Source organism: Cetorhinus maximus, chromosome 9 (genome assembly GCF_964194155.1).
Source record: "Cetorhinus maximus chromosome 9, sCetMax3.hap1.1, whole genome shotgun sequence".
Classification (NCBI taxonomy): domain Eukaryota; kingdom Metazoa; phylum Chordata; class Chondrichthyes; order Lamniformes; family Cetorhinidae; genus Cetorhinus; species Cetorhinus maximus.
The window spans coordinates 47,797,056-48,085,413 of record NC_135887.1 but is presented as its reverse complement, the minus strand read 5'-3'; the positions used below and the strand labels follow the sequence as shown (position 1 = coordinate 48,085,413).

The window sequence follows — 288,358 nt, the reverse complement described above, 5'->3', positions numbered from 1 at the left end:
TGAATAGTTCCTATTACCATACTAAGCTATTTTGTTCAGTATTCCGAAGTACCAATTCTGATCAGAACGGTTGGCCAATTGAGGGCCTCCCAGTTTCCAGCGCCTCTCTGTGCCCAGCTGCTAGGGAGGTACCTGATGTTTTCGTCAACTCATCACCACCAAATGCTTTGGCCCCGAGGGCACTTACCCCTCTCTTGCCCCCTTTCCCCACCTAGTACCTGCCCTAAATCAAAATCAATGGTCAGGAGTGCTGGGCTCCCCTCACACTTCCATTGCCACTATTACTGGACAAGAATGAAATGGCCTGTAACAGTTCTGCTCATAGAACCTAAGTTCCTAAACATTCTAATTCATATTTCAAAAGCTTCAATTATCACATTGCTTTTTGTGGAAGCTTAATGTGTACAAATTGGTTGCCATGCTACCTCTAACAAAACACTTCAAAAGTAGTTCAAAGCTATGTTCCATACTAGCACTACTGACATGGCTTCCTATTTCCTCATCTGAGGGTTCCTGACAGGGCCTTCGAATGCATCCATCCTCTTTCCCTCTGCATTCACCCTTTCCCTCCTCTCACAGGTCCCCTTATCCTCACCTTACACCCTACCAACCTCCACATTCAACAATCATCCTCTGCCATTTCCACCATCTCCAGCGTGATGCCATCACCAAACACATCTTCCCGATCCTCCCTCCCCTTTCAGCATTCCAAAGGGTCTGTTCCCTCCATGACCCCCTGGTCCACTCCTCAATCATCCACAGCACTCTCTCCCCATCCTACAGCACCTTCCCATACAAGCAGAATAGATACAACACCTGCCCTTTCACCTCCTCTCTACATATCGATGGCATTGTCTGGGAAGAGTGTCCTCTGCAGTCACCGTGGCCGTGAAGCAGTTTGGGAAGAGCATCCTCTGCAGTCACCGTCGCTGTGAAGCAGTCTGGGAAGAGTGTCCTCTGCAGCCACCATCGCTGTGAAGCAGTCTGGGAAGAGTGTCCTCTGCAGTCACTGTTGCCAAGTGAAAAAAAACAAAGAGTGACATCACAGGAAAACTCTAAGTTCATTGGTTGGTAAGTAACTGCTAGTTTGAACTACCTATTCTAAGTTGATTTCAGATTAAAGGTGACTACTGGGGCCCAGGATCGGAGGCCGAATACTTCAGCTTCAACTCAGCAGAGAGAGTGAGTTCCAGTTGATTTTAAAAAGTGTATTTTGAATCTCTATTCTAACTTGCTTTCAGGTTAAAGGCAAATAGAGGAAATATTTTACATATTGATAAACTAAAGCCCAGTGGGAAATTTAAAAACAAATTGAAGAACTAATTAAATAAAATAGGGATGCAGGGCCAGGCGATGTGTTGTAGCTGCATGATGGGGGAGCTGGTGGACCCCATTGCGGTTCCCAGTGACCACATCTGCAGCAAGTGTTGTCTGCTCGAGGAACTCCGGCTCAGAGTTGATGAGCTGGAGTCTGAGCTTCAGACACTGTGACACATCAAGGAGGGGGAGAGTTACCTGGACGCTGTGTTTCAGGGGGCAGTCACACCCCTTAGATTAACTACCTTAACTTTGGCCAGTGGCCAGGGACAGGAGGGTGTGACTGTGAGTGAGGCAGGTAGAGGGATCCAGGAAGTAGCACTGCAGGAGCCTCAGCCCTTGCCCTTATCCAACAGGTTCGAGATTCTTGCTCCCTGTGTGGACGAGAGCAGGGACTGTAGGGAGGATGAGCAAACTGACCATAGCACCATGGTACAGGGAGCCATTCAAGTGGGAGGAGAAAAGAGAAATGTAGTTGTAATCGGGGATAGTATAGTTAGGGTAATAGTTACTGTTCTCTGTAGCCAGGATCGAGAGTCCCAAAGACTGTGTTGCCTACCTGGTGCCAGGGTTAAGGATATCTCAGCTGGGCTGCAGAAGAACTTGGAGTGAGAGGGGAAAGACCCAATCGTCGTGGTCTACGTAGGTACCAACGATATGGGTGGAACAAGGAAAGAGGTTCTGCTGAGGGAATACGAGCAGCTAGGTACTAATTTAAAAAGAAGAACCAAAAAGGTAATAATCTCCGAATTACTACCTGAGCCACGAGCTAATTCGCACAGGGTCAATAAAATTAAAGAGGTAAATGCGTGGCTCAAAGATTGGTGTGGGAGAAATGAGTTTGAATTCTTGGGACATTGGCATCAGTACTGGGGAAAGAGGGAGCTATTCCGTCTGGACGGGCTCCACTTGAATCATGCTGGGACCAGTGTCCTGGCGAATTGCATAACTAGGGTTGTAGATAGGGCTTTAAACTAAATAGTGGGGGGAGGGTTCAATTCCATGGAAATATAAAAAATCAAAGTTTAAGGAGAGGGTCAGAGTGCAGGTTAGTGACGAGGCTGATTGTTACCAAAAAGTGAAAGGAAGGGACAGAGTGTGTGAACACCATATTGCACCAAAGAATCATATAAGAGTAGGGAAAATTGACAATAGGGCAAACTTAAAGGCTTTGTATCTGAATGCACGTAGCATTCAGAATAAAACTAATGAGTTAACAGCGCAAATAGAGATAAATAGGTATGATTTGGTGGCGATTACTGAGACGTGGTTATAGGGAGAACAGGTTTGGGAGTTGAATATCCAAGGGTACTCAGTGTTTCGGAAGGATAGGCAGGAAGGAAAAGGAGGTGGTGTAGCTTTGTTAATAAAGGAAGAGATCAGTGCTACAGTGAGGAATGATATAGGCACTGGAGAACAAGACATAGAGTCAGTCTTGGTAGAAATAAGAAATAGCAAGGGAAAGAAGTCCCTGGTGGGAGTAATCTATTGGTCCCCAAACAGTAGTTCAGCAGTAGGACACAGTATAAGCCAAGAAATACTGAGAGCATCTAAGAAAGGCACGGCAATAATCATGGGTGATTTTAATATGCATAAACTGGGCTAATCAAATTGGCAAGGGTAGCCTTGAGGGAGATTTCATAGAGTGTATTAGAGATCGTTTCTTGGAGCAATATGTTGTGGAACCAACTAGGGAGCAGGCTATCCTGGTTTTGTGTAATAAGATGGGATTAATTAATGATCTCATAGTAAAGGATCCTCTAGGGAAGAAAGATAGAATTTCAGGTTCAGTTTGAGAGTGAGAGTCACACACTAGTGTTCTGGAGTTAAACAAAGGTAACTACATAGGCATGAGGGCAGATTTGGCTCGAGTGGACTGGGCAGGAAGACTACAAGGTAGGACAGTTGATGAACAGTGGTAGATATTTAAGGAGATATTCAATTCCTCCCAAGTAAAATATATTCCAAAGAGGAAGAAAGATGGTAAGAGGGGGAAAAAGCATCCATGGCTAAGCAAGGAAGTTAAGATAACATAAAGGCAAAATCTAAGGCATACCAAATTGCAAAGGTCAGTGGCAGGCTGGAAGATTGGGAAGCTTTTAAAGATCAACAAAGGGTTACTAAAAAATAATAAAAAGAGCAAAGGTAAATTATGAAAGAAAACTAACGCAAAATGTAAAAACTGATAGCAAAAGCTTCTACAAGTATATAAAAGGAAAGGAAGGAGAGTAGCTAAAGTGAATGTTGGTCCCTTGGAGGACGATACTGGGGAGTTAATAGTGGGAAACGCAGAAATAGCAGAGATGCTTAATCAATATTTTGCCTCAGTTTTCACGGTGGAGGACACTAGTACCACCCCAATAGTAACAGGTAGTGCAGAGGGTATAGAGAAGGAGGAACATAGAACGAGCACCATCACTAGAGAAAAAGTACTGAGCAAACTATTGGGATTAAAGGGTGACAAGTCCCCAGGACCTGATGGCCACATCCCAGGGTCTTAAAGGAAGTAACAGCGGTGATAGTGGATGCATTGGCTATAATATTCCAAAATTCCCTGGATTCTGGAAAGGTTCTAGTGGATTGGAAAAATGCTAATATAACGCTCTTATTCAAAAAGGGGGGAGGCAGAAAGTAGGAAACTATAGACCAGTTAGTTCAACGTCTGTGGTTGGGGAATTGTTGGAATCCATTATTCAGGAAATAGCAATGGGGCATTTGGAAAGTCAAAATGCAATCCAACAGAGTCAGCATGGTTTTATGAAGAGTAAATCATGTTTGATTAATTTGCTAGAATTCTTTGAAGATGTGACAAGCAAAGTGGATAATGGGGATCCTGTAGATGTAATATATCTGGACTTCCAGAAGACCTTTGATAAGGTGCCGCACAAAAGATTAATTCACAAGATAAGATCACACAGAATTAGAGGTAATATATTAGCTTGGGTAGAGGATTGGCTAACCAACAGAAAGCAGAGAGTTGGGGATAAATGGGTCTTTTTCTGGATGGCAAGCTGTAACTAGTGGGTGCCACAGGGCTTGGTCCTTGGGCCCCAACTATTTACAAACTGTATTATTGACTTGAATTCAGGGATCAAAGGTACTATAGCTAAATTTGCAGATGACACCAAAATAGGTGGGAAAGTAAGTTGTAATGAAGAAATAAGAAATTTACAAATGGATATGGACAGGTTAGGTGAATGGGCCAAAATTTGGCAGATGGAGTTTAACGTGGATAAGTGTGAGGTTATCCATTTTGATCGGAAGAATAAAAAGGCGACTTATTATTTAAATGGAGAGAACCTTCAGAATGCTTCAGTGCAGAGGGGTCTGGGTGTCCTCATGCATGAATCGCCAAAAGCTATTATGCAGGTACAGCAGGTAATAAGGAAGGCAAATAGAATTTTGGCATTTATTGCTAAAGGAATAGAGCATAAAAATAGGGAAGTGTTGTTGCAAGTGTACAAGACATTAGTGAGACCACACCTGGAGTACTGTGCAGTTTTGGTCCCCTTACTTGAGGAAGGATGTAATTGCATTGGAGGCGGTTCAGAGGAGGTTCACTGGATTGATTCCAGAGATGCGGGGCTTGTCTTATGAGGAGAGATTGAGCAATTTAGGCCTATACTCGCTAGAGTTTAGAAGGATGAGAGGAGAACTAATTGAGGTGTATAAGATGCTAAAAGGGATAAACAAAGTAGACATGGAGTGGATGTTTCTCCTGTGGGGCATTCTAGAACGAGAGGCCATAGTTTTAGGCTAAGGGGTGGTGGATTTAAATCAGAGATGAGGAGGAATTACTTTTCTCAAAGGGTCATGAATCTGTGGAATTCACTACCTCAGAGTGCAGTGGGTGCCGGGATGCTGAATAAATTTAAGGAGGAGATAGACAGATTTTTAATTAGTAACAGGTTGAAAGGTTATAAGGAGAGGGCGGGAAATTGGAGTTGAGGCCGAAATGTGATCAGCCATGATCGTATTGGATGGCAGAGCAGGTTCGAGGGGCTAAATTGTCTCCTCCTGCTTCTAGTTCTTATGTTCTTATGTTCTTATAGTGGTATTGTCACTGGACTGGTATTCCAGAGATGCAGGGTAATGATCTGGGGATCCAGGTTCAAATCCCACCATGGCAGATGGTGAAATTTGAATTCAATAAAAAATCTGGAATTAAAAATCTAATGATGACAGTGAAACAATTGTCGTAAAAACCCACCTGGTTCACTATTGTCCTTTAGGAAAGGAAATCTGCCACCCTTACCTGGTCTGGTTGACCCACAGCAATGTGATTGACTCTTAGAATGCCCTCTGAACAAGGGCAATTAGGGATGGGCAATAAATGCTGGCCTAGCTAGCGACATCCTCATCCCGTGAATGAATAAATTAAAATTAAATCCTCCATGGCTTCTTCCAGTGAAACAGTGAATTACTTATACCACTTTCAATTCACCAGATTGTATTCACTGATCACCGTGTGGTCTGCTCTACACTGGGGAGACCAAGCCAGGCAGTGTGATCACTTAGATGGACCCCTCTGTTCTTTCTCAAGTGTGACTTTAAAGACCATCTGTCTTTAGAAAGGAAGAAAATGCTACCCAGGCCGAGGTGAGAGAGGAAGTAACTGGCACACTCAAAGAATTTACAATTGAGAAGGAGGAGGTGTTAGAAAGGCTATCTTTACTTAAAATAGTTAAGGTACCAGGACCAGATGGGATGCATCCAAGGGCACTGAGAGCAGGGAGAGTGGAAATTGCAGACTGAAGTAACCTTCCAGTCTTCCTTAGACACAGGGGTGGTGCCGGAGGCTGGAGAACTGCGAATGTTACACCCTTGTGTTCAAAAAGGGGTGCAAGGATAAAGCTGGCAACTATAGGCCAGTCAGTTTGACCTCAGTGGTAGGGAAACGTCTGAAAACTATAGTTTGGGACAAAATCAATGGTCACTTAGACAAGTGCAGGATAATTAAGGAAAGCCAGCATGGATTCATTAAGGGAAAGTCATGTTTAACTAACTTGCTGGAGTTTTTTGAGGAGGTAACAGAGAAGGTTGATAAGGGCAATGCTGTTGATGTGGTATATATGGATTTTCAAAAGGCATTTGATACAGTGTTACACAACAGACTTGTGAGCAAAATTCTAGCTCATGAATAAAAGGGAAAGTAGGTACTTGGATAAGAAATTGACTGAGTGACAGGAAACAGAGCAATGATAAATGTTTTTTTATCAGATTGGAGGAAGGTTTGTAGTGGAGTTCCCCAGCGGTCAATGTTGGAACCCTTGCTCTTCCTGATATATATTAATGACCTTGATTTGGTGTTCAGGGCATGATTTCAAAATTTGCAGATGATACAAAGATTGGAAACATTGTCAACTGTGATGAGGACAGTGTTGAACTTCAAAAGGACCTAGACATGTTGGTGGATTGGGCAGGCAAATGGCAGATGAAGTTCAATGCAGAGAAGTGTGAGGTGCTTCATTTTGGCAGGAAAGATATAGTGCGACAGCATAAAATAAAGGGAGAAACTCTAAAGGAAGTGCAGGAATAGAGTGACCTTGGTGTATATGTACATAAGCCATTGAAGGTGGCAATGCATGTTGAGAAATCAGTTAATAAAACATATAGTATCTTAGGTTTTATTAATAGGGGCATTGAGTACAAGAGTAAGGAGGTCATGTTGAACTTGTATAAGACACTAGTTAGGCCTCATCTGGTGTTCTGCATCCAGTCCTGGGCACCATGCTTGAGGAAGGATGTGAAGGCATTGGAGAGAGTACAGAGGAGATTCACAAGAATGATTCCAGGGATAAAGAACTGTAGCTATGAGGATAGATTGGAAAGGTTGGGACTCTTTTCCTTGGGGAAAAGAAGGCTAAGAGGAGACTTGATTCAGGATCCTGAGGTGTATGGACAGGGTAAATGGTGAGAAACTGTTCCCATTCAAGAGAGCGTCAAAAACTAGAGGGCACAGGTTCCAAATAATTGGCAAAAGGAGTAGAAGTGATGTGAGGAAAAATGTTTTAAGTCAGAGGATGGTTGAAGTATGGAACGAACTTCCTGAGAGGGCGGTAGAGGCAGGTTCGATTGGAATATTCAAAAGGGAATTGGATTGCTATTGGAAAAGAGAGAATATGCAAGGTTACGTGGATAAGGCAGGGGAGTGAGACTAGGTGAGATGCTCTTTCATAGAGCCAGTACAGAATTGATGGGCCGAATAGCCTCTTTTTGCACTGTAAAGATTCTGTGACCCTGAGCTTCCAGTCACTGTCATGTTAATTCTCTGCCTCACTCCCACTCTGACCTCTCTGTCCTCGGCCTCCTCCACTGCTCTAATGAAGCTCAATGTAAGCTCGAGGAACAGCAGCTCATCTTTCAATTAAGCACTTTACAGCCTTCCAGGCTCAACATTGAGTTCAACAATTTTGGATTGCAACTTCTCCCTCTCCCAGCAGGCGCTGGTGATGATTCAGCTTTTGTCATTTTCCGTTCCTCTAGACTCACCTTTTGCCCCTTTTATGGCCTCATTGTCATTTCCTTGGGCCTTGAACCTTCATGGGCCATTTAATCTCTCCTGGCTTCACCTTTTTACAGAACTCTCCTTTTATTATTTCTCCCTCTCCCTTTTCCCTACCTCTGTACTTGTTTAAAACCTGGTATATCTCTACTTTGTTCCAGTTCTGATGGAAGGTCATTGGGTTAAATTTTCACCTCTAGGCAGAGGAGGGTTTGGAGGCGGGCATACTGGCAATTTTGTGCCACTCGTGGGCGTGCTGATCTGCCAGCACATTCCTGCTTCCAGTTTCTTTTTAGGAAGGTGGCTTCTGGAGGGGGAGTGGGGGGCTGGGGGTGGGGGGGAGGGGGTGCAGCTAGTGAGGGCTGCCTGCCTGCCAATGGAAGGTAGCCAATGAGGCTATCAAAGTGCTAATTGAGGGTACTCTTCACTCATCATTTGGATTTTCCAGATGGCAGATGGGCCCCAAGATGTGGCTACACCCTGTAGATGGCATGGTGGAAGCCTCCCAGCAATAGGCCAGCGTTTGGTTGGGGGGGCTTGGGGACAGCAGGTCAGGGGGTCAACATGGATCCAGTAGGCTGTGAGGGCCCTGTCTGCAGCTGCGGACTATCCTGTGGTGGGGTACCACCTCCACAGTGAGGGTCTGGCAGCTATGACTGTAGTTTTTTTTGTACTATTTATAAGTTTTCAGAGGGTAACTCCATCTTGAGACACCCTCCCAGTCTCCCATCCACAGCAGCAAGCCCACCTCTCCCAATGGGGCTGCCAGCTGACCAGAGCCTCGGGTGCTCCCATTGGCCTTCCCAGCTGCGGAGCAAGCTTGCCGCCCTTAATTGGATGAGGCTCCTGGAGGCAGCCTTTTAATTGGTTGCCTCCTCGAAAATCTCTGCCAGGGTCCCACTGCGGCCACTTCCAGCTTCCCTATCTGGAATTCAGCTCGGCATCAGGATCAGGATCTTGGAATAATATTCAGCCCATTAACTCTGTCTCTCTCTCCACAGACACTGCCTCTGTGCCTGAATATTTCCAGCATTTACTGTTTAATCTTCAAATTCACTTCACTGGTTCTGGAGCATGTTGGGATGTCCTGAGGTTCTAAAAGGTGCTGAAGAAATGAAAGTATTATTTTTTTTCCTGTTGAATGTGTTGATGCAGCTTCCTACAGAGGAACATACACAGCAAAAGATCAACTGGTCCATCAAGCCTGTTCCACTCTCACAATACCTCAGGCAGTATGACTGGAAACTTCCCAAGGTCAGACACCCAACCCCTACTCTCCAACACACCTCCCAACCTCTCTGCTGTATCTGTGCACTCAGATTGCTTATTCCAAATGAACATCAATTTCCTCCAACTAAACATTAGGAAGGTCAAAGCCAACACCTTCAACGGTAATAAAAGCAGAATGCTGCGGATGCAGAAAATGCTGGAAAAGTTCAGCAGGTCTGGCAGCATCTGTGGAGAGAGAAACAGAGTTAATGGCCAGAATTTTTCGCTGAGCCGGTGGGCACGCACTCGAGCGTAGAATAGCACATGATGACGTTGGGCGAGCGTCCCGACGTCATTGTGCACTCGTGCGATATTTCGGTCTGCAGGTGCACACTAAATTCGGAAGCACACCCACCGACTGTTAAGAGGGCTATTAAGCCCATTAATGGCACAATTAACTGGGATTTTTCGCTGCCCGTCCAACAATACAGTTGGCGGGTGGACGAATTGGCCAGGCGGCCTTTGCACTTTTCAGGAGACCTCATCCAAGGGCGGAATGAGGTTTCCAATATTAAATCTTTAAAAAATTAAAAATCTACGCACATAATTTTTACAATGTCTATGATCAGGTGACTGCTTGTATTGCGTGGACATCTTTTTCCAGATTTAAAAATCTTAATTTGATACTTTTGAAGTCTTCAGCTCCCTGAGGCAGCTCTCTGCTTTCAGGGAGCTTTCTGTGAATGTTCCCCTGTGCCTGCACTGACTTCAGCGCTCGCACTCCTCCCCCCCCCAACCCATATCAGCGCGTGCTTCACTCTGACTGACCGTTAATAGGCCCGCCAGTGTGAAATCACAGTCGGGGGTCAATCACGGGCAGCAGTCCGTTCCTCAGCCGCTCCCAGGCTCGCCGATTGCACCCAGCACGCCATCCTAAAAATCCTGTCCAATGTTTCGGACTCAAAACACTAACTCTGTTTCTCTCTGCAAAAATGCTGCCAGACCTGCTGAGGCTTTTCAACATTTTCTGTTTTCATTCCAAAACCTTCAATCCCTACCATCAACTCCATACCCAGATGGGCAGATATCCTCAGATGCTATTCAAATGAGGAATATACATCAAAAGATGAATTTCTTGTCATTTGCTTCCTAGCAACACTGGTCACAAGGAATCCCTGTGCATCACTGGCATCCACTGCTTTTAAAGGCTGCATAAAGGACATAAACAGCAGCAACATCTTGCAGTGATATAGCACCTATAATGCTGTAAAAACTCCCAAGATGCTTCTCATCAAAATTTAACACTAAGCCACATAAGGAAACTTTAGAAAAGGTGAGGGAATGCTCAGTCAAAGACAGGTGGGTTTCAAGGAGGGTCTTAAAAGAGAAGAGAGATAGAGAGGCAGAGAGATTTTGGGATGGGTTTCCAGACCTTAAGGCTAAGATATCTGAACTCATGGCTTCCATCTGAGGAGCAATGAAAATCGGGGATGTGCAAGAAGCCCGAATTGGCAGAGTGCAGAGGTCACGGAGGGTTAGAGGAGGTTGCAGGGATGGAAAAGTCACCGATTACAGAATGCTTGACTGTCTTTTGGAGCTGGCTTAATCTGACACAAAGATAAAACTTTTTAAAGCCTGTTCGCAGCCTAGTATGATGCAACAAAATCTTCCCACTCTCCCCTCTTGGTTGGAGTCTGGGCTATGCTCTAAGGAAGAAGATTGCCAACCTGCAATAAAGGCACCCTGATCCCATACCATTTCCCTGAGGGTAGAAATACCAACACGTTTCAGGTCATCCCCAAAACTGCACCACCTCCCCAGCTCCTTGTCCCCCCTGCTGGCTCCCTGTCCCACATTCACCCCCACCTCCCTGTCCCCACCCCCCCTGGCTCCCTGTCCCCCACCCCCGGCTCCCTATTCCCCTCCCGCTCCCTGTCTCCCCCCTCGCTCCCTGTCTCCCCCCTCCCCCCTGCTCCCTGTCTCCACCCCCCCACCCCCCCTCCGCTCCCTGTCTCCCCCCTCCCCCTCCACTCCCTGTCTCCCCCCTCCCCCTCCACTCCCTGTCTCCCCCCTCCCCCTCCACTCCCTGTCTCCCCCCTGCCCCCTCCACCCCATCCCCCCTCTCCCGGCTCCCTGGCCACCCCCCTCCCCCACCCCCGCTGCAATTTCTGAGCTAAGACATTTTTGCTGTTGTGCTTTGAATTAACTTGGGGAAAGTTGTCTGGGGTTAGGTAGGGAGCTGCTTGTGAAAGGGACCTTAAGACGACTGAGAAAAAGCCAATTATATGTGTGTAACTCAGAGAGTCAGGTACTGTCTCAAAGCGGAAGCTTCATTCGACGTCAACGAGGAAGGGGGTCAGTTCACAGAGAGAGTTACAAAATGTACCAACCATGGTTATCAATGCAACAGGGTCACCTTGCTGTTTTAAGGGGAGTTTCTCTGTTGAAAGTGGAGAAATCCCATTTTACTCGACTTTGTTTTTAACTTGTTAACTACTGGCAGGGGGTTAAAAGGACAATAGGGTGAGCAAAAGCTTACTCATGCAGACAACCCAAGCATTCCCATTGCACTGGGCTGGTTCATATCTCCTCTCTGGAGCCCCAGTCAAGGTACTCAATAACCAGATCCTCCCACCTCCATTAGTTAACACGTCTGTGAGCTTGTCTGGGCTGAGAGTCCTGTCTCTTTGTTGGCAGCTGTCTGATTTTCAAATACAGATCACATGAGGCCTTCTGGGAAAACTAGTCCATAATAATTGTGACGGTGAGACTGAACAATAGATTTCCAACCCACACCCACTGCCAGCCTCAGGGGAATGTAAAGGTAGCTTTAGACTTTGAAGGGAAACAGAATTATATTAAAGGGTTGCAATGATCAATTACCAAAGCCTTTCACTAAACTCAGGCACTCTGATACACCACAAGGGCAAACCTGTGTGTTTGTGGAACCTCCGTTAACTCTTTGATTGCTGCCTTACACCTTTATTCTATAATAATATATCTGTTAGAAGAATGTTGGCCCTTCCTTGATTCCTTCACTGCTATATTTGTCACATTGGTTGTCTGATATCCAATTTTGGATGAGCCACCATTTTCTCCAGTTAAACATTGGAAGGATTGAAGCTATCATCTTTATCCACAGCCACCAATTCCATACCCTTGCCATTGACTCCATCTCATCCCCAGCCATTAACTCAGACTGAAATAGACTGATACATCCAATTTCAGCTCCTGATGTAGTCATCAACACAAAGACCTTTACCTCCGTAACATCATCCACCTCTGCCCTATGTCAGCCAATCTGTTGTTAAAACTCTCCTCTACCCCCTGGTCAGCTTCAGATTCAATTATTCCAGTGCATTTTGCACTCCTCTCACAAGTCACCCCCATTTCTGTCCTCACTGCTCTACATTTGCCCCTGGTGCCCCCCCACCTCAAATTCAAAATGTTCATTCACATATTGAAATCTCTTCATGACCTCACCCAGCCTCATCTTCATAATGTCTTCCAGCCTTATGAACCCTCCAGAACTCTCTGTTCCTTTAACGCTGGCCTGCTTACATTTCTCCTCCCTAGAGGAGAAACTCCTTGGCAGTTGTTTGGACCCTGGTATACCCTGAAATTTCCTTCGCTTCTCTCCCCTCCCTCCCTCCATCTCAGCTCCCCCTTAAATACACCTCTTTAAGCAAGCTTTTTGCTTCCCTCCCTCCGAATATCTCATCATTGGCATTACTCAAAGTTGACAGGACACCCAGTTTAAATAGCATGCTTCTTAGCTTTCTGAGGGAAGCTAGGGTGGAGATGGCTGAAGCTCTGGCCACAATATTTCAAACTTCCTTGGATATAGGAGTGGTGCCAGAGGCCTGCAAATGTTAACATGTTAACCTGCCATTCCCATTAGACACACTGGTGAAATGGGAAGATACATGGCAGATAGATTTTAATGTGGACTGTGAAATGATGTACTTTGGCAGCAACTTCGGAAAGACAATGGAATCTAAATAGCACTGTTTTGAAGGTGGGGCGGGGGGTGGGGTGTGTAAGAGCAGATGGACCTATTTGCAAACCTTTGAAGGTGGCAGGACAAGTTGCTAAGGTGATTAAGAAAGCCTATTGGGATACTTGTCTTTATAAAGAGGGACACTGAATACAAAACAAGGAAGCCATACTAAACCTTTACAAACCACTGGTTAACAATCAGCATTATGTACGGGGATGAGCATCAGACCTTAGGAAGGCTGTCAAGGCTTCATGAGGGTACTGAGGAGGTTTACCAGAATGAGGGACTTCAGTAGAGGTTGTAGAAGCTGCAGGTGTCTCATTTGAGTAGAGAAGGGGAAGACCTAATAAAGTTATTCAAAATTATAAGGTGTTTTGCTGCAGCAAGTAGAGAGAAACTGCTTCCTCTGGCAAGTGGATTGGTAATCACTGGTCCTACACTTAAAATAATTGGCAAAAGAACTAGAGGGAAAATGCAGAGACATTTTTTTCACACAGAGGGTCTGGAACACACTACCAGAAAGGGTGATGACTGGAGCTTTCAAAAGACATGTACCTGCATGAGGACGAAGTTGGGCTGTAGGACTAACTTGGATAACTCCTTCAAAGAGTGGGTATGGGTATAATGGGACTAAATTGTCTCTTTCTATGCTGTAAGATTTGGGCCCCACTGAGGATGGGAATAGAGGCAGACGACGCCAGAAAATACTGGAACTAGCCAGCGTGCTGGTTTCTCAACCCAGTCCCTGGCATCGGCCATTTTGAAGGCAGGCAGTCAGTTGGGCTCATTAACAGTCTTGTTAAAGGTTCGTTAAGGAGACAACTGGGATTTTCCACATGGTCTCCAGTTTCTTGCTGTGATGGGGGCAGAACAATTCCCTGCTGCGGACTCCTAGCAGCAGACTGGGATACCGGTGATCCAGACAGGCCTACAGACCCTCCCTATCTGCTTGGGTGGAGGTGCAGCCAAAGGTAGAGGGGTGCACCCCCACCTTCAATCCCCCACACTGGCAGCCTTGCCGCTTTCTCTATTTTTAATTGGATGTTTTTTTTTTAAATGGTGAGAGGCACCTTGAGCGCCCTCTCAGTTACTTAAAATTTACCTTGGCCAGATGTTCCATAGAAGCTGGAAAGTATCTGATTGGCCTTCAGCTTCAAGGGCCTGCCTGCCATTCTTAATTGGACAGGGGACCTGTCTCCATGCCAACTAACGGGACTTCATGGTTAAAATTCCAATGAGTGACTGTTTCCCCAGAAGATGGGTTTGGCATACTGAAACAGTCTTGACTCCTGTTACCTGCCCCCAAAACAAAGATTTCGCCCCACAATTCCACCTCCTTTGGCTTGGCGTCCAATTCTGTCTATGGAACCGTGAAGAACCTTGGGATGCTTTTCCACATTAAGGATGCTACGTAAATCCAAGTTAAATAATATATGACTGAGGTGAGGCCAAACCTGATAAGTACATAAATAACTTGCCCTTAATACGTGCCTCTTTACACATTGAATGGAATGGGCAACGATACAATGAAATGTATTGGTTGCAACAGAGGCTGGAGCTCAGTCTGTTTATCCAGCCTCCACTGCAGTGTGCTGTGAAAAGTAATTATTGTGTGGATTAAAGAGAATCTTTTGTCCGCCCCAAGCACCTTTTGTATAAAGGACCACAAATTGGCAAATTCTGAAAGTTAGACTGGATGGGACTGGGATTAGTCCGTCAGATCACACAAATCCTTCACTGATCGGTCACAGGGCAGAATCGTCCCAGATTTGTACAAAGTGCGGCAGTGGGCATGAAAAAAGTCATTTTACCCGCCAGCCTCAATGGTGGGTTTTCACGCCATATCGTCCCATTCCTGGTGCGTCCCACCTCATTCATGATGCATTCCCGGGAAACACGCTGGATCATTGGCAGGGGCAGCCTCTCATTCACCTGCCCTGCCATCACCTCAAGCCTTCAGTAATCCAGGCACCATATTTAAAGAGTGCCCTGCACAGAGCTAGCACTCTTGAAGGTATCAAAAGCTACTGCAAAGTCATGGCTGCCAAAGGGAGAAAACATGCTGGCCCCAAATTTACTGACACCTCCCTCGGGCACCTACTGAATGTGGTGAAGGCCGCCACGTAGTTAATCCTCATACTCCTGCTCTGGGCGAAGACCAGCATGCAAGGACACCAATCCAGCATGGGAGGTGGTGGCAGGGGGTGGTCAGTGCCAACGTCCTGCAAAACAGGACAGCCACCCAGTGACAAAGGAGGATGAATGATCTTCTCTGTTCTGCCATCTTCACTCTCAACTCAGACACTCATAAACCCATCTCACACCCACAGGAATCTCACTCACTGCCAGTTCAAGGGACATCACCATTCACTCTCTCACACACACCTTCATCTGCCCTGCGGATCGTGTCCTCATCCTGTCCATGGCACCACTCGCCACCCACACATGCCAGGCAACCTTCTCATCTGGCCTGGCTGCTTACACTCTCTCCATCTGTCTTCATGCAGGACAAGCTGGCACACAACAAAAGGGAGAGGTCGCAGACTGGTGGAGGAATGCCTGACATCAAGGTCCTCACAGACTTTGATAATAGAGTCATCCAGTTGGCCGTCGATGATCTGGAGCATTTCTGTGCTGACGGTGAAGTCATTGGTGATTAAGCAAGTAAGGATCCAGCAGTGCAATGTCCATCAGCCAACCATGCTGTGAGTCAGTTCCCCTGTTCTGCAGTCTCCTGCACTATGCACTAATTATCTCTCCTGCTTTTGCAGGCACATCTGGGGAGCAGCCAAGGGGGTCCACGACCCAAGTCCTCCACTCAAGCCCCAAAGACACCTTGGAAGAAGAACCTGATGACACCTTCATTGAAGACCCGTCACAGTGCTCAACCACACCCTCCACCAGCGCACATACACACACTTGGTGGGACCTAGTTCTAGAGCAGCCTCAGGGTCACAATCTGGTGAGCACATCACACTGTCTGATCCACAGCAGGAGGAGGCAGGGACTTCCCAGGTTTCCAGCACTCAGAGGACTACTGGAAGTCAGAAACCTGCTGAATCTGAGTCAGATGAGGAGCCTCTGGACTCCATCGTACCTCAGTTGCTGGAGCTGCAAAGGCAAACTCGGGAACATCAGGAAGGGATATCCACTCCGCTCCTTGGATTGCAAGGCACGATGGAGGAGTCTGTCTGTCTTCAGGCTGAGGTGATGGCACCGGCATGCCAACGCACCGAGGTCAACACTGGCAGGATGGCAGCTGCCATGGAAGCCTTGGTCCAGGACATCGCTCCTCAACTGCTGCACACTGATGCCATAGTTGGCCTCCAACAGTGTTAATGTGAGAGGGGTGTGGGGCAGCCCAATCTCACTCCAGCTTCTCCTTCTCCTCAGGGAGTCAACAAGGGACCCTCGAACATTCGTAGGGGGAGGATCAGCAGGTGTACACTCTGGAGCCATCCACCCGGGTGACTCTGGGAATGTCCGGCCCATCAGAATCCCTTCTTACTTTGACTCCAGCAGCTCCAGCTCCACAGGCCGAGGAGGGTGCCACACAGCAGGACCCTGAAAGCAGGCCGGGGCCCTCTAGGTCTTGGCCCTCCAGAGGATGCCTGCCAAGGTCCTCACAGTCAGGGCATAGCAGTCAGCAGGCTGCCCCCACCTCCGCTGTGGATGTCCGGAGAGCGCTAAGATGTAGTGACAGGATTAGGAAAATTAAGAAGGTGTAACTCTTTTAAGTCAACCAAGTAAACTAAATTAACAAAATTAGTGGCAAAGTAAAAAGCAGCCCCTTAAAGGGAAACTGCAAAAGCAAAGACAAAATTTGAAGGAAACTTGTAAACATTAAACCAAAATGTGATTAAAGGGTCAATAAAACACCCCAGTCTCCGTGGTGCCCACCAAGCATGGAAGGCCTTGACAGTGCCGGCAGACACCGCGTGCTCCCTCCCCAGGGACATCCGGCCGTGAACATAGCCGCAGAAGAGGGGCAGATGGTTGGGTCAGATGACCCTCTCGATCATCCACTGCCTGGACCTGTTAATGGCCAACTTGGCCAGGCCCAGGAGCAGGTTCACAAGGAGGTCCCCATCCCTCCCGGCCCCCTGCTGCACTGGGTGCCCCTTAGATCAGGAGCGTGGAACTGAAGTGCAAACAAGACAACAGTAAAAGATTTTTTAAATAACTGATAAAGGGGTGCAGCCTACAACAATTAACATAGACATGGTTCACGAACTCCACGAGGCTGCAAAAGATGCAGGTATCTTGGGAGTCCATGAACCAACGCATCCCATGGTTGTATGGGACTGCTGCATGCAACACCCTCCACCCCAGGTCCCCAATGGAAAGTGGGTGGACACCCCTGCAGAGAGCCCCCCACTGGGGACCTCTGCCGCCGGACGGCAGCAAGGCACACCAGGGCGTGTCTGGGCGGCGGGCGAGGGCAAGGAATTGAAGGGCATGCAGCAGCAGCCCATACCTGAAACCCCTCCGCACTGTGCTAAAGGACACAGAGGGCATTTCCACGAGGCAACTCAGGCTGCGGGGCACTGGCTCCCAAGGGAGGGTTCGGGGCTTGGTGCCAATGTTGAACAGGAGTGCGCTCAGACGGAAGACCACCGTGCACCTGCGCCACTTCGAGGCCTAGAATGACGTCGGGGCCGAGCACAACCGTCCTGAGGTCTTGAATGGCATTGGCCGCGAGCCCAACGTCCACGGACGCACGATGCACCAACTCCTGTGGCAGCATGCAGCCCACTCCTCCGCCACCCAACATGTCCCCAATCCTGCTCACCCTGGCAAATGGCATCCTGCATCTGTGGAAAACCCGAGATCTGCACAAACCCCAGCGCTCTTGCTTCTTGGCTTTCCTGATCCCAGGCGAGATGCACAAAGTTCTGTTTCTTCGCAAAGGTGGCATCTGTGACCTCCTGGATACACTTGTGAGTGGAGGCTTGTGAGATCCCATGCAGGTCACCTGTGTCCCCCTGTAAGGAGCCACTGGCATAAAAATTGAATGCCAGGGTCACTTTCACAGCCACTGACAGTGGATGCCCTCCATGTCCTCGTGGCGCCAAATCCTGCAGCAAGTGGCATATGTGACTGACCAGTTCCCGAGACATGCGCAGTCTTCAGCGACACTGGTTCTCAGTCATCTGCAGGAATGACAAGCACTGTCTATAGACCCTGGGTCTAGTGAGGCGCCTATGAGCGACGGCTCTCTGTGGATCTTCAGCTGTGTGTGCAGGAGGCCCTGTCGCCCCTCCATCTTGAGGGAGGTGCTCCTCCCTTTGCCAAGCCAGGTGCCTCCACCGCACTCTTCTTCTTCTCTGTTCCCTGTAAGCCATGAGGCTAAATCACCAGGCTGCATGATCCTGATGTTCGCCTCCTGAAGGATCAAAGAGAGGGACGTTTGGGTAGCATGGGTGTGCTAAGAACCTCTCCTGGTTAAGTCCGAAGGTCCCTTCATGCATGCTGGACAGTGCTGGCCACCACTTAGATGGCTAATGTGCAGTGTGCTCATTGGCTGTCTGAAACCCCAACAATTTACGCCTCACTCTATTTGACCGATTGGCAGCAGCTTTGGCGGCTGGACTGTACAGTGTGCTCTCAGTTCAGACACAGGCATTCTCCTAACCGCCCTGCTGTTAGCTTGAACCATGATTGATACTGGTCCGCACCTTAATAAAAACAATGCAAGGAGCTGGGAGTGCCTTCATCTTTCGCAAGGGGATTCTACAACTTTCCCAGTCACCCAGCTGTTCTGCTGGACCCTAAATTGCACATTAATTTGCAGTCTGCACCCAAGTGGTGTAAAGTTCTGGGCAGTTTGGTGGAATTTATGCTTTTACGTTGCTTGAGTGGGTGGAAAAGCTTCAGAGGCCCGTCTCCAAGCATGTCAATGGAGCTGCAGCTGAACAGTCTCAGCTGCCAAAGAATGCTCACTTTTGGCAAGCTTTTCCAAGTGCATGACCACTTCCCCCACACCCCACTCTGCACCCACCCCCTCCCACCACATCATCCTAGGGTCTTAAAAGAAGTGTCTAGTGAGATAGTTGATGTATTGGATTTAATTTTCCAAAACTCCCTAGATTCAGGGAAGGTCCCAATAGATTTGAAGATAGCAAATGTAACTCCATTATTCAAAAAGGGAGGGAGACAGAAAGCAGGAAGCTACAGGTCAGTTAGCTTAACATCTGTCATAGGGAAAATGTTAGAAGCTATTAATAAAGAAGTTATCGCAGGGCACTTGGGTAAGCTCAAGAACATCAGGCAGAGTCAACATGGTTTTGTGAAAGGGAAATCACGTTTGACCAACTTATTGGAGTTCTTTGAGGAAGTAACATGTGGTGTGGATAAAGGGGAACCGGTGGATGTACTGTACTTAGATTTCCAGAAGGCACTTGATAAAGTGCCACATCAAAGGTTATTACTGAAAATAAAAGCCCATGGTACAGGGGGTAACATATTGGCATGGATAGAAAATTGGCTGTCTAACAGGAAGCAGAGAGTAGGCATAAATGGGCTTTTTCAGGTTGGCAAGATATAATGAGTGGTGTGCCGCAGGGATCAGTGCTGGAACCTCAACTGTTTACAATTTATATAAATGACCTGGATGAAGGAAGGGATTGAAGGGATAGTTGCCAAATTTGATGATGACACAAGGATAGGTGGGAAAGTAAATTGTGAAGAGGACTAAGGAGATATAGATAGGTTAAGTGAGTGGGCAAAGATCTGGCAGATGGAGTTTAATGTGATGATTATGGTTGCTGCTACCCAGGGGTACCTTCACTATGAGATCATTAATTACTCCCATCTCATTGCACAACACCAGGTCTAGTGTAGCCTGCTCTCTAGTTGGCTCCAGAACATGCTGTTCCAAGAAACTATCCCGAAAACATTCTATGTACTCCTCATCTAGGCTATCTTTGCCCATCTGACTTTTCCAGTCTATATGTAAATTAAAATCTCCCATGAATATCGCTGTGCCTTTCTGACAAGCTCCAATTATTCCTTCCTTTATGCTCAATCCTACCATGTGGTTACTGTTAGGGCACCTGTATGTAACTTCCACAAGTGAATCTTTGCCTTTACCATTACTCATCTCTACCCAAAACCATTCCCAAATCCTGACTTCCTAAACTTAGGTCATCCCTCTCCATTGTGCCAATACTATCATTAACTAACAGAGCCGCCCTCCACCTTTTTCTTGCTTCTTGTCCTTCCTAAATATCCTGTACCCTTCAATATTCAGGTTCCAATCCATGTCCTCCTGCAGCCATGTCTCTGTAATGGCTATCAAATCGTACTTATTTATTTCTATGTGCACTCTCAATGCATCTGTTTTGATTCGAATGCTACGTACATTCATATACAGAAGTTTTAGATTTATCCTTTTATTCTTTTCATAACATCTAGTTTCATCTGTTGATTTACTGTTAGACTCTCTGTTCCTTCCTGTCACAGTCTGTTTCTCATTTCCCATAACGATACCTTTCTCTTTTGTCTTGTCTCTACTCTTTGATTTACCACATCTTCCCAAATTTGATCCCTTGACCCACTATTTAGTTTAAAACCCTCTCTACTTCCCTAGTTATGCAGCTTACAAGAACACCGGTCCCAGCACGGTTTGAGTGTAGACCGTCCCAACGGTACAGATCCCACTTTCCCCAGTACTGGTGCCAGTGCCCCACGAAACGGAAACCACTTCTCCCACACCAGCCTTTGAGCCACACATTCAGCTGCCTAATCTAATTTGTCCTATGCCAATTTGCATGTGGCTCATGTAATAATCCAGAGATTATGACCTTTGAGGTTCTACTTCTTAATTTGCTGCCTAGGTCATCATACTGACTATGCGGGACCTCCATCTTTGTCCTGCCTTTGTTATTGTTACCTACATGGACCACAATGACTAGGTCCTCCCCCTCCCATTGCAAGTTCCTCTCCCCGAGCATATGCACCGAACCTCAGCACCAAACAGGCAACACAGCCGTCTGGACTCACGCTCTTTGCTGAAGAGAACAGTGTCAATCCCTCTGACTATACTGTCCCCTACTACTACTACATTCTTTTTTGCTCCCTCCAATTTGATGGCTTCCTGTACCATGATGCCATGGTCAGTTAGCTCATCCACCCTGCAGCCCCCACTCTCATCCAAACAAGCTGAAAAAACCTCAAACCTGTTGGACAATTGCAGAGGCTCACGTTCCTGTGCTCCTGCTGTCCGAGTCCCCTTACCTGCCTCACTCGCAGTCACACTCTCCTGTTCCTGACCACTGACCATATCAGAAGACCCTGTCCTAAGAGGTGTGACTGCCTCCTGGTACAACGAATCCAGGTAATTGTCCCCTCCCTGATGCAGTGCAGTGTCTGTAGCTCAGCCTAAAGTTCATAAACTCTGAACTGAAGCTGCTCAAACCTTAAACACTTGCTGCAGACATGTTTGCCCTGGATCAAACTGGCATCCAGGAGCTCCCACATGCTGCAGCTGTGACACATCACCTGTCCTGATATCCTTAATATGTTCTATTTATTTAATTATTTCATTCAATTATATATTTTACTTTTGTTTTTATATATTTATTAACCTTACCACCAGTTGCTAGACTATTTTGAACTTAGGAAGAGAATAAACCTTAGTCGCTTACCAGATACTCATCACATGACTAGCTTCTTCTCCTGTAGCAGAGTATGACCACTTTCTGAAGGCTGAGAAAGTTAGAAAGCAGAAAGCAAAAGAGCATCTCTTTCCCTTCCTTCCCTAACTCCCTTAATTACCCAACTCCCAGCACTCTATTCTAAGTCGTACTTCTTGCAGTAAACCTTACCTAAAGCTCCTCTTTCCCCCTATTCACTGAATTCCCACTTGAACCAAATTCGCAAATATACCCACATGGTCTCTGTCTCACTCAGACTGAAGTCTCCACTCATTGATCCTGCGCCTCTTACTCTTTCAATAAGGTCACCTCTCATTCTTCTAAACTCCAATGGATACAGACCCAGACCATCCAATCTTTCTTCATAAGATAACCCCTTCATCCCAGGTATCAGTTGAGTGAACCTTCTCTGAACTGCTAATGCATTTATATCCTTTGCTAAATAAGGAGACCAAAACTGTACACAGTACTCCAAATATGGTCTCACCAACACCAACAACTGTAGCAAAACATCCCTACTTTTATATTCCATTCCCCTTGCAATAAGCAACAACATTCCATTTGCCTTCCTAATCACTTGCTGCACCTGCATACTAACTTTTCCTGATTTATGCACCAGGACACCCAGATCCCTCTGTACCTCAGAGTTCTACAATCTTTCTCCATTTAAAAGCAAGGTTGGGAAATCCTTTATTTTCACATGTACATGAGGGTTTCAGCTGCAGTTTCAGTGAAATAACGCCAGCGGATGGCACACTTCGTGACATTCTAAGATCATGAGCGGTGCTATATAAATGCAAATTATTTCATCATTGATAGGTGATATACTGGGGTAAACCCATTGCTGACAATTCAATAACCCCTGCTGGGCAAAACATAATTGGATTGTGATGCCTTTCACGGTCAGATAGACTCCTGACGCTTATGGCAGCCTGTAAAAGATTATTAAGTAGAAATAAGTACTGAAGTGAAACCAATGGCAGTGGAAGTATCGGTGAGGAGCCAGTGTCTTCAGGTTCTGTAGCACAGCATCCATGAGTTAATTTACTGAACCATTGTACATGGTGATTAATGGATCGCCTTATAAAACACCTTGGGATGTCTTATTACATTAAAGGCGGGATAGAAGTGCAGCTACTTGGATAGAAATAGTTATCTGGGAGAGACAAACAAGCTCAGATACCTGGGATGGTGAATAACGGACATCTGAAATGAAGTGATTTTTGAGATTGAGGGATTTGGGATTATAGGGCGATTTGGAATTAGAAATAGATTTAAAAATATATATGGATTCCGGGATATGGAAGCATTTACGATTACAGAAACATTTTGGGAATACAGGGAGATTACCAGGTTGCATGGAGACAGGTGACCGAGGCACATCTGTGGACAGCTTTGGACGCATAGCACTCCAGTCATTCCACACTCCACAGCTGTCATTAAAGTGACAGGTCTACAGTTACCTGTGTAGGCAGAAATAGATCACGTACAAATAAGCCAAGTAAAGAGGTTGCAACTAACAAAGGAAAGTGTTTGTACTGAGTGGTGAATTTATACATTGTTCTAACACATTATTAAATAGTTTTCAATTAACTAAATACAACATTGGATTGGTATCAGATACCTCACTATGATGTCATTTCCTATGCTTTATTTGATGTAACTGAAAGGCAAATTGGTCAGAATTACATGATGCGTTTCCTGTACTGGATGGCCTTTGACTGGAGCGCTATATGCCTCATTCTCTCTGTTTTCTGGTAATCTCCTTCTGATCCCAGAAGGCCTCTAGACCCCTGGAGGAGTCCGTCTTTCATATTTATGTAAAGTGTGAGAGGTTGCAGCCCCTCTTCCATCATCTGGAGGGGCTGCTCCTCAATTCTGGTTCTACTTCAGCTCCTGATCTTTACCCACCAGATGCGGGGGTGGTGGTTGGTGGCGGGGTGGGGGGCATTGTGGGGGGGTGGTGGTGATGTTGGCAGGGGTGTGGGGTGGTGGGAGCTGGCAGGTTAGAGGAGCTCCTTGTTCGACTGTTCCTGGGCCTGGCCAAGGTGGCTGATAACAGGTCCAGGCAGCAGATTGCCTGCCTCTCTTCCACGGTCATGTCCACGCCTGGATGTCCCTGGAAAGGGAGCACATGGTGTCCGCCGGTTCGCCTGAGGCCTTCTGCAACCAGTGGGTGCTGGCGTGGGGGTGGGGGGGCGGTTACTGGTGTGCATTATCAACCTAAACAATGACGTTTTAATTTAAGTTATCAAGTTTCCTTTAAAGTTTCCTTTGGTTTGTTTTTCCTTTGTTTGTTTCTGTTACAGTGGATCAGTGGGATCTCGTTCAACTTTTACATTTTTGCGTTCGTGGGATGTAAGCGGTACTGGCTAGGCCAGCATTTGTTTCCCACCCCGAATTGCCCTTGAAAAGGTGGGGGTGAGCCGCCTTCTTCAACCATTGCAGATCTAAGTGTTGTAGATACACCCACAGTGCTGTTAGTGAGGGAGTTCCAGGATGTTGACCCAGTGAAGTGATATAGTTCCAATTCAGGATGGTGTGATACTCAGAGGGGGACGTGCAGGGGGTGGTGTTCCCATGCATCTGTGCCCATAGGGGGCACTTAATTGGTAATGGGTTTACAAAAGAAGTATAACCCTGAATCTATCTATAATTTAAAATGTATTTATAATCCCAAATCTCCCAATAATCTCAAATCCCTCAGTGGTTTAAGTAACTCCATTTCAGGATCTGTCATTAGGGACAAGGGTTGCCAACTGTAACTAAATGTATTCCTGGAAGTTTCATCATAACACTCGCCCAGCCCTCCAGTCATTAGTCGGCCTTCTGACACATGCCTTCCTACAGCAATTGGAAAGCCAAAAGACTCATTATCCACTTGAATGATGCTTGACTGTCAGCCAAACAGTCTTTTTGCCCCATTTTCAATGTTTTTATATCCGGTAAAGAGAAATTTTCAAAGAAAATGACATAAAAACACCATCTTTTTTACTGTCCTGATGATATTTCTCTAGTGTTGCACACAGCAGTGTCCTGAAGATTGATCTTCAATTCCTGGAGACTCCAGGCCAATCCTGGAGGGTTGGCAACCCTATTAGAGACAGAGTAAGTGAGCACTTTAATAAATATGAAGTGATGAGAGAGAGCCCAACATGGCTTTGTTGAAGGTAAATCTGACCAATTTAGTGGATGATTTGAGAAGGTCAGCAACAAGGTACATAAATGATGTTACCTCTATGTGGACCTCTGAAAGTTCCACACCGAAGATTATTAGCAAAAATGTGAGCACGGAGAGCTGGAAATAGCCTTTTGAATTGTGTTGGGAGTTGGTTGGGAGTTGGGAGACAGCAGGGATAAAGGGTAAGCACGCTGATTGGCAGGATGTAACAAGCAGTGTTCCCCAGGGATCTGTTCTGGGGCCTCAACTTTTCATCATATTTATAAATGACTTGGATAAAGGAATGAAGGGTGTTACATATCCAAGTTCACAGGTGACCCAAAATCAGATGGGACAGTAAGTAGTGTAGGCAGGAGCAGGAAGCTGCAACAGGACAGAGACGGAATAAGTGAATGATCAAACCTATGAAAAATGGGTGGAGAGGCTAACATCCACATTGTCACCATATTCTCAGGTCCTCTCCTATATTCCTGCACTGCAGGGTAGCTTAGGTAAACTCCAGGTTAATGAGGATGGAAGTCTGGTCCAGAGATTCCTAGTTCTCAGGGAAATTCCCTATAGGAATTGCAGAATCCAAATGGCTTTTATGAAAAGGACTGCCTGAGTTCTGATAAACTCCGACTTCTGCTCAGTTACTGCTGAAGCCAACTGTAACCATGCGAGTGAAAGGATAATTTTCTTCATTGGCTTTTTCACTTGTGTTTGTATTCTGATTCAGTCTCACAGCTAATCAATGGCAGCCATAAATTTGCCCCCTGTATATGGCACACAGATACTGCAGCAACCCGATTGTTATTCATTGCACTAGCGTGCGACAACCACTGCAAGATTTGACAAATAGAGCAATTAGTGGTTTGTTCGTACCTCTCAACACTAACAGTGTAGCAAAACTAGCAGAACCTTCCAGAAACAAGCATAGTGCAGTACCTTCTTCATTTGTGGTTATCTGAGGCTAAGCATTTGATAGGGTTGGTTTTCTGGATCGCGATGCACAATTACGCTGCGCCCAATCGAGGTGATGCAGTCAGCAGGCAGCCTACTCATCACACCATGATCATGTGTGCAGCCCAGCACCAAACCCATTGCTGACTGGTTGCACATTCACAGGCGGGCCCAAGCTTATGCCAGACTAACATGAGTTACTACTTACCCAGGGCGACCCGCTGTCTCGCATTTTAAGGGGTTGTCCCTTATTTTGAGTGTTTGCCCATGTCCCTTTAAGGGCCTTTTGCCTTGTATTTTTAGGACAGCCTGTGGGAGACTGATCCTCGGAGTCTTCAGGGTGAGTTTGAGTGATTCGAGTGGGGCTGCTAGTGAGTGAGTTAGCCAGCAGAGGAATGATAATACTGTGACTCAACAAGATAAGTTGTAAATTTTAGTTGATTTTAACCACCTCCCCACCCCCGCCCCCACATATTATGATCTCAAGGACCCTCGACCCCAACCCCACTCATGTTGAAAAACTCCTTACCAACCCACCCACCCGTGCTCCCACTGCCCCTGCTCACCGTCACTAACACCTCCTCTCTCACAGTCCCCAGCACTCCCTCAGCACCCTGGTCCCATTGTCAAAGTGTTCCTTAATTTATTTCGTAATAGTTGATCACCCTGACCTGCGCTTCCTAAAGCAGCTGCTGCAACTGTTTCCAAAAGGGTTTCTGTGAAGGGATAAAGATTACCAATGGGACAACAGTCCAGAGAGGGCACTCCCAGGTTCTCTCATGTTGTGCAGGAGGTAGAAAGAAAGAAAGATGCATGTTTCCACAGGGTACCGGGAGGCCCTCAAGGCAGACACTGCAAAGGGAATGGGAGCTGGTAACTACTGAGGTAACCATGGAGATCAATCCAAGGAGTCTGGCCCCAAGGGCATGGCTGCACTGCCACACAAAATTTAGTAATCTCAAGGAGTGGTCAAGGTTAGTGAATGCATCTTCCGATGCCATATCCTACCCACCCCACCACATCCTCATCATTCACTGTCAGCAATCTCTGGCCATCAGGACTCATCCCGAACATTCACATGCTCCACCTCACCCTCACACACTTAGCACTGCTGCAAAGACTCACAGCCAGATCTCACAACTTCCACATACTGCCAGCTCTTCAGCTCTGACAGGCATATCATCCAAACACATTGCAACCCACTCACTGACATTCTCCCCTTAGAGGGCAAGGTCGCACATAGCCACAGGGAGGAGCAGACAACTGGCGGGAGACAGGCACAGTCACAACTCCAGAGCCCCCGGGAAGAAGAGATGCTCTGGCTTATTGGGCCTTTTCTGTCTGCATTGCCAACACCATCCAGGGTGATGGTCTGTCATCAGGGGCAGGATACAGAGGTCGGGACTGATTCCAGATCCCGAACCCACCCCTGGGGTGGGGGGAAACAGCCACTCATTGGGATTTTCATGGGGATGGCCCCTAAATTGGCTTGGAGGCAGGTTCTCCACCCAATTATGCCTCTCAAAGCTGAAGGGCCAATCAGAGGCCTTCCAACTTGACCATAGCAGCATGGAATGTAAGTAAGCGAGAGGGCGCTTCAACATGGAGGCACGTTCTCGCCAATATTTTTACATCTTTAGTTAGTAAACAGATTCAGCAGTCAGGCCACCACTGTGGGGTTGGAACCTGTCTAAAGGGTGACCCAGTGTTGGTTGCAACCAAGCCAGCAAGAAAGGCACCTAGGCTGGTCTGCAGGGCTGGCACTGGGGTGCTACCCCCAGGCATCTAACCTGTCCTCTGCTGCCTGAAGGAATCTAGAGACCGACACAACCTCCTTTAATTTGACTTCATGGGGAGAATTTTCTCCCTGTCGGGTGGGGGGGGCGCTGAGCGGGAGCAGGCGTGGGCCGCCTGTGATCGGCTGCGCGCTGCCATTTTGCGTGGGTGGGCCAATTAAGACCCGCCCAGCATGACGCACATCCAGAAGCGCTGAGCGCTCCCTGTGCGGGCGGGGGGAGGAGGTGAGTTGGGGCTTGCGCTCTTTCGCACATGCACGCAGAAGAGCGCAGAAATCTCGCTGAGGCACAGAGCTGCCTCAGGGAGTTTAATTTCATTATCAAAAAGTGAATTAAAGATTTTTAAAAATTATTCGGACATGTCCCCTCATGTGACAGTGTCACATGAGCTAGGACATGTCTATGGATTTTATTAAAAATTTTTATTAAAGTTTAAAAACCTTCATGAAACCTCATCCTGCCCGTGGATGAGGTTCCATGAAAAATGCGAAGGCCGCCTGGGCTCTTCGCCTGCCCGCCAACCTTAAGGTTGGACGGGCAGCCCTGTCAATTGTTTTAATTGCTATTTAAATGGCCTTAATCGGCCTTTGACAGTTCGGCGGGCGCTCAGCTGTCTCCGGTGCGCGCCCGCCGAACTCAAGATCTGAATGATGCGCGGTGATGTTGGGATGCACGCCCAACGTCACCGCGCATCATCTACGCATCAGCAAGCAGGGCCCAGCCCCCGCTTGCCAACCAGAAGATTCAGGCCCATAAGATTCTTAATGACCCTGATTGGCTACCCGCCAGGGACAGACAGGTTGCTCTGCGGCCCCGATCCTGCCTCAACCAGAATGCCAGCCGGCGGGGCTATTTTTCAGCTCCACCCACCTCTGATCCTGGCCCTGACAGGAGCTAAAATTCCAGCCCAGGAAATGAGTTACTCACCAAAGGATTCCCAGCCTCTGAGCTGCTCTTGTAGTCACAGTATTTATATGGCTGGTCCAGTTTAGCTTTTGGTTAATGGTAACCCCCAGGATGTTGATGGTGGAGGCAGGGGTGGGGTGAGGGTGGAGTTGGGGTGGGGCATAGTTTGACAATGGTTAAACCATTGAATGTCAAAGTGAGGTGTTTAGACTTTCTCTTGTTGGAGATGGTCATTGCCTCGAACTTGTGCGACACAAATGCTACTTGGTACTGGAGTTCAGGCTATTCCTAGGGATGGTGCTGTAATGGGGTGGAAGTGAGGGGGGGATTAATTTCAAAATTCCAGAAAACAAACACATTGCAACACTTAACTCAAAGTTTCATGGCAATTTGGAGGTTGCCAAAATATGTGAATAACCCAAGGCTGGAAGATTGTGCAGTGCCTGCGTTTCATCAGAGATGACCCTTTAAATTCAACTAAAGGGGAAAACTGAGGTTTAACTTCGAGGGGCTGTGAAACTTTCCTAAGAAACCTAGAAAAATTGGGCCTCACTGTACAACAATAGACAGCCATGGGGAGCAAGACCGTAAATCCATTTACCTTTGCTTCTGTTGTATCCATTGCTCCTCTAGTCCTACTGAGAACTCTGTGTTTCTCCAATTCTGGCATCATGTGCCTTCGCCTTCCTTCAACCTTCAACTTCCCGGAGATCCTAAGCTCTGGAATTCTCTCTGTAAACATCTCCACTTCTCTCTCTCTCCTCCTTTAGGATAACCCTTAAAACCTACCTCTTTCACCAAGCATTTAGTTACCTGTCCTAATAGCTTCTGATGTGGCTTGCTCCAATTTAGTCTGATTGCATTCCTGTCAAGTGCCTCGGAATATCGTACAATATTAAAGAGCTATATAAATGCACGTTGCTGTTGTATGGGAATGAATAAATGAAAATGGAAATGCTGGCCCTGCGGCCTTCAGTCCTTTGTCAATCAGCTCTCTTTATCCTGCTACAGAGCACATCTTTACAGAGCTGGGCCCTATTTCACCGATGATGTCAAGTCCAAATGAGTCACATTTGAATAATTCCCATCCATTATGAAGTCATTATAATAATGGTAAAACTAAAGCATTCAGAACATCGGAAGTCACCCCACAGCTCCCTGGGAACTCTGGAATTATAGATTACAGATTGTTGGAGTGGAAGAGACTGACTTCATCAGACAAAATTCATTATTGTGCAGTGCTTCCCTTTCCTAACAGTCAATGCCACTGTACAATGATGTGATAGAATGCAGGACAGATGTGTCTTTGTTAACTGTCTTTATGGTGTGAGATCAGATTGATTCCCACTTTGAGCTAAATCACCCGATTGAAGACCTCCTGTTAAAGTAATTATGTGAAGGAGAAATGACATTAGTTTTAGTAAAACATCTTTCCCTTTTTCTATCACAAGGGCTCTCCAACCTCTCCAGTTAATGGAAGCCCCTCAGCCCTGGTACCGTATTGGTAAATCTCCTCCATACCCTCTGAAAGGCTTTGACAGTCTTGCTAAATTGCGATGTCTGGAATTTGACACGATACAGCTTTATCAACTTGTCCTGCCAGCTTCAAAGAAGCAGTTTCATTCTTTGGGCAGGCATTTGTCCTCTGTCTATGACTCAGAATGAATGTATGTAGAGAACACTGAATATATCATAATTGTATTGAAGCACTTCAGAGTGCAACCTGAAGTATGTAGATAACTCCAATACCATTGCATTGTCTGACTGTCTGTAATGACCATACTGAAATGACTGTAATATTCATTGATTGTATTGAAGCACCTAGTGATCCATGTGTAAAAGTTGAATCTGATTGCACTTTTTGTGATGGCCATTTAGAAATGTTTTGTAATGCTCTTTCAGATATTTTATCAATAAGGTATATTTTTCCAAAAAAAAATAATTTGTCCTCTGTCTCTCTCTTCTCCTGAAGGAATTAGCCAAGGGTTAAGACCGCACCACTCTTTTGAACTTATATACATTTAAGAACATAAGACCTAAAAAGAACAAGAGGAAGCCATTCTGCTCCTCAAGCCTGCTGTACCATTCAATTAGATCATGGCTCATCTGTATCTTATTTACCTGCTTTGGTTCTATATCTCTTAATATCCTTGCCTAACAAAGATCTACTAATCTCACTTTTGAAATTTTCAATTGCCCCGACCGTCTCCCAATCCCCCACCCCAGCCTCAACAGCTTCTGGAGATTTTCATTAATCTAATGTGACGAGGTGCATCTGAATGACCTGGCTCTATTTAAAACTTATTCTTCTTGTTCTGGATGCCCCCCACTAGAGGAAATAGTTTCTCTCCATCCAGCCGATCAAGCCCTCTAATTATAGAATTGTTATGGAACAGAAGACCATGTTTGAAAAATCCTTTATTGAGATGTGAACATCCTGGCAAGACCAGCATTTGTTGCCCATCCCTAACTGCCCTTGAGAAGCCCCGTCGAGTCCATGCAGCTCTTGGTAGAGCAACCCAGTCAGCCCCATTCTCCCACATTATCCCTGAAGCCCTGCAAGTTTCTTTCCTTCAAGTGTCCATCCAATTTCCTTTTGAAATCATTGATTGTCTCCACTTCCACCATCATCATAGGCATCGAGTCCCAGGTCATTACCACTTGCTGTGTAAAAATGTTCTCCCTCACATTCCCCCTGCATCACCTGCCCAAAGCCTTAAATCTGTGTCCCCTCATCCTTGTACCATCAGCTAAGCGGAACAGCATTTCTGTCATAATCTTGTACACCTCTATCAAATCTCCCCTCAATCTCCTTTACTCCAAGGAGAACACCCTCTCAAGGACACACATCCTTCCTAAAATGTGGTGACCAGAACTGGAGGCAATACTCCAGCTGTGACCTGACCAGAGCTTTCGAAAGGCTCAGTGTAGTGTCCCTGCTTTTGTACTCAATGCCTCTATTTATGAAGCCCAAGATCCCATATGCTTTGTGAACCACTCTCTCAATATGTTCTTCCACCTTCAAAGATCTAGGCACATGATCCCCAGGCCCCTTATTCCCTGCACACTCTTTAGAACTGTGCCATTAAGTCTAAATTGCCTCTCATTATCCCTTCTGCCAAATTGAATCACCTCACACTTCTCTTCCATAAATTCCATCTGCCACTACCTGTCCTGCTAGCCTATCTGTGTCATGTTGCAATCAATTGGTATCATCCTCACTGTTTGTCACACCTGCGAGTTTGGTATCATTGGCAAATGTTGCAATTTTACTCTCTATTGCAATATCCAAGTCATTTATATATATATCAAAAAAGCAGCTGTCCTAGCTCTGATCCTTGGGGAACAGCACTGTCTACCATCCTTCAGTATGAGAAATAGCCATTTATCAATGGCTCACTCTTTCTGTCCTTAAATCATGTTTTTATCCAGGCTGACACTGACCTTTCTATTCCCTGAGCTCTATTTTGTTAATTGGTTAATCATTTGTTAATCATTTTAAACAGTCCAAAGTGTCACATGCTGCCAGAATTGAGGAAGTGTGGCTTTCATACCTGAACAAAATGCTGCCTGGTTGGTCACCCTTGGAACGTGCATCACAGGGGGTACATGCCCCTCCCCCACTTTTTGTAATGTGGCCCCTGCTCAGAAGGCATGGAGATCACTAAGTGCTGCATTAGTGTCTGCAACAAGCTGCGCTCAGCTCTAACAATGTGCCTGCATTGTATCGGGGCTAGTGTGAGTGTGGGAAATCAGGCTGAGTGACCTGAGTTCTGCGTTCAGTGTGTCGACAGTGCCTTAGGGGGATAATCTTTAAAGAAGCATTTCGAGCCAGGCTGCCACAGGTCACATAGTTAACCCTTACCCCTCTCGCCCCCAATTACTGCAATGTCAGAAGGTATTCCCCTACATTGGAAACAGAGATACCCCTCACCCTTGTCCCACTCAGAGAGCTCAGAGCTCACAGACAGGTCAGCTCTAGCTTGCAGCAATTCTCAGCCGAGGCTTTTTCAAAGAATGTTCAGCATCATTATGCCAAGCACAGACTTGCACTGTGGACTGTAAAAAGGCATGTGTATAACCAGGGCATAGAGCAAATGCCAAGCATAAACAATAGGAGAAACCTGGTTGGCAAGCGTGTGTTATGCCTGTGATCAAGCTGTGCCCAAATTTCCTCACTTTTAACCCTATTTCCTGCACCCAGGCAAATCTAAGCTGTTCATAATAGATCTGTTCCCAAGCTACAATTTCCTACAATAACTTACACTGGTCTAAACATGGGTAAAATTAAGCCCAGGGGGAAATTTTCCTTGACACATTAGCTGCCAAAGAGCCTCAGGAGTGACCAAGATGGTGACTTGAGAGGTAATGTTGGTTTAGCCCATGTTTGTCGCAAGAGGCTATCTTGGTAAAGTTGTTGAAGCCGGTACTCGAAATGGCTGCCCAGATGATTGTTAAGGGGCTGACTGATGAGTAATTTGCCTGCTAGCGCTCACTAAAGAGGCTGCGCAATGTTTTTTTGGGGAGCACTTTAGCTAACACCTCCTACTAACAGCAGCCAGGTGAACAGGAGGAAGCAAGTCATTGTGAGAATTTGGAACGCATCTTAAAGCTATGCTCAGCTTCCACTGTTCACTCACTGTGGGAGGTTTGGAGAGGATTCGGTCCCTGAACTATTCTGAAACCTGTCACTGTGAGTCAGTCACAGTTTCAGTGCAAGTGAGACTGAAACTCCATGAAAATTGCATCAAATCTATGCTTGAGTGCTAAACCTGCAGGTCTGCTTTACCCACTCCAGACAAGTTTAAATGCTGATCATTGGCAATTGGGACCAAAATTGTACACTGAAGCCAGACTGTGTCTTCTTAGCACATGTACCCATTAGCACCTGCGTCCACACTCCACCAAAATAGCCCTCAATTTCTTTTACTTAAAGAAGGAATATATCCCACAATTTCCTTGGGATCTAACTGTTGACGCCCTTTTCCAAATTCCAGCGTATACTAATCTGATTGACAGAAAATGTGAGTGTAAATAAACATTGGAAGAATGGGCACACAACTGGCATATGGGTGTAACCTCCTGATTTACAGCCCCCACAGGAAATTCCATCAACTCCCCATCATATTGAGAGGAAGTTGGGGGTACCGATTCATACTGATGGAAAAAGTCAATAAGTCAAGTTCCATCTTATTGAACAGAAATTCTGGGATATCTATCAATGTTTTGGTGAGGAATTCTTGCCATTCTCTGCAGATTTACAGCTTACATTTTTACAGATTCACATTTTTATCTAACTAATGGTGGGGTAGCATTGAGGGGCTGAATGGCCAACTCCTGTTCCAATTGAGGTTGGTTACCAAGGTCTTCCATCTCACTCCGAGGGAGCTCCATCGTCCATCTACAGCCTTCAGGCTGGGCCTGTGATCTGCAGGGTTCCCAAAGGAGCCTCCGGACTGGGCACATCACCAGTCCCCGCCTCCCAGCTCTGCCTCCTTCTTCCCTGGTCAGCTAAACCTCGAGTGTGGGTACAATGTCCAGATCATCACCTGAAATCCTACGTATAGTCTAACCTTGGCAAATTGGGTGCAAACAGCCCGCTTCCATTTTGAACCTGCCTGCAGTCCGTTATTCAGGGACGGTTGCCAACCCTCCCTGATTGTCGTGGAGTCTCCAGGAATTCAAGTTTAATCTCCTGGACACTGCTGCGAGCAAACCCGGAAGAAAATTGTGTGTATTTTTTACTTCCCTTTAATATTGGAAAAGGATTCAAAAAATAAGTTCTTTGACAAGGCGGGGCAGCTGGAGACAGGGGTTCATGTGGTGAAACCTCCAGGAATACGTAGTTGACAACACCACATATCGGTCTGAACTGCACTCGTGTTGAAAAATCTGCAGGTGTTTTTTTTTTCTCTGGATTTTCCTGGGACGATTTGGCAGTGAGCTCCTGAAACGTGCTCTGCCTGTTACCGGAATTTTCCCAAAATCTGCCCAGGGACCGTCGGTGTAGCGTAGAGGACGGACATCAGTCATGGAGTCACACTATTGGTAAAAGGACAGGAGGTTCAGGGGCTTCAGAGGCCTTAAAGACAGCAATACTTTTAAGGGATCGGGTACAGTAAAAACTTCATCCCAAAAATAATTGTGTTTGAATGTTTATGGGAGTTAGATTTTAATCCTTCCCATTGTTTAACAGATAATGTCACCACCCATTATTACTCCCAAACTCAAAAGTTTAAAGGTCTCTGCTGCTTCCAATCATTATTACAGGCCCACCCTTGGACTGCATTTGTACTGCTGTGCTTTAGGCTGAAGTGTTAGTAGCAGCCCAAGCAAGGGGCTTAGTGCCTCTGCAGTCTGTCTCAAAGGGAGCTGGGAAGAGGGTGGCACTGTGGTGCCATGCAGTAGGTGTATTAATAACACAACTGGACTTTGGATGTCTTTGATAGAAGAGAGCTGGAAACCATGCTGTTGCAAACTAGTGAACATTTGTTGATTATTAACTTACAGGGACAGACTTTAGCAGAACTCTGTTAAAACCTTCTTGCCTCAGGCTCCAGTTACATGTAATTTGACACCACTGATGATATACTCTAGCTATTAGCATAATGGCTATTAACCCTTTATACTTCACCTGCCCCCCAAGTCTTTTGCCCTCCCTATTAACATTAACGATATACTTCCTAATTCCCCTTCATAGCCCCTGCCCCCAACCAACCCCCCCCACCACCCACAGTTTCTTGTGTCAGTGGCGTTAATCTTCGACTGTGTTCTTTGCTTTCTTGAGGATGTGTAGGGTGTTTGCTCTCCAGAATCTTCTCCTTGGATGGCACTGACCTCGTCAGTGAGAGATTTGTGCTTCTGGCCCAAAGTATAAAGGCAATGAACAGAGATTGTCATTTTCTTCTCTTCTTTTTTTCCCTTTTTCTTGGCACTTTGGGAAAAGGTTAGACTGCTGGCTCCTCTTACTTGAACGATTGAAGCTCATTCAGCTCTGTGAAGATTTGTACAGTTGTAGAGGGTCTACAAACTTCTACTGCTGCAACGAAGGAAGTATTATGTAAAGCCTCATCCACAAACCAATCAGACGGACGAAGCAAAGGACAAAGAATATTCTGTAGAAAAAATTATGATTGTCTGGCTAATAATGTAGGAATTTCATTTTCTGTAGGAAGTGGTTCAACTCTTCGATGTGAGTTTGCTCCTCAGCGAGCTCTCTGGAACTTCATCAGACAGTATACTGTCACCAGTATCAGCAGCGAAAGAAACGTACAGAGGCAGAGAAATTACACTTTCCTGCACACCTATGATGTTAGTATGATCTTAGTAAACACCTTTGTAGTTTTTTGATCTACAGATTTAACTTCAGATTCAATGATAGCAGAGATTTGTTCTGTAACGGTACAGAGGCAATAGTAAGGACTTCTGGTCTCAGTTCCTCATTCTACAAAAGAGTGCTGCTTCAGCTTGTTGGTGTTTGTCATTGGTGTCTTCAGCAGGAATGACCAGATGGATTTGCATCTTTATCACATTCTTCAATAACCTGCTGAACTCCTCAGCTGAGGTATCTGTGCTGTCATTGTCATCATCTACACTGTCCTCAAAAAGTAAAGCAAGGTTCAGAATCTCCTCCTGCGACAATCATCAAGTTCAGTGTCATCTTGGTTATCATCCTCTTCCACTCTTTCCCAAAAGAGCAAATTAAGATCTAGAATGTCATCTTGTGGCTGGTCACCCAAATCCTTGGTGCCCCTGTCTCCCGCTTCACCTAGCCTCTCCTCGACGAGAAATGAAAGATCTACGATGTCCTCCTGTGGTCGTAGGGGTGGAGTTTTGTCTATGAAGACTGATTCACAGCATTCTGAGTCAACTTGAATTTCTTCTGCAACTGGTGAATAAAGAAGATGTAAAGTTATACAAGCTTCTCTGCTCAACAAGGAACATTGTTGATCAGGAATGAGATCTAGAGTATCAGTAAGCTCTAAACCATTATAACGAAATGTAGCAGTCATCTCTCCTCACACCTTGAGTGGAATACCTCCTGCATCATGAAGCTGAATGGTAGATGGCTGGGGAAATTCGGTCAGCCACGATGTGGTATCAGAAAGAATGGACACACCTACTTCCGCTTAAAGTTTGTCTTCTGGCCATTGACTATGACTCTTGTGGCTCTGCCACTTCATCTATGAAGACTCCACCCTGTTCTTCAGTATCCTCTATTTCTTGGACACTTGCAGATTGGAATGGTGGGCCCTTAAATTTGGACCTGAAAATGGAAATTTCCTGCTGCTGCGACAAGCTGTTTTAAATGCCCTGCTATTTATAGAGACAGACTTTAGCAGGACTCCATTATAAACTTCTTCCCTCAGGTTTCAGTTACATGTGATCTGACATCATCTGACATCATTGATAATGGACTCTAGCTATTAGTGTAATAGCTATTAACCCTTTACACTACATAACAGAAAATATGAGGGACAGGTTTGGCCAACTGTGGGTGGTGGGGAGGATTGTTGAACTTGAGATTTGGCCAAGGAGACAGAGCTGGGAATTAGGAATGGCAACTTACCCAGTCTGAAAACTGTGCCAGGAATTGTACAGATTCTCAGACCCAACTTGGAGGCAGAACATGGGTGGCAGGGGTTCCTTGGAGTGAGATTATGTCATTGGTTGAGTTCAAAATGATTGGGGTAGGGGTCATAAACTCTGCCCACCCCTCCCCCTCCTCACTGCAGGAGGCTATGAGATTACGAAGGAAATGCTTTCTTGGCTGTGAGATATCTGGGAGATGAATTAGTCATGTGGCTAGGATGAGGGAGTAATTCTTGCTAAGTCAGAGAGAAGCAATTACTTTAGCACTTTTCACAACCTCAATATGTTTCAAAACCCTTTATAGCCAATGAAGTACTTTTAAAGTATAAATATTGGCTACGATTTCAAAATAGCTCTGTAGAATATTTTGCATCCAATTGTGAGGATAGTCTGGGCCTCGACTTAATATTTCATCCAAAAAAACAGCACCTCCGTCAATGCAGCACCCAATATCAGTCTTCATTTTGTGCTCAAGTCCCTGGAGTAGGCCCATAACCTTTGACCTGAGATGAGAGAACTGTGCAAAATGCCATCCATGCAATCTCCCTCTGTGGGCACAGCTCCAGGCTGCGATGGTGCTCCCATTCCCTCACCATCATAGCTCCACCATACTAGCACTGCCGGGGAAAGTGAAGAACCATACACACGGTTGACTTTATCCTTTGTGCCATTTTTTAATTGGGATGCTGCCCTGTTCTTCTGTCAATCTAACCTACTTCAGCAATGAGATTAATCCCAGATGATCTCATACTGGTGATGCAATTGACTAGTAACTAGCTGTTGATTGTTTTTATTTATCTCTTCATGGGATGTGGCCATCGCTGTCTAGGCCAGCATTTATTGTCCATCCCTAGTTGCCCTTGAGAAGGTGGAAGCGAGTTGCCTTCTTGACCCGCTGCAGTCCATGTGCTTTAGGCACACCCAGAGTGCTGTTAGGGAGGGAAATTACTACATGTACTTGCATCTCCCCTGGACAAAGGCTGAAGGGAAATCTACAATGGTGACATTTTTTTTCCAAGTAAGCCAATTAATTGATTAGTCAATTGGGAGAGTTGTCTCACAGGCTGGTCAAGCAACAGCCTGACATAGCCATACTCAGAGAATCACACCTTACAGATAATGTGCCAGACTCCACCATTACCATCCCTGGGCATGTCCTGTCCCACCAGCAGGACAGACCCAGCAGAGGTGACAATACAGTGGTATACAGTCGGAAGGGAGTTGCCCTGGGAGTCCTCAACATTAACTCTGGACTCCTTGAAGTCTTATGGCATCAGGCCAAACGTGGGCAAGGAAACCTCCTGCTGATTACCACGTACCGCCCTCCCTCAACTGATGAATCAGTGCTCCTCCATGTTGAACACCACTTGGAGGAAGCACTGAAGATGGCAAGGGCACAGAATGTACTCTGGGTGGGTGGCTTCAATGTCCATCAACAAGAGTGGCTCAGTAGCACCACCACGTGATATCAAGAAACGGTTGAAGGTACAGGATACTGCAAAGGCTATGGGCCCTGACAATAATCCGGCAATATTACTGAGACTTGTGCTCCAGAACTTGTCGCGCCCCTAGCCAAGCTCTTCCAGTACAGTTACAAAATTGGCATCTACCCGGCTATGTGGAAAATTGCCCAGGTATGTTCTGTACACAAAAAGCAGGACAAATCTAACCCAGCCAATTACCGCCCCATCGGTCTACTCCCGATCATCAGTAAAGTAATGGAAGGGGCCATCAGCAATGCTAACAAGCGGCACTTGCTTTGCAATAACCAGCTCATTGATGACCAGTTTGGTTTCCGCCAGGGCCACTCAGCTCCTGACCTCAGTACAGCCTTGGTTCAAACATGGACAAAAGAGCTGAACTCCCGAGGTGAGGTGAATGTGACTGTCCTTGACATCAAGGCCACATTTGACCGAGTGTGGCATCAAGGAGCCTTAGCAAAACTGGAGTCAATGGGAATCAGGGGAAACAAGCCACTGATTGGAGTCATATCTAGCACAAAGGAAGATGGTTGTGGTGGTTGAAGGTTAGTCATCTCAGCTCCAGGGCATCACTGCAGGAGTTCCTCAGGGTAGTGTCCTTGGCCCAACCATCTTCAGCTGCTTCATCAATGACCTTCCTTCCATCATAAGGTCAGAAGTGGGGATGTTTGCTGATGATTATACAATGTTCATCACCATTCGCAACTCCTCAGATACTGAAACAGTCCATGTCCAAATGCAGTAAAACATGGATAATACCCAGGCTTGGGCTGACAAGTGGCAAGTAACATTCGCGCCACACAAGTTCCAGGCAATGATCATCTCCAACAAGAGAGAATCTAACCATTGCCCCTTGATATTCAATGGCATTACCATCACTGAATCCCCCACTATCAACATCCTGGGGGTTACCATTGACCAGAACCTGAACTGGACTAGCCATATAAATACTGTGGCTACAAGAGTAGGTCAGAGGCCGTGAATCCTGCGGCGAGTAACCCACATCCTGACTCCCAGAACCTGTCCACCATCTACAAGGCACAAGTCAGGAGTGTGATGGAATACTCCCCAGTTGCCTGGATGAGTGCAGCTCCAACAACATTCAAGAAGCTTGACACTGTCCAGGACAAAGTAGTCCGCTTAATTGGCACCACATCCACAAAGAGTCACTCCCTCCACCACCGACGCACAGTAGCAGCAGTGTGTACCATCTACAAGATGCACTGCAGGAACTCACCAAGGCTGCTTAGACAGCACCTTCCAAACCCATGGCGATTACCATCTAGAAGGACAAGGACAGCAGATAGACGGGAACAACATCACCTGGAACTTCCCCTCCAAGCCACTCACCATCCTGACTTGGAAATATATCGCCATTCCTTCACTGTCACTGGGTCAAAATCCCGGAACTCCCTTCCTAACAGCACTGTGGGTGTACCTACACCACAGGGAGTGCAGCAGTTCAAGAAGGCAGCTCACCGCCACCTTCTCAAGGGCAACTAGGGATGGTCACTAAATGCTGGCCCAGCCAGCGAAGGCCACACCTAATCAATGAATAAAAAGGAAACAGTGCACTAATTTAAAATCAGGTTAGGTAACTAAAAGATAAATCACTTAATTTTTCAGGTAAGTAAGATGAGATAGTGAGACAAACCAGAGAAGACAAACACATAATTCCAGGGCCCTGGTTTCAAGGGGACGTAATCTGAAAATTAGAATGGCGCTGTTGAGGAGTGAAATCAGGAAGCACTCGTTCACACAAAGGGTGGTGGAAACCTGGAACTCTCCCCCACAAAAGGATGTGGATGTTGAGGGATCATTGATGCTTTCAAGATTGAGATCAATAGATTTTTGTTAGACATGGCTATTAAGAGCGGTGGAGCCGAAGTGGCTAAGTGGGACTGAGGTGAAGGTGAGTCGTGCTTTAATTGAATGTGGGAACAGGCTCAAAGGGTTGAATGGCCCAGCCCTGTTCCCATGTTCTCATCCTATGGTTCATGGATCTGATCTTATGTAACCCAATCCAATCACCCCCTCTTGTGGATTTCCTACCATACTACAACTATGGAAAATCCAGTAAGAAATGTGTTTATTCTAGAATTAAAAAAAAATGTTCCAAGTTAATATTGATATATTCACATGAAAATTATTGGTTTTTGGGATTAAATATATATAAATAAACTGTTGTATTGGCCCATTCTCAATTCTGTTGACTACTTTTGCCAAAATACCTCCAATTTTCCCATTTCTGATGTATGAACAACGTAAACAATGCAAAAAAATGCAGAGGTCGATCTCTGCCTCAAAGAAACTCTTCTCATCTTTTCTTTGCTTTTCACCTCATATGGGTTATCTTGGAATTTTTCTCCCCTCAATTTTCTCCCTCAGCTGCTGACTCTGGCTGGTTTCCACGTATTGTAAGCTCTGTCAGCCCCGCTGTGTGGCATCCATGAGGTGTGTCACAGCCAGGGCGATGCCATCTTCCGCCGTCAACTGGACTGGCAGGACCACCAGCAGAAATGAAATCCTGAGCTAAGCTATCCTCTTCAGTGCCTGGATGAGTTGAAGCAGATGTTATTAGCATGATTCAATCTCAAGCCTAGCTCATTGGCTGAGGGAAGCTATGGGCCATTCTGAGAATGTGATAAGCTGTTGTATAATTCCGGGTTCTTTTTTTGTCTAAAACAAAGGCTTATCCCATGACAGACGTGGCTCTGTTGGCAGCGCCATCTGTGAATCAGAAGGTTCCATGTTCAAGCGCCACTCCAGAGATCGAGCACAAAAGACTAACACCGCAGTGCAGTACTGAGAGGGTGCTTTACTGCTGGAGGTGCTGTCTTTCAGATGAGACGTTAAACTGACACCCCAGGCTAGATTTTCTTGTTGCGCTTGGGAAATGCAAGCCGGGCTATTTCCCGAATTTGGAAACCCAAGTCTGTCACTGCTGTTCATACCTGGCATATTTTCATCCCCCAGAGATGTGGGCAGGCAGGGTTTGGGTTTTCTGAGTCCCGCGGCAGCATTGGAGGAGTGTGGGTGCCAAGATGGGCTGGTAAATGGCTTGCCACTGTTCACTGTGACATCAACCCAGCTCTCCAACATAGTTTTTATGCGCCCTAACCCTCACTCAGCCAAGCATTCATAATAAGCCCAGCTATCAAAACAAACACTGGAAAATGTCAGCAATGCAGTCCACTGAAACTGAAACACGAGATGGCTTTTTTTGGAGTTGTACATGGTGTTCATTTCTATTTCAAAGCAGATTGTCAATCAATGGAGTGTAACAAACTCAGGAGCAGGAGTAGGCCCTTTGGCCCATCAGGTCTACTCTGCCATTCAAACAGATCATGGCTGATCATCTACCTCTTACGCCATTTTTCCCACTATCCCCATATCCCTTGATGTCATTGGTGCCCAGAAATCTACCAATTTCTGTCTTGAACATGCTCAATGATTGTGCTTCCATAGCCCTCTGAGGCAGAGAATTCCAAAGATTCACCACCCTCTGAGTGAAGAACATGGAATTATAGTTTTCTTTTACTTTCAACAACAGAGCCATGTTTCTCAAAGTTCAAAATCACTGGACATTGAAGTCCCAGCCCAAAACAAATTGGCTGCGCTCTCTTTTCTACATTACAACAGTGACTACATTTCAAGAAGTACTTAATTCACTGTAAGTTGTTTTTGAATGTCCAAAGGGGGTGAATGGTGCTATAGAAATGTATGGTTTCTGTGATGTAAAGTGTGGTTTCCTGTACGTACATAAGTCTAGTCACCTTTGCAGGGTTTACTTGGCTCTAGGCTGTTGGTTACTGACTTGTGGAGCTCTCATCTCTGGGTCTGTAACTCCTTTTGTTTAACTGGTATTTTTAATAAAATGTGGATCTGTAATGAAAATCTGGCCTCACCTACTTTTTTAAAAAGTGTCAACAGTACCTACTGTGCCCAGACAAAAGAAATATTGGGGACCTCCTGGACCAAACACAAGGGACATAAGGGCATTTTAAAAAATTCTTTCATGGAATGTAGATATCGCTGGCAAGGCCAGTATTTGTTGCCCATCCCTAATTGCCCTTGAACTGAGTGACTTGCTAGACCATTGCAAAGGGCAGCTAAAAGTCAACCACATTGTATTGAGTCTGGAATCACATACGGATATACGAATGAAGAGCAGAAATAGGCCACTCGGCCCTTCGAGCCTGCTCCGCCATTCAATAAGATCATGGCTGATCTGATTTTAATCTGGTTAAGGATGAGAGATTTCCTTCCCCAAAGGACATTAGTGAACCAGATGGGTTTTTAAGACAATCGATGATAGTTTCATGATCACCATTACTGAGACTAGCTTTACATTCCAGATTTATTAATTGAATTTAAATTCCACCAGCTACCATCTGAAACCATGACCCCAGAGGATTCAGCTGGATCTTTGAATTACTAGTCCAGTAACATTGCCACTATGCCATTGTCTCCCCTCCTCCAGGGACCTACTGTATCCAGACACAACCACTTCACCTTATTCAGGCTTTAAATCCGGTGCCTCAGGTGCTGATGCCGCATAATTTGAATTGACTCTTTGAGAATGTTGCGAAATGTTCAGAAAAAAAGCAGCTTTTCAGAAGTTCATTCAGTTAAGGAGATAAGAAAACAATGAGTCAATTCACTGCAGCCATCCTGAGAAAGTAAAGGCCTGACTTTCCAGGGAGTGAGCTGATAAGGTGCTGAGTGACAAGAGGAAGTGGAGAGGTGTTGATAGCTGACCCTTCAACAGACAAACATTATCGGCTCCTGATTGAGGCCCTGTCTATGACAAGTCTCTCTCGCATAGTCAACAATAATCACACATCATTGGAATGAAAGTAAAGCTTTCAACATTATGATGAGCTCAGTCTAAATGAGTTGGCTTCTGATTACTCTCTCATTCCCCTTTCTTTGCTATGTTTATACAGTCATTAAGCTGTTTCTTTTAAATGGGTTTGATGCAGAGTCATTTCTTCCGAATGTCCTAACAGCTCTAATACAATCACTGCTGACGGTCAATTCAAGCTTATACATGCGTATTTTCTCATGCTGCGTTTAAAGTTATATATACCGTGTGCAAAATGAAGAAGGATTACAACCCCCCCCCAAACCAGCTTATATTTTACCCCTTTCCTATTTTTACTTAGTTCTGTTGAAGGGTCATGAGGACTCGAAACGTCAACTGTGCTCTCCTCCGCCGATGCTGCCAGACCCGCTGAGTTTTTCCAGGTATTTCTGTTTCGGTTTTTGTTAAGGATTGTTTCTATTTTGCAGAAATGTATTCTACGATTATGTGAAATGCTATCATTCATCAAGTGGTGAGATGCAAAGAATGAACACGGAGACAGGAGAAAATTTGTTCACTGCTGGTTAACGTCAGGAATGTTCTTGCTGAAAGGTCGGACAATGTTGGCACAGGAATCGATCCGGAACGGGTTGGCACGGGGCCCACCTGATGTTGATCCACAATCCTCATTTATCAAGCCCGTGAGTTGAGGAGGCCTGTCAGGCAGCCCTGCAAAGTCCTCCTCACTAACATGTGGGAACCCGTGCCAAAATTGGGAGATCCATTCCATGAATGTTACTTGCCAAATAACAGCCTAAACTTGACTATTGTCCAGGTCTTGATGCATTTGGACATGGACTGTTTCAGTATCTGAGGAGTCGCGAATGGTGCTGAACATTGTGCAATCATCACCGAACATCCCCACTTCTGACCTCATGATGAAGGGAAGGTCATAGGAACATAAGAACTTGGAGCAGGAGTAGGCCATTCGGCCCACCAGACCTGCTCTGCCATTCAAACAGATCATGGCTGATCATCTACCCCTTACACCATTTTTCCCACTGTCCCCATATTCCTTGATGTCATTAGTGCCCCGAAATCTACCAATTTCTGTCTTGTCAATGATTGAACTTCCACAGCCGTCTGGGGCAGAGAATTCCAAAGATTCGCCACCCTCTAAGTGAAGAAATTCCTCCTCATATCAGTCTTAAATGGCCTGCCTCTTATTCTGATACTGTGTCCCCTGGTTCTAGGCTCACCAGCCAGGGGAAGCATCCGATCCACATCTACCCTATAATGCCCCAAGAGAATTCTGTACTGTTTAATGAGGTCAACTTGGAGGCTAAGATGGATCATCCACTCGGCACTTCTAACTGAAGATGGTTGCAAATGCATCTGCCTTGTCTTTTGCATTGATGTGCTGGGCTCCCCCATCATTGAGGATGGGGATATTTGTGGAACATTCTCCTCCTGTTAGTTGTTTAATTGTTCACCACTTTTCACAACTGGGTGTTGCAGGACTGCCGAGTTTATATCTGATCCGTTGGTTGTGGAATCACTTAGCTCTATCGCATGCTGCTCCTGCTGTTTACCAAGCAAATAGTCCTGTGTTATAGCTTCGCCTGGTTGGCACCTCACTTTTAGCCTGGTGCTGCTACTGAACCAGGGTTGACCCCTGGCTTGATGGTAATGGTAGAGTGAGAGATATGCTGGGCCAAGAGGTTACAGATTGTGATTGATCCCAGTTCTGCTCTACTGATGGCCCACAGCGCCTCATGGATACCTAATCTTGAGCTGCTAGATCTGTTTGAAATCTATCCCATTTAGCACGGTGGTAGTGCCACACAACACAATGGAGGGTATCCTCAATGTGAAGGCGGGACTTCATCTCCACAAAGACTGTGTGGTGGTCACTCCTAACGATACTGTCATGGACAAATGCATCTGCGGCAGGCAGGTTGGTGAGGATGAGGTCAAATATATTTCTCCCTCTTGTTGGTTCCCTCACCACCTGCTGCAGACCAAGTCTAGCAGCTATGTCCTTTAGGACTCAGCCAGTTCAGTCAGTATTGGTGCTACCAAGCCACCCTTGGTGATAGACATTGAAGTCCCCCACCCAGAATACATTCTGTGCCCTTGCCACCCTCAGTGCTTCCTCCAAGTCATGTTCAACATGGAGGAGCACTGATTCATCAGCTGAGAGGGGTGGTGGATGGGGTGGATGGGGGAGGGTGGGCAGTAGGTAGTAATCAACAGGAGGTTTCCTTGTCCATATTTGACCTGATGCCATGAGATTTCATGGTGTCCGGAGTCGATGTTGAGGACTCCCAGGGCAGCTCCCTCCTGACTGTATACCACTGTGCCACCACCCAAGACATACCCAGGGATGGTGATGGTGGTGTCTGGGACATTTTCTGCAAGTTATCATTTGGTGAGTATGACAATGTCGGCTGAGTGATTGATTCATGGATTGAACAGCTCTGGTGCTCATGGATTGGAGGGTTGCTCCACTGTTTAAGAAAGGTAAGAAATAGCACTCTTAAAAGAAGACTTTGGTTTAATTACAGCTCAAAATGATTAACGTAAATATACAGACTCTTCAAAATGTTGGTTGAGTAAAAATACCACATGACTAAAGCAGCATTGCAGTACATGCCCTAGGGTTGCCAACTCTCCAGATTGTCCTGTAGTCTCCTGGAATTAACAATTCATCTCCAGAACGCTGCTGTGAGCAAACCTGGAAAAAAATCCTCAGGGCAATTTTAAAAATTGTGCTTTTTTTCTCCATTTTTTGAACACTTTTGCTTATCAGTATTTGCTGATCCACGCAGCTAACAAAGAGGCTGTTTGCTCTCTAATTGGCTGATGGAAGGCAATGCCCTGTGAGGATAGGTGCGCTCAGCGACCAATGGCAGGAGCGTGGGGGGGGTTGGGGCAGTGAGAGCAGAAGGTCATGTGATGAAAATGCCAGAAAAACATCCAACCAGGTTTGAGATCTCTCCGGCAACACAGAGAGGGTAACGTTCATAGTGTGGACAAGTAAGGAATGATTTTGTGAATAACACGGGGTTTTGTTGGCAAGCTCAGAAGATTACTGTTAAACTGTTATACAAATAAAAACAGGATAGGTTGCAAATAAAAGACGGTTTAAAAGACCACCAATGATAGGATGCAGGGATAATTCATTTCAAACAATTATCAATAAGGCCAAAGAAAATGCAACTTTCATTTTCCCATCCTTTCCCTAGGGATTTCTAAAAACAATTTGATCCAGAAGGATTTAAGAATTACAAGAACAGCTGACATTCTTGCAGCTTTATCTCTTGGCCCAAAACATGTTTATATTCACACAGATCACTGCAGCCATTCCAGCCCCCGACATAGTAACTGATACCTGGGATGGGGGGAGTTATCTTGCGAGGAAAGATTGGACAGACTGGGCCTGTATCCATTGGAGTTTAGAAGATTGAGAAACGATCTTATTGAAACATAAGATCCTATGGGGACTTGACAGGGTGGATGCTAAAAGGATGTTTCCCCTTGTGGAGTGACTAGAACTAGGGGACACAGTTTAAAAATAAGGGGTCTCCCATCAAAGATGGAGATAAGAAGACATTTTTTCTCTCAAAGGGTTGTGAGTCTTTGGAGCTCTCTTCTACGGAGAGCAGTGGAGGCAGGGTCATTGAACACTTTTAAGGCAGGGGTAAATAGATTCTTGACTAACAAGGGAGTCAAAGGTTAGGTGTAATGTGGAGTTGAGGTTAAAATCAGATCAGCCATGGTCTTATTGAATGGCGGAGCAGGCCCAAGGGGCTGAATGGCCTGCTTCTGCTCCTAATTTATTTGTTTGTGTATGGCACATTAAGCATAAATTTTACATGGAGTTGAGGTTACAATCAGATCAGCCATGATCTTATTGAAAGGTGGAGCAGGTTCGAGGGGCTGCGTGGCCTACTCATGCTCCTAAACTTGAGAATTGCTGCATGAAAGGTTATGTTTGTGGTGTTCTGGGAGCTTTCAACTATAAGGTAAAGTTTTTTTTTAAGAACAAGATCTCGATATTCTTCAATCATTCATCAAGATGAAAGATATCAGTGAATGGAACAATTTTTCACCTTTCACACTCAGTACTCCAATCTCAAGCACTAATATGGATCTTTGCAGTGCCCCAACAATGTACTGAATTTCAATCTCTGAAAAGCACCACAATGGGCTAGAAATTGCTGGGAAGTTGTGACATTGGAATGATGCTTTAATGGCACTCACCATTATTAATTTGTTAAAGAAAAACACAGCCATTTGCAGAGTGAGATATGCCATGAGTTCCAATCCTCTGCAAATGACTGACTGATTCACATATCTCCTACATTAGCTTCACCAAAGCTGATAGAAGTCTCCCATGAGGCTTCCAACGTTACTTCATTTCATGGCAATGGTGAAATGGTTTGACTTACAATATTATTTGGAATTTTTCCCAGGGGCAGCAATTTAGGTTTGGTAATTCATATTGTAGAAAGCCCTGGTAACAATGCGATTTAAGATTGTCACATGACACCCGATCCAGGAGGCAAAAAGAAACCAATGAGACTGTAGGGTCTCACTCCAACACAAAGTGAATTATTTCTAGAGGGTTTTAAAACTTTTTATGTGTCTAGGCAGTTGGATGGAGCCAGCCCTACAACCAACAGTCCTGTTAGGCAATAACTTTGGAAGCTAATAACTTCAGGACACAAAGTTGTTCAACATTCAGAAAAGTGCTTGGGATACTGCATTACATCACCCTGTGTTTGGGCTCCTGTCCATTTTATAACAGGGTTTTGAGTACAATATACACTAGTGCTGTGTTCTGGATAAAGTATAATTCCTAGCTGCCTTTGAGGTAACATATCTAATTGTTGTGAATGGGGTATTCTATACTCGTATCATTATGAATTGGGTATTCTATACTCTTATCATTGTGGATGGGGTACTCTATATTCATCATTGTGAATGTGGTACTCTATATGCATCATGTATGGGGTACTCTATACTCATCATTGTGTATGATGTACTCTATACTCATCATTGAGTATGGGGTGATCAATACTCATCATTGAGTATGGGGTAATCTATACTCATCATCGAGTATGGGGTATTCTATACTCATCATTGAGTATGGGGTAATCTATACTCATCATTGCCTATGGGGGAATCTATACTCTTGTCATTGTGAATGGGGTACTCTATACTCATCATTGTGTATGGGGTAATCTATACTCATTATTGAGTAGGGGGTAATCTATACTCGTCATTGCCTATGGGGGATTCTATGCTCTTATCATTGTGAATGGAGTACTGTATACTCATCATTGTGTAGGGGATACCCTATACTCATCATTGTGTATAGGGGTGCTCTATACTCTTATCATTGTGAATGGAGTACTCTATACTCATCATTGTGTAATGGGGACTCTATACTCTTATCATTGTGAATGGGGTATTCTCTACTCATCATCGTATATGGGGTACTCTATACTCATCATTGTGTATGGGGTACTTTATACCCTTATCATTGTGTATGGGGTATTCTATACTCATCATTGTGTATGGGGTAATCTATACTCATCATTGCGTATGGGGTACTCTGTGCTCATCATTGTGAATGGGGGAATCTATACTCATTATTGTGAATGGGGAATCTATACTCTACCATTAGTTCTGCCACTGAAATTGGGCGGGGGTAATGTTTTTGCCTCTGTTAGTTTGTTTGTCTGTAAACATTATATCTCAAAAACTAATGGTCAGATTTCAACAAAACCTGGTACACAGCTAGGATATGGCCCAAGGAAGAACTGATTAGTTTTTGACGAAGATGCAGATCCAGATCCCAAAATACCTTAAAGGATCCATTAACATTGAGTCTTGATAAGCTGGGGAGTGAAAAATTATCGAGGGCAGGCAGGAATGTGGACCTGAGGTTACAATCAGATCAATCAGATCTTATTGAATGATGGAACAGACTCGAGGGCCGAGTGACCTACAGCTGCTCCTAATTTGTATGTTTATTGAGAGATAAGGCGAATTGACTGTTTTTTTAAGAATGCTATGGGTTGTTTGATTTAGAATGTTGTAGATTGTTTTGGAATATTGTGGATTGTCTCAGCCGTAGTGTTGGAATTTGTCACAACTCTCAAAATGTGAGCAGAGTTTTCAGAGCAGGTTGTTGGATGTGGATTGGGCTGAAGCCTCCTCAGTGAGATCAAAGATCTCACTAAAAAGATTTCTTTCTTCGGCCTTGTAGCTACAGAGCATCAACCAGGCAGGGAAAAGCCACAGGTAAGTGCTGTGTAATTGTAATATCATTGAGTTAACAAGTGTGGTGGAGTTATGCACTCTTCACTTGTTCCGTATGGGGTACGTTATACCCTATCATTGTGCAAAGGGTACTGTCCATTTAATGCCTGCTTTTGAATACTGTACACTATTCCTGAGTTAGGGAAATCAGATATCTTACCATTGTGTTTTGGGTTACTTTATACACTGTCTATATGACTGAGGCACTTAATCCACTATCTCTGTTTCAGATACTATAAACCTTATCCTTGTGTTTGGTATTTCTCTATACCCTCTCCCTGTTTTTGTTCTCTCTCTGCATCGAGAGCTGTGAGCTTCAGACACCAATTTTCATAAGAAGACTGGGCGGGAAACTTCATTTCTCTGAGTGAGAACAGGAAGGAATTCAGACGAGAATTGCACTTTAATTTCCAAGTTCTGATGAGCTTGTGCTGCTCAGGTCACGTCTGCAGATGTCCATTGTCTGTACTGTTCCTGCAACAACAGCCAGTCCATTCCAGCTCCTCTGCCCATTTGCCCTGGTGCAGCACCTTCAGTTTGCTATTGTCAAATTTCCAAAAATTCTCATCTTTGAAGAAATAGGTCCACTTCTCATTCCAGGTGAAGACTCCATTGATACCAATCGGGACATTTTTCCAATCGCTGAGCATTCTAGGGTAGTACTGCTCCACTTGCATCAGGTCTTCATTTAAAACATAGTATTTTGACCCTTTGAAAATCACCACATGACTCAATGGGCGGAAGTAGAAGGCTGCATCTGGGTGGCGAGGCAGGCCCATGTCCTTAACTTTCATCGGGAAGCCCTTGTCCAGCCGATTTTCTGTGTATCTCCAGCAACGGCCCCCTGGTTTAACAAAAAGAGATTCATTAGATTGGTCTTACCCGTTACAAACAGCAGGGGACAACAAGGTGCAAGAATTTGCTTACAGACAGAGACTGTTGCAATGCTCTCCCAGCCAGCCTCACATCTTTCACCCACCTTAATCCATCCAAAATTCTGCTGCCTGTACTCTGACTCGCGTTCACCCATCACCCCGTGCTCACAGGCACTAATAGATTCTTTTGACAGTGTCAACATGACTGATCAAATTGGTTGTGGCGAGGAGGACTGCTGGAGGAGGAGGGGAGGACATCTGGGAGGAGATGGAAGAACAGAGCAGGAGGAGGATAATGTGGTCAATCGTATCGATAATGCCCAAGAGAATGTGCTAGTATCAGTGCCCAGGAGTTCATGTCCCTACTGTAGAAGACGGTAGGTAGGGACTGTTTTTTCCTTTATTCTTTCATTGGATGTGGGCATCGCTTTGTTGCTAATCCCTAATTGCCCCTGAATTGAGTGGCTTGCTAGGCCATTTCAGGGGGCAGTTAAGAGTCAACCACATTGCTGTGGGTCTGGAGTCACACGTAGGCCAGACTGGATAAGGACAGCAGATTTCCTTCCCTAAAAGGCATTAGTGAACTTGATGGGTTTTTACGACAATCAATGATACTTTCATGGTCATGAGACTAATTTTATATTCCAGATTTATTAATTGAATTTAAATTCCACCAGCTGCTGTGGTGAGATTTGAACCCATGTCCCAAGAGAATTAGCCCGGGCCTCTGGATTCTCTCTCTCTCTCTCTCTCTCTCCTCCCTCTCCCGCACCCCCGGCTGCTTAATAAGATAGGTTGAGTCATGTCAAAATTAGGACTGTTTGCACTAACTGTGATCACGTGACCTCTACCAATAACTCAGAAATCAAATATCACTCCAGGATGATTTAACAACACGTAATTAACTGTGTTTAATTGTATTGGAATCGTTTTACCTCTGAAAAAGTAGAATTTCCCTCCCTTGTCCGACACCGCTGCTGCCTCAATAGCTGGGGGCAGGTCTGGCCAGCTCTTCTGCAGTGACAGAGGTCCTTTTCTAGTCCCATCTTTTGAGAGTTTCCAGTAATCAGCTCCCCGGAATATGTAAATATTTTGTTTTAAATCTGCGCAGGGGAAAAACAGAAGCAGATTGAGAATACTGCGGCTCAAAAGAGTCTTTGTAGTTTGCATTTGCAGTTCTTTCACAGAATCAGAGTATCTTTACAGTGCAGAAGGAGGCCATTTGGTCCATCAAGTCTGCACTAGCTCACTGAAAGAGCACTCCACCTAGTACCACTCCCCTGCCTTACCCGCGTAACCTTTCACGTTCTCTCTTCTCAGATAGCAATCCAATTCCGTTTTGAATACTTCGATTGAACCTGCCTCCACCCTATCAGGAAGTTTGTTCCAGATTCCAACCACCCTCTGGCTGAAAAAACTTTTCCTCACATCACATTTACTCCTTTTGCCAATTATTTTGAATCTATGCCCTCTAATTCTTGATGCTCCCTTGAGCGGGAACAGTTTCTCACTATTTACCCTGTCCATATACCTCAGGATCTTGAATACCTCTATCAAGTCTCCTCTCAGCTGCCTTTTCGCCAAGGAAAACAGTCCCAGCCTCTCCAATATATCCTCATAGCTACAGTTCTTCATCCCAGGAATCATTCTTGTGAATCTCCTCTACTCTCTCCAATGCCTTCACATCCTTCCTCAAGTATGGTGCCCAGAACTGGACGCAGTACTCCAGATGAGGCCTAACTAGTGTCTTATACAAGTTCAACATGACCTCCTTACCCTGTAGTCAATGCCCCTATTAATAAAGCCTAAGATACTATATGCTTTATTAACTGATCTCTCAACATGCCCTGCCATCTTCAGTGACCGATGTACATATACACCAAGGTCTCTCTGCTCCTGCACCTCCTTTAGAGTTTCTCCCTTTATTTTATACTGTCTCACCATATCTCTCCTGCCAAAACGAATCACCTCACACTTCTCTGCATTGAACTTCATCTGCTACTTGTCTGACCAATCCACCAACATGTCTATGTCCTCTTGAAGTTCAAGGCTATCCTCATCACAGTTGACAATGTTTCCAATCTTCGTATCATCTGAAAATTTTGAAATCATGCCCTGAACACCAAATCTAGGTCATTAATATATATCAGGAAGAACAAGGGTCCCAACACTAACCCCTGAGAAACTCCACTACAAACCTTCCTCCAATCTGAAAAACAACCATTTATCACTACTCTCTGTTTCCTGTCACTCAGTCAATTTTTTATCCAAGTGCCTACTTTCCATGAGCTAGAATTTTGGTCACAAGTCTATTGTGTGGCACTATATCAAATGCCTTTTGAAAATCCATATACACCACATCAACAGCATTGCCCTTATCAACCTTCTCTGTTACCTCCTCAAAAAACTCCAGCAAGTTAGTTAAACATGATTTTCCCTTGATGAATCCATGCTGGCTTTCCTTAATTATCCTGCACTTGTCTAAGTGACTATCGATTTTATCCCGTACTATAATTTCCAGAGGTTTCTCTACAACTGAGGTCAAACTGACTGGCCTGTAGTTGCTGGCTTTATCCTTGCACCCCTTTTTGAACAAGGGTGTAACATTCGCCATTCTCCAGTCCTCTAGCACCTCCCCTGTGTCTAAGGAAGACTGGAAGATTATCATTAGTGCCTCTGCAATTTCCACTCTCACTACCCTCAGTACCCTTGGGTGCATCTCATCCATTCCTGGTACCTGATCTTTTTTAAGTAAAGATAGCCTTTCCAACACCTTCTCCTTCTCAGTTGTAAATTCTTGTAGTGCACCAGTTACCTCCTCTCCCACCTCGGCCTGGGTAGTAAGCTCTTCCCTTGTAAAGATAGATGCAAAGTACTTGTTCAACCCCTCCGCCATTTCCCCAGCCTCCATGTGCAAGTCCCCTTTTCTGTCCCTAATCGGGCCTACTCTTTCCTTTACCACCCTTTTACTTTTTACATGTTGTGTGTGTATCCCAAGGAGCTCCAGTTTACGGAGCAGTCATTTTGAGGACTGCTATAGGCTTATTCACCAATGACAGGTTTCGAGACCTGTTATGGACAGGATTTGACTGGATTTGCCAATGGGAGATTAGCGGCAAGAAAGCAAAGGTCAAGCTTGCATTTCTACAGCACTTATCACAACCTCAGGACGTCCCAAAACACTTTTACAACCAATTACGTACTCTTGAAGTGCAGTCACTAATTTGTGCACAGCAAGCTCCCATAATATCAGCAATGTGACAATAACCAGATTATTTGCTTTTAGGTCTTGGTTGAGGGATAAATATTGGCTAGAACTCTAATTTGAGTAGTGCCATGGGATCTTTTGCGTTCATTCGGGAAGGCAGATGGAGCCTCGGTTAAACAGTTCATGTGAAAGACAGCACCACCTACAACAGTGCAGCACTCCCTCAATACAAGTACTGGAGTGTTCACCTAGGTTCAGTGCTCAGGTGCCTGGAGTGGGACATGAACCCACAGCTTTCTGACTCAGGGAAAGAGTGATACCAGCTGAGCCAAGGGGTGAATGGCACAGAGCCCCAGGCAAACAATGTAAAGTGGTAAAATGGTTATTTATGCCATTGCACCAGTGTTTCCACTGAGGTAATGATGGGAGATCACTGGGGAAACTCAACACCTTTCAGTTTAGACCCAATCTACTTTGCCAGACTCTGTGTGTATGTATGTATGTGTGTATGTGTGTGTGACTCTGTGCTTCATCTTCTACCAGCCTCATTAACTATTCACACACACACTTTCTCTTCTCTCTTTATACTCCCTGTAGTCTCATTCCAATATCGCTTCTGCAATTTCTCCTGTTTCCACTAGATGGCGATTGAATTTCTTTTTATATACGTGTGCCTGTGTGTGTGTGTACGTATGCATACATCTGTTGGCAGTGTACATGTGTGTGTTTGTGCCTACAGTGTGTGAATTAGTGTGACTTTATGTGTGTGTGAGAGAGAGAGACTGTGTGTGTGTGCGCGCGCTTGTGTGTGTGTGTGACTGTGTATGTATGTGTGTGTGTGTGTGACTGTGTGTGTATGTGTGTGTGTGTGTGACTCTGTGTGTAAGTATGTGTGTGTATGTGTGACTGTGTGTATGTATGTGTGTGTGTATGACTGTGTGTATGTATGTGTGTGTGTGTGTGACTCTGTGTGTAAGTATGTGTGTGTATGTGTGACTGTGTGTATGTATGTGTGTGTGTGTGTGTGACTCTGTGTATGTATGTGTGTGTGTGTCTGTGTGTATGTATGTGTGTGTGTGTGTGACTGTGTGTGTAAGTATGTGTGTGTGTGTGTGACTGTGTGTATGTATGTGTGTGTGTGTGTGTGACTCTGTGTATGTATGTGTGTGTGTGTCTGTGTGTATGTATGTGTGTGTGTGTGTGTGACTGTGTGTGTATGTATGTGTGTGTGTGTCATGTGTGTGGCAGTTCATGGAGGCCTGTCTCCTCGCCTTGTGCCACGTTTGCGGAGTGGTGCCCCTCAAGCTATATATAACCACTTGTCTCTCACTGCTGGGCAGAGATGTCCATTGTCCTTTGTGGATTACGGTTAATTATCAAAATTACCGCATCCTTTTATTTGGTCCATTTAAATACTGTTGGAGTGTACCACCTTCTGTTCTCTGCATGGGTACTATCTGACCCGCTGGGGGTCTCCAGCATTTTCCATGTCTGTATCTGTATAAATAAGTTCCTTTCTTTCCCATAACTGCTGTTACCACAGGAGACAATGTGAGAGAGGGTTGAGGGGGGGGAGAGGTGGTCATGGTGGGGGAGGGAAACATTTCTCTTATCAAAGTGAAAACTTTTGATATCTAGTTATGGATTTAAGAAATATTCAGTCAACCTGTGGGGAACCCAAGTGGCTGACGGAGCGGATTCTGAGCCCCATTAAAAGGTGAACTCTTACCCTTGGTGAGGGTGTCGAAATGGGTCTGGCAGTACGAAGGCGGCAGACGGCTGTCTGATGGGATTCCACGGTTAGCGTGTTCCGCTGGGATCTGAAAGGACGTCAACAATTCTGCTGGCAGCTGCAACATGGGCACATGGAGCGGTTCCCCTGGAACAGAGAGAGAGAGAGGGAGGAAAGATCTCATGAGGCTTTTCATTCCACACTCGGCTCAGGGGAGTTCTAGGCTGTGTTTCTGTGAACTGAGCATGAACGAAGGCAGTGACTGGAACACCTCATTATCCCACACCAACCGTGACAAAGTCTGCTTAACATAAACGGCTTGGTGAGAAAACTTGTCAACTGGTGCTTTAACCCCTGGAGTACCACAGGAATCTTAGAAAATATCTCACTCCCACCACCCAGAATGAAGCTCTTTGTCATTGAAGCTGGATAACCCTGAGAGACAGCTCCAAGTGCCATTTCTCCCTCTAATACCACGCCAATGTCATGGTTGTTCAGTGCAGATTCTGAGAGTCAGCAAGCTATTCAGGTCTGGTGGCCCTTTGAGCCCGTGACTGATTTTCAGTATTCCTGTTTGCTTTTTGCAGCCAAGGGACAGACTGATAGGCACAGACTGTTTCCTATGATAGACAGGTCCAGAAGAAGATAGATAGAAGATTAAATCTAATAGATTGAGGACAGAGACAAATGTATGATGTTGTATGTGCCTGCATGCCATTGTAATGTAGAGATGCTCAACAGAGCAAGGGTTAACGTGGGACTGGAGAATAGCATCACCCACCATATGATGTATGGAATGACATGTTAATAGTCTAGAGAGAACCCTCTAGAAGCAGCTTACCTGTACAGCAGTACCACCATGCATGACATTAACTGAGATCTGTACAAAATTAAAGATTAGTAATAAATAGTTCATGTTTAAACATACAAGTCTCAGGACTTCTCCATGAAACACCAAACCAACCCTTACAGCATGGCGATCAGCGGTGGCACACAATATGGTAATCAGCAGTGGTACATAACATGGTTTGGAAGGTGGCATTTTAAATGATGAACCCAGAACAGCATCGCAAGGTATAAGAAACTAAAGCAGCTGAATCTAAACCAGAGAGATGCCTGCCTAAGAGGAAACAGTTGAAAAAGATTTGCTACAGACTTAGAAGTTAAGGAATCCACAGGGTGAGTGGAAGTCCAGTGCAAGACCCCTGAGTGATCCAGAGTAAAAAAGAAGAAAAAAACTGGTCAGATCATAAAGATGGGTGAGGAAAAATACAATAATTGCAAGAGCCTGAGTGATGCAGTGTGAAAAATACTGGTCAGTTCACAAGGCGGTGAGCAAAATGACAGAAAATCGCAAGACCCCGAGTGACGCAGAGTCAAAGAACCTGGACTGTTCTCAAGATGATGAGCAAAACTACAAAAATGAAGCTGTACTTACATTGTAGAATAGATGGCAGTCCCAGCCAGCACCATGTAACAGGAGGTGGCCGAGCTGAAGTGAAAAAAGAGAATGGCTGCTGTTCTAAAAAAAATTTTTAAATCCCTTTCACGGCAAGAACAGCAAACAGAAAGAAGTGCTATAGCTTTAAGTTCAAAAAAAGGGCAGATCACCAAATGGCTGAGAAGTCTCCCAGAGTGCGGGACACTCAAACAAAAAATGTCCCTGCAGAGTTGACAGCTCACAACTTTAAAAAAGTGCATCTGCCAAAACTCCCAAAGTGCAAAGTTCCAAGGACCTGCAGTAAAATAAGAAAGAATCACCCTTGAAAGAAATGCTGCTATTTTGAAGTTTTAAGAAGTTTTTTTTAAAAAGGCCCACAGTTGCTGGGGAGCCCATCATAATCAGAAAAGTGCAGGAAACTCACAGGGAGCAAAGCAACAGGCTGCAGACAGCCTGAAGTGAAAAAAATGGTTACTGCACAGATAGCCTTAAAGGGGCAACAACATTTAAAGCAGTGACTAGAGAAAAAAAACAGCCATGGACAGAAAATTAGAAGATAATCCAGTCAGAGGGCAACTCCCATTAAAGTGCTGAGGGCAACAAGAGACCCCAGAGAGAGGGAGCCAAAAGACCCCAGAGCAAGGGAGACAAATGATCCCAGAGCAAAGGAGCCAAAAGACCTCAAGCAAGGGAGACAATATTCAAGTAAACCACAAGATGGTTGCCAACCATGGCAATGCAATGAAATGCACGAGCCGAAAAGTTTAGTACAGAAGAAAGAAATGGCTAAGAGCCGAAAGACTTAAAAATAGAGCTTTTTGAAAGCGAAGCTGTTCTACAGGAAAATGTTCGCATCAGAGCTTAACTGGAAGGTTTGAAGTGCAAGATTCAAGCTGAGTATATACCTTTGAAAACACATGATAAACTGAAGTCTTCAATGAACCAAGCTATTCAAGATCTGAACAAACAAATTTCAGAGATGACACAAAGATACCAGGAAATAATAGGCACCCTCAATTCTATAGTTGACAAATCAAAGCAGGAGTTGGGAAACTTAACCAGATGTACAATCAGGTAAAATAGCAGACAGAAAAGGCACGCTAAGAAGTTGCGACCGTGAAAGACTCCTTGAAGTATCAATATGTAGCCATGGAAAAACACGAAGTGCTATAAAAGACATTGAATATTCCTTCAGAAAAAGCTGCATTTGAACTATCAGTTATAATGAAACAATGCACTGAAGTTCAGAGTAATTTGGCAAGAGGTGAACAAGAGTAGAGCAAGGATTAGCTTGGGGCTGGAGAATAGCACTTCCCACGGTATGATATATAGAGCCACATGGTAATAGTCTAGAGAGAACCCTCTGGAAGCAGCCTACCTGCATGGTAGCAGCATTATGCATGACCTTAACTGGGACCTGTATATTGTTAAAGATTAACAGTAAATGGTTCATGTTTAAACATACAAGTCTCAAGATCTCATCATTGAAACATCAAACGAACTAATAACACAACAATGACCAGGGGATTTTTCCTTTTACACAGAGAGTTGTGAGGCTGTGGAATGCTGTTAGTGATTGAAGCAGAGGCCAGGTCCACATTGAAGCATAAATTAGTTAGGTGGATTAAGGAAAGAGAGAGAGAAGGGGATTTGGAAATAGAGCAGACATGAGAGAATAATACTGACAGGGTCTGGTTGGATAGAACAGCCTCCGAATCATAATTCCTATCTAGTTCTATGATGGTGATAGAACCAAGAATGATGGCTGATTTAACCTTCCTTAGTCCAAAGGCCTGGGAGTCCTTCCTTCCAAGAATCCAATTTTAACCCTACTGAGGACCAGCTCTCTCAGCACAGACAGGAGTTAAACCTGCCTCTCTCTGCTTGAAAGGATGATCCTCCAGAGGTATTGCACATGCCAACTGGGATCTTTCTGACTTATGTGATTTGATTTTAAGCATTGTTTCTTATAAGTGACGTACAGAAGTAAGTATAAAAATTAAAATAACAAGTCGAATAGCTCCACTAAATCGTGATGCCAACCCATAGTCAGAATGAAAAGAAATAAAGGTGCTGCATTTATATAGCACCTTGCACAACCCCATTATGTCCTGCAGCACTTAACAGCCAATGAGGTACTTTTGAGGGGCAGTCAGTGTGTTAATGGAGGAAAGGGACAGCCAACTTGCACACAGCAAGTTCCCATGAACAGCAAAGTGGTAATGATCAGATAATCTGTTGTAGTGATGTGGTTAAGGGATAAATATTGGCCAGGTCACTGGTGAGAACTGCTCTGCTCTTCTTGGAGTAGTGTCATATGATCCTGTACCTCAGAGAGCAGACAGGTCCTTGGTTTAATGTCTCATCTGAAATATGGTACCTCTGACAGTACTGCACTCCCTCAGTACTGCACTGGAATGTCAGCCTAGATTTTGTGCTCAACGCTCTGGATCGGGAATTGACGCAACAGCTTTCTGACTCCGCCAAGTGATGATCCATGGGGCAAATGTTATGAGCCAGCCCTGTCACTGCAGGGATCCACGCAATGGGAAGGTACTAGTGATCATCTTGTTCCATTCGTGAATCTCAAGTTGTACATGCTGACCTCTGTCCCTAGATCCCTAATGTGCACTCAAGTCATGAAGAACTCCTGCATCAGGAGTGTTCAACAGTCAGATTTAGCAGACATATTTAACATCTGAAATGAAGCCAGGCCAAGCTAGAGGAATTTGGCCGGGGGGGGGGGGGGGGGGGGGGGGGGGTTGGGGGAACGGTGATGGGGTTGTGGGGGAGGTGTTGCGAGGTGGGGGATGGGTCAGGGATCCTAGTGCCCCGGAGACCCAGCCATGAATTCCCAACCCCCGTCAGAGTTAGAGTTGACAACTTAGAAGAGCTTTGGGCTGTGAATTTTCTCAGGGATGATCCTGGTCCATCACCATAGCCTCATGGGAGGTAGGGTTACCAATCCTGGTTAGATATATTCCTGACAGCTCCATCCCTTACATCCCACTTCCAGTACCAGCCTCTGCTCTCCTGCTGTTTGACAAGGCAGCACAATTAAACTGACCAGACTTCAAGTGGTGAGTTTGTACAGAACAAGAAGCACAGAATTAAAAACACTTGCATTTATTTACTACAGGTCATGCCACCACTGGAACTATCACAGAGTGTTTGGAAAGGACAGACATTGTCTCAGATGACATTTCTAAAGCGTCTCCTCGTGGTTTAGGAATGTGACCTCCCCGACAACCCTCCTCCTCCTGAAATTCTTCAAAGGTCTCTTAACTCTATATGGCCATCTGTTGTGTCAGTTTTTAAGGTGCTGATGGTTTTTTTCAGAGATCTACAGGCGGTGGTTAGCCCAATATTTTACTAAACTGCCCCTCTCCATCTCTGCTTTACTGCACAACCATCAGAGTCAGGCAATACATGGAATAAACTGGTTTGAAGACTGACCTTTAGCCTTTTTGGATCTCAACTCTTTTATCATGTTCAAAAATGGGTATATTTAAAAAAGGAGTAATATTTGAACTCTGTCTATATGCTGCAGCTAATGTAACATCATCATAGATATACTGATGTGTGCGTGTGCGAGTGTGTGTTTGTGTATATATAGTTGTGAGGGGTGTATTTGTGTATGCATCTGTCAGGGTGTGTGTCACATGCTCACTTTCACATTCACTATTTAATGCTGTGTACTACAGAAACTTTATTTTGGTTTAAGAAAAGAAAAATTACGGAGGACAAGCTTAAAATGATACCGAGGGTAAAGTGCAGTAAATAAGAAAGGCAAAAGGCAGCAAAAGATTTGCACAGCAAGAGAAGAAGAGAGGTTGAGAGAGACACAGAGACAGAGACATAGGAAGACAGATGCGGAGAGAGAAAGAGAGAGAGACAGCAAAGGAGAAGCAGAAATTTGGACAGAGGCAGAAAGTGAGACACAGCAAGAGGGATTGAGAGGAGTAGAAAGTCTGAAGCAGGTAAATATACTCACATACACAGAGACATGAAGAAAGAGATGTTCAGATGATAGAGACAGACTCAGGCAAAGAGCAGTGGAGGTAGGGAGAGGGAGTACATGTGTAAACAAGAGAAAGTCAGTAGATTACAGTTAAACTAAGTGCGAAAAAGTAAATCCAACTTGTTGCTTATCAAGAGGCCACTCTACAATTACTGTTTGCATGTCCATTTGGGCCTATCTTACGATATTGCCCATTCTCCTTTATCCAAACGGTCACGTAGTTAAAGAATTTCCAATGTATCCCAATTTAATATTTTAGTTCACAACTGTTTATCCAAACTTTCACTGAACCAGAACGTGTTGGTGTCCCGAGTCCTGTTTGGATAATGGTGATTGGGCTGTGTTAACAATAACAGCCCAAGACCCCACAGCACATTCCCAAACGGAAAGAGGCTGACAGGCGCCAGGACCCCTGGCCTTCGACTAGATTGCATCAGTGACGCTAGAAAATGCCACAAATTTCCCGTCAGGATGTTTATGGTTTAACTCTTCCTAATTTTACCAGAAAATCTTCTCCACGAGATGGAAGTTACTTCTGTCAACCTCTTTGCTAACATTGAGTTAAATAAAATATACTCCAGTCAGCTTTGCCTTAAATTTGCAATATTCCTTCTCTGTCTAAGACACTGCAGAGCTCAAGGTGACAGTTGAAAATCTGAAGTCAAAGGGATTTCTCGAGAAGTCAAGCAGTGGAAGAGCGGGATGGGGGCCATCCACCAGAACTCACACCTCCAACTACCTCCATGACTGTTTCTGCTGCATTTACCACCAGCTAAAGCAAGTGCAAACAGCAACAGCAATGTGCATTTATATAGCACCGTTAGGACAAAAGAAAATCCCAGGCCACTTCATAAAACGGTGCAATAGAAATAGACGCTGAGCAGGAAGAGACTACAGGAAGAGTGGCTGAAGGCAAAGTTGAAAGCATGGCAAGGTTGACAACGTTTCTTCTAAAGGTGGAGAAAGTGAGTGGGAGAGATAATATCCAATCAAACACCCCAATAGCTAGCTGCTTTTGTTACCAGATCCTCTACCATATTCCCTCAAAGAATAACAATACAAGGGGTTCCTCAGAGCATAAATGTTACAATGGGTTTACTCCCATCAACAGGCCATCTGGTGTTCAGTTAACAATATGCACGTACCATGCTGGAAAGGGGAAAAGGAGGGGTGTCCACAGGAGACCCGAGGAATGAAGGATTTGATGGAGGAGGTGGGTAAGGTACAGGGGATTACAGAGTTAGGCTAGGGTGATCCCAAGGTCTTGTAGATGACAGCAAGGATTGTGAAATAATTGTAAGATCATAAGAAATAGGAGAAGGAGTAGGCAACCAAGCCCCTTGAGCCTGCTCCACCATTCAATAAGATCATGGCTGATCTGATTGGTGCCACAATGTGGCTTTATTTCCACTTTCTTGTCTGTCCCCCACAAACCCCAACTCCCATGTTGATCAAAAATCTGTCTAACTCAACCTTGAATATATTCAATGACCCAGCCTCCACTGCTCTCTGGGGTACAGAATTCAAAGACTAACAACCCTCTGAGAGAAGAAATTCCTCCTCACCTCTGTCTGAAATGGGCGACCCCTTACTTTTAAACTGAGCCCCATAGTTCTAAATCCCCCCACAAGGGGAAAATCCTCCCAGCATCCATCCTGTCAAACCCCCTCAGAATCTCATATGTTTCAAAAGATCACCTCTCATTCTTCTTGTAGTGGAGCACAGGGCGCTAGCGTAGATCAACAAGGAGGAGGTTGATAGACAATCATGAACTGAGTGGCTTGTTAGGCCATTTCAGAGGTCAGTTAAGAGTCAACCACATTGCCTCAGATCTGGAGTCACATGAAGGCCGGACTAGGTAAAGATGGCAGATTTCTTTCCTTAAAGGGCATTAGTGAACCAGATGGGTTTTTACAACAATCAGTGATAGCTTCATGGACCATTACTGAGACTAGCTTCTATTTCCAGGTTTTTATTAATTGAATTTAAATTCCACTGTGGTGGAATTTGAACCCATGTGCCCAGAACATTAGCCTGGGTCTCTGGATGACTAGTCCAGTGACATTACCACTAAGCCACCATCTCCCCCATTGTAATGTAGGAAATGAGGCACAAAATTGTGCACAGCAAGCTTCCACAAACACCAATGGGATAAAATAAGCAGATCATTTGTCTTGGATGAAAGGTAAATATTTCCCAGGACACCAGGAAGAACTCTTCCATTCTTCTTCGAATACTGCCCGAGGATCTCTTCTCTTACCTGAGAGGGCGGACTGGGGCCTCAGTTCAACATTTCATCCAAATGATAGCACTCAGCTGACAGTGAAGCAGCCCCTCAGTATTACACTGGAGTGCCAGAGTAGATTCATGTCCCTGGGGTGTGGGTTGAACCCATGACCTCCTGACTCAGTGGAGAGAGAGTGCTAGCACTGATCCACAGTTGACAGTGAAAGGTGCACAACTGCGTGTTGCATTGACACTGCTGCCAACCAACACTTCCTGACAGTGCTAAGGATTGGGAAATTAAGCAGATGGAGATTTGTGTCAAACTGTCACAGAGTGCACAGGGTCTCCACAGGATCCCAAACAGACCTCTTGAGAATGTGACAAACACAAGGGTAAATATACAAATGACCAGCCTAATTTTAGTATACCTAATTTTTAACAGTTCCTATTTCTTTGAGAAGCTTTAGGCAGAAGGCCTGTTAACCTAGGGCTAATGCGTAGATCATTAGCAAGTAGACTTCATGAATTTGCAGCACTGAGCTGCCTTATCAGAAACTCAGTCTAATCTGCCATCTCACTCAGTCATACAGAAGCAATTTAACTCTAATCTCCTGGAATGTGGCTAAGATCAGGAATTCCTGAAGAGACAGTAACCCATTCACAGGGGCCAATCCAGATGGTGCCTTGCAGTTTTTTTTAAGATAATTGTTCCATAAATATCGTTGGTAATTTATGTGGAGATTTTCCACTCTGGTGCACATGCCAAGGATATGAATTGGGAAGTTTCATATCCCCCCCACTACCCGCCCCCTCAGTATGTGATTACCCTCTCCTCCCAACACCCTATAGATTAAATACCCCCTCAGTATGCGATTACCCTCTCCTCCCAACACCCTATAGATTAAATATCACAGGCTGGCAGTGCCCAGGTTTTCCCATTATGTGATCTTTCATTGCCACAGAAGTTTCTTTTACCAGCCAGCCAAGGATGTTCCAGTGGTGGAATTAAACTTGTGGAGAATTCTGCTTCTCACCAATGCTGGTGTTTTAGCCTTTCCCTCTCAGGTGAGCTCCTGCCCCTTCACAGATACCCTCAAAATTGTCTTCAGGGAACTGGCTGGAGGGGAAGGCAAAGGGGGAAGCTTTAGGAATCTTTACAGATTTGACCAGTGCTACTTTATTGTTGACAGTGGGTATGAATGGCACAAAGCAGCCATGCCGGGGTTTAAAGCCCACTTGTTGACCTACTTCAAATTTCTGCTGTGCCTTTTCAAAAATTGGATGCTGTATTCCGTGCACGGGTTGGCTGAAATAGCCTACATGGTATTAGCACTTCCACCCTCTTCTGCAAATTTGCACCGCTTCACATTGCTTGCTCTTCCTCAGCAAGAGGCTTTTCCCTCCAATCTGTCTTGTGTCCTTTTTATCGTTAATCCAGCCAATACTGGCAAAACATACCCACTAGAGATGGGCTTGAGGCCTGGATGTTGTAGCATTTTGAAAATTGCATTGTATATTTTGTCCTCTTGAGGCTACCATACACACTTGCACCAGCAGAGGGAGTCTGCTAGGAAGAGAATAGTAAATAATGAAGGATCCATGTTTAACAGCTCGTGCAGTTCTAATTCTAAATGTCTCTGTCTGAATATATAACCAGTTCTGTCCCAAGAACTTTACAGTTATCAGTTTAACACTCTAGTGTTGTGCACAGATCGAAATGTAATTATCAGCTGCATTACAGATGTTTCTCAGGCTGTTTTGGAAATCTTATCAGCTACAACCATTGGAGCACCAGTGGGAAAGAACCCCTTCCCCTACCTGGTCTGATATTTTTGTTATGTGAAGGAACCAGAGAAAGTCTGTCATACACAAACCACTTGAGGGAGTGCTCCATGAGATGAGGAAATACTGAAGAAATCCGGGGTAGAATTTCCTTGGTTTTCCAATCTCTCAGTGTAATGTTGCAGAAACCCTAGAGAAAAGGCAAACATGGGCACTGATGTCATTTCTCTGGGGCTTCTGCTACTGACCATCTGAGAAAGGTTCAGTGGGAGGTGAAGCCAATTCTTGGAGCAATTCCAAATGTTAGCTGTTCAACCTGGGAAGAACTGGGCTGAGAGGTGAATTTATACAAATTGGTTACCTACATTACAACAGTGAATACACTTCAAAAGCACTTCATTGGCTGAAAATTACTTTGGGACATCATGGAGTCAATAAAGGTGCTATATAAATGCGAGTTCTTTCTTTATTTATGGAATAGGAAAAGGGAAAATCCAGATTGTTATTTCCAATTAAATTATGAGGGTAGGACAAGGGATGTCAGTTAAAGCTAGTAAAGGTAAATTTAGGCCTAATCTCAGGTTGTTTTTCATACACACACAGAGCGATCTATGTATAGAATGGACTTCCAGATAGTGGAGTGGACCAAAAATCCTGGAATCACATACGAGCTAATTGTATGCTGCAATAAGGGGTGGGAGCCATTGTGGATGGATGAATTAGGCCAGGCCGAATTATATCTACATCTGTAAAGATAATGTGATCAAAGGAAGCAAGTTAAACGTCATTGGGCTTCAATTTGAACCACTTGGAGCGTGCACGGCAGTACTGGGGACTATTACTGATTCTTTATCTAATGCAAAGCTAATTTAGTTTAGTTGAAAATGGGAGTAGTTTGTCTCAGGCTGGCCCAGGTATGATTTACAAACCATTCATATCTTTAGGGTTTAGGTTACTGAGATCCTGGTTAAATTAGTGCCTGATGGGAGAGATGGTGGCCTAGTGGTAATGTCAATGAACTAGTAATTCAGAGGCCCAAGCTAATGCTCTGGGGACGTGAGTTCAAATCCCACAACAGCAGCTGCTGGAATTTAAACTCAGTTAATAAATCTGGAATATAAAATTAGCTAATGGTCACCATGACCCTATTGATTGCTGTAAATTCCCATCTGGTTCACTAACATCCTTTAGGGAGGGAATCTGCTATCCTTACCTAGTCTGGCCTACATGTGACTCTGGATCCATAGCAATGTGGTTGACTCTTAACTGTCCCATGAAATGTTCAGTTCAAGGGCAAAAAATATTGGTTTTGCCAGCGATGTCCACATCCCATGAAAGAATAAAGGGGAAAAAAATTACAACTCTCTCTCTCTCTGGTATTCAGGATCAGTTTATGACAGTATTGTGAATATCACAGTGAACAAAAAACACAGAATCAGATGGACAACTCCCCTCTCATGTGTGAAGCCGGCCAGCAGCCTGCCACCTCATTGTCAGGGATTTAAACAGGTGGGAATCGATAATGATTTCCACTGCCCTGCCCCCAGTCCTGTGTGTAATTTGTAGAATCTATGGTAACTCAAATTGCTTCTGAAGTAACTAAAAACATGAAGGATTTTTGAGGTGACTGACAGGAAATCTATCTTCTGTTCAGCAAAGACCTGTGGGAAAGGTCAAGAGCACACTCCCTTCAGTTTACTCAAACAGGCTGAACTAACACAACTCAATGCTGTTCACTATTTGCTTTGCTGTGAATCTCAGATCCCAGCAGGACTGCCTCATTAACCTTCACCCATAAATCCAATAATTACCTCCTTGTCCCCATCTCTGTTCTCTGACTCACCACCATTACCAATCAGTAGCAGACTAGCATTGGCTCCAAGTCCATTGTGTTGTGGGGATAACAAAACAGTTCTAAGAGGAGCTTCTAAGCTCCAATTTTCAATAATCCTCCCACAATCCATTGACCTTTCCCATCCCTGGGTGGCACAGAGGATTTCACTGAAAAGCCTTGGAATTTGAACTTTGGCCTTTAACATATAGGGCCAAACTTCTACTTTCCAATTTTCTCTTAATTCTAGCTTCCAACCTCCTTTTTTTCATTGCATCCCTCGTCGTCTTTCTATTTCTTGACACTGCTGTGGACATTACTCCTCTGAGCTTTTCTCTCTAGTTCCTACTGAGCTCCAAATTTTCCAGCCTAGACCCTAGAGGGTTCTTCCCCTTCCAATTGCCAAAAACACAGGTCATTGTACAACTCTGGCCATCCTTTCCTAACCCTTCGAACTGTGGAATCTCACTTCAGTCAATCTTCCGTTCTTCCTCCAATCTGTAATTTGTAGCTTGGTGTCATCATCTGACCATGGCTTTCTGACTTGGCTTACCTCGCTCCTACATGTTAGTGGTAACACTACTAGACTAATAATCCAGAAGCCTGGACTAATGCTCCAGTAACAAGTTCAAATCCCACCAAAGCTGCTGTTAGAGTTAAATTCAATTAATTAATAAATTTGGAATAAATTGCTGGTCTCATTAATGATGATCATGAAATTATTGGATCATTGCAAAAACCCATCTGGTTCACTAATGTCCTTCAGGCAATGAATTCCGCAATCTTTACCTGGCCTAGCCTACGTGTGACTCCAGACACACAGTAATGTGGTTAACTCTTAAATGCCCTCTGAGATGGCCTAGCAAGCCACTCAGTTGTATCAAACTACAGAAGTAGCACTGTGGGCGTACCCACACCACATGGACTGCAGTAGTTCAGGAAGGCGGCTCACCACCACCTTCTCAAGGGCTATTAGGGATAGGCAATAAATGCTGGCCCAGCCAGCGGCACTCCTGTCCTAAGAATGAATTTTAAAAAGAACATTGCAACCATGTTGGCACCTTCTATTATGGATCTCACCCCTTCACCTAGGTTTTTAACTGAAGCCAAACACTAGGGTTTCCTGACTGCCTCTTGTTGGATAGTTTTAAAGATGAAATGAGACAGAACAAAAGTAGGTACATCATCTGCATCCCAGGCTTACCATACAATTTCTGAATGGCCATCTTGTCATCCCAGCTTAGGATGAAGTCTCGGCCTAGCTTTTTGTAAAATGGAGACATCAAGGCATTTTTAACAGGAGAGTGCTCGAGGCCCAGGGTGTGGCCAATCTCATGTGCTGTGACAATGAACAGATTCCTCCCTTTGCCACGGTTTAGAGACCACCTCTCAGCATTGTCAAAATGGGCTTCTCCTCTTCGGGGGAAGAAAGCGTGGGCCAAGGCTCCTCCTGCAACAGATATGGAGAGAAACCTAAGGACAGAGAAGAATTGCTAGGAACCCAAACACTGTCATAAAAATGTTAAATAAGATGACGTAAGGAATTAATTCATACAGTGCCCAATGGTACCCATAATATGAATGGTAATTCATACAGTACTCAGTACAGTCAGGATGCTGTCTGACCCTAAACTATGGTTACATAAATCCCAGGTAGAAAATGAAACCCTGTATCATTTTATCACTGCAATCAGGAGGTCTAAAAAAAATGGCCACCCCTCTGTTGAAGGGTCATTGGACTTGAAACGTCAACTCTTTTCTTCTCCACCATGCTGCCAGACCTGCTGAGTTTTTCCAGGTAATTCTGTTTTTGTTTTTGCCTCGGTTTTACATCTTTTTGTGTTCCTCAATTCTACCCAGAGCTCTGATGCCCACTGAACAATGATGCCTCTAAACCGCACAAAAGTCCCTATACAGGCTGCACGCAAGAGTTTCTCTTTAAAACACTATGCGGGCACTGCCATGCAAAAAATATTTAAAGGGAATGTGCACTTAAATAAATCACCTACACACTCCACAAAGTAATTACAGGGAACTTCACTGCTGACCCTTACATATACCCCTCTCTCATCTGCTGGAGGTCAGGTCAGTTCTCTCAGTGTTGGATGGAGAGACGGGGTCAGTTTTCTAAGGGATGGTTGGCAGGATTGGGTCAGTTTTCTAAGAGATGGATGGCGGGATGGGGTCAGGTTTCTAAGGGATGGATGGAGGGATCGGGTCAGGTTTCTAAGGGATGGATGGAAGGATCGGGTCAGTTTTCTAAGGGATGGATAGAGGGATCGGGTCAGTTTTCTAAGGGATGGATGGAGGGATCGGGTCAGTTTTCGAAGGGATGGATGGCAGGATCAGGTCAGTTTTCTAAGGGATGGATGGAGGGTTTGGGTCAGTTTTCTAAGGGATGGATGGAGGGATCGGGTCAGTTTTCTAAAGGATGGATGGAGGGATCGGGTCAGTTTTCTAAGGGATGGATGGAGGGTTTGGGTCAGTTTTCTAAGGGATGGATGGAGGGATCGGGTCAGTTTTCTAAGGGATGGATGGAGGGATCGGGTCAGTTTTCTAAGGGATGGATAGAGGGATCGGGTCAGTTTTCTAAGGGATGGATGGAGGGATCGGGTCAGTTTTCTAAGGGATGGATGGAGGGATCGGGTCAGTTTTCTAAGGGATGGATGGAGGGATCGGGTCAGTTTTCTAAGGGATGGATAGAGGGATCGGGTCAGTTCTCTAAGAGATGGATGGAGGATTGGGTCAGTCAGATCAGCATCTGGCATTCTAAGCATTAAGGCAGAGATGTTGTTCAAAACCAGTTTGAAGCTCTATGTCAGGGGCTGCCTGTAAACAGAGTTTGAGCGCACTTATGGTGATGTTCTGATGGCAGGACCAGATTCAAGGGGACTCACAATTATGATTAGAGAGGTGAATGTTAGGAATAACTGTGGCTAACTTCACTACATCAGCAGAGGAGCAATTAATCAAAGGGAATGCAGGTTGGAGAATTGTCATGACATGAAATGCCCATGTAGCTGAACTCTTCAATAGGAATCTGAACAAATAATTATCCTGGGTCAGGAGATTAGATCTTGGACAAAGATTTACAGAAACTGCGCAACACCACACCTTAGGTTCACAGTCCATTGAATCTAATACACCATGGGATAAGAAACCATATTTAAGCCAATAGGAGCAGGAGAAGGCCATTCAGCCCCTGAAATCTGCCCCCCCAACCCCCAGCCGGCCCACCCCCCCATCATCGTACCCCTACCACCAGAGGAAATGGTTTCTCTCTCTCACCACCCAATCAAATCCTTAAAATACCTGATCTTATTTAGATGTCCTCTTATTTTACTATACTCAGGGGATCCTAGTCTATTCAACCTGTCCTCATAATTTAACCCTCCTGACCCAATGTGCTTTAATGTTGTGCCCACACAGAAACTGGTCATTCGGCCTAATCCGTCCATTTCGCTGTTTATCCTCCACATGAGCCACTAGTTCTGATATTACTCACTTGCCCTGTTTGCACACTCCTGCATCTTTTGGTCCACCCACCCATTCAACTGTTGGACGTTGATATAGGGGGTTGATTCCATCCCAGCATCTGCCATTTCCCAGCTGGAACCTCAGTAAAAGCTCCTTTTATTATTTTATATCAAATCTGCCTCTCATCTGCATTGTTCCAATGAAAACTGCCCAATTTTTCAAGACTTCGTGTCTCTATTTCTTCATGCCAGGTAGCCTCCTAATGAACCTGCACAGTACACTCTCGAAAGCCTCAATATTTGTCCTATTGTGTGAAGCCCAAAACTGCAGACAGTAGCCTAACTAAGGCCTCAGTAAGTTTTCATATAAGCTTCACATTTCTTCCTGGCTTCTTAAACAATCTTCTTAATATCACCTCAAACCCATCTTACCCGCAGTTTTAGTGATAACGGTAAGGGGTAAACAGAATTTCACAACCACAGGGTTGCATTGTATCCCAGTGGCTAAAATATTAAAAAGATACACTTAGACTTTTGCCCAGTTTGGTTCCAGCCTTTACATTCATCCGATAAAGGCCTGAATAGATGTTTTACCCAATTCCCCTCTGACCTCAGCTGAAGGAACATGCTTTTGTTCAGGTACAAGTACTGGTAGCCATTTTATACCTCACCCCCAAATTCATCTGTTGACCTAGACAGTGAGTGTAGGCAAGCTGTTTGACTGTGAAGGGCATCAAAGATGAGTCTCCTCTCCTGACATTGACACACGAGCTTTCAGAGGGTTACTAGATAGCAAACAGAGGAATCTCTTTTCCGGGAAACACTGAGGTCAACTTCTTCAAACAGTCCCGGAGAACCACTTTGTTTAGGGTTGAGACAGCAATAGAGTGAGTCTAATGAATCAGCTCATAGAATCAGACAGCACAACAGGAAGGCCATTTGGCCTAAAGAGCTATCCAATTAGCCCCACTCCTCCCTACTCTTTCCCCACAGCCCAGCATTTTATTTTTCTTTTCAAGTATATATCCAATCGCTACCTTGAAAGTTACTATTGAAGTTGCTTCCACCGCCCTTCAAGCAGTGCATTCCAGATCATAGAAACTCTGCATGAAAACTTTCTCCGCCTCTCCCTGCTGGTTGTGGTTCCTGGCCGGAACCCGGACACTAAGTAAGATTGCATGTTAAATAAAAATCTTACGATGAGACAGCAGTCAGCACCTGGTCCATCGAAAGCGTTGCCAATTCCATCATTGTGCTCGCCATGGTAGAATGCCAAGCGGATATCCGCAGGGCCGTCCATCACCTCCCAGAAGGTCAGGGGTGATACGTTGCTCCACAGCTGGAAAGCTGTTTTCACTGCCATCTTCATCCGGTTTTGTTCCAGGTACCTGGGCCAGTTTATGATCTTGTACGTCAAGTGGTGCTTGTACCATTTCTCTCCTAAAGGGGAGCAGGCAAAACCGGAGACATTCAGTGTGAGGTTACTCAGAGCATCAGCAGCTAGTTACCACATCAATTACTTAAAATGCTCCAGAATGTGCGCCTGGATTGAAGGACACCTCCAGGCCTTCATTGAATAGAAAGACTTGCATTTCTATAGCACCTTCCATAACCCCAGGTTGTCCCAAAGCACATTACAGCCAATTAAAAACTTGAAGTGCAATCGCTGTTGTAATGTAGGAAAAGCACAGCCAATTTGTGCACAGCACAAACAGTAGTGTGGTAAGGGCTACATATTTGTTCAGTTAGCTGAGGGATAAAATGGGGCAGGAATCCTATAGGAACTGCCCTGCTCTTCATCAAAATAGCCCCACAAGATCTCACACTTTCTATAAGACATACACTTGAAATAGCAGATAGGACTCTCAATGTAACATTTCATTTGAAAGACAGCACCTCCAACAGTGCAGCACTCGCTCAGTACTGCACTGGAATTTCAGCCTAGATTAGGTGCTCACACCTTGCGAGTTAATGCTATGATCTTCCGACTCAGAGGTGATGGCGCTACCACTGGGCCACATCTGACACTATTTCAGAATGGACATGGGCAATTCTTGTCCATTAAACCTGGAGAAGAACAAACAAAATTTACACTGAGCCAAAGAGTGTGATATTAGGGTGCGTGACTAAAAGCTTGGACAAAGAGTTAGTATTTAAGGAATGCCTTAAAGGGGATGGGAGAAATAGAGAAGTTTAGAGGGGGAATGCAGAAGCTTAAGGTAGGCAAGGGAGTCAAGGGTTATGGGGTCAGATAGTAAAGTGCAGCTGAGACCACAACTAGATCAGCTATGATCTTGTTGAATGGTGGAGCAGGCTTGAAGGGCTGAAGGGCTTACTCCTTTCTAAGTCTTATGTTCCTAAGATCTGGGCAGCTGAAGACATAGCTACCAATGGTGCTGTGAAGAAAATCAGTGCTGCACAAGAGGCCAATGTTGGACAAGCACAGAATTCCCAGAGGGTTGTGGAGCTGGAGGAGGTTACAGCTATAGGGAGGGGCGAGGCCATGGAAGAATTTGAACACAAGGGTGAGAACTTAGAAGTCGAGGTGTTGGCGGATAAGGATCCAATATAGGTCAGTGAGAATAGGGGTGATGGGTGAACGGGACTTGATGCGAGTTAGGATGTGGGCAGCAGTGATATAGAAAGTGAAAGATGGGTAGCTGGCAAAAAGAGCATTGGAATAGTCAAGTTTAGAGGTAACAAAGGCACGGTTGTGAGTTTTTGCAGCAGATGAGCTGAGGCAGAGCAAGAGATGCTTAATCCCAGATTCATGCAGAAACACCATCCCACCAAACCTCAGAGATCTGCTGAGATAAAAGCAAAATACTGCGGATGCTGGAAATCTGAAATGGAAGCAGAAAATGCGGGGAAAACTCAGCAGGTCTGACAGCATCTGTGGAGAGAGAAACAAGGTTAACGTTTTGTTAGGACCCAGACAGACTTGAAACGTTAACTCTGTATTCCTCTCCACAGATGCTGCCAGACCTGCTGAGTTTTTCCAGCATTTTCTGCTTCTATCTCAGAGATCTGCTCCTCTGCTAGGGATCCTCACATGGTGAATTCTTAACCTAAGCCTGAAAAGGCATGAAGTGAAGGGCACAATGTGGAGAATATGGTCATGAAGAGGACAGTTAGGAAGTAGAAATGGCGTGACTCTGGTCAGAGGTGTATGGGTGATGCCGGGTGTATTTGTATGAGGGCAAGGACAAGCATAAGGAAATGAGAAGGACAGCCAAGTTCTTTGTTAGTGATAAAGCATTTGCAATACATTTAGATTTTTATCTTCATAGCCCCCAGTGGCATAGCTAGGAATGGAAATTTGGCCTGGCTTATGGTGGATGGGCAATGACCAAAGATTAGAGCTTTATTCTCAACCATATTGTTGTTTTTTGGTGGCTTTAACCTTCCCTATTTAACTGGAGAGCAGCAACAGAAAAATCAGGCCAAAGACAGCTTCATAAAGCTTCAACATCCAGCACGACACAGCACTTAGCAGATGTATAACCACAGACATCAAATGCTTGAAGGATACAACCTGAAATATCACTCCAGCTATGCAGCTCATTCCATCTCACACATCCTTACCTTAGAGGTCCCCTGGGGCTAACATTGAAACACTCATGAGTACAATTTGGGGGAGATGGTGGCTTAGTGGTAATGCCACCAGGCTAGTAATCCAGAGGCCCAAGCTCATACATTGGGGACATGGGTTCAAACCCCACCACAGCAGCTGCTGGAATTTAAATTCAACTAATAAATCTGGAATATAAAGTTAGCCTTAGTGATGGTGATTATGAAGCTATCATCAATTGCTGTAAAAACCATCTGGTCCACTTTCCTGCCACCCTCACCGGGTCTGGCCTACATGTGACTCCAGACCCACAGCAATGCAGTTGACTCTTAAGTGCCCTCTGAAATAGCCTAGGAAGCCACTCAGTTCAAGGGCAATTAGTGATGGGAAACAAATGCTGGCCTTGCCAGTGATACCCACATCACATCGGAGAATATTAAAAAAAACAAACACTGGGCCTAATGAGCATTCTTCAAATATTCACAGTTCATATCTCATGCTGACTGGGTCTGGCTTTTGGAGAGTAATTCCATTGCAATGTAACACAACAAGGTCTTTCGCATAATCACTCTGTGGCCCTGAGTTCAGTAGTAATTGGGATGAAACGCTAGGTTAATAGCTTGGCCCGCTCCCTGTGTCAATCACTAACTCTGGTAGTTGGTGCCACAGCCTCACTACCCTCAGTGTAATGAAGTTTTCTTATTCTGTTTTAAACCTCTTTCATTTGATCACATACCTTCTCCTCAATCACTGCAAATGACCTGTTTCTAACTACTCTTTCAGCTTTGCGTATTTGAACATGATCATCTTTATTCACAGGCCTTTTGATAAAGTGCAAAGTTTTCAGAATACTTCTAGCTCAATAACTCAATTCAGCCTCTGGAATTGATACTTGAAAATAAACGTTCCTTTTTGTCCCACCCAATATTCAGGTGGGGTGGTGGTGGGGGTGCAGAGAAAATGGGGTGGGATCCAGTTAAACTAGATTCCAACCCAGTGAAGTTTCTGATGTCGACTGTAAGGAAGTTCCCTCTGTTATAAGAATGTATTCCCTTTGAAGTTGAAGCTCGTTCCTTGAAGATGGTATCAAGCACCAGCTTCCACTGAATTAGGCATCAGAGCAAGTGTCTTCTTCCTTGATATTGACATCGACCTCAAACCACACTTTATAATGACGTCAATAGATAGGAATCAAATCACAGTCCCTGGGATAGCCAAGAAATTACATGTCTGTCAAGCCTTATACCCTTAACATCAGGTGGAATCCCAGGTTAACTTTCTTCCCCACAAATTAAGTGTCTGCATCTCCCAATTTGGATCCAAAGAGAAGGCAACCTCCCATTTAAACCTAGTTATTTTAAAATCACATCCAATAAAGACATAACTTGTACTTTTCACTGCTGCCCCTCCTCCCCCCACCCCCCTCACTTTGAAGGGAGCCAGGCTGTCCAATGGAAGGAAGTAAGGCTTGACCGATCACAAAGAACTGAACGTTGGAATGTACAGCAATTTCTGCAAGATAATCACTACAAAGTGACAGGAAGTCCTCTTTTGATTTGGGAGATGACAGATCCAGTTGTACTTCTTGGGCAATACAGAAGGATGGAAGTTTGGAGGTTTTATTTATTGGCTGAGTTTTTTTATAGCGTACCACTTCAGCCAATTTAAGTATGAGCAAAAGATTAAATGTCAACCACCGCGCTGTCTGAAAGATCAGCATGGAATGGTTCCCAGTTGGAATAATCACAGCTCTCCAGAAGATAAGGCAGTTCCTGCACTTTTACTGGAAGCTAAGTAAACAATGAGTTTGGTGCAAAATTCTAAACCGTACAGATTCCCAGAGAAACAGCAAGTAAAGCACTGAGTTTATGTTTATCCAGACTCCCCACCCGCCCCCGCCTCCACAAACACAGAATCAGTAATAGTTTCAGATCTTGAGTTGTTAATGTGTAAATTTTTGTGTGAAGGGTGCTGCTGCTGAGGGCAAGAACCCATTGCCACTCATCAAGCACCATTAGCTCCGGTTCAAAGTATGTTTCAGGTAGTATAAAGCTCCCTCGACACTGCCTCTGCCTCAGATGAACCCCTCCCCCACACTGGGCCAGGGTGAAATTTCCATTCACAATGTGGCTGATCCTTGTGCTCTTTCTTAGTGCTGCTTCATGGACAAGTGAGCTGCAGGAACTGTGAAACTTTCTAAACTCACTCATTTTATTTCTGCCCCTTTCAACCATCAAAAATGGGAGTCCTTCAGGCAATTTGTGCAAAATTGAGCCCAAGGCATGTATCCTGGTAGATCGCTCAGCCACTGCACTGCCCAACCACCAACTGACATTTTCTTTTTAGGCAATTGTTTGGACACCTCAGTAACCAAAGTGAGATGTGTTTCTATGGTTTGACACTAAAAATAAGAAAACTGCTTTACTTCCCTTCCCTGATGTCGTTTACTCTTTGTATCAAGACAGTTTTTTGGGCAGTCACACCTCTTGGATACTTTTGTACCAGGGCCTCTGGCAACAGGTGGCAATGTTGGGGTGTGCACTGAGTAGGGGAACTGGTTGGCCCCTGTGGGCCCTTCCCTGCAGAGAGCGATGTCTTTAACAAGCTGATGGGCAGAGCCAGACGCCATGAGATGAGAGAAAAAGCAGCCAGGACTTGTGAGTGGCAGTGTGCAGGAATCTAGGGCAGCTTGAAGCCCCTGAGAGAGTGGCTGAAGAGCCAGGAATGGGAATAGGGACCTAGTCAGACCAACTGGCAGCACCCCAGAGTCTGAGAAGCCTCAAAGAGAGGGGAGGAGGACTGCAGCCAGGAGCTGGGCAGTAGGACAAGCCTGAACAAGCCTGGTGAGCACTGAGGAGCCAAGGCCTAACTAGGACAGAGATCTGGAACATCAGCAGTGAATATTTTCTGTAAATAGTTGTTCCTTGGAGTTACACTTTCTCTTGACAGTTTACACAGTTTTTTTTATTCTACTAGAATAAAGGAACCATGTTTTTTTCAACCTACATGCAGTCTGTGTGCTTAAACCATTTGCTACACTTTGCTCAATTGGCCATTATTCAGATGTGAACCTCAACTATTTAATCTTGGGAGAAATCACTGTCAATATCTGATGTCACACACAACAAACCCAGAAATCCCGTACAATCATACCTGACTTTACCTCTCTCTAACCCTGTGGATCATCTATAATGGTTTTTCTGCAACTCTGCTGTCAGTCAGACCAGCAATTGCACCTGAAACCTTCCTAAACTGAGCGACTTACTCAGAGAATCAATATTCTTTGACGTCGAGAGGAGGTGGTTGAGGAAGGTTCTTCCAACAATCGTCCCTGTACAGACAGCAGGGAGACTCCTCTGTCACTAATGCAATCGGACTTCTCTCCTTTCTTGAATATAATCACGATCACAGCCTCCCCAAGATCCCCCAGCCTGCAATCTTCTTCCCAGATGAGGGAAATGAGGTTGTACAGCCGTACCAGGAATGTATCTCCATCATGTTTCAAGATTTCAGCTGTGATTCCAGGGGCTTTGTGGTTTTCAGCTGTCAGATGGCTTTGTCGACTTCGTTCCAGACTCAGGTAATGATGAGACTGAGCCAGACGGGATATTGAGGAATGGAGTTGAGGACATTCGAGTCATAGGAGGTTCACTAAATTGATACCTGGAATGAGTCTGTTGTCTTATGAGGAAAGGTTGGACAGACCGGGTTTGTTTCCACTGGAGTTTAGAAGAGTGAGGGGTGACTTGATTGAAGTATATAAGATCTGAACGGTATTGACAAGGTGGACATGGAAAGGATGTTTCCTCTGGTCGGTGATTCCAGAACTAGGGGGCATTGTTTTAAAATGAGGGGTTGCCCTTTTAGCACAGAGATGAGCAGAATGTTTTTCCTTCAGAGGGTTGTGCAACTCTGGAACTCTCTGCCTCAGAATGCAGTAGAGGTGGGGTCATTGAATATTTTTAAGGCAGAGGTAGATCGATTCAGCTCTGAAGAAGAGCCATACGGACTTGAAATGTTAACTCTGTCATTCTCTCCACGGATGCTGTCAAACCTGCTGAGTTTTTCCAGCATTTTTTGTTTTTGTTTCAGATTTCCAGCATCCGCCGTATTTTGCCTTTATTGTAGATCGATTCTTGTTAGACAAGGAAATTAAAGGTTATCAGGGGTAGATGGGAATGTGGAATTTGAAACAAAAACTGATCAAACATGATCTTAATGAATGGCAGAGCAGGCTCGAGGGGCCGAACAGCCTACTTCTGCTCCTATTTCATATGTTTATATGTTCAAAGACAGAATCTCGATTGAGGAGTTCTTCAAAATGTTCTTTCTGATGAGCACTGACTGCCCCTCCTGTCTTTGGTGGGCTCCCCTCCATGCTTCGTTCTCAACAGGATCCTTGGCTGCTAGAGCCATGAATGGTCTTGACAGTGCTGAAGAAACCGAGCATGTCATTGGTGTCCATCAGCTGTTGGATCTTGAGTGCTCTTTCTACCCACCATTTGTTCTTTATGTCACTGGTTTTATGCTGTGCTGCTGCCTTCAGACACCTGTAGGGCAGCTGTTTTTCTCTTGTGCTGTAGTGAAGTTTCCAGTCTATGAAAGCACTGCGCTTATGCTCAGTAAGGCCCGATATCTCTTGGTCATTTTCATCAAGCCAGTCACGATATTCCTTAGTCCAAGAACCTCTTCACGGGTGCTTATTATGGTGGTCTCTGTGGGCACGCTGTAGCTCTTGGTGACTGGAGGTTGAGAGGTTGGCAGTGAGGTGCCGGCTGAGATGCCAACGATTGCCTTGATGGGATCTTTAAGGCCCTCGATGTTAATTTTCTTGCAGCATAGTTTCTGTTGCCCGAGTTGTTTGGGGGTTCCACTGATTGAGATGATAGATCAGATAAGGCGGATTTTGCCCATCGAGAGGCACCACAGACATGATATTCACTGCACGACAAATCCAAGAAAAAAGCAATGAACAGCACCAACCTCTACATATGGCCTTGCTCGGCTTCATAAAAGCTGTAGATGTCAACCTGAAGGCTTATGGAGCATCCTCCGCAAATGGAGTATCCTCCTCTGGCTGCCATCAGAAATTTGTCACCATCCCTCGCCTACTCAATGATGACATGCAAGCCATGATCCTCACCAATGAAACCACCACAAGCCCTATCTCAGTAAAAACTCGGGTAAGACAAGGCTGTGTCATTGTACCAACCCTTTTCTCCATTTTACTCACTGCAATACTGCACCTCACCTCCAGCAAATTCCCCACAGACCTGGACGTAATCTACAGGACAGATGGGGAAACTGTTCAACCTACACAGCCTGCAATCCAAAACCAAAACCATTCCAACCTCAGTCATTGTGTAGCCTTCAGTGTGTGGATGACGATTGTGTGTGTGCTCGCTCAGAAACTGAGCTCCAGGTCACTGTCGACTCCTTCTCTGAAGAATATGAGAAAATGGGCCTTTCACCAAACACCTAGTAAACTAAGGTCCTCTTCCAACCAGCTCCAACATCAATACCTCCCCCCCTCAATTAACACCAACAGCAAGATCCTGGAAAACATGTGCCGCTTTCCCTGTCTTGGGAGCCTCCTGTTTACAAAGGCTGACATAGACGACAAAATTCATCATCACCTCCAAGGTGCCAGCTCAGCCTTTGGCCGACTGAGAAAAAGAGTATTTGAGGACCAGGATCTCAAAACCGAGACTGAGGATGTGGTTTACCAGGCAGCAGTGATCCCCGCACTCCTATATGCTTCAGTGACTTGGATGACCTAGGCAGGTACCTTAAAGCACTGGAGAAGTACAATCAGCAGTGCCTTCATAAGATCCTCCAAATCTGGTGGCAAGAAAGGCAATCCAACGGCAGCGTCCTCTCCCAAACCAACTCGCCCATCATCGAGGTGCTTATCACTCAAAACCAGCTCCACTGGGCGGCACACATTGTCCATATGCCTGACAGCAGATTCCCTAAACAACTGCAGGCGACTCCCAGGAGGGCAATGGAAATGCTTTAGGGATGTCCTCAAATTTCCCTGAAGAGATAAAACATCTCCCGTCGACTCGCGGGAGACCCCAGCTTGTGACCGACCAAACTGGAGAAGGCTTATTCAGGAAGGCACTGAGCAGATTGGGTGGCTTCAGCGGGAAGGTGCAGAGGCAAAGTTGAGCTGTCAGAGGGAGCACAAAAACATCCCAACAACTCGTCTACCCAGCCCTTCAAGCACCACATGTCTTGCATGTGTCACATCCGCAGATCACACGCTGGACCCGTCAGCCATCTCAGAACCCATATAACTGAGTGGAAGCAAGTCATCCTCGATCCTGAGGGGCTGCCTAAGAAAAAGAAGGATTAATACACTGAGCCATTGGGAGAATGAAGAGAATCACTGTAAGCAGCTGTAGTGATATGAAAAAGAAAGGACTTCTGGATGGGGAATGTCACGTTAAGACTCCTGAACAACACTGGCTTCTGACTTTCTTGTGTGTTACAGGGCTGCCCCACTCCTGGCAAGTCAAAGATTTTAAATCACACCACCAAGTCTTTTAAAAATAAGACCTCACCTCTGAAGTTTGAATTTCTAACCTTTCAAACTCCGGCCTCATTGTTACTAATTACGCATGCACCATTCCACCAAAAAACAATTAACTTCAAAGCATCTAAAAGCAAGCTCAAAGAATAAAAACCTTTGTCTGGGCCAAAAGTGTTTATCTCAGCACAATAATGAAAAAAAAGCACCCCCTGACTTTAATTCCAGGCTCCTTCTGACAGTCATTTCCACTAAGGAGCCAGGCAGATAACCTCCATTAGCTTCTGAACTGCGTGCAAAGGGACAAGCAGTCAGTGACTTGAACTCTTGGAATAATGACACATGTTCTGTGGCTCAATAACTACAGAGGAAACTGAGGAAGAAGGCAGATGACAGCAGGAAGGCGACTCAGAGTTATCACACTCCATAGGCCTGCAGTCCCTCTTATTGAGCCACCTAGGTTAGATTGTTCCAAAACAATATAAATCCACTTGACAGGATCATCCTGGCAGTTGCCTGACATGCATGAAAAGACTATGAGCCTCGGGCTCTGCTGGGACCTAGATGGGGTTTCCGATCCTCCATGATTAATTAATTAATTAATTAATTAATTAAACATTAACCCCCTGGACTATACTTTCAGTAACTAGAGAAAAATTAATTATTTTTCATTTTATTTGAACACTTTTGTTTATTACTTCTAAAAATATGAGAGATGTTTGGCGTTGAGGAACACTGACTGGCAGTCAAGAATCATCCAATCGAGCCTAAACATGAAGATGGTTGTGTTGGTGACCAATGGTCAGAGCGCGGGGTTGGGGCAGTTGGAGACGGGTGTTCGTGTGGTGACACCTCCAGGAATATGTCCAACCGGAGTTGATAACCCCAGAGCTAGACTTTTCCTCAAAACTCTGTCATCAACACAACACCATGCGAGAGTGACAAAGAGGTCCTTGACAGAAAGCTCGAGATCTCCACTCCAACGGGCCACATCAAACAAGGTGTCACAACCATGATGGGCCCCTGAACGGGTGCAATAATTAGAGAAACTGGAAACTAGATGAAGAATGAACCAGAGTCAGGTTTAGCTAAGCTTCCCGGGATAATACAGTGCCTAGTAAAGCAGGGATATATTAGGTTCATCTCATATCTCTCACTCCCAGCGAAGGAGGTGCCCTCAATGGGAGCATGTGTCAAGGACAGTCATGACATTGTATCGCCAATACTCCAACCCACGCTTGCCTTGTTGCAGAGGGAACTAAGGGAAAGAGGAATAGAAAACTTACTGTATAATGAATGATCCACATGTACACTCAGATAAACTGGTTACAAATGAATCCCCAGATGATGATAATAAAGTGATGCTTATGCTCTTTCAAAATGAGGCAGGATGTATGACATCTGCATTGCTCATGAATAGTGAGTTTTCATATTCTTCAAGAGGACAGACATCACGAGAATCAGTTCAAAGGCAAATATATTTCTCATGTTCATTGGCTGGTTGAAGTGGCCAAGTGATCCAGTGCTCACCTCTCTAACTCTAGTGTTTTCCAGGGCAGGCTGGCACTGTTAGTCAGATGTGTCTGCCATGGACGTGCCAGTTATCTTTGGGGGGAATTTTCCATCCTCGTTGGCGTCGGGCTTCATGGTGGGTGTGAGCGGATAATATGGCGGGAAGGCCAAAATCAGTTTCATAATGTCGTGAAGCCAATTTGCGATCATCTGCTCCGCCCGTCAACGATGGGCTGCGTTTCCCGCCACCAGACGCGGGAACGTAATTTTAATACATCTGCAACTAATTATAAGCCCTGCTCACCGGAATCATCCCCCCCCCGCGTCAAATTTACCGCCCATGTTGGCAGGAAAACAGGATAGTGTTGATGTGTGACGTGCAGAAGTCGGGATTCACTGTCAGGGCCTTGCTCACGCTGCGGACATCCGAGGAGCAGAAGATGCTGGAGCCTGGCAGCTCGCGGATCCTGGAGGATCATGTGCACCGTATGCTGGGTGGATCCTGATGGACCTAGCTCCACCGGGAAGCAGCTCACAGAAGGTGGAAGGCCACCACTGATGTCTGGGATCTGCTTCGGGACATCAGTGTCTTGGCCATGGTCTGCTACAGGTGATTGCCGAGGTAGTGGAGGGGAAGGTCCAGGTGTGACTGGGAGAGGAAGGTGTATCGGGGGGAGTTGAGGTTGGGAGTGGGGGAACGAAGGTGTCGGGGGTGGGGGGGTGGCGAAGTTGTGGGGGGTAGGGAGTATGGGGGGAGGAGGATGTAACGGGGCGGAATGCAGTGACTGAGGAGATAGGTGTAAGGGGGAGGAAGGTGTAAGGGAAGGGTTCGGAGGGAGGAAGGAGTTCAGAGGGGTGAAGGAGTTTTGGAAGAGGCAAAAGTCCAAGGGGAGGAAGGAGTTCAGAAGGAGGAAGGACTTCAGGTGGAGGAAGGAGTTCGGAGGGGGAAAGGAGTCCCGGGGGAGGAGGGAATCTGGGTGGAGGAAGGAGTCCGCAGTGGGGAGGGAGTCCAGAGGGAGGAAGGAGTTTGCATGTGGAAGGAGTAAGGGTGGAGGAAGGAGTAAGGAAGGTGGGGGGGATGTGCAGGTGAACATGCAAGGGAGGGGTCTGTGGGGTTGATGACTGTTTCCTGGTGAGCGAAATGAAGGTGGGAATGGTAGGAGGGAATGGTGAGAATGGGAGAAGGCAGAGTGAGGTGGTAGGCTGAGGGTGCGGCTGTAGAGGAAGAAGGAGCAGCAAGAGTGGTTGGTGGCAATTTGGAAGCAGACACAAACCCTGGGGGTGGTGGGAAGGAGGAGGTCAGGGAGATCAATGTGGATGGAGGTGGGATTCTCAGGAAGGTAGGGAATGTGCACGTTCACCTGGACATCCTGGAAAGAAAAGGGTTCTGGCTGGTAGGTGATGATGTAGAGGTGGAAGGTGATGCCAGGGGGCTCGGCAGTGATGGGGAAAAGAACATGGGTGACTGGGCGAGGGGAAATGATGGGGGAGCTGAAGACAAACTTTACCAGCACCATGCTTCTAATATCGAAAGTGAGCAGAGCCTCGTGTCAGACGGGCACAGGCGCTGCATAGAAGTGTGATCAGTGGCCGGGCGGAGATGCAGGTCAGCTCAGATAGACAACTGAAAGTGAACCTCAGCAGGCAGCACTGAAAATGTTCAGGACATTGAGATGAGTGTGATGTGGGAAGGATCCACGTGCGTGGGAGAGTGATTGCACGAGGCTCCGAAAGGCCCTGCCACACACACACTGCTCCCTCCAGAATCACTCATGGTCCGGCTTCATGCTGCTGAAATGTTAGTGGTTTGGGAGGGGGGGGTGCGGGTGCAGAATGCAAGGGAAAGGACTCGTGAACCTGTAAAAGAAGCTGAAAGTCACCATTACACATTATTCAGTGAAAGTGAATATAATTTCAAATTATAAAATGACAAAATGTGTTCACCCGTACAACCACTTGTGATCGGAAATTCTTAACTTTTCTAGGCCTACCACTTCTAGGTGCTGCCCTGACATCCGCAGCAGGGGTGGAGACAGCTTGTGCGATGGTTGACCCCATTGCCTCTGATGACTTCGGCTTGAGTCCTCTGGAGAGCTGAGGCCTTGAGGGCCCCAGATGCTTTGACTGTCCTCCTGTGGGCAGCAGTTCCCTCTGTGGTGACAGAGGACGAGATTGAAGGGGTCACAGGCAAAGGGGGCTCAGAGGGAAAGCACAGCCTGAGATTCCTGAGTGGATGGCCCAGGGGTGTCCAGCTGCTGCTCCTCCTCCTTTCAAAGGCCTGGGCCTGACCCCTTGAGGGGAAGGAGCAACTGGGGAGATGTTAAGGTGCCCCTTTTGCCTCTCACATTGCCACTGCAGGAACTCACCCATGGCTACTGCAGTGGAGTGCAGGTCTGCGCACATCTCCGGTTCTGCTGAACCAAGGTCTCCATGGTATCCATCATCCTTCCCATGGAGACCTCCATATGCGCACATATGGACACTACTTCATCAGAGAGCAGACGAATACAGTCTTCCAACTCACATGCCACTCTGTCGAGGGCTTTCAACAGCTCTGCTGACTCTCCACGATAAGTTGGAAGGCTGAATCCAGGGGCTCGTCATGTGGCTCAAACCTCGCAGGTGCCTGATCCCCAGCAGTCCTCCGAGTGCTGGGGAGCTCAGTTGAACCTGCCTCCTCCTGCTGCGGACACACGTCCGTGCGGTGACCTCCTAACTCTCTTCAACTCTGCAACTTGCTCTCTCCCATTGAAACTCTCCTTAAAATCCACCCTTCAACTACTTAATCCTTTATCAAAACAAACAGACTTGTATCAATAACCCTATATCAAAGACAACTAATCTATTAATCACCTCTTTGAGTTATCAATCAAATTGTGAACTCACAACACCCCATCCCCTCCCACTGTGTTAATGATTGGTTGTAGAAAGCAGCCAAGGGTTAATAATGCTCCAATGATAGCACTCAGGGTTATGTCAACAAAAGGCTATTGAAACTGCTAGAACAGATTTTATTCAACTCTCACAGACACAAACAGGCCGTTTTTTTTCTCCATTTTTAAAGGGCTGGACATTTAAATAACTTGACAGCTTGACAGTTCTGCAGACTTTATCTTTCAAGAGCATTTATGACTTCTCTAAAGATTGTTCACTCCCACATTACGGGATAAGGACCTTGCTCAAGCAAAAACGGGGTCTGTATGAATGCAGCGCGGAGTTCAAATGGCCCTGCTGAGTTCGGGATTCCCACAGGCGGGAGCCACTCCCGCCCCCATTCCCTGATCTTTGGTGAAAATAGGGATGTGTCAGAAATGGGGGGGAGGGGTCGGTGGGGGAACTTCCAGATCCAGCTCCCGCCTGCCTTCAGGAAGGTCCCTGGAGTCTCCATGACTCCACCGTGCCAGCAGAGACATGGGGGAGGGGGGAGGTGGCAGGGTTTGTTGGGGGGGGGGGTTGTTGGGGGGAGGGGGGCGGTGGTTTTGGGTGGAGGGGGGGCGGCGAAGCAGGCAGGTGCAATTGAATCTGGTACTTTGTTACTCCATAGGGTTCAGAAGTTTCCAGACATACAATGTTAGAAATATGAGGGAATTTCTGACCACAGTACTGATGGGGTCAGCTAAGTATCATTTTCAAATAAGGCCTCAATTGTGCGACTACAGTACATGATTCTTGTGGAAGGTTTCGGTTCTTGCAGTTTTCTCCTGGGTTAGGAAATGGGTTGCTTACACAGAGATTCCTGTGCTGTTCCTAATCAGTGACCACAAACATCCTTTCCAAAAATTCCCAGGGATGCTTGGACACCTAGATTCCTGACTGCAATTCCCAAAGCTCCAGAATTAATCAGTTTTGACAATTTTTTTTTCAGCAGCGTGGTTTCCATCAGTTGTAAGGGCCTGCTTACTCCCACGGGCCTAGCAGCTGCTGAAGTAATCTCCGGCAGCCTGTGAGACCAGAGGCGGAATTTAACGGAGCCTGCCAGAGCGGGCATGCTAATGGCGGAGGGTGGGGGGGTGGGGGGGTGTGCAGGGAGAATCAGGGAGGAGCACCCGCATCGGATTCCCGGTCAGGAAAACTGTCCCCACATAAATTGAGGGCAGGAAGGGCTTGACGCAGGGATCCCACATGCTGGCAGCGGGTTGTCATTTAGGCTCATTAATGAACCACTTGAGAGCGATTACCCCTGAGCCCACCAGAATTTAGTGGTGCCTCAGGTATTTAATGGGACTCACATGGCTTCCCTGTGCCTCCTGAAGGCCGCCCAACATACCCAGCTGGATTTGCCTGGGGCCTTCTAGTGGGGTCCCTCATTGTCAATGACCAATCGAGAGACCCCACACATTGGGAAGGGGCTCGCCGCTGAAAACCGCCCTTGCCCCTGAACCCCCTGTACCCCAACCCCCGCCCCAACCCACCCCCCCGAGCAGGGGTGCATCACAGGCAGTAGCCACCACTAGCCTGAAGACAATTAAATAGCAACGGGCCTCACCCACAGAAGTGACCCAGGGCTCCCACCGATTCTCTAACTTTTTGGGTTTGGTGGGGTGGGGGTGGGAACCCGTTGCTAACGCTAAATGCAGGCCCAGGACTCGGGCGAACAGTTAGTCAGGTTGTAAAGATTCAGATAGAGCCAGTGGCAGAGGTTCAAACTGCAGTTCATCAAAGCAATACCAATAATGAATCTGAGGCTCGGCAAAGAAGAGGGAAGGGAGACGGGCAGACAGACAGAGTCAATCAGTCTCCCACCGTTCTCCCATTCATACATCATAAAAATGCTGTCCCCAGGTATTGCTTTTTATTTTATTTCCTAATGGATGAGATTTCATTAAAAATGTGAAGCCCGCCTGGCCGATTGGCCCATCCACCAACCGTAAGATTGGACAGGCCACAAAAAAAATCACTTCAATTGCTCCATTAATGAGCTTAATTGCCCACTTAATTGTTGGCGGGTGCACTTTCGACTGCCGCGCACATCCGTCGTGCGAAATATCGCACGAGTGCACGATGACGTCAGGACGCTCACCCGACGCCATCTCGCGCGATTTTATGCCCGATCGGGTCAGGCGGGTGCCCGCCCGCGGAACGTAAAATTCTGCCCAAGGGGCAGCACCTTCCTGGGAAGCAGAGCTGGGAAAGATTGCTGGAGGAAGAGGAAGACAGCATAGCCAGCCAGGTCAGCCGTCTCAACCCTAAGTCAGCCCTGGATCAGTGGTAAAATTCTCAACTGCCAATTTGAAGCTGGCAGGTCCAAACTCAATTTGAATTTTGAGTGCAAAATCTGGGTTGACATTCCTGTGCAGTACTGAGGGAGTGCTGCACAGCTGGAGGTGCCGACCTTCAGATGAGAAGTTAAACCAAAGTCCCATCTGTCCTCTCAGGTGGATGTAAAAAAAAGAAATCCCATTTTTGTGCTATCACGATAAAATGTAGGGGAGTTATCCCTCAAATCAACATCAGAATAACAGATTATCGGGCCATGCACCACATTGCTGTTTGTGAGGAGCTTGCTCGTAGTCATGCTTGCCTGCACTACAGCACTGACTGCACTTTCAAACTGGCGATGTGTGGTGCTTTGGAATATTCTGAGGACTTGAAAGGCCCTATATAAATGCATATTCTCCTTTTTTCTTCAAAGGGAGTGGGGGGTGGGGGAGGAAAAGTTTGGCATGTGGCAGGTTAAATAACAGGAGTTAATGCAATGCAAAATATAGCAATGTTCCTTTGGGGATGACTGAATGGACTGTTTATCTGCAGTGTTGGAATAATATTGGGTCAATTCTCTGAAAGTTTAATTGACAGCTGAATAGCCAGCAGATAAAAACTGTCAACCCTGGTTCTTGCTCCGAGGAGATGAAATGACAGGTTATTTTAAATGAACAGGATGATTTTTGACAGACTCTGCATTCTTTCAATGATGAATTTCCAAGGCACACTGAGGGCAAACAAGACTTCATTTCATCATCCGACACCTTACAATGCAGCAAATAATCCATCAGAAATCCAACTGAAAACATGGTGCAACAGCCAAACTCACTTATTTTGGCCAAAAACTAACATTATCTCCTCCTCCAGAATCAGGAATTTATTCTCAAACTGACACAGCTTTTACACTAATCAAATTTCATTGGATTTTAACTCTAACCTGTATTGAAAGAACAGCAGAGTGGGTCAGGAAGTGCTGTAATGTCAAAGGTGCCAACTTTCAGGTGAGATGTTAAACCAAGGCCCCATCTGGCCTCTCAGCTGGATATAAAAGATCCTAACCACATTGGTTCTCCTCAGTGCCCAGGTCAATATTTATCCTCCAACTAACAACAGATTATCTAGGCGTTTATCAAATTTCCATATGTGGGATCTTGCTGTGTGCAAATTGGCCGCTGTGCCTCCTGCATTACAACAGGAACTACACTTCAAGAAGTATGTCATTAGTCATGTGAAGTGCTTTGGAACATCCGGAGGCGCTCAAAGGCACTATACAAATGCAAGTTCTTTCTTTATTTTAACCTAACCCACCAACAAGAAACTTCCCACGTTGATTCAGCCGCCCAATTTTATTTGATTTCACCCACCATTTTGATCTAGGTAGTTTCCTGATGGGAAAGTTTGGTTAAAATTAACACCCAGGCTGAACCTGCAGGATGTTCCAAAGCATTTCACTCCCAAGGAATTTGCAGAAGTGCAATCATTATTAATGTTTTTTCAATTCTGTGATATGACGTGGGCGACATCAGCAAGGCTAATATTTGCTGCCAATGCTTTATTGCCTTGAACTGAGTGGCAGTTAAGTGTCAACCACATTGCTGTGGGTTTGGAGTCACACGTAGGCCAGGCCAGGTAAGAACGATTTCCTTCCCTAAAGGACATTAGTGAACCAGGTGGGTCTTTACCACAATCGATGATGGCTTCACCATTGCTGAGACTAGCTTTATATTCCAGACTTTATTTATTGAATTTTAAATTCCACCAGCTGCCCCTGTGGTATTTGAACACATGCACCCAGAACATTAGCCTGGGTCTCTGGATTACTAGCCCAATTACATTACCCCTACGTCACTGACTCCCCATTATTATAAAAGCAGATAGGCAGCCAGTTTGCACAAAGCAAGATCCCACAATTGGTAAACAGTGTGAATGATTGGCTAATCTGTTTCTGGTTGGTTGAGGAGGAATGTTGGCCAGGATACCAGAGGAACTCCCTGCATTTCATTTAATAGTGTCATGGGTTCTTTTACATTCACTCCAGAAGGTAGACCATTCAACTTCTCATCGGAAAGATTACACCTCCTACAATTCAGCAATCTCTCAAACACTACAGGGAAGCTTCAATGGAGATTCAACTTGTATCCTAGAGTGAGGCTTGGAGCGCTATCAACTGAACCAAGCTAATGATACGAAGGAAGGAAAGGGAATGTCAATAAAACACAGGATCCTTAGACAGACCATGGGCCAGATTTTCAGTTGTGGGTGGGGTCAGGACCCGTCACGGTAGGGCATTGAAAATCACGGTCCCAGGGATCGTTTTGGGATTCCGACAACTCCAGGACAGTTTCAGATTTTCAAAGGGATTGTGGGATGAGGGAGTGGGGATGGTGCCTCACATCAATTAATGGCTCCTTAAGTTCCTTGGGGAACTTCCTACGGAGGCCGATGCAAAGCAGAATGGGATTTTGAAAACTTTTTCTGATGAGCCTGACCATTCTTGTGCCTGTTGGTGCTCAGCTGTCGGTTTCCCTGCTGGCCCAAATAACTTAATTTGCAGCGGTGGAATTTTCAACAAATCTGCAGGGCCCACCAGCACAGCGATGGTCCTATACCCTGTTGTGCAAGTCCGTGTCCACCTCCTTCCACTTCCCACGAGCTGCCTGCTCAAATCAGAAAGCCAGCAGCAGCAGCCCCAACATGGCTGCCACTTGCTTTTGCCACCAGTGCCAGACAGGCAGCTCCTTCCTCCTGGAGGGGGAAGTTGGTGCCTCTAATTGGGCACTGAGATTGCCTGGCCAATTAGACTATTTAAATTTTTAAAAAGTGCACAATAGCGACGCAGCTCAGGCACAGATCGAGTCCCAGAATTCAACTGGGTATTGGGTTCCTGACCCGGCATTGACAATCTGGCCCACCCAACACAAACGAGGGACTGGGAATGTTAATATAACACAGGAACTATAGCTAGATCTTGACTCAAAGGAAGGAGTGGGAATGACAAAGGCAGGCTGATATTCTGCGCTTGACATGGAGCCTGTGTGTTCCCCCCTATTCTCTGGCTGACACTTAACATTTTTGTTGAGAAACGAATTTCATTCAGGTGAAAAGGTGAAGAATGCAAAGATGCCTGCAGGAAAGGAGCTCTATATCCTGATGATCCAATATAAAACAGAGCTTGATCCACAAGCATAGACACTTCAGGGATGAACAGGCTATAACAGGTCTGGAGGATGTGCAGTGGCAGGACATGCGATCAATGGAATCCACACCAGTTGAGGATTAAGGAACTCTCTCGGGTGGGACATTCATTAAATTTTCACCAGATATCGAAAAGCTGATGTGAACCCATCAGGTCTGCATGGTCTGGTCTACAGGCACGCAAGCAGACCTGAAACTCCTTTAGGAGATTAAAAATCCATATTACGAAAACTCATCCTGATGGAACAGTTTCGTAACCTATGGGCCAAGATAGATCCAACAACGTATAAAGAGGTCTTTCCTATGTCTTTTTGGTCCTGTTGACCATTTCCAGCAGTGATGGCAAGGTCAACATTGCTCAGTGTCATGTTCAGAACCATCAAAGTCAAGTCGGGTATTTTACCAGATAATTTCACAGGATACAGTATGGCATTGTAGCGTAGTGATTATGTTGCTGAACTCGTAATCCAGAGGCCTGGATTAGTAATCCAAAGAGTTTAAAATCCCACCGTAGTAGTTTTAGGATTTTAATTCAGTTAAAAAAAACTACGGGTTTACTAAGGGGAAGGAAACCTGGTGTCCTCACCCTGCCTGGGCATATACGTGACTCAAGTCCCACTCTAATATGGTTGGCTCGAAAATGGTCTAGCAAACCACCCAGTTGTACAAAGCCGCAGTCAGGTGGCCCTCCACCATTCTCAGAGTGACTAAGGCTAGGCAATAAATAGCAGTCTTCCCAGCAACACCCACATCCCCATAATGAACCAAGTGTCGCAGGCCAAGAATTATAGTCAAACTCATTGTGCAAATATGGAGCTTGAGTGAACCAAATGGGATGGGGTTATATTTTAAAACCACCCCCACATTCCTCCTGATCAAGGGTCCTAAAAGCAAGGTAGCAACTCCACTGATGCTCTGATTGATATCTGATAATTCAGCTATAATCTGCAATTGAGACTTGCACTGTCCTGACACATGCAGAACTCACCACAATAGCAGGCAGCAAATTTAACCAAAATGGTGCTTTTCCTCTCGAGCTCAGTAGGTCACAATGGAGAACATAAGAACATACGAATTAGGAGCAGGGGTAAGCTATTTGGCCCCTCGAGCCTGGCTGTCCATTCAGTAAAATCATGACATCTGATTGTGGCCTCAGCTCCACTTTCCTGCCTGCCCCCCACCCCCCACCATAACCCTTGACTCTCTTGTAGATCAAAAATCTGAATATATTCAAGGCTGAGTGAGACAATGACTCAGCCTCCGCTGCTCTCTGGAGTAGAGAATTCCAAAGACTAGCCACCCTCTGAGAAAAGAAATTCCTCTTCACCTCTGACTTAGCCCCTTATTTTGAAACTGTGCCCCCTGGTTCTAGATTCCCCCATTAGGGAGAAACATCCTCTCAGCATTGACCCTGCCAAGCCCCCTCAGAATCTTATACGCTGCAATAAAATCACTGCTAATTCTTCTAAACTCCAATGAGTATAGGTCCAATGTGTTCAACCTTCCCTCATAAGACAATACCTTCATCCCAGGAAGTAATATCCTTTGCACTTTTAATACCCTTGTTCTGCTGATAAATTATCCAAGGAAACAAAGCAATTGCCAAATAAATTCCTATGACTGAATTAACCTTTTGCCTCTCAGGACATGGAGTCTGTCTCACTTCATTCACCAGACCAGCTTTCCTCCTCATGACCCAAGCTCTCCTTTCGAATTATTATTCACACCTGTCATCATCAGTTAGTGAATGGGTGTGTAAACGAGGTGCATGGAAGACATTTCACAAAGGTTTGAGATGGAAGATGGTTTGAGAGCAAGTTGATGCAGCAAGACTGGAATCTAGTCAGCATGTTCAGACAGAGAAACAAGTGCCAGCAAAGAAAGCTTTCATAAAAATGCTTTTTAAAATATGTTTACATTGTCACATGATTTTAAACTAATTCTCCCTCATGCTGATTTGTGTTCCAGATTGGATTTGATTAAACTGACAAGGGGGTAGCTAAGTCCTGTCCTGCAGAGAATGACATGGTGCTGCTGAGTATTTAGAGAACTCATCACCTGCAGCAAGCAATCAAAAATCCAATTACTCTACAAGCAACTGGTTCCTCTTAAAGGACTTGTTCATAGCACCCTCGCCTTTGAATCAGAGGGTTGTGGGTTCATGTCCCACTCCCGGAAAACCAAGAACTGTGATTGTACTCGAAAGAGTTGCAATCTGTGACTGTTGATAACTCAAAAGAATTAAAGGACTTGTGATACTCCACATGACTGCATCATTCAGTGAAGGATCCAGAAATAAGATCTGCACTAACTGAACAAATAAAACCTCAAAGTGTCACAATTCTGTCATTCTGTTTTGCCTAATTTTAAGCAGCTGTTTGAAATGCAATACCCAGTGTTCACAATACCAGCAACAAGTATATTAATCCGTACACTTGCCCTGGCTTTCTCTCTTCCCATCGCCCCTACCCCTCACTCTCACACTCCTTCCCCCTCCCTCACTCTCTCACTCCTTCCCCCCCTCACTCTCACATTCCTTTCCCATTTTCCTCCTCCCTCACTCACACACTCCTTTCCCTCTCCCTCATCTCTCACTCCTTTCCCCTCCCTCACTCTCTCACCCCTTTCCCCCGCCTCACTCTCTCACTCCTTCCCCCCTCACTCTCACATTCCTTTCCTTTCCTCCTCCCCCTCTCCCTCATCTCTCACTCCTTTCCCCTCCCTCACTCTCTCACTCCCTCATTCTCTCACTCCTTTCCCCCTCCCCTCACTCTCACTCCTTTCACTTTCCCCCTCCCTTACTCTCTCACTCCTTTCCCCCTCCCTCACTCACACACTCCTTTCCCTCTCCCTCATCTCTCATTCCTTTCCCCCTCTCTCACTCCTTTCCTTTTCCCCCCTCCCTCACTCTCACACTCCTTTCCCCCTGCCTCACTTTCTCACTCCTTTCCCCTTTTCCCCTCCCTCACTCTCACACTCCTTTCCCCTCCTTCACTCTCTCACTCCTTTCCCCCTCCCTCGCTCACACACTCCTTTCCCTCTCCCTCATCTCTCATTCCTTTCCCCCTCACTCACTCCTTTCCCTTTCCCCCCCTCCCTCACTCTCACACTCCTTTCCCTCCCCTCACTCTCTCACTCCTTTCACTTTCCCCCTCCCTCACACTCTCATTCCTTTCACTTTCCCCCTCCCTCACTCTCTCACTCCTTTCCCCCCTCCCTCGCTCACACACTCCTTTCCCTCTCCCTCATCTCTCACTCCTTTCACTTTCCCCCTCCCTCACTCTCTCACTCCTTTCCCCCCTCCCTCGCTCACACACTCCTTTCCCTCTCCCTCATCTCTCACTCCTTTCACTTTCCCCCTCCCTCACTCTCTCACTCCTTTCCCTCTCCTTCACACTCTCACTCCTTTCTCTTTCCCCCTCCCTCACTCTCTCACTCCTTTCACTTTCCCCCTCCCTCACTCTCAAACTCCTTTCCCTTCTTTCCCCCTCCCTCAGTCTCACACTCCTTTCCCTTTCCCCCTCCCTCACTCTCTCACTCCTTTCCCTTTCCCCCTCCCTCACTCTCTCACTCCTTTCACTTTCCCCCTCCCTCACTCTCAAACTCCTTTCCCTTCTTTCCCCCTCCCCCAGTCTCAAACACTCCTTTCCCTTTCCCCCTCCCTCACTCTCTCACTCCTTTCCCTTTCCCCCTCCCTCACTCTCTCACTCCTTTCACTTTCCCCCTCCCTCACTCTTCACTCTTTTCCCTTTTTCCCCCTCCCTCACTCTCTCACTCCTTTCCCTTTATCCCCTTCCCTCACTCTTGCTCCTTTCCCTTTTCCCCCTCCCTCACTCTCACACTCCTTTCCCTCTCCCTCATCTCTCACTCCTTTCCTCCTCTCTCACTCCTTTCCCCCTCCCTCACTCTCACACTCCTTTCCCCCTCCCTCACTCTCACACTTTCCCCCTCCCTCACTCTCTCACTCCTTTCCCCCTCCCTCACTCTCTCACTCCTTTCCCCCTCCCTCACTCTCTCACTCTTTTCCCTTCTTTCCCCCTCCCTCACTCTCTCACTCTGTTCCCTTCTTTCCCCTTCCCTTACTCTCACACATCTTTTCCTTTTTCCCCCTCCTTCACTCTCACACTCCTTTCCCTTTTTCCCCCTCCCTCACTCTCTCGCTCCTTTCCCCCTCCCTCACTCTCACACTCCTTTCCCCTTCCCTCACTCTCACACTCCTTCCCCCTCCCTCACTCTCACACTCCTTCCCCCTCCCTTACTCACACTCCTTTCTTCTCCCCTCTCACACTTTCTTTTACTTCCCATCTTCGCTCCTGACCCTTTCTCTCCTTTCCTTCCTTTCTCTCTTCCCTCATCAATCATCCCATCACGCTCAGACAGATGATCTAATCCAGGAGCCACACAGGGGATTATTTCCACAGTTATATAACAGTGAGCCTATTAAAACTACCGAGCTACAGAAGAATCGCCATCCAAGATCACTGTAACATCTATCTGGGAGAAAGTTCATGAAGTAATTCTCCATTAATTACAGTTCAAAAACATGACCACATCTTACTGGTAAAGTTTAGTGTTATCAAGTATAGGAGGACTCTTCCTTACAGTTAGAAGAGTTTGTTTGATGGAAAAAAAGAAGAAAGTACAGTCTTAAGACTTTGCAAAGTGCGTTACAGCCAAGAAAGTAATGTTTAAGTATAGTCACTGGTGTAATGTGGGAAATGCAGCAGTGAATTTGTGCACAGCAAGCTCCCGCAAACAGCAATGAGATAAATGATCAGATAATCTGTTTTTAACGATGTTGGTTACGAGAGAAATATTGGCCAGGACTGTGAAGAGCTCTGAAATTGTTCTTCAAAATAGTGTTGTGGGATCTTTTTAATCCACCTGAGAGGGCAGACAGACACTCGATTTAACATCACATCCCAAATGAGGACACCCCTGACAGTGCGGCACTTCATCAGTCCTGGACTAAGTGTAGCAGCTCATCAGTCCTGGACGGAATGTCAGCCTTGAGTAAGTGCTCAGGTCTCTGGAGTGGGACTTTGGGAAGTGTGGTGGGGTCAGGGGGCTGGGGGGCGGTTGCGGAGAGAGGAAAAAGGAAGTAATGACAATGGATGAATGTTGCACATTAATCTCTGTAAATTTACTGTGCACAAGGCCAAAGTAATTGGATTATCAGCAGTACACAGAGTACCTATTGGTATTGTTTACCTTGTTGCAAGTAACGCTTTGCCCGCCTTGGTTTGCTGGCTCGTCCCAAGAAAAGACTTTCCACACGTTCTTCCCAGGTGTTATGGCTCCCTACATCCTTCACTCCGCAGCGCGGCTCAGCCATCTGCCGGACTGTGGGTTCATCCAGGGCGCCACTGACAGGGAGATGAGAAATCCATTGGAATTCCCTGCAAAAGGCCATCACAGAGAGAAACAATGAGCACACAGCAAGGCCATTCAGCTCAAAACAGCAGCTTCAGAGGGGATCGCAAATCAATCAGCATATGCAAGGAGCAACCACAGGTAACAAGATGCTCACCCAAATCTTAATATCTCATTTAATATATTTTGCTGACTGGGATTTTACGGACCCCCAGGGAGCATGGTATGAGGGGGTGAGGGTGCTTAAAATCAGGTGGGATGGTGCAGGGTGGCATGCCAGTCACTTTCTCGCCACCCTGGCATTTTACCAGTGGCAGGGAAAGTGGCAATAGCCCTCCTTCCCTATTGCCCTTTACCTACCCTGGTTAATTGAGGCCCTTAAGTACCAACTGAGGGGAAAAAAAGGCCCTTTCCCATTGCCGCTGGTTTTCTACCAGCAGCAGGTAAACACCACTACATACCTGACTGCCTCACTCCAGGCTCGGGGTGGGGTAGCCGCTGGCTCTCCTAATCTGGTAGCCTGTGGCCGATAGAAGCCCCCCCACCGGTGGCAAAAACCGCCCCTAGTGAAAGGCCCTCCCTCCCTCATGAACAACCCATTCACCCTCGCTGGAGTCATTCAGGCAGGCCCCAGATACCCCACTTAGCTCCATGTCGGGGCATCCTCCATCGCTGCTGGTCCTACCTGTTTGCAGTCCCGGCAGTAGCCACCACTCCTGGTGGCGTTGCTGGGACTGAAGAGTTGCTGACCCTCTGATTGACCAGCAGTCTTAAGGGTGGGACATCATCCCTTAAAGGGACAGAAGCCCCGATTGCAGGCAGTTAAGTGCCTGCAGTGCATAAAATGCAGTCAGGCTTCCACGAACGGGCCGAGGGAGTGTTATCCCTGATTTACCGGCTTGTGGACAGGGTCACAACTGCCCTCTAAAACACCCAGAGCAAAAACGCAAATGTGATTTTGTGAGGGGAAGAAGCCATTTTCTTCAGATTATAGTTTATATGAGAATAGGTTACTTATACATTCTAGTAAAATTATAACTTAGTATTGGTTTTAGGCAGGGGAAGACATCTGGTCCATTTAGTCTATCTGTCCACAGTATTCCTTGCTGCAATTCCTAAATCCTGCCTCTTAAATCCTGAGGCAGTTCATGAATATAAGAGCAGGAGGGGCTATTAGGTTGGGAATGGAGAGTAAAACATGGATAACTGTCCCTGGAAATGGTTGGGCCTCTTTGGGTGGATGAATCAGCACATCTGAATTCCTGAGGAATGCTAGTACAGAGCCATTGAAATGCTGGAGCTATTTTTAGTGGTGATTACCTTAGTAGATATCATGTTTATTGGCTCTATGTCGCTCTATATCACTGATGGGATAAAGCGGGTAGGTGTATTCTGCCCCTCAGAGAGAGTTAGAAACCAAGCAAAAGTGTGTACAAACTAGAGCTCTAGCGAATGAAGAATCCAATGTCAGCTGTGGCTCAGTGGCAGCATTCACACCCCTGAATCATCAGGTTGTAGGCTCAAGTCTCATGCCAGAGATTTAAGCACATAATCTAGGCTGACACTCTAAATGCTGTGCCGATCGAAGGAAATCTTTCCTTTGAGACTTCAAATCAAGGCCTCGTCTACCCCTCTTAGGTGGATGTAAACGATCCCACAGCGCTTTTCAAAGAAGAGCAGCGGAGTTCTGACAATGTTCTGACCAATATTTATTCCTCAACAAATATCACTAGAGAGAAAAAAAAAATCTGTTCTTTAACACATTGCTGTTTGTGGGACAGTGCCATGATTCCTAATTGCAACAGCGGCTACACTTCAAAAACAAATCACTTCATTGTAAAGTGTTATATAAATGCAGACCTTCTCTTTATATTTCTATTCAACTGCATAGGGGAAACTCCTACCAGCTGTTACCAAATAATGGGCAGACACTTGTTGAGGCATCGGGAGACCCTCGCTGCCTCTTTTCGGGAAGGCCCATCGAACCACAAGCCAACCAGACAGTGGAAAGGCCACCTGCAGGCCTTCCCCTGGAATCACAAACCTGAGGGTGGAAGTCTCACTTACCGAGACCGGCAATTAGAGACCGGCAGCTCTTGTGTTCAGCAGCACCAGAGGGGAGGTTTGGCTGCTGCCAGGTAGGACAGGGTGACAGGGCCGCCTGCAGCTGGGTTAATACCAGCAGTGGAGGGCTGAGGACCATAAGTGATCATTAATTGGCAGTTTAAGGGCCTCAATTGGTGGTGGGGTGGAAGGCCCACGGTCAACCTTCCCACTCAGAACTTAATTTGGGCGGGGTGCAAAGGTGGCCAGGAGTGGGGGTTCGAGTATGTCACCATCACGTCTAAGTACATGCCCTTCCTATTTCCAAGCTCGCCACCAGCGAGAGCAGGAGGTTCTGTCCTTTGAGTGACTTCAAGAGGCCGCAGGTTATGCTGCATAGAATTTACAGCTCAAAAACAGGCCTTTCGGCCCAACTGATCTATGCTGATGTTTATAACCCACATGGCCTTGTTCCTACCCAACTTGATCTCAGTCTATCAGTAAATCCTTTTATTCCTTACTCCCTCATGTATATATCTAGTTGCCCCTTAAATGGTCTATGCTGTTTACTTCAACCACCCCATGTTGAGCCGATAGATGTCAGATAAAACTTACAAGAGACAGTATACACCACACAATATAGTAGAAGCACTTAAGGATTCAGACAGACAAATCCTTAAAGGTACAAGGTGATAGAAAAAAACATGAAATCCAAGGTTTTACAAATAGTGTCACAAAGTGCAAAAGCAAACCTCTACTGCTGATTGTTTAGGCTGCAGTTAGAATATTGTGCCCAATTTTGAGCGGTTTAGTTTATAGGGGATGTCAAGGTCTTGAAGAGGATGCAGAATGATCCCAGGGATGAGGGGTTTTGGTTGAGTACAGACTAGAGAAGCTGGGACTCTTTTCCTGGAATAAGGAAGGTTATAAAGGTGATCAAATTTCTAAAGGTGCCTTGATAAGGGTAAAATTTGGAAAAAAAACATGATTTCACTGATTGATGAGTTGGTAACAGTGGCTGCTGCCTGCACCTTGGAAGTAACTAAGAGCATCAATGGAGCTAAGAATTAGGAAAAATGTTTTTCTACAGCGAGTTGCTCGGTCATTGAAGTGTGTGGGAAACAGAATCCACAATCACTTTTAAAGTGAAGTGGAAAAGTAACATTTCAGAGGATATGAGGTAAGGATAAGGGGATGTGACTAAATCTCAATGGGTTTGGAGAAAGGAAAAAGGAATGTGTCTAAATGTAAATGGTTATGGAGTGTGAAGAACAGAGAATAGGGTAAGTGGACAGCTCTTCTACAAAGCTGGCAATGGCACAGTGGGCCAAGTCTGGTGACCAACTCTCACGGAGAAAATTAAAGGACGCACTGGCATGGAGGTCCATTTGAGCAGGGGTGGCGGGTACTGCCAGAGCGGTGAGAACCGTGGAGGGCGGGGCGGTGGAGTATGGGGGTTCTGCTGCCAGAGCGGTGAGAACCATGGGGGTGGGGCGGGGGGTTGGGAGTGGGGGGTGGGGAGTGGGATGCAGCCAGAGCTGTGCAATACCAACAAGACAGTGGGTACTGCACAGATACGGGTACTGTGTAAGATTTAAAAAAACAACTTGCAGGAAAACAAACATCCTTTATTTTGGTTCATTCATGGGATGTGGGTTTCATTGGCTGGGCCAGCATTTATTGCCCATCCCTAGTTGCCCTTGAGAAGGTGGTGGTGAGCTGCCTTCTTGAACTGCTTCAGTCCATGTGGTATGGGTACATCCATGGTGCTGTTAAGAACACTGTTCCAGGATTTTGACTCAGCGACAGTGAAGGAACGGCGATATATTTCCAAGTCAGGATGGTGAGTGACTTGCAGGGGGACTTCCAGGCAGCATTCAAACTGGGATACAGGACATTGACCTCAAATATGGGACAATCACAAGATAAGGGCCAGTTGGTCACACTGGGCCAAGTGACCCCTGCTATGCACTAACGTTCCACAATTGTATATGAACAGAGTTGAACTGTAGGGTAGATAGATAGCTAAGCCGATGAAAAAATAACTTCTTCCAAAACCAAATCTTGTTCACTAAAATAAAGTACAGATTTGTTTGGGTTGACCAAATTAAAAAGTCTGCTTTGTGTTGTAAAAACTGCATTCAGAAAATCTCTCCGACTGTTTAAATTCAGAGGTAGTTTGCTTGCATTTGTAATTGCCCATTACAATGAACCTAGGCCAGTTAATGCCAAGTAACTGTGAGCAGAATTATAAGCTAAAAACTTCAACATGAACTTCAATGTGGTTCACACATTGGGGGTATATGAACATACAAATTAGGAGCAGGAGTAGGCCATTCGGCCCCTCGAGTCTGCTCCACCTTTCAATAAGATAATGGCTGATATAAAATATTTTACCCGCTTCTCCCGCCCTAGACCAGATTCACCTCTCAAGTTTACATGACTTGGCAGCTTTAAAAAAAAGAACCTTATTCATTTGGCTCAGTGATAAATCTCACAGCTTTCAGTCAGAAGGTTGTGACTTCCAGCCCCACTCCAGAGACTTGAGCGCATAATCTCGGCTGACACTCCAGGGCAGTATTGAGGGGGTGCTGCACTGTCGGAGGTGTCATCTTTCAGATCAAACATTGAAATGGGGCCCTGCCTTCCTGTGTAAAAATCCCACGGCACTATTTCAGAGAATGGGAAATCTCCCCGGCCAATAATAATCCCTCAACCAACATCCGATCATTAAAATATCTTATCCAATGAAATGTTAACTCTTTCTTTCTCCACAGATGCTACCTGACCTGCTGAATATTGAAGGACATAGAACATAAGAAATAGGAACAGAAGAGACCATACCGACCATTGAGGTAGAGAATTCCAAAGATTCACAATGTTCTGAGTGAAGAAATTTCTCCTCATCTCAGTCCTAAATGATCAGCCCCTTATCCTGAATCTGTGCCCCCTTGTTCTAGATTCCCCAGCCAGGGGAAAGAACCTCCCAGTAGCTATCCTATCAAGCCATTTCTTTTTCCAGCATTTTCTGTTATATCTGGTCATGTACCTCATCACTGCTTGTGGGATCTTGCTGTGTGAAGACTTGCTACCTTATTAATCCACAACAGTGACTACACCTGTAAAGTACTTTGTTAGCTATAAAGTGCTTAGGGACATCTTGAGGTCATGAAAGGTGCTATATAAATGCAAATTTTTCCTTTAAACCAGAGTTGAGAGAGAAAATATGGGTCCCACATATCATTCAGTCTCAGCCTTGGTGTTCAGATTGAATCTCATTGAGTACTAAATCGAGCTGTGCAGGTAGGAGGGGCGGGGACCACCACTACAGAGCAGTTCAGTCAGCTTTTTTCCACCTTCCACCACATCCAGGCATCTGCTGCACCCACTCCCATATGGGTGGGCATGTTAGCCAGAGTTGCACAAGTGATGCTGACATAGGATCTGAACAGAAACATGTTTCCTTCTATTGAGACAAACATTCTCTTTTGTTATCCGTCAACTGTGATTCTTTTCTCTTCAGGAGTTGTGCGTGTCACTGGCTGGGCCAGCATTTATTGCCCATCCCTAGTTGCCCTTGATAAGGTGGTGATGAGCTGCCTTCTTGAACCACTGCAGTCCCTGTGGTGTAGGTACACCCACAATGCTGTTAGGAAGGGAGTTCCAGGATTTTGACCCAGCGACAGTAAAGGAACGGTGATATATTTCCAAGACAGGATGGTGTGTGGCTTGGAGGAGGACTTCCAGGTGGTGGTGTTCCTATGTACCTGCTGTCCTTATCCTTCTAGGTGGTAGCGGTCATGGGTTTGGAAGGTGCTGTCTAAGAAGCCTTGATGAGATTCTGCAATACATCTTGTAGATAGTACACACTGCTGCTGCTGTTCATCAGGGCTGGAGGGAATGGATACTTAAGGTGGTCGATGGGGTACCAATCAAGCGGGCTGCTTTGTCCTGGATGGTGTCGAGCTTCTTGAGTGTTGTTGGGGCTCCACTCATCCAGGCAAGTGGGGAGTATTCCATCACACTCCTGACTTGTGCCTAATAGATGGTGGACAGACTTTGAGGAGTTAGAAGGTGAGATACTCCTCACAGAATTCACAGCCTCTTACCTGCTATTGTCGTGACAGTATTTATAAGACTCCATTGATAACACACCCACCTCTGAATCACAAGGTTCTGGGTTCAAGTTCCACTTCAGGGCAAGAGCACAAAAATCAAGGCTGACACTCCTGTGCAGTACTGAAGCAGTGCTGCACTGTCAGAGGCGCCATCTTTCAGATAAGGCATAAAACCAAGGTCCCATCTGCCTGCTTGAGTGGATATTAAAGATCCCATGACACTATTTTGAAGAAGAGCAGGGGAGTTCCCTCTGGTGTCCTCAACAATATTTATCCCTCAATCAACATCACAAAAACAGATTATTTGGTCATTATCACATTGCTGTTTGTGGGAGTTTGCAGAGTGCTAATTAGCTGCCACATTTCCTACATTACATCAGTAACTACACTCGAGAACAAACTTCATTGGCTGTCAAAGTGCTTTGAGATGTCTGATCATCATGCAAAGCGCTATATAAAGGCAAGTCTTTCTTTAACTGCCTTGTACTGTCATCTATGTCTGCTTCATCTCACTGATGCAAATTCAATCCATAATTTTAATTTCATCCTTATCCAGAATGAATCAAGGGGAAGAAAACAAACATTGTCCAGGATCATGCGGAATTCTAGGTGCTTCCCTCATATCTCCGTTGTTTAAAGCTGAGTAACAGAGCTACATAGCCCACCCAGGTCCTGGAGTTAACCCCCAATCTGTGCTGAATTAACACATCTCAGCAGGGTAAAAGTTGGGGATATTGCTGTCAGATTCAACGTCCTTGGGTTAATGAGTGAAAATCTGTCAGGGTTCCTGCTTCTGATCCCTGTTCAATGACATCTGCTGGCAGTGCATTTGTAGACATTTGCTGAAACAGAGTCAAGCAATGCTGCAATGGTGCTCATGGTTAACTAGCCTGCTATCCACCTAAACTTTCTAAACTAATATAGAATAACCACGGGGCTAAAACACTTCAGGGCCACCTTTACCCATGGGACCATGCCCAGTAGAAGATTAACACTTAGAAATTGCACCCACGACACGATCAACATCTGGGGAACTGAAGAAGAATCATATGGACTCGAAACGTTAACTCTGTATTCCTCTCCACAGATGCTGTCAGACCTGCTGAGTTTTTCCAGCAATTTTTGTTTTTGTTTCAGATTTCCAGCATCCGCAGTATTCTCCTTTTATCTGGGGAACTGTGTCTGGCAATGTAGCAAAGGATCTTAAACATGTATGAGGTTGTGACTTGTTCAAAGTTTTCAGCAAGTGTTCCTGTTTCTTGTTACGCTTCGTCGTACAAGAAATGTGGATTTCTTTTACCTGAAGCATAGTTAAGCAGCTGCTGTGACTTGACCCAAGTTAACCCCCAGTAGATCTTCCTATTGGTGTTTACAATCACAAGTGGATACGAAAGAAACTCTTCCTCAGTAAAGCGTCTGGGCTTCCTCTCTCCCTGGTATAAAAGATAAAATATACAATACCGAACAAAATACCCACTTCATTTTCTCATCTGTTATGATAAGATGCACTAGCTGAACTCCAGAAAATGGCAATGGGGTTGCTTTATTGCCCATTCCTATTTTTCATGAAGCCATTAAAATTGAAATGTGTAGTGTCTGTTTCCAACAACACTGAGGGAGCTTTACACCATCCAGGACAAAGCCACCCGCTTGATTGGCACCTCATCTACCACCTTCAACCTTCACTCTCTCCCCCGTTGATGCACAGTGGCAGCAGTGTGTACCATCCACAAAATGCACTGCAGCAACTCACTAAGGGTCTTTTGACAGCACCTTCCAAACCCACGACTTCTACCATCTAGAAGGACAGCAGGTACATGGGAATACCACCAGTTGGAAGTTCCCCTCCATTCCACTCACCATCCTGACTTGGAAATATATCGCCATTCCTTCGCTGTCGCTGGGTCAAAATCCTGGAACTCCCTTTCTAACAGCACAGTGGGTGTACCTACACCACATGGACTGCAACAGTTCAAGAAGGCAGCTCACCACCACTTTCTCAAGGGCAATTAGGGATGGGTAATAAATGCTGGCCTAGCCAGTGAAGTCAACATCCCATGAACAAATAATATTTTTAAAAATCATCATGGAAGCATGGCTGGGCCTCATATGCATGTCATTGGGCACAGAGTCCAGGTGGTCCAGGTTGGTTATGGAGAACGGGAGATGATTTCGTACCACTCCTCCAGAAGTCAGGGCTGTGAAACACTGAGCATGAGGGGAGTTGCTTTTTAGTGAGATATTCTTTCTGGACCAACAAAAATCATTTAAAAAGCTCTTTGGATAAAAGTTTTCTCTTTGGAGTGGCTGTGTTGGACACTCTATATCATGTTATGAATGCGTGGAGCATAAGTAGCACAGGTTCTGCCCCCTTAGTGCTGTAAAATTCCATTGGGGCCTCACTGTCATGAAAAGATCCTGATTTTCAAAGAGAACAAAGTTGCCGTCTGATTCCAGTTTCTGAGACTCCAGCGGAGTCGCACGAGGTAAGTACTAACCCATCATTGTCACTGCTTATAAGGAGAGAGGAGATGTACCCAATCAAGACTACACTGCCTGTGGGTGCCAAATCTCAGCCAACTGAATGCTACTGAAATACACATTGTCACTACACATTCTAGAATATCCAACAACAATTTGCATTTCACAAAGTAAAAGGTGTTTCACAGGAGCATAAGAACCAAAGAAGGAGACATTCAGACAGGTGACCATAAGCTTGGTGAATGAGGTAGATTTTAAAGAGTGTAGCGAAAGAAGAGGGAGACACACGGATACAGGAATTCCAGCACTTTAGAGCCTAGGGGAGGAATTTTCCATGCCCATGGCATCAGGCATGTTCAGTGACGTGAGTGGACAATATAGCGAGAAGGCCAAAAATTGGTTTCATAACATCATGAAACCAGCTGGCAATCATCCGCCCTGCCTGTCAATGGCAGGCTGAGTTTCCCATCGCTGGACATCGGGAATCTCATCGTAATATATCTGCATCTCATCATAAGCCCATCCTGCCAGAATTACCCCCCATGCTGGATCATCCGAGCACATCAACGTGTTTCACAACAGCATATATAAGGCGTGCACTTGGCGGCTGCACTCTGAGGGGAACTCGGAGGTGAGTGCGCAGTAATGTTGTTTAGCGCTCGTGAGGGTTGCCTGTTGGACTTCAAGGCTGAGGCGTGTTGGGGTTAGGGGCGGCAAGGGCTGCCCTGCAGTTGATAGTTGTGCACAAGCACTTGCAGGGTGGGGTGGGGTGGGGTGGAGGGGAGGGGAAGGAAGCAGCCAAGCATTAAGGAAATCTTGTATAAAGTGACCATCCCTCCGCAGTTGAGACAGTTCAGACACAGCCACATTGATATGATTGGAGTCGGGCCTCTAGCTTCTCTGCCCACTCAAGCATCGCAGAGGCATGAAAGTGCCACTAAGTGCTCCAGAGCTTCTAACCCCTCGGGCACAGACTGCAAACTAATGAGTGTTTTAGTGGACGGCAGAGCAGTTAAACGATTGGGCACGTTGTACAATCTCCTTGCTAAAGCTGGCCGTGGAGCAGTCACTGGTGGAGGTGCTCACAGCCCCTTACAATGTCATCATCCTGGTTTGGACCAGTCTCCCCCAAAGTTCAAGCTAACAGCGCAGCCTTGCAGTTAGGAGAATGCCTGTGCCTGAGCTGACAGCACAACATGCAGTCCAGTGGGCAAAGCTGCTGCCAATCGGTCAGGTGGAGTGGGGTGGAGGTGGATGGGGTTTCGGGCAGCCATGCAGTGCCAGCTGAGCAGCCATCCAAGTGGTGGCCAGCACTCTCCGGGATGCGTTAAGGGGCCTTCAGACTTAACAAAGAGAGGTTCTCAGTGTACCCAAACTAACCCACGTGTCTCTCTCTTTCATCCTGCAGGAGGAGTACTTCAGGAGTATGGAGACTGGTGAACTAGCTGTATGCCTCATGAAAAGCCACCATTGCGGCCAGCGGGTAAATCGTCCTTAATCCCGCCCGCTATTGCACTTAGTGCAAACCTGGGGCGATTGCAGCTGAAACCACGGTAACCAATAGTGAAGCAAAGGAAATCAGGGAGACCAGAACCAAGTCCTCAGGGGATTGTAGGGCTGGAGGAGGTTGCAGAGATAGGGAGGGGCAAGGCCATGGAAGGATTTGATCACACGGATTGGAGCTTTAAATGTGAGGCAGTAGTGAGTCAGGAGCCAAGGCGGGTCAGCGAGTAAAGACGTGATGGCGATTGGGATATGGCAGGAGTTAGTAGCCAGCCAGCAGGCCATTGGAAGAGCTCAAGTTTAGGGGGATTAGAAGGTTAGAGCCCGTCCAGGACACGACTGGAATCACCAAGTCTGGAGATAACAAAAGCATGAGTGAGGATTTCAGCAGGAAATGAGTCGAGACAACATCAGAAACAGGCGATATGACAGAGGTAGAAGTCAGCAGTCTTGGTAATGCAGAGGATATGGTGTTGGAGCTCAGCTCAGGGTAAAACAGGATGCCGAGTTCAAGAACAGCCTAGTTCAGCCTGGATTAGTGGCCAGGGAGGGAGATGGATATAACACAGGATGTGGAAAGGGTAATAAATCATGGGTCATCTTTAGTTAACTCGTAATGTTATTAGCTAGATTTCAACTCATAAAAAGGGGTATGAGTTATCGCTGTCTGAAGTCACTTTGTATTACTGCAGCACCTTAGTTACTGATTGGACATCCAGGATTCTCTATACTAGTTCAGGAAGGAACATTTTGCAGTTTGGATGTTGACCAACAGACTCAAAGACTGAGAATCAACCACACCCAATTCTGGATGACACAGAAAGGTAGCCAAATATTACTCAGACTAAGTCTGAACCAACACATACCTCATCCAAGGACGTAACTCACTGTCAATGGGAGAGGCCAGTGATCAAAGTATAACATCTTATACCCTGTAACAAGGAGCCTACTAGTCCAAGAGTGAATGTCTGGCTATCTGGCTGTCTATTTCTACACAATATATAAAAATCTAAACACCCAAACTCAGATTAGGGATGGGCAATAAACGCTGGCCTATCCAGTGAGGCCCATGTCACGTGAAATAAATATTTTTTAAAAGTCCCCTGACAAAAAAGTTACAAATTAGTTACTTAATTAGTAACAAAAGTAACCTTCTCAAGGGCAATTAGGGATGGGAAATAAAAATGCCAGCCTAGCCAGCGACACCTGCATCCCGTGAAAAGAATATTTTTAAAAGTCTTCTGACAAAAAAGTAACATATAGTCATTCTGTAAGGTTTGCCTGAGTGCAAGTTAACTTATAGTCTCAAGGGCAGAACGATTAGCAGTAATTTTGACTTTTGGTAACAGCATAAATGGGTAATATTGGAATCTTTTGCTTCATTTGAAGGAGAGATGTATAATGGGCAGCTGATCCAATCTTGCCCATTACACACTGCCTCTGTGCCTGAGCTAGGAGTGCTTGATGAAGTGGGCAATTGTAGCACTGCTGAGCACTGAAGTCCATCATTTTGATTAAAGAAAGAACTTATACAACGCCTTTCCCAACCTCAGGATGTTCAAAAGCGCTTTACTGCTGTAGGAAATATGACAGCCAGATCCTGTACAAATTGGCCCCACAAACAGTAATGCAGTAATGGTTGGATAATCTGTTTTAATGATGTTTGTTGAGAAATAAATATTGGCCAGGGCACCGAGGAGAACTCCCCTGCTCTTCTTTAAAATAGTGCTGTGGGATTTTTTACATCCAGATAACAGGGCTGACGGGGCCTACATTTAATACCTCATCTGAATGATAACATCTCCAAGAGTACAGCACTCCCTCGGAAACACCCTGGAGTGCCAGCCCAGTTGGGTGTTTGAGTCTCTGGATGCAGGACTTGAACCCTCAACCTTCTGACCCAGAGGCAAGACTGCTACCCACTGAGCAAAAATGAAAATCCAGGTTAGGAATATATTGGGATTTGAGAAAGTGAGTTCAATGTTAAATTGTTGGTCCTGAAATTCTGCGGGGATTCTCCTGGGCTTGCACCTTAATATTGCTGGGAAACCAACGAAGCCCCAAGAGGAACAGTGGAAATGGCCATTTTCAACCAGGTATCATGGGGAGATGAGGCCCCATTAGTGTAAGGATGCATTTACTGCAGGTCACCAGATAATGTCACACTGCACCACAGTGTTCAGTGACACTATATAACTCTATAGAAGGGAACATTTTTAATTGAAGGTTTGCATGGGGACTGGTTCACATTGATGATAAAATTGGAAGTTCCTGGTCTCCGGCTGAATACAGGCACACGTGTATACGCATATATGTGCATACGTACATGAAAGCACACAAACACAGACACACATGCACACACATATACACACATACACACACTATTAGGAAATAGAGATAGTTTAAGTAAGTTATATTTGTATTTGTGGGTGTTAGCAATGAGTTTTAGCTTTAATGTTTAAGCTTGATTTGTATTTCTGTATCTGTGTGTTAAGAAAAGGGCAAATTGAGTTTTAGTTTCACTTTAAAAGGTGCCTGCATTTCTAATGAGTTTTACAACTGTTGCAGCTAAGTTAAACAAACAAGAGTAGAGAAACTGGACTGCCTAGCAACAGGGGTCCAGAGAGACCGATCCCTCCCACAGGCACACACAGAAGAAAATAGAAACAGCAGTTTTGATTTGGAAGCTCTTTGAGTTCAGCTGGTTTTGAAAATAGCTGCCAAGAGAGATTGGAGCAAAGGGAGCAGATAGCAAGTCCCAAGTAAAGACCCCTAAAATCCAGAGGCGTGGAACAGGAAAAAGTCTTAAGCTTCTAGTCAAAGGAAGGACAGGAGCCTGGAAAGAGTCCTATTAAGTAAAGTTAAGGAGTCAGGGGCAGAGAGAAAGGCTTCAAGCTTCAGATTTAAAGAGACAAAAGCCGCAGAAAGCAGATTTAAAGTGAGAACAGCTTGCAAGGCGTCAGAAGCTCCCAAGAGATGGCTGAAGGTCTGTAACTCTTTGCTATGGGCATGTGAAGCATGGTGTACTGTTGACAGCTGAGTCGGTGAGATAGAGTGTGTGGAAGGAAGCTTGAATGCATGTGGTGACCCAGGGGAGGACAGCATCAGAAGGAGAGTTTGAAACACTTGAGGCGAACCCTTGCGGAGGGCATCCAAAAGAAAGCATTGGTTTGGGAGAAGACTAAAAGCGAGTCCTTCGAGCATGGAGATTAGAAACCGTCGTGTGAAAGCCGGAGTTCAGTGAGACTGGTCAGCTCACGGTGTGACAAGCGTCTGGGGGGAGTTATGAAGAGATCCATAGCATCTGTCTTTGTGGCATCTGTCACTTGGTTTCAGAGTGTGGTGTGTCTGACCACAGGGTGCCTATTGGTTTACATGGACTGTGTACTTACTGTAAACATTAGAGTATAAGATAGCTTTTGTAACTTGTGTTATTCTTACAAATCTGTATATATCTGTAAAGGTATAGTTGTGGTTGAAGGAGTATTGTAATATAGTTCATCTTTTCTTGTTTAATAAATGTTTTATGCTTTTGTTAAAAGTTCATTAACTGACTCCAGTGACTCTGTTCAGTAACCCCTCGCCATGTATCTAAACAAACTAATAAAAGTTAGGATATATCAAGCTGGGCTCCACCCTGGGATCAGGCTTATCCAGGGGTAATCTCAGCTGGGGATCATAACATACACGCATACACAGACTTTTGGAAAAGGCTTGCATTTCTGAGGGTATAAATGGTGCAAGTCACTGACTCTGTGTAAGCTTGACAGCGAACATCGAGATCATCAGACTAACTGATATAGTCCAAGCCTTGTTTAGATTGAGCCACCACACCGAAGGCAGGTGTCAATGGTAAATATGGATGAGGAGGGAAGTCTGAACTTTGACAATGAGCGAGGCTGGAAGAGATTACTCAGAGGTCGGGTAGGATTTGGTGCCTGCTGTATTTGTGTTGCAGAGAGGAAACCAGCCTTCCAGAAGTTCAGTGGGATCTAATGTAGGTTCATGCTGTGGTTGGGGGATATGGGCAATGAATCCACACATTTTATGGTGAGTTTGCGCTCTTCAATGTACCACTCTTGGGAGTTGCTAGAATCTGCTGCCCACTAAGCAAGGGTTCAATCCTGCACTTGGCAATTGTCTTGTGACAAATTGTTGGCTATTCCCCATTGGAGGAGGGAAGAACTAAATGGAGCTTCTTTTGGATTGAATTGGTTTTAAATGAAATGCCTGGCAATGGGAGATTGGAGATGAGTCAGTCATTCCATGTGGACAGTGCAGCCTTATACATTGTAACAGCAGGTATCTTCATACTTGTTCTTAAATCAGTTTGTTAAAAAGCTAATTTAACAATTCTTACATGTTTAAACTAGCTTGGCTACAACTATGCATTTAATAAATTTGTGTAGAATCAAATCATTGGGCCAGTTTTTGCTGCCAAAGTAATGATGCACTGAATGGCAATGAATATCACCATTGATATTGTCCAGCCCTTGATATTGCCCTGAACGCATTTAGCTTTGCGAAAACAGCAACGTGCCCTCAAACTCCCTGTGCGTTTCGTGAAATTGCTGCATTTGTGTATTAATGGTCAATTAAACTTCCCTCAGGAAGTTAGAGCTGTTACTTGACATCATGAGTGCCCAGTTAATGAAGAGATTTATATTTCTGCAATGCTCTGTGGCCCAGAAAGGGAACAATTTAAACTGTTACATTGTTACAGGTAGTAAATTGTCGTTGGAGATTATTTAAATTTTCATGTTTTAATATTTTTCTTACCTTTCCTTTACAATATCTATTTCTTTCTCTCAATCTAATCTTTCCATCCCTCTCCTTATTTCTCTTTCTGTAACTAATTTCAATCTAATTCGGCCAATGTCCTTCTAAAATTTAAGAACATAAGAAATAGACACAAGAGATGACCACACGGCACCCCCCTGAGCCTGCTCCACCACTCAACACAATCATGGCTGATCTTCTGCCTCAAATCCACTCTCCTGCCCTCTCCCCAAACCCCTTGATGCCCTGAGGCGCCAAAAACCTGTCTTTCCATTGTTCCTCTGTTTCATTCTCAATCCTTAAATTTCATTGGTTCAGGAGATGCACAGTTGGTCATTTTGTTCACCAAGGCCCCAGGTGTCCTTTTGGTGCCATTATCTTCTTGAACTTGCAGCAACTTACGGTGAGGGGTTAATTGACAGGACATGGGGTGAGATGCCCCTTTCCAGCAAAACCTGGTGCATTGCTTATTTTCCCCCTCAAAACCATTAACAGTTAGTTTACATTTCTCCACAAGGGAACTAGTTGAGCTACATTTGCAGTCGACAGATTTTGAGTTGTTGCCTTTTCTGGTTTATGTCAAGCTATTCATCACCAACCTGTCCAAATATAGTTGATGGAGCTGCACAGATAGGTCTTGATCTTGGCAGATCCTTTTTTTTTGACTCCTTTAGTAGAGCCAGTTCTGCTAGGTTACTGCCTGTTGAAAATTGAAAACTACCCTTCAAAAGGTCAAGGCCTGAGCAATGGAAAAAATGCAGACCCGGTTCTCTATCTCTGAAATGGAAACTCCTCAACATTAGTAACCTGAATGCGATCTCTAACTTATAACCCTCTAATCTATGCTACAACACCAAAACAGATATTCAAACTCCTTGAATTAAAGCCAAATAAAACAAAAAAGTTGATCTCCCAGCAGGCTTACAAAATGCCAGTTCTTCATTACAACTGGTACTCCCAGAAAAAATCCAACACAAAATGAAGGTCATGGTGTAAGGGTGGAATTTAATGGTCATGACAGTGCTCCCCTCTACTGGCTGGATGGCTGGTGGCAAACCCACCATGGCCAGGAGTCCCATTGGGATAAAGTCCCAATCAGGCAGCCCACTGGCTGTAGTCAGGGTTCCCGGCTCCACTGGGGGCCAGTTTTCCTACTGTGGGGTGGATATCCCACCCAAAGAACTGCTGGTTAATCAGAGGCCAGCAGCTCTCCAGTACCAGCAACGCCATTGGGAGCGGTGGTCACTGCCGGTACTGCAGTAGGCCCAGGCTGAAGATCAGTCCTGGGGTAATGGTGAGTGGGGCAGGATCGCCAGGGTCGGTCAGAGAGACCCAGTGAAGTGAGGGAGGAGCCATTTCAAGGGCAGGAGGATACCTTCCAGCGGGTCCCTCCTTTTCTGCTGGCAGCTCTCTCCGTTGGAGTCGAGATGGCAGAAAAGTAGAGATCCCCCACGCTTCAGGTATACCTGCCAAGTCAAGGCTGCCACCTGCCACTGGTTGAATACCAGTGGTGGTGGGATGAGGCTCTTGAGTGGATGGTTTAAGAGCCTAACTTGGCCTCCAGGCAGGAAGGCCATTCTCAGACCTCCCCACCCTGGGCTTTAATTGGAGTGAGTCGGGAAGGAGACTAGGTCTCCACCCCTAACCTTCCTGTCCCATTATATACCATCCACTTGCCTCCCAACCCACCTCTGGAGCGGGGGGATTAAATTCCATCCTGGTTGCAAAGGCCCTTGATGCAGCAACTGATCAGTTAACCTTTGGGTATGCAGTGTTGATGTTATCCTAATATCACTTCAGTGTCTGTAGATAAAAACCTCACCTCACTGCTTCTTTGACCTGAGCTGAAGTCAATTCCTCGGGAGGGCCAGGTTCAAGGTATCCGTATTTTCTTAAAAATGCCTTGGGAAAGAAAAAGAAAGAGAAATCTATTAAAGTCAGAGCAACTGAATGAAAATCAGCAGTGTTATTATTTTTTATTAAATATCATTATCCACACTTTTGACTAGTTAATAAGTCAATATTGTCCTTCTAACTTTCTTTTGATCTACCAGAATGGCTAGTGGATCCAATAAACTCTCAGCAGTTGAAGAGGGAACCTCACTGGATTTATGTCCATCTAATATTCCTTCCCTTCTTCTGGAAAAAGCCTCTGCTGATTTAGTATCACTGATGGCAGGAGCATGACATGGCGGAAGAATTTCTCTGCACACTGTGTGCAGTAATGAGTGAATTCTTTATAACTTGGTTCGCCATTTTGCTACACGTAGTGTACAAAGAAAACCTTCCCTCATGGGTGAATTATGGGCGTGTACGCATGTCCGGTGCTTGTAGTTGACTGAATAAGTCAAATTTGCTTTTTGATGAATGGTATTTTAGTATTTCCCAGGATTTTTAGGGAGCCTTTCTGCATTTCCATGAAAACTGCAAACCAGCTTCCTTGTCTGTCATTCTGCGACACTACAAGTTAGCACATGATGACCACGATAAGTTGATGATGTTAATAGCCCTTTGTAACTTGCTTTATATATAAAGAAAGTGTGGAACATTTACTGAATTATAACCTGAGAAGAAGTGGTTTAATTAGGTTATATTATTTTGGTGGCACTCCAAAAATAGCTCACCTGCACTACTTGGACTGATCATATCTTAAAAACAGTTGGTTAGTGACACCTTATATCCCTGTGAATTTTAGTGGTTATTTGTGATGCTGAGGTCGTAAACATGGTGTTGAACTAGAATGTCAATCTGCCTGTCTTGTTCTTCTTTCTGATCCAAGTGCAAGGGGCGTGCTGCCGAGTAACTAATTGTCTTGCGTTTGCAGTTTTGTTCTATTCACAGCAGTTTAAGAATTTGCTTTCAATTCTGTGCATCTGAGAGAAATCACTGTTAAATGTAGCCCCAAAGGAAGGGCTGGCATATCAGTGCAGTACTGAGGGAGTGCTGCACCGTCACACGTGTTATCTTTTGAATGAGATGTGTCATGTCCATAAGATGTGAAAGAAATCATAAACTGTTTAAATCACACCTTACCTTCTGCTTATTAAAAATGGACTTTGCTATACCAGAAACATGGCTGCTACACAGCCCATGATTTGCATGTTGGCTACAGTTCTGTAAACTTCCAACAGTAATAACAGGACAAAGCTCAACCCTCATCCTTGTGGAGTCTCAAACCTATCATTGTGTGAACCCCATTACAAACAATGAAACACGGGAGCAGCAGACAATCTGTCTCCCCAGCCTGGACTTATAACCGAGGGGGAGCCATCGAAACCCATTATGCCTGCGGAGACGCTAATAGCCACCATCTATCTCCTAAGGTGAACAATGGATTTTGACCAGAAATATAGGGTAAAAAATTTTTAGCTCAGCGGGCGCGTCCAACCCACTCGAGCATAAAATGACGTTCGTTGATGTTGGGTGGGCGTCCTGACATCAACGCACAATCACGCAATATTTCATTTCAGCAGCATGCCCGCCAACGATTAAAAGGGACTGTTAAGGCCATTAAAGTCTCAACTGACTGACATTTTTCGCTGCCCATCCAGACTTACAGTTAGCGGGCAGGCGAAAAGGCCAAGTGGCCTTTGCATTTTTTAGGAAGCCTCAATCACAGGTGGGATGAGGTTTCCTAAAGCAAATAAAAATGAAATAAAAATTTTAAAAAACTTAATTAATAACATGGCCCTGCTCATGTGCCAGAGTCACATGAGGGGACATGTTTCATTACATTTTTATTTTCTTTATTATTTTTTATAACACTTCATCTCCCTGAAGCAGCTCTGTGCCTCAGGGAGAGTGTGAAGTGCGCACTTATGCACAAGCGCGAAGGTCAGCTTTCCGACCGCCCCCGCCCACCCCCCTGAGCCCACCCGACATGGGTGAAATTCTGCCCATAGAAACTGATTGTTAACCTGAAACCGACTCATCAACGGGCAACGCCACATGACTTAAACTGCTCTGCCCTTTGACAATTTTGAATGTTACATTCCTGGGCTTCCAGGGCAGTCTGTTGTTAACATCCAGCCTGTCAACGCCGAAGCTGGACTCCAGGCTGACAACAAAGCCTGCCTCAAGTCTAAACCTCCTCAAAGCCTGGTTCTCTGGCAGATTCCTGTCATCGCCTGTAGATCACAGCAAGTCTCTATATACCAACCTCATCTTGCTGCATCATCACCAACCTTGAAGGAATTTGGCAACTCCTGCTTTCAGCTAGCTGAACCCGCCTGAACTTTAACTCCTACATGAAGGAACCTCGCTGGACTCTGACATTCATGTCAATTAATATCCATGCCTTTGGTTCTTTTTTTTTAAAGTCATTCCTAGGCCGGACTCATCCCAGGTTTGTAGTAAGTCCGGTAGTGGGAGGGAAAAACGATGTTTTACCATCTGACCGCAATGGTGACTTTTCACACTGTATCATCCTAATCCCACCTTATTAATAATGCATTCCCGGGAAACACACCAGGTCACTGCCCTCTCATTCGCCAACCTGCCTTCACATCAGGCCTTCAGTAAACGGGGTGTCATATTTAAAGGCCACCCCTGCACAGATCTAGCACTCTTCAAGGGATAGGAAACCGCTGGGAACTGATGGCTGCCAAAGGGAGGAAATGTGCTACTCCCAGATTTAGCGACGCCTCCCCTGAGCACCTACTGGACGCAATGGAGGCCCACTGCAATGTCCTCTAGTCTCGCTCTGCGCCAAGACCAGCAAGCAAGGTCACCAATCCAGCATGGGCGGCTGTGGCAGCGGTGGTCAGTGCCAATGCCCTGCAAAAGAGGACAGTCATCCAGTGCAGGAAGAGGATGAATGATCTCCTCCATTCCATCAGGATAAGTCACTCTTCTCATCACTCTCAACTTGCACACTCACAAACTCACATATCCACAGGGATCTCACACCTCAAGGGACAACACCACTAACTCTCACACGCACCCTCACATCTCCATCAGGCTCATATCCTCTTGAGCTCACATCCTCATCCTGTCCATGTCTCCGCTCACCACACAAACATTCCATGCAGCGCCACGTGTCCTGTTTACACTCTCTCCATCTGTTTTCATACAGGAGCAGCTGACTCATAGCAGCAGGGAGAGGTCCCAGACTGGGGATGGAGTGTCTCACATTAGGAGGGGTGTGCCATCATGCTGACTGCTGAGGATGTGGACCCTGCCTGTGGCGACAGTGAGGTCAGCGGTGAACACCCACCTGAGGATCCTGCACCACAGCATCCCTCTCTAATTATCTCTACTTTGGTTCACAGGGAGCTCTGCCAAGCGACCAACACCCTCAGCCAGCCAGTCCCTCAGCTCAATCCAGATCCTCACCTCCAGCCAAGAGGACACCTCCTCCTTTGAAGAACTGGAAATAAGCAGCCTGGAAGATCCATCACAGCGCTTACCCAGGTCCTGCACCAGCACAGAGAGACACACCTCAGTGGGACCTAGATCTAGAGCAGGCTCAGGTTCACAATCTGGTGGTCACTGCATAGACACATGTCCACAACAGGCAGAGGCAGGTTCAGCCAAGCTCCCTGGCACTCAGGGGACTGATGGGGAAGAGAGATCTGTGAGGCCCGAGTCAGATGATGAGCCTCTGGATTTGGCCTTCCAACTCATTGTGGAGAGTCAGCCGAAGGTGGGGCGACATCACACAGAGCTGTTGAAAGCCCTCAACAGAGTGGTATGCGAGTCAGAGGAGTGTGTCTGCCTGAGCTCTGAGGAAGTGGTGCGAGTATGGAGGTCTCCATGGGAAGGATGGCAGGCGCCATGGAGACTCTGGTCCAGCAGAATGCAGAGTAGTGTGCAGACCTGAACTCCATCACAGTAGCCATGGGTGAGTTCCTGCATTGGCAACGCAAGAGGAAAATGGGCACCTCAATGTCCCTCCAGGTGCTCCTTCCCCTCAAGGGGTCAGGCCAGGGCTCTCTGGCACCCCAAGGGAGGAGGAGCGGCAGCTGAACGCCCCTGGGTCATCCATTCAGGAATCTCAGAGGCTGTTCTCTCCCTTTGAGTCCCGTTTGCCTGTGACCCCCTCAACCTCGTCCTCTGTCACCGCAGAAGAAGCAGCTGGCCCACAGGAGGAAAGGCAAAGCAAGCCGACTCTCCGGAGCATACAAGCCAAAGGCATCAGAGGCAATAGGTCCAACCATTACACAGGCTGTCTCCAGCCCTGCTGCAGATGTCAGGGCAGCACCTAGTAGTGTTAGGCCTAGAAAAGTCAAGAATTTCTGATCACAAGTGGTTGCACAGGTGAACACATATTATCACCTTATAAGTTGAAAATATATTCACTTTCACTAAATAATGTGTAGTGCTGTCTTTCAACTTCATTGTCTGGCTTCATGAGTCCTACCCCCGCATCCCTCACTCACCAGAGTTCAGCTGTATGCAGCCGGCCCACGAGTGATTCTGGAGGGAGAAGTGTGTGTGTGGCAGGGACTTTCGGAGCCTCATGCAAGCATTCTCACACGCACGTGTAGGGTTCATCCATCACACTCATCTCAATATCCTGATCATTTTCAATGCTGCCTGCTGAGGTTCACTTTCAGTTGTCTATCTGAGCTGACCTGCATCTCTGCCCGCCCACTGATCACACTCTCATGCTGCACCTGTACCCACCAAACACGAGGCTCCGCTCACTTTCGATATTAGAAGCATGGTGCTGGTAAAGTTTGTCTTCAACTCCCCATTTATCTCCCTCCCCCAGTCACCCACATCCTTTCCCCCATCACTGTTGACCCCCCTGGCATCACCTTCCACCTCTCCATCGTCACCTACCAGCCACAACCCTTTTCTTTCTGGAATGTCTAGGTGAACGTGCACATTCCCTATCTTCCTGAGACACCCACCCCCATCCACATTGACCTCCCCGACCTCCACATTCCCACCCCCAGTGTCTGTGTCTGCCTCCGAGTCCCCACCAAACACCCTCGCCATCCCTTCTACCGCTATCATCACACCCTCACCCTATCAGCTCACTCTGGCCTCTCTCATTTTCACCATCCCCTCCAACCACACCCACCCTCAGTTTGCTCCCCAGGAGGCAGTCATCAACTCCACAGGCCCCTCCCTTGCACGTTCACCTGCACATCCCCCACCCCCCGCCTTACTCCTTCCTCCACCCTGGACTCCTTCCTCCCCCTGGACTCCTTCCTCCCCCTGGACTCCTTCCTACCTCTGAACTCCTTCCCTTACACCTTCTTCTCCCCTAACAACTACCTCCCCAGTTGCTGTATTCTCCCCGTTACACCCTCCTCCCCACCATGCTTTCCCACCCTCCCCCCCTCCCCCCCGCCCCACCCCCCCCACCTCCACCTCACCTCCCCGACACCAGAAGTATTTAGATAAACACTTGAAATGCCATAGCATACAGGGCTACCAGCCAAGTGCTGGAAAATGGGACAAGAACAGATAGGTGTTTGATGGCTGGCATGGACACGATGGGCCAAAGGGCCTGTTTCTGTGCTGTATAACTCTATGACTCTATGACCATCGATTCCCCCCCCTCCCAACCTCACCCTCCCCTCCCCCGGTACACCTTCCTTTCCCAGTCAAACCTACACCTTCCTCTCCCACCCCCTTGACAGACAATGGCCAAGACACTGATGTTCAAAGCAGGCACTCAACAAATCATGTCCATGAGAATCCACCTTGCATGTGATGCACGTATTCCCCCAAGGTCCGGTTACTGTAGGACTCCAGCATCTTCTGCTCCTCCGATGTCTTATCAGCTATGGTTGCTGAGCAACAAAACACACCATTTCACCAAAAAAGCATATTCCCCGCTCTTGCTGCACCACGTGCCTCAGTTTGACACAGAACACAGCAATTCAAGATCTAAATCTCACACCAAAATCTCAATACTGGCAGAGCAGCTGCAACACCCAAGTGATAAGCAAACCAGCCAACCACACATAAAATTCACCAACATGGCCCACACAACCAGGCACCAAACCTGCTGGGTTTATTTGCGTTGTGTGTGTGTGTCTGTGTGTGTGTTGCCAAAGTCAGAGCCACCTCCACAACACCTCCCACCAGCAGTGTCAGGGGAAGAGGAGGGGCTTGGGTGGCGGTAAGAGAGAGGGGTTTGGGGGGAAGGGGGCTGGGTGGTGGTAAGAAGGGGCTTGGGGGGTACGGAAGCCACGATATGACCAAGGCCCTGATGGTAAGTTCAGACTTCTACACGTCATGCTTGTCAAGATGTGTTCTGCGCCGGTGTGTTTTCCCACCAACGTGGGCAGTAAATTTGATGTGGGGGGGAATGATTCCAGTGAGCAGGGCTTATAATGATATGCAAATATATTAAAGTGAAGTTTCCAACGTGCGGCGGCAGGAAACACAGCCCGCTATTGACGGGCAGAGTGTACGATTGTAAACTGGTCTCATGACGGCATGAAACCGATTTTTGGCCTTCCCACCATATTGTCCGCTCACGCCAATCATGCCGCCCAACACCAACGGGCATGGAAAATTTTGTCGCTCGCTGTAAAACTCTTTTCTTTCCTATTTCCTTCTTGTGTGCGTGTATGTAGTGGCGACGGCCATCCTCTGGGTTTGAATGTATGAATAAAAAATACTTCTGATTTAACCCTAAAGAGAGTTTGCTGCAAGTCACTTTAAAAATTGACTTCACAAACACAGGGTTTGGGAAACACGCCACAGTCAATTGCAAAAATGAAAACACCTCTGCTTATGGACAGACAGCGAGGAAAATAAAGGAATTCGGTTTGCTCTCTCCCCTGTCCATAACAGATGTTAAATTGAGGCCTTGTCTGCCCTCTCAGGTGGATGTTGATCCCATGGCACTATTGGAAGAACAGCAGAGGAGTTCTCCTAGCATCTTAGCCCAGATTTATCCCTCAAGGAATATCATGTAAAAAAACAATGATCTGATTATTATCACATTGCTCTTTGTTGGACTTTGTTGTAATCAAAATTGGCTGCCACATTTCCCAATTTTATAACAGTGACTACATTTTAAAAGCACCCCATTGGTTGTAAAGTGCCTTGGGACATCCTGCTGTCACCAAAGGTCTTGTATAAGTGAAAGTTCTTTCTTTCTTTAAATATAGGAAATTTGACTTATGCAGTCTCTGTAAACCAGAGACAATAATACTACAAACTGAATTGTAGCAACACAGAAGTATTGATGTTGTTCCACAGGAATGCAGGGTCACTGAGTTTCTTAAACACTGCTTTCCTGTAATTCAGTGTCATCTACATATTATAATTGATTGTCCATTGTTACAGTTCTAATTATGGTCAAAAGTTTTAATGAAGGGCCCAGCCCAAGTTGTTAAGCTTCCTTTATCAGATGCTGCCCAATTTCAATTCATTATAGTCGCACACTTATCATTCTAGGAATTAATCAAACCATTGCGAATGGTGACCTACCCAGGGTCAGGAAAGGCCTAACACAGACTCGCTTCTCAGATTCATTTCGAAATTTGAACTAAGTTGCCTCTTTCCTTTCTGCTCAACCCAAGGAGAGGGTGGTAGAAGTTTATGCTGTGTGAAGGAATACCCAGCCAGACAACCAGCAAAGAGGATCCATCAGAATTAAAGCCAGTGGACCATCTTACATCAATTATTCTTCCAATTTACATTCCTTCCGGCTCCCCACCAAAGACAGCGACACTTGGAGACACTCCCTCATGTGGAAGCAACCCTCCAGCATCTTGGTCATGTGGCCAATCTTTATGTCCAGGCCTATTTCAACCAGTTATTCACTCCTAGGGGGTCATTGCAGTTAAGGATGATCTTATACCTGTCCTGCACACTTAACTTTCAACCAGGGCTGTCTAGACTGAGATCTGGAGCGGGAGCCCTGACTGAACTTTCCCCTTCCTTAGCCCTGAGACCAATTGTAGCCCCTCAACTACTGTCCCTGCTGAGGCCATCTAACTCAGCTTAGACTGTGAACCAACCCTGCCATCTACTGATCCATGTGCCTCAATAGCACATGATATGGCGTTTTCACTCACTGGAAAATTCAGGGATTTTTCAACCGGAATCTGAAATAAGGCTGTCTTAAGTGCTAAGTTAGTGGAATACAGTTGACAAGGTGCAAGTTTGCTCTTGTATGTCAGAGAGTTATCATTTTCATCATGGACCAGGCATTTCCACAATGGCCCAATCCAGATAGGTCTGTTTCAGAGGCTAATCTTCTATCAAGTTTAAATATTCAGTCAATGTTCAGTTAAATATTCCTACACATCCAAAATAGAGAATATTACAAAGTGGAATCTGAGCCAATCCGGGTTTGATGGTTTATATATGGAATAATAATATATGAATGAGCTATTGAGAAAATTACAGCAAGTGGACATCAAGAAGCATCTGTGCTTCATTGATCAAAGATGTCGTAATAAGCCTCAAACAAATGTTAAGGGTGCTCATTGGCTAAACTTCTGTGATATCCTCTGAATGGATTTGAGATTGAAATCTGGAAGGCCTGTAATTGTGTTCCAAATTAACACAAGACATAACCATACATCTATGAAAGGTCACCCTTCTATCCTCCTGGGTCCTACTCAGATGTCAACGATGGCTCAATGGTAGATCTTTTGCCTCTGAGTCAGAAGGTTGTGGGTCCAAGTCTCACTCTAGAGGTATGATCTAGTCTGACACTCCTGTGCAGTATTGGAAGAATCCTGCACTGTGGAGATGAGGTGTTAAACTGCCTCCTCAGCTAGAGGTAAAGGATCCCAAGGCACTATTTTGAAGAAGAACAAGGGAGTCCTCCCTGACTAATATTTATTCCTCAAGCCACAAGGCAAACAAATTATCTGGTCATTTGTTTAATTGTTGTTTGTGGGACCTTGTGTGCAAAATGGCTGCTGCATTAAAGTGTAGTTACTGCTCTAAGGACATTTCATTGGCTGTAGTAAAGTACCTCAATGCTTTACAACGTAAGTCTTTCCCTTTTTTGGTAAGTAGAAGTAGTGGCAGACTATGCATAAACAAAGCATACGAAGGAAAGCTTTGCCCCAGTAGATTGCCGGGAAGCTAAATATTTCAACGGGGCTAACAGAGGGTAAAACCTGCCTGCCCCGCTCTTATTTATTTTAGTTGCTCCACCCATGATTGAAAAGGTGGGCGAGTAAACAAGCCCTCAAAGCCCTGGCAAGGCCACAAAGAAGCAGGATTCACAAGAGCTGTCCAGGATGGAACTTTTCTCCCTCTGATTCCTGTCCACACTGGTACAACTGGGAACAGAACCCCAGTAGGCTGGCACTCTGGGAACAACGCCATGATCATGGAGATGCCACAGGGAATTGCACAGATGGAAAAAATTGGCGTAAGGGGGAAGGGCACAACACGAGCAAAGGAACCGTTTCAACACATGATCGACCACCTGTTGCCCAAAGAATGGGGGTGATATTCATAATTTGCACTTGCTGCCTTATTAGTGTGTATAACTAGTTGTGCAGTAATCACAAGAATGACTGATTTCCACCATATTGGTTGTTTTGATGAACTAATTTATGCTGCTAATCCCAGCTCAGGAATGAACAACTAAGTGGAGAGGCATTTGAACCTTGCACTTAACCCCCTTGTTAAACTTAGAACATAGTTTCATACTAAACATAAAAGTTGCATCAACACCATATACAGGAATGGAGTTCTTCTTTAAACATAGAACTTTCTTTTAAGAGCAGTCTTGTTGCCAAGCTGAAACACTAATAAACTCAAGCCAAGCAGTTCAATATTATTTCCTGCCTGCAGTTAAAAACAAAATAGCGCCTAATTATGGAGTGAGAAAACAGGGACAGTATCCATTATACATGTGTCCCACATTCAGAAACATCAGTTTGTGAGTGCAGATTTACTCCCGTTCACCTCTTCCTCTCATTTATGTCCCTCTCCTGCTGCAATCATGGTCGATCAGGGGTCACTTCAGTGGCTGGTCCTTCATACATGAGCCTGTGAAGCGAGAATATTCTGTTCGGCCATGGGGAGAGGATTGGGATGAGGTAGGGTTGCCAACTGTGATTAAATGTGTCCCTTGAGGTTTCATCACATGACTAGCCCCCACACCCCAGCCATTAGTCGACCAACACATCCATCCTTGTGACATACTGCCTTCTTCTACCAACTGGAAAGCAAAAAGTCTCATTAACCAATTGGATGACCCTTGACTGTCAGCCAAACAACCTTTTTCCCCATTTTCAATATTTTTATAACTGGTAAAGAGAAATGTTCAAAGAAAATGATTTTAAAAAGCAGAATCTTTTTTAATGTCCCTATGATTTTTCCCCAGGGTTGCACAAAGCTGTGTCCCGAAGATTGATCTTCAATTCCTGGCCACTCCAGGCCAATCCTGAAGGGTTGGCAACACTAGAGTGAGGGTGTGTTTGAGGGCATTGTGGACATATCAAATTCTATTCCCTGCTGGATCCATGAGTCATTGGCAATGCAGAAAAAAATCATGTAGACTAGATAAAAGAATAAAATAAAAGACATAGCTGTACACTGAGCAGCATCATGACTGAAGGAAGGGAAGCCGAGACACCAATTTTGGTGCTGTCTGTTAATTTGATGGAGGATGAGTGGAGAGTGCCCAGCAGCCACCTGGAAGAGTCAGCATGGGGTATGATCAATTTTAGTTCAGGGATCCTCATTACATTGAGGTGCCATTGCCAAACCTGCTACCCAGCAGGCTGATCTCTGATCTGGGGACAGGAAATCAGGCAGAGCAACTGAGCGAGAAGGATTGCTGCAGCATCTTAAAGCCTGGATATTGTCCAGGTCTTGCTGCATGAGGGCATAGACTGCTTCAGTATCTGAGGAGTTGCAAATGGTACTGAACGCTATGCAAACATCAGTGAACATCCCAACTTCTGACCTGATGATGGAGGGAAGGTCATTGATAAAGCAGCTTATGATGGTTGCAGCTGGGACACTGCCCTGAAAAACTCCTACAGTGGTGTCCTGAGACTGAGATGATTGGCCTCCAACAAAGACAACCATTTTCCTTTGTGCCAGGTATGACTTCAGCCAGTGGAGAGTTCTCCCCTGATTCCTATTGACTTCTGTTTTGCTAAGGCTCTTTGGTGCCACACATGGTCAAATGTTGCATTTATGTCAAGGGCAGTCACCCTCACCTCACTTCTTGAGTTCAGGTCATTTGTCTATGTTTGGGCTAAGGCTGTAATGAGATGTGGAGCTGAATGACCCTGGCAGAACCCAAACTAAGCATCAGTGAATAAATTGTTGCTAATTAGTGTCGTTTGACAGCACCATCAATTCTACTTTCCATCACTTTGCTGATGATCAAGAGTAGACTGATGGGGCAGTAATTGGCCACATTGGATTTGTCCTGTTTTTTGTGGACAGGGTATACCTGAGCTATTTTCCACATTGTCCGGTAGATGCCAGTATTGTATCTTTACTGGAAAAGCTTGGCTAAGGATGCGGCTAGCACTGGAGAGCAAGTCTTCAGTACTATGACTGGAGTGTTGTCAGGGCCCTAGTCTTTGCTGTATCCAGTGCTTTCAGCAATTTCTTGATATCATGTGGAGTGAATTGAATTGACTGAAGATTGGCATCTGTGATGCCGATGAAATGCGAAGGCGCATTTTTCATGAAACCTCATCCACGGGCAGGATGAGGTTTCATGAAGTGTTTATTACATTAATAAAAATTTTTTTAACATTTCATAAACATGTCCCAACTCAAGTGATGCTTGGGACATGTGTAAATGATTTTCAACTTTCTTTATTTTAAACTTTAAATCTAAAGTTAATCTCCCTGAGGCAGCTCTGTGCCTCAGGGAGATTCCTACGCTCCTTTGCACGCATGCCTTAATTGGCCCGCCCACATAAAATGGCAACGCGCAGCCGATCGCGGGGGGCGATCGGCTCTGTGCCCACCCGCACCCTCTCCCAACCGGCCCATGTCTCTGAAGCATTAATCCAGGCCTCTGGATTACTGTCCCAGTAACATTGCCACTTTGTTGCCATCCTCTCAATGGGTGGCCACAACTCAAGTGGAGATGGAATTGGCATTGGGGTCCCTAAAGAGATGCCCGCCTGCTTCAAGCAGAGCATGTGAGCACCAGGCATGAGGTTTGCCTGAAAATCCAGAGGGAGGGAAGTAGGGAACTCAATGCTGCGTTGGGGACATGAGGATTGCCTTTGGCGTTTCTATCCCAATCCAAGCGCTGAAAGAATTAAACAAATGATAAGAGTTTTTAAGATATGACTTACTACATGTCAGGTACGACAAAAAAGTAAGTGATGGGCTCTTTCACGTCAGTTGAACCCGAGCAATTTGCTAGGAACACCTTCTGATTTCTGCTCACTAAGGCAAGCCAGATCTGTATACAGATAGTTCAAAAAAAATCAGCATCCCTGAAATTTCAGAAAATGTAAAGTGACTTGGTCAAGAATTCACCTCAACTCCGGCCTGACATGGCAAAGACAGTTTAATTAATGGCGGGCGCGCGTCCTGCTGCATAGTGCACCTGCCGACCGAAATATCGCGATGCCGTGCGCTGATGTCGGGACGCTCACGCGACATTTTAAGCGCTGGCGTGCGGGCTCTGCCACCCACACGCCAGTCAGAAGATTCTGCCCTATATTCCTGAAAGGAGCATTTATGTTCTTACCTAACTCCTAAAGTAAACATGTATCAGCCCACTGCAAACTTCACAGTTCAAGTAGGGATGGGCAATAAAGGTTGGGCTGGCCAGCGACACTGTTATCCTGAGATAGACCAAAATGGCGCCAGCGCAAAAATGACAAAAATGAAAGATGATCTAAGTTGCACTTCATAACAAATCATTGGAGCACTGGATCAGGGCATGAAAATTTATTTCTCCAGCCTTGAGAAATCTAGCATCAAGGTCTTCAACGCAATGCACCATCCTGGCTGGAAAGAGTAAGAAATGAGGCAAGAGGTTAGATGGAACTAAGTTTGGGTTTTAAAAGGTTGCAGATTATAAAAGGAAAAGACAGTAGCACGTAGCACGATAAGTCTTAATTGCGACACTAGGCACTTTTCTCTGGAGAGCAAAATTATTATGGCCTCTTACCATCTGTTTCTTTGTTTAGATTCATGTAGTGTAGCTTTTTATTAGAAACACAATGTAATGATTCCACCTTAATCTCACAAAACACTGTGTCTCCACTGCCATTGACACAGGGGTTGTATATCTCCTATTTATATCGCCTAGTGCAGGAAACCATCAGAACAGTCCTCAAAGGAGCAGCTGCACTTTCATAATCTAATAAGCCAATTTGAAGCCAAACGGAGGAGGAACAGTGGACACACTGACAGATTTAGTGATTAGGAGGCATCAAAGAGCCAAATTGAGAGCAGCAATGGCCATAGTAGTATCAATAAAATGTGGAGAGATAGGTTGGAAGCAAAGAGTTGAGAACAATCATATTTTAGATTAACGGTTTTGGAATGGTTAAAATGTTTTGATCTCACCATATAGCACACTGAGACATTCATTGAAATAATAATTAAATTATTTACATGAAATAGATGTATCATGTACGCACAGCAAGCTGCTGTATTTGAAAATTATATACAAAGCATCAAGGCCAAGTAATTAAGAAGCTGTACAATAACGCATCTTACATCAGAGAGTTATTAAGTGGCTGTATGGTTCTATTTCTATTTATAGCCAATTGGCTGAATATATGCTTTGTTTTGATCAACAAAGGCCTGAATATCTTGCCAAAAACGTCTTATTACCACAAACAATCAAAGTAAGATTTTTTTCCCAAAGAAATGCATTAATATGAACCATTTTAAGCAGCTTTCTGGCTCCATGGTGAATACTCTCTCCTCTGAGTAAGAGGTTGTGGGTTTAAACCCTTCCCCAGAGACTTGACTTCATAATGCAGGCTGACACTTCAATGAAGTATTCAGATGATGTCTTCCAGATAAGATGTTAAACGCTGTCATATTTTCTATCATCTCCGGTAACTATGGGTCCATGGCAGATGAAATGTTAAGCCCAGACCCCGGCTGCCCTCTCAGATCCTGCAGCACTATTCAAAGGAGCATGGTATCTTGGTATTCCTCAATCAGCACCACTACAATGAGGAGGAAGAATAGGGAGATCATTTGTTTCTTGGAAGATGCAAGTCTAGGTGGGATACAGGAGCATAGGGATCTCAGAGTACAAATACAACAATCTCTAAAGGCTGTGCCTCAGGTTAACAAGGCCAGAAAAAGGTAAACCAAGCACTAGGCTTTATTTCTAGAGGGATAGAATTGAAAAGTAGGGAAGTTTCTTTTAATTCATTCTTGGGATGTGGACATTGCTGGTTAGGCCAGCATTTATTGCCCATTCCTAATTGCCCTTGAGAAGGTGTTGGTGAGCTGCCTTCTTGAACCACTATAGTCCATGCTAAACCTGTATCGAACCTTGGTTAGACCACACTGAGGGTACTGCGTGCAGTCCTGGTCACCATATTATAAAAAGGATATAAAAGCACTGGAGAGGGTGCAGAGAATTCTTACCAGGGTGACACCAGAAATGCCTGGGTGTGCATATCAGGAAAGGATAGGCTCGGACTTTTTTCTCTTGCAGAAAAGGCTGAGGGGTGATCTCTTTAAAATGATGAAAGGTTTTGATAGAGTGGATGCAGAGAGAATGTTTCCTTTTGTGGGAAAGAGCAAAACTAGAGCCCATCAATATAAGATAGTCACCTAGAAATCCAATAGGGAATTCTGAAGAAACTTTTTTACCCAAAGAGTGATGAGAATGTGGAACTCACTACCACAAGGAGTGAATCGTATCGATGCATTTAAAGAGAAACTAGACAAGCATATGAGGGAGATGGGAGTTATGAAGGTACACTTCAAAATCACTTCAAGAGCTGTGAAGCACTTTGGGACATCCTGAGGTTATTAAAGATGCTAACTAAACACAAGGCTTTCTTTCTATTGTGAACATGTGCAATAGAGAATGCTAATAAGGAGTGGAATCTTCCTCCCGTACCAATATAACAGACTAGATACAGAGCCATTATACAAGTGCGGCATTTCCAGTTTCCACACCGAGCCCTCTTAGTGTTTCTCTCAGTGAGACGGCCATTTTGTGCTGAGTGAGACCGCTGGCTGAGATTGGACAAGCTCATTTCACACTAGGCCCTTACAAGCCAACAGATAAAGTGAAATTATTTCCATTTTATGCAGGATAGCCACAATTAATCCAAAGTAGTTTACCTGGTGGTCTAACCAGTGTGCAGTACAAATGCTTAGAGTTGGAACTGAAACAGTATGGAAGATATGGAGACAGGACCTAAACCCAATCTTGTGATCCACCACTCTGGCAAATGTGACCCAACTATTGGCTAGCACGTTCCCCACTCCCTAAAATAGACAGCATCAAGTCAGTGACAGAATTTTTATCTCAGTCTTAAGTTCATGGTAAACATTGTCAGTAAACACATCTCTTAGAGCTGTACCAGTCAGCCAATGAAATCAGAATATACAGAACAGTTTGCATTATTGGGAATGAGAAAAGCAGTGTCTCATTTATTTAACTACCTTAATCATTACGTTATGTGTGTTATAAAGAATTTACTGTTTTACCAAAAATTAAGCCATGCGGGCGAATTTTTTCACTGACCCTTGTCCTGCTCCAGAAGTAACTTTGGCAGAATTTCCACAGTAATCACACATGATTGGTCAAAAGGAAGGACATTTATTGCAAGGTAAACTACGAAGTGGGAATCTCTTCAAAAACTCATCTCTTACATTTACACCACAGAAAGAGGTCAAACTGGTCCACATCAGTGTTTAGGCTCCACACAAGCTTCCTCCCATCCCCCTTCATCTATCCACATAACCTTCTAATCCTTTCTCCTTTGCAGGCTCACGTGGCTTCTCCTTAAATGCATCTTGTGGTGAAAATCCTCTTTGTTAAAAGGTGCCCTGGGTGGCAGGGAGAAGAGAAAACTACCTACTTTCTACTACAAAACTGCTGGTTTGCAGATAGAGACTGCATTGCGCTTTAAAAGTTGCTCTTTTTATACACAGGCATGGCATTCACGCCGTCTCTCTCTCTCTTTTGCCTTCTTTCTCTATTAGGCATGAGTGTCAGATGTGGTCAAAAACACCACAGAAGTGGTTTCATTGAGGCAAGGCCAATGGGACAAAAGTGGAACAAGGAGGTTGTTTAACTTCTAAGCAAATCAAACTTTGAAGTATCATATGTGACATCTTACACATTTCCCTACCCTAAAATGGAATACCAGTAAAAACTGGGAAATAAGGGGGCTGGCTCGAACTGTGTTTTCCTTCTGGGTAACCTGTACTACACCATGGCCTCCTGCTTTACCAAGTTTATTTTTCAATTTTAGATAACACTTTAAATAATTTCCTAAATCGTAAAACTTACTGTGCTTCCTTCAGGATTGTTAAAAAGCACATGTTCCAATCCTATTGAGTGCAATTGCAATAATACTTTGCCAAATTTAGCAGAGTGGAAGATTGGGTACAGCAGGGTTACCAACAGATGTCGAATAAACAAACAGTGCCAGCCTGTTTGGGCCGTTATTTTAAAATATACAACGAGGACTAAAAACCCAAAACTTAAGGCACGGTTCCTTGCACCAAAGATCTCTACAACAGTAATTAGAGGGTGAATATACATAGGAAGGAGAGTAGGCCATTCAGCTCCTTGAGTCTACTCTGCCATTCAATAAAGATCATGACTGATCTATACATCAACTCGATTTACCTGCCTTTGCACCACGTCACCTGATGTAAGTGCATCACAAGAAACTACCATTCGCAGTCTTAAAAGCTCCAATTTACCCCACAGCATCCTCTGCCTTTTGGGGGAAGGAGTTACAGATTTCCTCTGCTAGTTAGTAACACTAACTGCTAGGTAAGTAACACTCTCACATCTGAATCACAAGATTCCGTGTTCAAGTTCCATTCCAGGGCCCTGAGTACAAAGATCAAAGCCGACACTCCCAGTGCAGCACTGAGTGGAGGGAGTGCTGCACTGTTGGAGGTGCTGCCTTTCAGGTGAGATGTTAAACAGAGGCCAGCTCGGGTGGACATAAAAGAACCCATGCCGCTATTTCAGAGAAGAGCAGGAAAGTTATCCTCAACATCCTGGCTAATATCACAAAAACAGATTATCTGGTCATTATCACATTTCTGTTTGTGGGAGTTTGCTGGCTGCAAATTGGCTGCTGCATTTCCTACATTACAACAGTGACTACACGTCAAAAAATACTTCACTGGCTATAAATCATTTTGACACATCTGGGGAACAATTTTCGGGTCGGCGAGTGGGGGCAGGTCCCACTCGCCAATGTGTAAAATGACGCGTGGTGACAGCGGGCGTGTGTCCTAACGTCACCGCGCATCATTTAGATTGACAGTTCAGTGGGCGCGCAGCTGAATCAGCTGCGCGCCTGCTGAGCTGTCAAAAGCCTATTAAGGCTGTTAACAAAGAAATTAAAGCTGTTAAGGTTGAACGGGCAGCATTCTTAAGGTTGGCGGGCAGGCGAAGAGCCCAGGCGGCCTTCACATTTTTCATGAAATCTCATCCACGGGCGGGAGAGGTTTCATGAAGGGTTTATTAATTAAATAAACAATTTTGAAAAAATTATTCCACATGTCCCAGCTCATGCGACAGTTTCACATGAGGGGACGTGTCCTTAAATTTTTTTTCCACCTTTCTTCAATGTTTTATAAGTGAAAGTACTCTCCCTGAGGCACCTCTGCGCCTCAGGGAGATTTCTGTGCTCTTTCGCGCACATGCGCAGTCCCCGACCCAGGGAACCCCCCACTGCCCGCACAGGGAGCGCTCAGCACTTCCAGGCGCGCGTCACGCTGGGTGGGCCTTAATTGGCCCGGCCATGTAAAATGGCGCCGCCGCCTCCATCAGGGGCGCCGATTGGGTCCGTGCCCACCCCTGCACAAACACCCCCCCCCACCCCGACTGGGGGAGATTTCTGCCCCTGGTGTTCTTGAAAAGCACTATCTAAATGCAAGTCTTTCTTTTGTTTTTTGTGTGAAAAAATGTTTCCTGATTTCACTCCTGTGCAGCCAAGGTCTAATTTTAAGAATGTGCCCTCTTGTTCTTGATTGCTCCCCACCAGATGAAATAGTTCCTCTATATCCCCACTATCAAATCCTTTAATAATTTTAAACGCCTTGATAAAATCCCCTAATCTTCTGTTCTGAAGGGAATACAAGCCAAGTTTATGGGGGTTCATCCTCATCTCCAGCATAACTCCACTAGAAGAGTCATGTCACAGCATAAATGGCATTTACCTTATTTTTGCCTATCTTCCCAGAGTTTCCATAGTTTTTCCACCATGTTACGACTGACAAGCAGGAGAACCTCCCACAGAAATTAAAGAGCTGGATCACACCCGAGCCCCCAATTCCACATACGCTTCCCAGGAGCTCACTTGGGCTGATCCCAATTCTGTGTCACCACAAAGCTCTGTTCGCCCCTGGCCTGGTGTTCAGACTTCACATCTCTTATGGCCGAATTTCCTTTGTTTTGTGCCAGGGCAACACTCAATTCCATGGCACGATGCTGAGGATAAAGGGATGGAGCCCTTAGGTCCCTGCCCTATCCTTTTTCAATTGCACAGATATATTTTGGAGATCAAAGTAGGCACACACCTATAAATCCTGTGTAAAAGATTCACGAGTGACTTAATGGCACCTTATTTCCCTCTGCCTACATTGGTGGGTGTTCATTTGGAGCTTGGCCCATGACCTGAGCATCTCCTGGGTCCCAAATACAAACAGGCAGAAGGTTCTTATTTTTCAGATACAGCATGAAAAATGTTGGGCCCAGAGACTTTCCACAGCCTCTGAAGCCCATGGAAGGCATAATAGCCAGCTGCCTTTAACCTCCCCTCTTCCCTCCCACAAGACTTGGGTCTGCAGCAATGGTTAACTCTTTCTCTGTTTCCTGGCACAAGATGCTTCAAGGGATGGGCTTATGTAGGGAAGTCTCTGGCCTGTTTAAATGGCTTGAACCCAGAAATACCGCAACCTGACTAGGCCTAGAGGAGTTGGGTAGAAACAGGAAGAATATTGAACCCAAGTTACTAACTATAAAATATTGGCCACTTTCACCCCTCCTCAAGCCAGGGTCACTGTTACCCTCATTCATGTCTTGGTCCCATGGAGGTTTGACTTTTCCAATGTTGCCTTCACATCCTCCCTAGCTTCACACTACACAATTCAACTGATCTAGACTTTCCCAAACATATCTTACCCCATACTATTATCTATTAGTCCAACCTTCACTAACTTCCACTGGCTCTCCATTAACCCAGCACATTGATTTAAAAGTTCTTGCCATTGTCTATAAATCCCTCCATGGCCCCACAATACCTCTTCAATCTTGTTCCTCTATGAGCCCCAGGTCATACCCTCTACTCCTTCTTCTCCAGTGTAGTCTGCATCCGTCCTTCTCTTCCACCATTGATGGCAAAGTCTTTAGCCATTGCTCCCCAGTAGCCAAGACTGTAAGAACCTGCTCTTGCCATCTGGTACTCAGCTGCAGAATACTATGCCCCGGTATGGTACCAATCTGCCCACAGTAAACTTATCGATGTACAACTCAACTCAACATTACATCATCACAGTACTCTTCGACCAACTTGCCTCCCCTGGTTCCCAGTCCTGAGCAACATTTCCCCCCACACCCACATCAGGAGGGTAATTAATTGCAACGGGCAAGCCTCTGGAGAAGGTCTACTCCAACCCAAGCTTACCCTTACTCAATGATCTCCTCGGTCCATCAGCAGTATGTCTCCCTGATGCCACACCGTATGGTTAAACCCACCATGCCAAGGAGTAACAGCTGAGGATCTATGTCAGAAGGGTTCGCAGGAGAAACCACTAGAAACCACTCTCCCACTGCTCATCGCACCCAACTTTGCTCTCCCATGGCAATGGTGGGCCCTTTTAAACCGTTTCCAGACTGGCCAAGGCCTTTGTGCAGCCGCCCACCATCAGTGGGGTTGCCATGAACACCCAGGCTGCAGCTGTGGTGCAGTCCAAACAATGACACACATTGTCAAGGAGTGTCCGCTGACTAAACTTGAAGGCGAGTTGAAAGAACTCATAAAAATAAATAAACCCCCCCCAGTACACTGGAACTAAAGCCTCGCCACATCTCTCACCACTTTCAAAAGCATCTTCCATACCTACCTTTTCCAGCATATCTTTAATTACCTCCTCAACCCTCCTCTCAAGCTCCTGATCGGTGCCAGGTTTCTTCTTTGGGTTGAAAGGTACTTCAGAAATGGAGATAATATTGTATCATTGTCATGTGGTAACTAGGACAGAACATAAGTAATTTGCGCATGCTTACAAGCAGGTCGTATGGCAAAGTGGAACTTAGTTACAACAAAATGACCACTACACACTGAGAAAAACCCATTGATCTGAGAATTTGAACAGCAAGGCTTTCTGTGGAAAGGAGAGGGAATGTGGTAAGGAAAAATATACTTTAGTAAATACAATCCACATATTTCAAAATAGTCTATCAGTCTCAGAGTTTCAGTGCACAAAGCAGGACATCATACTTTAATCTGAAACAGTAAACTGTATAATGCCTGTTGTATTCACTAACTTGTCATCAATGTCTACAAACAATCTTTTGTTTGAATGCCATTCACAGGGGTACATCATGAGGGAATAAAGTGTGGTTCTGTAGCTGCAGTTCTCCACACAGAGCTCCTGTTTACAACCAATAACTGTAAACAGTTCCTGAGTGGCACTCATATAACATTGGTGTTTTGAAACTAATTATATATACTAATATAATACCGGTGTTAGATAACTATATGTATACTACACTATAACAGTGACTATACTTCAGAAGGGCATCATTGGCTGTAAACTGCTTTGAGACGTCCAGTGGTTGTGAAAAGCGCTATCCAAATGCAAGTCTCTCTTTAGTTGAACTGGAAAATGAAAGGGAGAAGAAGTGAAATATTGAAAAGTGGGATAAGCAGCTGGAGGTCCAGGCTGAGATGGAGACCCTGATTCAAAATTATATCCTTCCGATATTAAGGGTTCTCAAGGCAGTAAACATAAAAGGAAAGTATGCGTTCGGGAGTTTCTCCTGATTCCGGTGGAAAGAATTCATGACATACTGTCTGGGTGGTCTTGTAGAACTCCTGGATTCAGGAGGCTGGTCTGGTCAATCCCTTAAAGCAGGCAACCATGATGTATACATTAGTCATACACAGGAAAACATTGATAAATTACCTCATACACAAGAGGAAGAGACTGTTAATGGACATGCCCAGGATACACTGATAAAACATAGTGATAGCTATAACTTCTCGAGGGTTCAGGACACAGTACTGCTGCATCAAAAAAAGCCTTTGATATGTGGGAGATCAGGTCTCATTCTCCCAACAACACTCCAACAAACTGAGGAATGATCGGAGGATACTGGTGTAGATTAGAGGAGGTGAAAACTAGTAGATACAATGCCTTCAAGCCCTCTCCCCCTAGGCTGTTACTAATAGGATTTAAATAAGTCAATAGACATTCCTCCATACATGCAATCTTCTTCCTCTATAGCACATACAGCCTCCATCCAAACAAACATAGCTACAACGTACAAGGCTCAAACAGAAATCGCTATAAAGCATCTTAATGCTCTTCATTGATATAAATTCATCCTGCCTCAATAATGAATGAGCCTGCATTTAAGTGAAGCTTTTCATGACCTCAGAGTGTTCTGAAGCGCTTTACAAAATGGAGCACTTTTTGAAGTGTAGTCACTGTTGTAAGGAAAAGTGGCAGCCAATTTTACACACAGCAAGCACACACAGGTAATGAGATAAATCTCTTTTAATGATGTTGGTCAAGAGATTGATACAGGCCAAGGGATCAGGGACAAACCCCCTACTGTTCTTTTCTGCCCTTTTGAGGGCAAACGGCACCAGCACAGTTTAACATCACATCCTGAAGGATCTATGGATACTGGAGTTAACAAGAAAATGTGACACAGTGATGAAGTGTATTGTCCTTTCAACTTTGAACCTGAGTTCAAATCCAGCTCAGCCTGAAACAATGGATGTCCCCTCTCTCTACCTTCGCTGTGAGATTCCAAACTGGAGTGAGCTGAAGCAGACTCAAGCAAACTAGCACTAACAACATTATTCAAAACATAAGGCAGGCAGAGCTGGACAACAATCCATCTTGTCGATAAATAACACAGTTTGCAGTAAATGGTTCCACTGCGCAAAACCACCCACATTTAACATTTAATCTGGAAATTTCACTGAGCAGAAACTTGACAGGTGGTGTGGGAAGTATAGCTGTCACACTGATATAGTAAAGTGAGCTCTGACATTAGGGATAAGGACATTCAAACTTTAACATGTAACTGACCAGGGAATGTTTGATGTCGATATTACACTCTCCAGCAACTGCATATGCAAGAGCTGGTGAATGTTTTGGAACCATTCGGCCCATCAAGTGTTTATATCACTGCTCAGTCATGGTCTTATTTTCCCACCAGCACCCCTAATCTCTGCAACACTTCCACATGAAGCAGTTGGACCTCATAATATTTTTTTGTATTTTTTTCATGGGATGTGGGCATCGCTGGCTAAGCCAGCATTTATTGCATATCCCTAATTGCCCTTGAGAAAGGTGCTAGTGAGCTGCCTTCTTGAACTGCTGCAGTCTGTGTGGTGTAGGTACACCCACAGTGCTATTAGGAAGGGAGTTCCAGGATTTTGATCCAGTGACAGTGAAGGAACGGTGACATATTTCCTAGTCAGGATGGCGTGTGACTTGGAGGGGAGCTTCCAGGTGCTAATGTTCCCATCTATCTGCTGTCCTTGTCCTTCTGGGTGGTAGACATCGTGGGTTTGGAAATCTCTATAACTCTCACTCTCTTCCTGGCTGCTATTGATCCATCTCCTTTTGATCAGTATGAGCAGACACAGCATGTTTTGGGTATTCTGTTGATCCACTGGGGAGAAAGGGCACGTTCGAATCTGTAACCTTTCTAGACTTGGGAAATATTTATTTCATCCTCATGGTCTGTGTACTCCCTGCCCAGCAATTACCAACCTGTTTATCTCAATCTTTCGTCATTTTGAAAACCTGGATCATGTCCCCATTGCTCCTTAACTTTTGTCTTCCCCCCGCCCCCTTGAGTCTGTAGTATTTAGTCTCTGGAATCCTCCTGTGCACTCGTCTCTGCACTCTTTCTAACATATCTACATCATTTTTGAGGCAGACAACCAAAATTGCACATGATAAAAAGATATTCCAAAGGGCAGCTGGCTTTATATATTTGGACCTGCTGCCTACTGACCACCAGTTAGTGAAAGCTCAATCACATTGTAAACACCCACGCTTTATGTGGTCTTGTGTTTTGAAATGAAATTAAGTTGCTCTATTCCACCAGGAATACCTTCCTCTTTGTGGGAAAGGAACAATACACAAGTACCGCCTAGGGCTTCCAACATTTTTCTAGAACCTAACTGGACCAGTGAGTTTCACAGAGGGGGATTGTCACATACTATTAACAAACTAATTGAATCAGAATGTCCCCATATTGAACAGGTAGATATATAACTTGGGGGGCATAGGAATAGGAGTAGACCATTTAGCCCCTTGAGCCTAACCTACCACTCCATTAGATGATAGCTGATTTGTAAATCAACTCCACTTACCTCTATCCTGAGAACCTTATCCCACAAAAATCTGTCAGTTTCGAACATTTCAGTGGACCCAGCCCCAACAGCCTATTGGTGGAAGAGAGCTCCAGAATTCTACTACCCTTCATGTGAAAAATGCCTCCTGATTTCACTATGGGTTGGCCAAGGAGAGTGAAATTAGGCTCAGTAGTACCTACTGTTTGGGTGCTACAGGTGTGAATTGGGGATCAAAGCGATGTCGATGGATACACGTACACTTCTGCCATGAATCCTGCCAGATGCCATTGTGGCGAAGGCACAGCACATGCAGCTAACGCCCACCAGAATTATGCAGAACAGGTAGATCGGGATGTCAGTACTGAACCTATTGCTCAGGCTGATGCCCCTAACCTCACAGAGCTGAACACATGTTAAGCATAAGGTTGCCAACCATGATTAAATGCATTCCTGGAGGTTTCATCACATGACTTTCCCCCCACACTCCAGCCATTAGTCGGCCAACACATCCATCCTTGTAACCCACTGCCTTCCTACAACAATTGGAAAGCAAAAAGACTCATTACCCAATTGGATGATGCTTGACTGTCAACCAAACTGCCTTTCTTCCCCATTTGCAATATCTGGTAAAGAGAAATGTTCAAAGAGAATGACAAAAAAAAAAACAATTTTTTTAATGTCCCAATGATTTTTCTCCAGGGTTGCACACAGCTGTGTCCTGCAGATTGATCTTCAATTCATGGAAACTCCAGGCCAATCCTGGAGGGTTGGCAACACAACAGCATGAAGGACCACCTCTCTCTCACCCACAAGCACTAGTTAATGGAACCATCAACTATTTACAGGTTAGTTGCTGATTCATTTCTTCAGGCTATTGGTATGATTCGAGTTTGGTGCTTTCCAAAGTTGCTTCAAGTTGCAGAGGTTTACCGGAGAGTAGTGAGGCAGGTGCTGGAAGGACTTGTTGCTGACTGCAAGGCTTCTGTACAAACCATTTGCAGCCAGACATGGGTGTACCAGCAGGCCATCTCCATGGGGTACAGCATGTCTGGGAGAATGAACAGAGAGCACACAGAGCTACTAGAAGGAGGAGTGGGGCAAGAGGAAAAGCAAGGGAGTGAATAGCCTGCACAGCCCCTTTCTTCCTGGGCTACACATGTCGAGCTACATTGAGTGCTCTACCTGTAACCATAGCCCTGATTCCCCATTCACCCACAGCCCCACACTCCTTACCTTCCCTCTGACAACGGACCATCACCGCACCATCTTGGCCACAATGCAAAACTAAAAGTCACCACAAACTAAACATTCCAAATCAAACGTGTAAATGAACTCATGCACATGCATTGCATACAAACATAAACTAATCACCCTTTTGCATCATGAACTCTCTCCTCCATCCCCACCCCCTTTCCAATTTTCCCCCTCCTTTTTGTTTTTTCCATATAGATTTTTCTTTTCCCACCTATTTCCATTCTTTTTAAATGTATTTCCATCCATTGTTTTATCTCTACCTTTTAGCCTTTTTCGATTCCTTCCCCCCACCCCACCCCCACTAGGGCTATCTGTACCTTGCTCATCCTGCTTTCTACCCTTAATTAGCACATTCCTTAGATAATATCACCACCTTCAACACCTCTTTGTCCTTTTGTCTGTGACATCTTTTGGTTATCTCCACCTATCACTGGCCCTCTATCCAGCTCTCTTGTCCCACCCCCCCCTTAAACCAGCTTATATTTCACCTCTCTTCTATTTTTACTTAGCTCCCCCCCCGCCACACCCCCCCCCCACCCCCACCTTAAACCAGCTTATATTTCACCCCTTTTCTATTTTTCTTTAGTTCTGTTGAAGAGTCATACGGACTCGAAATGTTAACTGTGCTCCCTTCCACAGATGCTGCCAGACCTGCTGAGTTTTTCCTGGTATTTTTGTTTTTGTTTTACCCTTTTGCATCCATTAGTGCCTGTTTTCCCTGTGCCTTTGTCTGTCCTAGTGCTTCTACACAGTGATAAAAACAAAAAGCTAAAAGCTACTGCGGATGCTGGAAATCCAAAACAAAATAAAAACAGAATTACCTGGAAAAACTCAGCAAGTCTGGCAGCATCGGCGGAGAAGAAATCAATCAACGTTTCGAGCCCTCATGGCCCTTCGGCAGAACTGAAGCATAGTTTCAACAAGGGAGAAATATAAATTGGTTTAAGGTGGGTGGGGGGGGGGGGTGGGGAAGAGACACATTGAGGGTGTGGTGTGAGCAGATAATCAAAAGATGTCAGAGACAAAAGGGTCAAAGAGGTGTTGAAGGTGGTGGTCTTTGTCTGAGAAAAGTGCTAATTAAGAATGGAAGACAGGATATTTAAAGTACAGCTCTAGTGGGGGTGGGGTGGAAAGACTAAAGGTTTTAGTTTTAGATTTAAAAATAATGGAAATAGGTGGGGAAAGAAGAATCTATATAAATTATTGAAAAAAAAGCGGGTGGGGGGGGGAAAAGAAGCGGGGTGGGGATGGGGGGAGGGGGAGTTTAAGATCTAAAGTTGTTGAATTCAATATTCAGCCCAGAGGGCTGTAAAGTGCCTAGTCGGAAGATGAGGTGCTGTTCCTCCAGTTTGCGTTGGGCTTCACTGGAACAATGCAGCAAGCCAAGGACAGACATGTTGGCAAGAGAACAGGGTGGAGTGTTAAAATGGCAAGCGACAGGGAGGTTTGGGTCTTTCTTGCGGACAGACCGCAGGTGTTCCGCAAAACCGTCGCCCAGTTTGCGTTTGGTCTCTCCAATGTAGAGGAGACCGCATTGGGAGCAACGAATGCAGTAGACTAAGTTAGGGGAAATGCAAGTGAAATGCTGCTTCACTTGAAAGGAGTGTTTGGGCCCTTGGACGGTGAGGAGAGAGGAAGTGAAGGGGCAGGTGTTGCATCTTCTGCGTGGGCATGGGGAGGTGCCATAAGTGGGGGTTGAGGAGTAGGGGGTGATGGAGGAGTGGACCAGGGTGTCCCGGAGGGAACGATCCCTACGGAATGCCGTCAAGGGGGGTGAAGGGAAGATGTGTTTGGTGGTGGCATCATGCTGGAGTTGGCGGAAATGGCGGAGGATGATCCTTTGAATGCGGAGGCTGGTGGGGTGATAAGTGAGGACAAGGGGGACCCTATCCTGTTTCTGGGAAGGAGGAGAAGGCGTGAGGGAGGATGCGCGGGATATGGGCCGGACACGGTTGAGGGCCCTGTCAACGACCGTGGATGGAAAACCTCGGTTAAGGAAGAAGGAGGACATGTCAGAGGAGCTGTTTTTGAAGGTAGCATCATCAGAACAGATGCGACGGAGGCGAAGGAACTGAGAGAATGGGATGGAGTCCTTACAGGAAGCGAGGTGTGAGGAGCTGTAGTCGAGGTAGCTGTGGGAGTCGGTAGGCTTGTAATGGATATTGGTGGACAGTCTATCATCAGAAATTGAGACAGAGAGGTCAAGGAAGGGAAGAGAAGTGTCAGAGATGGACCATGTGAAGATGATGGAGGGGTGGAGATTGGAAGCAAAATTAATAAATTTTTCCAGGTCCCGACGAGAGCATGAAGCAGCACCGAAGTAATCATCGATGTACCGGAGAAAGAGTTGTGGGAGGGGGCCGGAGTAGGACTGGAACAAGGAATGTTCCACATACCCCATAAAGAGACAGGCATAGCTGGGGCCCATGCGGGTACCCATAGCCACACCTTTTATTTGGAGGAAGTGAGAGGAGTTAAAGGAGAAATTGTTCACTCCGTCCTCACCCCATCTTCCAATCCCAGCCCCAGCCGCGTATTCACTATACCCCCTGACCTTCCCCTCTCCGATGCTGAACGTTCAGTGCTCAGCAAAGGACTTAGTTTCATACCCTTACGCCCTCATCTCAATGAATTTCGGGCTCGGCATGATGCTGAACTCTTCTTCCGCCGTCTTCGTCTCCGTGCTCACTTCTTTGGGCAGGAGTCCTCTCCCCGTTCAACGGATCCTTTTACCCACCTCCAATATTCTCCCTCCACTTGGACCCCTCCCTCTGGATGCCGAGCCCGAAATTCATTGAGATGAGGGCGTAAGGGTATGAAACTAAGTCCTTTGCTGAGCACTGAACGTTCAGCATCGGAGAGGGGAAGGTCAGGGGGTATAGTGAATACGCGGCTGGGGCTGGGATTGGAAGATGGGGTGAGGACGGAGTGAACAATTTCTCCTTTAACTCCTCTCACTTCCTCCAAATAAAAGGTGTGGCTATGGGTACCCGCATGGGCCCCAGCTATGCCTGTCTCTTTATGGGGTATGTGGAACATTCCTTGTTCCAGTCCTACTCCGGCCCCCTCCCACAACTCTTTCTCCGGTACATCGATGATTACTTCGGTGCTGCTTCATGCTCTCGTCGGGACCTGGAAAAATTTATTAATTTTGCTTCCAATCTCCACCCCTCCATCATCTTCACATGGTCCATCTCTGACACTTCTCTTCCCTTCCTTGACCTCTCTGTCTCAATTTCTGATGATAGACTGTCCACCAATATCCATTACAAGCCTACCGACTCCCACAGCTACCTCGACTACAGCTCCTCACACCCCGCTTCCTGTAAAGACTCCATCCCATTCTCTCAGTTCCTTCGCCTCCGTCGCATCTGTTCTGATGACGCTACCTTCAAAAACAGCTCCTCTGACATGTCCTCCTTCTTCCTTAACCGAGGTTTTCCATCCACGGTCGTTGACAGGGCCCTCAACCGTGTCCGGCCCATATCCCGCGCATCCTCCCTCACGCCTTCTCCTCCTTCCCAGAAACAGGATAGGGTCCCCCTTGTCCTCACTTATCACCCCACCAGCCTCCGCATTCAAAGGATCATCCTCCGCCATTTCCGCCAACTCCAGCATGATGCCACCACCAAACACATCTTCCCTTCACCCCCCTTGACGGCATTCCGTAGGGATCGTTCCCTCCGGGACACCCTGGTCCACTCCTCCATCACCCCCTACTCCTCAACCCCCACTTATGGCACCTCCCCATGCCCACGCAGAAGATGCAACACCTGCCCCTTCACTTCCTCTCTCCTCACCGTCCAAGGGCCCAAACACTCCTTTCAAGTGAAGCAGCATTTCACTTGCATTTCCCCTAACTTAGTCTACTGCATTCGTTGCTCCCAATGCGGTCTCCTCTACATTGGAGAGACCAAACGCAAACTGGGCGACGGTTTTGCGGAACACCTGCGGTCTGTCCGCAAGAAAGACCCAAACCTCCCTGTCGCTTGCCATTTTAACACTCCACCCTGTTCTCTTGCCAACATGTCTGTCCTTGGCTTGCTGCATTGTTCCAGTGAAGCCCAACGCAAACTGGAGGAACAGCACCTCATCTTCCGACTAGGCACTTTACAGCCCTCTGGGCTGAATATTGAATTCAACAACTTTAGATCTTAAACTCCCCCTCCCCCCATCCCCACCCCGCTTCTTTTCCCCCCCCACCCGCTTTTTTTTCAATAATTTATATAGATTCTTCTTTCCCCACCTATTTCCATTATTTTTAAATCTAAAACTAAAACCTTTAGTCTTTCCACCCCACCCCCACTAGAGCTGTACTTTAAATATCCTGTTTTCCATTCTTAATTAGCACTTTTCTCAGACAAAGACCACCACCTTCAACACCTCTTTGACCCTTTTGTCTCTGACATCTTTTGATTATCTGCTCACACCACACCCTCAATGTGTCTCTTCCCCACCCCCACACCCCCCCCCACCCACCTTAAACCAATTTATATTTCTCCCTTGTTGAAACTATGCTGCAGTTCTGCCGAAGGGCCATGAGGGCTCGAAACGTTGACTGATTTCTTCTCCGCCGATGCTGCCAGACTTGCTGAGTTTTTCCAGGTAATTCTGTTTTTATTTTGCTTCTACACAGTGTTACTCCAGCGAATGCAGCACAGCTGGGTGCAAGGCTTTCACTGTAGGTAACTGTAGATTAACTTCTGTGTAGTTATCCACTACTTCCATATATAAGATGCTAAAGGGGATAGACAAAGTAGATGTGGAGCGGATGTTTCCCTCTCTGGGGCATTCTAGAATGAGAGGCCATAGTTTTAGGCTAAGGGGTGGTAGATTTAAATCAGAGATGAGGAGGAATTATTTTTCTCAAAGGGTTGTTAATCTATGGAATTCACTACCTCAGAATGCAATGGATGCTAGGGCGCTGAATAAATTTAAGGAGGAGATAGACAGATTTTTAATTAGTAATGGGTTGAAAGGTTATGGGGAGAGGGCGGGAAATTGGAGGCCAAAATGAGATCAGCCATGACCGTAATGAATGGCGGGGCAGACTCGAGGGGCTGAATTGCCTATTCCTGCTCCTAGTTCTTATGTTCTTATGTTCCACGCTGGAAAAGATGGGCTCCAAGGTCTGCACAAGGTCCTGTGCCGGACTCCTCCATGGCTCCTTGCCATTGACCATAAGCTTTCTGGTAGGCTTCCTTGAGCATTTCATTGTGCAGATACCCATGAGCATTCTTCCATAACCTACCCACTCAAATCCTCAGCAGAGGCTTTTGTGACAGAAATCTTGTGTGACCTCTCCCCCTCCGGCGAGCTGGCTCCTTACTCCCTACCCTGGCTTCAAGCATCTCAGGTGTCTCAGCACATGCAGTTCCTGCCTCTGTGCTATCCGTTAAATTATGCGCAATGTCAGTAACTGACCTGGAAAGCATGGGGAACATGGTTTCAAACTGCAACTTGTAATCAACAGAGACCATGAGGTGAGGTGGATGTAGGATGTCAAAAGCTGATGAGGTATGAGGATACAGTCATCTTCAACTGATTCAGCCCGCTGCTGGCTGAGGGCTCATCATGCAATTGTCGTTCCAATAATGACCAGCCCCACCTCCTCCTGGAGGGGTTTGGACATGCACCTACTTCCCTCCGATTAATGCCTGCTCCCTCATCTTGTGCATCGCCTTGTAGTGTGAGGGGGAAGTGTGGCAGCTAGCGTGATGTAATCTGTTTGGGTGCTGCATCGGTCATGGTTGAATAGTTGGCAGTATGTGCATGCTGAGGGATGTGGGTGGGAGGTGTGCAGCAGGTAATGTGTCAGGGTGAAGTGAAGCTGCGAATGTGAAGATCGAATCCTGATTGAAGAATATTGTTGGTAGGCGAGAGATGTGGGTGTGATGAATTGAGCAGTGGCTGAGATTAGTGGTGCAGCTGATGGGATATGGCATTTGAAGACACGTTCACCAACTTTGACCACTCATGTGAGATCACTTAACTTCTTGCATCCAGGTCCTGAGGGCTAGACTCCTGGAATTAAACCCCATGGCTCTCTGCTCCCACTGCCTTTCTGAGCATGTGTCTGGAAGGCCCTCCAGCAGAGACAGAATTTTGCTCCTACTTTCCACCTTCTCCCACTGAGGCCTCCAGGGCAGCATCTTGGAGCCCACGTCCTCCCAGTGTTCCTTCTAAGCTGCAGCCATACGTGTCATGCACAAGTCATCTCCTTTAAGATGCCACATGTGCATGGTCACGTAAAATAATTTAAAGGTACTGCATGCTTAAATCAATAGGGCATGCAGAATAAAAAATATTTAGAGGGGGCATTGTTCTGTGCCATGTTGTGCCATTCCTCACTGTTTCATCAAGTTAGATTCATTTCCTGCATCCTCCCAACACCTGCTCCAGTCACAATGGACCTCCCATTCAAGAAGTGCTGGAAAGTTACAATACCAACACATGCAGCCAATGAGCAGCACCGTCAGCGCTAGCTGCATACTCAAAATCTATACAGTGAGAGGGTAGCACCAAGTTGCCTACATTTCAATATATGGGCGGTCAATTCATCGTGATCCCCATGCCTATTTAGCCTCCCTAGCTCTGTTGTTCTGGATTCACTCACCAAAGGAAATAGGAGGAAGACAATATTTGTTATTACTGATTGCTGCAACTATCACACAAGTATTAGACCAGATAAAACCACCAGTACGTTTTATTTTCGGTGTTGGCCAGGTTAGGAAAAAAGGTGACAGACAGCCACCCGTGTGACAGAGATAATTAATATTCTGACTAGTGCAAAAGAAGTTGCTCTTTTTGTCCTCGTCATTCATTGCAAAGAAAGCCAAGAGTTTACTTGGGCATCAGTCCTATGATGCTCATTCCCTGCTTGGCTGTCTGTTTCCATGTTGCGATACTATGCCATCTAGAGTCACGCACCCACATTACCTTTATTGAGGATTCCATTCCTGATCCTGTGTATAACTGCCAAGCATCTGAACTCTCAGATCAGTTTTGTTTTGCATCAGCTTAACATTTGGACAAGTTAAATGTTATACTGCCGCTTACCCGCTGTAGTCTTCATGCTTCCATGAAATCATATTCCTTGAAAATAAATTTGACCCATTTAGTTAGCCAATCATTAGAGCCACATGGTTATATGATCCTTCCCCACATTGGAAGAATAACCACAGTGACTAACATTTGACTCTCACAACATATTAGTTTCTTCAAAACAAGATAAGAGAGCGTAGAGTCTTAACAGTCACATAGTTTTAAAAGAGAATTTGAACTCACCATGATCTGGGAGTGAAAGATTTTCTTTTGCAATGGAGATGTGCGCACGGATGTTTCCTCTTGTGGGTGAATCCAGAACTAGGGGGTACTGTTTTAAAATTAAGGGTCGCCCTTTTAGGACAGAGATGAGGAGAAATTTTTTTCTCTCAGAGGGTTGTGCGACTTTGGAACTCTCTGCCTCAGAAGGCAGCGGAGGTGGGATCATTGAATATTTTTAAGGCAGAGGTAGGTCGATTCTTGTTAGGCAAGGGAATCAAAGGTTATCGGGGGTAGAAGGAATGTGGAAATCGAAGCACAAGAAAACCAGCCATGAAATTATTGAATGGTGGAGCAGGCTCGAGGGGCCGAATGGTCTACTCCTGTTCCTATTTCTTATGTTCTTATGTTCTTACAGTGAGCAGCCCATCTGCACCTCCAGCACTTAACATTGTGGTTTCTGTGGGGCCTGCAGTGAGGTATCACTGGTGTAGTAAAGACTGCACGTTTCAAGTGGTAGGAGACACCAGGGGTGAAATCACTCTAAAGTAGCAGCAGCAGTAACAGACTCTTGGCGAATCAGAAGCGGATTTTTGACTGCAGCAGTTTTTACTTTATATACCCGGATTGGAGACGGTACAGTGAAGGTTCACTAAATTGGCCCCTGGGATGAGGGGGTCGTGCGGTGGTGTGAGGCGACATTATATTCTCTGGAGTTTAGAAGAATGAAAGGCGATCTCATTAAAACATACAAGATTCAGAAGGGGGCTCGTTAGTGTGGGTGCCAAGAGATTGTTTCTGCTGGTCGGGGGATCTAAAAATCGGGGGCACAGTCTCAGGATAAAGGGCCGATCACTTCGGGCTGAGATGAGGAGGAATTACTTCACTCAAAGGGCTGTGAATCTTTGGAATTCTCCACCCCAGAAGGTTGTGGATGTTACATCATTGAATATATTTAAGGTTCAGATAGAGAGATTTTCAGTCTCTCAGGGAATTAAGGAATATGGGAAGTGGACAAGAAAATGGAGTTGAAGCCCAAGATCAGCCATGATTATATTAAATGGTGGAGCAGGTTCGATGGGCCGTATGGCCTACTCTGCTCCTACTTCTTGTGCTCTTTCCGTTGACATGGAAAATATTGCTAAGATGTTTAATTTCAAACCATGTAAAAGTGACAGTGAGACCAGGGAACAAGAAAAAATTGGAACTATTGTTCTGTGAATTTCAGTGGAAAGAAGATCAGGTACAGTGAAAACTCAGCTGTCAATTCGTGGCAAACCTGCTTCATGCTGCTGGCGACAAGAAGCTTCACTCCCCCGTCCCTTTCCACTTCTCCCATTCCCCAACTGACTTTCAGCTTTCAACAATTCACCTGATGGTGGCGCAGTGGTAATGTCACTTAAGTAGTAACCCAGAGGCCCATGCCAATCCTCTGGGGACATGGATTCAAATCCCACTACTGCAGCTGGTGGAGTTTAAGTTCAATTAATAAACCTGGGACATAAAGCTAGTCTTGGTAATGGTGGGGACTATCATTGTAAAAAAAAACCTATCTGGTTCACTAATGTCCTTTAGGGGAGGGGAAATCTGCTGTCCTCACATCTGGCCAGGCCTATATGTGACTCCAATGGTTGACTCTTAATTGCCCTCTGAAATGGCTCAGCAAGCTGTTCAGTTCAAGGGTGATTAAGAATGGGCAACAAATGTGGGCCTTGCCAACAACACCTACAACCCATGAAAGACTAAAAAAAAGTAACATTCTTCTATCAGTCAAGTAATGACATCAAGAAGGGCTATGCTACCCTTTTGTGGTCTGTGTAATCCATTGCCAAAAGGCTTGCTCTCTGGGTATATAGAGAAGGAGCAGAGGTAACGTCACTGGTTGCAAGTTACAGAGCTGTCAAAATGTGAGGCAATGCTAGGCGTGCCAGCATGTGTCATTGATGAGACAACTTGCAAACTTGTTTAAACAACAAGGAACTGTTGTTTATTTGTGAAGAATGTTGCGCATCTAAATAGCTTGGATTTTTGAATCAATTTAAGTGGTTTGCTTGGCAGTTGCTTGTGACCAGTTCCCGGCAGTTCTCCACAGAGTCTGGGGGATCCAGAGATTGATGAATTACCACAAACCTTTGGTTTATAAAGCATTCAAAGCATGAGATTACATTACAGCCTCAAACCCAGAAATCAGTTACTCAATATCCAGTGAGGTGTTGCACGATGACACCAAATTGGGAAGGACTGCACAAATGGTAGGAGGACATTAATAAACGTGCAGAATGGAAAAATAATTGGTAAATGAAGTTCAATGCAGATAACTGTGAGGCAGTAAACATTGGTAGGAAGAATAGGGAGGTCACTTATTAGCTGGAAGGTCCAAGGCTGGGTCAGGTAGAGGAACAAAGAGATCTCAGAGAACAAATATATCAATTACTAAAAGTTGTGCACAGATTAGCAAGGCCATAAAAAGGTAAACCAAGAACTGGGCTTTATTTCTGGAGGGATAGAATTGAAAAGTAGGGAAGTTATGCTAAAACTGCATTGAACCTTGGTTGAACCACACTGGGGATACTGTATGTAGTCTAGCCAAACTATCAACTCGCTATATCAAAAGGATATAAAGGCATTGGAGTGGGAGCAGAGACGATTTACACAGATGAATCCAGAAATGCCTGGGTGTACTGATCAGGAAAGGACTGACAGACTGGGTCTCTTTTCTCTTGGGAAAAGGAGGTTGAGGGGCGACTTAATAGAGCTCTTAAAAATTCTGAAAGGTTTTGATTGAGACGATACAGAGAGAATGTTTCCTTTTGTGGGAAAGAAGATAACTAGAGGCCATCAATATAAGATAGTCACCAAGAAACCCAATCGGGAATTCAGAAGAAACTTCTTTACCCAGAGAGTGATGAGAATGTGGAACTCGCTACCACAGGGAGTGGTTGAAGTGAATAGTGTAGATACTTGTAAAGGAATCTAGACAAGCATGTGAGGGAGAAAGGAATAGAGGCTTATGGTGATGGATTTAGATGAGGAAAGATGGGAGGAGGCTCAAGTGAAGCATGAACACTGGCATGGACTGGTTGGGTTGAATGGCCTGTTTCTGTGCCAGGTTTCCTGTGTAATCCAATGTGCTTACTCACTGCTGAAACAGAACAAACTTCCTGCAGGAATTGAAAAATAGAATACTGCGAACGCTGGAAACCTGAGACAAAAACAGAAAATGCTAGAAATACCCAGTAGCTCTGACAGTATCTGTGGAGAGGCCTGTGTTTCTCTCTCCGCAGACGCTGCCTCCTGCTGGCTATTTCCAGCATTTTCTGTTTTTTGTTTCAAACTGCCTGCAGTATTAGCTTGGATTTTGTTCCCCCTCCAGCTCAAAATTAAAACTCACAAAATGATAGATATATCTTTCATTTTCACCATTGCATGTTTAAATGATTTGGTTTCCAGTCAACCAGTGCTCAAATGGTTAAGTGCAGCTGTCTGTTGAGCATTCAGGTAAGAACATGTTCCAGTGAAGCACCTCAGTGCTGCCCCCTGGTGGCTCTGCTGGCAACATCCAGCAGCTTGAAAGGGCAGCTAAGTTGATATTCTTAAAGGGGCAGTGCTACAACGATTCAAGTGAGCCACACTGAAAGCTCTGCCACCTATATAGCATATTAGCCTCTATCAAAGCTGCAGCAGGTTGTTAGGTACTTTTTTAAAAAACTTATTAAAGTTACTGTAAAATAATCTGTGGCCCCACAACATATTGAGTGGCAGGAACACACGAGCGGGTCTAGAGGGTGCAGTAGTATGCTGGTTATGTTGCTTGAATTCAAAGGTCTGGGTTAATAGTCCAGTGAGTTCAAATCCCACCATGACAGTTTGAGAATTTTGATTCCATTTTAAAAACCTGGTATTAGTAAAAAAAGGGGGGTAGCCATGAAGTTGCTGGATTGATATAAAAACCCAAATGCTTCTCTAATGTCCTTTAGCAAAGGAAACCACTGGCCTTACCCCGTCTGGCCTATATGTGAGTCTCATCCCACATCAACACGGCTGACTCTTAACTATCCTCTGAAGAAGTCGAGTGAACTACTCAGCCTGTTACAAAAGAATTAGACTGCGATAGTTCAAGGCAGAAAACTGGAGCTGAGGCCACATCAGATCAGCCATGATCTTATTGAATGGTGGAGCAGGCTCGAGGGGGCCGAGTGGCCTACTCCTGTTCCTATTCCGTGAGATCTTGTGTGAAGGGTGCCACCTTCTCAGCAGCAACTTGGGATGAACAATAAATACTGGCTATGCCCAAATCCCAGAAATGAATTTTTAAAAAATCATGGTACAATCGTTCATTGGAAATACTTCTGTTCGCAAACCCAGAGACGCTCTCATGCAGATTAACTAGTGCTTTAGTAACATGATAGCGGATTTGGAGTATGATAATGGAGCTAATATGAGTTTCTTCACATCGAATTCAATTCCCATACTCAACCCTAACAGACATGCGCAATTTCCCCAGAACTCATTTGATTCAGGAGCACAGAAAAGGTCCAATTAAAAAATTAGGTTTGATAAGTGTTTGCATAGTTTCACAGCGCTTGATATTTCTCTTCTGTCGCTGCTCTTCCCTAACTTGTTCACAGGCAAGATTGGTTTTCAGTCTCTACGCACCATGCCAGTTTATACTGGCACAAAACTGAAGCAACCACAAAGTGCACACACATTCGGAGACAGTGGGATAACTGTGTAGTGCAGCATCTAATCCTGGCCTAGTCGTAAAAGTACACAATTCTACCACAGGGCTGTTAGTTACCACAGAGATTTCTGTTAGTGCAGGAAAACAGCAATTAAAATCCACTCTGCACAGAGGCAGCCCTCCGCCCCATTGAAACCACAGCCCTGGTCAGTCTTTCCATGGTCAATGGGAGCACTCCATTTCAGGAGAAATGGGCTGTGCATAGTCTGAAGGTGGTGGTTTTCAGTACAAATTGACTGTGAACAATAGTCAGCCAGGAAACATTTGAGAACATAGCAAGAAAAACCTTCCCCACACAACCAAATATTCTCCCCTCTTTTCATGATGGCTAGTGTGCCAAACCGTGCCATGGGAACTAGTTGCCTTCTGGTACTTTGCCCACATAGCCATCCTTCACATGTAGGCTTAGACTGCAATGCCCAAAGGATTCTTTCAATCTCCTGCCATAACCTCAGCTGTTCAGACACCATTTCTTAGAGATTTCCACTAATTCTTTTTTGGGGTTACTGGAGGAGAACAGGAAGAAACCCCCTACAATCTGAATTTTATCCCCAATTACCATGAGTCTCTTGAACTGTAAGAGTTTCAGAGTCAAGCTCAAACCTTCTCCTTGGTCAACACCCCCACATGCACTCACATCCACGCACTCACACCCACACACTCACACCCACGCATTCACACACACTTACATCCACACTCTCACACACACTTACATCCACACTCTCACACACACTTACACCCACGCACTCACACACACTTACATCCACACTCTCACACACACTTACATCCATACTCTCACACACACTTACATCTACACTCTCACACACACTTACATCCACACTCTCACACACACTTACATCCACACTCTCACACACACTTACATCCACACTATCACACACATGCACGCACTTTGCTCCAGGAGGCAGTCACACCCCTCAGATTAGATCATTCCAATTTGGTCTGTGATCAAGGACAGGAGGGTGTGACTGCAGGTGAGGCAGGTATGGGGACCCAGGGGGTAGCGTTCGAGGAGCCTCAGCCCCTGCAATTGTCCAACAGTTACGAGGTTCTTGCAAGATGTGTGGATGAGAGCAGGGACTGCAGGGAGGGGCAAACTGACCACGGCACATTCAAGTGAGGGGAGGAAATAGGAATGTAGTAGTGGTAGGGGGCAGTATAATTAGGGGGATAGATACTGTTCTCTGCAGCCATGAGCATGAGTCCCGAAGGTTGTGTTGCCTGCCTGGTGCCAGGGTTAAGGACATCTCCTTGGGGCTGGAGAGGAAGTTGGGGTAGGAGGGGAGGGATCCAGTTATTGTGGTCCATGTTGGTACCAATGACATTGATAGGACCAGAAAGGAGGTTCTGCTGAAATAATTTGAACAGCTAGGAGCTAAATTAAAAAGCAGAACCTCCAAGGTAATAATCTCAGGATTACTACCTGAACAATGGGTAAACTGGTAAAGGTTAAATAAAGTCATGGAGTTAAATGTATGGCTCAAAGATTGGTGTGGAAGGAATGGGTTTCAGTTCATGGAGCACTGGCACTAGTACTGGGGTAGAAGGGAGCTGTTCCGGTGGGATAGGCTTCACTGAACCGTGCGGGGACCAGTGTCCTGACAAACTGAATAACTAGGGCTGTAGAAAGGGCTTTAAACTAAATTGGAAGGGGGGGGTTTCTGGAGAGGGGATACGTAGACTTACAAAGCAAAAGGATTGGCAGCATTGCAGGGCAGCTATTTAGGTAATGATACCCAGAGTGTGACAGGAGGGAACAGAGCGTACAAACATTAAAAAAAAGAAGGAAGTAGGGTCAAAGGGGGGATATATGGTGATAAGGCAAAATTAATGGTTCTTTACTTATATGCATGTAGTATTTAGAACAAAATGAATACATTGCCGGAACAAATAGAGGCTAATGGGTATGATCTTTTGGCAATGGGGAGACATGGTTACAAGGAGATCAAAGCTGGGAACTAAATATTCAGGGATATGTGACTTTTCAAAAGGACAGGCAGGAAGGAAAGGGTGGTGGGGTAGCTTTGTTAGTATGAGATGGAATAAGTACGATAGCAAGAAATGATCTTGGATCAGAAGATGTAGAATCCATATGGGTGGAGGTAGGAAATAACAAGGGGAAGAAGAGGCTGGTGGGAGTAGTCTATAGGCCCCCTAACAGTAGCTATATTGTAGGACAGGGAGTAAATCATCAGATAATGAGGGCATGTAAAAAAGGCAGTACATTAATCATGGATGACTTTAATCTCCATGTAGATTGGGAGAATCAAATTGGAAGAAGTTGTCACGAGCAAGAATTCATAGAATGTATTCGGGACAGTTTCCTAGAACAATATGTTGTGGATCCAACCAGGGATCAGGCTATTTTGGATCTGGTAATATGTAATGAGGCAGGCTTAATAAATGATCTCAGAGTAAAAGATACCCTAGGAAACAGTGACCATATCTTGGTAGAATTTAGCATTCAGTTTGAGAATGAGAAACTTGGGTCGGAAACAACTGTGCTAAACCTAAATAAGGGTAATTACAAAGGAATGAGGACAGAGATGGCTGGTGTGGACCTGATGGGTTGAATCCTAGAATATTAAAGGAAGTAGCTGCAGAGATAGTGGATGCACTGGTAGTAATCTTCCAAGAACCCTTAGATTCTGGAAAAGTCCCAGAGGATTGAAAAACTGTCACTGTAACACCCTTATTCAAAAAGGAAGGGAGACAAAAAATAGGTAACTATAGGCCAGTTAGCTAACACCTGTCATTGGGAATATGTTCACGTCTATTATAAAGGATGTAATAGCAGGGTATTTAGAAATGCATAATATAATCAAGTAGAATGAGCATGGCTTCATGAAGGGGAAATCATGCTTAACAAATTTATTAGAATTCTTTGAGGAGGTTACAAACAGGATAGATAAAGGGGAACCAGTAGGTATAATATGTTTGGATTTCCAAAAGGGTTCGATAAGATATCGCACATATGGCTACTTAGTAAGATAAGAGCCCATGGTGTTGGGGGTAGTATATTAGCATGGATCGAGGATTGTCTAACTAATAGAAAACAGAGAGTTGGGATAAGGGGGGCATTTTCAGGATGGCGACTTGTAACTAGTGGAGTGCCACAGGGATCAGTGCTGGGGCCACAATTATTTACAATTTATATTAATGACTTGGGTGAGGGAAGTGAGTGTACAATCGCCAAGTTTACAGATGACAAAAAAATAGGTGGGAAGGCAAGTGGTGAGAATGACACAAAACATCTGCAGAGGGATATAGACAGGTTAAGTGTGTAGACAAAAACTTGGCAGATGGAATATAATGTGGGAAAATATGAGGTTATGCATTTTGGCAAGAAGAATAGAGGAGCTGAATGTTATTTAAATGGAGAAAGACTGCAGAAAGCTGCAGCACTGTGGGATTTGGGGGTCCTCATGCATGAATCACAAAAAGCTAGCATACAAGTTCAGCAGGTAATAGGGAAGGCAAATGGATTGTTGGCCTTTACTTCAAAGGGAATGGAGTATGAAAATGGGGAAGTCTTGCTAAAACTATACAAGGTACTAGTTATGCCACACCTAGAATACTGTGAACAGTTTTGGTCCCCTTATCTAAGGAAAGATATACTGGCATTGGAGGCAGTCCAGAGAACGTTCATTGGGTTGATCCTGGGTATGGAGGGATTTTCTTAAGAGGAGAGGTTGAGTAGGTTGGACCTGTACCCATTGAAATTTAGAAGAATGAGAGGCGATCTTATTGAAACATATAAGATTCTTAGGGGGCTTGACAGGGTAGATGCTGAGAGGTTGTTTCCCCTTGTGGGAGAGTCTTGGACTAGAAGGCATAATCTCAGAGTAAGGGGGCGCCCATTTAAGATGAGGAGGAATTTCTTCTCTCAGAGGGTAGTGAATCTGTGGAATTCTTTACTGTGAAGGGCTGTAGAAGTTGGGTCGTTAAGTATATTCAAGGCTGAGATAGACAGTGTTTTAATCAGTTAGGGAAACAAGGGTTAGAGAGAAAAGACAGAAAAGTGGAGTTGAGGATTATCAGATCAGCCATGATCTCATTGAATGGTGGAGCAGACTTGATAGGCTGAATGGCTTACTTCTGCTCCTATGTCTTATGGTCACACACACACACTTACATCCGCGCATACCCACACAAACACACTTACATCCGGACACAAAAACACACACACTGACATCCGCACACGCACACACTTACATCCGCGCATACCCACACAAACACACTTACATCCGGACACAAAAACACACACACTGACATCTGCACACACACACACTTACATCCGCACACACACACACTGACGTCCCCACACACACTGACACACACACACTGACATCCGCACACACTGACATCCGCACACACACACACACTGACATCCGCACACACACACACACACACTGACATCCGCACACACACACACTGACATCCGCACACACACACACACTGATCTGCACATACACACTGACATCCACACACACACACACACACACACACACACACACACACACACTTCATCCGCACACACTTACATCCACACAAAAACACACTGTCATCCGCACACACACACTTACATCCACACACACTTACATCCGCACACACACACACACTTACATCCGCACACACACACACTGTCATCTGCACACACACACTTACATCCACACACACACACATACTGACACACACACACTGACATCCGCACACACACACACACTGACATCCGCACACACATACACACACACACTGATCTGCACACACACACTGACATCCACACACACACACACACACACTTCATCCGCACACACTTACATCCACACAAAAACACACTTACATCCACACACACACACACTGTCATTCGCACACACACATACACACACTTACATCCACATACACACACACACTTACATCCACACAGAAACACAATTACATCCGCACACACACACACACACACACACACTGACATCCACACACACACACTTACATCCGCACACACACACTTACATCCGCACACACACACACAATTACATCTGCGCACACACACTGACATCCGCACACACACACTTACATCTGCACACACACACACACACTTACATCCGCACACACTGACATCCACACACACACACACACAGACATCCACACACTGACAGACACTGACATCCACACACTGACAGACACACACTGACATCCGCACACACTGACATCCGCACACACACACACACTGACATCCGCACGCGCACACACACACACACACACACACTTACATCCGCACACACACACACACACACTGACATCCGCACACACACACTGACATCTGCACACACACACTGACATCTGCACACACACACTTACATCCACACACACACACTTACATTCGCACACACACTTACATCCGCGCACACACACACTTACATCCACACACACACACTTACATCCGCACACACACACACTTACATCCACACACACACACTTACATCCACACACACACACACACACTTACATCCGCACACACACACTTACATCCACACACACACACTTACATCCACACACACACTTACATCTGCACACACACACTTACATCTGCACACACACACTTACATCTGCACACACACTTACATCCACACACACACACACTTACATCCACACACACACTTACATCTGCACACACACACACACACACTTACATCTGCACACACACACACACACACTTACATCTGCACACACACACTTACATCCACACACACACTTACATCCACACTTACATCCACACACACACACAAACTTACATCCACACACACTTACATCCACACAGAAACACAATTACATCCATACACACACTTACTTCCGCACACACACACACACACACACACACTTACATCCGCACACACACATTGACATCCGCACATTCACACTTACATACGCACACATACACACACACTTACATCCGCACACACACACAATTACATTTGCACACACACTGACATCTGCACACACACACTTACATCTGCACACACACACTTACATCTGCACACACACACGCTTACATCCGCACACACACACTTACATCCACACACACATTGACATGCGCACATGCACACTTACATCCGCACACAGACACAATTACATCCGCACACACACACACTTACATCCACACACACACACACTTGCATCCACACTTACATCCACACACACACTTACATCCGCGCACACACTTACATCTGCACACACACACTTACATCCACACACACACTTACATCCGCACACACACACACACACACACACTTACATCCGCACACACACACACTTACATCTGCACACACACACTTACATCTGCACACACACACACACACACACACGCTTACATCCGCACACACACACTTACATCCACACACACACACTTACATCCACACACACATTGACATGCGCACATGCACACTTACATCCGCACACAGACACAATTACATCCACACACACACACTGACATCCGCACACACACACACTTACATCCGCGCACACACACGTGCTTACTTCTGCACACACACACTTAAATCCGCACACACACACGCTTACATCCACACACACACACTTACATCTGCACACGCACACTTACATCCACAGACACACTTACATCCACACAAAAACACACTTACATCCGCACACACACACTGACATCTGCACATGCACACATACCCATGCACACACACACACACTTACATCCGCACACATGCACACTTACATCTGCGCACACACTGACATCCGCACACACACACTGACACACACACACACACACAATTACATCCGCACACACACACACTGACATCTGCACACACACACACTTACATCCGTGCACACACACTTACATCCGCACACACACACACTTACATCCGCACACGCACACTTACATCCACAGACACACTTACATCCACACAAAATCACACTTACATCCGCACACACACATACACTTACATCCGCACACAGACACACACACACACTTACATCTGCACACACACACTGACATCCGCACACACACACTGACATCTGCACACGCACACATACACACGCGCACACACACACTTGCATCCGCACACACGCACACTTACATCTGCACACACACTGACATCCGCACACACACACTGACACACACACACACAATTACATCCGCATACACACACACTGACAGCCGCACAGACACATGGACATCTGCACAAGCACACGGACATCCGCACACGCACACATACACACACACACACACACACACACACACTTACATCTGCACACACACAAACGTACATCCACACACACACATACACACACACACTTACATCCACATACACACACAGACACCCGCTCACACTGACATTCGCACACACACAGTGACATCCGCACATGCACACATACACACGCACTCACGCGCACACACACACACACACATTTTCATATGCACACACACACACTTACATCTGCACACACACACTTACATCTGCACACACACACACAATTACATCCGCATACACACACACTTACATCCGCGCACACACACACACATTCACACACTGACATCCGCACAGACACACGGACATCTGCACACGCACACGGACATCCGAACATGCACACATACACATGCACACACACACATACACACGCACTTACATCTGCACACACACAAACTTACATCCACACGCACACACAGACATCCGCACACACTGACATCTGCACACACACACTGACATCTGCACACACACATACACACTTACATCCACAAACACACACTTACATCTGCACACACACACTGACATCCGCACATGCACACTAACGCACACACACACACACACGCACACTACATCCGCACACGCACACTTACACAGACACTTACATCCGCATACGCACACACACTTACATACGCACACACAACACACACTCAAATCTGCACACACACTTACATCCACACACTCACACATACTGACATCCGCGCACACCCACACACTTACATCCGCACACACCCACGCACACACTGACATCCGCACACACACACTCACATCTGCACACGCACACTGACATCTGCACACGCATACTTACATCTGCACACACGCACACACACACTTACATCTGCATACACATACACACAGACATCCGAACACACACTGACATCCGCACACATACACATGCACACACACATTTACATACGCACACACACTTACATCCGCACACACACATACACACACACACACACACACACTTACATCCGCACACACACACACACACACTGACATCCGCACACACACACTGACATCTGCACACACACACTGACATCTGCACACACACACTTACATCCACACACACACACTTACATTCGCACACACACTTACATCCGCGCACACACACACTTACATCCACACACACACACTTACATCCGCACACACACACACTTACATCCACACACACACACTTACATCCACACACACACACACACACTTACATCCGCACACACACACTTACATCCACACACACACACTTACATCCACACACACACTTACATCTGCACACACACACTTACATCTGCACACACACACTTACATCTGCACACACACTTACATCCACACACACACACACTTACATCCACACACACACTTACATCTGCACACACACACACACACACTTACATCTGCACACACACACACACACACTTACATCTGCACACACACACTTACATCCACACACACACTTACATCCACACTTACATCCACACACACACACAAACTTACATCCACACACACTTACATCCACACAGAAACACAATTACATCCATACACACACTTACTTCCGCACACACACACACACACACACACACTTACATCCGCACACACACATTGACATCCGCACATTCACACTTACATACGCACACATACACACACACTTACATCCGCACACACACACAATTACATTTGCACACACACTGACATCTGCACACACACACTTACATCTGCACACACACACTTACATCTGCACACACACACGCTTACATCCGCACACACACACTTACATCCACACACACATTGACATGCGCACATGCACACTTACATCCGCACACAGACACAATTACATCCGCACACACACACACTTACATCCACACACACACACACTTGCATCCACACTTACATCCACACACACACTTACATCCGCGCACACACTTACATCTGCACACACACACTTACATCCACACACACACTTACATCCGCACACACACACACACACACACACTTACATCCGCACACACACACACTTACATCTGCACACACACACTTACATCTGCACACACACACACACACACACACGCTTACATCCGCACACACACACTTACATCCACACACACACACTTACATCCACACACACATTGACATGCGCACATGCACACTTACATCCGCACACAGACACAATTACATCCACACACACACACTGACATCCGCACACACACACACTTACATCCGCGCACACACACGTGCTTACTTCTGCACACACACACTTAAATCCGCACACACACACGCTTACATCCACACACACACACTTACATCTGCACACGCACACTTACATCCACAGACACACTTACATCCACACAAAAACACACTTACATCCGCACACACACACTGACATCTGCACATGCACACATACCCATGCACACACACACACACTTACATCCGCACACATGCACACTTACATCTGCGCACACACTGACATCCGCACACACACACTGACACACACACACACACACAATTACATCCGCACACACACACACTGACATCTGCACACACACACACTTACATCCGTGCACACACACTTACATCCGCACACACACACACTTACATCCGCACACGCACACTTACATCCACAGACACACTTACATCCACACAAAATCACACTTACATCCGCACACACACATACACTTACATCCGCACACAGACACACACACACACTTACATCTGCACACACACACTGACATCCGCACACACACACTGACATCTGCACACGCACACATACACACGCGCACACACACACTTGCATCCGCACACACGCACACTTACATCTGCACACACACTGACATCCGCACACACACACTGACACACACACACACAATTACATCCGCATACACACACACTGACAGCCGCACAGACACATGGACATCTGCACAAGCACACGGACATCCGCACACGCACACATACACACACACACACACACACACACACACTTACATCTGCACACACACAAACGTACATCCACACACACACATACACACACACACTTACATCCACATACACACACAGACACCCGCTCACACTGACATTCGCACACACACAGTGACATCCGCACATGCACACATACACACGCACTCACGCGCACACACACACACACACATTTTCATATGCACACACACACACTTACATCTGCACACACACACTTACATCTGCACACACACACACAATTACATCCGCATACACACACACTTACATCCGCGCACACACACACACATTCACACACTGACATCCGCACAGACACACGGACATCTGCACACGCACACGGACATCCGAACATGCACACATACACATGCACACACACACATACACACGCACTTACATCTGCACACACACAAACTTACATCCACACGCACACACAGACATCCGCACACACTGACATCTGCACACACACACTGACATCTGCACACACACATACACACTTACATCCACAAACACACACTTACATCTGCACACACACACTGACATCCGCACATGCACACTAACGCACACACACACACACACGCACACTACATCCGCACACGCACACTTACACAGACACTTACATCCGCATACGCACACACACTTACATACGCACACACAACACACACTCAAATCTGCACACACACTTACATCCACACACTCACACATACTGACATCCGCGCACACCCACACACTTACATCCGCACACACCCACGCACACACTGACATCCGCACACACACACTCACATCTGCACACGCACACTGACATCTGCACACGCATACTTACATCTGCACACACGCACACACACACTTACATCTGCATACACATACACACAGACATCCGAACACACACTGACATCCGCACACATACACATGCACACACACATTTACATACGCACACACACTTACATCCGCACACACACATACACACGTACACACACACATTTACATACGCACACACACACACTTACATCCGCACACACACACACATACACACGCACACACACACCCATTTACATATGCACACACACACACACCCATTTACATATGCACACACACACACACACACAGACACACACACTGACATCCGCACACACACTTACATCCACACACACACACACTTACATCCGCACACACACACACACTTACATTCGCACACACACACACTTACATCTGCACACACACACACTGACATCCGCACACACACTTACATCCGCACACACACACACATACACACACACACTTACATCCGCATACACACACAAACATCCGAACACACACTGACATCCGCACACATATACACGCACACACAAATTTACATACGCACACACACACACTTACATCCGCACACACATACACACGTACACACACACACATTTACATAAGCACACACACACACATTTACATATGCACACATGCACACACACACACACACACACACACACACAAACACACACACACAGACACACACACTTACATTCGCACACACACAAATTTACATCTGCGCACACACACACACTGACATCCGCACACACACACACACTGACATCTGCACATGCACACTGACATCCGCACACACACTTACATTCGCACACACACAAATTTACATCTGTGCACACACACACACTTACATCCGCACACACGCATACATACACACAAACACACACTTACATCCGCATACACACACACACAGACATCCGAACACACACTGACATCCACACACACACTGACATCCGCACACATACACACGCACACACACATTTACATACGCACACACACACACCCACGCACTTACATCCGCACACACACACATACACATGTACACACACACATTTACATCCGCACACACACACTTACATCCACACACGCACAAATACACATGCACACACACATTTACATATGCACACACACACACAGACACACAAACACACACACACACTTACATCTGCACACACACACAGACATCCACACACACAGACATCCGCACACACAGACATCCGCACACACAGACATCCGCACACACACTGACATCCGCACACACACACACTTACATCTGCATACACACAAATTTACATCTGCTCACACACACACACCCTATATCCACACACACATCCACTCACTCACACACACACGCGCGTGCCTCCAGGCAGGCACGTGCACACACACAAACTTACATCCGTGCACACTTACATTCTCTCATACACGCACACACTTACATCCACTCACTCACGCACACGCTTACATCCATTCACATGTGCACACGCTTACATCCACACACACGCTTACATCCATTCACATCCGCACACGCACACTCACATCCGCACACACATATACACACACAGACACTTACATCCGCACACACGCACACACTTACATCCGCACACACACGCACACACACATCCGCACACACCGCACACACTTACATCCGCACACACACACACACACTTACATCCGCACACACACACATGCAAACTGACATCCGCACACGCACACTGACATCCGCACACGCACACTGACATATGCACATGCACACCGACATACGCATACGCACACTGACTTACGCACACGCACACTGACATACGCACACACACTTACATCCGCACACACACACACACTTACATCCGCACACACACACACTTACATCCGCGCACACACACACATGCAAACTGACATCTGCACACGCACACATACACACACATACACATACACATACATACGCATACACATACACATACATACACATACACACAGACACACACTTACATCCACACACACACACACACTTATATCCGCACACACACACACACACACTTACTTCCGCACACACACACTTACTTCCGCACACACACGCACACACTTACATCTGCACACACACACTTACATCTGCACACACACGCACACACTTACATCTGCACACACACTTACATCCACACACACACACTTACATCTGCACACAAACACACACTCTTACATCCGCACACAAACACACACACTTACATCCGCACACACACTTATGTCCACACACACACGCACACTGACATACGCACACGCACATATACAGACGCACACACACTTACATCCACACACACTTACATCCGCACACAAACACACACACACACACTTACATCCACACACACACACGCACACTGACATACGCACACGCACACTGACATACGCACATGCACATATACACACGCACACACACACACTTACATTCACACCAACACAAACATTTACTTCCACACACACACTGACATCCGCACACGCACACTGACATCTGCACACACGCACGCACACACACACACACTTACATCCACATACACACACAGACATCCGAACACACACTGACATCCACACACATCCACACAAACACACACATACATACATCCGCACACACACACACACACACACACACACTTACTTCCGCACACACACACGCACACACTTACATCCGCACACACATGCACACACTTACATCCGCACACACACGCACACACTTACATCTGCGTACACACACACATATACACACACTTACATCCGCACACGCACACTTACATCCACACACACACACATGCAAACTGACATCCGCGCACAAACACTGACATATGCACACATACACACACACATACACACACACACTTACATCTGCACACAGACACACACTTACATCCGCACACAAACACACACACACACTTACATCTGCACATAGACACACACTTACAACCACACACACGTGCACACTGACATCCACACACATACATCTGCACACACATGCAAACTGACATCCGCACACAAACACTGACATATGCACACATACACACACACTTACATCCGCACTCACACGCACACACTGACATCCGCACACACACACACTGACATCCGCACACACACACACACTGACATCCGCAGACACACACACTTACATCCGCACACACACACACACAAACTTACATCCGCGCACACACACATACACACACTTACATCTGCACACACACACTTACATCCGCACACGCACACACTTACATCCACGCACACACATGCACACACACACTTACATCCGCACACACACACTTACATCCGCACGCACACACACACACACACACTTACATCCGCACACACACACACACACTTACATCCGCACACACACACACACTTACATCCGTACACACACACACACACTTACATCCGCACACACACACACTTACATCCGCACACACACACACACACTCATATCCGCACACACACATGCACCACTTACATCCACACACACACACTTACATCCACACACACACACACGCACACACTTACATTCGCGCGCACACACGCACACACTTACATCCGCACACTCACATGCACACACAACCGCACACACACACACACTTACATCCGTACACACACACACTTACATCTGCACACACACACACTTACATCCGCACACACACACACTTACATCCGCACACACACTTACATCTGCACACACACACACACACTTACATCTGCACACACACGCACACACTTACATTCGCGCACACACACACACACTTACATCCGCACACACACACACTTACATCCGCACACACACACACACACTTACATCTGCACACACACTTACATCCGCACACACACACACACGCACACGCTTCCAACCGCACACACACACTTACATCCGCACACAAACACACACACACTTACATCCGCACACACACACTTACATCTGCACACACACACACACTTACATCTGCACACACACACACACACACACTTACATCCGCACACACACACACACACTTACATCCGCACACACACACTTACATCTGCACACACACTTACATCCGCACACACACACACACTTCCAACCGCACACACACACACACTTACATCTGCACACACACACACATACACACTTACATCCGCACACACACACACTTACATCCGCACACACACACACACTTACATCCGCACACACACACACTTACATCCGCACACACACACACTTACATCTGCACACACACACACACACACTTACATCCGCACACACACACACACTTACATCCGCACACACACACAAACTTACATCCGCACACATACACACTTACATCCGCACACACACACACTTACATCCGCACACACACACACACTTACGTCCGCACACACACACTTACATCCGCACACACACACACACACTTACATCCGCACACACACACTTACATCTGCACACACACACACACTTACATCTGCACACACACACTTACATCCGCACACACGCACACATTTACATCTGCACACACGCACACACTTACCTCTGCGCACACACATGCACACACTTAGATCCACGCGCGCGCACACACACACACACTTAGATCCACACATACACACGCTTAGATCCTCACTCACACATATCTGTGCACGCACACACACACACACACACACACTCTTATATCCACACACACACACACACACACTTATATCCACACACACACACTTACATCCACACCTACTCACTTACATCCACACACACACACACACACACACATATCCACACACACACACTTACATCCACACCTACTCACTTACATCCACACCCACACACACACACACTTACATCCACACCCACACACACACACACTTACATCCACACACACGCACACCTCCACCCACACACACACGCACACCTCCATCCACACACACACACACACACACACACACCTCCATCCACACACACACACACACGTCCATCCACACACACACACACCTCCACCCACACACACACCTCCACCCTCACACACACACCTCCACCCTCACACATACACACACACACCTCCACCCTCACACACACACACACCTCCACCCTCACACACACACACCTCCACTCACACACACATACACCTCCACCCACACACACACATACCTCCACCCAAACACACACACACACACACACCTCCACCCACACACACACACACTTCCACCCACACACACACACATACACACCTCCACCCACACACACAGACAAACACACACCTCCACCCACACACACACACACTTACATCCACACCCACACACACGCACACCTCCACCCACACACACACACACACACACCTCCATCCACACACACACACACCCACACACACACACACACCCACACACACACACACACCTCCACCCACACACACAAACCTCCATCCACACACACACACACACACACACACACCTCCATCCACACACACACACACACACACACACCTCCATCCACACTCACACACACCTCCACCCACACACACATACACCTCCACCCTCACACTCACACACACCTCCACCCACCCACACACAAACACAAACCTCCACCCACCCACACACACACACACACACCTCCACCCACACACACAAACACCTCCAACCACACACACACACCTCCACACCCACACAGACAAATACACACCTCCACCCACCCACACAAACACACACACACAAACACACAACTCCACCCACCCACCCACCCACATAAACACACAAACACACAACTCCACCCACCCATAAACACAAACACACACCTCCACCCACCCACACACACATACACCTCCACCCACCCACGCACGCACACAGACAAACACACAACTCCACCCACCCACACACACAAACACACACCTCCACCCACCCACCCACCCACCCACACAAACACACACCTCCACCCACACACACACACACATACACCTCCACCCACCCACCCACACACACACTTCCACCCACACACACACACCCCCATCCATACATCCACCCACCCCCATCCATACATCCACCCACACGCACACCCATACAAAGACACACCTCCACCCACACACACCTCCACCCACCCACACACACACACCCCCATCCATACATCCACCCACCCCCATCCAAACATCCACCCACACGCACACCCATACAAACACACCCATCCACACTCACACACACACACCCATACAAACACACCCATCCACACACACCCATACACACACATCCAAACACACACCCATCCACACACACTCACTCACCCATACACACTCACCCATACACACTCACCCATACACACTCATACACACACTCACTCACAGGAGCAATTAGAAAGAAAGGACCTGCAATTATATTGCGCCTTTTGTGACCTCAGGACATCCCAAAGCTCTTCATAAACAATAAAATGCTTTTATAGTGTAGTCACTGATGCAATGTAGGAAATTAAGCAGCCAATTTGTGCACAGCAAGCTGCCATAAGCATTGTGATAATAAAAGATAATCTGTTTTTGTAATACTGATTGAGTGATAAATATTGGCTTGGATTGGAAGACTGACAGAGCCCAGCCTGAGATGGGATCAGGTCTTGTCACCTGGCTTGGATCAGCTGATGGCACAATCCCGGGAACTGAATCTGGAACCTTCTAATTAATATGGCTTAGCAACTAACTGTGTACTCTTACTGAGTGGCCCTGTTTCTCTGCTTTTAAAATGCTTCAAACTTTTAATATTATTGCTGAAAACAGAGACATGTTTTGCACTCATCAGGACAAACACAGGAATGTCAAATTTCAAATGATCACAACAATTTATACTACAGGAGAAAAGGGTGCTGACTGATTGGCAAGGTGACTCTGATTGGCTGAGGTGTTGCCATGGTTAATTAATATTACACAGCAGGAACCCAAGAACATTCTAATTTTAAAAATCATTTAAAATCGATAGGTCCCATTAACTGGAATACAGAAGCAAACACATTGGGCGGAATCTTCCTGGTCTCACAGAGGTGGGCTTTAATGTGGGACTGGGAGGGAATTCTGAAATGAGGATGTGGACATCCTGACACACTGGCACCTCTGGGCGATCTTGCTGGACGTGGGTCACCACTGGCAGTGGCAGATAGCCAATTAAATAGTTAAGTTCCCATTTGTGGGAAGATTGAGGATGCTGCCAAAAGCCCGGCAGGTGCCTGGAGGTGGCTTGGCGGTGTCAGGCCTGTGGGCACCGGTTAGGCCTCCTTTATTTACTCTGCCACCGGAGCAGCACAGTCAGCAACTACAGCTGCGACCACAGGTCATCCCAAGGGGGAGGTGTTTCCCCTCCACTGGGGTGGCCAGGCAGCTGCGGCCACAGTTTATTATTTTTTTAATTGAGACCTCCTCAGAGGGCACCTCAAGGTGAGGGTGCACTTGCTTTCCTCCTTAATTGGAAAGTACTCCCGGAGACAGCCTCTTAATTGGCCACTTCCGGGAAGACTCATAGGCGAGCTGTTGCCACCATGTTGGTGGGTCAGAGAAGGGGGGGAGGTTGGGACCTGGAAATGGTCCCGCTCTGTGATTATACTTAAAGGGGACAAGATTCCACCCATTTTGAGACAGTTACACCTCCGCTGGGCCCATATTTTGTTTCTCTACTTGTCCCATTATAACCTCCTTTTCCCTTGCTCAACTGTTATTCACCTCTAACATTTTCCAGTTCTAATGAAAACTCATCAACCTGAAACATTAACTCTGGTTCTCCCTCCACAGAAGCTCCTAACCTGCTGAGTGTATTCCAGCATTTTCTATTTTATTTTATTTTATCCCCAGTACTTTATTCAGGTTTTGTTGCACTGCTAACCTAACTGCAGTCACTTCAATACACTAACTCTTCCTGTTTCCAATCTACATCATGACAGTACGTATTTACCACCACCAACATATGACACTACAACTGTAAGGATAATAACAGGATACGTTGCACTTTGTTGCTCTTTAGGTATATAAGGGTTTGGTACAGTCTGGACTGATGAGCATGTGTAAATCACTGGTTGTCAAGTCAGTTACAAAACAGTAATAATACAACCATATTCTCCAGACAATGCTAAACTGTAAGAACCAAGTTTCTAATGAACACCGGCAGAACGGTGAGACAGAACTATTGCCAAATAGTTGTAATTCTTGGCATCTGAGCACTTTTTCCTTTAAGAGACTCTGTGGTTTCTGACATGCCATAGACATGGTGATGATGCAGAGGTGAAAGGGCAAATTTCTGATGAAGGGTCTTACCCAAAGCATTGAGCTGGCCGTCGTTTTTTTAAAAGGTGCTGACTGACCCGGTTCTATATTCCCAGCATTTTCTGTTGCTACTTCACCCTTTCTTTCATATAGAATGTACCTTTACCAAAGTAATGCCACAAGAAGCCAACGTGATTCACCAATGAAACGGGAATTAACACACAGTAAAAGCCAATACTTATAAAATGAGTTTAAGCTGATCAAAACCCATCTGCTCACCAAAACAAAAAATAAAAGCTGTCATTATTGGTTGAGACTGGCTGTGTTGTTGTAAAAGCAGTGAATGTTTTAGTGTGGCTAGCTGATCCGGGCTGACGGAGGGTTATTAAAATGCAGACCAGCTGAAGTATTACGTGTGCAGCCAAACAGCTCAAAGCTCGTTCACATTTTCCCTTCCTTACTGAGCTATTGGGTTGCATTTAAATCGATGGCAATGGGGAATGAAATATTGCTGAGGGTGGGGAACAGCATGGAGAGAAATTTGGGTGGGGAAGGTTGAACTAATGTTGTCGATTTTCATTCTGTTAATTTAAATCGAGGAGAAGGTGGCCAGTTCCTGCTCTAGGAGTATAATCCTCCCTGCCTGATTTCTCATTCTTTTTTATTTATTCGTTCCTGGGATGTGGGCTTCGCTGGCTGGACCAGCATTTATTGCCCATCCCTAATTGCCCTTGAGAAGGTGGTGGTGAGCTGCCTTCTTGAACCACTGCAGTCCCTGTGGTGTAGGTACACCCACAGTACTGTTAGGGAGGGGGTTCCAGGATTTTGACCCAGTGACAGTGAAGGAACGGCGATATATTTCCAAGTCAGGATGGTGAGTGACTTGGAGGGGAACTCCCAGGTGGGTGTATCTGCTGCCCTTGTCCTTCTAGGCGGTAGAGGTTGCGGTTTTGCCCTTGCAAACTAGGCCTGGGCAGCACAGACAAAAATCTCTTTTCCACCCACACTCCCCAAACCATCACATTTCACACTGGGCTATGGTTCCATAGCTGGCAGGCACCTTATATGGTGCCTCACTCAAAATGGCCCTCTTCATGCATGAGTTTAGATGGTGAACTCTTGGCCATGGGTGTGTTGTGGGTGGGGCAGGGTGGGGGGAATTAAAACTGAACTCAGCCCCCTACAGAGTAAAATCATTGGAGTTGATTCTGCCTCCCTTCCCTAGAGTTAATAGGACAGTATTGGCCTCAAATCCTTATCACTCCATTAACAAAGGTGGCTGGTGCCATTCTGAAAGAGGTCCACCATCAGATTTTCTAAACACTGCCTGTTCTGGGTGACACGCCCATGTTAAGATGGAACTTTTGATTCTACGATGTAAATAGGATCCAAATTACCATTTTAGGTCAGAACTGGGCAAAGTCTGTGTAATGTCCACTCCGGCCAATCCCAATGGTCGTGCACACTGAAGATATATATCAGATTACTCCTCCAGTATCAGTCTGGATAAAATCAGTCTGGGTCACTGCCACCTCAGGGACCTCCCCTGTGACCACAGACCTGAAACGTTAACTCCACAGATGATGCCAGACCTGCTCAGTATTTGCAGCATTTTCTGTTTATATTTCAGATTTCCAGGAGCTGCAATATTTTGTATTAGCGTTCCCCTAGATGGTGATTAGGGACAGGACCCCTGGCTGTATTTCCCCTCCCGAGCCCAGGCCAGATGTAACGCATACCCCACTCACCCTCAGCACACCGTCACTGCACAGGGTTTGCGGACCCTGGAATGTACGATTTAAGCTCCACATTTTAAACTTTCCACGAACTTAAAATGGAAAACTTTGCTATGGATTAATGAATAGCATTTCAAGGGGCTGGAACAGGCACGATGGGCCAAACGGGCTCCTACTGCATTGTATGGTTGAATCAGTTTATCAGTCATTTATGGCAGGGGTTAAGACCATTGTACTCTCTTGCTCCTCGGCCATTTCTTATGCACTCTCCAAATCCAATCCCGTAAAGCATCTGTGAAATGTTTATTAAACAGAATCATTTTACAAGACCATCGACGAAAGACTTATTGAAAATGGGATGCTATCTGACGTGAATCGGGGTGGGTTGGGAACACAAGTTAAACTCAGTAAAGTCCGTTACTCCTGTGGGAGGAAAAACAATTCAGCGGTGCAGCATTCAAAAGTGCTGGTCATGACCATACAGGGATTTACACTACAGCAGTTCTACTTCTCCCAACTGAACTGACTTCTACTGGTATAGGGGGTCCTCAGTATAAAGGAGCCTGAGTATTTGTGTCACCACAGACAACAACTGCATTCACATAAACGGCTAATGTACAACCAGAAATGGTCAGCTTGATGCAAAGTGCCCGTTTTATATGCTGTTCTACAGATCAAGGTCTGTACTCCTGGAGATGTGCTGCCTCATTTTTAAGCAGACCGCATCCAAAGCTGGGACACTGTGGAAAAGCATCACCTGCAATGACACAGAATCCCAAATTTGTACATTTAGGGTTGGTTCTGGGCTGTCGGGAAAGCAGAACTGTGGTAAAGCACAGGACTTAGGAGCAGAAGGAGGCCATTCAGCCCTTCCAGCCTGCTCCGCCATCCAATAAGATCGTGGCTGTGGTCTCAACTCCACTTTGCCGTGTGCCCCTCTGAATCTTAGAGAAGTTTTATTAAAGTATATAAATGTACAAGACAATCAACAGGCTGCATAACCCTTGACTCCCTTGTCTATCAAAAATCTACCTGACTCAGCCTTGAATAAATTCAGTGGCCCAGCCTCTACTGCGCTCTGAATCTTAGAAAAGTTTTAAAATATATAAATTTACAAGACAGGCTGCACACTATTAAAACATCACTGAACAGACAATTGACGGCTAGATGATCCCAAGAAGTTGAACCTGCCTCAGACAGGCAGGATTTCAACTCAGCGAGAGGGTTACGTACCACAGTTGATTGTAGTTGCGGATCTTTACTTGCTGCTGCCCGTTCGCCTTCCTGCTCCACGGGTGCACACGGGATGGAGGTGAAAAAGAGCAAAACGACAGCAAGTATTTCCAAAGTTTGGGGACGCTGGAGGGAGCCTCGCAAAATCATCCTAAAAATCTCCCAAAATCAGTCACTTCAAAGGAGTCGGTTTATTTCTAACCGGTTTAGTTGTTCAAGGGAGACCTGTGCAATCATTTCTAGGAGAGACAACACTCTTGAGACAGGCACTCTCTTTCAGAGCACCTGAAATCCTGCTCTCTCTTCAGTAACTCGGGTGTTGACTCTTTAAGCAGTTGGAATGCCAGGGTGTGTGATTGTGTGTATGTTTTGGCTGCGGGGAGACTGTAATCAGAGAGACTGTGAGCCAACAGCAGTCATTAGCACCACCCATTAGCCTGCCGGCTAACGGGCAGCATAAGTCACCGCCCAGACTGTGTTTAAAAGGGCAATGCTTCTGGGTTTGTGTGCGGCATGACAGTAGGATGCAACTCATTTGGACCGCACATTGTGATGTGAGGCTGGTGGCACTTTTGGGCTTGAGGTTATGCAGTCATACTTTTTTTTAATACTAGTGATTCCAAGACCCTAAAAGGAAGACTACAGACACAACACTGTTCATACATTAGACCAAATCATAAATTGAGACTGGAAACTGAAGTAAGGAACGGTTATTTCCTCCAGCCCTACAACTCTCTGAGGTCTCTGCACTCTTTCTTGCCTCTTGTGCACCCCCAATTCTTTCACCCCCCAACTGGCAGCCATATCTTCAACCATCTAGCCCTAAACTCTGGCTTTTCTCCTCAAATCTCTTCGCCTGTCTCCCTCTTTACTAGTCTCTTTTAAACTTATCCCGACTGTCCTATTATCTCCTTATATGACTCAAGTTAACTTTTGTCTGATTACTGTCCTGTGAAGCATGTTTAGTGTATTAGGAACATAGGAGCAGGAGTAGGCCATTCAGCTCCTCAATTCTGCTCTGCTATTCAACTAGATCATGGCTGATCATCTACCTCAACGCCATTTTCCTGCACTAGCCCCATATCCCGCTATGTCATTGGTATCTAGAAATCTATCGATCTCTGTCTTGAATGTACTCAATGACTGAGCTTCCACAGCCCTCTGGGGTAGAGAATTCCAAGGATTCACCACCCTCTGAGTGAAGAAATTCCTCCTCATCTCAGTCCTAAATGGCCTGCCCCTTATTCTGGGACTCTATTCCCTGGTTCTAGACCACCCCCCCACCCCCAGCCGGAGGAAACATCCTATCTACATCTGCCTAGCCCCTTAAGAATTCTTTATGTTTCAATGAGATCACCTCTCATTCTTCTAACCTCTAGAGAATACAGGCCCAGTCTCCTCAATCTCTCCTCATGGGACAATCCCACCATCCCAAGGATCAGTCTGGTGAACCTTCATTGCACTCCTTCTATGGCAAGTATATCATTCCTTAGGTAAGGCAAGCAAAACTGTACACACTACTCCAGGTATGGTCTAACCAAGGCTCTATACAATTGAAGCAAGACATCTTTACTCTATACTCAAATCCTCTTGTAATAAAGGCCAACATACCAGTTGCCTTCCTAATTGCTTGCTGCACCTGCTTTTAGTGACTTATGAACAAGGACACCCAGGTCCCTTTGTACATCAACACTTCCCAATCTCTCACCATTTAGGAAATACTCTGCACATCCATTCCGCCTACCAAAGTGGATAACCTCAGGGTCATGTGGACTCGAAACGTCAACTCTTTTCTTCTCCACCATTGCTGCCAGACCTGCTGAGTTTTTCCAGGTAATTCTGTTTTTGTTTTGGATAACCTCACACTTATCCACATTATATTCCATCGGCCACATTCTTTCCCACTCATTAAATCTGTCCAAATCCCCTTGAAGTCTCTTTGCACCTCCTCACAACACACATTCCCACTTCATTTTGTATCATCCCGCAACCTTGGAAATAGATGTTAAAGGTAGTATATAGATTTAAGTTGTTGTTTAAAAAAAATTTTCATTTGTGGTGCTGATGTCACCTGATCCTGATATCATCATGCAGCACACACATTCCACACCATGAAATATCCCTGAACTCCTAGCTCTCAGCATTTGCACTCCTCCTACTGCAGAGTGAACTATGGAGTCACATTACAGATCTGATTCTTGAGTAACTTGTCAGCCATGTCTCAGTTAGTAGTAGTTTTGCCTGAATCAGCAGGTTGTGGGTTCAAGTCCCACTACAGGACTTGAGCCCAACAATCCAGGTTTACACAGTGCAGTATTGAGGAAGTGCTGTTCCCCAAATGAGGTATTAAACGGAGGTCCTGCCTGCCCTCTCAGGTGGTAACAATCATTGGATTACTACCTGAGCCATGACCAAATTGGCATAGGGTAAATAAGATGAGACAGTTAAATGCATGGCTCAAAGATTGGTGGAGGAGAAGTGGGCTTCAATTCATGTTACTGCACTGGGGATAGAAGGAGCTATACCACTGGGATGGATTTCACCTGAACCATACTGGGAACAGTGTCCTGGCAAATTGCATAACTATGGCCATAGAGAGGACTTTAAACTAAAAGGGGAGGGGAGGAGGACAGTGTTCACATGAGTTGAGATTTGGAATGTTAAAGAGAAAGGGCACAGAGTGATGCGGGTAATGATAACCAGAGTGTGGCAGGAAGGGACAGAATGCACAAACATAGGAGAGCACTAGCAAATAAGGTCAGAGTAGGGCAAAATGGTTAAAAGACAGAACTAAAGGCTCTTTATCTGGATGTATGCAGCATTCGTATCAAGATAGATAAATTGGTAGCACAAATGGAAAAAAATATGATATGATAGCCATTAGAGAGGCACGGTTGTAAAGTGACCACTTCTGGGACTTGAATATTCAAAGGTATTTGGCATTTTGGAAGGATAGGAAGAAAGGAAAAGGAGGTGGGGTAGCTCTGCTCATAAAGAATGAGATCAGTATAACAGTGAGAAAAGATCTTGGTTCACAGGATCAAAATGTAGAATCAGTAGTAAACTAGCAAGGAAAGGAAGTCATTGGTGGGAGTAGCCTACAGGTCCCCTAACAGTAGCTACACTGTAGGGCAGAGTATAAATCAAGAAATAACAATGATTTGTAGGGAAGGTACTGCAATAATCGTGAGTGATTTTAATTTTTATATAGATTGGACAAGTCAAATTGGCAAAGGTAGCCTGGAGGATGAGTTCATAGAATGTATTTGGGACAGTTTCTTTGAACAATACATTCTGGAACCAACCAGGGAACAGGCTATTTTAGACCTGGTATTGTGTAATGAGACAGGATTAATTAATTATCTCATAGTAAAGATCCCTCTCGGTAAGAGTGATCATAACATAATTGAATGTGACATTCTATTTGAGGGTGAAAAATCTGGGTCTGAAACTAGTGTCTTTAACTTAAATAAAGTCAATTACAAGGGTATGAAGACTGAATTAGCTAAAGTGATCTAGGAAAAAAGTTAAAATGTAAGATGGTAGAGAAGCTGCGGTAGACATGTAAGGAGGTATTTTATAATTTTAACAAAGATATATTCCAATGAGAAAGAAAGACTCTACGAGAAGTATGGACTATCTGAGGCTAACTAAAGAAGTTATCAAAATTAAAGAAAAGACATACAATGTTGCAAAGATTAGTGGTAGGCCAGATGATTTATTTTTAGTTAAAAAAAAGGGAGAAATTAGAGCATGAGAGAAAACTAGCAAGAATTAAAACAGACGGTAAAAACTTATACAGTATATAAAAAGGAAAAGAGTGAGCATTGTTCCCTTAAAGGGTTGGACTGGGTAATTAATAATGCAGAGACTTTGAACAAGTATTTTGTACCTGTCTTCACAGTAGACAAAAAAAACCCCAAGAATAGTAGAAAATCAAGCGACAAAAGGGATGGAGGAACTTAAAACAATCACAATCACTAGAGAAAAAAATACTGGGGAAAATTCGTGGGACTAAAGGCTGACAGGTTCCCTGGACCTATTGGCCTGCATCCTAAGGTCTTAAAAGAGGTGCTACTGAGGTAGTGGATGCATTGGATGTAATCAGATTTAACGTAATTGGTAAAAGAAGCAAACGATATGAGGAAAAGCTTTTTCACACAGTGAGTGGTTGGGTCTGGAGTGCACTGCCAGAGAGTGTGGTGGAGGCAGGTTCAATTGAGGCATTCCAGAGGGAATTAGATGATTATTTGAAAAGAAACAATGTGCAAGGTTACGGAGAGAAATGTTCATTTGGACAGCCAGTGTAGGGATGATGGGCCAAATGGCCTCCTTCTGCACTGTAACAATTTTGTGATTCTGTAATCTTCCATAATTCCCTAACACCTCTATTCAAAAAAGGAGACAGACAGAAATCAGGAAACTATAGGTCAGTTAGTCTAACACCTGTCATTGGGAAAATGCTAGAATCCATTATTAAGGAGATAGTAGCAGAACATTTAGAAAATCATAATACAATCAGATGTAGTCAACATGGTTTTGTGAAAGGGAAAATGTGTTTTAACAAATTTATTAGAGTTCTTTGAGACACTGCAGAATGTGGAGTACAGGGGGGTCTAGGTGTCCTCATACATGAATCCCAAAACATTAGCTTGCAGGTATAGTAAATAATTAGGAAGGCAAATGGACTGTTGGCCATTATTGCAAGGAGGATGGAGTATAAAAGTAGAGAAGTCTTGCTAAAGCTGCATGGGGCAATGGTGATTCCACACCTGGAGTACTATGTGCAGTTTTTGCCTCCTTACTTGAGAAATATATTTGCTTTGGAATCATTTCAGAAAAAGTTCACTGGGCTCATTCTTGGAATGAAGGGGTTGTCTTTTGAGGATAGGTTGAGCCTATTCTCATAGGAGTTTAGAAGATGGAGAGGTGATCTTATTGAAACATGTAAGATTGAGGTTCTTGGACAGGATAGATGTTGATAAGGTGTTTCCCCTTGTGGGAGTATCTGGAACCAGGAAGCAGAGTTTAAAAATATGGGGTCTCCCATTTAAGACTGAGATGAGATGGAATTTCTTCTCAAAAAGGGTCATTAATGTTTGGAATTTTCTTCCCCAGAGAAGTGGGTCATTGAATATATGCAAACTGAATTAGGCAGATTTTCCAGCTACAAGGGGTCAAGGGTTATGGGGTGCAGGCAGGAAGGTGGAGTTAAGGCCACAATCAGATTAGCTATGATCTTATTAAATGGCAGAGTAGGTTTGATAGGCCAATGGCCTGCTCATGCTCCTATTTGTTATGATCTTATGGCCTCAAAAACAGCAATGAGATTAACCACCAGGTAATGTTTACTTGGTGATGAGCATCCCAGGGATAACTTCCCTGCTGTTACTAAAATTATTGCCATAGAATCTTTTATTTCCACCTGAGAGCACACAATGCCTTGATATAACATCTCATCAGAAATGTGGCACTTCCGGCCATGTAACACTCTCTCAGTACTGCATGGGAGAATCAACCTAAATTCTTATGCTCAAATCTCTGGCATGGGACTTGAGCCTACCTATAACCTTCTGACCTAAGAGGCAAGAGTGCCACCAAACAACTCCTGAGTTTGCAGTAAGTTACCCCTGTGAAACTGAGGTTCTACAATTCAGTCATCTGATTAAGGGAGGCAAATTCTGCAAAGTAAACAGAAGAAGTCAGATCACCAATAGTGATCTCCTGCAACCCAAACTACCAAAGCACTCAATACAGAAGTGCGAACAGAATTTTCAATACCTGATGTAGGCTCTAGCAAATATGTCATCCTCCTCTCAGGCTCTTTTATAAAAGGACAGGATATGTGCTAAGACTCATGAAATGTTTGCAAGTGGAAAGAAATACAAGTGTCATTCATCTCCTCCTTGGCTTTGTGAATTTCACTATGTTGGATAAAATTTTCCAGTCCTTCGGTATATTCCCATTTCCCCATCTTTAGAGAGAGGAAATGGGGCAGAAAGTATTGCTCCACATATAATTTACCATCTGTTATCTCATGCCTCCCACTCTGTCCGTCGTCTGTTGACACACATTGCTAGGAAGGAATACATATTCTCCACCTAATCCTTGGGTCAGTCAACATTGATCTGCAGTAGACTGCATGGCATGTAGTTTCACAGTATAGCGTACAGGTTAGCAAAGGGAACAGTAAATGGAGACAGGTGGTTATATCCTAGTGAAGATGATCTCCTTACAGCTCAAGTGCAGTTTAGTGTACCTGCTGATACGTTCAAGCAAAGCCTACATTATATGATTTAACAACTTTGCTAATCAGAGAAGGGGGGGGGGGGGGGTCACTCTTCAAATTGTCTCCCACCAAGAAGGTCCTGGTCACTGTTCTTTAGATACCAGAGACCTCTCCACAACTGCCACTGCTTATAATCAATCCGTGTGGAAGTAAACCTGCAAGGGCTATATGCCATTTTATATTTCTGCATAAAAACTGGAAAATTGTATTTGTAAATTTTCCATTTTTCAGCATATTGTCTTCCCAAGGTCCTAGTACTTACACCATTGATAGAGAAAGACAATACAGCACACAAAGCCAGTTAACACAATGTCTGCCTTGTTAAGATAAGTTCAGTTCCACATAATTCAGAAACTTAATGCCTAATGATCATAGCCTTATAACTAGGTGGGGGTTGGGGAGTTGCTCAGTTACCAGAGTCAGAAAAGCATGTCCCACTTTAGATGAAAGGTCACAGACCTGAAACATTAACTCTATTTCATTCTCCACATATGCTGCCAGAGTTGCTGGAGTATTTCTAGCAGTTTGTTTTCATTTCATGTCTGCACTTGAGCACATAATCTAGGTTGACACTTTTGGTGTAGCACTCTGCTCAACTGTTGGTGGTGCTGCTTTTCAGCCAAGACATTAAACTGAAGCCCTGTCTTGTTTGTGAAAGGTAGATGTAAAAAAAAAAACCCATAGAACTGCAGGAAAGGGATGAAGTCCTGGGCCTGAATTTTTCAGATGACGGGGTCTTGCTTCCCACCATCCGAAGCTTCTCTGAGTGCCCCACAGCCATTTCACGCTTGAAGTGGCTGCAGGTGGGACTTCCACCCCTCACTGGGGAAGAAGTCCTCCTTAGAGAGCTGTTGGCCAATCTGATTGGCCAGCAGCTCTCCAGTCGACAGGAAGTGACATGAGCTGCAGCTGACTCAAGAGGAATTGCATGATGACGCCTGAGACTAAAGTCTGGGCGCTGAAGGCCAAGGTAAGTTCAAGGAGCCCCAGGGCAGGCAGGCAGGGTAGGAAAGGACTGGGGGGAGAGGCAAAGGGGGAAAGCAGGTAGGAAGGGAGATCCTGAGGTCACTGGACCTTAAAAGGCAGGGTCACCAACTTCAGAAGGAGCTTCTGATGGAGGCGACTTTCCATCTACCCCCTAGATCCCGCCTGAGATCGAAGTCCATTGACTTTCAGGCTTCCTCCACGCAAGATGAATCCTCCCACCAGCCTAAAAATTGAGTTGGGTGAGAAGTGGGCAATAATTGGCCACTTAAGGGCTTCCCCATCCGATGCCTTGCCCGCCCCAACATAAAATTGTTGCTTGGTCAGGACAGGTGGGAACCTGGAGAGAATCCCATTCCTTCAATTTCACACACTCCCCTCCCCACCTAAAAACCAGCCAGTGGGCAGAGCGTAAAATTCTGGCTTTGGAATCCTTAAACTACCTCTCCAGATTATCTGGTTATTTATCTCAATGCTGTTTGCAAATTGTCTGCCATTTTCCTACTTAGCATTTCAAAAGTTATTGGTCATGCAGCACTTTAGGACATAGAGCCTCCATGTATATAAAAACTCTTTTCGGAAAGAACTTTTATGAGGAGTGTAACCAATTGAGAATTCACAGAATCACAGTGCAGAAGAGGCCCTTCGGCCCATTGAGTCTGCACCAACAAGTGAGAAACACACGAGGAATTCAACCACTAAAAAGGGTTTTTTTCTCCCTGCAGTGTTTCCCATCCCCTAAGGTATTGAGCCTTGCTGGCACAGAGGATTTAACCGAGATTGAGTTTGAACTTGAGACTTTCCTGCTCACAAGGACTCAGATACCCAGCAGTCAAACTTGAGTCTTCCAAAATGTCAAAAGTAGTTTGGCATATATAAATTTTATTCATGCAATTTTATTTACTTACAATTAAATTATCTGAGTAAGAATTCCTCAAAAACATTGCAGCTATTTTCACATCCTGTCACCCCCTGCTATTCACATGCTTTATGTCTCTCAAATCATTAGTCTCTTAACATACTTCTTCCCATCATATTATCATCCCTGCCACTTAACTGCCACCTGCTTTTAAAGGCCTCTCAGGTGATTCTGCCTTAACCTCTACACTTCCCACCCCCACCCATTGTGCTGGTCCTACTTAAATGCTGTTCATTTTTCAGTACTGATGAAAGGTAGCATCAGGCGAGATAACATTTCAACTACAACTTGTTTAAAAAACAAGAAAATGCTAGAAGCAGGGCATGACAGCCAATTGTAATGGTGCCATTTTTTTTCAGGACTGTATTTAACTTGTAACAGGTACTGGTGTAAAGGGGAGTATTTAAATGTTGATCATTCACAAACCCATACCATAAAACAGCTATTTTAACAAGAACTGGCAGGGCTGAAAGCCTTTCCCTTTTAAAGAACCCTGGGTAAAATTAGTTTGTGGAGTATGATTTTACAACACAATCCAGCATGCTCTACACTTGGAGAAAGTCCTAACTCAAATCTCACTTGCTGAGGTTATTTCCACTCATGTTCCTCTAGTTTTAAATCAGTGAGGTATCCTCTAATAGGGCTGCAACCAAGGATTAAAAAGTTCCATCTGCTCTACGTGAAGGGGAAAGATGCCGTTGGACACAAGAACCTATGCTCAGCATCAGCACAGTATTTACAGCCAATGCTGCATGCTGGGGCTGTCTTCATTGGACCTGAACTCAACCCAACCACTCTGACACAGGATGCTATGAGCATGAGTATTCCACCAGATGGCAAATCACTAGAGCACCTATTCTAGCCTCTAGATACTAGAGCTGTCCAACCTGGGTCTTGAACCCTTTCATCTTATTTATTCAGCCAAAGGCTCACTCATTTAATACTCAATACTGGGTATATAATTTGTCACACATTGATGCAAAACTGGAAGTTTCAGTCAAGAAGCCAGGCTTTGAGGGGATGGTGGGGGGCGTGGGTGTTGAAGGTGGCTGGAGCACTGAAAAAAATCACATTGATTACAAAGGTTAAACTGGGGATAGAAGCAACTAGTTATTCTAATCAAACTACCTGACTTTGGGGGGCAGGGGAGGTGCCCACAACAAATATTTGTTCCACTTCCTCTGACTAGAATTAAGTCTTTACTGTTTGTAAAACAAAGCACTTCCAATTTCTGTACCATACCAACATTTCACGTTACTGCCATTTCTGGATTGCTGATGCAGAACGGTTGCTGCATTCCTTAAGTGGAAAAAGTACATAAACATGATGAAATGTTCCAACTCCAATTTTACTTTAAATCCAATACTTAAAAAGTACAACAGTCTGCTGAAAAAAGCAAAATAGAGCTTCCAAACATATCAGTGGTGTCCTGCAAATGAGTCAATTTTAAATCAATCTCACTGCATCCTCAAGGAACAGTAGTGTGAACAGGCTGTTTGAAGCTGCAGAGAACCTCAACTTTAGGTAATTGTGATTTTATTAAAACATTTAACTTACTTGCCACCTGCCTGGATGAGTGCAAATTGGCACCTATAAGAGCAAAGACAGCAGGCACATGGGAATGCCAGCAACTGCATGTTTCCCTCCAAGCCACACACCATCCTGACTTGGAACTGTATCTCGATCCTTCACTGTCACTGGGTCAAAATCCTGGCTCCCTTCCCAAGAGCACTACTGTGCACTTACATGGACTGCAACAGTTCAAGGTGGCAGCTCACCACCACTTTCAAGGCAATTAGTAATGAACAATAAGTACTTGCTCAAATCCTATGAAATAAAAATTAGTTCATAACTAATTATGTTACAATGATCTATAAATGGAAACTGATAAAAAATTTAGAGCTTGTGTCTTTAAACTGAATTGGGAGAAAAACAGTATAACTAGTGGAAAATAGCATATCTTCAGTCCTATGCAGAAACATTCACTAATTAGAAAAATGGGGATATTCTTAATGATAGATGGCCAAAGCTCAGTCCAAGGCACATACCTCATTTCATGATGGCTCAGTACGCCTCCAGGATTTACACAAGCCAGAAGTATTCAGTTACCAATGGAAAAGAGTTATTCACATCAACTGAAAAGGATTTAAAAAATATACCATCCTTACTTATGAAACCTCTCACTGCTAAGCCTGTAGCAAATCCAAAAGGCAGGAGCTTTTGGTCCTTAGCCCATTAATTCTGGCCTCTTGAGCATCTGATTTTAATCATTTCACCATTACTAACGAAAGTATCACCAAAGACCCAAGTTCTGGAATTTCCTCCCTAAACCTCCAACTCTCCTCCTTTAAGTCACTCCTCAAAATCTACCTCTTTTGACCAAGTTGTTGGTCATCTGCCTTCATTTGTGGTGTCAAATTTAGATTTACAATGTCCATGAAGCATCTAGGAGCATTTTAACTGGTTAAGGTACTATATATAAATACAAGTTATAGTTTGACAAGTGTCATCAACTTCCTCCTTACACTGGCAGTTCTAGCATCATGTTTTAATTTAGATATCCAGACTTGTAGTGGAAACATTGTAGTTTTATCATTAATTGAGCAAGGGGATTGGCATAAACCAAATTTCTGAAGTTGAAGGCTGAGAGATTTAATTACTTCACATCAGCTCAACCTAAGTAGAGGTTCTGCTGAATAGCATAATAAAGCTAGCTAGCAAAAATATCTAATGATAGACATACTAATTTGGGATTTTGAGTCAGGTCTTTCTTTCTAGGCACCCAAGAGAATGGATGCAAATTAGCATAATTATCCTGTTCAAGTGGGAGCATCACTAGTCACTGAGTTGGTCTAAAAGCTTTCTGACATGGCATATTCACCCCCGAATGTGTAATTGAACCAAAGTACTCATTTTTTTGCTTTTGAAGGACACCATTATGTTCCACAGGCACTTCGAGACTTTTCAGCATCTTGACTGGGTGGGATAAATCTTTTTGGCAAATCTCACTACAGAAATGAAAGCTAATCTCAGTAACAGTGACTACGAAACTATCAGATTGTTGTGAAAATCTAATTCACCAATGTCCTTCAGGGAAGAAAATATACCATCCTTACGTGGTATGGCCTACGTGATTCTAGATGCACAACAATGTGGTTAACTCTCAACTGCCCTCTGGAATGGCCTAGCCACTGAGTTCAAGGGCAATTAGGGATGGGCAATAAATGCTGGCCTTACCAGTGACACCCACATCCCATGAAAGAATACATTTTTAAAAATTATGTTCAGTGGTTTAAAAAAAATTCAGAGACTAGGAAATAGTAAATCATAGTGCAGTTTTAAGCCAATGGCTGCACAACTTGCCTCTTAAGAGCGTTAACACACAACCTATTCCCAAAAAATGGGACACCCTTTCCCCATGGTAGCCACAACTGTACTCCAGGAATTGCTAGACAAGGCATAAATTGCTGAATTGCTAATTTCCTAGCAATATCAACTTGACCAAGTTAACAAAATTTGACAACTCTATTGCAAAGCAGCAACATATCATAAACCATGCAACACTTCAAGATATGCAGCTGGACCTAAACAGCCATAGAGATCAGTTTAACAATATTTTAACGAGAAGCTAAAGGTTACCTGGAGAGTGGGGGAAGGGTGAGAGGAGGGGGGAAGAAGTGGGACAAGCATGCTCTAACCCCAAAAACAGTAAAATATTGGATTTTACTAGGAAAATGTGGAAGCAAGTTGCCTTATTCCTCTGCAACAGTCAAAATGTTAGCACATCATACACATAAGTGAAATAAGGAACTACATTCCTAAGTTAGAGTTTACAGTACAGTGACAAATGAAAGGCCAGGCTCCACCCAAGGACATACTTACCATTTCTAAAAAGTTTCATTGGGGATACTTATAATGCAGGGTCAATTCATCTTGATTATTAATCAATGACCACATGGATGCTTAAGGAGATACGAAACTAGCAAATTCAAAAGTTGTCATTAGCCAACACACTTATTGCTATAGGATATTAGAAGCCAAACCATTGGATACACACATTTTTATTGCAGATTTCAGGTTAAGAGAAAAAAGCAACATGTTTAGTATCCATTATTAAAACTCAAGACTAAACTTCAACTGAAAGTATTGCAGTCACATTTTTATACAGTTTATGAATCCCTCAATACAGAAAAAGGGAAATATACCACCCAAAATGACAAGGTAATGAACCACACAGTTGCATACAAGTGTACCGTTCACATGAAACAACCAGCTATGCCAATGCTACTGACCCAACTAGAGTAGTCAAAGACAAGTCACTGTACAGGCAATTTATTAAAAATTCATTTTAATCTTTGTCTTCAAATACACTGTGAAAAAAGTACATTACATTGCATCAATGTTAAAGCACCACTAAAGCAAAAAAAGAAAAATCTTGTTCCCAGCATGCTTTCAGTAAGGCCTGTCACGTCGCTCTGATCTGTGATCACTTCTGAAATGAAAAACAAAAACATCAACATTTTCCCCACACAAAACACATTTATATTTCACTAACAGCAGTGCTTCAGCAAATTCTGTCAAAGATCTGATTAGACAGCTATGCTTACATGACATTCAGTGATGTGAAGTTTGTCTGTCAGGTACCACGGAACGCCACAAGTTTACCATTTACAAGATATAGATACAAACAGACCAGGTTTAATTATCCACCAAAGTAAGAATCTTTTCAAGCTCATGAAATTAAAATAAAAGTAAACCAGCAAGAAAGAAATAAGAAACAAAAACAGAATTACCTGGAAAAACTCAGCAGGTCTGGCAGCATCGGCGGAGAAGAAAAGAGTCGACGCTTCGAGAGCCGATGCTCCCAGGCCTGCTGAGTTTTTCCAGGTAATTCTGGTTTTGTTTTGGATTTCCAGCATCCGCAGTTTTTTGTTTTTATTTTTAAGAAAGAAATAAGACTTGACACTAGCCTAATGCAGGGGTGTGTAAACAAAGTATGGGGCTGGATCTCATGAGCAGCAGTGGGGAGGGGGTATTGCTCACCCACTTCGTTGCAACAGTAGGCCGGCAGTAGACATACCCTGAAAGAAGCCCACCCTGCAACCATAACATCCTGCATGCGGCCTAAACAAGCAAAGAGCGGGAGTTCCGCCCTTCAGAACTTCGCAGTCCCAGAACTCAGTAGCGGACTGGAATTGCAAGGAGGCCGTGGGGTGAAAAGGCCATGGATCCCAGAGAGGGAGCCCAGGGGAGTGGAGGGGAAGATGTGGGGAGGGGTCCCTACCTTTTAAGCAATTTTCTTATAAAAAACAAACAGCCTGCCCATTCCAACCATATTATGGCATGAGCAGTATATTATTCCTGTCAATTGGCTTGCTCACAAACTCAATTACCCATTATTTAAAAATGGTGGGCAGGCTCTCGATTCCAGCACCTGTCCTCCTACTGTGTTATGGGGGCAGAGTGGGAAGATGGTGGGCTTGCTGCCCTTCATTTTATGTGCCCCGCTGCCAAAATCACACCCAGCAGGGGGCTGTAAAATCAAGCCAAGGTTTCTTATTGTGTCACATTTTAGATGGACTTGGTTAAAGTTTTCCTAAATAGTTGCTTCAGGACAAGTTTGCTTATGGGATTTAACCAACGCACCATTGGTCATTTTTCTTCCGTCAAAGGTAACAAATAAGTTCTATTTTAGTGCATACCTTCCTCCACCCATTTTTCCAGAACCACCAAAACCACGATCTCCACCTCTGCCTCCACGGTATCCCCCACGGCCTCTGAAACCACCTCTTCCATGATGTTCTAAGAAAACAGAAAGAACCCTGGTTTAAAAAAAAAATCCTGGGGGGTGAAAAACAATAAGTCTCCTGAAACACCTGGGTTTCAAATTGAAGGAAGGTGCCTGGATTGAACTGCAAGCCTCCATATTAAAAATTTAGGCATTCCAAAAGCTAAAAGCATGCTATTTTGAACTCTACTAACCATCCTGCACTACTCTGTAAAACTTGAGCCCTGGAACTTAGTTCAGCCATGGCTCAGTTGGTGGTACTCTTGCCCCGAATCACAAGGTTCCAGGCTCAAGCTGCAATCTAGGGCTTGAGGACAAAAATCAAAGCCGACACTCCAGTGCAGAACTACACGAGTGTTGCACTGTTGGAAGTGCCAGCTGTTGAATGAGATGTTAAACTAAGGTGTTATCTGCCTGCTCAGGTGGATGGCACTATTTCAAAGAGCAGGGGAGTCATTCCCACCCTTCTGGTCAATCCCACAATCAACATCACAAAAACAAATCATTAGGTCATTCGCATTTGTTTGTGCGCAACAAATTTGCACAGATTGGCTACACTTCAAAAGTACTTAGCTCTCGATAGTTGGTGGTTACGAAAAGCACTATACATATCTTTTTAACACTAGCTTCCTGGGTTTGGGCGTGGGGGTGGAGGTGGATCCCAGGGAAAAGAGGGTGTCGGAGTAGTTTGAAGATCGAAACGGACAAAAGTTTTTTTTGAAAAAGTGGATAAGGGGGGAAAAAAAAACTGGTTTCCCAACTCCAATACATACCACCACTGTCAGCTCTGGGAGTTTTGCACTGGTTGCATTCATTTCTCCAAGCAAAGTTGACATTACCACATGTCCTAGAAAACACAAAATTCATTGTTTACACCCAAATAACTGGGCTAAGAATTTCCATGTACTACCTTGAATTAGTCCTAGTTATGAAATTTTTAAAAATGTTAATTCATGGTTTTCGTAAGATATGACCAAGTCAACAACTGTGGATATTATGGAAAAAGTTAAAACTCCGTTTAATGACTTACGGATTTGGGCAAGTCCAATCGTCACCTCTTGAACCACCTCCACCTTGAAAACCACGGCCACCATGTCCTCTGCCCATCTGACCTACAAAGAAGTGGCCCACAAGTCACACTTCAAACTTTTTTTTTTTAAAAATCCCAGTTTCTGCTAAATAGAAGCATTTATATACCTCCACGACCACCTCTACCACCTCGTACGAACTCTGATCGCCTTGTTGCAAAGGAAACTTTTATTATGTTTCCATGGAAATCCTTTCCTAAAAGAAATACATTATTAGTCACTTCAGCAGGGGCAATGAATTCAAGGTTAAACAAAATCTGCATAAAGCTAAGTGGACATTTCCTCTGGTTACATTTAACTTCAGTTCTACCTAGTGTCAGACTATACTGCTAAAATCAGATGCAAGATTTTTTAATCAAATCTCTCATTAGTATGCAACATAAATTCCCATGTCCATGTTTATAACGTAAATGTGTCAGTGACACCCTTCTGACTATGAAGGTGCTGCTATTTATGAACTGTCTATATATTGCTTCAAAAAAAAAAACATGGGGCAGGGCGGATGAGAAGATATATTTCTCCATGACCTCACTGCAGCAGAAGCAGCAAATAAAGCTGTTCTTTAAAAGCAACCTTTTGTTAACTCTATTTGATGTTAAAAAGGAACCAATTTGCACAATACTTCCCATTATGGAATCTGGTAACAAGAGTCAGCAGTACTCCGGGGAGTTGAGTATATCATTCTCTTCCTGCTTCCAGTAAATGGCCGCAGGCTGGTCAAGGTTTTTTCCCCATCATGCTATTGCCCACTTTAGCTCTGCTACTTTTGTCCTGTCATTGGGTACTTGAGTTCAAAATCCCCTGCAGGGCTTCAGAACAATCTAGGCCAACAATTAACTGCACCATGGAGGGAGTGCTAAAATGTTAGAAGTGCTATCTTGGAGACCTTTTTTTTTAAAAAAGCTGCAAGACTGATCAGGTGGACTGGAAGAATCTTACAGCATTAATTTGAAGAGCAGTGAATTTTTCCATTATGCAGAATATCAGTCCTTTCTTTTCATTTGCTGTTTTGTGGACAACTTGCACAATGGCTACAGTTGCCTCCATAACAGAAACAGAGTAACAAAGTGCTCTTTAAATTTGCTACCATTCCACACTTAATGTGCAGGCCACTACCACAGAAATTGGTCTATGGCCTTGTGGAAGTCAGTGGAATAAGAATTCAACATAAAAAAGGATCTTACCATCAAACCAATCAATTGCTGCTTTTGCTGATGGTGGGTCATCAAAAGACACTGTTGCTTCACCCTTAAGTTTGCCTGTAACTTTGTCAGTATAGAGGTTGATCATGGCATTTCCAGTTTTCTTATTAATCTATTAATGAAATGAACCTCAGTAAGACAAATAAATCTGTAATCCACATCTTTCCCCAAAATGTAAAAAGACATTGCACAAACCTTAATCACACCAATCTGTTTAAAGAAATCAGCAACTTGCTCATTTGTCACATCATCTCCAAGACCCTGAACAAAAATGGTGTTGTTATCAGAGTTGTCGTCAGAAGCTGTGGATAGGATAAAGAGACATGTTTTATAGTCTTGCAAGTCTTCCTTGTAGATGCTAGTCAAATTATTAATATAAAGCTCCAGAGCCAGAATATCAAAGACAAGTTAAAATACTGAAAAATGCAAGGACTTTATTTTCCTGTGAAGAACAACTTCAACTCAATCAGTACCAAATTTGAATCAATTGATTAAGGATGCTCAGAACACCATGGAACTCATCACAACAAAATGGATCATACAAGTAGAGAAAGCCAAGTGCTCCCAGGATAGGGCAAAAAAAGTGTATTTTCAGAACAAGGTTTCTAGGATGAGAAACACAATATTAAAAGCCAAAAGTCCAGGGATTTCAATCTCTTCAGCAGAGCATAAGACCACACCAGAAATTACCAACATAGCAAATACACATGCTGAGTTATCAAAATTTGTACTTGCAGTCAACAAGGCATTTCATTTGAACTAGTTTTAAATTAGAATGGACAACCAGGCTCCACAATTGATTCAGGTGCATTCAAATCCTGCAAATATCCAGCTAATAACTAATTGTGGCTTTTTTTTAAAAGGGAATGGCAGAGACATCATTAGTCTGTAGAATACTGAAGATTGCCTACCAGGATTAGGTCCTTGTCCACGATCTCTTGAACCTGCAGAGAAGAGGACAGAGCTCTAAAACTAGTTAAGTGATTTAATGAAGACAAAACTGCACATTGTCTTACACTACATTAAGTAGGAACATTCATTCTGAAACAGAACCAAAATAATGTTTTCAGTTTCTTCAGGTGCTATCCAGAAATAGCTACTATTGAACTTACTCTCCTTTTTTAGCCCAGAACTGCATACTGATATTCACATCAAGAATGTGCGCTGCTTCATACCATCATATTGATTGTGTCCCAACAGTTCCCTCCTCTTAGATGCTTTTGCGTGAACAGGATTTGTTTGCTATATGCATGTACTGACATTAAGAAAGCTTCTGAAACTGATGTTTTAATGCCTAAATACAACACCCAATTGTCCTACATTAGACAGACTTTATGGCAGGCGGGCGTCAGTACACAAAACCTTAACTGATTGATCATTTACAGGTGGGAGCAATTTAATACATAATTTTAGGTATGCAACATATGTCTAGGGCTTTATCTTTAGTGATTGATAACAGTTTCTGTCTTGATGCCATTGGTCCAGGAAGAGCAAGAGTCATTGCTGTTAACTCTTACAGAAAATAGCCAGTTAAGCAAGATAGGTTGAATTACAATAATGCCAGATCCAAATACTTGTTTGGATAATGCCATTTAGCCAGCTCCTATTGCCAAATGTCATTACCTTCTTGTTTTGTAAATATCAGCACTTGTTGAATCCATTTACTTAACTGACTTAAATTTTGTGCAGATAAAGAAGTTTCACAATAGAACCACACTTTTGCTAATGTAGTCAGACAAAAAGAAAATATTTTTCTTCATAAGGCCAGTTTATTCACTTAAGGATTTTTCCTAGTTCTTTCTGCCCAAAGTAAACCGCGTACTCAAGACACTATAACCAACAACTTTCAGATTGATTTTGCAGTAGATGGTTGCATAGGTATTTGGCCAAGACAATCGATTGCCCATTTTGTGATGGGGTCCATTATCCCTCTTTTTTAAAAATGGGGCCAGTTCATTTCAATATTTTGCACAGTACCTTAAAAGAGACAACTTGAGCAACCTGTGCAAGACTTTCCACACATCTGCACGCACCCACAGCTTACAGGGAACACTGATGGGGACTGGAATATCAAGTCCATAATATATTTTCCAGTTAGGTTGCACATCTTTAGAATTAAAACTTGAAAGGCTGCTTTTTGCCTCATTTTTCACCACCCCACACTTCCCCTCACCTCAGCCCAAACTTTGGAACAAGCATCAACATTGCTGTTGACTGAATAGAAAATCCTGAACCTTTGGCAAACTACATGCTTTATTTCCAGATTGAATAAATTCTCAGCAGTGTGTGCTGAATGCCCTCACTTAAAGTTACGAGGAAATGGTGGCTTTATGTCACAGATTTCATACAGAATTTCACGGAAACAGTTCCAATACTCTTAACTTACCACCAAAATTATTGAAGCCACCACGGTCACCACCACTGCAGAGGAAAAAAATTGAAGAAATGATGCTTTCCTCATGCCAGTTACAGGTTGAAACCAAAAGGCTTTAGCTTGACTTGATCCAAGGTATAATGAATGTTTTGACACCATTACTGCCACATGCTAGTTTACTATTGATGACATAACCAGTATATTCACAAACTCCAAAGACACAGTTTGCAAATAACTTTAACAGCAGCAAAGCTATTTACTTCAAAAATCATTCGAATGTCAAATTTTAGTGTCTAGTGTTTGCGAAAGTGCAACCGTGTTTCAAAATTTGAGTGCTACTGGAGTACACCTGCCATTTAGCCTTTAGGTGAAAGTTTCAATTTATTTAGAAAATTGGCCAGTAGACTTGACTCATTTGCTTTCAATAAGGCCAAGGCTACTAATAAAAGCTCTTTTGTAATTTATAAATTTTTGCAGCTTCAGAAACCACAGATAGGTGTGTGCAATGCATGAGCTTCAGTTAAGAAGAGGTCGAGAAGTGTACTAGTTCATTCACTCTGAAACCTGTGGCACACAAAATGTAGAGGAAGTTAACACAAAACAAGTTTAATCACCTTCAAAAGATTTATATAACCACATGCATTTAGGCTCAAGATGAAAAGTTATAGGACACATGATCGTTAGTACTTAGTATAGCTGATGTGAGCGGAGCCTTTTAACAGCTGATGCAAGTCCTAGAATTTGGGTTCAAAAGCTTCACTAATTGTGCCAAAATTCATACTAATCAAACTAAAGGGGTGTGTCAAGTGTCCAAGTTATCAAAGTGTATTTTATATTGACAAATAAAATGTGGTATGGTGATGTGGCCTCAATGCTTTCTTTAAAATAGAAGCTCAACATGTATATTCAAGAGAATATTCAAAACTGGGGAGGGGGAGGGTAGAAAATGGGAAAACATGTTCAGTGTAAAATTAAACTTGAATTCAACCAACCTCAGCCAAGTCAGCAAATAGCAACCTTCCCCCATGCCAATTCAGATGTAGCCCCAAAACATCAATTCAGAAGTAACTTCATATACTTAGTACTTGTTTTTGGCTGACTTCTAAAGTGAACTGATAGCATCCCAGTGCTAAAGACAAGTTCAACAGTTGTTTATGCCAAGATTTAAGGACTGCAACAATGTGCTGCTTGGGGATTACTCTTGAAGGTCTGTGACTATTAAAATCAAGTTCAAGGTGTTCCAAATAGCTGATAAGTGGAAGCCAGACATATCCCTGCCAAGATAAAATCCCAGATTTAAGAGTAATTTCACTTGCATTATGAATCCAGGGTTAGTTCAGACTCAAGCAGCATTCCTTCGCTTTCTCCCATTCATGATCAAGATAGATAATAATGACAAATTCTCTCTTTTGCAGCATTCCCCAACCAAGGAAACCACAAATAAAGACTATAAGGACCATCTGGGGCCAAGTGTCCACCAGTTTAGCAAACTGCTAGCTGTGTTATTGTATTATCTGACAAATGCATCAGCTTACTAAAATATTTAAAGCTGTCAGCCTCTAGATGTTTGGAAATAAATCCCTTTAGAAAAACAGCAACAAAAAAAAACCCAGTTTGGTTCCGTATAGAAACGGTAACTCTATAGTACATTTTTTTTGTAGGAGGAGGTATTTTGCATCCTCTGCAAAAAACATTGCCACGGATGGTTTTAAAACTCACCTCATAGGAACTTTGGCCTACTGCTGTGACTAGTCCTATCAGCCCTTCAAGTCTTCTCCAATAAGATGACGACTGATCTGGTTGTGGTCTCGACTCCACTTTACCGTCTGCTCCTCATAACCCAACTCCCTTGTCTATCAAAAATCCGTCTAACTCTGCCTTGAATAAATTCAAGCCTCCACTGCTTTGAGGAAGAGAATTCCAGATTAACAACCCTTTGAGAAAAAAATTCTCCTCATCTTAGTCTTAAAACAGTAGACCTCGTATTCTTAAACTGTGTCCCTGGTTCTAGTTTCTCTCAAGTGAAAACAACTTCCTGGTATCTATCCTACCATGTCCCCTCAGGATCTTACACATTTCAATAAGATCACCACTCATTCTTCTAAATTTCAAGTAAAGGCCTAATATCTTTCTTCACAAGCCCCTCATCCCAGGGATGAGTCGAGTGAACCATCTCTGTACTGCTTCTAACGCAATTATATCTTTTTTTCAAATAAGGAGACCAAAACTGTACAGTGTTCTGGACATGATCTCACCAAAGCCCTATATAGCTGCAGTATTTCATTCCCCTTGCAATAAATGCAAACCTTCCATTTGCCTTGCTAATCACGTGCAGTACCTGCATACTAACTTTGAAAGATTTACGTACCAGGACACCCAGATCCCCCAAGTTCTGCAATCTCTATTTAAATAATACTGCTTTTCTATTCTTCCTGCCAAAGTGAACAAGTTCATATTTTCCGACACTATACTCCATCTGCCAAATTTTTGCCCACTCACATAACCTGTCTAGATCCCTTTAGACTCTCTAACTCCTCTTGACAACTTACTTTCGTACCCATCTTGGTGTCGTCTGCAAATTTAGCTACCACACATTCGGTCCCTTAATCCGAAACACTGCTGTAGATTGTTAATGGCAGAGGCCCCAGCATTGTTCACTGTGGCATTCCACTTTAAACTTATTTTGTGTAGTAACCTTTGATGTGGCACCTTATCAAGGGTCTTCTAAAAATACAAGTACACATCTACAGGTTTCTCTTTATCCACCTTGCTTCTTACTTCTTCAAAAAAATTCAATTAGTTAAATGCAACTTCCCTTTTACAACCCGTTGACTCTGCCTGATCAAACTATGATTTTCTAAGAATCATGCTAGGACTTCCTTAATAATGTATTCTAGCCATTTTCCTAAGACAGATGGCCTGTAGGTTCCTACTTTCTGCCTCCTTTCTTGAATAAAGGGGTTATACTTGCTATTTTCCAACTCACTAGGACCCCTCCAGAACCTAAGGAATTTTGGAAGATTTTAACCAATGCACCTACTCTCTCTGCAGCCACTTCTTTTAAGAGCCTAGGATGCAGGCCACCTGATCCTGGGGACTTGTCAGCCTTTAGGTCTAATAGTTTACCCAGCACCTTTTCCCTAGTGAAGGTGATTGGTTTAAGCTCCTCCCTCCTGCTCACAAGTTTTCTAAGTCTTCTACAGTGAAGACGCACTACCTATTCAATGCCTCTGCCATTTATCAATTCCCCAAACTCTCACTTTAGAGGATCACTAGCTTTAGTTACTCTTTTCCTACATAAGTACTTGTAGAAACTCCTACTTTCTCATGACAGAATCAAGTGAAAAGTAATGCACACCATTCTAAACAAATCATGTATCCATGGCTTTTCTAAATCACTACTTAATTTCCAGAATGCATCGTGCATTTCGATCAGCTATTTAAATGTTCAGCTACAAAAATTAAAGCATTGTAAAATTGAACCAAATCCTTCTGACCCCTTTTCCTTGCTCCATTCATTTGTTAACAGAACTGTGAACATACTGCAATGAAAAAAAAGTTACTCATTTCTTGTATAACGTGATTGCAATGAATACTTACAATTCCTTTAACTCTTACAGTAGTCAGAGGTGTGTACATCAGAAGGAATATATTATTTGGAAAAAGTTGAAACTAATTTACTCCTAACACAAGACCTCTACTCCCTTCTCAACAACAGGCTAAGTCACAAATGTGATGGCAATAAAATAAAGCAGTTATGGTCCTGTATCTTTGGACTTAAATTCAAAAAGACTTGTCAAAGATAGCAACACTATTTAAACAGAGGTGAATTTTAAAAACAAACAAAAAAATGAAACTGCCCTTTCTTAGTTACCAAAAATTAGGATAGTCAACTGCAGAAACAAAAATATAGGAACGTATGAACTTAGAGCAGGATTAGGCCATTCAGCCACTAGTCTGTCATTTGATAAGATCATGGTTGATCCGATTTATTTTCCTGTCTACCCCTTAAACTCTTTGACTCCCTTGTCAGTCAAGAATCTAATTCAGCCTTAAAAATATTCAATGACCCTTCCTCCACTGATATGAACACATAACCATGTTTCATGCAGTTCACATAAGTCAGACAACACTAATTAGTCTGGGAGATAGATGAAGAATTTGCAGGGGAGAACACAAATCAATCCCAGGGCAAATTTAACCAATGTGTTGGTCTACAATTAAAGGCAAGGAGCCAGTTTACAGAAATCATTGCTGAAGACTCTTGCATAATATTTTAAAAAGCCTGCCAAGACCAGCTAGCATTAGTACAGAACCACTTTCAAGAATGGTTCTGCACCGTTCAATTTTTTTAATCACTAAAATCATATTCAAAGCAAACCAGAGAAAGGTAGAAAAGTATGCCAACACCCTTCTCTTCCTCCATATCCAGGTAGTTTTGGATTCAATAACTCACTGTACTGGGTGATTCCCAAACACTTCCACAAGAGTGCATGAACAAGTTTAAACTGCATCTTAAGTCCCTGTGCTGACATACAATAAATTTTGAAGTACAGCTATTGGTATGCGACTGAATAGGGCAGCCATTTTGAAGACAGTTACATCCTACAAGAGAGATGAATGACCAGTCATATTTTTCTGGCAGCATTGGTTGAACAGAAAATTTAGCTTGGACACAAGAACTCCCTCCCTAAAATACCATCATAGTTTGAACTTACCCGAAGTACAACACCACTAACAGTGCAGCATTCACTCAGTATATTGAAATGTCACTCTAGGTTTTATACTCATGGAGGTGGAACTTGAATTTCTGACTTTTAAATGACTGTTACCAACTGACCCAAGATGATCCATTTAAGACATTTCTGGAGTGCATTTTTGTATGAAGGAACGAAAAGGTTTTTGTTGCTCATACTGAAGGAAGCCTTGCTCTTTTGCTGCATCTACCTTAGCTTTCAGAGTTGGTGTCATTTACACAGATGGACAAAAAACCAACTCAGGAGGCAAGTCTCTAGTACCAAGCTTGAATGCTGTAACTAGCAGAAAGGTATCAATATTTATGAATGAAAAACTCAAGTGTTTTAAAAACCTGATAAGACAGGCATATCAGAATAGATATGCTGACAGAGTGCTTCAGAAAGCTAAATAAAGTTAGTAATATTACCCGAAACATAACCACATGAATCTGTGAACAGAATTAAAGCAAATTACTACATTGTTGCCCAAGCAGAGAAATAATTTAGGTTGCAACACTTCCAACATCTAAAAGGTCTGTACCTGAACAAGTTGGAAGAATAGTTCACTTTGCATTTATTCAAGGGTTCAGTTCATGTCATGTTCACTGAGAAAAACAATTATTCATTTTATCCTTAAAAGCAATTTTAAGTGAATGGGAGTAGAGACTAGACAGGATCTGGGATTTGTAAGCTGCAAGTCATAATGGCAGGCTCTTCCATTTGTACAGCCTAGCCTACCCTAAATTTCAACATAAAATTCAATGTGAAGTTTTCCACTTACTCGACTGCAACACTTAAATGCTATGAAAATGAATGCATTTCATTTAGGACACTATTCAACTCAAACGACAATAGGAGCATTACTGGCTAACAGCCTGCATATATACCAAACTGGACAGATCAATTTGTAGTTGAAAAGCATTCTAAATAACCACAACAGCCATGATAATAACCAATAATTCAGTGTGTCATAGTTTTTAACTATGAAATAAGTCTAGGTAAAAATGAATCAGCATATGTAAACGCTGGCATGGTCTATTAAAATTTCAAACCTAAGGTTTTCCATTAAATTTATTACTGCTGCCTACATTCAATTACTTGCACAATATGCAGTGGCAAAGATTTAGTGAAGCTTTTCCAGCCAAGTTAGAAAACATTTCTCTTAATTCTGAATGGTTTAAACATCACTTGGCTTTTAAATCGGGAAGTTGAATAAAAGGTACAGTGCATACAGAAATTAACTCCCATGTACAGGTTACATGGATTGTGTTGTTGTAACTGATAGGCATAGAGGTTTGTAATTAAGCATAACGAAGAAGCACCTACCCCATTCTACCACGTCCCCCTCTACCATCACCGTCAAAGCCACCATGACCATATCCTCCACGGCCTCTACCCCCATTACCCTGCGATCTGCCAAAATTCCGGCTGTCATCTCCAAATTTACTCCTGCCAGCTCTATCCTGTTCATAGTCATCTTTGGGTGGGGTGGGTGAGTGGGAGAAAGAAGGGAAAAAAATTGGTTATTAGCAATTGTTACTTCAATCATCTCCAGTTAAACTTTGCTTTTTTCCTAAAAAAATACTTATTCTCACTTGCAGAAGCTTCTGTTCTTCAAACTTAAAGCTTTGCTCATTTGTCAAAATGACTTCCTAGATAAGCAGTTAGATGGCCTCTAAACTTGGAGATGCTTCATCTATCTCTTCCTCCACCCTCAATAGAATATCTTGATTGGCCAGTTAAAGTAATGAAAATTTGCAAATATTCACTTTATTATATTCCATTCTCTATGGCTCTCCCATATCCACATAGTATTGGACTGGTATGTTAAACCAATGCTTCCACAGCTACCCACCATCCTTACCTCCTGAGCTCTGTTGGCCATAGTTGTCATGAGGTGGATGATACGAAGTTGGGTGGCTGTAACTTGGTTGGCTTGGCTGGGTACTATATTGTGTCTCAGACTTTGAGCCATAGCTGTAAGAGAAGTAGTTATTAAATGGACTATCCAATGTTTTCCTTAGTAAGCGACCAAGGTTTTTCTGGTAGTCATAGGCACTGTAGGTATTACTGTGTTCACTGCTCCTGGCTGAGGGAAATGCGGCTCAAGTGTTCAGAGACTATCCAGTGGTTAGCTCAGGATTCAGGGCAGCTAGTGGGTCATGATTTACAGAGCCTCGCAGCATCCATTCATGGAGCCTTTAGTATTATGCTCCATAACCTTCCTGTTATTGACCAAGGCGGGGCGGGGGAGAGAAGAATCAATAGCCCAATTTGGTCTCAGGAACATGCAGATAATGCCAGTTGGCAAGACAGAACTCAAGATCCAGTACATGTTGAGGCACCAGGCAAATGTAAAGCAATGGCCCTCTGGTGAATACCACACAGCTGATGTAGGAACAGCATAGATAATTTGGAATTTTAAAATGATTCCACACTAAATATACAGGAAATAAGAAGTCTCAATTGTATGCAGAACAAGATGCACATCAACTTTAGTTTATAAAAATTTCAATGCCATTTACATTATGTTCATAGAGAGTTCAGAAGATACGGATGCAGTCTTGTCCCTTGAGGAACCTGTGCGTGAATGGTAAAAACTGAAAAAAACTAATGTAGTCAACATGGCATTGTGAGCAAGATTCTGCAGTTTGGTATGACAAAAAAAGCCAGGAGCAAGCGAAACAGAGAAAGACAATGCTGTATGTTCCTTTTCTGGGAACCAAACAATAGGTCACCAGGGCCCCAAGGGCAAGGCTATGTTGGAATAAAGTCGCATTAGCTTGGTATCAATGGAGTCTGAATTGAAGTGGAAACTGCCTGCTCCACAGCCTAGTATCAAGTATTTCTTTAATGGATTTTATCAATTCAGCTTAAAACATGAATTATGGTATGTCAGATGATTTGAAAGCAGAAACAGGTACAATCAGCACAGCAGGGGTGGGGTATTGCTGCAAAAGGTGCCACTATACAACTAACGTGTATGTGCAAATTCAGGGTTGTCGTGGATAGGAGCACTCTGCACCCAAATACATTATGTGTACTTCAACAATGGTCATGCAATAGTTGCAGGATGAAGGTTTACTTACCGTTTTTGAGTTCTTGTGCTGCAGCTGTTCACAAAGTGGAAGTCGGGATTGGGAGGACCAGGGCTCGGAGTCAATCCCATGTTACAATAAGTCAATCAGGGGTAAGTAGAATAAATTTGCCTAGGCTAAAATAAATTTAGTTATATAAGTGTGGCATTAAATGGTACAGGAAGTTGGCAAGGCATGCGCTATATACAATCTTGTTATGTATACAAGTAATCCTCCAATGCTGTTGCTCACGGTGACTTGGGATGTGGCAAAGGCTGTGCGCTGTACATGTGATCTTGGGATCTGACTGGAGAAGCAAGGGTCATGTGATTCAGTGATGTTAGATGATGATCCAGGAGAGGGTGGCAGGAACAAAGAGCGTTGTAATTTGCAAATACAGAGTACTGGGTGTGAAAATTCCTAGGGGTGGAGAAAAGACATCTGCTCACAAGAAAAAGCCTCTTTCCCATGGCAAAGCTAAAATCAGTGAAGCACTTTCGGATGAGGCAACATTCCCCAAAGGAACTCTCCACTAGCTGAGGGACTGTCCTACGCTAAAAATCATTCATGGTTCCAGCTGGTGGGGTAAATGGAAAGGCTGATCATACCCTAGGGTGCACAGTGCCACTACCTTGAAGACAAGAGCTGGGAGAACTCCAAAAATATGATTTAAATGACAGCCAAATGCAACAAAATAGCATGATGAGGTATTAAAGACAATCATTTTAATTCACAATTATTAACAGATCAAGGCCAGTACGTGATTTTTTAAAAAAAACCAAGCCAGACCAGAAGGCTGAAGAGGACCAAATATTATATTCACGACTGAAAAGCAATACATTCCACACAATTAATACTTTAAATAGAATTCAATATTTTTGAATTATTGGGACATTACCTGCTAGGGGAATCTGAATGCTGCCCATAACTTCCATACAATTGTTGCTGTCCATAAGTATTATGGGAACTCTCACTTCCATAGCCATGTCCACTCTGCCGGTAGCCTGGCGTGGAGGATTGAGAGTTCAACCCTGTAAAATAGAAAATGCAATTTACATTGATATAGCTGCCTTTAAGAGAAAGCTACAATTCAGACAAAAACCATGATATACCTGACTGTGCTTGTCCATAACTTGAACCATACCCACTTTGGCCTTGTCCATATCCAGAAGCATCACCAGACTGCTCATATCCACCATAACCCTTAGCAGAGAGATGTACATTAGTTACAAAACTGTTTCAGTTATACATACCCACCCCAAACACAGACACTTTCTTCCCAAAAAAGGGTATTCTGGTGAGGAAAAATATAATTTCCACATTCACTATGTACTCAATACTAGTACATTAGCATTTGATTTACTAATTGAAAAAGAGTCTGTCTCTAACCCTCTTTCCCATGTGCACCTATCTCATAACTGCTATTAGGGAAAGCAGATCAGTAAACACAAGACAGACATTTACACAAGCTCTCAAAAATTTCTAGGTTCTGACAAACGGTCACAGATCTGAAACACAATCTGGTTCTTTTCTCCAGACGCTATCCGACTTTGTGTGTTTCCAGCATTTTCTACTCAGATTATCAGCATCAGTAGCACTTTTCTTAAATGGCAAAGATTTATAACTAGGTGCATGATATAAAGATATACACAGTATATGGAGTTCAAAGCTCAGCATAGGGTCAGAAAAAGAAATGCTATGTGCTCACAGAGAGCTTAAGGCTGAGTGCAATAATGCAATATCTGCAAGTTGCCATGTTTCACAAGTTCAGAAAAAAAAAGGTAGAAATAAATTTTGGTACAAAAGATGCCATATTTGACAGATGTTACAGGAATCTGCTGTAGCATGCTGTTGTGCAGCCCTAGATCAGAACTAGCCTTTGGAAGTGCCACTTGTGGGCTTGAATACCCTCACATGTGGCTCTCAGCACAACTGCTGCACTAAATGTCTTTCCCCTTCCAGCTGGAAAGAACGAGTAATGCTAATGCATTAGGAAGCACAATGCACTATGGAGCTTTAAATCTTTTTACTATCCAGTCTGTAGCTGACCTCCATTTAATTACTCAAAGACAAAGCAGCGAATTCAGGATTTCAACACTCGAGTGTGCTAGTTTCAGCTATTTAATTTGTGGTACAATATGTTTGGTCATTCTTGAAAGCAGCCATTAGGCAAGGCATTTTAGGACTGCAGCTGACAAGCAGCTAGTGAATTTGTCTAGAGGAAGGATTAGGAATGAGAACAAGTCTGCCAAACTATTCAAACATCAATGAAGAGAGCGAAAAGGATGGAAAGATTCAAAGCAAAAAACTGCTCTATTCAAGGTAGCTCGCTTTTCACAAAAAGCTCATTCATTCAATAGTCAGGACATCAAAAAGAACCCTTCTAATTGGATCAATCTTTATTTGGTTCTAGAGCAGCAAGTCTCTTTTGTGGCATTTAACAAGAGTGTCAGAATCAAGAGTGAGGGTTTGGACAAATCCATCCTCCGCTCTGAAATATCAAGACTCAAAACACTATTTAGTGTTATTCTGACAAACATTTATTGCAGGTTATTGCAGAAAAAGTTCAATGTAAGGAATGGAGAGGGAATGCATTCTATATAAATAGGCATTTTTGCACAATTAAGTTCATTTATCAGTTTTTTGTATTTGACAACTAAAATTGTTCAATCGGTCATTTTCTAGATAGTTGGGGTGGGGTGGGGGGGAGTCCCAACTAAAACCTTAGAAAACATTGTGTAATAAAATTTAAGCTCACTCTGCACTGAAAAGGTTTGCTGCGCACAATACATTGTTTAGTGTTACTTGCGACTTAAAGTAAACAGTTAAGCCTTACAATTGTGTCACTGCTACTTTTCAGAGAAGTGGGTAGGGGTGTAGCTAATAAGGAATGGGATTGTGGCAAAAGACAATGGCAATTATAAACCTGCAGGATAGACATGCAATTGGCATGTGAATTTCAAGACAAAAGCATGAGCTGGTACACTTTGGTAGAAGAATAAAGAGACCTCATACTCCTTGGGAAAATGGGGTGAAGGAGCAAAGAGATCTAGGGATAGAGGCCCACCCCCCATCCCAAGAGATTGCATAACATTTTGTACGTTATGAAAGTGTATGATGGGGAAGACAAAGACGGTTGCACTCGAGACCAAAACTAGGTGCCACAAATAGAAGATAGTCTCAAATAAGTCTAATAGGGAATTCAGGAGAAACCACCCAAAGTGGTTAGATTGTGGAACTCCATATCACAAGGAGCAACTGAGACCAATAGCATAACTGGATTTAAGGGGAAGCTAGACAAATACTGGAAAGAAAGGAATAGAAGGAGGCTCATGTGAAATAAACAAGCATGGATCAATTGAGCTAAATGTTCTATTTCCATGTTATTCATTCTATGTAAAAACAGTGGAAGAATAAACCACTGCCTTCTGTTGTTTTATTCAACTATTGGCTGAAAATAAGGAAGATCACAGGAACACAGAATAAACCCACCAAGTTGAAAGTGAACTCCTGGGCACACTACAAATCTACCCAGAAACATATGGGCAAGTGACAGCACCCCCAGACACAAGAGTTCAGGATTAAGGGGAATGAAGAGGCTTTTTAATTACCCAAAGGGCAAGAATGAGCAGCAGACCTGACATGCTCAGTTTATAGTATAAATAATGGCTAAGAGACTTAACTTGGAGGAGGTAGAATCAAGGAAACATTAATTTTATAATGTTAAGGGTTGAAATAACATGAACAAGAGAAAATGTTCTTAAGGTTTACTTCAAAGCTCAAAAATATTTCCCTGTAGAAACAATTTATGATTAGAATACAAGGTAAAAATGTAACATTCTACAGGGCTAGCTGACAATTAGGCAGTTAAGGCATTTCAGATTTCTTCCATTATTGAACCTAGTCAATAGGAAAGCAATGGCAACTTGTAAAAATGACTACTGCTACTATCAAATGTGGTTACCTTAAAGGCTTAGAACATCCAACATGTGCCAATTACAGCAAACTTTTTTTCGGGGGGTGGGGGGAAGAGGAGGACAAAATTTAGAACACGATAGTAGCCCAAAGAGGTTTAAATGTCAAGCAGAATGAATGTCAAGAGATCTGTAAAGCAGTTCTGCACATCTCCCAGATGACAATTGTAGTTCACTCCTGCATTAAAAATTTCTTCACTTGCCAGAAAGTGCTACAAGTTATACTAAGATGACCCAGGAAGCTGGAATGCAAATTAAAACAGTCTGGGTTTTAGAAGTAGGAAAGCAACAAAAAGGAGAAATAGCTTGAAAATGCAACTAAACAAGTTATCGTACATGCTTCTAACAAGAGAGTTAAAGAGAAATAGATGCTTCACGAAAAATTGGGATAAATAAATCTCATCTCACCCAGGCTCAAAAAATCAAATCTATGCAAGCTGATAGAGTTGTTAAAAATTGAGAAAGATTGGAACCAGAGTGACAAGGATTAAATTTCATCCAATCATTTCAACATATGCACTGATTTCATTACGAGTGCATCTGGGTGCCTTTGAAGCATGATCAACTCAAGTTACATCACTTAACTTCTGGTTGCAATTAGACACTGGGTGTTAAGCAACCAAATAGCAAGCTAAAAATCATTGGCAATCACAAAGCAAGAGGACCTTCCAAAATAGAGATGGGCCTGAAGTAAATACATGAATAAACTAGATTACTTAGTACTGGGTGGTTCACAAGATGGATAAAACATTGAAGTGGTCAACAAATGCAAGAGGTATTTTCACATTCTGCCAAGCCATTAACAAAAATAAAACTAATATGCTGACTGCAGCAATTACTACATTTGGTCAACAGCACTGCACTGATGAAAGATGGATTTTGTAGCAAGAACACTAGGGCAAGATGTTATTACAGATGTTGGCTGAAAACAATGACTAATGACAGGCAGTGCTTGAAATTGCAGAAGGAATTTCATTGCAGTTGGTGTCAAAAATCAATATTAGTCTCCAGATGGAGAAAGATTAGAGGGCAGACAATAACTAGACACCTGCAGAAATTGTTTCCGTTACTTTAAAGACAGTATTGAAACTTGCTGCAAACTTCCAAAATTTTAAGAGTTGTCATCCTTGCCTGAGTGATGGTACACGAGTCAAAGTTGTAGGTTAAAGCCCCATTCGACACTTGAGCAAATAATAGGCTGACATCAGTGCAGTACAGCACTGTGAAGTCATATCTTAGAAGAGATGACAGACTGAGGCTTCATCGGTTTAGCAGGAGCAAAATATTCCATGCCAGGAAGAGCTGTGGAGTTCCCCTGGTGTGAAATATCAATCCCTCAAAAATATGACTAAAATATGTATCCTGGTTATATATTTTTTTTGCAGTTTTCCCACACAGTTGGCTGTTTCCCTACTTTACAACAGTGACTATATATCAAAAGCACTTATTCCCATCTGGAATTAAACCAGTTTCCAGTGGTTGAGGATTTATCTTGTCTCAAATTGTAGAGCTCATTTCCAGAGTTGGTAGTTGAGGCAGAAATGTTAATGTGTAAAATTAGATTAGATGGGGGTGTGGGTGGGAGGTGAAGGGATATTTACTCCTGTAGTGGGGTAAACTGGAACATGAACAGGTTGGCCCAAATGGACACAAGGATTACTGAGTCACAAAACCTTGCATTTATATAGCACCTTTAAATAGCAGAAAGTCCCAGGACATTCACAGAAACATTAAACAAAATTTGACACCAAACCACTCAAGCAGATATTAGGAAATGCAACCAAAAATTCAGTTAGAGCTGAGTTTTAAAGAACATCTTTTAAAAAAGGAGGAAAAAAGATAGAGTGGTTTAGGAGGCAAGTTCTAGAACTTGGGGCCCAAGTAGCTCAAAGTATGACTGCCAACATTGGTGATGGAAAGGAGGTTTGTACAAGAGGCCAGAACTAGAGAGCAGAGATCTCAGAAGGTTGTAAACTGGAGATTAGGGAGAGGAGAGGTCATGGGAGAATTTGAACACAATGAGAACTTTAAATTTGAGGCAGTCGGACCAGGATACAATGAAGGTCAGCAAGCACAAGGTGATGAGTGAATGGGACTTTTTGCAAGTTAGAATATGGGAAAAATTTTGAGTGAGCTGAAGGTTAGAGGAAGGCAGGCAAGAGGGCAACCTGAATATTGCAATAGTCGAGACTGGTAGTAACAAAGGCATGGATGTCGGTTTCAGCACTCGTAGGAGAGCATAACAAAAAAGGTGAGTGTCATAAAAATATGCAACAGGAAATATGGCTACCAACATCAAGCATCTAGACAAGATTTTTAATGGTCAGGTATGGCTAAACCAAGAAAGAGATTTAAAACTGCTATTCACAAACCATTGGAAAGCCCATAACTTACTAAACACATTAGATACTTTATACAATATTAACACATTGGGCATATTCAGACAATGTAATTAATTAATTTTACTAATGACAATCTAATCTCAATGTTAGATCAAATACCTAACAACTATGGCCAGCGCTCAAATTGAATTGAGATCAGAGTAAAACCTGCTATAACAACTATAAAAGTCACATATGTAGTTTCTTAATTAACACCGTTTTGGTCATTGACAGCATTAATATAGGGCAGCATAGCAAAACCACATCGATAACTCTCTTCAATGTAGTCCTGATGCCAAGCAGGGGAAAATCAGTTAGGGGAAAAAAAACTTAGCAGCTGCTTTCACAGCAGCACCTGAAAACAACAGGTTGTCTGGTTAACAGATAGTGATGAGGGGGAGAAAAAGTTATCTTGGGAGGGTTGTTAACTTGCTTCGCAAGAAGGCATCAGAAAAACTAGAGATAGCTGAACTATCCAATAAGGGTACATATACCAACAAAAAGGATAGTCAATCCCCTAGCTCAGAAACAGATTCAAAGAGACAAGACGCCAGGAACATTTGTGTTGGCATTAATTGGAATAGTTTGAGTTTAACCCAAGAAAGATTGCTCCACAATCCTTTGCTTTATCGTAAAAGTATAATGCACCCTCTCACCCCACCCCCATTTACAGATACGAGTTTAAATATTTAACGAAAATAAGCTTGGTTTCCAGCGCTCACTAAATGTCAGTACAGCATTTGGAAGTATCGTAGGGAAGCTATTCCCAGATTTCCACTGCATCATTTATAGATGATTGAAAGTTTATCTTTCAGAAAGATTATAGAATCAATTTTGTTTAGAGCAACCACCTCAGGTTCCCATTAAATCTTAAGCACTTAATATTGATATTCTAGGTCCATCTTACAGGAGGGTGGGCAGTAAACTAACTTTTTTCCAAGTCAAATTACTTACATGAAAAATACAAACAGTACTAGAAAAAAGTTCAATAGCCTTCATTACAAGGCTGTTTATAACATGGCCACTGGCCATGGTCTCCACGTAGCTCTTAAACCCAAGTCATTTAGCTTAACACACCTGTGCAGCGTGCCCATAACTTTGGCCTGACTGTGCACCATAGGCTCCATAGCTGCAAAGAGAGAAAAATGTTTAAATACCAAAAAAGACATGATCACATTTTACAGATTTCCATTACAACAAATTGGGCTGTAATTACAGTCACTAGAAATAAGCAATGGTAAGACATCAGGTACATGAGGGCATTCAGTGTTGTAGCAAAAGACTATTCAACAGTTAAACCAAGTTCTCTCTCTCCATGAGATTGCTATGTAGCCCACTAAGTCTGGAGCATTTCAGAATGCATGAAAAGTTACAAGTATTATGTATTACTAACTGAATTAGTATATATTACTAACTGAAGACCCAATTCATTTAACTCCACTATCTATACCGTCCTCAGGACAACTGTAATAGTTTACATCCAGTCTTCAAAAAGGGAAATGCCTTCTGCAAGTCACCTTTAAATTATTGAAAGGTGACACCTTAATTGTAGGGTCCAACAATTTAACCCAACATCCGATTTTAGTTCACAATTTACAAATCAGGATTAAAATGTATTTACATCATGATTATTCGATGACACCGCACCCAAGTTGCAAAGTTACACAATAAACCTGCTGCTTAAAAAGCTGCAGAACTCACTTATTCTTATCAATTTACAATTACCTGGCTATTTACAATTGTCTAATGTTGCCTTTCATCAGAGCATCAGATTTACAAAAGGCAAGAACCTAACTGAATGGGTACTGGCTCACTGGTACAGCTGTATTTAGTGATGACAAGCAGGTTCCCCTCCAAGCCACACACCATCCTGGGTTGGAACAATATCGCTGCTCCTTCACTGTCACAGGGTTAAAACCCTGGAACTCCCTAACAGCACTGCAGGTGTACCTACATCACATGGATTGCAGTGGTTCAAGGTGCCAGCTCACCACCATCTTCTCAAGGGAAATTAGGGGCAATGGGCAACAAATGCTGGCCTAGCCAGTGACACCCACATCCTGTGAAAGAATTTTGTAAACTGAAATACACCAAGTGTTAAACATACAGTCCAGTCAGGGGTGAAGACAAATAGCCAGATTAACATTCCAGGTTTACAACCTGGGGACAATTCTAACAAAGAAACCACATCAGAAATATTTAAAATTGAAAACAAAGAGCTGGAAAAACTCTGTAGGTCTGGCAGCATCTGTCGAGAAGGAAACAGTTAACTCTTCTTCGGAACATTAAAAAGCCATCTGAACAAGAGTCATATTGGACACAAAACATCAGCTGTTTCTCTCTCCACAGGTGCTGCCAGCCTGCTGAATCTTTCTCACACTTCGTTTTTAAATTTCAGATTTCCAGCATCCACAGTATTTTCTTATTTTCGTCAGAATCTGCAAAAAAGACAAGTTATGTGTATTTCTAGCATTTTCTTACTTTCAAATTTCTAGATAACTGGTCCCTCTAACTCCTGACATGCATGCATGCATACCTTTGTGCTTGAGCTCCAGGCTGGCTGTAATTTCCATAATCTGTAAATTTAAAAAAAAGTGGGAAAAAAAAATCAGTGACTGTTTCTGCAACCTGCCAACACATCCCAACATTGCTCACTTCAAAGATTCAGCTAAAAGAGGTTTAGAAAGATGGTACAGAACTAGTTACCTTTACCCCAGTTTGGAGTGCTCATAAAGTGAAGTTCACCAAGAAATATTGAGGTTAAAATAGCTCTTAGTTTGTGCTGCTTGGATCTTCCAACTGTACCCAATTAGAAGTGACAGTGAATCAATCAACTTTACAGGTCTTTCTGTCAATTATATCAATGATTTGGATCTGGGAATTAATTGTAATATTTCAAGTTTGCAGATAACACGAAACTAGGTGGAAGTGAGAGTTGTGAGTAGGATGTAAAGATGCTTCAAGAAGATTCTGAGAGGCTAAGCGAGTGGAAAAAAAATTGGCAGATGGAATACAATGTGGAGAAATGTGAGGTTATCCATGTGAGAAAAACAGAAGCATAGTATTTCTTAAACGGTGAGGGGCTGGGAAGTGTTGAACTTCAAAGGGACTTGGGTGTCCTTATCCACGAGTCACTGAAAGCAAACATGCAGGTACAGCAAGCAATTAAAGTGGCAAATGGTACATAGGCCTTTATTACAAGAGGATTTGAGTAAAGCAATAAACATAACTTACTGCAATTATATAAAGCCTTGGTGAGACCGCACCTGTGTGCAGTTTTGGTCTCCTTACCCAAGGAAACATTGTTTGCACTCCCTCTCTGGCAAATATATGTTTCAAACTAATCCTGGGTTGGCAGGATTGTCCCATGAGGAACAATTAAATAGACTGGGCCTTTATTCTCTGAAGTTTAAAAGAACGAAAGGTGATCTCATACAAATTTCTTTTAAAAACCAGGCTTGACAGAGTAGATGCGGGAAGAATATTTGCCCTGACTTGGGGAGGAGGGGTGAGGGGGTTTAGAACCAGGGGACAGTCTCAGAACAAGGGGCAGGCCATTTAGGGCTGAGATGAAGAGAAATTTCTTCAGAGGGTAGTGAATCTTTGGAATTCTCTACCCCGGAGGGCTGTGGAAGCTCAATCATTGAGTACATTCAAGACTGAGATCAATAGATTTCTACATATTAAAAACAAGGGATACAGGGATTGTACAGAAAAATTGTGTTGAAGTAGATGATCTCATTGAATGGACTTGAAGGGCTGAACAGCCTACTTCTGCTCCTAGTTCTTATGGTGTCAAATGATAACATGCAAATAACCATGGTACAAATTCCCTTGATTTTAAAGCAACTGACTTAATGGACACGGCATAAAAATGGCAGCAGTTTCAACTACAAAGTAATTATGCTGAATAAAAATTACAAGCAGAGTTGCTCCATCAGCTGTCATTATAAGAATGATTAAATAAACACCTTTAAAAACAAGCACTCCAGCCTCAAATCCTTTGGCCCATTTAATTGCCAGTACTCCCATGCAACAAACATCATAAGCTATATATGATAGCATTTGATCTATTAGGGTACATACTCTTATGCACAGTGCAGCTGCCCTTTTCATTTAGAAATTCTGAAAACAAGCACCCTTGAGTCAGCTCACTCATCCTGACAACAAATTCAAATCATAATTTTGCTGCCAGAATAGGAGCCAGATTTACTACTAAAATCACTTCAATCTCAAAATTCAAAATAAACACTAGCATAAAAAGGTGTTAACTAGTCAATATTTCAAATTATCAAAGTAGACTCTGACAATCGCACTGATATTAAGCTGGCAAGATAGTAATTAATAGTCAACATGGGAGTTATCGCATCACAAAAGCAGGTCATCTGGCTCATCCATTGGGTACCAAGTGTTTTGCTCCACAGGCTATCCAGCCGTACCCCATTGTTCTGCTTGTTCTCTGTTTCTTATATTATTTTCAAGCAACTGTCCAATTTCCTTTTGAAATAATTGAGACACTTGGCTGTTTTCCGATTTTGTAGTTGAGAATTTCCACATTCTTTTACCCTTTACATGAAGATACGTTTGAAATCTGAATTTGCTGTGATGATCTTCCATTAATTACCACCTTATGTGAAATGACTTCATTTCTAATCCTTCATAATGTTGAAGGTTTCCAGATGGTTAAGTTTTGGTTTTCACATATCATGACAGACCCAACATCTCAAGCCTATCAACCAGAACACCTCATTCCTATAACAAATTCTATGCTGAAACCGTTGTTCCTTTTTATATCCTTCCTATAAGATGCTGTCCCAAACTGTACAATCCCCAACTACAGAATTGTAGAAGTTCAACATTATCTCACTGCTTTTACATTCTATGAATTAACATACAAAACAGAGGACCTGTATCTTAAATAGCCCTATCTATTTGCAATGCCACCTTTAATAGCTTGTGTATTTATAAACTAATACCCCTCTGTTCCCCAATTATTTAAAATTTAACATGGTACAATCTTTCCTATTAACTTTCAATGTTTATTACTTCAGATTTCAAGTGCATTTATCACTCGTGCCAATTAGTCAAAGTCTTTGTTATCATAATTTATCGCCCCCAAACTTAATCTTCAGTAGGGTCTGCCCCAATTAGAGATCAAGTACATGATGCATCTGTAAGGGTCTGCTCAAATTCTAGAGAAGCTTGTACAATAAACACTTGTTTCAGTTTTAATCCAGGAAGCATGCAACCCAGAAATTCAAGAGCAGCTGCTACCTCTGGCAGAGAGTACAGTAACAAGACTTCTGCCTAGACTGTTCTCCAAGAGTCAAATTTGATGCAGAAAGTACCACTCCAAATCAAATCGATTCGAAGTGAACCATTTATTTTCGCCCCTTACAATGGGAATACAACTTTTAATTACTAATACTCAAGATTTCACTGAATCTGTTACCTTAATCTGTAGAAGGCATGCATATAAAAGCGTATTCAGGCGCGCACGGGCAGGTTAGATACAAAACTCTGCTTATGAATAGATGGAAGCAGTTTGGGTATTGGGGGGGGGGGGGGGGTGGGGGTGAATGGTGCTCGGAGCCTCCCGTCTAATAAATGGGGGTTGGCGGGAAGAGGGCGGCCTTCCCGCCCGTCCCAAAGCCGCTCCTCAAAATGGCGGCTGAATGTCCGGGACATTTGGAACTGCGTCACGCTGCTCTCCCAGGCCGGAGTGTCAGAGCCTCGGGATAGAAACCGTAAACCCTCCCCGACCTCCCTTCACAAGCCAGCTTAGCCGCCTCACCGCGACGCCCTGGGGGGTAAGCGAGCGAGCGGCCTCGTCACCACTTGACCTCCCATCCCCTTTACCGCCCCGTCCCCTCCGCCAAAGGCGGGCTCCGGGCAGCCTAGGCCAGGTGCGCTATCTGGTTAGTAAGATTCCGCGGCTGGGCCGGGCCGGTTGGTGTGTTTGGTTAAGAGGCGGAGGCGAGTCCGCCGCTACAAACCGGGCCGTGGAGGACGGGGATGGCGAAAGGCCGCCGGTCCCGCGGGGGGGTGGCAGCCGCACTATCCCGCCTCTGCTCCCGTCACTGTTTAGGCGCTCTCTCCCCGGCCCGCTGCTTCCCTCCCCCTCGGAGAGCGCTTACCGGACATGCTGCTTTCCCCGCCTCACTCACTCACTCCCTCCCGCCGACTGATTGAGCGGCTAATGGCGGCCTGGGGACATACCAACTCCCGCCAGCTACAGGGGGAACTCAGCCTAGCAAGGCGATCACGAAAACGATCAAAATCCGACTAGTGGAACCAGAAACGTTCCATACGGAGAAAACACGGCTTAATACCCCGCAGGCCACCGATAAAGCCGGATTACCCTGCTCGTTAAGACAATAAACGGACGCAACGTATTTAATGTCTCTGCTCCCTCCCCCCATGGTGAGGTGGTAGTTCCCGGTCTGACCCAGTTCTGGAACCGGTCGGGACCGGTTAGTGAGGGGAGCACGTGACTCATTGACAACTTCCCCCATCTCTGGGACATTGACTGGGCCAAGTGGACATGTAGGAAGCTTCATTGAAGAGGTGTCTTGGCTCCATTGACGCCGGCGAGTGCCTCATCCTCCGGGGGTATTTCAACTGTGCTCTCTTGGGGAGGGGCCACCTCGGCAGCCTATGGTTTGGTGGGCGGCTGGCAGAATCTCCATCTCGACTCCAGCACTTCAATTTTTCTTGCGGTTTGGAGCACGAGGGTCCCGAATCAACAGCCTTTTACGTTTGCCAGGCATTCCGGAGGCTTCCGGATCCTGGTCTGGCGGGAGCTGGTGGATCTGCTCCACACGCAGGATTGTCCACATACAAAGGCTATGTTTGCACGTGGGCAAGGCTTATGTCCAGGTGGCCTGTGCTGTAATGTGCAGGGCTACTGATCAAATGCAGGAAGGTGGGATTAGCCTTTGCCAACTGCACCAGCATGATGGGCCAAAGCCTCCATCATTCTTGTAAATTTTTGATAATTTTTATGGATTATTCCCAGTGTCATGTTCTAGTGAGTACAGAAATAGGAAGATAAAGCAAATGAACGGTTGGAGAGATGGTGAAATTAGGAGGGCTTTAGATAGAACGCCTTTAACTTAGCCTTTTTAACATTTTTTCCAAATTTTGATCCTATTCAATGCTGACCTTTGTTTCTGCTGCCTTACAATTTATTTTTCTACTTTTCTCCTTACCATCAGATTTGCTTCTCTCCTGTCTGAATTCCCTCTCAGGTTCCCATCTCCCTGTCAAGCTGAATTAAACCCTCCCCAAAAGCACTAACAAATTTTCCTGTGAGGATATTGGTCCCAGTCCTGCTAAGGTGTAACCTGTCCTCCTTGTACAGGTCCACCAGTCCCAATGCCTTAGAACATTGCAGCAAAGAAGAAATTGAAGAAAAGATTGGAGACCTACAAGGCACCATTGCTTTACGTCACTGGATACTGCAAAGGCATCAGACATCTTGCCACTGGTACAAATACGTCCATCCATGCCATCATGCAATTTTGACAAATGTGTTTGGACATCCTACCTTAGAGAGCAAGTGCATTAGACCAGGTTGACTCACACTGTCAAAAGCTTTAGTTAGGTCTGAACAGCATATATAGATCCTGATGTTGCTCTCTGCACTTGTAGTTGTCTTGCTGCGAACACCACACTAAATCATCATCAACAACACCATTTATTTAGTGCCTTTAATGTAATGAAATGTCCCAAGGTACTTCACAGGAGAATTCACAGGGAGTGCAACGAAGATTCACTAAACTAATTCCTGGGATGGATGGATTGTCCTATGAGGAATGATATAATAGACCGAGTCTTTATTCTCTGGAGTTTAGAAGAATGAGAGGTGATCTCATTCAAACATACAAAATGCTTACAGGGCTCAACAGGGTAGATGCAGGAAGGATGTTTCCCCTGGCTGGGAGGTCTAGAGCCAGGGGACACAGTCTCAGAATAGGGGGCAGGCCATTTAGGACTGAGATGAGGAGGAATTTCTTCAATCAGAGGGTGTGAATCTTTGGAATTCTCTGCCCCCAGCGGCTGTGGAGGCTCAGACATTGAGTATATTCAAGACTGAGATCGATAGATTTCTACATATTAAAAACATCAAGGGATATGGGGATGGTGCAGGAATATGGTGTCAAAGTAGAAGATGAGCCATGATCTCATTGAATAGCAGATCAGGCACGAAGGGCTGAATGGCCTACTCCTATTTATTATGTTCTTACTCTGTTCTACTGTAAGACAAAGTATGACACCGAGGCAGACAAGGCGATATTTGATCAGATGACCAAAAGCGTGGTCAAAAGGGTAGGTTTTAAGGAGTGTCTTAAAGAAGAAAAGTGAGGTAGAGTGGTGAAGAGGTATAGGAGGGAATTCCAGAGCTTGGGGCCTAGGCAACTGAAGACACAGCCACCAATGCTGGAGCATTTATGATTGGGGTCGCACAAGAGACTAGAATTAGAGGAGCACAGGATCTTGGAGGGTTGTGGAGCTGTAGGAGATTACAGAGATTGAAAGGGGAAAGTCTATGGAGGGATTTGAAAACAAGGATAAAAATTTTAAAATCAAGATGTTGCTTGACCAGGAACCCAGCCAAGTCAACGAGCATGGGATGATTAGGGAGTTAAGCTGCAAGTTAAGACATGGGCAGCAAAGTTTTGGGTGACCTCAAGTTTATGGAGGGTAGAGTGTAGGAAACTAGCCAGAAGTGTTTTCGGAATTGTCGAGTGTAGAGGTTACAAAGGCATGGATGAGAGTTTCTGCAGCAGATGAGTTGAGGCAGGAGCAAAATCGAGAGTTGCCAAAGATGTTACCAGGGTGACCAACCCTCACGGAGAAGATTAAGGGACATTCTGGCATTGGGGTCTGTGAGAGTTGGGGGTGGGGAGAGGGGGTGCTGCCAGGACTGAGAGAGCTCGGAAACAGCAGGACAGCAGGTACTGTGCATGCATGAGATTTAAATGACCAAATTGTGGGAAAAATAGCATCCCAACAGCATTCGGCCTGGGTAACAGGACAGTGGCCTCAAATATGGGACAACCCTGTTAAATAAGTGACAGTTGGTCATCCTGGATGTTACAGAGGTGAGAAAAGGCAGTCTTTAGAAATGGCACGAATATGAGGTTGCACTAAATAATATAATTTAGAATTTTTCAAATAAACAAAGTTAGGAATTTATTCTAATGTTAATACGAATTACACAGTGAGTTATGATCTGGATTGCACTGTCTGAAAGAGTTATGGGAAAAGATTCAATACAGTAGTAGCTTTCAAAGGAGAACTGGATGCATACTGAAAAGCACCAATTTACAGGACTATGGAGGAAGCCCCACTCCCTTACTCTAATTGTATAGCTCTTTCAGAGAACCAGCACAGTAACGATTAGCCCACTGTCCTCGTTCTGTCTGCATGGTTTTATGATTCCAAGAGAAGTAATTTAAACTAATTGATTACAACTGTATCTATAAACACAGTCATAACAAAAATTACAACTCTTTACCTACATGGCAAGTATACTTCAAAATAATTAATCATATGTGGAATGTTTTGGAATGTTTCTGAAAGGCATAAAAGGCGCTGTACAAATGCAAGTTCTCTTTTGACAGTATGATACCTCCAACAACATCACCCATGCATTGTGTAGTACTCTAAGAGCCAGGAGATTGTGAGTTCAACATAGGATTTAAGGACAAATTCTAGACTGACACCAGTGAAGTACAGAGAGGCTGCTGCACTGCCCAAAGTATTTGCATGATACGTTAAATCGACATCCCTCCTGCTAGTGTTTTGGGTAGATATTGAAAATCACATGGCACTACTTGAAGAGCAGAAATTTTTCCCACTGCCCTGGGCAATGTTCATTCCTTAAACAATTTAATTACTACGTGCAAATTGGCTGTTGGCATTTTCTATACAACACGATGACTGCAATTCATTTTATGGCTTTTTATAAATGATCTGTAAGGATAACAGTAGGTTACCCTGGTGTCATCAATAGAAAAAAGTCCTTAAAAGAACTTAAAGCATATTTTTCAACAAACCAAAATAAAACTTTTAAAACTAAATCATTACACTGCTATTCGTACCTATTAGACATCCATTCCTTGAGTTGCCATCAGTTGTAGAAGGGAAATTTGCTGCATCTGAAGTGCTTTGAGTATGTGATAAACTATGTAAACACAAGTTCTTTCTTGCCAACTAACTTCATAGTACAGTATTATGCTACAATATAAATATGACAATTATTCAGTGGACACAACCGATATTTTGAAGAGTGAAGAAATACCATTTCTTCCACCAAGCATGCCGTCATCTTATTGAAAATTTGCATGTTGTCATCATTCAGAAGAGTTAGGCAGCAATTTTGAATTTTTTTAGAATATAGACAATGCCATTCTACATATCTACTTAGTTCTGACTCAAAATTAAAATGTTACCAACCTTTACATAGAATGGTTACAGCAAAGGAGGCCATTCTGCCCATTGTCTCCATGCCTACTCTCTGCAAGAGCAACTCAGCTAGTCCCACTCCTTCATCCTTTCATCACAGCCCTGCAAATGTTTTTTATTCAGATAATTATCCAGTTCCCTTTCGATTGATTCTGCCTATGCAGTGTATTCCACATCCTAATCACTTGTGTAACAAAAAAGTTATAATTTCAATTACTCATTTGGTTTACAAGCAATGTGGAATTGTGGGATATGAATTGGATCTGATTACTTTTATATTAGTTTTGTCAAAATTTGGAAATTTTTGTTTGTGCCTCTAAAAAAAGAAGTAACTTATGGTTTAGAAATGTAACTGTTCCTGATTGATGATTTAATCATCCTATTGATTAACTAGCGGACTTGTGGTGTAGCGATAGTGTCCCTACCTCTGGGCCAGAAGTTCTGGGTTCAAGTCCCATTTTAGGACTTGATAGGATAATCAGCCAAACAGGCTGATTATCAGCCTGTAAATTTTAGAGAGCACATTCATCATGTAGGTGTGCAATACTCTATCAAAGGCTTTCTCCTGGTCCCGACTGATGAGGCAGGTGTCCAAAGCCCTGTCCCGTACAAAGGCACTCATATCCCTGAGTAGTGCAAGGCTATTAGAGAGCTTCCTGCCGGGTACAGCCCAGACCTGGTCAGGACGGATCACCAAATCCAGAGCAGACTTGACCCAATTGGCGATGGCTTTGGTCAGAATTTTATAGTCCACATTCAACAGGGTAACCAATTTTAAATTTCCTCCCTTTCCCCCTTCTGCTTGTAGATGAGGGTAATGATGTCTTTCCCCAAAGATTCTGACATGCTGCCATCCAGAAGCATAATCTTGTACATTTCCAGCAGGTCTGGGCCAATCTAGGTCCACAGAGCCGAATACCAGTCATCCATCACTCCTGGGAGTTTTACTCTTCTCAAAGGACTTGAGGGCCTTAGCCAGCTCATCCAGAGTTAGCGGTTTGTCCAGATTCTCCCACATACTGTCATCTAAGGCACAGTGATAGAGGACAGGGAGGTTTGGGAGGCTGTGCTGTCTGTGGGCTTCACGCCATACAATCGGGCATAAAAGGATTTGCTGATCCTCAAAATGTTGGACAGCGATGACTTTACTGAGCCGTCGTCTTCCTTCGGGCTGCTGATCACAGAGCTCTCTCTGCGTACCTTTTGGAAGAAGAAACGTGAACACGTCTCATCCTGCTCCACGCAGCGGACTCTGGCCCGGAAGCTGATCTTAGAAGCCTCCAAGGCAAAGAGCGAGGCTTTGCTGGCTCTTCACTTTTCAAGGTCCTCCTTGACATCAACCCCTCTTCGACTGCAGTGGGAGTGGATTCTGCATGCTTTTCTGGAGTGGGGACATTTCCCTCTGTTCCTTCCTCGCCTTCTGAATACCTTTGAGGATGATGTTCTCCTTGATCGCTCCCCACCAGTGCATCAGGGACTCAAAGAGGTGTTTCATGGTTCTCCAACCTTTGTAATCCCTTTTGAGCTCCTCAATGTTTTCTGGGGTCAACAGTTTCACATTCAGCTTCCATGTCCCCCTGACAATCCTCTGGTCTTCCCGTAAGTGACAGTTGGCCAGTAGGAGGCAGTGGTCAGAGAAGAACACTGACTTGACATCGGTGGATCTGACAGTGAAAGCTCAGCACACAAACAGGAAGTCTATCCTGGAATGGATGGATCCGTCTGGCCACAACCAGGCGTATCTACGTTGTGCTCCATCTGCAGGATTGCTGAAGACATCATTCAGCTTGGCATCTTTTACTGTTTCCATCAGGAGTCTGAACGTGGTGTCCAGTCGGCTGTCGGTCTTGCCAAATCGTCCACCGCATCGATGATGCAGTTGAAGTCACCGCCCAGAATGACCGGCCTGGAAGTCGCCAGCAGCAGTGGGAGCTGCTGAAGGCCAGCCAAGTGCTCACTGTTTTGAGCCGGGAAATACACATTAATTAACCAGAACGCACCAGTCTTGTACAATACACCTGCTACAAGGAGGTACATGCCCACTACCTCCTTAACTTCGGAGATGGAGAATTTGCCTCCCTGCAACAGAATATCCAGGCTGGAGGACTGATTTGTTTCCTCCCGACCAGATCAACGGCCTATGGGACCATCATCGTGACCATTGCCTGTAGGAGCTGAAACATAAAAACATAGAAAATAGGAGCAGGAGTAGGTCATTCGGCCCTTCATTCTTCTGAACTCCAGCGAATATAATCCGAACTGACTCAATCTCTCCTCATATGTCAGTCCCGCCGTCCCAGGAATCAGTCTGGTAAACCTTCGCTGCACTCCCTCTATAGCAAGAACATCTTTCCTCAGATAAGGAGACCAAAACTGCACTCAATATTCCAAGTATGGTCTCACCAAGGCCTTGTATAATTGCAGCAAGACATCCCTGCTCCTGTACTCGAATCCTCTGGCTATGAAGGCCATTTGCCTTCTTTACCGCCTGCTGCACCTGCCTGCTTACCTTCAGCAACTGGTGTACGAGGACACCCAGGTCTCGTTGCACATTCCCCTCTCTCAATTTATAGCCATTCAGATAATAATCTGCCTTCCTGTTTTTGCTACCAAAGTGGATAACCTCATATTTATCCACATTATACTGCATCTGCCATGCATTTGCCCACTCACTCAGCTTGTCCAAATCACACTGAAGCAAGTCTGCATCCTCCTCACAGCTCACCCTCACACCCAGCTTTGTGTCATCTGCAAATTTGAAGATATTACATTTAATTCCCTCATCTAAATCATTAATATATATTGTGAATAGCTGGGGTCCCAGCACCGATCACTGCGGAACCCCACTAGTCACTGCCTGCCATTCGGAAAAGGAGCCGTTTATTCCTACTCTTTGTTTCCTGTCTGCCAACCAGTTTTCTATCCATCTCAATACACTACCCCCAATCCCATGCGCTTTAATTTTACATGCTAATCCCTTATGTGGGACTTTGTCAAAAGCCTTCTGAAAGTCCAAATAAACCACATCCGCTGGCTCCCCCTCATCAACTCTAATCGTTACACTCTTGAAAAATTCCAGTAGATTTGTCAAGCATGATTTCCCTTTCATAAATCCATGCCGACTCTGTCTGATTCTGCCACTGTTGCCACTGGTATCGCACATTCCTGCAGAAACGACAGGTCAGCTTTGACGTGGCAAGATAAACCAAAGTTGCATCACATCGCATATTAGATTTAACACTACGTACGTTAATGGACACGATCCTTATTCCCATTTTGAAGCATTTTGTCTCTTATGAGACCTGTTGTCTTTGACAATTCTAAGCCTTTGGTCTGCTCCTGTACACCCATAGAGCTGAATTTTCCGTTCATCGGGTTGGCAGAGCTGACCCAATCGCGGGCTAGTGTGGAGCCGATCACCACCGGCGATCTGGGTTGTGCTGCCATTTTGCGCGGGCGGGCCAATTAAGGCCCACCCAGCACATTTCACACTCCCGTGGAGAGCAGCATTTTAAAAATTGTGGCGGGCAGGTACAGACCGCAGGTTCGTATAAAGAAAGGCCAGGCAGCCTCCTTTAGGCTGATCACCATGGCCAGCTCCAGGTGCAGGGGGTCTGCACAGCAGGCTCCGGTGGAGGGAAGACTAGAGGAGGAGGGCAGGCCAGAGGAGGAGGTCAGGCTGCAGGGTAGGCCAGCGGGTGCCCAATGTGCCCCTTGCTTCTCTGATGCCTGCCTTGCTGCCCTTCTGAAGGAGGTGGCAGCACAGTGAGGGGTCCTACTTCCTGAGGATGGGAGGAGGAGGGCACCCCATATTACGAAGCGGGCCTGGCAGGAGGTGGTCAGCTCCCTGGATGCTGTCCGTCGATCATGGACCCAGTGCCGCAAGCGCTTCAATGATTTGTTGCACTCTGGAAGGGTGAGTACCATGTCGGCCTTGGCCATTTAACCCAGCAGGTAGCCTTAGCTTTTGAGGCCCCGCCCCCCCCACATCTTAGTGTCGTTACTGCATTGGGCATTTGGCACACGCTGGGTGGGCAAACAGATAGTAACCATGCTTTCATCAGCCTTAGTGGTTGATGAGAAGATGGGTTCTCCCCACAGCATATGTTGGTGTTTGTCGCATTTTAGTCTGGGGACAACCTGCAGGAGAGGCAGCTAGGCACAAACTCAGAACTCCAACACATGTCTTATTGACGGTGATGAGATGGTGGAAGGGGAGCCTCAAGGTGTCGTGGCCAAGAGCCATCTGCTGGCCTCGGCACCGCACCTAGTTGCGCCTCCTTGCCATGGGCGCTAAGACCCGTGTGTTATTGAAATTGATGGATGCCGAATGTGTCCAAGGTGGCCATTGGGGGAGGGTTTGGGAGCAGCCTTACTATCTTTTGGTGACTGAACACCAGTAATGTGGACAGGAGCCGCTGGAGGCCTCAGATGGGCCACTGTGGTTGGCGTGCGGCGTGCGTGTGCAGAGTACATGAGCGACCAGCCCCAATAAATGGTGATCCCTGTTCTGCAGGCGAAAACTGCGCACAACACCCATGAGCGTTTGCGCTCTGGTGGTCGCCAGGCCAAGCTCCACACACTGACCCAATTCGAAGAACAGGCCATGGAGCTGGAAAGGAGCCAAGCGGCCAGGTCGGCAGGTGTCGGTGAGGCTGGGGTGCAGCGGCCAGGTATTTGAGGCCCACAGTCCCATCCACTCTGTCTCCCCACCATCCAAAGCACTGATGATTGCTGCAATCATTAATGCAGCAACACTGCTCATTCACAGACTGATACAGTCAGACGTGTGGGTCATACACAAAGGCCCCTTGGCTCCTTGAGGATGCGCGTCTCTAGCACCTTCCAAAGTCACCTTATCCCATTTCTGACCACTATCCCCAAGGCCTAACATGCCATGGCATCGCTGCTGCACATCCAAATACTTATTGCATCTTAGGAGGGTTTGTACCTCCACCACCCTTTCAGCCAGTGCGTCCCACATTACTCTGTCCAAAAGGTCCTCAGCACCTCACCTGTCAACCTCATGGCACTCAACTTAAATAAATGCCACGTTAGTCTTCCCTCCGCCAAGGGGAAATGTTACCTTCTGTCCACCCGTTCTATGCCCATCATAACGGTATGAAGGTCAATAATGTGAACTGCCAATCTCCTGTGCTCCATGGTAAATGTCACAAGTGTATAACTCCAACTCTCCAGGCCAGCATGCATCCTGGTCAGGAACCTCTGCACTCTCTCCGCTCCAATGCCATACCTCCCATGAAGTACAGGTCACAACTGAACACAGAAGTGTAGCTGTGGCTTCAACAGCGTTTCCTCCACTTGCAACATGACCTCCCTTTTCCTACATTCTATTCCTCTGCTAATAAAGGCAATTGTGGCTTTTACCTTGTTAAATGCCTTACGTTCCTGTTCTGCTACCTTAACAGGTCTGCCCAGCAGTCCCTGTAATCGTCTTTACTTTCCACGGACCTACCATTTCTCCTGTATTCCCGTACCTTGTTCGTCTTGCCCAAGTGCATAACGTCACACTTATCCACATAACATTCCATGTGGCATTCCTTAGGCCATCTGACTAGTCTGTCTGTATGTGTGTGTAATGTTTGGGCTTCCTCTTGACTATTTACCACCCCACCAATGTTCGTCTCCTTAGGTTCTTGAAGGTTGAGCGCATTATGAGCCTGGGGGGAAAAAGGGATGAATTGTGTTACTGACTGAATGCTAACTGATCCACTATCCTTGTTGTTAATTTCAGCATCACCACCGCATGGCTGCCAGGAGGACATCCAGAGTCCCCTTTCCACACCTGAGGGGCGTCAATTGGCACGAGCGTCGCATCATTTCAGCGAGCCAGGCACCAGTGCAGCGACTACCACATCGGTGGGGAATATAACGCCGGCTAGTGTCCCAGGGCACAGTGGAGAGGGCACTTCACAATCGCTGGAGGAGATGGCACGGACAGAGAGTGCCAATGGTGTCAGCAGCCGGAGGACTGCAGGGGACCAGGCACATGCTGAGTCCGGCTGTGATGATGTGCCTTTGGAGATGTCCGCCATGCAGCAGCTGCAGGACAAGCGGCTGGGTGCGCGGGAGAATCTGGCAGTGTTGCATGAGAGTGTGCTTCACTTGGTCTCTGAGGTGGAGAAATCCAGGCAGAGTGTCAGTGATGGCATGAATCTCATGTCAGAGCGTCAGGCTTCCTCCATTGAGAGATTGGCGACTCTCTTGGAGTGGGGCTTCCAATGGATTGATCAGCATCCAATGGGGTTACGCTTGGACCTGCAAGCCCTCACAGCACTAATGGCCACAGGTGGTCATTGGCAATGTGGGAGATGTTCTGGGCACCAAGTGTCCCAGTTCAGTGCCCACCCACCTGCGGTGAGCAGGGAGGTCCAATGTGACCTCATGTCGGCGCAGCAGCTGCCTGTCGTCTCTGCGAGCTCCTCTCAGGGCGCTCCAGATGAGGGAAGCAGCTCCTCCGCCCCTCTGCCAGTGACCGTTGCATCCATTGAGGCTGCGACAACTGGGGAGGTGCCAGTTCTGGAACTGGCCACTCCCTCTCAGGCGGGGCCAGGACAGGCTCCACGGGCCAGAGGGCGTCCGCCAAGGTCATCGAGGTCTGCAGGACAGCAGAGTCAGCAGGCTGTCTCACAAGGCACTCCGAGCGATGGGGCGGCACCAAGACGAGGCACCCGCAAATGTAAGCATAAGGCACGTTAGGCACTCCATGGGTTTGTCACTGGTGCTTTTCTGTTGCCCCTAGATTAGGGAATTTATACTTGTCAACGTCGGAGCAACGTTTTGTTCTGTTTTTTGTGGCACCATCTGATGGATGGGAGTAAAGTCCACATTTGTTACCATGGCTGAGGGTGTCTCCTTTGTGCTGCATTTGGTTGTTTCACAGACATATCATGAGTGTTTGAGTGGACATTGATGTTTATGTACTAAGCCCTTAGTTGCAGCTGATGGGGTGGAAGATGTAGCAGTTAAGTGCCACATATGAATGCGCCAGGCAATGCTGATCCCGCAGATCCATTTGTGTGGAGCTAGCTGAAGGTTCGTTGGATTAAAGTGTCCCGGATGTCCCTGCCTCCTTGGTGTAGTTGCGGGTCGGTGTGCTGCCCCTCATCATTGCCCTGTGCTTCTTCATCCTCTGAACCACTACTGGATTCATCGTGTGCAGCCGTATCCACTGCGTCAAGGTCTTCATCATCAACTGCGTCCCCCCTTTCTAGCGCAAGATTGTGCAGAGTGCAGCATGCTACCACTATCACAGAGACGCGATCTGGAGGGTACTGGAGTGCGCCCCCTGAGCGGTCCAGGCATCGGAAGCTCATCTTGAGAAGACCAATGGCTCTCTCCACCACAGCCCTTGTGGAGCCGTGGTTCCTATGTAGCGCTCCTCAGCTTCTGTTCTTGGATAGCGGAGAGGTGTCATGAGCCACCTTCTGAGGGGATAGCCCTTGTCACCCAGCAGCCATCCATCCAGCCGGGCTGGAGCACTGAAGAGCCCCGGCACCTGGGAGTGTCTGAGGATGTAGGCGTCGTGGGAGCTGCCTGGGTACCTTGCACAAACTTGCAGAATCTGCATCCTGTGATCACACACTATCTGCACGCTTATGGAGTGGAAGCCCTTCCTGTTGACAGGCACCGGGCTCACCCGCTGGTGCCTTGATGGCCACATGTGTGCAGTCTATAGCACCCTGTACATGGGGCAAGCCAGGAATGGCCGCGAAGCCTCTGGCTCGCTGTGCCTGACTTGCCTGGTCGCAGCAGAAGTGGATGAAGGTCAATGCCCGTCTGAACAGAGCGTCTGCAACCTGCTTGACACAAGTGTGGATAGCTGATTGGGAGACACTGCAAAGATCACCCATCGAGCCCTGGAAGGAGCCAGATGCATAGAAGTGGAGGGCAACTGTGACCTTCAGAGCTGCTGGCTTGGGGTGTCTGCCCACACAGTTAGGAGATATCTCAGGGCCAATCATCTGACAGACGTAGTTGACTGTTTCCCTTGGCAGTCGGAGCCTCCTTCAGCACTGCACCTCAGTCATATTGAGGTAGCTGCTTCGCTGCCTGTATACCCTGGCAGCAGGATAGTGGCGTCTTCTGCGGCCCCTTCCACCTTGGACTACCTCTTGGCCCTGCGCCTCTTGTGCCTGTGCCTGGCCTCCCAAAGGTGGCTCCCCTGGAGGCTAATTGTCCAATCTTGGCCTCCTCCTTATTCTAGCCCTCCCTCCTCGGAGGAGCTGCCTCCAGTGGAGATGTTAGAAATCATACCCACTCTAAATGGAGACCTCCGTAAAGCTGCAGGCCCGATAAAAATTCCTGACTGCAGAGTGCTGAGCTGAAGCTTCAAAGTACACGGAAAGCTGTTGGAAATCGATCTGAACTGCTACAGACCACACAGGCAAGTTTAAAACACTTTCTGCAATAAATACTTCACATAAAACATTGACAACACCACTGAGCCCACATATCCCGCCCATGGATGAGTTTTGTTAAAAAGTCACTTACCCGCCTGCCCATTGCGCCTGTGCACCGAGCCAAAGATCACACAGGCGCCTCAAAATTAGCGTCGATTGCCAAGTTAAGGGCCTTAACAAGCCCTTTAATTAATGGCGGGTGTGCGTCGCACTTCATCGCATGCCCGCCCAGCTAAATATCGCGATGGCGCACGGTGACGTTGGGACGCTCTCCCGACATCAGCAAGTGCCATTTTAAGCGCTGATGTGCGGGGCCCACCACCCAGAATATTCTGCCCATAGTGTTTGCAAATTGTCTCACTTGTGATGGACTGAGGAAACCGTCCTGAATCACCCCATTGGAAATTTTCCACCTGGGTGATATCAGGGGGTTCATGCAAGGAGTGAAGTTTGGATTGTTCTCTGTTGGAGAAGTCTCTCCCATCCATTCCCCCTCAGGGGCGTTGCTGCTCCCGGCTTCCTGGGGCTGGGCTGCGCCATGCGCTTCACTGCGGGACCTAGCTGCTCTACACAAACATCAGTAGCGCAGCTTCAATCAATGTGGAGGGAATCAGGACGCTTTCCAATTAAATCTGGAGTCAGGCAGGGCTGCCCTCTTTTCCCTGTCCTGTTTGTGTGTTGCATGGAACACTTTGCTGAGTCCATCAGGAAGGATTCGGGCATAAGAGGAGTGATGATCCCAGGCAATGGAGGTACTCAAGTCAAAGTGTCCCTGTACATGGACGATGTCACCGTCTTCTGCTCGGATTCGCTGTCGGTGCGCAGACTGATGGAACACCTGTGACCAGTTCGAACTGGCTCGGGAGCCAAGGTAAATCACAGCAAGAGCAAGGCCAAGTTCTTTGGGAACTGGGCTTACCGATTTATTCCCCCTTCAGGTCAGACTGCCAGGAAGTGCTGGGGATATGGTTCGGAGCGTCCGAAGCATACACTAAAAACTGGAAGCAGCAAGTAGCGTAAGTCAAACAAAAACTGGGCAAGTCGGAGGCGATGCTCCCTGTCCATTGCTGGTAAGAACCTGGTCATTAGGTGAGAGGCGGTCTCAGTTATTGCAGTATGTGGCGCAGGTCTGGCCCATTCCTCATTGCTGTGCTGTGGTGATCACCCAAGCCATCTTCCGCTTTATCTAGAGGTCAAAAATGGACTGTGTACACCATGTACAAACCTCTAGATAAAGGGGAAAAAAACATGCCCAACATCGCCCTCATCCTGATGGCCATCTTTGCGTGTGGTTGCGTCAAGCTGCGCGTAGACCCTTGGTATGCAAACACCAAGTATCACTACGTGCTGAAATTCTACCTGTCCCCGGTATTGTGAAGGATGGCTCTGACCATGCTGCCGTGGAACGCTCCAAATAGTTGGACCACCTAACCCTCGTGGAAAAATTTATGCAGAGAAACACCTTTAATTACAAGTCCATCAGTCAATGGTCTGCATGTAATGTCCTAGAGGCCCTCTGGGAAAAGGAGACGGTGGATCCTGTTGGATAGTTCCCTGATCAGACTGTCAAAGTCATTTGGTAGAATGTCTCATCGCCAGAACTTTCAAACAAGCATCAAGACGTAGCTTGGCTAGTGGTGAGAAAGGCCAACTGCAGCTGGAGGATCATCAACTTGGTGAAAGATGCTCTTTGGTCTGCCCGTAACCTTTTGGTCTTCCAGTGCAAAGACTTGTTCTCGACTGGGTGTTGCAGACTGACACATTCCAAAGTCCAGGACTACGTGCTGAGGGATGCACCAAATCTTGAGGCAGCTGCCGCAGAGGCGCAATGTCTAAGGCTTTTCAGCCATAATGCACCGAGGGGCTGGAAATTGTACAGAACCCTTCAGGATATATGACTCACATTGAATGTATACAGTAAATATTACATGTACTACAATTTTATTGAAGCACCTCAGAGTGCAACATGATCTATGTAGAAAATTTGAATATCATTGCACTCTCTGTGATGGTCATTTTGAAATGTTTTGTACTGTTCTTTCAGATATTTTATGAATAAAGTATATTTTTGCAAAAAAAAGTTATCAGCTTGTAAATTCTTTTAATTTGCCTTATGGCAGGTGATAAGTGTGGGAGTTTCCTGATCAGTCATACTGCAGAAGGCAAGGGCAAACCACTGCTGTACTTTGCCAAACATAATCTTACCACTCCAGGACCTAAGCTCAAATGTCAAGGCTGACCAGTGCAGTACTGAGGGAACACTGCGCTGTTGCAGGTGCTGTCTCAGATGAGATGTTAAACTGCAGGTGCATTTGCCAGCTTGGATAGATTTAAAAGACTCCATCGTACTATTTCAAAGAAGAGCAGGGGAGTTATCCTTGATTTCCCTCAATCAACGTCACAAAAACCGATTGGGCCAAATCTTACAAGGAGTGGCAATCACCGGCCATTCTGCTCCTAATATTTTACACAGTGCCAGAGCTTCGCATTTCTCACCCAGACTTCCCAACCAGTCCTCTTCAGAAATGTGGAGCTTACCTGGTCTCAGAGTCCTTCTTCATAGGGCAGGATCGTCAAGGGAAGCCAAGCCACGGTCCCCTTTTTACGGGACTAGCTGCTGCATTTTGGTAAGTCTTCATTCATGACCACACTGAAAAATTTTGGGACATTTAAATAGCTTTTCACTGTGTTAGTGCATGAGTATGAGTGAGGTAAGTGGGTAGGATGCCAGCTGAATAGGGTGACAAGGTGATTGGGTGGTGAGGTCAGTTCGACGGGGGGGAGTTGGAGGGCCAAGGATAGTCGGTGGGTCAGGGGAGTCGGAGAATCATGGAGGTCAGAGGGTCGGGTGGAAGTCGGAGGGTCGAATGGAAATCGGAGGGTTGGGTGGAAAGCGGGGGGGGGTTGTTGGAGGGTCGGGGGAAGTTGGAGGGTCGGGGGGAAGTCGGAAGATCAGGGAGAGTCAGGAGATGGGAAGGTCAGGGGATTTCGGAGAGTCGTGGGGGAATTGGCGCAGGCAGGGGGTGGTCATGGGTGTGCGGTGGTGGTGTCAGTTGTATAGTTACCCAGGAGTTACACATGGTTTTTTTCTTGTCTAACATTCCCTGGGTAACTTTTCTGTAAGCCGGAACCCTCCAAAGTCTCTGACTCTAACTCAGAATTGGAGACTAATGCGGAGGATTCCATCGCAAGTTGAAACTTCCTGGGCAATTCCCACAGAGTCTTTGTGTTGGGACTTCTGAGGGGTTCTGTAGCGCTTGTTCTGGAGTACATCCTGTCTCCAATCATCCCCGGGGGTATGACCATCCGGAAACCGGAAGACTTGGGCAATAATCTTGTCATTATTATATTGCTGTTTGGGGGAGTTTGCTGGGGGCATATTGGCTGCTGTGCTTTCTACATTACAACATAATAACACTCTCCTTAATTGGCTGTAAAGCACTTTGAGAAGTCCAGTGTTTGTAAAGAGCATTATACAGAACACTGCAAGTCTTTCTTGGATGAAGGGCCAAGGCCCCAGTGTAGGGCAGCAGCAAAAGAGCTTTAGAATTACCTTAGCATTAAAATAATCGAATTAAAAGTATTGATTAAACTATCTCAATGCAGTTATAAGTATAATGATCTTATGCAGTAGAAAGAGGAAGAGTAGCTCTTTGTAAGAGGACGAGTATTTGAAACTTGCAATGGGGGGGGCAGTTACTGGTTGCCATGGCGACGGGCTGTGCAGTAGCCGGATGCGCACGCGCGCTGCGTCACTTTGCGGCCTTGAAGCCGGCCGCAGGTTTCAGGCCGGAAATTCGCGAGCAAATCCCGCCGGTTTAGCTGGAGGCACCAGCGCTTTGAGGGAGCAGCAGGCTTCTTGACTGAGGGGTCGGCCATGGCGGACCGCAGGGGGGAGCAGCTTCCTCGTCCCGGCCATCACTACCACCACCAGCACCAGCAGCAGCAACAGCAGCAGCAGCCGGCTAGCCTGGTGCAGATGGTGAAGTCCATGATCCCTGTCCTGCCCTGTGCCACCGTCTCCACAGCCCTGCTAGGATGGATCATATTCTACCTCACCTGCAGGTTCAAGGTGTTTGATGAGCACACCTTTACCCTTGGCCACCTCCACAGCCGCTTGCAAGGTAAGGATGTTGTGGTCCCTGAACACTGGAATAATGAGACTGTCAAAGTAAGGGGGGGTGGGGGGGGTTGTTGATCTTTGCCTTTTGTTCCATGACATCTTTGTCATTTAACCTTCCCCCCCCCCTCCATTTTGTTCCACCTGACCCCACCCCCCCCCCCCCCCCACACCACACTTTTTCAACAGCATAAAACCCAAACATCTCTTCAGATCCACAGAAGAGTGATATTGGTCTCAAAACGTTAACTCTCTCCGGAGATGCTGGTGGCCCTGCTGAGTTTTTCCAGTACTTTGTTGTTATTTTGGTCAGGTCCTGTTGGGCACCTGGACAGTGAGATTCTCAAATTCCATTTCAGCTGTGAGAAATACCCAGCATTATAATGATAACATCTTCCAAGCCTCAAAGCATTTGGATGATGGATTTAGGCAGCGAGAGTAGTGTTACTGTGAGACATTTGCACAGTCTGTGCGTGGTCATGCGCAGGTGTGTATGTGACCTGTGGCCAGGAACAGGCTGAAGCTGAAAAACCAGTTGAACCAGTGGCCAGACACAGGCTCAGATGGAGAGTCAAGGTTCTCAATTATTGCAGTGGTGGGGGAAGGGCAGTAGACTGATGAGATACTTTAAATGTGGCAGAATATCAGCCAGACAGAGACAGAATTTAGGTCTTATGATACAGCCAGTGTAGTCAAGAACAGAATCATCATCTTGATGTTGAGAGGAGCATCTTCAGGGCTGTCAAGATGATCTATGGCCCAGACTCAAGAGCCCCACCCTGCTGAGAACCAAGCATGGGGGTAGCTCATCAAGGACAGGGAGGCAATCAGTGCTCATCAGGGAGAATATTTTGAAGAACTCCTCAACTGAGACCCTGTCTTCAACTCCATTCCGCAATACCCCATCTGGCTCAGTCTCAGCGTTGCTCCGGTCCAGAGCGAAGTTGAAAAAGCCATCCAACAGCTGAAAACCACAAAGCCCCTGGAACAGATGGGATCCCTACTGAAATTCTGAAAAACAGCAGAGATACACTCCTGGCACAGCTGTACAACCTCATATCACTCAGCTGGGAAGAAAGAGCGCATGCCAGGGAATCTTGAGCACTCTGTGATCTTGACTATATTCAAGAAGGGAGACAAGTCCGATTGACAGAGGAGTCTCCTGGTGTCTGCCACAAGGAAAATCGTTGCAAAGATCCTCCTCAACTGCTTCCTCCCAGTGGCTGAGGAACTCTTTCTGGAGTCACAGTGTGGTTTTCACCCATCGAGAGGCACCATAGAGATGATCTTGACTGCATGACAAATTCAAGAAAAGCGCAAGGAACAGCACCAACTGCTGTACGTGGCTGTTTTTTTGACCTCACAATAGCCTTTGGCTCTGTCAACTGTGAATGCTTATGGTGTATTCTCCAAATTTGGCTGCCATCAGAAATTTATCACCATCCTCCAGCCACTGTTCAATGACATGCAAGCCTTGATTCTCACCAGTGGAACTACCACAAACCCTATCTCAGTGAAAACTGGGGTCAACCAAGGCTGTCTCATTGTACCAACCTGCTTTTCATTTTACTCACTGCAATACTGCACCTCACCTCCAGCAAATTCCCCACAGGCGTGGAGATACTCTACAGAACAGATGGGAAACTAATAAACCTACATTGCCTTCAATCCAGAACCAAAACCAGTTCAACCTCAGCCATTGACCTTCAATATGCAGATGACACTTGTGTACGTGCTCACTCAGAACCTGAGCTCCAGGTCATTGTTGACACCTTCTCCGAACCATATGGAAAAAATGGGCCTTTCATTAAACACCCGGAAAACTAATTTGCAATTTATGTGATTCTAATGTAATATACCTACCTCCATTTCCTTCTTAGGCTTTCCCTTGGATTCACGGATAACTTGCTTCCACCCTGGTTCAGTGGGTTCTGAAATGGCTGATATGTCCAATGTACAATCTGCAGACTCTGCCATGTTCAACCAACTCCCACAGCAATGCATCTACTCCACTTGCTGCCCCCCTCGTCAATTAGGTTCAACAGCAGGATCCTAGAAAATTTGGACCATTTTCCATATCTTGGGAATCTTCACTTGATGGTGAATGTCTAATGGTCAGCCTTCATCGCCCCCAATGTGCCAGCTCAGCCTTCAGCCACCTGAAGAACCAAGTATTTGATGACCAGGATCTCAAACCCAATACTAATGTCATGGTTTACTGGGCAACAGTGATCCCTGCACGCCTATATGCTTTGGAAGCTTGGACAACCTACAACAGGCACCCCAAAGCACCGGAGAATTACCACCAGCACTGTCTCTGCAACCTCCTCCAAATCCAATGGCAAGAAAGGTGATCCAACAACACCATCTTCTCCCAAGCCAACTTGCCCAGCATCGAGACACTGTTATGGTAAAAGGCTCGAGAGTGGCTACCTATGAGCTTCCAGTAAGCAAAGATTTTATTCAAGCGTACATATGCTGGGAGATTCATTTCAGTTACCCGACTTCAGTGCTAAGCACACAACCAACTCCACTGTCGTTCATGTGCCTGACCCCAGATTCCCGAAGCAACTCTGCTCGGAACTGGGTCGCGGCAGGAGACTCCCAGGAAGACGGCAGAAATGCTTTAGGGATGTCCTCAAAGCTTCACTGAAGAGGTCAAACATACCCCCCAACTCTGGGAGGCCTTGACGTGTGACCGACCAAAATGGAGAAGGCTCATTCATGAAGGCACCAAGCACATCGCGAAACTTCATCGGGAACATGCGGAGGCGAAGCTCCAGGCATCAGACTGAGCGCAAAAACCCCCAAACAACCTATCTACCCAACCCTTCAAGCATCACCTGCCCTGCATGTGGCAAAGTCTGCAGATTGCACATTGGATTTATCAGCCATTTCAGAACCCATTGAACTGGGGTAGAAGCAAAGTCATCCCAAAGTCATCCTTGATCCCAAGGGAACGCCTAAGGCGGAGATGGAGGTGGCTATGTTACATTAGAATCACAGAAATTGCCATTTGTAAAGAGGCTCTTCAGCCCGCCTAGTTCATGTTGGTCCAGTCTAATCCTATGTGTCTGTTCAAAATCAACAACTTGTATTTATTTAGTGCCTTTAACATAGTGAAATGTCCCAAGGCACTTTACAGGAGTGTTATCAAACAAAGTTTGACCTGAACTACATAATCAGATATTAAGGCAATGATGAGAAGCTTGGTCAAAGAGTTAAGTTTTAAGGAGCACCTTTAAAGGAAAGTAGAGAGGTTAGGGTGGGGATTTCAGATCTTAGGGCCCTGGCAGTTGAATGCAAAGCTGCCAAAGGTGGAGAATTAAATTCAGGGATGCGCAAGAGGCCAGAATCGGAGGAGTCCAGATATCTCAGAAGGTTGTAGGGCTGGAGGAGATTACAGAGATAAGGAGAGGTGAGGCTGTGGAGGGATCTGAAAACAACGATGAAAACTTTAAAATCAATATGTTGCTTAATTGGGAACAGTGAGCACAGATGAAGGGTGAATAGGAATTTACTACCTGTGACTTAAGTCACAGAGTTTAGGCTAGGCTCAAGTTCACAGAGGGTGGAGGCACCGAAGTATGTATTTCTGTGGGAATGAAGGTACAGGAGATGGGTGGGGCAGAAAGAAAAAAACATGACAAAGTTAGAGGTCACTAAGATCCAGAAGTGATGCAGAAATGTGATTCGACTCGGGAGAATGAATTGTTGGCCAGGAACCAAGTGTAACTAAATCTGAAAAGCCATTTGAACCAGTAGGTTAGTCACAGGCTCAGCAGGGCATCGTAGCAATGGAGGGCTGGGAAGGATTGTAAGATGATCAAAGTTACTTCAAAATTTAAAAAGCAGTTCAGTTTAGTGGCATAGTAGTTGCATCTTAGTGTATCCAGTGCAGAAGCTTAGTCTTGATGTCCAAATAAGTCCAGGAATTTGGAAGCCAGATTTGAGATGAGAAGCAATGCTTACTGAGGAAAGCAGAGAGCAAGCATGGTCAGGGATGGGGATGAACCCCAGATCCTGTAATCTGAAACTTCCACTTTTATAGATGTTGTGAAAAGGAGGAGCATGCTGCACGATTAATCATCGTCATTTTTCTGAAGGTTTTGCATTGGAGATGCAGGGATGCCTGAAACGAACAAAAAGAAATGCTTCCGTTTATACAGCACCTTTCACAACCCCAGGATGTCCCAAAGCGACGTACAACTAATGAAGTAGAGTCACTGTTGTAATGTAGAAACCTGGGCAGCCAATGTTTGCACGCAAAACTCCCAAAAACAGCAGTAATGTTATGATCAGGAACTTGCCGCACTCCATTCTCTCAGGTCCAGCCCTGACTTTGTCATCAAACCTACTGACAAGGGTGGTGCTGTTGTTGTCTGGTGCACTGACCTCTACCTCGCAGGGGCTGAGCGTCAACTAGCAGACACTTCCTCTTTCCTCCCCCTGGACCATGACCCCACCACTGAACATCAAGTCATTGTTTCCAGGACTGTCATTGACCTCATCTCCTCTGGAGATCTTCCCTCCACAGCTTCCAACCTCATAGTCTCCCAACCCCAGACGGCCTGCTTCTACCTCCTCCCCAAAATCCACAAACAGATCTACCTGGCAGACCGACCGTGTCAGCCTGTTCTTGCCCCACAGACTCATTTCTTGCTAACTTGACTCCATCCTCTCTCCCCTTGTCCAGTCTCTTCCCACCTACATCCACGATTCCTCTGACGCCCAACATCATATCAACAATTTCCAGTTCCCTGGCCTCAACCGCCTCCTTTTCACTATGAACATCCAATCCCTCTACACTTCCATCCCCCACCAGGATGGTCAGGGCTGTCCGCTTCTTCCTCGAACAGAGGCCCGAACAATCCCCATCCACCACTACTGTCCTCCGTCTGGCTGAACTTGTTCTCTCACTGAACAATTTCTCCTTGAACTCGTCTCACTTCCTCCAAATAAAATGTGTGGCTATGGGTACCCGCATGGGCCCCAGTTATGCCTGTCTATTTATGGAGTATGTGGAACATTCCCTGCTCCAGTCCTACTCCAGCTCCCTCCCACAACTCTTTCTCCTGTACATCGATGACTGCTTTGGTGCCGCTTCATGCTCTCGTCTAGACCTGGAAAAATTTATAAATTTTGCTTCCAATTTCCACCCCTCCATCATTTTCACATGGTCCATCAATGACACTTCCTTGACCTCTCTGTCTCGATTTCTGGTGATAGACTGTCCGTCAATATTCATTACAAGCCTACCGACTCCCACAGCTACCTTGACTACAGCTCCTAGCACCCTTCTTCCTGTAAGGACTCCATCCCATTCTCTCAGTTCCATCGCATCTGTTCTGATGATGCCACTTTCCAAAACAGTTCCTCTGACATGTCTTCCTTCTTCCTTAACCGAGGTTTTCCACCCACGGTGGTTGACAGGGCCCTCAACCGTGTCCGACCCATCTCCCGCGCATCTGCCCTCACACCTCCCTCTCCCTCCCAGAACCATGATAGGGTCCCCCTTGTCCTCACTTATCACCCCACCAGACTCCGCATTCAAAGGATTATCCTCCGCCGTTTCTGCCAACTCCAGCATGATGCCACCACCAAATACATCTTCCCTTCACCCCCTGAGGGCATTCCGCAGGGATCGTTACCGCCGGGACACCCTGGTCCACTCCTCCATCACCCCCTACACCTCAACCCCCTCCCATGGCACCTTCCCATGCAACCGCAGAAGGTGCAACACCTTCCCCTTTACTTCCCCCCTCCTCACCGTCCAAGGGCCCAAACACTCCTTTCAAGTGAAGCAGCGCTTCACTTGCACTTCCCTCAATTTAGTCTACTGCATTCGCTGCTCCCAATGCAGTCTCCTCTACATTGGAGAGACGAAACACAGACTGGGTGACCGCTTTGCGGAACACCTTTGGTCTGTCTGCAAGCATGACCCAGACCTCCCTGTCACTTGCCATTTCAACACACCACCCTGCTCTCATGCCCACATGTCCGTCCTTGGCCTGCTGCAATGTTCCAGTGAAGCTCAACACAAATTGGCGGAACAGCACCTCATCTTCCGACTAGGTACTTTACAGCCTGCCGGACTTAACATTGAGTTCAACAACTTCAGATCATGAACTCTCTCCTCCATCCCCACCCCCTTTCTGATCCCCCTTTTCCCAATAATTTATCTTTTATAATATATTTTTCTTTTCCCACCCATTTCCATTATTTTTAAATGTATTTCCATCCATTGTTTCATCTCCACCTTTTAGCCCATTTCGTTCACTTCCCCCTAGGGCTATCTGTTACTTGCTCGTCCTGCTTTCTACCCTTACTGTCCCCATTAACACATTCCTTAGCCAATATCACCACCGTCAACACCCCTTTGTCCTTTTGTCTATGACATCTTTGGCAATCTCTTCTTTGCCTCCACCTATCACTGGCCCTCTATCCAGCTCTACCTGTCTCACCTCCCTTAAACCATCTTATATTTCACCTCTCTTCTATTTTTACGTAGTTCTGTTGAAGGGTCATTCGGACTCGAAACGTTAACTGTGCTCCTCTCCGTAGATGCTGCCAGACCTGCTGAGTTTTTCCAGGTATTTTTGTTTCTGTTTTGGATTTCCAGCATCCGCAGTTTTTTGCTTTTATTTTGGCTTATATTTCACCTCATTTCTATATTTCCTCAGTTCTGATGAAGAGTCATACGGACTCGAAACGTTAACTGTATTTCTCTCCACAGATGCTGTCAGACCTGTTGAGTTTTTCCAGCTATTTTTATTTTTATTTTTGTAACCTATTTAAGGGGTGTTGGTTGAGGGATAAATATTGCCCAGACATCAAAGAGAACTCTTCCTGCTATTAATCACAATAGTGCCATGGGATCTTTTGCATCCGTCTGAGAGGGCAAGTGGAGCCTTGGCTTAACATCACATCTGAAAGAAGGCGCAGCCTTAACTCCCTTGCTACTGCATTAGAGTGTCAGGGTGTTTATCACCAATCCATGGCTAACACTCCACGCAGTCTCCTGAAAGTTGGAAAACACTAAGCAGTCACGTCGTACAGTTGAAGCTAAATATGGTGGTCAGGCTCATTTGCAAGATTTATGATTGCACAGGAGCTGAAGTGTGATAATCAGCAGTACATATACTAATTGAATACAATCAGTGAGAAAATCTTTCAGAATCTAGGACATGGTGTCACAGCCTGAGAATAATGGGATGGCCATTTAGAACTGAGATGAGGAGAAATTTTTTTCATTCAGAGGGTTTTGAATCTTTGGAATTCTCTACCCTGGAGAGCTGTGGATATTCAGTCATTGAGTATATTCAAGACAGAAGTGAATGGATACTTGGGTAAGAAGGGAATTAAGGGCTATGGCGATAGTGCAAGAAGGTGGAGTAGTGGTAGAAGATCAACCATGATCGTGTTGAATGGTGGAGCAACCTTGAAGGGCCACATGGCCTCCTCCAACTTATTCCTTGTCTTCTTATGCTCTAATTTACATAGTCTTGGAGATTAAAAATGCCTGCATTTTTTCAGACACTTTTTAAAAAAAGATCCTTAGGGGTCTTGACAGGGTTGATGTGGAGAGGATGTTTCTCTTGGGGAATCTGGTACTAGAGGCCGCTGTTCAAAAATAAGGGATCGCCCATTTAGGTCGGAGATGAGAATTTTTTTCTTTTGAGTCTTTGGAACACTTCCTCAGAAGGTGGTGGAAGCAGAGTCTTTGAATACTTTTTAGGCAGAGCTATGTAGATTATTGATAAGCAAAGGGGTGATAGGTTATCAGGGGTCAGAGGGAATGTGGAGTTGAGGTTAAGATCAGGTCAGCCATGACCTTGTTGAAAGCCAAAGCAGGCTTGAAGGGCTGAGTGGCCTACTCCTACTCCTAAATCGTATATTCATATGTAACTGAGTTTTTGGAGCTTGGAAGCCTCTTCCCTGACAAATACTGGCTCACCACTGCTATGTGGAAGCCACAAACTGGGAAATTATGATTTAGGAAAATCTCCACCCATTCCTTCAAGATGTCAAAGATGAAAGAAACAATAAGCATTTGTTTAGTGCCTTTCGCAACCTCTGAGTGCACCAAAGCATTTTACAGCCAATTAATTACTTTTGAAATATAGTGACTTATTTTGTATGGGTTAAATGACCAATTAAAGTTTTGGTTGTGTTGAATGATGGATAAATGTTAGCCAGCATACTGGTAGAAGTCGTTGAATTCTGTAATGAGATCTTTTACACCCCCGCTGAGAGGGCAGGCAGCATCTATATTTAAGTGTCAGTTCTTTGATCCTGTGGCTTATCCAAAAGAAGGTACCTCTGGCAATGCAGTGCTCTCACCACTGCTCTGAAGTGTCAAGCTAGGCTAGATTTTATGCTGAAGTACTGTTGCATGGATTCAATCTATGATATATGCATAATTTCATTGATTGACAGATTTAGCCAATATCTCTTGATGTGGCTGTGAATGATCTGGAGGCATAAAAAGTATAGGGTATTGACCCCTTCAATCACATTTTGATTTGATGTTGTAAGTTCCTTTTAAGATTAGTTTTTCTTTTTGCAGTATCCCTTTCAGGTGCTGCCTCTTACTTTGTCCCTCATTTTCTTCAATTGGTTTCCCAAAAGAGTAAAAAGTATAGGACTAGGGTCACCACCATTACAGACACAGCTGAACTAGACTTAAGCTGGAGGATATGACTGTCTTCCTTGTGAATTGGAGTTACGAAATGTAGACTTCCTTCTGGGTATATCGAAAGGTTATTCCAATTGAGATATTCATGCGACTGGGTAATTGCAGCCCACCTCTGTTGTCCTCAGCCCAACCATCTTCAGCTGCTTCATCAATGACCTTCACTTCTGACCTTATGATGGAAGGGGGATGTTCGCTGATGATTGCACAGTGTTCAGCACCATTTGCGACTCCTCAGATAAAGCTGCAGTCCATGCCCAAATGCAGCAAGACCTGGGCAATATCCAGGCTTCGGCTGACAAACGTGGTGCGAATGTTACTTGCCACAAGTGCCAGGCAATGACCATCTCCAACAAGAGAGAATCAAACCATCACCCTTTGACATTCAATGGCATTACCATTGCTGAATTCCCCGCTATCAACATTCTGGGGGTTACCATTGACCAGAAACTGAACTGGACTAGCCACAGAAATATTGTCGCTACAAGAGCAGATCAGAGGCTAGGAATCCTGCAGCGAGTAACTCGCCTCCTGACTTCCCAAAGCCTGTCCACCATCTACAAGGCACAAGTCAGGAGTGTGATGAAATCCTCTCCACATGCCTGGATGAGTGCAGCTCCAACAACATTCAAGAAGCTTGACACCATCCAGGACCAAGCTGCCCACTTGGCACCCCATCTACAAACATTCAACCCCTCCACCCCTGATGCACAGTAGCAGCAGTGTGTACCACCTACAAGATGCACTGCAGGAACTCACCAAGCCTCCTTAGACAGTGCCTCCCAAACCCACAGCCACTACTATCTAGAAGGACAAGGGCAGCAGGCACATGAGAACACCACCACCTGGAAGTTTCCCTCCAAGCCACTCTCCATCCTGACTTGGAAATATATCGCCGCTCCTTCACTGTCGCTGGGTCAAAATCCTGGAACTCCCTCCCTAACAGCACTGTGGGTGTACCTACAGCACATGGACTGTAGCGGTTCAAGGAGGCAGCTCACCGCCACCTTCTCAAGGGCAATTAGTGATGGGCAATAAATGCTGGCTTAGCCCCATGAGTGTATTAAAAAAAAATGCATCTGCCTCCCATTCCTCTTCCTCTAAAGTGAGCATAGAGAGGAATTTTCATGGTTTAAATGTTGTTAGCAAAACCTGCAGCTTCCATTATGTAGATATATGCGATGCAGGCAGGAACATGCTCAAAATCTATAGGCCAAGGTGAAAGAACAGCAGGAAAAATGCATGTGGAAAGCAAAAATATTAAGGGAAAATTATGTGCAACAAAAGAACACTGCAGAGCATACTTCAAGATGATGAGCTGTCAAGTCAGAATATTGTTTTGCATGTTTTGTAGACTTAGTGGTCATACCACTCATTCCAAGCAAGGCATTTGAGAAATTAAGAAAAATTGAATACATTCTGAAAGACTTCAGATCATTACACATTTTGCAAGACAACATTTCTACACTGAATCATTGTTGGAAAAAGGTGTTAGCACACATTGAGCAAGAAATAGACAAAATATCTTCTATTTCCTGACCGTTGCATGTTCTGCATCTACACCTATAGCCATGCAGACCAGAAAATTGGCCACTGGATTTTTTTTTTCCTTGTGCGCACATCCAGAAATATTACTCAAATAAAATTCCACTTTGTTGCAAGACTGGCTAAGAACAATATGTAACTGAAAGCCATTTGCCTTGCATAGTAAATAGGATTCTACGAACGACAAATTCTTTTATATAAATTACAAAAACAAAAGTGTGGATGCTGGAAATCTGAAATGAAAACAGAAAATGCTGGAAGTACTTAGATCAGGCAGTAACTGAAGAGGAACAGTTAATGTTTCAGGTCAATAACCTTTCATCAGGTTTGGATGAAATCTTTCATCTCATTTAGCATTGGCCATCAAGCAGCTCAGCTGTGAAAGCAACACTAACTAGTTGTAATATCAGCAGAGAAACTATTCAAGTATACTCTGAGGACAGAACTAGAACTGGCTTTATATGAGCAGACATAAACTGAGAACAATTATCTGCAAGATCCCAGACTGCTTCAGATGCTGTGCTGGGATAAATTGAATTTTCTAGCTCCTTTACTGACTTGCTGTTCCAAGGGTGTGGAATCCTCCAGGTACAGTTCCACAAGCTCTGACAAGCCTCTACCATCTTATCTAAGTGCCCATTCTTCATGTGATCCTGTGCAGTGAGTGTCAGCTCTTCAGCCATGTGATTTTTGCAGACAAACTTAATTTTGTCCTCAACTGATGTCCACAGAACAACAGGTTAAACTGGGTTTCTGTTAAACTGAATGGAAGCAAGAATTATTAGGTCTGTGATGTTGATCTCTTTACCACCTGAGATTTGAGGGGATAATTAAAGACCAGAATAGTATAATTTGGTTTCATGTCCTAAATGGAAAATGGAGGAAAATATGTTTTATTTTTTCTTTGCAGAAATTTGGGAGCGGAAAAATGATGAAGGCATTATTTTTCTGTTTTGCTGATGGCTGTTATAGTGCCTTTTGTTATTGCTACAGCTCTTAGCAATTAAAGTTCCATTTAAAACCATACACATTCATGTGGCATATTTTGAAGAATTATTGCATTTTTCTATTGCCCTGTGGGAGGACCTTGAGTTGGATATGTGGCTTATAAATAGGGGAAGCCTACAGAGAACTGCGCGCTACACTGTCCCTTGTGTGATGGGATACTCAAGTGGACCTGACGAAGCATCATGTTCTCATGTGTTCTGTACCAGGCCCATTGGTCCTAAATAATCATGTAGTAGCTTGGAATACTAACGTTTTGTGTGGGTGTCCTGTCTGCCTGGACTTAAACTCAATCCAAAGTCCTGAAGTTGTTTCCTTCAGGCACCTTGATAGTTTTGAGTGGGTAAATTCACCACTAATTGTGACACTGAGCCACAAGTTTCAGGAAATCATAAATTCAATCCCTGTTTTGTGGTCAGGATGGTGATGGATGTACGACAGCTGGCCTCAATGCTCCAAGGGTAGGAAAAGGTTATTCCTTTATGGTTTCAGCTTCTGATTGCTTTCCTGTGCCCAGTGCTGAATAGGTGTGTGTTTGAGTGATTAAAAGAAAACTGGCATAGGCTTAGTTATCATGCTTCCATAGTTGAATAGCACGCTAATGCATACTGTCAAATTAAGGATGTCCACTTGCACAGGATGCAGGATGGAGTCACTGTCATCTGGGAATGGTGGGAATTTATTGTTGCTTTCAACATCAGTCACTTTTATATATAAACTATACTGTACCACTAACGTATTTCTTTTTGTTTAACTACAGTATACAAGTTGCTTAGTTATATGTTCATCCATAAGAGTATGAGTGCGCTGGTGTGCAACATTCTTATACTGTGGTATTTCGGTGGTGCTTTGGAGAAGAACATCGGAACAGTCAAGTACGCATACCTCACTCTCCTGTTTACAGTTCTTGCTGGAATCATCTATGCTTTGATTGGTTCAATATTTTTCGGACTGCAAAACCTAAAAGAAATTCAGGGATTTACAGTAGTCGTATTTGCCTATGTGGGGATGTCGGTATTTCTGTCGCCTATGAAGCACATTGTCTTTATAACAACCATCAAATTGGTTTACCTCCCATTCATTTTACTCTTCATTGCAATTTTTATACCGGAATCATCGATCGTAGGCAACATTTGTGGATTGGGAGCAGGATTTGCATGTATCCTTTTTCTCCCCTCAAAAAACCTTGCTAAATAAATCTTAAATATTGTGCTAATTCTGTATTTGGTCAAAATATAGCCTCCCTCCAGCAGTTTGAGGGTCTAACCATAACCTGCTTTGCATAGCTGTCATTAAAATCTAGCTATCATGTGTACACTGCAAAACTGCATTCTAATCTGATATGCTAAATCAAGGTTAATGGATACCTGAGATGGAGAGATTTCTTCAGCCGAGGACACAAAGTTTGAGCCATTTTTAACCTATCAGACAATAAAAAATTTTGAGTGATGCAGGAAGAGTTGGCTAGTGTTGTTGTACCTCACCTGGTGCTATCATTGTATATGGAATCAGATAATGTTCCTTGTTGTTTACATATCAACTGAAGTCTCTTTACTTGAACGCTCTTTGCACATCTGGGCTTGTTTTTCTAATACTTCTGAGACTCGTGCATAGTTCGTCATCTCTTAGGCAATGTTCTCATTTCTAGCCTCCAGTTGGTTGTTCTATCTACATCTTTCTGGTGTTTTGATGTTTCTTCGATATTTCCACTTTGATTCATGCTGCTGCTGACTTTTCCTCCCTCATTCCTTCTAACTGTAGTTTAACTAATCTACACACTCTTCCTGCTCCTTAGATGCTCGTCGTGGCTAAATCAAGACTTGTATTATTTCTTTATTCTACTTCATTCTTTAACCAGGACTTCAGTGAAATTCCTATCTTTCAGTCTTCCTCTCGTCGTTTACGGGCTTTTACAATCCCAAGTTTGACACCATCTAATTAATACTTGCTTGACTAACTGATGCTATTTTCAGTCTTCCTGATTTTATTCGCTGTGGACCTTTCACTCTAGGTTTCTTAAAGAAATATTTAACTATAATGTCTGAGTAAAGAAACTAAGTCGGTTATTGTATTTAATGAGAACCATCATATTTGTCCTTAATAATGGCCCTTTTCAAGATGCTTATGGGCGGCAGTACTTTCCTTATCTGGATCTGCATGAGATGACTGCTGCATCTTTGGAGAGGTATTTTCCATTCAACCGTCTGAAGGATATACCAGGGATCACATTTTATTCAGCCTTATGGGAAGTGAGAAATGTTGAGGTAACCGACAGGTAAGCAGCTGATTTACTCTAACAGAGCTTATTTTTTTAAAGGCACATGTTTCTTCCTTTTCACCCCTGCTCTCCCAAGGGTCCGGAATCATCCTGGTACAGTTCTACAAGCTCTGATGGGCCTCCAGTACCTCACCCAAGTGACCATTCTGAGCAGTGAGATGGGAGCCTGAGCAGTGAGATGGGAGCCTAAGCAGTGAGTGTTGGCTCTTTGGCTGTGTAGTTAGTGCAGACAAACACAGTTCTGTCTTTGTCTGATGCCCACATGGCATGCAGTAGGGATGGCTGCACAGTCATCAGGTGTACCAATGTTTGGCTAATTTTCCCTCCAACCATAAGACAATTGTAGCACCATTTGCCATTGCTTCTATTGGATGACACAGCACAGACCAGAAGTTGAATCTGGGGTTTTTCTGCTCTATTTGGTGCAGTACCACACCACATGGTCGATATGCTGGCACAGACATCAAATCGGTCTGCTCCATATTTTTTTAAAAATAGAATCATAAAGTACAGTGGTTATAGTACAGAAGGAGGCCAATTGGCTCATTGAGTTTGTGCCGGTTTTTTGCAAGATTCAGCTCGTCCCACTCCCCTGCCCTTTTCCCATAACTCTGCAAATCTTTTGCTTTCAGGTGATGATCCTATTCCTTTTTGAAAACAACAATTGAACTGCCTCCACACCCTTCTCAGCAGTGCATTCTAGATCACAACCACTTGCTGTATAAGAAAATGTTTTCTCATGTCGCCTTAGATTCTTTTATCAATCAGTCCAAATCAGTGTCTTTTGGTTCTGTTGAAGAGTCATACGGACTCGAAACGTTAACTGTGTTCCTCTCCGCAGATGCTACCAGACCTGCTGAGTTCTTCCAGGTATTTTTATTTTTATTTTTGTTTTGGATTTCCAGCATCCGCAGTTTTTTGCTTTTATCTTAGTGTCTTCTGGTTCTTGATTCCTCTGCCAAAGAAAACACCTACTCCCTATCTACTCTTTCCAGACCCCTCATGATTTTGAACACCTTATCAAATCTTCTCTGAACATCAAATTTCATTTGCCACCAGTCTGCACATTATGCCACCAGCCTGTCTATATCCTCTTGAAGCCTATAACTATCCTCCTCGCAATTCACAGTACTTCTAAGTTTTGTGTCATCTGCAAATTTTGAAATTGTGCCCTGCACTCTTAAGCCTAAGTCATTAATATATATCAAGAAAAGCGGCAATCATAGTACCGATCCCCTGGGGGACATCACCTTCCTCCAGTCTGAAGAACAACTGGTTACAGCTACTCTGTTTCCTGTTACTCAGCCAACTTCATATCCATGGTGCCACTGTCCCTTTTTATTCCATGAGCCTCAACTTTGCTGACAAGCTGATTGTGTGGCACTTTATCAGATGCCTTTTGGAAGTCCATATGGGCCACAACAATCGCATTGTTGTCATGAACCCCTGTGTTACCTCATCAAAAAACATTAATCAAGTTAGTTAAACATGATTTGCCTTTAACAGATCTGTGCTGATGTTCCTTAATTAATCCACACTTGTCCAATTGCTTAATTTTGTCCCCGATTATGGTTACTGTAAGCCCTCCAAAACTGAGGTTAAACTGACTGGCCTCCAGTTGCTGGGTTTATCGTTTAAAAGAGACCAAGGGGTAATCCATGTAACTATAGGCCAGTTAGCTTAACTTCAATTGTGAACTAATTATTGCAATCAATTCTGGGGAACAGTATAAACATTCAATTAGAAAAGCATAGATTAATTAAGGAGAGTCATCATGGCTTTGTTAAAGGCAAATTGTGATTGGCTAATTTGATTGAAATTTTTAAGAAGGTGACAAGTGCGATTGATGAGGGCAGGCTGGTCAAAAATCTAATAGCCCTTGGGATCCAAGGGAGAGTGCCAAATTGCATTCAAAAAATTGGCTTAGTGGCAGGAGTTTGTACCATCTACAAGATGCCCTGAATCTGACCGAAGCACCTTCAACAGCACTGTCCAAACCTGTGACCCTATGACCTTGAAGGATAAGGGCAGAAGATGCATGTGAACACCACCACCTGCAAGTTCCTCTCCCAGTCACATACTCTTCTGACTTGGAACAATATCACTGTCCCTTCACTGTTACTAGGTCAAAATACTGGAACTCTCTTCCTAACAGGACTGTGGGTATACCTACACCACATGGACTGCAGCGGATCAAGAGGGTGGCTCACCACCACCTCCTTGAAGACAATTCAGGATAGAGAACAAATGCTGGCTAGCCAATGACGCCCACATCCTGTGGAAGAATAAGAAAAGGGTAATAAAAATAAAAGCAAAAAACTGCGGATGCTGGAAATCCAAAACAAAAACAAAAATACCTGGAAAAACTCAGCAGGTCTAGCAGCATCTCTATCCAGATACCTCTATCCAGCTCTACTTGTCCCACACCCCCTTAAACCAGCTTATATTTCACCTCTCTTCTATTTTTACTTAGTTCTGTTGAAGGGTCATTCAGACTCGAAATGTTAACTGTGTTCCTCTCCGCTAATGCTGCCAGACCTGCTGAGTTTTTCCAGGTATTTTTGTTTTTGTTTAAGAAAAGGGTAATGATTTGAAGGTGTTTTTGAGCCTGCAAGGCTGTTCCCGGTGGGGTTCCGCAGGGCTCAGCACTCGGTCCCTTGCTTTTTGTAGTTTATATTAATGACTGAGACTCAAATATAGGAGTCATCATAAAGAAGTTTGCAGAAATATTTTTTAAAATGGCTGTGTGGTTGACAGTGAGGAGGAAAGCTTTAGACTGCAGGCAGATATAGATAATCAGGTCAGTTGGACAGTAAAGTGGGAAATGGAATTCAATTCGGAATAATGCGTTTTGGAGATGCAACAAGGCAAGAGAATGTACAATAAATGGGAGGATTCTGAGTATGGAGGAACAGAAAGACCTTGCAGTATATATCTACAGATCCTTAAAGATAGCAGAACAGGTCAATAAGGTGATTAAGAAGGCATATGGCATGCTTTCCTTTATTAGCCGAGGCATAGAATATAAGAGCAGGGAGGTGATGCCACAAATGTGTACAATACTGTTAGATCATAGCTTGAGTACTCACCACATTACAGGAAATATGTGATTGCACTCAGCCATACCTTCTACTGCCAAGCATTGATCCCCTTTTTGGTCCCTAATTGGCTCTCCCCTCTTCTTACTATCTTTTACTATTTGTAAGCCTGCAGAAGACACTTAGGTTCCCTTTTGAAGACATTCAGGTTCACTTTTGTTAGTTGCCAGGTTTTTGTCATACTCTCTCTTTGCCTCTCTCTTTTCCTTTTTCACTTTCCCTCTGAATTTTCTGTAGTTAGCCTGGTTCTAATTTGTATTATCAACCTGACATCTGTCATACTCCCCCTTTTTCTGCTTCATCTCTATCTATTTCATCAACGGGGGAGCTCTGGCTTTGGTTGCTCTACCTTATCCCCTTGTGGTAATAGACTTCAACTGTACCTGAACAATCTCCTCTTTAAAGGCAGTTCATTGTTCCATTACAGTTGCCAATACTTCATTCCAATTTTCCCAGATAGTCCCATTCTCAAGTTTTAATGGGGAGTTATACTACAAAAAAATCCAGCTGTCGTCTGCTTATAAAAATTCTTATTTCCTTTAAAGGATTTCTTTTTATAAGGTATTTTTAAATGTTATATTTAAAGTTTATTTTTATATTCAAATTAAAATGTTCTCCATTGTGTCAATTGCAGCATTTATATGACCTTATGATACTTGCTGAATCCTTTCCCTTTGCGCCTGCCCCTGCCCATGCTCTTCCTCAATCCCCAGTAGTGTCTTATGTAAGCTGTAAAATTATGTGACCAAAGGATACTCAGCATTTAGAAGATCTTTCCCAGTTTTGAGGTAGAACTGTAAGCAACTGAACAATTGTCTTAAGACAATGCTACAGGACCTCTTTCGAAATGATTGCAAGCACAGTGACAGCACTTAACTTGCAAAGGTTGTGCTCTGTAGCCTATCTTGAAGGACGGGATTTTGAGTGATGTTATTTTGCAGTAGGCAAAATAAAGTCTCAGATTAAGGTCAATGTATATCCTGCAAGTGTGTTCATAGAGTTTGGGATGTTACTAATTGCAGCCTTAACTTTCGAATGAATTTCCAAAATAACTATCAAACTCTTGTGGAACATACTCTCACTTCCCCTTCTATTTAAAAGAAACTCTTAGAAAAAGTGATGATTTAGCACATTTTTGCTTTTGTTAACTATTTTTTTGTTTAAGGTATGAATGCTATTGATATCATGGGGTAAAAATTCACACAACGGGTGGAATTTTGTGGAGGTGACAGAGGTCTCAGCCGCTGGCTGGAGAGCTGGCGAGAGCCCCACATCATCTCTTTTAAGGAACGTCCACCACATCTTGTTCTGCTTGGGCATCTGACAGGCCAACGGCCAGCCTTTCCCCACCGTGGTCAGGGACCCCGGGGATGGAAGCCCTGTCCACTGAGAGCTGTCAGCCAATCGGAGGCCAGCAGTTCTATTGAACAACAGCATCTCTAGGAAGGCGTTGGCTGCTGCCAGTATGACACCCGCCTGAGGCCTAGAACCGTTGCTGATTCACAGGCCACAGGTGAGTGATGAAGGAGAGGGGGGATTGTGGGGGGGAGGAGGGTCAGCCCCTACCCCTGCCCACTCCCCCCCTTCCCGATGCCAGGTTCCTCGATTACTGAGTGCCTTTTGAACAATGGACCTCCCGGGCCCAGGAGCCTGCAAGCAGTTCCGCACAGGTTTACTTGTCATGCTTTCTGCCTGACGAGTCCCCCACCCGCCATTAGGTTAGTATCAATGATGATGGGATGAGGCCTTTAAGTGGGCATTAATTGGCCACTTAAGGGCCTCAGTTGGCAGTGGAAGGCTGTCCATGGGACTTCCTGCCGCAGACTTAATTCGGGTGGAGGTAGGTAGGTGCTGGGGTCCTGACCCACCACCCTTGGCCTGATTAAGAGCTCCCTCCCCCCGATATTAAATCGCCACAAGTGAGGGCACAAGATTCCACCCTATGGGCAGAATTTTGCCGTCGGCAAACAGAGGGCGGGGCCCGCTCGCTGACGCGTAAAATGACGTGGGATGACGTCGGGTGGAATCCCCGACGCCAACCCAGCCCATTTAAATTGTCAGGAAGGCGGGCCCGCAGCAAAATCAGCTGCAGGCCCGCCGACCTGTCAATGGCCAATTGAGGCCATTGACACGATCAATTATGCAATTGAAGATTGGCGGGCAGGCCAGGAGCCCCTGCAGCAAATAGATAAAACATGAAACCTCAGCCACTGGTGGGATGGGGTTTCGTGTAGGGTTTTAAAAAGTTTAATAAACTTATTATGTAAATTATGAACATGTCCTATCTCATGTGACATTGTTACATGAGGGGGACATGTTAGGGAATTTTTTTTTCTATTTTTCATATTTTTAAAAGTGTAAGCGATCTCCCTGAGGCAGTACTTAGCCTCAGGGAGATATGCACGCTTTCGTGAGCATATGTGAAAGAGCGCACTCTCGCTTTTGGGGAATCCCCCCGCCCGCACAGGAAGTGCATAGCGCTTCCAGCCTTATGTCACGCTGAACGGGCCCACGTAAAATGGCGGCTGGGCCCGCTTCTCCAGCGGGGATCGGCTCCCCACCCATCTGAGATTGGGTCGGGCCCACCCGCCCGACAGGCAGAAAATTCTGCCCTATGTGTGGGAGCGAAATTACCCTCATCAGATATGTAACAATGCAGAGTGCATTTTCCCAAGCGTTCGTATGGTGTCCTCAAACTGCCAACTTAATATTCTGATGAAGCCATCATAATTTTTGTGTGTAAAAGATATGCACTCATTCACACATGATTTGTGCATTTAACTGATCCACATTTTTGTTTAACCAGAAAATTGTGGTTCTCTTGTATAGTTGGTCTTTGCTCTCTTTATCTCTCTTTGTAGTGTAATAAATGATTATTGTATTTTTTGGTGTCGGGGGAAAAATAACATTGAAAGTGAAGTGTGCGTTGGCTGTACAAAGCCAGCTTATTTTCACATTTCAATCATGATCCACTCATTGACACTGAAACTCCCTTTTTAAATAGGAGTTTTGAATATGGAAAATCCTGGTGAATGGGTTGGGTTATTCAGCATAACACCACTGGCTACTCTACATTTAAGAATACAATGCATTCACCAGGTGTCAAAGTACCAAATTCTCAGAAGAATAGTGAACAGACAATTGCAAATTATTTCTTCAAACTCTCATTTAAGTCAAACGTTCTTTGCTAAAACGTGTATTCTGATAGGGGAGGTATTACACCAGCAGCTTTTACACTGGCACTGTGAGACCAATGCAGCCATTCAACTCCCTAAATTTAGACTAAATTCATCTCCCTTTCTCCTGGTTATAGATCCACTAGTTGGAATTGTAGAACCAGTTTTATTTCTGTGTGTGAATTTTATGTTTCTGTCACAGATATAATGGAAGTAGATTTGGTGGTGTGAACTTGGGGAGGCAACACCCAGATTTCAGTCACAGAGATAAAAACAAAAAACTACTGCGGATGCTGGAAATCCAAAACAAAAACAGAATTACCTGGAAAAACTCAGCAGGTCTGGCAGCATCGGCGGAGAAGAAAAGAGTTGACATTTTGAGTCCTCATGACCCTTCAACAGAACTGAGTAAAATTAGGAGAGGGGTGAAATATAAGCTGGTTTAAGATGGTGGTGGTTGTAGGGACAAGCAAGCCGTGATAGGAGCAGATAATCAAAAGATGTCACAGACAAAGGAACAAAGAGGTGTTAAAGATGGTGATATTATCTAAGAGAATGTGCTAATTAAGAATGAATGGCAGGACACCTCAAGGTACAGCTCTAGTGGGGGTGGGGTGGAAAGACTGACAGGGCATTACAGGTATAGATTTAAAAATAATGGAAATAGGTGGGAAAAGAAAAATCTATATAAATTATTGCAAAAAACAAAAGGGAGGGGGAAGAAATGGAAAGGGGGTGGGGATGGAGGAGGGAGTTCAAGATCTAAAGTTGTTGAATTCAATATTCAGTCCGGAAGGCTGTAAAGTGCCTAGTCGGAAGATGAGGTGCTGTTCCTCCAGTTTGCGTTGGGCTTCACTGGAACAATGCAGCAAGCCAAGGACAGACATGTGGGCAAGAGAGCAGGGTGGAGTGTTAAAATGGCAAGCGACAGGGAGGTTTGGGTCTTTCTTGCGGACAGACCGAAGGTGTTCTGCAAAGCGGTCGCCCAGTTTACGTTTGGTGTCTCCAATGTAGAGGAGACCGCATTGGGAGCAACGAATGCAGTAGACTAAGTTAGGGGAAATGCAAGTGAAATGCTGCTTCACTTGAAAGGAGTGTTTGGGCCCTTGGACAGTGAGGAGAGAGGAAGTGAAGGGGCAGGTGTTGCATCTTTTGCGTGGGCATGGGGAGGTGCCATAGGTGGTGGTTGAGGAGTAGGGGGTGATGGAGGAGTGGACCAGGGTGTCCCGGAGGGAACGATCCTTCTTCTCCGCCGATGCTGCCAGACCTGCTGAGTTATTCCAGGTAATTCTGTTTTTGTCCCAGATTTCAGTCTGTTGGAGTGCCAACTAAAATGTGGCAGTGTAAACATGACTAGAATATAGCTGGCTACATAGCCAGAGAGTTAACATAAAGGTGTTTAAATGGGTAATCTGTTGCTGTTAATTATGTGAGACAGTTAAGTGTTAAGCAGTACATATATGACATCCTGGATAGCAGGTGTTGGAAATGGAAGAAAGGTCTCGCTTACTCAGTAGTTGTAGTTCTGAAGTTGGGTTAGATTAGAGAGCTCTTGCTGCACATTCTAACCATGTTAAATTTTACCTTCAAATGTTTGATACCAGTATTAAAGACCCATCTCTAATATTGCTCACCTTGAAAACATAACTTATTTAAAGAAAAAATGAAGAAAAAATCATAATATATTTGTCAATAAAAGTTACTAGTAAAGTGCCCTAATTTCTAGCTTCCTGCCTCAATTATAATTAGTGTTTAAAATACCAATTATGTTTAAGAATTGCTGCGGGGCCCTCCTTCCATTGAGGGGGGGAAAAATGCTTCAATCTCTTTCAAATGCATAGTTATTTCAAACCCTGCCTAACAGAAATATTTTGTTTCCAGGTGGTTTGCCAGGTGGGAGTGACTGTTGCATAAGTTCAGGGAGAGGATTTCTCAGTAATGAGTTTGGTGTCCTTTTGTCTCGGAACCCGATGCACTTTAAATAGCTGTGAACCATGTCAACTTTATACAGGCCAGATGATATCAATGAAGCGAGATGATGAGAACCAACTGTACAACATTCTCTCTAATAAGGAAAATTAAAGAGTTAGATAATATATACATAGTTTTGTTATTTTTAGGCTCTTTTATAGATCCTTTTTGAACATCCCTATACTGTGCAACTTGTCCAGGAGAATGGGCTTGTAGCCAGTTCCCTCTAAGTATTTGTCAGTGCTGCCCTACAACTGACCAAGTTAAGCTGTACAAAAATAACCAGTAACTAATGTTTCGTTTTCTTTTTCATTGTATTGTGTAAGGTCCTAATTTCTATTCAGCCTCTCACTCTCAGTCTCTTTGACTTCCCTTTTCTCTTTCTTCCTTTTCTATTCCCCTTAGAAGAGATCAAGGATTCACTAAATGGGAGCTGAATGTGTAAACTCACACTGGTACAGCAGACTGTGCCACCTGGCAGGTGTAATTTCAGTAATGTATTATCAATGTCCTTCAATGAAGAGGAATCAAAACATTATATGCTAGGTAGTGCTTAAAGTACAAAAGAAATTTTAGACCAAAAATTTGTGTCAAACAGAGCTCAAATATCATCATCTACAGGACAATATCATTTTAATACCTTTACAGGGGAAAAAAATGTTGTCTGCCAAGTGAATCGGTTAATGAGTTTCTTCTTAGTTGATGGTAGAACTTCCATCATGTGACACCATAGAGTGATAGAATTGGGATTGGTGAGCTCTTTGATTTCTGTTGTATTCTATGGAGGCACCAAATGCAGCCTAGCTATAAACAAACAGGATAGGAAGAAAGAAAAAGTCAGAGAGCCTAATGCATTGGGCTGCTCTTATAAAACTAAGAACAGAAAGGCTAGCACTTATGTAGCACCATTCATGACGTTGGAACATCCCAAAACCCTTTACAGCCAGTGAAGTCATGAACTTTATAGCGGCTAGTAATAGAACAACATTGGCAGGGGGCTGAGTCAGATCACCATTCTGTCTCCTTGGTATGATAGGATGAGACGTTTCAAGAGAGGAGAAAAAAATAGCTTACAAAAACTTTAGCTGAACTTAAGGGTCACTGATCTCACTGGTCTGGATTTCCCGGTGTCAATTTGAATGTGATGCCAAATTAGGGCATCTCCAGGGTCCGACGACAGTGATGTCAGCAAGCAGGGTAAGCAGCCATCCACACTGCAGTATTCTCACAGATAGCAAACCAGGAAGTAAAATGCACTGAATTTTTTCACTTTTAATTAAAACTTTAGAGAGTGAAACCACTGGGACATACACAAGGGATTAAATTAGAAGTTGAACTATCGTAAACCTGAAAGGAAAAATTTAAAAACATTACTTTTATCATGGAGATATTTGACATCCGCAAATATAAAATTAGTTTTTCAGGGACAATGAGGCTATTCATAAGTAATGACGCGTTTAGTATGCTGTTAAAAACCCATTTACATCTCATTCCACAAGGTGTAACTTTTTCAAGGGTTTTTACAGTGTGACTAATATCATTAAAATGGCAACTGCTCATCAGATCTTTGATTGCAATCTTACTGGACTTCAACAGTGCATCTATGGAGAAATGTAGAATCACCGATAACTACTTCTGGATTTCTGCTTTTAACTGCAAATATGTAGACCCCAGAAGTTTCTGTCAGTTTGTTGGAGTAGTGACGACAAAGACCGACATCATTGTCATCATTACTGCTGCAAAATCCAAGCCTGTGAGCTGTCAAGTGAGTTGAGAAAAAAAAAGATTAATTTCACTTAATTTTTTAAAATCTGTTAATCTTGGTTTTAATTGCATATTTAATTGATACAACTATTAAATCTATCTCATTCAAATTGGTTTTATTCCCGACGGTATTATTATTCAAAAACAACCAAGCATTAAAAACACTGTTTTCCTATGGTTGACCACTTTTTCTAGTTTCATATTTATGATGATCTTTACATTGAGGTGTATGTCAGTTAGTCACAGCTAGCTTCTGCAATTTTTTTAGATTAATCTTTAACACTAGTTACATGAAGAGTGCTATTCACTAATAATCTCTGAATGTAAAACCAAATTCAGGTTGAGTAATCCCAAATTAATTTAGAATTGTACGGTATTGCCAAATGAAAGCATTATCTACTTTTCACAGTACCTTCTTCCTTTTCAGTGCTCATCAATAGGCACACATGTCCTCCAATCCAGTTATCTAGTGAATTTCCTAAAAGGTCTCAGACACCAACTTCTGTGAAAAGCCACTAATTCAAAATGGTTTGATGTGATTGTACCCATTATTCTGGGTTGGCTGTGGCATTCTTCAGCATGCTTATAACTATTGCTTTTGCAAAGAATGAATCCAACTGTAAAATTCTCTTGCCTTGAAGTGTTATTTTACACGTTACAGTATTGGCATCCTTTCTTTAAATGTTCGATTTAACCAAACAGCAAGAATGCAGTTACCACTGTTAATCAATCTAACACAAAATCAGGGCATTCAAGTGAAAGATTAAGATTTTTTTGCATTAAATAGTATTACAATGAGATCAGTATGTACCCAAGGTCTTGTGCCAATAGAAACCCATGTAGTTTCCAATCTCAGCCATACTACTTATTAAGGTGCCAATCAAAGGCCAACAGGCTCCCATTAAAGAGCAAAGAAACAAAGGGAAAGCATTTAGGCCACCCTGATAGAAACATTTTCTGGGCTACTGAATACAAGAGAATCAAGGGCAATTGGGGATGGGCAATAAATGCTGGCCTAGCCAGTGACACCCACATCCCGTGAATGAATAAGAAAAAATAATACAGTGCAAATGTTGTCTAACTTAATGGAAAGGATTTGTATGAAACTCACACTGTGTGTTTTTGGCTTTGCTTTATTCAGGCCCAATGTTTTCTGCTGATTTTAAGTTGGTGTTTGGCTGCTTTATTGTATCACTGTCTTGCTCTTTCATGTCCAGTTGCTTTCTTTGTTCTTTTCTCAATGCCTCTACTAATAAGCTGTCAGGATATGAATCATTTAAGCAGCTGTCAAGTTGTGATTTTTCTTTTTGAAAATTGTAAATGCATTCGTGTAAAGTGACTTTTGAGATTGTATTGGTTAAACTGACAAATCCTCATGTAAAATAATTGAAACAAAAGGAAGATTTTACAACACCATTAGAGTTGCTCTATTCAAAACCTCAATTAATATAAAGTTATTTATAAACCAATAGGATTATCAACTTAAAGGAAGGTTTAAACAGAATTAACATTTCGAATCCGTATGACTCTTCTTTCCTTGTTGCTCTGAAGAAGAGTCATACGGACTCGAAACGTTAACTCTGTTTCTCTCTCCACAGATGCTGCCAGACCTGCTGAGATTTTCTAGCGTTTTCTGTTTTTATTTCAGGTTTCCAGCATCCGCAGTATTTTGCTTTCATTTTACTGTTTAATGATGTTTGAGTTTCTGCCTCAGTAACCACTTGTGCTGAAGCTTTCCATGTTTTAATAACAGTGGGGAATAAAACACTTGTGACACTTTTACCCTAATGACACGCTGGGGTCTATGCCTCTTTTCCAACCAATGAAAACAATCCATAAGAAATAGGAGCTGAAGTGGGCCATTTTGATCTTATAGCCTGGTCTGCCACTCATCAAGATAATGACTGATAATCTACCTCGACTTCCCCTTCCCACATTCTCCCAAATGTCCTAGTACCCAAAATTCTATCAGCCTCTATGTTGAATATACTCCATAGCTGAGCATCCACAGCTTTCCAAGGTAGAGAATTCCAAAGATTTGCAAACCATTTGAGTGAAGAAATTTCTGCTCATTTCAGTCCTAAATTGCTGATTCCACACACCCCCCCTCCCCTCTCCAACCATATTTTGAGACTGTTCCTGCGTTTTAGATTGCCCAGCTAGGGGAACCATTTTCTCAGCATCCACCCTGCCAAGCCCCTTAAGAAATTTATATGCTTCACCAGATCACCTTGCATTCTTCTAAACCCCGGGTAATATAGGGCTGAATTTTGCCCTTGATGAGCGGGTGGGCTCGACCGACTTGGCGGCGGGCAGGCAGCCAATCGCCACCGCCGTAACGGGCCCTGCCGCCATTTTAAGTGGGCAGGCCAATTAAGGCCCGCCCAGCGACACGCTATGCGCTTCCTGTGCAGGCGGTGGGGGGGATTTCCCCAACTGCCAGAGTGCGCACTTTTGCGCATGCACACGAAAGAGCGCACATCTCCCTGAGGCAAAGTGATGCCTCAGGGAGATCGCTGAAAACCAGTGACACTTTAAAAACAGAAAAATGAAAAAATCATTTACATGATTTTGTGATGATGATCTGAAAATGTCACACAAGATGGGACATGTTAATGAAATACACACAAACTTTATAACAGTTTTTTAATTCTGATATCAAACCTCATTCTGCCACTGGATGAGGCCTGTAAAAAAAATAAATAAATAAATAAATAATCACTTACCTGCCTGCCCGTTGGGCCCGTGCACCATCCCAAAGTTCGCATGGACCCCTCAAAGTTCTGGTCGATTGGAGAGTTAATGGCCTTAACAAGGCCTTTAATTAATGGCAGGCGTGCGTCCCACTGCATAGCACGCCCGCCGACCAAAATATCGTGATGCAGCGCGCTGACGTCAGGACGCTCGCGCGACGTTTTAAGCGCTGGCGTGCGGACTCCGCCACCCGCACACCAGCCAGAAGATTCTGCCATAGGCTTTGCCTACTCAATCTCTCCTCATAGGACCAACTCCTCATCCTAGGAACCAGTCTAGTGAACCTTCAATGCTCTTCTTCTAGGGCAAGTATGTCCTTCCTTGAGTAATGACAGCAAAACTGCACATGATACTTCAGGTTTGGCCTCACCAATGTCTGTAAAACTGTAGTAAGGAAGCCTTACTACAGTTTTACAGACATTGGTAACAAAAGCTAACAGCTAACATATCATGTGCCTTACTAATTGCTTGTGTACCTGCATGTTAACTTTCTGTGCTTCATTTACAAGGACACCCAGATCCCTTTGAATCTGTCCTTTGGTCTGTCACCATTCAAAAAATACTCTGCTTTTTTATTCACACTTTGGGCCAGATTTTCCAGTCGTTCCAGCAGCGGGCATCATTGCATTTGGGATGGGAAAATTTGGAGAGTGACCAAAAATGATGTTTGGCCACTCTCCAAATTTTCCCACCCTGCCTGTGACAATGCCTACCGCTGACTGGACCAGAAAATCCCAGCCTTTAACTGCACACTTTGCCACATTGTATTTAATCTAACATGTTTTTGCCCACTCGCCCAACCTAGCTATATCCTTTGCAACCTCTTTGCGTCCTCCTCACCATTTACTTTCTCCTCACCATTTACTTTCCTACCTAACTTTGTAACTGTGGGCAAACTTGGATATGTTCTACTCAGTCCCCTCATCTACATCATTGATAGAGATTGTAAATAGCTGGGTCTCAAATACTTACCCTTAGTTACAGACTTCCAACTCGAAAATGTCCCTATTCCTGCTGCCTGTTTTCTGTCCGTAAACCAAGTTTCAATCCACAATCCAATCTATAGTATGCCCCATCCCATGAGTTTTATTTTTGTGCAATGTCTCTTGTGTGGCACCTTATTGAATGCTTTTTGAAAATCCAGCCACACTACATCCACTGGTTCCCCTTTATCCACCTTATTAGCTACATCCTCAAAAAGCCCCAACAGATTCATCAAACACGATTTCCCTTTCATAAGTCTGTGTTGACTCTGCTAAACATATGATGATTTTCTAAGTGCCCTGTTACCATGGCCCTCATGATAGATTCTAGCATTTTGCCGACTACTGTATGTTTGTTAGGCTAAATGGCCGATAGTTCCATGTTTTCTCTTTCTCCTTTCTTATGTTTGCTATTTTCCAGTCATTGGAAACAGTTCTAGAATTTCAGGAATTCTGAAAGATCAAAAGCAGTGCATTGCTATCTCTTCAGCTATCTCTTTTAAAACGCTCTGGTGCAGGGTTTTGTCGCACTTAGCCCCATTCATTTGTCCAGTGCTATTTCTTTACTTAAACTGATTTCAAGTATTGCTGAAAAAAGAAACATATCGAAGCTTTTCATCTTGCACTCCTCAGGATACTTTGCAAGAATACCAACATAAAGGGGAAAATAATAATTTATACTGTATGGGAAGAGAGTGGGCTCTGTTTGGTAGAGGCATTGCCGTGGAGAATGCACCAGTGATGGTTGTTTGAAATTTAAATCAGGCAACTTGACTCTAATCAGTCAAGGCATTGAGGAATGAGTCAGTGAATGGCTGTCACTTATTTTGTTCAGCTGAAACAGGTGCAATGTGTGTACATGTTCTTTCTGTCTGCAAAGAACAGGGCCCTGTGTATTAATAAATGTAGCTTCCTGTATACGCAAATGGGCCACACTGCGAACCCAACTGACAACCTTAAATCGGTTGTCAGCGTAATTCTTAGCACACTGAGGATTATTTAGCAAATGTTGTCCCATTGTGGAATCAGATCTAATGTTGGACACTGTTTTGAGTCTTGCAAGCATAGTCTGGCTGGGTATGGCCTGTACCTTGCCAGTTGCGAACGGCGGTAGGGACATGCTGATTGATATGATCCTCCTGTTTTTGGGACGTACGGCCTCAAAAAATCCTTCGACATATCTCAGTTTTCATGAATGCTCAAGTTCTGTACTATGAATCGACTATTTGTGTACTGATTTCTTTGTATACTGATTTCTTTGAATTCCTGATTCTTGTTAGACCCTTCATTCTCTGTTATTTGTGGTATTTTTTTGTGTTTTCAACCATGAATATGATTACAAAGCATGTGTTTAATGTCTCTGTTATTTCCTTTGTTACGGAGAGAAGGGGGATAAATTTAAATAGCACTAATTTCTCCTCTCACCACCTATCCGCAAACAGAAAGGTAATTTTGATTTCCCCCTTTATAAGTTGTGGCATGTTTCCCAACCCCTCAGTTTTGGTGTGATCCATTTTATATTAATAACTCCACAGAAAACTGGAGATAGGGTGAACCCAAAGGGTTAGTTTATTTGTACACCCTCAAAACACTGGAGGAGGGTGACAATGTTGCCTCCTTTGCATTCATATAGTAAAAGAGGAATAGAGAAAGGAAAGATTCACAGTGCAGAGACCACAGAGAAAAGAAATATTGTATCATGTGGGTTCCAGAGTCAAGAATCAAAACCCATTGAAGTATTCCTCACGGAGGTCAGTGAGCTGAAAACCGATGCTGGTTAATTCACTTTTCCGGTGGTGGTGACTTCACACGATGAGATAGGCATGCAGAGATGAATCAGTCTTGTAGGCAAAGGTACAGACTTTCCAAAAGAATCAGTGTAGATGGGGGCCAGGTGTTTAGCCTGGGCCAGAGACCCTTGCCTGTGATGCTGCTAGTTAGATGGTAAAACAGCAGACTGATTTTGCAGCTCCACAAGCAAGAGATCCACGTCACATGACTCCCACCTCTCCACTCTGGCTTTGACCAGGGATGTGTATCCTTCGTCTAGGCCCTCGAGATTGTTGAATGTCTCAACCATTAAGAATTGAAAGGAAGGTTGCGGAGTCCTTTGCCTTAGCCGATGACCAGACTCCTGTTGGCCAGCCTGGGTTATGAAATACAAATGGCCTTTGTATAGCTCCTTTGAATTTGAACTTTGCAGCCCACAATGTGTCATTAGTGGCACTTCAGAGATAATGAGTTTCCCTGATACTGCCAGGTAATTTACTTTATTCGAGGGTCACAGGTAGACATCGATTCAGCCATCTTAGATCTTTGTCCAGTTTGAAATTGTTAGAGATAGCATATCACTATATATTTTTATTTAAAAAAAACAGGGTGAGGTCTTAGTCCCTCACATCCTTAATCCCTATTATAATTTCATTTGTCTCTGCCTCTAATGGGTCTACATTACTTTCACTAATCTCATCCTTTTTCTGAATCTTTTCATGGGATGGGAGCGTTGCTGGTAAGGCCAGCTTTTGTTGCCCATCCCTAAATGCCCTTGAGAAGGTGTTGGTTAGCTGTTGCCTTGAACCACTGTAGTCTATCTAGTGCAGATACACACCCATTGGTGTTAGGGAGGGAGTTCCAAAATTTTAACCCAGCCACGATGAAGGAACAGCGATACAGTTCTAGGTCAGGAAGGTCTGAGGCTTGGTGGGGGGAGATTTGCAGATGGTGGTGTTTCTATGTTTTTGCTGCCCTTGCCTTTCTAGATGGTAAAGGTCTACAAAAGGCTTTGTAGAAGGAACCTTGGTGAGTCGTTGCAGTGCATCTTGTATATGGTAAACACTGCCTCTCTGTGCATTGGTGGTGGAGGGAGTAAATGTTTAGGTTCGTTGATAGGTTGCCAATCAAGCGGGCTGCTTTGCCTTGGATGGTGTGGCACTTCTTGAGTGTTGTTGGAACTGCACTCATACAGGCAAGCGTAGAGAATTCCATCACGCTCTTGACTTGTGCCTTGTAGGTGGTGGACCGGCACCGGGGAGTCAGGAGATGGGTAACTTGCTGCGGAATTCCCAGCCTCTGACCTGCTCTTGTAGCCGCAGTATTTATATGGATAATCCAGTTCAGTTTCTGATCAATGGTAACCCCCAGGATGTTGATAGTAGGGAATTCAGAGTGGTAATGCCATTCAATGTCAAGGAAAGATGGTTAGGTTCTCTCTTGTTGGAGATGGTCATTGCCTGGCACTTGTGTGGCGCGAACATCACCTGCCACTTATCAACCCAAGCATGAATGTTTTCCTGGTCTTGCTGCATATGGACAGGGACTGCTTCAGTATTTGAGGAGTTGTGAATAGTACTGAACATTGCGCAATCGTCGGTGAACATCCCAACTTCTGACTTTATGATGGAGGGAAGATCATTGATGAAGCAGCTGAAGATGGTTGGGCCTGGGACACTACCCTGAGGAATTCCTGCAGCGATGTTCTGGGGCTGAGATGTTTGTCCTCTAACAGCCACAACCATCTTCCTTTTATACTAGGTATGACTCCAGCCAGTGGAGAGTTTCTCCTGATTCCTATTGACTTCAATTTTGCAAGGGCTCCTTGATACCACTGTTGGTTAAATGCTGCCTTGATGTCAAGGGCAGTCACTCTCACCTCATCTCTTAAATTCAGCTGTTTTGTCCTTGCTTGGACCAAGGCTGTAATGAGATCAGGAGTGGCCCTGGCAGAACCCAAACTGAGCATCAGTGAGCAGGTTATCGCTTTTTAAGTGCTGCTTGATAGCACTGTCAACGACACCTTCCAACACTTTGCTGATGATCGAAGATAGATCAGGATCCAGAGATGTAGATATGGCAATACTTGACCAGATTGGATTTGTCTTCCTTTATCTGGACTGAACATACCTGGACAATTTTCCACATTGTCAGGTAGATACCAGTATTGTGTCTGTATTGGAATAGCTTAGAAACCTTATAGAAACATAGAAGTAGGAGTAGGTCATTTAGCCCATCGAGCCTGCTCCACTAGCTTGTGGACAGGGCTAGCTTGACTAGGAATGCGTCCAGTTCTGGAGCACAAATCCTTAGTACTCTTTCGATTGTTGTCTGGGTCCATAGCTTATGCAGTATCCTATTTGTATACCTATAGAAAAGTTTACAATTTGCTTTTATGTCTCTCGCTAGTCCACTCTCTTTTTTTTTCCTTATCAGTTTCATAGTTCTCCTATACTGTCAAGATATAATGTCTATAATATATTGGAAATTATTTTAAAATAAGAGTTCTAGTGGTGTCTGTGTCTATGTGTGTGCGTCTTAATTGGATTAAAGTCAGCTGGTCTAGAGGCTTTAATGTATAGAAGAGAAATAGGTTTGAAATATTATTTAGGTAAACATAAGGAAGTTAGAAAGTGAAGTGTAAAAGGGGCAATTTGCATTTTTAAATAAGCCATTCAAAAGAATGGGTGAAATATTATACGTAGCCAGAAGAAGCCAAACAGTGTGTTTATTTTTTTTCGAAACTTACTAATAAAATTGGTGATATGAAAGGGTTTTATTGTTAGAAGAGGTAAAGTTCAAAAAACCTAGTGATACAATGAGAATTTGCATTCAGAGGAAAATATGTATAAAGGAAGAGAAGGCTGTTGGTAAAAGGAAAGGGATTCTAAGATCTAAAGCCTCAAGCCGCTGTCTGCAAGGACCCAGAGCTGAAAGAAACTCATTTTGAATGTGATTGTCCAGAGTGTGTCTTGCCAGGGGTCTGTTTAAATCCATTTGTTTTACTATTGTCTTAATGGAGGTGTAACTTGGAGTCAGGTTCATTAGGGGATTTTTGGAAGTTATTATAGTAATACTTTGTAGATATATGTATGTGCTTACGATCTTTTAATCAATAAATGTTTAATTTAGATTTATAAAAACCTTTTGAGACTTGGTGGTCTTATTATAACTGAAATCAAAGCCTGCATCTCGAAATGTATAAATTGCAAAAAATTGGTTATGACAGTTGTTTCAAGTTTCCCTCTGGGATTTGAACAGCATTTACCACCAGCTGTGTCATAACATAATAACACTGAATTTTAAAATCCTTGCATTGGCACCACTAGATCAAAGGAAGAAACTTATAATGTTATCTTTCACTCCTTGTGTTAGCCACAGTTGGGCCCCTTTTTCTGTGGGGTCTTTGTGTCTCAAAGGAATATATATTTGTTGCAATTTATGTATTAATTCTTTAAATGCTAGCCATTGCTTGTCTACCTCCCTATCTTTTAATTCGGTTTTCCAATCTACCTTAGCCAACTCGCCACTCGTTCCTACATAGTTTACTTCATTAGTTATCCTCGCAAAATTTCTCATCATTGTGAAAACTTTTGTTAGATTTCCAATAACTGTCTCTGTTAAGATTCTTAAAAAGAGCCCGAATTTTCCAAGTCTTTCCTCATATTTATGACCTCTAGAGTCAGTTATGTACCCTTTCCATGAATTTAATATCGTTCCTACAATGGGATGCAAAAAAATGAAACTAACAATACCACGTCCTGTTATATTCAGTGTCCTTACATGTAAAGTCTAGAATCATTATTCCCTTTTCTGTGGTCTTTTCTACCTGCATTCCGACTCTTTATAAAGACCCATATATCTACGTCTCTGGACCCTGATCTCCATTTCATCTATTCAAAGTATTTCACAGTCTCTTTCCCAAATTTGCTACTTCCATTTGTCAGCATTGACATCTACATTCCTGTCAATCTGCCTACCCTTCTTAACCTGTGTGCTTTCCTGTACTCTTCCTTGCAATTTGTTATGCCCTCTAATTTGGTATCATCAGCATACTTCAAGCTCATTCTATTTGTGCCTGTGTCCAAATCTTATAAATGGAAAATAAATTCACAGCACAGATCCCTACAATAAGCGTATCCCATCAATCTGTAAAACCTGTTTACTCCATTTTGCTTCCATTCCTTGGTTGTTTCTCTACATTCAGCTACTTTCTCTCTAATACCATGTGTCTTAATTTTTTCAAAGCACTTTATGTAGCAGGTTATCAATTGATGTTTCAAAATCCATATAAATGACATTTGTTATGTAAAGGAGCTAAATGCTGGATGAAAAAATAACTGAGAGGTATTTGATTAACAGTCTTTGAATATTATCATCATAATTTGAGTGTCAGACACTAGTCCTTAATACCTTGCCAAGGGTGAAAAAGAATTCTCTTATGAGATGAAAACTTACTAGTAATGTTATTTAATTTATTTTAAAGCTATACTACAGCATATTTGCAAACAACAAGCACAAAATTAAGTAACCCAAGGCACAAGATGAATGTAGTGTGAGTAGTAGCAGGTTGTTAATGCTAGACAAGGATTTCAAGTAACCAATCTATTTCCCTGTTTTTTGACAGCTAAATTAACTCAATGTTTCCAATCTGCTCAAAGTACTTCATCTGTTTTAGTAATCATGTATAATTTGGATTGGAGCTAAAATTAGCTCATTACAAGACTGGTTCATTTTCCCAGGTTCTCCCTCTTATTAATTCCATAGAAAAATTGGACATTCATTACCTTGTGTAGGACTTCCTCACTAATTAGTTTGGTTTGCATATTTTTTGAAAAAACAGAATAAGGCAAAAACTATCAAGGGAGTGATTTGGTGTAGTGGGAAAGTTCCTGAAATACTGACTTTTATGTAAAAAAAAATTAAGGGGTGGCATTGTATGTTATGGTCTTTTTGGAAGAGGACAAGCGAGCACTTTAGCTGGCAGACAAGCTGAAATTAATTTTAGAAAATGTTTGGTTCTTTCCATTGCAATTTTCCATTCTTCTTTGCATTCTCTGCTCTAACGCTGAAAGTGGTGTGGAGGTATTTGCTATGCTCCTTTGGTGGGAGAAATTAATAGCAAGAGGCCAACAAAATAGAGCTAAGTGATTTTGGAGACATTTAAGAAAAGAATTTTTTGCACACAGGCTAGTAGAAATCTGGAATTCTCTCCCCACCACCCAACCCCTGCTGGGAGAATTGGAGCTTTCAAGATAGATTTTTGTAGGGTATGTGTATCAAAGCTAAGGCAAATGGAGTTGAGGCACAGATCTAATTGAATGGCGGAGTAGGTTTGAGATGCTGAGTGGCCTACTCCTGCTCTTATGCTTAGTGTGTAAGCAGCACTTTCCAGAGGTTTAGTGACCATTTGATTCTTGGTGTCTCCAGAGTTAGCTAATTGTGCCCTGGGTAGTTGTCTCAGTGCTACAATTGACCTCAACATCCCTCAGAGAGTGGAAAAGAATCTAAACAGGAGTTCCACTCCTGAATTGTTTATTCAGGTGAAACGGGCCGAATAACATTTTTGGCCTAGGCTCATCTACGAAGAATGGTCACTTGGGTAAGAAACAAGAAATTTGTTAGTGCCTCTGTAACTGTACTGCAATGAAGTCAATACTTGCTTTCATCTTATTGAAATAATGAGATGGAATTTCATCTCCCGTTGGAGATGTGAATTGGGTCGCGAAACACTGAACTTAGTGTTTTTGTGTTGCTGGAAAAACAGTTTTTTCCTCTGCCTTCCGACCCCACCCCATTTTTGTGTGGCCTTTGCCCAGGTCAGGAAGGGCTTGAGCGCAAAACGCACATGCTTCTCTTCTGAGGTCGGGGTCCACATTGTGAGGACTACAGGAAAATTGCATTGACTCTCGCATGCTATTTTTCTGCGCTGGTTTGGAAGCCTTAAAAAAGAACACACCTCCTTTGAGAGTTTGTGACCACTGGGAGAAGCCTACTGAGGAATCAGGAACATTTTTAAAGGTAATTGGAAATTGTTTTAACACCTTCAAATGTCACTACTAAATGGTGTATAGTAATGTAGATGTGTTTTTAATGCAGTGATTCATCATAGGGATCTGTCCTGCAAAGGTAAATTGATTCTTATATTGACCAGCATTGTGCAATTGTTATCATGCATTAAGGTACTTTTCTGATTGTCAGAAGTGCCATAATGCATTAAAAATGTAAAAAAATAAGAAGTCCTGTCGGCCTCAGCTGTCATGTTTTGTGCTCAGATTTAAGTCAACTGATAGCCCTGGCTGTTTAAAAAAAAAACCTTCCTTTTGAAAGTTGAACAGGTTCTCTGCACCTCCCCATAAGTTGACAGGCAGTCAGTGCGACACCATCCTGTGTAGTCAGTTTCAGGCAATGTAGCTGGAAGCTTTTATTAAGACAGCTTATGAAATTATGAATGATTGGCTGAGTTTCAAAAGCTTTAATAGCTTCAGCTCAGCAGGCGGTCTATTGATCCAAGAATGATTGACACTTTTAAGAAGTTGTAATAACAGAATGTGCCTTTGATGTGATTTCTTTCTTATTTACAAACATAATAGGCATTTAAAGGATTACAATTAGTTTTTGCACTGAAGTAATTTCTCTCTTTCCAGTATCATTGCTAGTGTGTTTAAATTCAGGGTTTTATTAGATTGTTAAGAGTTTTTTCCCAATGATTTTAAAATGATTCCCATTACTATTCATGGCTCCTGAGGATTGTACATAACGCATTCTGGGTGAGTCGCAGTGAAGGATACATGGGAGGAGGGGGCATGGAGGTGGCATGGATAACAAGGGGGCATGGCATGGGGAAGTGGGTGGAGGGGTGAGGTTTAGGGGGCATTTAAATGATGGGAGCTTGGCTGCTATGTTGGAAAACCAAGGTGGGCCAGGCTACAGCCACTCTCCTCACAGGTTCCATCGCAGCATGCAAAATGCACTGCAAACCTGACTCCTGTGTGAAAAGACATAAGTCCCGGACAAAGTCACACAGAGTGAGAAACTTGGGTTGGAAACAACTGTGCTAAACTTAAATAAGGGTAATTACAAAGGGACAAGGGCAGAGTTGGTTGGAGTGGACTGGGAAAGGAGTTTAGCAGAAAAGATGGTTGATGAACAATAGCAGACGTTTAAGAAAATAGTTCATAACTCGCAACAAAGATATACCCCGATGAAGAAGGACTCTAGGAAAGTGATAAATCGACCATGGTTAACCAAAGAAGTTAAGGATAATATCAAATTGAATCAATAAACATACAATGTGGCAAAGATTAATGGCAAGCCAAAGGATTGGTAAGGTTTTTAAAACCAACAAAAGATGACCAAAAAAATAATAAAGAGGGAGAAAATAAACTTTGAGGGCAAACTAGCAAGTAATATAAAAAACAGACAGTAAGAGTTTCTTTAAATATATTAAAAGGAAGAAAGAGGCAAAAGTGGACATTGGCCCCTTAGAGAATGAGGCTGGGGAAATAAAAACGGAGAACCAGGAAATGGCAGAGAAGTTGAATAAATACTTTGCATCGGTCTACATGGTAGAAGACACTAATCGCGTTCCAAAAATTAAATAAATAACCATGGAGAAAAAGTGGGGCAGGGGTAGGAAATAAATACAATAACTATCACTAGAGAAAAAGTACTAGGGAAATTAATGGAGCTAAAGGTCAATAGGTCTCCTGGATCTGATGGGTTGCATCCTAGGATATTAAAGGAAGTAGTTACAGAGATAGTGGATGTCCTGGTAGTAATCTTCCAAGAGTTCTTAGATTCTGGAAAAGTCCCAGAGGATTGGAAAACTGCCAATATAACACCCTTATTCACAAAGGGAGACAAAAAACAGGTAACTATAGGCCAGTTAGCTTAACATCTGTCATTGGGAATATGTTAGAGTCTATTATAAGGGATGTATTAGCAGAGCATTTAGAAATACATAATATAATTAAGCAGAGTCAGTGTGACTTGATGAAGGGGAAATCATGCCTGACAAATTTATTAGAATTCTTTGTGGAGATAACGAGCAGGATAGATAAAGGGGAACCAGTAGATGTAATATATTTGGATTTCCAAAAGGCGTTTGATAAGGTACCGCACATAAGGCTACTTAATAAGATACGAGCCCATGGTGTTGGGGTAGTATATTAGCATGGATAGAGGTTTGGCTTACTAATAGAAGACGGAGAGTTGGGATAAGGGGGTCATTTTCAGGATGGCAACCTGTAACTAGTGTAGTGCCACAGGGATCAGTGCTGGGGCCACAATTATTTATAATATATATTAATGACTTGGATGAGGGAAGTAAATGTACTATCGCCAAGTTTGCAGATTACACAAAAATAAGTGGTAAGGCAAGCAGTGAGGATGACACAGAGTCTACAGAGGGATACAGACAGGTTAAGTGAGTGGCAAAAAATTGGAGATGGAATATAATGAAGGAAAATACAAGGTTATGTACTTTGGCAGGAAGAATAGAGGAGCTGAATATTATTTAAATGGGGAAAGACTGCAGAAAGCTGCAGCACAGAGGGATTTGGTGTCCTCGTGCATGAATCACAAAAAAGCTAGCATACAAGTTCAGCAGATAATAGGAAAGGCAAATGGAATGGCCTTTATTTCAAAGGGAATGGAGTTTAAAAATAGGGAAATCTTGCTAAAATTATACAAGGCACTAGTTAGACAGCACCTAGAATACTGTGAACAGTTTTGGTCCCCTTATCTAAGGAAAGATATACTGGCATTGGAGGCAGTCCAGAGAAGGTTCACTAGGTTGATCCTGGGTATGAAGAGATTTTCTTATGAGGAGAGGTTGAGTAGGTTGGTCCTGTATTCATTGGAGTTTAGAAGAATTAGAGGCGACCTTATTGAACCATATAAGATTCTTAGGGGGCTCGATAGGGTAGACGCTGAGAGGTTGTTTCCCCTTGTGGGAGACTCTAGGACCAGAGGGCATAATCTCAGAGTAAGAGATCACATCACCCATTTGAGACAGAGATGAGGGGGAATTTCTTCTACCAGAGGGTAATGAATCTGTGGAATTCTTTACTGCAGAGGGCTGTAGAGGCTGGGTCATTAAGTATATTCAAGGCTGAGATAGATTTTTAATCAGTAAGGGAATCAAGGGTTATGGGGGAAAAGGCAGGAAAGTGGAGTTGAGGATTATCAGATCAGCCATGGTCTCATTGAATGGCAGAGCAGACACGATGGGCCGAATAGCCTACTTCTGCTCCTGCATCTTACGGTCTTATGGGTTGTGTGTGCATTTCAGAAGGCGCGTAATTGCACAGGTCAGGTTTTCCCAAGCCCACGAGAAAGTCCAGCCAATATCTGTCACCACAATAAAGTGCTTGCACAAGGCAAGTTCTCAGTATGCACTATCTCTCGGGTCTCCAGCCACTTTCTCACCAAAATCTTTTCCATTTTTCCCTCGCTTAGCCAATGCACTGAGTGACGACTCATCCTTAGTGACTTCACACTGCATCCAAACTCTCCTGCACCCTTTCCTCTGGACACACTGCACTTATCCATCTGACATCACATGAGGCCTTGGCACCACTGGCCTGACATCACATGCAATGCTATACTTTTTTAATTGTTTACAAGATATGGACACTCGCAATGCTGCATATTGCATCTGCATTGATGGGTCACTGCTTTGAGCAGTTATAGTCCTTGAAGCCCCCACAATATTTGTAGGTAGAGAGCACCAGAGCTTTAGCCCAGCACTGATGAAGGAAATGTGATCTATTTCCAAGACAGAATGGTGTGTGACTTGGAAATGATTGTGATCACTGCATCCTGTCCCTCACTATCCACATCCCCAACCTCAGGACCACTGCCCTTCCAACCTTCAATCACCATACTATCAATATTTCTGTCACCCTGCTCAGCAGTTGCTTTGTGCAATAATCTCTCTCTTACCAAATTCTTTCACTACTCCAGGGTTATCCAAGAAGTTCAGAACAACCACAAACTTACCTCCACCACATTGATGTCTCTTTTATCCTCACCCCTTGGTGTCAGGTGCTAAGAGTTTGTGGATTCCTTTGCTTTCAAAATTGAGATCTATCTCAACCTCCTGTTAAACTCCATGGAGATGCTATAAGCCTCCCTAACCCCAAAATACTCCAGCTTCTCCCCTGCCCTGATTCCTTTGTTTTTGATGAGACTCATCATCTTCTCTTCTAATACAGGCACTGACCACTCAACTTCGCTTTAGCACAGTGCTTGTAGATATCACCAACTGCTTCGCCCTGGAATGGTCCATATGGTCATATCTTCTTCGAATGCCCATTCCCATCCTCTCCAAATTAGCCCATGCTTCCTAATTTTCATTGGGTTGATTTCAAAAGCTTGACTTGTCTGTAAATCTTTCAATGACCATATATCCCTCTATCTCCTCGATGCTCTCCAGCCCTTTCACATAGCTGGCATCCATTAATTGCCAGGACAGCACCGGTCTCTCTACTAAGTTTGAAGTCTAAGTACTAAGTCTCTACCAGACTTCTCTGCTTTGCTTCATTTCTTCTTATCTTCAGAATGAATGATACTGAAAATCTGAAACAAAAATGAATAACACTGGAGACATTCAAGCAACAATTGTCGAGGGAACATTAATCAGTTATTGTTTCAGGTATAAAAGTACAATTTATGCCTGAAACATCCAACAATTTGTGTTCTCTCCACAGATGCTGCATGGCCCAATGACAATCTCCAGTGGTTTTATTGTTGTTGCTATTCCTTAAAACTTACCTCGTTGACCTTTTAATCGCTCCATCCCCAATTGCTGCTTAGGATCTGGTTTTTCCCACTTGTGAAATGCTTGGGATGCTTGTACTGTGGATGGGGTGGGGGGGGGGTTGGGGGTGGGGGTGGTGTGGTTGCAGCACAGTGGGTGGCTGTTAAATCTACCCAGTAACAAAAGAAATAACTAGTGTCAAGCATAAAAGTAAGGTGAACTGGCATCATTAAACTTACCTACATAATTTTCCATTCCCACACCACCACTTCTTCCCCTGAGGCCTTTTTGTGTTGCAAATTATGACGCTGCTATTATTCAGCTGCATCTGACTAACACCAGATGGGAACCACTAGTATGTACTAAATAGTAAGGATTCATTCTGTTGGATGGAGCCTGGGTTTGTGCCCCTTCATTTCCCAGATGAGAACCTGTAAATCTCAGTTCATGCTGTGGTAAGATGGGGCCAAATGATGCTCAGTCATTTTTTTCAGTGGGAGGAGGGAACTTTGAAGGAGTGGTCACTGAGCTGTTCATGTGCACAGTCTTGTGGGTTAATGTGAGCAGGAAGCCTCAACTCTTAAATGGATGTATGTTCTGTAGAGGAACATCAAAAGGAAAGAGGAGCTTCATTTTGCATGTAGGTAGATGTAAATACATACATGCACATAGAGAGAGAGGGAATTAGATGACTCATGACATTGCACAGAAGAAGGTCAAGACTAAGTGGCCTTCAAGTTGAGGGATAGTTGAACCAGGGAGTACAGCCATAATTCAGTGATAGAGTGTTGGCAAACTATTCAACTGCAGGGGCTTCAGAGCAGAATCCACTTGTGTCCTCATGAGACATCCAAGTGGCTGCAATTTCAGCAAGGGTGGCAATCCTCCCAGTTTTACATGTTTTTTTATTCCAAGTTCATTCTTTGTGGTGAATGCCTTGCATCTTTTGAATTAATCTGCAGTTGTTTGGTTATTCCTGATCTCCTTGTTGAGTTACTGCTCTAGACTGTGCTGTTGGTCTTGAGTTTAATTTTTTTTGTTCTTCCTTTACACACTTTTAAAATATGCCTCTATTGTTTTATTTTCAAGTGCCACCTCCCGCATAGATAGATTCCCTAGGACTTTCTGCATAGTCCAAGTTCATTCTTTTAAAGTCCTGCAAATCTGTATTGTTCTTGGCTTTGGACTTGATTACTGTATCAAATCCAAGTATAAAAATTGAAGCTAAGTAGAAGCAGAGCTCTTAACTAAAAGAAAAACTTAGATCTCCAAACCTACATCAATATAAAGAAAAATGCAAGTAATGAAAAGGGCACCAGGAGAACGTTAAGCTCCTGGCAAAGCTTTTGTAAATGTAGTCATTGGCAATTAATGTTTTGCCTGAAAGTAATGGTCCAATGCACAAGTTTTGTACTGTGAAGAAAATATGCTGCATCCAAAGTATAAGCAGACCAGGCACACAGTTGGCATGGTACCAGTGTATATCTTATTTATTTTCATTGCATGCTGTTCTGGGGATAACTGGGAGGTAAGTTGATACCCTGAAGTAACATATGAAGACCCTTCTTGCAGACAACCTTGTCACTGGTGTCTATGCTGTCAGTCTCTGCAAGAAGGATAAAGTTAGAGACAGTTTACACTCTGCAGAGCAATTTAAATTCATCATTGTAGAAGTTTGCAGGACAGAGAAGCAAGTGCAGGCCAGGCAAATTAATTGTGCAATGTCCTGTGATTGTGAGCAACATTTTGGGAACATGGGTAAAAAATGGGGCACTTTAAAACATTTAATGATATAGTGAGACGCTGTTTATCTGAACTGCTGAGGAAACACTCCTGTTTGGATAACCGTATAAAGCAGACAATTGATCTATTCAGCATGATGCTGGATTAAATTATATTAATTCAACACAAAATCTGGCATGCAGTGTGAGCACCCGTGTACACAAGTTGCGGTTTGATAACTGGGTGCTTTAAGCAAGTGATGTTTGAATAAAGAGGCTCCCATTATCCTGTGAAACAGACCTACTGGAGTCTTGGTAAATATATTTGAAATAAAAAAAATGAAGCAGAAAGAGCAGAAGTTTGAAAATATAATTGTTTATCAGTTGGTGAAACTAGTACAAGGCTCACTTGATCCCACTTGAGCTAAAATGCTAACTTAATGCAAAATCAGTGAGGCAGCTTTTTGATTGTGGTTAAAAAGATCACATGAGAAGAAGCATCGGGTCCATCAAGCCTGCCTTATCTGGGTATGGCGCAGCAAGGTACATCATTGACCTATTCCCTGCAACTACACAATCTCTCAATCTTCTGAGAGATGTTCAATAAAAAACCCGCAGCCAGTTCAGCAAATCACTGGGATATTCCTCTGACTCCTCAAGGCAATCAAGCTAGTTTTCAGAAGACTACAGTACCAAGATTCTTAATAATTGCAGTTAATTACCAATATGTCCCTCTGTTGGAGACTTCCACTTCACTCTGGAATTATTTGAGCGCAATTTAAAGGAGTGCAGCAAATTCATACCTGCTCCATGCCTTGAATTCTATTCCAGAGAGTGATGATTCTCAGCCAGGAGAAATACTTCCTGGCATACTACCCAACATAGCCAATGGATTTTGTATTCATGCCTTCTAGTCCTACCATCCCAATCCATCTCCAATAACTTATCCAGCTGGACAGAGTCCAATCCTTTCATAATTTAAACACCTTAATCATATGATCTTTAAACGTGATAAATATTTAAGTATAGGGACCTCTATTCATAATTACATCAGGTATCATTCTTGTCATGAAGGTCTTGTGGTATACTGGGTAGCTTCCCTGCCTCCAAGCCAGAAATTCTGGTTCGAGCCCTACCCCAGGACTTGATGGCCAATGAAGATGTGTTCATAACGCGGTCAAACAGAATTAGTATCAACCTGCAAATCGTTCCAACACATGTCAATGGCAAGTGGTAAGAGCGGGAGAGATTCCTGGTCAGCCATGTGATGGAAAGAGCATTGGAGCCTCTACCATCACCACCCATAGCTCCAAACTACAACATGCATGTAAAAAGTACATCTTGCCACACCAACTCAGACTCCCTGAGTGAAATTGTAACATACCACCACCACCATAATTCTAGGCATATTTTAATACATCTTCTCCAGATGTGATAGTGGTCCAAGAGCAGACAGACCAAAGCTTTTATGGCCTAATTATAGTGCTTCTGTTGCTCCTGCTTCAGACATGGCCAGTGAGCTGGATGCTGGCTGACATGCAAACCCACAAATTAGTAGTTCCTGGCAACATGGCTGTGAAATGAATGACAGACACTCAAGGCCGTGCACCTTTCCCAAACTGAAATAAATACTTCAGTTCAGACACAGCCGTCAATCAAACCTGTTACTTCAGAAGGATTCACAAGATGTTAATTCCATGAGATATTTGCTCCAGTCATCTATAATTGCAGGAACCTTATACTTTAACCAGGCAAATTCAGGAACGCTAATGGATAGAATAACACTAAATATCTGCACTCAGCAACCATTAACATATTAAATCACGTTTTGTTTGACAGAAAGAAACTACAAATGCAGCTTAATATCTTATTATTTTAGGTGTCAATTGTAGCTCAGTGTTAGCACTCTTGTCTCTGAGTCAGCTTGTGGGTTTAAATTCCACTCTAGAAACATGAGTATAAAATCTAGGCTGTTACTCCCAGTGTTGTACTGGTAGTGCGCCACTGTTGGAGGTGCTGTTAAGGTGTTAAACCAAGACAAGATTCTGTCCTGTAGGGTGGACGAACAGCAGAATGGGAAGGGGTTAAAGGTGGTCACTGAGACTGGCAAAAGGTGGGAAGTGGTGTTCAACAAGGATCAGTGCTGGGATCACTGTTGTTAACAATTTACATATAAATGATTTACATATAAATGATTTGGTCTAGAAAATCAGAAGTACAATTTCAGACTTTGTGGATGACACCCAATTGCTGGGTCTGATTAATGCAGAGGAAGGCATTAATAAACGCAGAATGAGCATGTATGAATTTTAACATAGATAATTGTGAAGTAGTATTTTTTGGTAGGAAGAATATGGAGACTATGTTCCCCTTGGAATCTAAGGGCCGAATTTTAACTCATTCAAAACCCACCCACTTCCAGAGTTAGTAGCAGACCCAATGACCCAGATTTCCGTCCCCAGGTCGAACGCACAGAGTCAGAAGATTTCCCGGCTCAGCAAATCTGACCTTTAAAAAATTTCTATCCGCAGCTCGGATTTTTGGTCAGGGGTAGGGCGGGCTGAAATAGGAGTTGCGGCAGGCACCCCCAGAATGAATGTGGAGGCTGTCAGTTGTGGAGGCAGGCTGGGCGCAAGGCCTGTCTCTGTGCCCCGGCACCGTGTTCAAGTAAACAAAGAAAATAATAAATCAAAAAACACCTCTCCAGCCCTCGCCTCTGAACCCCCAAACCCTCCCCATGCTCCATCCATGCCAACCTATGCCCTTCTACTCATCCCTTTTGTCCCTCATACTCCTTATGTCAACCCATGCCTCTCTACCTACTCCCCATGGACCCTTATACCCTCTATGCCAACTTAGTGCTAATTCAAGCCAGCCTGTGTCATCCACACACCACCATTTGCATTTAATCCCTCCATACCAACTCACCTAGTATTCTTGGGTACTTCCTGGACAGTTTTGACACTATCTGGACAGTTTGATACTTCCTTGACAGCTTTGACAGTTCCTCGACAGCTTTGACAGTTTAACAGCCTTGACAGTTCCAATAAGGCTCCCAAAGGGTGCCTTACCTCTACCAAAGGTGTCCTGCGACCCTATCCAAAGAGGCACCTTACCTCCAAAGGGGTACCCAAGCTATCCAAAGAATCCACCAAGTTCAGACCTCCTCTTGCCTGATCTGTTCTGCGTGCTCTGGGATTCACGCAGCTAGGGTTCAGAAATTGGAAGTCAGAAGAGGCAGCTGGTGATTTAAAAGGCCAGCTGGCTCCATGATTCGTGGAACCCGGCCTGACTCCAGTCCCACCCTTGCAAAGAGGGGAAATGCTGGGTTCAGTGGCAGGAAATGGAAATTTTAACCATTTTCGGGATTTTTCAGGAGAGCCTCTCCATCATGGCGAAAGCCTGAGCCTAAGTATCTAAGACAGTGGAATAGAGGGATTTGATAGTACAGATACACACATCATTAAAAGCAGCTATGTAAGTTAATAGGGCCTTAAAAAGAACAAACAAAGCAATGGAGATCATTTCTGGAACTAAGCAATCCCACAGCCAACGGATCAGATCAAAATCTGTAGTCCTGTCACATTCGATCCTGAATGGTAGTGGACAATTAAATAATTAACGGGACGAGGAGGAGGCTCCATGAAAACCCCTGTCCTCAGTTGTCACATCCTTCCTATAATGCGGATTCCAGAACTGCACGCAATACTCTATCTGTGGCCTAACCAGCGTTTTATACAGTTCCAGCATAACCTCCCTGCTCTTATATTCTATGCCTCGGCTAATAAAGGAAAGTACCCCATATGCCTTCTTAACCACCTTATCTACCTGTCCTGCTACCTTAAGGGACCGGTGGACATGCACAGTAAGATCCCTCTGATCCTCAGTACTTCTCAGGGTCCTACCATTCGTCGTGTATTCCAGTGCCTTGTTTGCCCTGCCCAAGCGCATCACCTCACACTTAGTCCGGATTAAATTCCATTTGCCACAGATCAGCCCATCGTTTATATATGCCACAAACAGCAAGGGACCCAACACCTATCCCTGTGGAACCCCACTGGACACAGGCATCCAGTCATAAAAACACTCCTCGACCATCACACTCTGCTTCCTGCCACTCAGTGAATTCTGGATCCAATTTGCCAAATTGCCTTGGATCCCATGGGCTCTTACCTTCGTTATCAGTCTCCCATGCAGGACCTTATCAAAAGCCTTGCTGAAGTCCAAGTAGGCTACATCAAATGCATTGCCCTCATCTACACACCTGGTCACCTCTTCGAAAAATTCAATCAAATTGATCAGACATGACCTCCACTTAACAAAACCATGCTGACTGTATTTGATTAATCCCTGCCTCTCCAAGTGTAGATTAATTCTGTCCCTCAGAATTGCTTCCAATAGTTTCCCCACCACTGAGGTTAGACTGACTGGCCTGTAGTTCCCTGGTTTATCCCTTCCTCCCTTCTTGAATAACGGTACCACATTGGCTGTCCACCAGTCCTCTGGCACCTCTCCTGTGACCAGAGAGGTATTGAAAATTATTGTCAGCACCCCTGCTATCTCCTCCCTTACCTCACTCAACAACCTGGGATACATTTCATCCGGGCCTGGAGATTTATCTACTTTTAAGCACGCCAGACCACTTAGAACCTCCTCCCTTTCTACACTAATTTCTTTAATTATATCACAGTCCTTCTGCCTGATTTCCATACCCACGTTGTCCCTCTCAGTTGTGAACACCAACACAAAGTATTCATTTAGAACCCTACCTACGTCTTCCGGCTCCACACACAAATTACCACTATGGTTCTTAATGGGCCCTACTCTTTCCCTAGTTATCCTTTTAATCTTAATGTTGCTAAGCAAGCGCTCTACCATTTGAGCTAATTCCCCCTGACTGTTTACTACTACTGACTTTTAAAATGCAGATCGCTAGCTGCTGTTATTTGCTAACCTAGCACCTCACTGTATGCCTGGGGACAAGAGGGAGAAATATACTTCTCTGTCACCTTACGTTTGTGAGAATGGAGGATTCGCTAACGGACAGTAAACAAAGAGTCGGGATAAATGGATCACTTTCAGTTTGGCAAACTGTAACCAGTGGAGTGCCACAGGGATCAATGCTGGGGCCTCAGTTATTTAGAATCTTAATTAATGAGCCGGATGAAGGGACCAACTGTATTGTAGTCAAATTTGCTGATGATGCAAAGATAAGTAGGAAAGCAAGTTATGGGGGGTGGGTACAGAGAGTCTGCAAAGAGATATAGATAGGTTAAGTGAGTAGGCAAAAAATTGGCAGTTGGATTATAATGTGGGGAAATGTGAAGTTGTCCACTTTGGCAGGAAGAATAGAAAAGAATATTATTTAAATGGAGAGAGACTGCAGAATGCTGCAGTACGAGTGGACCTGGGTGTCCTTGAACATGAATCACAAAAAGTTAGCATACAGGTACAGCAAGTAATTAGGAAGGCAAATGGAAAGTAGGCCTTCATTACAAGGGGATGGAGTATAAAAGTAGGGAAGTCTTGCTACAATTAAACAGGGCATTGGTGAGACTGCACTTGGAGTACTGTGTACAGTTCTGATCTCCTTACTTAAGAAAGGATATACCTACATTGGAAGAAGTTCAGAGAATGTTCACTAGGCTGATTCCTTGGATGAAGGGGTTGTCTCATGAGGAAAGGTTGAGCAGGTTGGGCCTATACTTATTGGAGTTTAGAAGAATGATAGCTGGTCTTATTGAAGCAGATAAGATTCTTGACAGGGTAGACGCTGAGAGGATAGTTCCCCCCTCCCCCAGGGGGAATCTAGAACTGGGGACACAGTTGGAAAATAAGGGGTTTCCCATTTAAGTTTAAGATGAGGAAGAATTTCTTCTGAGTATTGTTGGTCTTTGGAATTGTCTTCTTCAGAGAGCAGTGGATGTTGGGTCATTGAATATGTTCAAGGCTGAATTAGAGATTTTTGATTGACAAAGGAGTCGAGGGCTATGAAGGGCAGACAGGAAAATGGGGTTAAGGCCACAATCGGATTAGCCATGATCTTATTAAATGGCGGAGCAGGCTCAAAGGGCCAAATGGCCTTCTCTTGCTCCTATTTCTTATGTTCTTATGGTCCACTGATCTGTTAATCATGGTTACTGCCCTTTGATGTGTGGCTCTCCAGCAGTGGCTTTTGCTGAGCGTTCCAGGGGCAAATAGAATGGGTCCTCATGTGGCAAGGTAGCCATTTTCCCATGAAATGCTTCAGATTGCACATTGCAACCGCCTACCAATTCAGACTCCAAATCACTCCCTAATGTTTAGAAAGAAATGCTATGTGCAGCCTTGGGAGTTAACCCTTTATAAGCAGAATCTAACATTATATAAATGAAAGTTCAAAAATATCCAACTCTGCCACAATAATAATATCCAAGTTGCTTTGAGCATCAGTATTTGACACTTGGGTCTTTATTTTGATGGGTTATTTTCAGATGTGATGTTGTCACAGACCAGTTGGTACCCTCTGGACACAAGGTAGAACAATGTTTGTTTAGTGGTGCTCTATTATTTTTGTCCAAATATCCCTTCAAAGAAACTCTGTATGAGACCTCCCTTGTGTGCATTGGTCCTGTAGACTAATGCCACCTGCCCATTTCAGTACAGCCTATTTTTTTTTGTATATAATCAACCAGTTCTCCAAAATGTGATGGCTTCTTGCTTGAGAGAATACAACTATTCACAGAAGCCCTTTCAACAGGACACATATGTTTAACATGACAGTGATGATTTATTAGATGTTTGGTGCCTTACAACTACGTGATGTGAAAACCTGTAGTTTGTTTTTTTAAATTAAATAGGTTACAGAAGGTAAAGATTGTTTCGTATTTAATTTACTCAATTAGTATAATTATATTTCAGATGAAAAACCTGAGAAGGAAGTTATTGCCAAGACCAAGTACTTGATTTGATTACAAAATGCCCTTTTGTGAGTCTGTGGCACTGAAGGAGCGCAGATCCTTTCTGTTTCAAATTATGGAAATTCTACATATTTCATCTCTTCACAAGTTTGATTATATGGTTTCCTATTTCTAACTTTAAACATAATTGGCAGTAAAAAAAATAACTTGGATTTATATAATGCCTTTAATATAGGGGAACTTTCCAAGGTACTTCAGTGGGGAGTAATCAGCCAAAGAGTGACAGTGAGTAAGGAGAAACTATTAGGAATATCAGGATGGGTGACTAAACATTTAATCAAAGAAGTAGGTTTCAAGGAACATCTTTAGATTTGGGGAGGAAATTTCTGAAATTAGAGCCCAGACGGCTGAAGGCAAGGTCACTAGTGCGAGGGCAAATGAAGTGGGGGGTGCAGAACAGGCCAGATTTAGGGGAGCACAGAGTTCTTGGAGGATCATAGGGCTGGAGGAGGTTACAGAGGAAAGGAAGGGTGAAGCTATAGAGTGATTTGAGTACGAAAATGAGGATTTTTAAATCCAGACATTAGTGGACTGAGTGTCAATGTAGGCCAGTGAGTTCGGATATGGGCAACAAAATTTTGGATGAACTCAAGTTTATAGATAGTGGAAGATAGTAGACTGGTGAGGAGAGCATTGGAATGATGGAACATAGGAACAGGAGTAGGCCATTTGGCCTGTCAAGCCTGCTCCACAATTCAGTTAGATCATGACTGATCGTCTAACTCAACATCACTTTCCCGCAGTATCTCCGTATCCCTTGATGTCATTAGTCTTCATAAATCTATCGATTTCTGTCTTGAACATGCAAAATGAGCTTCCACAGCCCTCTGGGGCAGAGAATTCCAAAGATTCACCAACATCTAAGCGAAGAAATCCCTCCTCATCTCGGTCTTAAATGGCTTACCCCTTATCCTGAGATTATGTACCCTGGTTTTAGATTCACCAGCCAGGGGAAAAATCTTATCTACATCTACCCTGTCATACCCTGTAAGAATTCTGTAAGTTTCAATGAGGTCACCCCTCATTCTTCAAAACTGAAGGGAATACAAACGCAGTCTCCCCAATTTCTCCTTATAAAACAATCCCGTCATCCCAGGGACTAATCTGGTGAACCTCCGTTGCACTTCCTCTATGGTAAGTATATCCCTCCTTAGATAAGGGGACCAAAATATCCCAGGTGAGGTCTCACCAAGGGTCTATACAACTGCAGCGAGGCATCTTCACTTTTGCACTCAAATCCCCTTGCGATGAAGGCCAACATACCATTTGACTTCCTAAGTGCTTGCTGCACCTGAATGGTCATGAACAGTGATTCATGAACAAAGGACACCCAAGTCCCTTTGGAGTCTGGAGGAAACCAAAGAACAAGGAAGATAACTTCAGCATCAGAAGGGCTGAAGCAGTGTGGAAATGGGGAAATTTTGGAGGCGGAATTAGGCATTCTCGGTGATAGAAAGGGTATGGTGGGAGCTGAGCTTAGAATCAAATAGGACACCGAGTTTGGGAACAGCCTGGTTCAGACTCTTGATGGTGACCCGTGAGCGAGAGGATGAGGCAATTAAGTTTATAGTGCCAGCCAGACAATGGTTTTGATCTTCCCAATGGTTAATTAGAGGAATTTACAGTTTACCCAGACTGGAGTATTGGACAATCTGACAAAGAAAGCAGTGGAGGGGTTGATTGGTGGATAGGTGTCTTCAGCATACATGTGGAATCTGATATCAAGTCTTCAGATTATGTTACCGAAAGGCAGAATGCAGATAAGAAATAGGAGGGGGGCAGGGATAGATCTTTGGGGGATTCGAGAGATAACGGTTCAAGGCTGGGAAGGGAAGTCATTGCAGGAAGTTCTTTAGCTACAACCAGATAGGTAACAGTGGACGTAGGTGAGGGAAAGGCATGTCGGAGAGTTATGGTAGTTTGCAAGGACCGAGGAGTCAAGGGCAAGTATTTTGAAGAGGCGGGGGGGAGGTGATGATGACAGATTTGAAAAGGAGGGGTGGGAGTGCAGTTTTGGACAGTACATGAGACGAAGGAACAGTTTACAATATCAGATGGCATGGGGGCCAGGAAGGGAAGTTGGGCGGTCATCAGTCTAGTGGTAATCAGTCCGAGAGAGCAGAATAGAGCACGAGGTGGACAAGATGAGCCCTGTGATGCCATTAGGGGAGAAGGAGAGAAACTTGAGAACGGTGTAAGTCCAAGGCACACTATGGTTTTTGACCATCTTCTTCTCTAGATGACACCCTTGATTATTTCAGGCTCACCAAACCATGGCTAATGCCTTGATTTTACTACAGGCAGGGCAAGGAAGCAGGCCCCAAGTTTACCTCACTGGAATGGGGATAAAACCCCTGCACTGTTGGTGTTATTCTGAACCACATCCCAGCTGGGGTATGGTTAGGAAGCACTTTGTTGCACGGGCCGTAGAAATCTGGAACTCTCTTCCTCCAATAAGCTATTGAGGCTAGGGCAATTGAAAATTCTGACATTCAGATTGATAGATCTTTGTTAGGTATGGGGAATTATCAGGCATGGAACCAAAGCGCCAGATCAGCAACATCGAATTGAATGGCAGAACCTGCTCAGGGGGTTGAATGGCCTACTTCTGTTCTTATGTTCCTAGAAGTTGGCTTTTGTAGAGAACACAAATGAAGAATGTTTAGAAACAAAAGGTAAGTACTGCAGATGCTGGAAATCTGAAGTTTAAAGAAAAGCAAACCCTGGGAGCACTTAGTGGGTCAGGCAGCATCTGTGCAGAGAGAGACAGGGTTAAGGTCCCTGACCTTTAATCCACATTCTAATTCCACAGATTCCCCTGTCAAATATTTCCAGCATTTTCTGTTTTTTATGAGGTGTATTGAGAAGTGTCCTAAATTATAACATGCACATCAGTCACCTTCTGTCACCATGGCATTACTGTGAAAATTGTGAGAAGTAGACTGATTCTGTAGCTCCTTGCTTATCACATTTTTTAACTTCATGTTTGGCAGATAGATTTTTTTCTGCAGAAGGATCCCCATGGTAGACTTCTAGTCAGCCTGAAAGGCGTATCTTTGATTTTATTGAGTTGTTCATTTAGTTGAGGGGCTGTGGCACATTTTCCTGTGCAAAAGAGAAGGCTGCAACATTTGCAACAATCTTCAGCCAGAAGTGCCGAGTAGATGATCCATTTCTGCCCCCTGCGGAGGTCCCCAGCATCACAGATGCCAGTCTTCAGCCAATTTGATTCAATCCACGTGATATCAAGAAACAGCTGAAGGCACTGGATACTGGATATTCTGGCAATAGTACTGAAGACTTGTGCTCCAGAATTTGCCGCGCCCCTAGCCAAGCTGTTCCAGTACAGCTACAAGACTGGCATCTAGCTGGCAATGTGGAATATTGCCCAGTTATGTCCTGTACATAAAAAGCAGGACAAATTCAACCCAACCCTCCCACCCCATCAGTCTGCTCTCGATCTTTAGTAAAGTAACGGAAGGAGTCATTAACAGAGCTATCAAGCGGCACTTGCTTAGCAATAACCTGCTCGTTGACGCCCAGTTTGGGTTCCACCAGAGCCACTCAGCTCCTGACTTCATTACAGCCTTGGTTCAAACATGGACAAAAGAGCTGAACTCCTGAGGTGAGGTGAGAGTGACTACCCTTGACATTCAAGCCACGTTTGACCGAGTGTGGCATCAAGGAGCGCTAGCAAAACTGGAGTCGATGGGAATCGGGCGGAAACTCTCCGCTGATTGGAGTCATACCTAGCACAAAAGAAGATAATTGTGGTTGTTGGAGGTTAGTCATCTCAGCTCCAGGACATCACTGCAGCCCAACCATCTTCAGCTGCTTCATCAATGACCTTCCATCCATCTTAAGGTCAGAAGCAGGGATGTTCGCTGATGATTGCACAATGTTCAGCACCATTCGCAACTCCTCAGATACTGAAGCAGTCCATGTCCAAATGCAGCAAGACCTGGACAATATCCAGGCTTGAACAAGTAACACTCACGCCACACTCAGGCCATGACCATCTCCAACAAGGTAGAATCCAACCATTGCCCCTTGATGTTCAGTGGCATTACAATCACTGAATCCCCCACTATCAGCATCCTGGGGGTTACCATTGACCAGAAACTGAACTGGCCTAGCCATATAAATACTGTGACTACAAGAGCAGGTCAGAGGCTAGGAATTCTGCAGCGAGTAGCTCATCTCCTGACTCCCCAAAAGCCTGTCCACCATCTACAAGGCACAAGTCAGGAGTGTGACGGAATACTCTCCACTTGCCTGGATGAGTGCAGCTCCCACGACACTCAAGAAGCTTGACACCATCCAGGATAAAGCAGCCCGCTTGATTGGCACCACACCCACAAACATTCACTCCCTCCACCACCATCACACAATGGCAGCAGTGTGTACCATCTACAAGATGCACTGCAAGAACTCACCAAGCCTCCTTAGACAGCACCTGCTAAACCCATTACCACAACCATCTAGAAGGACAAGGACAGCAGACATATGGGAACACCAGCGCCTGGAAGCCCCCTTACAAGCCACTCACCATCTTGACTTGGAAACATATTGCAGTTTCTTCACTGTCGCTGGGTCAAAATCCTGGAAACCCCTCTCTAACAACAGTGTGGGTGCACCTACACCACATAGATTGCAGTGGTTCAAGAAGGCAGCTCACCACCACCTCCTCAAGGGCAATTAGGGATGGGCAATAAATGTTGGCCCAGCCAGCAAAGCCCACATTCCATGAATGAATTTAAAAAAGATCCACATCATCAACTGCAATCACAACATGGCCATTAGTCCTTCAGTTTAACAAGATTAACATAACCTCAGGTGACTAGCTTGTTGACATGCACTGTCAACAGCACGCTGTCCTAAACCCACTTGTCCATCACTCTTGTGGTTGAGATTCCATCAACAACGACAACTTATATTTATAAAGCACGTTTAAAGTAATGAAATGTCCCAAGGCACTTCACAGGTACATTATAAAACAAAGTATGACACCGAGCCATGTAAGGAGACTGCAGCTCTCAGATATCATTGTCCATTTGAACTATTCAATTAGATTATGGTCTTTTTATCACTTCTTAGTTTCGACCTAGAGTAATGGATGCCATCAGATTTCTTAGATTGCACCATTACCTTGCAATCATTAATAGATTTCAAAATGCAGTGTGATCCTTTGACATGCCTATTTTTTGGATGTACAGTACCTGAAATACAGCAATTTATTGCATGGACAAAAATATTAATTCATTCTTTCCGTTTAGCATTTCTTCTTCCTGTGGTGCACAGTTACTTTGCAGTTTCTGTAACATCCTAAAAGCATCCTCCTATTCTCCACTTTGCTTCCTTTTAGAATGTGTTCCAAATCAACCCCCTTTAGTTTTCTCTTCATCCCCTCAAAATCTACCTTCTGAATAGTTAAGATTCTCTATTGTGTTCCCTCTCTCCAGCGTTGCGAGCCTTACTGTGAACACAACCATTATATCATCGCTGCATCTAATTCTCTGGCTACCTGTAGTCTCTTCCAGCTGCTCCCTTTTGGAGCTCAACTGCATTTTGCTGAAGCTAGGAATTCAGGATCTAACTAATGCTTTCAACAAGGAGTGCAATTTAATAAACTTTACAGTGGGAAACCATTTTATTTTTAATTCAGAAGATTTAAATTGTTTTTATATGAAAAAGTGATTAACTTAGGTAATTATATATATACTTATTTTAATAACATCCATAAAATTAAAGTGCACTTCTAAAACCTGTAGATAAATGTCTGCATACTATAATTTTTTTGGACTTTTTAAAATCATCTCTCCTGAATGTGTTGACTTTGTGTTCCACAGGCACAGGGTACCTTGACCAACTTGTTAATTTCCATGCGTGACTGCATGTCAACAGGCTATTCAACTGTTTACAAACATACAACATGGTGGGTAGGAAAAGACAAGCTTGTCCATCAAGACTGCCCCACACTCATGGTGGCTGGGGCTTCGTGACTAGACACTTTATAGTCCCCAGTAGCCATGACGCTTCCTGGGAAAAGCAAAGACCCAGGGCCAAAGAGGGAAAAGAAATCTCAGAAATATTCCTCTCGGGTCCCCTCCCGGTAATCAAATCAGCCCTGGAAATTACACAGCCTGTCTTCGCCGGTTGGTATACATATTGGGATTTGTTTAGCTCCACACTATAAGAGTGGCCTTATCAGCAAACTTCTAAATATGGCCCTAGCCATTTGCTCACCTTGCAAGATTGACATAGAAATATGTCACATTAAAACTATCCTGATCAGATCATTGTACATTGTGTATTGCGTAAACTCGCAAGTGGGCCTAAGGCTGCCACTTTCAGATCTGAAAAATGCCCGGTCTACCTTAAATTATCCTGGAAAGGCAAATTATCTCAAAAATGTGAACAACAGGTTAAATAAGCCGTTTCACGATGCTATGATGCAGTGGCTATGCAAGTGGTATTTTCCACCAATAAGATGCTGCCATCAGTCCAAAAAGATGCTCTGTCTATCATACACTTGAGCAATGTCGTCTGTGAAATTCTGTGCCAATGCGATGATGGGTGTAGGCTGTACGCCCCAACAATTAGCTGATTGAAGCAAACAGCATGTTCCTTCGCTTGTTTGTAATAAGCAGAGTACAGACTGTATTCAATCAGCCTGAGCTTCCATAACCCAAAACAAAATGTCTGCTGTTAGATGCGATTCCGTTATTGGGCAGCACTTGCTGAACAATCCTGAGTGCACTAATAGCTACACTGACAACCAATTTAAGATAATCAGTCGAGCTTGTAACATGGCTCATTTATGCTTGCTAGAAGTGACATACATTCATACTCAAGGACCTATTCTCTGCAAACAAAAGGAATATGTTCAAGCTTTGTGCAGTTTTTGAACTACCTGGGAGCTTGGAGAGCCTATAGTTCCCTTTTGCCCTTTCACCATAACAAATGCCTTGGCCGATCAGAGTTGACTTGTCAACCAATCAGCACCCTTTTCTCCTGCGGTATAAATTGTTGTGGTCATTTGAAAGTTGGCAATCTTGTATTTGTCCTGATGAGTGCAAGATGAAAAGCTTTGGCAACATCTCTCTCTTTTCAGCAATAACCTAGATTCATATCCTCATTGATTATATACACGTTCACTTCCTGCCTGCATCGCCAGTGATCAAAAGAACCTGCCAAATTTTCTCATGCATGACCATGGGGTGCTGCTCCATGCTGACCTCCCTGAGATCAGCTGACTTAGCACTGAACAGTGATTGGAACTGGAACATTCCTGGTTTTAAATGCCACATCTACTGACTTTCTTAATCGGTCTTTGGGTAAATTTCCCAAGATTTTATTATTTTTACAGCTGGACAGGTGTTTTTCAATTGGACTTATGTTTTCACATACACATGGCATGAATTTGTTGTATATTTTAATCTAACATTGCTTATGGAAGGTGGGCATTGTGGCAATAAGGTTTTATGATAATTGTATCTGCTGGGAGCAATGCAAGTTTACATCTTGAAGCATCATCTTGTTGGTCGAGGAGATGCCTGCAAGAGGTGGCACAGGGTTAATGTTAGACATTTTATTTCAGCAAGTCATAATTGGGTTTTATTACTGTAAAATCTTGCTGATAAAGTTTTAATGCATATTGCAAAACAATAGCTTCATAATCTGGAAAGTGTCTGAAGGATTTAATTTGCATTCACTATTTGGACAATGGTTGTGTGTTTTTCGCGATGTGATTTCTGACTGTTTATCATAAGCCTTACAATGCAATTTATTTCAGTGTTTATACAACACAGAAGTTTAGAATATACTTGCCTATTTATATTTTCAGTGGGGTAGTTTTTGCCAAAAATCCCTGCACACCTATCCATATATGGGATACTTGGTGCAATTGGAATGTAAAGTGTTACATCAGGAACTAGTTTCCTACAAATGAAAAATGTGCTTTTTTTTAATAACTTGTTGGCATTGATCCTGGATGTTGTGATTCATGTTATTTTCTACAACTTCACACTCTAAAACTGAACATGATGTTGGCTTGGATTTGTGGAGATAATACTTGCTGGATAAAAATATATATGGCGGTTCAACATTGCAATAATTTTTTCTCTTTGTTTTAGGTGCAATCCTAAACCAGGGTCCTATCCCACTCAAACCTATTACTTTCCTCCAGCCACTGACTCCCAGTGCTACCAATATTCACAGCTTGTAAAAGAGCAGACACATTGGTTTGGACTGCATCAACAGAGTCCCAGTTATGGTGTTGAATATACTTCTAGATCTAAACATGATGTTGGACTTGGACACAGCCAAGATCTCGGTTACACATCACAACATGGACACAACCATTATGTTGGACACACATTTGGACATGGGCACAGCCACGACCTTGGACACACAGCTGGGCATGGGCACAGTCATGATCTTGAATCTAATCCTGCACATGTGCATATTTGTGATCATAAATTTGATTATCAGTATACTGGAAAGGTACCATTTAATTCTCCTGGGCTCCAACAGAGTTATAAGAACCCTGCTATTACAAAACACTTTGAAGGTTCCTGTTCTGTGGTTGTGAACTAGGTTTTAACCCTCTGGTCCTTTGCTAGCACAGGTCCCTGAACAATATAGAGGTTCCATGCCATCATCATAGAGGACACCATTCTGCCAAAGATGCCATTTTATTTTTAGATTGCTAGTTGTCAGATAATAGAAATACGAAAATTCCCAAATGCGGTTCAAGCCAATGGGACAGTAGAAAAGTGCTTATTGCTTCATAGTGAGTTGTATCATTGGCTTCAAATTCATATGAAAGATTTGAAAACCTACAACTATGTATGTACCAAATATTGGTATTAAAAATCTTGTCATACTATCTATCAATAGTTTCAATTTTTTTGTTATTTTCACAATTAATTATTGTTTCTTGTTTGTACCTGTATTGTAATCATCACTAATATAGTTAGCATAGATTGGAGCATTGTTTTCTGGTTGCAAAGTATCATAGAATTTTAGAGCTTGTCTTAATGCTGGCGCATTGTCCATTTCAATCTCATCTGGCAGTGCCTATGGGTCAACGTTAGGACAGCTAGGATAATAAAACAATTGAAGTATGTGAAATGGCTCATTTTATATTCAATTAATGTGACTCATAGACGTTTACAGCACAGAAGGAGGCCATTCAGCCCATCGTGTCCGTGCCGGTCAACAAAGATCTGACTACACATCCCATTTTACAGCACTTAGCCCATAGCCCTAGAGGCTATGGCAGCACAAGCGAATATCTAAATATTTCTAAATGTTACAAGGGTTTCTGACTCAACCACACTTTCAGGCAGTGAGTTCCAGACTCCCACCACCCTTGAGGTGAAAAAATTTCTCCTCAACTCCCCTCTTAGCCTTCTACCTCTTACCTTAAATCTATGCCCCCTGGTTATTGACCTCTGTACTAATGGAAAAAGTGCCTTCCTATCCACCCTATCAATATCCCTCATAATCTTATACGTGTCTATCAGGTCCCCTCTCTTCCTTTGCTGCTCCAAGGAAAGCAACCCCAGCCTATCCAATCTTTCCTCATAGTTCAGACCCTCCAGCTCAGGCAGCATCCTGGTAAATCTCCTCTGCACCCTCTCCAGTGCAATCGCATCTTCCTATAATGTGGTGACCAGAACTGCACGCAGTACTCCAGTTGTGGCCTAACCAGTGTTTATACAGTTCCAGCATAATCTCCCTGCTCTTGTATTCTATGCCTCAGCTAATAAAGCCAAGTATCCCATATGCCTTCTTATCTACCGCCCTGCTACCTTCGTGGATCTGTGGACATGCACACCAAGGTCCCCTGATCTTCAGTACTTTCCAGGGTCCGACCATTCATAGTGTAATCCCTTGCCTTGTTAGCCCTCCCCAAGTGCATTACCTCACACTTTTCTGGGTTGAATTCCATTTGCCACTGCTCTGCCCACCTGACCAGTCCATTGATTTCCTCCTGCAGTTTAGGGCTATCCTCCTCATTATTTACCACCCTACCAATTTTCATGTCATCTGCGAAATTCTTGATATTACTCCCTGCATTTAAGTGCACCACAAACAGCAAAGGCCCTAGCGCCGAGCCCTATGGAACCCTGCTGAAAATAGACTTCCAGCCACAGAAACATTTTTAAAAATTCATTCACGGGATGTGGTCTTCGCTGGCTGGGCCAGCATTTGTTGCCCATCCCTAGTTGCCCATGAGAAGGTGGTGGTGAGCTTCCTTCTTGAACTGCTGCAGTCCATGTGGTGTAGGTACACCCACAGTGCTGTTAGGAAGGGAATTCCAGGATTTTGACCCAGAAACAATGAAGGAATGGTGATATATTTCCAAGTCAGGATGGCGAGTGACTTGGAGGGGAATTTCCAGGTGGCAGCGTTCCTATCTATCTGCTGCCCTCGTCTTTCTAGATGGTAGTGGTTGTGGATTTGGAAGATGCTGTCAAAGGAGCTTTGGTGAATTCCTGCAGTATATCTTGTAGATGGTCCACACTGCTGCTACTGTGTGTTGGTGGTGGAGGAAATGAATCTTTGTGGATGTGGTGCCAATCAAGCGGGCTGCTTTATCCTGGACTGTGTCAAGCTTCTTGAGTGTTGTGGGAGCTGCACTCATCCAGGCAAGTGGAGAGAATTCCGTCACACTCCTGACTTGTGCCTTTAAATGGGGGACAAGCTAAGGAGAGTCAGGACGTGAGTTATTCGTCGCAGGACTCCTAACCTCTGACCTGCTCTTGTAGCCACAGTATTTATATGGCTAGTCCAGTTCAGTTTCTGGTCAATGGTAACCTCCCAGGATGATGTTAGTGGGGGAATTCAGTAATGGTAATGCCATTTAACATCAAGGGGTGATGATTAGATTCTCACTTGTTGTAGATGGTCATTGCCTGGCACTTGTGTAGCACGAATGTTACTTGCCATTGTCAGCCCAGGCCTGGATATTGTCTCGGTCTTGCTACATTTGGACATAGACTGCTTCAGTACCTGGGGAGTTGCGAGTGGTGCTGAACATTGTGCAATCATCAGCAAACATCCCCACATCTGACCTTATGATGGAAGGAAGGTCATTGCTGAAGCAGCTGAAGATGATTGGGCCGAGGACACTACCCTGAGGAACCCCTGCAGTGATGTCCTGAGCTAAGCTGACTGACCTCCAACAACCACAACCATCTTCCTTTGTGCTAGGTATGACTCCAACCAGCGGAGAGTTTTCCCTCTGATTCCCATTGACTCCAGTTTTGCTAGGGCTCCTTGATGCCACACTCAGTCAAATGCAGCCTTGATGTCAAGGGCAGTCACTCTCACCTCACCTCGGGAGTTCAGCTCTATTGTCCATGTTTGAACCAAGGCTGTGACAAGGTCAGGAGCTGAGTGACCCTGGCAGAACCCAAACTGGGCGTCAACAAGCAGGTGATTGCTAAGCAAGTGCCGCTTGATAGCACTGTTGGTGACCCCTTCCATTACTTTACTGATGATCAAGAGTAGACTGATGGGGCGGTAATTTGCCGGGTTGGATTTGTCCTGCTTTTTGTGTACAGGACATACCTGGGTAATTTTCCACATAGCCGGGTAGATGCTAGTATTGTAGCTGCATTGAAACAGCTTGTATAGGGGCACGGCAAGTTCTGGAGCACAACTTTTCAGTACTATTGCCAGAATGTTGTCAGGGCCATAGCCTTTGCAGTATCCACTGCCTCCAGGCGTTTCTTGATATCACGTGGAGTGAATCGAATTGGCTGAAGACTGGCATCTGTGATGCTGTGGGCCTCCGGAGGAGGCCGAGATGGATCATCCACTCGGCACGTCCGGCTGAAGATTGTAGAAAATGCTTCAGCCTTATCTTTTGCACTGATGTGCTGGGCTCCCCCATCATTGAGGATGGGGATATTTTTGGAGCCTCCTCCTCCAGTGTGTTGTTTAATTGTCCACCGCCATTCACGAGTGGATGTGGCAGGACTGCAGAGCTTAGATCTGATCCATTGGTTGTGGGATCGCTTACCTCTGTCTATCACTTGCTGCTTATGTTGCTTGGCATGCAACTAGTCCTGTGTTATAGCTTCACCAGGTTGCCACCTCATTTTTAGGTATGCCTGGTGCTGCTCCTGGCATACCCTCCTGCACACTTCATTGAACCAGGGTTGATCTCCTGGCTTGATGGTAATGGTAGAGTGGGGGCCATGAGGTTACAGAATGTGTTCGAGTACAATTCTGCTGCTGCTGATG

The 288,358-nt window shown here is 44.5% G+C and overlaps 3 protein-coding genes across 7 annotated transcripts; 1 reads left to right on the top strand and 2 right to left on the bottom strand.

Moving 5' to 3' along the window:
* Nucleotides 1-49,473: 49,473 nt before the first annotated feature.
* On the bottom strand, nucleotides 49,474-172,147 carry mmp28 (matrix metallopeptidase 28). Its single transcript, XM_078548659.1, has 8 exons — nucleotides 171,786-172,147; nucleotides 112,450-112,529; nucleotides 95,542-95,729; nucleotides 71,537-71,758; nucleotides 68,047-68,292; nucleotides 55,539-55,688; nucleotides 51,537-51,704; nucleotides 49,474-50,570 (listed from the first exon to the last, which is right to left on the bottom strand). The coding sequence occupies exons 1-8, from the start codon at nucleotides 171,933-171,935 to the stop codon at nucleotides 50,167-50,169; spliced, it is 1,608 nt and encodes a 535-aa protein (XP_078404785.1). The 5' UTR covers nucleotides 171,936-172,147; the 3' UTR covers nucleotides 49,474-50,166.
* A 12,161-nt stretch (nucleotides 172,148-184,308) lies between these two features.
* On the bottom strand, nucleotides 184,309-210,787 carry LOC144684627 (TATA-binding protein-associated factor 2N-like). 5 transcript variants are annotated; one of them, XM_078548658.1, is made up of 17 exons: nucleotides 210,735-210,772; nucleotides 207,134-207,173; nucleotides 205,675-205,726; nucleotides 199,355-199,445; nucleotides 199,141-199,273; nucleotides 198,255-198,379; nucleotides 197,030-197,142; nucleotides 196,492-196,642; nucleotides 190,442-190,476; nucleotides 188,967-188,999; nucleotides 188,251-188,357; nucleotides 188,038-188,167; nucleotides 186,963-187,049; nucleotides 186,796-186,877; nucleotides 186,542-186,612; nucleotides 185,680-185,779; nucleotides 184,309-184,469 (listed from the first exon to the last, which is right to left on the bottom strand). In XM_078548658.1, exons 6-17 carry the CDS (start codon nucleotides 198,332-198,334, stop codon nucleotides 184,430-184,432), a joined length of 1,029 nt encoding a protein of 342 aa, XP_078404784.1. In that variant the 5' UTR covers nucleotides 198,335-198,379; nucleotides 199,141-199,273; nucleotides 199,355-199,445; nucleotides 205,675-205,726; nucleotides 207,134-207,173; nucleotides 210,735-210,772; the 3' UTR covers nucleotides 184,309-184,429. The 5 variants fall into 5 exon arrangements, with proteins under 5 accessions (XP_078404784.1, XP_078404780.1, XP_078404779.1 ...); XM_078548654.1 differs by lacking the exon at nucleotides 198,255-198,379 and having other exon boundaries at nucleotides 210,735-210,787; XM_078548653.1 differs by lacking the exons at nucleotides 198,255-198,379; nucleotides 210,735-210,772 and adding an exon at nucleotides 208,569-208,644.
* Nucleotides 210,788-227,448: 16,661 nt separating this feature from the next.
* On the top strand, nucleotides 227,449-284,989 carry rhbdd2 (rhomboid domain containing 2). The gene is made up of 4 exons (XM_078548698.1): nucleotides 227,449-227,617; nucleotides 239,619-240,017; nucleotides 240,977-241,133; nucleotides 284,233-284,989. Exons 1-4 carry the CDS (start codon nucleotides 227,473-227,475, stop codon nucleotides 284,693-284,695), a joined length of 1,164 nt encoding a protein of 387 aa, XP_078404824.1. The 5' UTR covers nucleotides 227,449-227,472; the 3' UTR covers nucleotides 284,696-284,989.
* Nucleotides 284,990-288,358: the final 3,369 nt, after the last annotated feature.

Excerpts from the sequence above, each read along its gene's own strand:
- mmp28 (XM_078548659.1), bottom strand. The coding sequence starts at position 171,935 with ATGATTTTGCGAGGCTCCCTCCAGCGTCCCCAAACTTTGGAAATACTT. Across the intron at positions 68,293-71,536 it reads CAACGCTTTCGATGGACCAG|GAGGAGCCTTGGCCCACGCT; the intron begins GTGCTGACTGCT and ends TATCTGTTGCAG. Across the intron at positions 51,705-55,538 it reads TTTCGACACCCTCACCAAGG|ATTTAAAACAAAATATTTAC; the intron begins GTAAGAGTTCAC and ends TCCCCTGCGCAG.
- rhbdd2 (XM_078548698.1), top strand. The coding sequence starts at position 227,473 with ATGGTGAAGTCCATGATCCCTGTCCTGCCCTGTGCCACCGTCTCCACA. Across the intron at positions 227,618-239,618 it reads CCTCCACAGCCGCTTGCAAG|TATACAAGTTGCTTAGTTAT; the intron begins GTAAGGATGTTG and ends GTTTAACTACAG. Across the intron at positions 240,018-240,976 it reads ATTGGGAGCAGGATTTGCAT|ATGCTTATGGGCGGCAGTAC; the intron begins GTATCCTTTTTC and ends GCCCTTTTCAAG.
- LOC144684627 (XM_078548653.1), bottom strand. The coding sequence starts at position 208,629 with ATGGGAGTACTGGCAATTAAATGGGCCAAAGGATTTGAGGCTGGAGTG. Across the intron at positions 207,174-208,568 it reads TGGAGTGCTTGTTTTTAAAG|ATTATGGAAATTACAGCCAG; the intron begins GTGTTTATTTAA and ends TTAAATTTACAG. Across the intron at positions 189,000-190,441 it reads TGGCTTCAATAATTTTGGTG|GTTCAAGAGATCGTGGACAA; the intron begins GTAAGTTAAGAG and ends TCTTCTCTGCAG.